The sequence below is a fragment of the Labrus mixtus genome, chromosome 20 (assembly GCF_963584025.1).
Source record: "Labrus mixtus chromosome 20, fLabMix1.1, whole genome shotgun sequence".
NCBI lineage: Eukaryota > Metazoa > Chordata > Actinopteri > Labriformes > Labridae > Labrus > Labrus mixtus.
The window spans coordinates 13,751,627-14,000,565 of NC_083631.1; the positions used below are offsets into that span (position 1 = coordinate 13,751,627).

Sequence of the window (248,939 nt, forward strand, 5' to 3'; positions counted from 1 at the left end):
GTCTTCACATCTCATTTAAAATGTATTTGTAATTTTTCCAAGACTGTTCATGGATGGGAACTCTTGTGAACTTGAGGTTGCAAGTCGGAAACCAACCTCTTTGAACATCCTATGTGCTTTTACTTCAGGAGCTCGTGGCTAATGATGATGAGCTCTCACAGCAGCAGTTGTAAGCACACCAGTTAGCTCTGAAGGTCATTAATGATTTAAGAGTTTAAATATTACATATATTAATCAAGGTCCTTGTTTTCAGGTCACAATCATGTGCAGGGCAGATTTTAATGTTAGTGCTGATAACTTACTACATTTTTTGACCCATCCTAGTAAATTCTCATTTAATGACAAAGAGAATGAAAGATATATGAATTATTAAAATACAGTTAGATGGTTTTATACTCTCTGATGGAATTACAAGTAAATCTAGTTTCACTTAATTTGACCTTTTCAGTAAAAACCAAATAGAAAAAGATTAGTTGGGCTGTTACTGTTGCTTGAACGACCCTTGACCTTTTTTCCCCCCCTCAAAGCAAACTGGTCTCACTGTTTAATTAATCAAGTTTAATTCCAAACACACAAGTCCAACATGTTCTACTTGGATGAATTACTTTTAAAATATACAAATATAGCCTTTTGACTTCGCTGTTTATGTAGGACTTAATATTGAGAATGTTCCCGTCTCTTGGTGAAAATGTTGTTTGTTCTTGTCTCCAACAGTTCTACCTTCGGCCTCTGAATAGATTGTTAGAAGTTTGGGGATCTGCTTTTGGCCACATTGTTACCAAAAATACAATTCATTAGTCATGTCACAATTTAATTCAGTGTTTCTCCTTGATTTAACATTCATTAGGTCCCAAGGAAACAGCAATCCATAGTGAGCAAAAACTGATTTAAAATTTTGGGAACATTGTGGCTAGATTTAAATGACTGATCTGCTAAAATCAGAGAGAGCTTCAATTTATTGGAAACAGTATAAACCAAGCTGTAAAAGCCTGTGACTGATCATGGTTATAAATAACACAAAGATGAGTATCTTTATTGATCCCCAAAAAGAAAGGTTCCCTGTATGTTGGAAAGAAAGGCGCTCTCCTCTAAGTCAATGTCTGGTGCTTTGATGAGCCATCCATCCATCTCTCCTAGAGGTGTAATGAATGACTAATCTCATGGGTTGGATTAGATCACAGATTTGTGTTATGGATCGGATTGTCTTTCAGATCGCCTATTCTTGCTGTGAATAGCACGTTAGATGTAATCTCCCAGAAAATGAGCACTTATGAGCTTTGACATTGTTGAACATATAACATACACACACACGCTGTTCATTTAGCAGATGTGTGTGTGTGTGTGTGTTACTGGCTTCTCCTGCAATGCATGTTGTGCGACTTAGACAAAACACCAAACAGGGAGCTTGTGATTGGAGATATCTTCCGTTTTAGGACTAAACACAAACACAGAGGTTTGTTTAACTTAGTTTACAGCTACAGACTACAGCCGGCTGTGAAGTGACGGTTTTAATGTAACGCTAATGATCTTTGTCACACACACCCGCCAGCTGATACCTGACATGGTGAGAGTGAGAGGAGGAACGTCGAAGCACTGTTTGATTCTGTGTAACCACACACACTGTAATATCAACACTTTAAATGTAAAAGTGTTTGCAAAACCAGCAAACATTTTTTTTTAAGTAGACTCAACAGTCTTCATAATTTAACAGGGGATCCATGCACTACTTTTTAAACGCTGTTTATTTTTCACAGAGACTCTGAGACATTGATCCGCGGATCATCTAAGATGCTCTTTAATAATAATTCCTTCTTTGCTCCTGTTGCGGACGGTTTTCTCACATGAACACACATTTGTCTTTGTGCACGTGCAAAAAAGTAAAGTTGAACCCCTTTGTTAGTTTCTGTTCAACTTGTCAGGCTAACCTTAATGTGCCTGTAGCTTGTTGGTTAACTGGCAATACAATTACCCCATAGCAGCTTGTATAACATGGTCCTGGAGCGATTATACTGCGGGTCCACTGGGCCAATATTTACTCATTATCCTGTAGCCTTTCTTGGCTCGCAGAGCTTTAGTTGGTCTACAGTGATCTGTTTGAAAAGTCTCAGTGCCCTAATGTGCTCCTTGAAAGCTCCAGCCTGTGAGTCATAAAAACAACTTGTCGTGTATTAAGGTGGGCTGTGGTGAGACATTACAAAATGGACACTAAATCAAAAGTAGTTTCTGCTGACTATTTGAGAGTGGGAGGGGTATAAAGCTACTTTGTGCAGCAGTAAGAGCACAGAAAGGTGTGTATTTATTGTCAAATGCAATAAGAAAAAGTCCTTATGTATAACCGTGTCAAAATGAGTTAACACATCCTGGCATTTAAACGCTGCAAAAATGCCACTTTTCTGTTTGTTGGCTTTTTGTCAGATTATCCGTCTGTTAAAACCCTACTGGTAATAATGATAAACACTATTTGAAGGTGGCATCTGTTTCGATGCTTTATCGACAGTTGGTGCATCACAGTTCAATAAAGGAGAAATAATGACCTACATATTTGAATATAGCAGGTAAAGGCATTTACTTGGCTTCAGAGATTAAAGATCAAATTTTGCCCAATGTTGGATCTTTTGAGAAATCATCAGTTTTTCTGCAGGAATGTGAAATAAAGCTGCAGCCCAATTGGCAATTAGATCAATTTTACATTGAAACACAGACTTTACCAGGGTGTCAGCCTGAGCAGATGATGAAAACATTTTAATATTCGCAAATTATAGAATAGATGTCCTTAAGGCCCAACTAGCCTGTGGCTGTCAGTACTCCCAGTACTGTGTGTATTTTCAGGATGAAGAAAACATACTCATTAACACTCACACGGTGTATTTGGCTGAATTTTATCATCAATTTATCAATCCTAAGCTTGGCAGCTGTAAAAAAAAACACAGGTTTTTAGAGAGCAAGTGTGTGCATGAACGTTTTGTTTTCACTTTATTTTAGTGTTATAATTAAATACTAGCAGTTTCAAACATTCACTCACTGAGTCCCACCTGATATAGAGAATGCAGCCTCTGAGCTGAAGATAATAGGGGTTGGTTAAAAAAATCGATTTTCTGGATTTTTTAATGGACAATGTAAAATATTTTCTTTTTACTTCCTAGGATCGATAATCAGAATGTTTATCTGTTTACTGAGAAACAAGCTGACGTGAGCCCATAGCAGCCTAAAGACAAAAACAGCAGACGATGCAAGCCTTGTTTCTTTCTTTCAGGTTTAATGAAAAAGCCATAACTCTGTGTCATCCCCCATCGGCTTTTACATGAAGAAAAAAATAGAAAAATTAACAATCGTTGTTCCATCCTCATCAATAGAAAGAAATCTAGTGGCTGCATGTTGTCGTGTTTGTATTTGTTTCAAATAACTGTCTCACCTCTGAAGCGTAGCATAGCTAGCTAATTAGTCTATGTTCTTAGATTATGAACATTCAGTTTTTTTAAGGAAAGACAAAACATCAGGCGAGGTGTTTGGATCCAGTAAAATGCAGGTATTCATTTCAGCTTAGTGAATGTGCTTGTGGCAGGAAGCTGCTGAGATCATTGATTAAAGTTAGCCTACTAGCGTGAGCTGCAGTTAGCTTGCATGCTCCGGAAGTACATTTGTCTTTTTGCAGAGCCGTTCCCAATGAAGAGAGCAAAATGGTCTGCGTACTTGTGTGGCAACTGCTGCACCCAGCGTCTTTTCAGAGTGTTTAGAGGGATTGTCGCTCTGGGCGCTACTACAGAAACATCTCAGCCTGTACTGTTCAGTAAGCTGCTTTATGTTGCTTCTCCAGGCAACCAATCAGATCCTAGATCTGGCGGGACTTGGCGCCCAGGTAACAAAGAAAACTGATGCATGTCAGATAATCATCACAGAGAAAATGAATTCATGGTAACAGATCACCTGGATGTTGCAGCTGAGTGTTTGATAGAAAACAAATAGATGATAAAAAAGAAAAGACTAATGGCCTGACATGTGATATGCATAGTTTTTACTACCGTCTCTACTAGTGTATTTTTCAACTTTCTTTATTATAAAAGGAAAAGAAAATCACATTAATCAATACTATCAAATCACAGTACTTGTTGAATGGCATACACATTGGATTGGCACTGAAGAATCTTGTAAAAATCAAAAGCATATTGTTCCAGCATGAGATGATAACCCGACTCTCTGATTTTTTGGAGTCTTTTTTACAGTCACTGTCTGTATACGCCATGTTTTAGTCATCCATAATTAAGCTTCATCCAGGTGGAAAACAAAGCTTGACGTTTTCTGAAATGTGTTCATTTGCTTTCTTGTTAAAACATAGTTTGAAACCTCTCCCGTGGCTGTACAGAAAATATAGAGCAACAAAAACGATGCTCATCTTAGCGTTGTTTTTCGATGATGGAACATAAAATATTCTAGTTGAACAAAGTGGTCTGGCATGCATTTTAGCCTCACCTGGTGTTTAGTTGCACCTGAAATAGCAGCGTGCATACAGTCTGCTTTTATTATTCTGTAGAAATAGGGCACAACGTGTCACATACAAATAGATCTGCCTCCTTCCTGTACACGGGGCCAGCAGCAGTCTAAACATAGGAAATGCAGATCATGTTGCACTGTTCTCCTTCCCGCAAAGGTTGTATTTTATATCGTAGGCATGTTTTGTGGTTCTTATTAAACATTTAAAACCAGGTTAATGCTTAAACGGATTCAGAGAGAGTTGAGCCGAATCACTTACGAACATGTCACCTTCCGTAGTGTCTCAGCCTGATTTAGCCTACATCTGGCATAAAGACTCATTTCTGAATCCATGTCACTTTTCAAAGAGTGGCTGAGCCGAAGAAACATAAAAACCTGACAAAGGGAAGCAAGGGAAGCTTTCAGAAGAAAGGTAGAAGGAACGAAGGGAAAGAGTTAGTGGATATAAAGATGGCGGTGGTGTTAGTGAGGCACTAGAAAGAGCAGTAATAGTCTTCTTTCTTCTCACACAGACCATTTCCTCCTACGTTCTCCTCCCATCACTTCTGATTTTCATTCCCAAGATGCTCAGGCAGGAATACAAAGCAGGCAGCGCAGGCTCTGATGATTTTTGGCAGATTAGCCTCCTTCTGCTCCCGACTGGATCCAAATATCCCTCATCTCATTCTGGTCTCGGTCTCATAAGACTCCTTCACCATCTCCCTCTTTTGCCCTTCTTCTGTGCAAGACTCTCTAGGTTCAGACCAAAGGTTGATTTATCAGAATGTAACGAGAGATCCAGCATAACTTTGAGAGTTAAAGCATCAGATATTTCTGTGCCGCCTTGGGGCTTGGCTGCAATTTAACTTTCCATCTTTTGCTCCCAGTCAACATTTAAACCTCCATCACATTAACTGACAGTTGTGTACCAGTCTCAATCTCCTAAATTGCCCATTCATTTCAGTCTGCATGTATCCTCGTGGGTGTAGTCTCCTTCATGCTATGGCAAGTCTCTGCAGCAAAAAAAAAAAAAAAGAAGAAGCTGTGCTCTGCTGCAACCTTGTGGATCACTTTTTCATTTCCTTCCTAATTTTCCCCACCAGGAGCTACCCTTCTCACAAGGAAACCAATTCCTACATTATCGCCTGCTAATATTCATGTAATGACTTGTAACCGGCTGGGAAGCGGATACAGACTTGCATTATCCAGTAGTCCAGCCAAGCTTCAAAGATGGATTTTCTGTAGCGAGGGACCACTTCCTGTCATAAACCTTGCATGTGAAATCCATGCACGAGCCCGAACCCTGTGCCACAAACTGTTAAGGGAGCTGGGTATGAAAAGGTCAGCACTCTTGTCCCCTGACACAGTCCTCTATCCGTCTGGTTCCACCGGCGTTTGCGTCCTCTGATTGATTAGCTGTGTGCATCCATCTCCTCGGTGAAAAGCATTGATGGGGAAGAAGGGCCGCTAACATAGTGCATAGCATTGGCAGTTTTGAAACATCGCCTGTGACCAACAGAATTACACGACAGGCAGGAGAGATATAAACGCTTAGCGAGATTCTCCGAGATTATGAGCGGAGAAAGTGTTAAGATGGACTGGTTTTCTGACTGTACTGAGCAGCGGGTGAGGGAAACAGAGAGGCAGGAAAATGGCTGTGCTGAAATACAACTGCCTGCCCTGTTATTGTTGTTGAGAGTCACTCAGTGGTCATAATTTCTGCAGGAAGGAGATGCCGACTAATGTTTGACCTTGTTCAATAACTGGAGCTCTGTTGAGGACTGCACACAGAGGTAATCACTGCCAAAGCCGGAGCTCAGCCTCTAGGTTAGAACAAGGATATTTGAAGGTTGTTAAGATGTGGCTGTTTCATTTTATGTTTTATAGCAAATTGTACAACTGCGTCTAATGATTGTTGTCATTGAGGATTATTTAGTTGTATACCTTAGTGATCCAAAGCCCCAAGCTATTCAATTTACGACAACATAAAACAGAGGAAAACTGAAAATCTGAAAAAAAGTGGAACCAGGGAAACTAGGAAGTACACATCACGCATGTAATATGCAACTTATAAATGTGTTTGTTACACTATGTAGACCAATCTCACATTCTGCCCTCATGTTGTTTTTTGGTTTGAAGCTGGTTTTGAAGGTGTTGGTTCAACTCCACACAGGAGTAGGATGTAAGTTGTAGTTTGTGATGCTGTTGAACATTCATACGGAATAGGCTTTCAATCATTTAATCCACCTTGTTTGATATGAATTTGCTCATCGAAATATAAGGAACCCTTAAATTCAACAGTGTATCCAACAAAATCGTGATTTAATTGAATCAACAGCTCTTTAAAAAAGGTTCAAAATCAAATGAACCTCTTAAGCTTTAGGGTTCACTGCAGGATGTTGCATTAGCTTTAGATATATTTAGATACTTCACATGCGACTCAACTTTAAATTCCCTTGTTGCCGTAGATAATTCATGCATGAAAATCTGTCTGAATACCAACAAATGTAATAACTTGGAAATCAATGCATGTATGCAGAAAACTGACAGACATTTGACGATTAGAAAAACCCCTGTGTTCACCAAGCCCTACATTCCTCCCACAGTTACTAGGAAACAAGAGGCGCACAGAGGAGCTTGTTGAGGCTGTGGAGGTGCAGTGAGGAAGGCAGACCGGCATAAACGGGGTAGCGCGATTATGAGAATTGAGTCTCTGGGGTTAAAACGCCTTATAAATGCTGGATGCTGTATGGAATGTTTGTCATCAGGTCTGCTGGCATGACTACAATGACACCTGTGCACATGCTTCACTTATCATAAATCACATAAGCCCACACAGACATGATCTTTCTCTCTCACTTTTTGCACATCTGAAGATCTACAGCCATTCAGTGTGTCCCCTAAACCACACAATAGCATTCAAATTCACCCTGATAAACAATGCATAAACCCCATTGTGCATGCAGGCAATACAACGCAGCAATTCATCAAGTACCTGATTTTTTGCAGGTGTCTAGAAACAACACGACCTTACAATTTCTGCTTCTGCTGAGGAAGGGCCATGTGCTTGTGCATATATAATTCATGTGTATTTGCTTGCCTTTAGTCTGTTTTTGTGTAGGCAGCTCTAGAGCAAGATGGTAGTGTTTCCTCAGCTGTATTATTTCCCTCTCTGCAGAGGGGTGGGTGTGGCAGCGTTGCTCCTTCAGCCTGTTCTCTTTGCTTTGGCAGATGTGTTGTTGTTTGGCCAGGAAGAGGCGTACTATTCGTCCAGTGTTGCAGCTTTCTCTCGTCCCTCGCACTTCATCTTGGCGCAGCAGGTTGCCAAGTGCCATCGCGGTGGAATCTCAGCTCCACCTTCGAGATGGCAGCAGTGGTGTTGCACTGACTGCTGCTGAGCTGCAGTGAGAAGCTCCAGGGTTTGGCAGGTGGACTTACGCAGCCCAGCCCCCTTCCCTCCCACTGCCAAACAGCTGCTCTGTAGATGGAGGAGCAAACACAGATGGGTGGCTGCTTGCCTGTCATTCAGACCTGCATGATATTTGTTCATTGGGCTTAATATGGCAAAGAGTAAAAGGGGATTATGAGACAACAGTGCACCAGGTCACAGACACGTTAAATACCCACTTCTCCCAAACAGGATCTCATGTTGTTTTGTCTTTTTACACTTGATTGTTTGCTGTTGTCTTGTTACTGTTTGTGGTTGTTTGTGGCCTGAATAATAAGGGATTTTCAGACTTGTTACTTAAGCTAAAGAAAAAAACATTCTTACACAACCTGCTACATTTATCATAAAAAAAAAAAATAATAATAATCTCAGCAACATTGCAGGTGCATGGGCCAATATGTCCAGCATAACTACTCAGTGAATCCAGCAATTCAATAACTACAGTATATAGACGTCACTAGCCTTGATGTTCCTCAATTGGTTGCTTTTGGTTGTCTAGAGATCTGAGTTGAAGCACAGAGGAAAATGCATCTTTGCAGATGTTGCCCCCAAACATTGGAAGACATATCCTCTGCATGTTAGGCTCAAGCCTGCACTGTGTTTATATCTTGTCTGAAATGTTTGTTATTCTTTTGTTTTTTTAATTCAGTGTGACACTTGCCTGAATTTCTTTGTATCCCTTGTTGATTGTCATTCCTTATTCCTTTTAAATTTGTTTTCGTGTTTGACAGGTCTGTTATGACTCAGCTTATTCCAGCAATACAGCACCTTGGTTAACTGTTTCTGATTTTAAAAGTGCTGTGCAAATAAATCAGGATTGGTACTGAGTGAGTGTTATTCCTGCGGCTTTCCAGGTCGACAGCCCTCGCCGCTAGCCTAGCGTTGCTATCAGTCAAGGCTACACTCCTCTCCTCCAGTGCTTGAACACGCTGGATATTCAGCTAAGCATTCGTTTCCAAAGAATCAATATGTTGTCCGTGTTCTGTCTGGTTTGTATCTTGGCCCAGATGCTAGCTCTGTGGTCGTCTAGCAGGCTAGCTATGCTGGTCAGACAAGAGTTACTGCACATGGCAGAGGCCTCAGCTTCGGCTTTCATTTGCGGTTTCAACGATTCCGACATTTGTTTTAGCGTTTAGAGAGTTCTGATGATTATTTATCAATTAAATTAATTGAGTTATGGGAGACAGAGACTACGCTGTGCTCACATGCTCACCCAAGCGAAAGTCCTGGGTGAGCGAGTGTTGTCAGCAATAAATGTGTGGTCTGCTGGTCTATGTATAATGTATTAATTATACTTTTGTTCACTATGTGATAAATCCCTTGACAATATGTGATGAAGTTAGAGATATTCAGGAGTTACTAGACATCAGCTCAACATTGCTTTCTCTTTTCTGCAGCACTCACAGGGATCACTGACACTCACCCAGAAACAAAAGCTTCAAATATTCAGTTTTTAATGCATCATGAGCTAAGGGGGAGGTTTAGATATTTTTTTTTAGCGGTTTGATGAAGCCTTCCGGTTTTTCAGGTGTGGAAATGCCAGAAAAAGGTTGTTGAATCCTCTGTGGACTTGCGGTTATTGCTTTGTGTCTCCCCCAGTGTTGTCACTGAAATTGCACAACTGCTTACTTTTTATCCTTCTCACCTACTGTGATGTGTGAAGAGCAAGTTGAGAACAGTGAAGCACATTTCAATACAGTTTGAAATATTACCGGGAGGAGAGATAGTAATGTGCGTACATGTTGACATCGACGTTTACATGTGTTTGTGTGTATACATTGCACGGAATGAATAAAAAACCAATAATAACATTTCATACAATGCAGATATTGGCATGTAAACACATCTGCTATATTGTAACGTTTAAAGAGAATAGACCCTTCAGGAGACATTAGATGGGATGTGGTGAATAAATGCAGAGTCCAGAACAAATTGACAATTTTGTTGTAGCTCACTGGGTTATCATTGACTGTCCCGTTGTTTGTCACAGCACAATGCAAAGGCAATCGATGTTGAGCATGGTGATGAAACTCCGAGGACACAAAGTTGTTGCTTCTTTGCAATTCTGCATCTCCAATAAGCATGTGCGCTCTGACAAAAGAGAGCGATGGAGAGGATGTTTATTTGAAGTTGATCCTTCCCGCATTAATACAATCTGTTCTGGTTTGTGTGTCAGCACGTCAACCACAAACGGTTGTCGTACGGCATGCAGATGGGCTTCTGTAGGAGAGAGGTCTCACATTATGCAGGAGCACAAACAGTGCGTGCATTTTTCATGTTCATACTGCAGAGACTCTGTCAACATCTAACGGGTACAACACAGGGGAGCAATGAGCGCTGTGTTACTTAATTGGTTAATTGCTAGTTGTGAAAAAAACAACCAGCAGTTTTCATAATGCATGTTTTTTTAAGGAGAAAGGAGCCGATGCATTTGTTAATGGTTGCAGCTTTTTGTATCCGAGTATTTACTCATGTTTAGACTTCAATATATCTTTTGTGTTTGGACCATAGACTGCAAATATTAATGAAAGAAGCCCGAGTGTCTTCACCCATCTGTTACTACAGGGGGCTCCGAAGGCTCATCAGCAGCAGCCGCCATGCTGGAAAAGCTGTCTCTCCCTGACTTTCAGTCAAACTAACGACAGGCTGAGAGCTGGAGCTGAGGCGTGTTTTAAGCCTCTTGATCAACCGTTACATTGCACCCACCTGTCAACGATGTCAGCTACCCGCCTAAATATGGATAACACGCATCATAAAAACTTGTCCGTTTAAAAAAAAAAAAAAAAACACCCCCCGTAGCGTGTGCCCACGCTGTAAACATGATAATTTATGCTGTAAAAACAGCTTTTTTGGCTGTTGTGTGTATTTGACTTCTGGGGCTTCTGGAGCCAGTCTCAAGCGGACACTCGGCTAACTGCTAGGCTTCATTTTTCAAAACCGGAGGTTGCCACTTGGTTTGGACTGATGTTTGTACAAATAAAACAGGAAGAGTTATCTGCAACAGTCTGTAAATCAGATTGGCAAATTGAAAATAGATTACTCTACTTTTGATATTTTACTATTTAGATATTAGATTAATAGTTAGATTTATATACACAATAATGCCCGACTCTTGTCGTGTCATGTAGTTTGTTGCTTCTTCTTAACTTCTGTGTAGTTAAACTCAACATCTTTGGGCTTTTGACAGTTGGTCAGATTAAACAAATCACTTTTATGGCATCACCTGTTGCCTTAGAAAATTGTGCCAAATGAGACATCAGACTTTTTTGATCCAAATGCTATCCAAAATACAATTATAATTCATGAGGACAAACAGCAAATCCTGTCAGCTAACCAGTGACTTTTTTGGCATTATTGAACCTCATCAAGTTTTCTGCTGATCAATTAACCCTTTAAGTTATTTAAAGTTTGTATATGTTATATCCTCTTTATCCCTGCAGAATTGTGTTACAACTTTTTCACACCATTTGGGTGTTTCTTTTTGTGTGTGTGTGTGCTCCCCTACACACAATAGTGTGAGTGTTTTTGTGTGTCCCCCCTTTTTCTACTGATAGTGATAGCCGGCTGTGTGTGTGTGAATGATTCATGGCTGAATACTGATGAGACAAGCAGCAGCTGTCTTGATGAAGCCAAGCTGTGCCCTTTAGGTGTCACTCAGCCCTCAGGGGCGTTGGTCACCTGCACATCTCTCGCGCATGGCTACCAACTACCCCAAAGCTTTGTGGGAAATGTTAGTTGATGCAGCAAAGTCTTAATTTGCTTCTTTTTCAGAGCTTTGACCTTTCTAACTTTGTACATCGTTATTTCACCTTATGACAACAACAAGTAATGCCAGATTGAAAGAGATGAATCATTTCTGTAGAGGCTCTACAATAGATGAGTTGTTTGTTAAGGTAGCACAAGAAGACGTAACCGAAGAAGGTCAGGGGCAGAAAGAACATGAGCATCGTGCAGCCGAGGAAGGCTAGAAAGCTGTCTGATAACAATAGGGAGCAGCGTTGGCCTTCAGAATGTGCCTCATCGCTGTCTTCCCCTCCTCATCTCTTCCTGTGCTCTCTCTCCCGTCTTTTCTTGTTTCGTCTTCACGCTCGAATATACCTGATGCTGCCTGGGCATAGCATGAGTCGGTATTGATTTCTTTGCCTCTGCTCTGTAGGTAGGTGTTTGACGCAGGAGTTCAGGGACACAGGGAGCTTTGTTGTGGCTGTTTGTTCCTTTTGCACGTCCTCAGTCTGTTCAAGCCTATCCGTGCCTCACAAAAAAGGCTCGATCCATCTCTGCATGGCACACACCTGACGGGACGTCCTCTGAAGGTTGGCTTTGCTGGTGTCACAGTGTGGATCCCCACGCAGGAAAGAGAGAGAGAGAGAGAGAGAGAGCAGGGTGCACTAAAGTTTTACTCTTAATGGTGAAGAAAATTTTCCAGTGATTGATTCCAGAGCGCTTTGGAAATCCATGTACAGTATATTAAACAGTTAGCTGAAAATCCCACAGTGGACTAATGGAGTTTAAAATGGCTGTCGATACAGTTGCTTGATTTGAGAATGGAGCCAAGAGTCACTATACTGTGCTCTTTACTGCTTGAAGCTATAGGATAAGTAATCAGTGTGTACTCAGAGCTGCAAGATGCTATGACGAACGTTGTTTACAAATGTATATCATATTACACAGTTATTTTAAAGTAAGGAATCATTGTGAAATCAGAGACAGTAACAAAAGTTCATATTTCACAGTAAATGTCACATTAGTTTAGATGATTATTTATTATTAAATTAAAATAAAAAAATAAAAAATAATTGCTTTCTTGAAGATAAATGTACTTACCTTTTGATCAGAATTTGGTTAGTTATTATTCATCCTTCTGGGGCGCTGGTGGCGCAGTGGTTAGAGCGCACACCCCATGTATGGAGGCTGTAGTCTTCCAAGCGGGCGGCCCGGGTTCAAATCCAAATCCGAATGTGGCTCCTTTCCCGCATGTCATTCCCCGCTCTCTCTTTCTCCATGATTTCCGACTCTATCCACTGTCCTATCTCTCTAATAAAGGCACAAAATGCCCAAAAAATAAATCTAAAAAATAAATAAAAAAGATTATTCATCCTTCTTTTATTATTCTGTAAATGGTTTTGTCAGTCCGTTGTCAGAAAGGTGAAATATGTCAACTGTTGTATTAATCTTTTAACTATTAATCACACAAAAAAAGTGAACATTTGCTTTTTTCACATCCTAAATATAATGATTTCATTATTTAATCTGTTTCACCTCACTTCCCTTCTGCGTCAAATCAGCCCGAGAACAATCCAGAAAAAACGATTTGGTGGTGACACCTGTTGTCTCCGTTGAGCGCATAGAGCTGTCTTTTAAGAGTTCAAGGGTCTGCTGTGCCCAGAATGATAACACACTCCCTGCTGGATATTCGGGCTGGAGCTGCGTGATTCCCTCTTTGCACCTGTGTCTCATTCACAAAGAGTGATGTCTGTTTTTTTTTTTTTTCACCGTCATTATCACAGTCATCACATTATACGTCCTTCTCTGACTCATAATGACTTTAATTGAACCGTAGCCTAAAAAAAAAAGACATTTGTGTGATGGATTGGAGTTGAGAGAGGCATTTAGAAGAATTGCGCTGATAATCCTCTGTTTCCTCTCAAATATATGAATAGGTGTTAGGGGGGTGTTTGTCTATGTGACTTTGTGTGTGCGTATTATCTAAGGGATTAAGAGGCTAATTGTCTGTCTCTCCATAGACTCGACAGCTGACTTTTGCTGTTGCCATTTTGTGCATATTTGGTGAGTTTCATCAGCAGATGAATGCTTCAGCACTCCTTTCTTTCTCTCTTATCGACTGTCTCTGGCTCCTGGAAATCAAACTCACTACATGCTACATCTCATGACAGAAACACGCGCGCCGTAAATCTGGCATGCCGGTCACTTTACTTCAGTCACATCTGAAGATTTTAATCGCTTTCACTGCAGCATCTTTCAGCTTTTTATATTAACCCTGACCCTGCAGGAAAGTAGCTCCGTGGTTACATTACAGCAACATCAGTCTGCATTATCGAACTACAGCCTCTCTTATTATAGCACAGACGCGGATGTGCTATTGTTATAACCAAGACATATTGAGGAGAACTGTCTGTGCTTCTCTGTGGCTCTGTATTCTGTGTATGCAGGAGGTAATTAAGTCTGAAAATGGCTTTCAGTGTTGCATTTTTCATTACATTTTTTATCTTGTAACTAAGACTGCTCACATCAAGTTAAGGAAAACACCAAGTGAAGTATTATGTAGCATTTCTGATTTGTAAAGAATGTCCAGCTGAAATAGCAACTTTTAATCCTCATTTCAAGATGTTACAATAACAGAAGAGTTTCTTTTTCAATACATTTCTTCCATGATGTGGATGTTATCTATGCTCAGCCTGTCATTATCAGTCACTTTCCTAAACACTTAACACATTCTACATTGTCTGAACTCTTGACAGCTGCAGGCCGGCTGCATAAAGACCCAGCACTGCACCCTTCACATTGATTCCAAACTCTGCTTTTTCTGGTGGCTTTTACCCACAAGAGGCAAAGTGATCCTTGATTTCTCGAGAACATTTCCTCTCACCACAGAGAGAGAGGTGAATATAGATTTTTACTGTCTGGGGCTTCAAGGCTGTAAATCTTCTCCTCCTGGCAGTTTTTGTCAGTCTAGTGCCCAATGTCTGGTCTGTCCTGCTTCCTTCCCGAGGACTTTACAGAAGATGACACTTAGGTCATGCTGTCTGCTTACTGCACCCTTCCCCAGGTCCTTTACTGTTTAATAGCAGAAAGCTTTATAAAGCTAGTCTTAATATCCGTCAGTGTTTATCTTCTTTAAGGTAAAAACTTAGAGCTGAATTGTCCATAGTGGTCTCCTTCTCTCAAAAAGAAAGAAAACAAACAGAAGAAAACTCAGAATGAAGAGGTTTAATTTGAAAACTCGATGTTTCTCTTAAGCCCTTTGGGCGGCTCTGAGTTTTCTTTTTGTCGTGCTCAGCTTGTTTTTATGTTACATTTTCTCCCTTGGTTATTGTTCTTAAGCTTTTTTTTACATCCATTTTCAAAACATTTGCACTCAGTAATTAAAAAAGTTAAACACACAAAATCCAGGCCTTTATGGACTTAACTAACTAACTTTATCTTTTACTGTAGCTCGTCTTTTCCCGCATATTAGATGATGAGTAAATGATGTATTTAAGACAATGACATGACGTGAAAGATTCGTAGGTTGTCAAGGAAATGTTTTGAAGTGAAGGGAGACTGAATCTTGTGCATGTTGCTGGTCTAACATGAGAAACATTTATAGTCGGACAGAATTTTGGTCTGGTTGTCAAAGAGTTGTCAAAGCTTTATATTAGGGGAGGCAAAGTGCTGTTTAATTCATCATACAATACAATATGATATGAAAACTGGCCAACATTAACAGTAATTAAAAAAAAAGTATGAAAGTGATTCTGCCATAATTGATATATTGCAATACAATCACATATATAATGATACATCATATTCTCTGATTAAGGGAAGAATACAAAATGCCCCTAAAAAGGTAAAGTGTATGATTATTGTATCTGTTCACTGCTATATGGTGTCAGTCTCACCTCTCATCATGCTTCATCGCTTCACTTCTTTTCTCCGCTGTCCGACATCACCATGCTGGCTTGTTCTTCCTTTATCCTGCTGTGAACTTTTTCTTTTTCATGTCATAATCGCCACAGCTGATCAATATATATTATTTTAACCTCACAATTACAATATGCTCATGCCCACTTGTCACATTGCAGGACGTGCAATGTCAGCAAAGTAACTTGAAGCACGTCATGCTGCCGCTTTTGTATTGTTTGATGCAAAACCATCACTGCCAGTTTTCTCGTTTCCAGAGTCTGTCTGATGTCAGTATCAGTCATCGGACAACTGACCCCTGTGCATGCCGAGTCTGTGTGTCCCCTCCATGTAAACGTGTATCGGCTTCAGGCGACGCTGCGTCAGTCACAGATACACCAGCATGACGCTCAACTACCGATTTGAAGTGAGAGTATTATTAGCGGCACCTCGTCCCGGTGCTCCTTAAAAGCTGTAGCCAAATAAACGGGCTATTAACGGCGAAAATGGGCCACTGATTGTTTAATTTTAGAGGCTACAACTGCAGAGTTTTGTGTAACTTGAAGTTACACTCCCGGGGCTGGTAATGTGGACTAAACATGAACTTTAAACATCGTCCAAAATGGTTGATGATGTCCCTCAACTCTGTGTGTGTGTTAAGAGTTACTGTCAGGGGGCTGGACGGGAGGGGACGAAATCAGAGAATTACTCAGAGATACAAAAAATTAAAAGTCATTGATTGAGATTTTATCAGATAGATGGATCAAAAGACACAGCAATTATCTGATATGATCTGTTATGATGATCTTATTTTCTTAAAAAAAAATTACAATTCATCCACAGAAAGAATAAAATGTCCCAACGACATTTTTTTTTTTTACAATACTTTTCAGCCCAACCCTGAGGAGTAATGCAGTGACATGGTGGGTCATATCCGTTGGGAAATCGGATAAGAAAAAAAGAGAAGTATCCATAGATGGCAACAGCTATCAATTTGCATCATGAGTCAGGGCGACAATATATTTCCATATTGATACTTTAATATAATTCTACAGACAAAAATATCAATTATGCTCAGTCATAATGACGTTTATTCACGTGGTTTCCTGTCTACAAATGTTGTTCACTCACTACTAGATATATGTGTGTGAGACAGCCGGTTAACCCGAGCCTCTCTCTGATGTCACACAAACAGTGGACGATTGCAAGGCACATCTTCATAGGGGTGGAGCGACTCTTGAGTGAGCAATTCTGGTAACACCTTGAGCCTGGAGCGCTGTCTCTGCAATCACGCTCCCATTGAGGGCAGCCTTTCATCTCGGGCCTTTCACAGAAACCTTTCAGACGCAGAAAGAGAAAGATGGAAAGAGCGAGATCAAGGAAGAAAGGGAAAAGGAAAGGAGGGAAGTGCTTCTGCAGCCCCGAGCGCTCGTCTCCAATCCTGAGCGTGAATAAGCGTGCTGCTGATGAAGAGTGCAGATGTTGAAAGAATGTATAGTAGTGTGTGTTTGTGTGTGTGTGTAAAGAAGAAAACAAGAGTAAGAGATGCTGTTAGTGGGGCTCTCTCATTGTATGTGTTCACTGTAATATGTCGGCCACTGTATTTAGGCCTCTGCTATACTTCACCTTCACTTTCTCTTATAAACACAATCATTCATAATCACTGAGGCATGATGTAACTTCTTAGGGAGAATAGTGTTGTACAGTTTCAGCACTGTGGAGTACGGTGTATTTCAGAACTCAGTTGGCTGTGGTGGCTCCTCTGTGCTGAGCTGAGGAGGCTTTTGCAGGTGGACTGGATGGATAGAGGGCGTCTGCTGGCGATGCAGGGGGAGGGGATATTTGGTGAGGACTACCAGGTGTTCATATCTGATGGGACAGCACTCAGCCAGGTGTTGGTGCTGGGACACAGAGATCCAGCTGCAGAAGGTAAGCTGGTATCCATTCTGCTTGAAATTCCACACCAATCACTTCTTTTGAAAAAAGCTACCTTTTCAAATCTCCTGCACTGTCACAGAAACATCGATCTCGCCGCCAAGCTTTGCACAGCCTGCAGGTTTGAACTGCAACAGTGATGTGGAAAACTAGCTCTCTTTTTTTTTTTTTTTTTTTTTCAACTTAAATGCCAAAAACTTTCATCTTTCTTTGTTCCCCATCATCAGGTTTGTTAGCTTTTGCTTTGTGTAGCATTTATCTAAAACAAACAACTGGCAAAGCTTTGTTGCCTCTCATAAATCATTTAGGCTGACTTTGTCTGCCAAGTGGAGCCTGAGAGAACATTTCACACAGTAGTGTGAAACTGTTTTTTGCTTTGGGATTCTCTTTGCTCCTGTATTCATACACTTCTCTGTCTCAGTCCTTACACAGTGTTTGTGTGTGTTTGTATGAATTTTCTCTGTTGCATGTGCAATGGAGCTCATTTGATGTCCTGAAGAATCATTTTTAGGCTTTATTAAAGGCAAACGAAGGGGATGCATGTGGAAATTTAAGCTGTGATTGATCATTGAAAAAAGGAATGAGGAAGAGATGTACAACTTCCTGTTTTCCTCCTTTCCCTTTTAAAGCCACTGTCTGCTATCCTCTCTTTCAAAAGCCAGGATTGTACAGGCAGGGCAGCTAATTAGTCTCCTCCAGCCCATTCAAAATGTTCAAAAGACTTTGAAGGGAATGAGAACTGGCTAGAGAGTCAGTATCTGGTAGGAAAATGAGAAGGCAGCGATTCTTTCTCCTTCCACTATCATAATAATAAACTGTCAAAAGTTCATCTCTCTGCACCCAACCTCATGATTGGGGATGATGTCATACTTTCCCAATATGACCAGATTTAATTTAGTCTTAACCACAGTGATTTCACATAGCAAACATCTGCCAGCGTTTTTTTACCACCGTCTTCTGCATTCACAAGGAAATATGATGGTAATGACTTCCACCTCTGCTGCAAGACAATCAAGCTCTGTTAATTAGATCTGGCGCTATAGCACCCTCAATCAAGAGGAATTCTCTGCAGCTATCGTATAAGCTGTGATAAAAAAAAAAAGTCTGGGTGTGCACATGTTTGTGTGAAAGTCCTGATTATGTTGATAGAAAGTGATTATGACAATTGTTGATCATGATTAGCAGGTATCAGCTGAATTTTGTCCTCTACTTTAGCAGCAGATAACAAACTAAGACCATTTAAAAGTTTTGTTACAGTGCTGTGCTTACTGCTTCATGTTTGCGGTATGATAAATATTTATAATTTCCCCCGCTTTTCTGATTGTTTAGCACCTCAAAGATGACAGGGACTGAAACCAAGGAGAGCTCAGTCATATTTCAAAGTTAAATCATAAATCTGGCAACTTGTCAGCTAATGTTAGACAACAGCCTAACGTTAGCATTCAACAACTTCCTGGCTAACACTACCGTTTAAAAGCATTGCACGTTACGAAAATTGTGAGTTATTTGTGAACAGCGTCATAGGTAGGCTAACTGTAACATTAGCTAAGAATTACCGTAGTTAAACACTCAGGCTAGCTTTTCTGATTCAGTTGTGCTACATAATGAGTTATTATGTTGGTTTACCTTGTAATATGGCCAAATGAACCTCTAAATGTGTCTTTTCAGTTGCTGATCAGTCCATATGCTATTAAAATGGTTACAATGAATCAGATTGAGCTACCTGCTTGTGATGTTAAAATTATATTTAAATGATTGGTGTGAAAGAATATGAGGATGGATACAGTTTCTCTCATAAACTTGACTCACATTGCTGTCTTTTAAATAATACTGCTGTCATAGTGAAGTAAAAACATGTATTGATGTTGAATGTAGCCGGGGCCAATTTTCCATGCAGCTAGTGTTCATTGATTTGTGAGAAGTGCCTCAATTCTCCGTCAGTTGTCCTCATAGTGATTGACTGAGAAATGTTCCTTTGCTCAGAGAACAAAATGAAGCTGGGCAGAGCTAAATGAAAGAATGATATTTACCTGTGTGTGACAGCAGAGAGAGAATGATTGCGAGACAGTGGGAGAGATGGAAGGAGTGTGCATGATTGAGATAAGCGACAGATACATGGGGAGCCAGGCAGAAGTCCTCTCCCACACACTGGGATCCCAGAGATACCTCCCACAGAAACGGTGAAGCACGCTGCCGTAGCACTGTCACGCAAGGACAAATGAAGGACACAGGGGAAGGGAGGGAGAGGGAAAGAGAGAGTGGGGGAGAGAAGGGGGGTGGCAAAGAGAATTCAAACTGAACAAGAGAGGGAAAAGATCAAGGGTCTCATTTATAAAACATTTAGAAGAATCCCCACTAAAAGTGTACGGAAGCCAAAAAACCCGCAAAATTGCGTGCGCCAAAAATAATTCAGATTTCTAAAAACGTGCATACGCACACCTGCACACAATGTTCCCTTTACAAATCATAATCTACCAGATATTGTGCACAACTGGATCAGCCTCATATTCCGCCCACATTCGACCATGAATGATCAATGCAGGCACCTCGTGAATGAAAATGTCACAAAGAAGCCCTGCAGATCAAAAAATTCCAGCTGTGAATCACAGCGACAATCAGAAGGACAACGACGATAAACTTTCTGACCAAGTAATTGAGATGCTTTTAAATGAAGAGAAGGTTAGAAAACACATATTGCTTGTTTGCCACACAGGAAGGTCACAATCTTCAGAACATTTGAGAGTCACACTACATTGCTTCTGCATTCATACAGTTCTCCTGAGTGCCAAAACATGCTCATGTCAGTCAGCAGTCTCCCTCATTATAACATACTAATAATCAGAAGTTTGATCGGTTAAAAAGAGCTTTTTTTTGTTCACCGCTTGTTGTTGTGGCTAACTCTGTGTGTTCTATGATTGATTTTGAGGATAATAATGATTGTGTGAGAGATGCCCAGACTTGATTTCCACACTTTCCTCATTTACACAATAATTATGTGCAGATGATGAAGATATGATGAGTAATGAGAAGGCAAACCAGCTAACAGCACAGTAGTCTTTGTTGAAAACAAGGCCATGGTTACACGAAAACTTTTTTGTTTTAATAAAAGCTCCATGTTAAGAAGACATCATTTTGATAACAACCACTGTGCACGTCTAAAAACCATTGAGAATACATGCCAGGCTGGTAGTTGGCAGTGTGACTTTGTTATAAATCAGTGCGCATTTGCATATAATCTTCCTTCATCAGAGGAGAGGGGCCACAGCGTCTGAAGACAAGCTTCCAGAGCCACCAAAGTAGATATCCAGTCTGATTATTTATCTTCCTAATTCCCTGCTTTCTCCTTACCATTCTCTGCATCACTCTCTCTAGTTTTCTTCACCATGAATTAACTGTTTATTGGTCATGTGACTGCAAGGCGCTCTACTGTATCAGGGTCACTGCTCAAACAACGGAATCTCTTCATTCATCATTATTTTTAGTAATGCTTGTAGCTTAGCTGTAGGGATGGTTGTGTCAGCTGGTCAATTAGTGAGTTGGTTTGTTAGTCCTACACTTTGTATTTTAAAGACATTTGTCGTCAGACGATGAATTTCCAATGACAAGCTTTCAACATCAAATGTCAAATTAAATGCCATTTTAGCACTCAACTTGATGTATTTGAAATACATCAAATTGAGTGCTAAGACACAGGGCATTGTGAGTAAGGTTTATACAACAGGACTAAGATGGATAAACTGTTAACCCTCATCTTTTATTTAATTGGGGCTTTTCAGTCAGCGACAGTTTTCCAGCAAGATTTAACACAACGTTTGCAAGAAATGGAAGTGTTAAAGGATATCGTTAAAATTTCGGCTGGGCTTATCTGAGTGCATCTTTGTCTGGCTAAGCACAGTTTTGACTTGTGAAAGTTGTCCCAAGTCTGATACTGTAGAGCTGAGCCTTGACAGCTGTATTTAAGATGTCCTTGCAAGACCACCGCACAGATGACAACACCTCTTTACTCAGATGACAGGAGCTGGTCCTCTTGTGCCACTCTCAGTTCAGAACATTTTCTAACCCCGCTAGGAGATCTAAAAATGTTTTTTTTTCATCAAATGTTGTTTTGTTTTTTTTCTTTTTGTCCTGCATTATACATGTCCCCTCATGTCCTCTGACCCCTCTTAGAGCCCCTCTTTATGCTCCTGGTCTTCTTACTTGTAAATTGTATCTAGTTGTGTGTAAGGCTTTTGGAGCACCTGTAAGATTGGCCGAGATTAGATTTTTGATCCAGCATCATATTTGACTGCCACAACACACCAGACAGTTAACCACAGTTAACACGCTCCCTGTAGAGGTACAGGCAGGAGACGTTGCATAGATGGCACCCTTGAATTTGCTGCCTCCTGCTGACCTCGTCTGCAGGGTGGGCGGCTCTGAATGTGAAGGACGGGTTCCATTGGTACAGGGCTGCGATATCCCCATCACCCCACTCACTGTCCTACGTTCGCACCAAGTGAATCTGGGTCAGACCTTGCGTGACGGACAGTCTGCCATTATCACCACTCAGACACACAAAGGAGGAAGGGCCACGAGCTGGAAAGTGCGAGGGGGCTGGAGAGACGAGGAAGAGGACAGAGTGCTTTCCTCTTGTTTTGCCCCCTGGCAGGGCAACAGGATTAGATGTCCCACCCCATGGGTGTTCGGTCCTGCATCCCTTTGACACATTCACACTCACACATCCCTTAGAGTAGAGGACTAAGAGCAGACATGCACATAAGATCAAGCGTTGAGCCAGCAGAGTCAGAATGAGTGTTTAATCTTTTGGTTTGGGGTTGGGTTGTTGGAACCAAATGGCCTTGACTTGTAGTGATTCTGCCGGTTACTACACAGGCTCTCGTCGTTGTGATGTTAAAATGACAAGGGCAGGCACCCCCACTCTATTCCTAGACTGTCAACAGATGACAGCGGCCACACTCAGACCCCACCTTGAATCTCATCGTGCCTTCACATCATCTTTTTTTCATCTTTTGCAATGTGTTGCTTTTATGTTTAACGCGTTTTTACTTTAAACCCATCTCCATCTATTACCCCTCCCTCTGTTTCCCTCGCTCAGTCAGTATTAACACTCAGCACACTCTGCATGCTCCCTCATTTGTTCTGCCAGTGACATTGATGTGCAGTCAGGTAGAAGAGACAAACAAAGCAAATGTCGAGCCTTTCTCGTGACCCGAAGGAATGGGAGATGATTACACCCGCTTTAATGTTCCAGGTGAAAACACACACTCTCACGCAGACACTGGCACACTCCCGAGGACGTCCTAATCACATACATGAATCTCTTAGGTGTCAGCTCCATGGCAATAGCTCCTCTGCAGCAACCCGGGAATCAGATCTCCGGTTTGATATTCAGTCAGGTGAACAAGCCTCTCAAGTTTCAGCTCAGTCCCGTGGAGACCAATGGGGGTTTTATGGAGACGGATGACGAATCTCTGCAGTAGAGAAGAGGATTAACCAGGATAGATAGCAGCATTTGATTGGAGTCCATTAAATCTCACTCCCTGAAGGTCTCGATGACCAAAAGGATGATGAACCTTGAGAGCCTCTAGAGATTTGCTGGCTTTAAGTGTCATGATCGCAGTAAGTTATGAAAACATGACCTTTATGCAACCTTCCAGTTTTATTGGGATTCAGTGTAAGAGCGTCAGGATTTCTGGTGCTCTCAATTTGTTTCAAACAGACAAATCGTCCTAGATTCTGCTCTCAAGTTCAGTGGTTCATTTCTGCTAAATGGATTCAATGACAGGTTATCTTCTTGTTATTTTCAGTTTGGATCAGTAACACAAGATTTTGTCATGCCACATCATTTATATCGGCGCCTCTTTTAAACTGTACGGTCTCAATGGGTGGTTAGGCTTAACGAGTGCAGAATGATAGCTTCAGATCCAGGGCTAGGCTCAGACTGAAAGTAGGGCTCAGGTAAAGGCTGGGAGTTCCTCTTGGATCAGTCAGGCTTAAAGTAATAATAAATCCACACACCTCCGCCGACAGAGGCCGGGATTACTTGTTCTGTACCCACCTGTTAACAGGGGAGTTTGCTCTGCCGTTAAGGGATGACAGCCTGGTGGCCTTCAGCTTTTATGTGAATTAAATAATTGTGTTCACTGTCACAACACTTAAAGATCAAAGTCATGATCAGTGTGCATAAATGTATTTTTAGCTGAGACAGTAAAAGCTCAAGATTTCCCCTGAGATGCATCAGATCCCAGAGCCAAAAAATTGTCTCTTACGGAAAAAAAAAAAACCCTAGTTATCTCTCATACAGTGTGGCTGTGTGTGGATGTGCATTACATTTTTTATACATATAAACTGCGAGTAAGGAAGTTTCTGCAGTTTCTGCTTTCCTCCTCAATACAAGCGCTCTTCTAAAAGCTAAACGTTTAAAAGTATCAGAGTGTTTGATAGACTGATTTGATTCCAATACCTTAATTCAGGTTAGTTACCAGTTCACTGATGTTACACCAGTTCCTTTTATAAATTTAATAATGATGTATCACACTGATGATTTATCAGGAATACAAAGGATGCTGTGATTGCTCTTGAGCTGAGGCCAGCCAATCATGACTTAAGCTGTTTTCACATATCGGTCCTGAACATTTCTAGAGAATTTGAGGAGTAGAGCTCCTGATTTCGGCTTCACCTGACTATCCAGCTGTGTTGTAGGAGGGGGATCTCAGAGTCCGCTATACAGTGCTATAATAAGAATATTTGCCTTTCTATTAATGCTAATGCGACAGAATCACAATGTTTACAAAAGAACAGAGAAGATCATACAGGAGAAGGAGAAACTCTAGAGTGAACAATTTGGTTGTTCGCATTCACACATTCTGCTCCTCCTGCAATTATTTTTTTTGCAAGTGTGAAAGCCCTGTTAGTGAGTGTAACTGAGAAAGTCCTTTTGATCAGGATGAAAGTGTTTTTAAGTAATTATTTAAGCCTTTTCAGGCCTTTTGTAAAGATAAAGAGATAATAGGAAAAGAGAAAGAAAGGGATCCGCCAAGGATTTGTAACCAGACTCTAGGGCTGTTTGTGTAGATAACCTGTTAACCTGACACCGCAACAACTGTAATTGGTCAGGTGGACAGCTTTTTGTTACACTCCTTAGGTTGACGGTAGAGAATGTGCATGCCTAAGACAACATGTTGATTGAGGAGGCTCGCTCTATTTCTGGATAAGACAACTGATAATCTGTGTGTCTGCGACATCAACGTTTACAAGCTTCTTTTCACATCCCTTTTTGGTGGATTACTGTGACATTTGAATACAACCTGTTGATAAATGGATTAGTTTCAAACGATTGGGGTGGACTGTGTAACCAGTTGCCCCCATATGTATATATTTGTGCCTTATGTACAAGAGCTATGTAGACAGGAAAGGCCCTTAAAAAACATTGCCCCACAGGGAACCCTTAAGTATGATTCACTTCACAGTGGTCAACTATTGCAGAGCAGCAGCAACAAGTAAGCATCTTGACACAGGAGTTATAATAATATTTAGCTCTGGCTTTATACACTGACTGTATCGAGCAGCCGGTTGCATTATTGAGCAGGAGTAATGTGACAACAAAGGATTGGTGAACCTGTAGGGTCTCCCCGTACTGGGCACTGTTCTCTCTGTAGCCATCAGAGGGCACTGTAAGGACTGCAGAGAAGAAACATGATTTTTTGCAGTGGAAGATTTGTTGTGTTTTAGTTTCAGTTTTTTTGTTGTTTAAGGAAACAGCAGCATGTGAATGTGGATTCACTTTTTGAAAGTTCTTAGTTGCAAGCGGCGCTCTGCTGCAGCGAGGCCGTGCAGGTTTCCTTCCCAGATGGCTCCACTTGCAGGCAGCTCAACTAGCTCAAGAGACAGACTGTACGCCCACACTCATGCTTTCTGCATCAGCGGACCTGACCTGCCAGTCCACACTTACACGCGCCATAGATTAGTCAGAGATGTTACATTAATGGTATTCAGTCGTTTTTTTCAAAACTGTACCTTCCCCCATTACATGTCTGCATGTACAGTAGTGTAGCTATATCACATGTTTACTCCCTGAACATTCAACTGTTCCTACAATGGTCGATCTCTGAATTTTCAAAAGTGTCATACAACTGGTCCCTATACTTAAATTATCAAAATCCTATGTGTCTATTCCCTCTTTATAAAAACAAAAGAAGTGACATTTTTTAACATAAGAAAATTGTACTAATCACTGTTCAAATCAGCCTCAGATGCTTATGCTTTGGTCATTAAGAAGTATGATTGAAGAGCTGGATATTTTACAGCTTATTTAATCATAGATTGGGCTATTGATCAAATTGTTGTACATATGACTTTTTTATTAAACTGACTAATGCTTTGTAGAAATATGTATGTGACACGCAAGGCCAGAGATGAATTGACAATATAATATTTTATCAAGGGCCCTTTGCCCCTTTTCTGTGTTTTTGCCCATCGATATTTCCCTGCCTATTATCTCGCCCCCTCTCTCTCCCCTCTTGTAAAACCTTGATCCTCTCCCATTTGGTATTCTACATTTTTAGACACTGCAGGTCATTACTGCTGATATTTGAACTCGCTGTTTGATTCAGATGTCTCTCTAACTGAAGCCAATTACAGTGCCAATTAGTGGATTCATTAGTGATACAGTGTCTTTCTCTGAACACAGATTATGCGAGTCAACATCTGCACGGACAAAGACTGAACAGAAACTTTACTTCTTATATTGTAGAACTGGCTTCTGCTGCCTTATTGTCAGCAGAACCTTGCCTTTTATTTCTTACAAGGACGTCTGGATTTAGACTGATAAGCTTGAGTAGAACAGTTAGAAAGCTGCTTGCTGGAGCCGGAAAGCCTCTTATTTAGGAAGCGCTCGTAATTTGCCACCCTGGAAATATTAATGCTATAATGCAGCACATCAATGTCAGTGTGGAGGCTAAATCAAGGATGAGTGTGTTGAAGTATGACATTATTACAGATTAGAAGGTGCGTACAGGGTAACCTAGAGGAGAAATTCCAGTTGCACAGAATGGAAACAGTATGGTGGATTTTAGCTGCTTTATTATCCCAACCCCATCCCCCCCTCCCATTCCCGATTGGTTAAAATTCCTTGTTGTCATAGCAGCAATTTGATGAAGTGATCCTCTTTCTGGGTGTGATGGCTGCCAAAGTGTAGGGCAGAATGTTAAGATCCAGAGCGCCACAAATTAACAGCTGAAAAGAGAGAGTGACGGAGTGTAGCCGTGATGGTGATGGAGCCCACAGTGCAGTACTGCGGGGCCAATAGCCGATCGATATGTCACATAGTCCTGTCCAGCCTCCTATTCAAAGAGCCGCCCTACTCCCTTTGGATCTCCTTCAGACCTGACTGAGTCTTTGTGTTGTCCGCTGCTGAATGCTAATGTGTCCTCTCTGCTTTTAGGCCTGTGTGCACTCTCCAACAGTCTCTAAAAAGCTGCTTAGAATGTCACAGTACACTGGGCTCCTCTTTTCTCCTCTCCTAAACTTATTGATGCTAATTTGGGCGAGAGTGTTCGTAGTCCTTTTTGCAAAAAGAAAATCGACATAACCGAAACACATAAAAGCATCTTCAGGGTTTTGTGCAGGATTTGTGACAAATACAGTAAAGATAATTTAAACTCTCCCTGTAATCTGGATAAAAGTAGCTTTCTATTATCCACGATATGAAAATGATAGAAAACACAGCTCCATCCTCTGGTCAAGCTTCAGGTTCTTTTCGAAGAAAGAGGACTGCCCTCGTCTTCGTCAGAGAACTCAGCGGTCATCGGGGGGGCGGAGGATTGATGAAAAGACCTTGAGAACTGCTGACTTAGTACAGCAACATCATTAATGTAAAGCCCTCTCTATATAAAGCCAGTGGAACATTGGTTCACTTGATTTATTTTGCGTAGCATCGATTTGTTTCCTTTTTGTTAAACAGAATATTTATGATTCATTTTGGTTGAAAGAAAACTTTAAAAACAAGCTAACAGTGTATAAAGAAATCAATGATGCAAAACTGTGAAATCCTATTTTAAACACACCATTTTTCAGTGCAAACTGTCTTTAGTCCAACAGTTCTTTTTTTGTACCTACTTAGAGGAGCTCTGGTGCATAATCAGCAGCTCATTTGTATTTGCTCCTCCATTTTCACTTTCTTTTAGTTTATATATTTGTTCAGTGTTGAAAGTAAGCCTCCATGCAATAGAACTCGGAACAAACGATGGTGGTGCAGAAGCATAAAGAGGGAATGAAACTCTGGTTGAGATGTATCTCATTGAATAAAGTCATGTGAAAGTTGGCAAAACTGAAATTAGTTAGCCTTGATTATTTCAAGAAAAGTATTCATACAGAGGTTGTTTTAATTGTGTTTTGTGGATTTAGTTAACTGTTTTTGCTGCCGAACTTCATGACACATCTTACAGTAAGTAGGTCATGAAGACCCACTGTTCCTTTTACAATGACATAACAGAGGAAGTCAAAGGCGGCCCGCTTTCTCATGAACAGATTGATTCTCTTAAAAATGCATCCAGGATCATATAATGTGCAGTGACTGTTTAACTAGGGAACCAGCACATTCTGTTTCTCCAAATCTCCTGACAGCTGTTGTTTGCTTGCCTCGCTGACACTGGTTCATGAGGCTATGAAATGCTAATCAACAAAAAACAAGACCTTTTTACCCCTTGGCTTCGTTCAAGAGTAAGCAGAAACAAGCAGCGTTGAAAATGTCTTCCTCCGTTTGCTTTTGGTCTGTGCCGTTGAAGGAGCCCTCAGCTAAGTGAGAGGGAAAACTGTCTGAAATTTCCCACTGAGAGCGCAGAACAAACAGACAGCACTGTGATTCACTTGTGCTCTTACATTGTAGCATTTCATAACGCTAAACTCTCAACATGGCTGTGCTGTCTGTTTTGGATTCCTCATGGACTGATCACATTAAATGTTAATGTAACTCTCCGGCTCCGGCTCTTCACTGACGGAGAAATTCACCCCCACACAGCAACAAACAATGACTGACGCACATTTTGACGCCCAGCCTGGAATTGTCAGAACACAAAAGGTTCAAAGAGTTGGTGTCGTCACGGCCTCTCAGCGTGTCTGACTCACTCACACCATGTCTGACTCGGGTCGTTTGTCACAAAGTGCAGTGGCTCGGCTGTGGGGCTCCTGATCACATAAAACTGAGTTATAGCCCCCCAATAACATTGGATTACTGCAGTGTGGGCCAGAGTACAGTATAAAACACCTCTGAGGGATCCTCTGAGGTGTTGTTGACTGTACTAAGGGAGGAGGACAGAAACAAAACCTACATGCTGTCAGGAATAAAAAAAAAAACAGATTAGAGGAAAATTTAGAGGAGACACAAAGTCAAGGGGCGATTAAAAACAAACAAAAAAAGAAGAACGTGCTGATGGAGGAGACCCTGCCTTAAAAAGGTAGCGGAGTGTAAAGGCCAAAGTCGGGGCAGTAGTAATGGTGTTAACTTTGTGTGGATAGTGTGCAAAAAAATCTCAGCGAAGGTGGTTCAGGGTCGCTGATTTTCATTCTTGTGCTCTGCCTCCAGAGGATCAAAGGAGGGCAAAACTCTGAAAACACATCTTGAGCTTCATCTGATTTCGTTCACTGCCTTCGCTCCACGTCAGCTCACCCTGGATCGAGTGTTGCCACAGCATCAAACACCTGGGTGCGGACCGTATAGGTGCGGCTTTTTGACAGCTGTTCGGCAGATCCTTTTACACATAGGTTAAAGTTTTTTTGTTATTTGAGACGCTGCGTGAAACAGTGTGTCTCAGAGCGGACCACTCTGTCTCATCGACTCACGTCCACTGCGAATGCATCAGAGAGATTACCTAAACGATACTCAAGTGTCCTTAAATGAGGCAATCTAGACAGCCTTGCCTATCTATTACTATTAGTGTCATGATTAGCTTGCAGCCATTTACTCAGCAAACCCATCCATCCTCTCTCCCTCGCCTCTTCTAACCCTTTCCCCTTGCACTTCTGTCAAACTCTTTTTCCATTTTGTCAGTGTCTGCGTTTTCCAAGACCAGTCATTATCGGCTCAAAGTTTTCTTCTGGCTTCCTTTTATCTCGTTTGGCACGTCGGGTTTGAGAGTTGTCCTGTGTGGCCAAGGCAGGGTATGATAAGACGACTTCTTCCTCCTCATCCAGCCTCTCACAGAGACCTTTGTGCTTCTTCGCTGTATCTCTGAGTGGGACAGACTGTTTACGTGCTGTGTCAAAATAAGATCTGGCCCAAAAGGTCACACTTGTTTTTGCTGTGCTGTCATCACAGTTTCTCTCCTTCTCTCGCACTCTGTCTGATTGTCTTATCTCCAGATGCCCGAGTTGAAGACAGTAGCAGAGAGGTTGTTGAACCGGAACGCGGCCGCGTTAATTAGGCAGCAGGCTGATCCCCTACATAGCCCAAAGCTTGACACCATGACACCAATCACCCTCACCCACCGCCATCCTGTACGCATTGCCTTCACTCCGGCTAATGTCTGTATTTCACAACCTGATGAACCAAAATTTGGCAAGACATCGCTGGAAAGATGATTGTACCTCTGTCTATTCCAACAAGGCGTTTCCATTTGAACTCTGGGGAACATCGCGTACACTTAAAGGACAAAATGTACAACACCAAAAAAGTGCCGATTCAAACAACGACCCCCGACTTGCATCCCACAAAGTTTAAGCCTCTGGAGCTGAAGGTAGATATTTGGGGATGTAGATGTCACAAATCTGGTTTAACGTACGGTAACCAGACAGTGACTTCCTTTTCCGTGCAAACTGCACTTATGTAGACATCTTACAAGATGTTAATAACTTTGTTTTCCATCATAGCAAATGGGTTCACAGCATGTATCATGATATCAAATATGAAAACAAAGGATTGAGCATTGTGTTCACAGGGCAAAATCCAAATTGTTGAGATAAAAAAAATAAGCATTCAATAACAGATACAGATGGTCATACAATAGTTACTCAGAACAGAGGCTTAGGAGTGACCAACAGTGGCTACAATCGTCTAGAAATGAGTGTAAATAATACAGTTAGATGATGAAGGAGTTACTGTGCTCCTACAGAGATGCAGGAGCACAGGTTAGTCTGTGTGTCCGCCATACTCGTACTATAAATATTGCATGGCATCTTTCAGGACAAAAACACTCTTTAAGTCACTGAGGAAATGTAAGAGGAAAAGCTGTCAAGCAGAGGCAGGAGATGGAGGGGAAGAAACAATTGAGGAGAGATAGACAGGAATGGAGAGATGGAGGAGTGTGATAAGGGATGCTGTGTTTGGAGGCATGAAGAGAGGGAGAGAAGGCGGGACAGAGGGAGGTGGAGGCCTGGTGGGGAAGGCCGCAGAGCTGCATAAACACTGGAATGATTGAATGTGATGGAGAGTGGTGGAGACGGAGCCTGTTTTTCCAGATGCATCGTTCTAAAGATAAAGGGAAAGAAGGAGCAACGGTCCGATCCCGGGAGAGGCTCAGAGGAAGGATGTGGGGAATAGGAGGAGGGGCCAAAACCGGGGGCAAGTAGAGAGCTCGGGTAATACAAGCAGCGAAAAGCCGGTCAGGACATTTAACAGCTGCAAAGCGACGCGCAATTTATCGTACCCTATGTTCCATAACCAATTATTGCTTGTAATGGCAAAAGCATTTATTTGCTGATAGTGCATAATTGCACGTCAGAGGGTATGACTAGTGGTAACTGAGCTTATAAATCTCTGTTGATTTACTGCGACTACGCAGACATGCACACACGCAGCGACTTACACACTGTGGCTCATTCAGTGAACACAAAAGAAAGGGAACGCTGTCCTATCAGCTGGCTGAGGCACTATTCTCCCTCTCCCGGAACATTAAGTAAACCTGCAGAGATGCTAATGCAATTACAGCACGCCTGCTCTGTACACAAATCAGAATAATTAAAAGGTCAAAGAGGACACAGTAAGCCATTAATATCTCATCTGTATGTATTTGAAGGTGCTAAATTGCTTGGTGGGTAGAGGATACGCTGTTTTATTTGCTTGTTTGTTTACTTGTCCTTGTGAGGCATTAGCGTTCTGTGTTAGCTTAACAACAAGCTTCCTGTGTGTCATTTATCTTCATTGACACAAAAATAGAGTGTGAACACCAAAACATACATCCCACATGGTATGTACATGTGGGCTGCCATGCAAAACCATCTCAGAGTGTGTGTGTGTGTGTGTGTGTGTGTGTGTGTGTTTGTGAACTCTGTTGGAAGCAAATCTGCATGTTCAGCATTTGTAGATCCCTATGTGGTCATTGTTAACCTTGCACGGCTCAGCAGGTGTAGGGTAAGATATCTGTGGGTGTCAACTGTTGCTCTTCAGTCTACTGTATTGTGCTGGTGGGGGGGGGGGCAAAGATGCCATGCACACACTGATAATGAAATAATTGTTTTGGTTATAGTGATAACCACAAGTAGCACTTTAAGTGTGTTTCCTGCTTTTTTAAGTACAATAATGCATATATGATTGTTTGATCCCAATAATAAGATTTTTAACATATGTTCAGTTTTGTCTGAGCAAAGTTGTAACAGTAAAGATTTTTGCACAGAACATCACTTTGAATGTTTTATGAGATCTGCTTACATTTGCACACGTTACAATATTTATCAATGACGTAAGATGGAAATATTCCATCTGATAAATGTGTAACATTATGATTTTGCTTCGGATTGAGACCCGTGTAACTTTCCAAAAAAAAAAAAAAACAGAAACAAAGTGCAAAAAGTTGAAATTGAGTGAAAAGTATGAACGTAACAGATAAACACACACACGCACTCCTGCACTCATTACAGATTCTCTTTCTTTTCCTGTCATGCTGTCTGTATGGGGGCTTCACCTTGACGGCCTCCTTGACCTCTCCCTGCTTTTAATGAAGATCCGGACTAAATCTTACAAGTTAATTAAACATTATCATCGTACTCAGAGGAACAGGAAGCAAAGCCTTTGCCTTCTTCCTCTAATTTTACCAGGAAATGCTGGTCAGTGTGGTTTCGGAGCTCTACTGAGTGTTGATATGAACCTAAGCCCAGGCCCACTGGTGTTAATTACTGCTCCACTCCTTTCACCTCCCCAGCCTATGAGCAGCTATCTTTATCTGGGCAAGGAAGTACCCTGGGGGCCATGTGTGTATGTACGCATGAGAATGTACGCATCGCTTTGATGGGGCTCTTTTTATTAGAGCGGATCGAGATGCAGAGATTGGCGATCTTTACTATTCCTTTGGGCGGCTTGGAGTAGATCTGCCGGTATAGATTCCGGAGCTGGATGAAATTAAATTTAAAGACTCTTTCTCAGGTTATGTTCAGAGTAGGAGGAAAGTAGGTAGGGAGGAAGAAGTGGAGGCAGATGATGGAGAAGGGAGGCGGGGGGGGATGAGAGGAGGAAGAGGAGAAGTGGGCAGGGGGCGGAGGTGTTGCTGGGGTGACATTAGAGGAGGATGAAGTGGGACGTGCCAGTGGAGCGTCAGTAATCTGCTGCTCTGGCTAGCTGACATGACATCCCCACACACACGCTAGACACACACACACATACACACTCTCCTGTTCCATCCATGGCCCCCAGCTCTCCACCAGTGTGAACAGGTCCACGGTCAGTGTCCGGCAGGAGGTGGCCAATCTGCAAGGTGTTTTGCGAGGCCACAGACAACCTTGTTTTTTTTTTTTTTTTTTTTTTTTTTTTCCTCTGCTGCCCTGCTAGCTTGGCACGACCACTCAGATGGACATAATGAGGGAAATGGAGAGAGAGAGGGAGCCTGCAAGACATCCAGCAAGGGACACACAATCACAAAGAGAGAAAAGAGACACTGCTTAGAACTGGCAGCCTTACTTTTCTCTCTTTCGCTCTCTCTCCCTCACCGTGTTTCTTCCCATACTCCTCCTCTATCCCACCTCTTTCATGGTCCTTTTTGTCCCTCCCTGCCTTTCCTCTCTTCGCTTCCTTTTTTTGACACAATATTCTGCCTGAGCCAGTGTCCCAGAGAGGTAGTGACGGCTTGGAGTCAAGGGTGGAGGGATGGAATGACCAAGACGAAAAAAGCAGAGAGTCAGAGAAAGAGGGAAAGGAGCACAGATGGAGAATGCTGGGAAACCCTCAGGTGGGCGCTTGCAGTGGTCCCCTCTCTTCCCTCCTTCTGTTTGTTCCAGTCCTGTTTGTTTTGTTGTATTTACTCCTTTCTCTCCCTCCCTTCCACTTTGTTTTCAAGACAATCCTTTTAGTTGATGCATTTGCGTGGATGCTTGAGGTATTTTATTTCAGCATTGAGGGACTCTGTGGATGTGTGTTTGTATTCTTGTGTGATTGTAGTTGTTGTCATGAGAGTCACGTAGCTCTGCTGCTGCTGATGCTGCCTCCTGTACGTTCAAAGGCTGTGGAGCTCCATGGCTCCTCCAGGACTCAAGCTGCTGTTGCTGCCGCTGCCTCGTTCATGACAAGCATCTTCACAAACTCTGTCAAAGCACCCTGCGTGCCCTTTGGGACGTTTTAAGTCATTTGTTGCCAGTCACTTTCAGTTTATTTGATTTCTATCATTGCGTCTTCTGCCACCATGCTCATCCCCATGTGCGTGTTTCTGGGGTGGAAAATGTTTTCTGTTGCAGTTGAAGCATATTTGGATTTCCTTCTTTTTGCAACACTGCCTGCTATTTCTTGTTTATCGGCCACATCTGTTTCCAAGAGATTTCAGCGGGTCCAAATGAAAGCCCTCCGTCAGTCATGTGTTGCCACTCCCTTTTCTAACGATGCCTCATTTTCATTTCCCCGTCCCTCTGCTGTCTGCTCATATTTACTGACAGTGTGTGAACGGGGAAAACTAGTTGGATGGTGTTTTCAGGACAGCTGGGCCAGCTAGACAGGTTATTCTTCAGAATTATACCACTCTAATGACCTGACAGTGTTTGTGTGTAATGTTTGTGTTGGTAAGTGTGTTGTTGGATGACCACGATGCTCACAGGGCGATATGGACAATGAGAAGCATTCCTCTTAGAAATTACTGTCAGATATTCTTCCTTTATAACCTTGGATAAAGAGGGCTGTGGTGAGATCACACTCCGACACAGCGCTTTGACAGAAATGTGTGTGTGTGTGTGTGTGTACGGCTGTTTTTAGTGTGTGTTGGACTTCTCATTAGCCCACAGGGTTCAGAGTCAATGGAGGCCAACACCTCTCCTCCCCTCTCTTGTCTTTTTCCTTTCACAGCACTGAATCGCAAATTAGGAAGTGTGAATATGTTTGTGAACGGATGTGGGTATGTGTGCATCTGTGTGTGTTTATATATTTCCAATGTGTGAGTCTGTGTGTGTGTGTGTGTGTGTGAAGCATGTGCAGTGATCCTTAATGTACTACTTGGCCTTCTCTCGCTCTTTTGTAACCTTGCTTCTCTTGAAGAATCTCGTCCCCCTTGATAATTAGTCAAGTGAACCTCCAGAGTTTAAACCATTATTTATTCATCACGCTCTCTGTTCCATCTTATTACTGAAAGGGAGTGTGTGTGTGTTTGCGTGTTCGTGTGTGTGTGTGTGTGTGTGTGTGTGTGTGTGTGTGTGTGTGTGTGTGTGCCTGTTTGTGTGTGTGCATTTAGGATCAATGCAGGATGCAGGGTTCATGCAGAGTCAGACCATCAAAAGCACATCCACAAACTTAGGGATGTGCATTTTTAGAAAAGCAACAGCAGCTTGAGAGATTAAACGAGAGGAGCTCAACCTGACAAAATGTGTTTTCCTCATCCACCTCCTCTAAACACACCTACACTCTTTGTCTTTATAAAATGAGATTCAAAGGTTCGAGACAGATAAAGACTAAGCGGTGGGCGACCGAGTGGAGCAGGTGACTTATATTTGTACTACCATATCATCAGAGGTTTAAGTTATCTATCCATTATTTTTACAGATTAGTCCTTGTTTTGTCTTAAAGGTGTCAGGAAATGTAAGACACCATTTTTGATTGCCCAAATTATGTTTTTTATTGAAATGCCAACTTGAAAATACAAAAAATATGAGTCTACAATTATATAAAACGGAGAAATTTGAAGCCAATCATCAGAGAACACTTTGTTTTTTTCATGATAAATACATTTTATAAGCAAAGATGATTTTTATGAACTTCTTACACATGCTTTCCAGATCACAGAAAACTCAGAACAAAGCCTTAATTATTGCGTTGGTTAACAAGTCAAATGCACCTTTCCCTCGCCTTGCTTTCATCCAGACATGAGGGTCAAACTTGAAACTCCAGATAAGCACTGCGTGTCACAACTGTGCAGAGGAGAAGTGAGATGTGCGGGGGAAATGGGCCGTGAATAAAGAGGAGATGATGAAGGGCTGTGGCCCTCAGTGTTTCTGAGTGTTCCCCCTTAGTTTTATTTCTCTTTGATATGTTTTCATCTCCCCGTCAAGTCACATTGACACGACAACTACAGTCCTTTAGCTCTCTGTGGAAATGTGTTCACAATACTTATTTTTCATTTTGAAAATGTCAGCAGTTCAAATTTTTTGTTCGATACATTCTATGCATGATATTTTAATCAATGCATGTGTAAAAGGTCATTTAAAAACATGGTATTTTAAGGGTACTGAAACAAATACAGTGCTTTATTGATGATAAAGGAAAACTATCATGTTCAGGATCTCTTCTTTTGCTTGACATGACTTCAGCTTACTGAATAGTCAACTTGGGCTCTATAGTTTAAGTCAGGGCCTGAACTGGCTGTTACTTCCATCCAAGTAAACATTTTGTCCATGAACCCATGCATGGTGTATTTATTATGATTTACAAATAAAGTGTCAAAGAGGCCTCAAGCAAAATAAGGAATTATGATTGAACATTTTTTTCAGCTAAATGATTTGCCTGGGTGTATGATGTCACAGTCTCTCTTTGTATGAACTATTAAGCAGTTTAAAATGTGCCTCCAACACCTATTCTTCACATTGATAACTTGTGCTCAGGTAACGATAGGAATCAGTATAATATGGATGGTGGAGTTAATATGTCCCTAAAAGAAATAAAGCCGTAAAATGTAAAAGTAAGCTAGCTGACATTGGCACGTTCTCTCTCCCTCTTTCCTTATTCATATGAGATTTGTGGTATTAGTTGGTCTACTTTTCAATTGTGAAAATAAAATACATATATTAAATAAAATAGTGACAGCTGTAAAAAGATACTGTAGTATATTTCTGTGATTATATTATATTATGTAAAAGTGTGTCGCAGATTTTGAAAGATTTTTTAAGTTCAAGCACTTTTGGTATCGGATCTTATTTAGGAGGGAAGTAATGAAGGGATGTCTTCCATGAGAGGGTTTCTACCTTGATTGGTAGTGACCCATTACTAAAGTGACAATTAAAAGACAGATTCTACACACTCTAAACTCCAGAAACAGCTCTTATAAATGATTTGCATGTATAACTAATGGACTGTTATGTTATACTGTTTTAACTACCACTCAGTCATTACTTTGTTTAAATCAGTATATTTTGTTGTCCCTTTAACAGGGTCACAAAGTTTGTCATTCCAGAGGTATATTTATTTGTTTTGGGGAAAAAAGGCCTTAAATTTGAGCCCCTGCCCCTCTTAAATCCTTTGTACGTCCCTGGGCAGTTACAGTAATGACTTTGTCTCACACCTTCCTCGTTACTTTTGACTCAGGCATTAAAATGAACTTAAATAAATCATTAATGATGTCCCTGCAGGTCTTGTTTATTGTAGTTCTTAAAGAGACATCAGTATTCATTTCAATGCGTTTTATAACCAGATAGAAACTCCTCACAGTAGCTTTAAGTTTATGTCTATGAAACATGTCAGTTACTGGAAATCTGGGGCCTCTTTGGAAAGGTGGCACTGAGGAGTGAGGGGACTAGAGAGAGCCTGATCAATACATCAGTCATTAGTAATGATTGGTTGGTTTAATTTAGCAGGGTTGACTATTTACAGATGGCTTCGGGTCATGATTGAGCTGTGGCTTTGAGCCGCCTCCATTCATTCCCTTCACTCAGCAACAGCTTTATGTCACTATGATCCACAGTGTAGGGGGCCCAAAGGGCCTTGCTTAGGTCAGCAGCGGGGGGCATCTGGGGGCCTCGGATCTGTGCTGATGCTTGGCGAGATTGGATTTGTAGAGCCTGAAATAGTTCATGTGTCGCAGGAGGTGGTGGCAGGGGGGTGACATCATGGCAGAAGCTGTAGCTAGAGGCGCCATCTACAGACGGAGAAAATGGAGCATTTGTGCACATCTGCTCCAAGCGGCCTGCAGCGGGTGTGAGGAACAGCAAGTCAGAAACAGTACGCATACCAGATGTCTGCCAGGGATGAGAATAGCGTAAAGAATTTGTTTTCCCTTCTTAAAGGTAGTGGCTGTTGCATTTTAAGGACTGTGTTCATGTGATACAATTAAGAGCTTGGCACACAAAAAAGGCCGGACGTGGGAGTTAGCGTCATAAGAGAAAATCAGGAACCGGAAATATTGTAAAGTGGGAAGTGAATCATGAAGAGCCATACTGTTGATGCCTTAATGAGGAAGTGAAAATGGGGAGAAAAAGAAGCAGTGATGGTAGGAGAGAACAGAGTGAGATTAGACTAGTTCCCTGGGAAAAGTCAGCCTAGAGTTGTGTTAAATCAAATCGGGGTTGCTAATGGTTCTTTTTTTGGCCGATTCCTCTGTTTGTCAATCCATCCGTCTTTCCTGGGAGTTCTCTGCTGAGATTAATGTCCTGCTCTCAAATCCTAGACTCTCCTGTCAAACAAACGTTTCACAGCCTATTTATAACACATACACTAAACAGTAATGAGTCTCTGTTTGAAAAATGGATTCGGAGGACACCTTGCTCACCTTAGCTTCCTTCAATGTGCTCTCTCCCCTCTCTCATCAGTCATCCGGCCCCTCCTGGCCCGGATGCTCACTTCCTTCTTAGTTTTCCTCTAGCCCTGTTTCCTTGTGTCCAAACATTCTGCTTGTCCCACTTCTCCCTGCACCTCAACTTGTTTTTTTCACACCATCAACTCATCTCCAATTCACTAACCTCTTTCTGCCAGCGTCTGTATTCTCATTTCCGTCTGTGTCTGTCTGTCATTCACCTCTAATCATAGCCACCCTCTATCAGTCGCTACCTCTCTGTCAATCTCAATCTCTATCCTGCTCTCAGCTAGTTGGGAGTCAGTGCTAGTGCTTACTGGATTAGCAATGGGCCGTTCTGCCAAGTGCTCTGGGGCTCTGGGGCGGAACACTTAACAATTGTCAAGATTTCAGTTTCTTTCAGCCAGCAGGTTGTGGGAATAAAGGGGAGGAACTATCACTGAAAAGAGACACTTCATGATGTCTCCACTAAATTGAATGGTACTGTGTTCTCACTTTTTAAAGAGCTAATAGCCCCCACAGGACTTCTTTTTCGATTCTTGCTCGAGCTCCAGATCCATGATAGCCAGTCTGTGTGTCCAGAGAGGCAGCTATCCTATGGATGTTTTTGGAAGTTTTCCTTCAACCCTCAGGCCTTAGTCTGCCAAACAGATAACCCAGGACTCTTCATGAATCTAGTTTTAATACAGTTAGATATTCCTTGGTTGCTCTTATAGTCTTAGTAAAGTGTTGGTATGGCTGCATCAAAGCCCCGCAGCTATTCAACTTAACACAGTACAGTATGCAACTAAAAAATATACTAGCAGGAACACTGTGGTGGAGATTCTCGATCATAGTATTTGAGATTAAATGATGCATCTTTGATTGAAAAACGGGTCTTTAAATCAAACCATTTCTGATGTTTCTGTGCCTTTATAAGTCTCCTTTGAAGCTGAATAACCAAGACATCTAGTGTTTAATGTTTCGCTGCTTCACTGAAATCAAAAACAAAGCCAGCTTGCCCACACAGGACACACTTGAGCTTCTCTCTCTCTTTTTTTTTTGGGCTGATCGATTTTGACTGCTGCAGTTGGAGGAAAGTTTTGAAGTGGCCGGAGTTAGCAACATTGGCTAATCCCTGTCCTGCTGTGGTAAGCCGTTTGGGAGAAAGCTGAGACATGGAGGTTAGGGGACAGAAAGTTTGCTGCTGTTTTTCTAACTTTCACCAAGTAAAACTGCAATTTTCAGCAAAAAGAAAATCATTTTAGCGTTCATTTTTTACTCTCAGCACATACATTACCATTTAACTTGTGTGAACCTGACCTGCAGTTCGTACCTCTCCTCTGCGGCTTGTACCTCTTCTCTGTGGGTGCAACAGAGTGTACGCCTGTTAGGTTGTTGTTTATACACCGGTCCTGTCAGGGGGTTGTCTTCGCTGTTTTTGTTTGTTGCAGTGGGCGCTTGTGTTGTGTTGGCAGTGACAGCTTGTTAACGTCCAACTCTTCATCTCGTCCTCCTCCCTCATGCCAACCGGCTGCTCTTCCCAGCTCACCTACAGTACATCACCATAGAAACTCATGCATCCATCTGTGCAGCTGCCCCACCCCTTCATTGCTCTGCACAGAAACCCAAATCTTACACTTGCAGCACCAGTGGAGACAGAGAGGGAGGAGGAGGAGGAGGAGGAGGAGGAGCAAAAAGCAGTGTGCCTATAAGCAGGCTAAGCCAGTAGGCTGAGACCCATCATGCATTGTGCACAAAGATCAATTGTTGTGTGCTGACTGAATGGAAAAATATGAATCCAAACACTGGAATGCACATGATGTTGCATAAATTACTGCATGGCCATTAGTGTCTTATGAATGCGGTGTATAGGAGAGCCAGTCAGTGGAACATGCAGGAGGAGAGACGGATAAAGCAGGATGTATAAATTATTTCTGAGTGAGGTAGGGGTCAAGGTTGTGCAATAACACAGAGAGACGTTCATAAAGGCTTGAACAATCATTATAGAGAATAGACGAAATGCAGTATGCTATGACTGTGGCTTGATTAACCCGCTTGGGAAACTAAATGAAAGACTTACTCATAGAATGTTATCATGTATCATGGGAATTGTATTTCACCTGTCTTCTAAAGTAGCAATAAGAAACTTCAAACTGAAATCAGGCCTATTGATGATCGTTTAGGTGCCCAAGGAAAAAATGAAGACCTCTAAAAACGGCATCTGTGGAAATGCAATTATGCCATGTGCCCACCCCATGTATATATACTTAGCTGCATGCCACTGTTGCAGTTGATTTATGCTGCATTTATTCATCCACAGCAAAATCTAAACAGACAAAACTGATATCACATTATGAACTATGATAGTTTGTTCCTGAGATGTGAAATTCTCCCCTTATCAAAAGAAATCATGGTGCAACCTTTTTATATATTTTTTGACTTAATCTTTGATCTTTTTTTTTAAATCAGTGGTGGCAATTTCTGACTTATACACAGGGCCACACTGTTAAGTAAAAGGTAACATCATGTCATCTTGCTTTGTCTTCTGTGACAGATACAAACAGGCGGGCAGCAGAGGATGACGACAGATGCAAGACAGAGGGTGGGGCTGCTGTTTTTTTTTAACATGCTCTTCTGTAGCCCACTTTATTAAATCCTCTGGGGACTGGTGTAACAAGCAATTACGCTAACACCCCACTAGGGACTGCTGTGTGCTGCTCATCTCCCTGCTTGTTCTGGGATCATAAGAGGCGTGACAAAACCCTCCCAAACAGGCTTGTATGTCTGATAATGGGATCTCATCTCAGAGCTGTGTCACGGTTTTCATTTACTTCAAATACACACGGTGACTCTGTGTCTGTGACACAGCTTCAGCATATGTGTTTTGTGATCTATCTATCCTCTTAGATCAGGATTTTGGCTTTAACATTCCGAAATGATTTAAAAGCTTGATTTCATAAAAGACAGTAGTTTAATTTTAATTCCGTTAATTCCACAGCCCTATGCAGTAAAAGCCCCGAAATTCAACCGCTTTCCTGTTATCCACTCATTCTGCATCTTTTCTCTGATGCCACTTGACAGAGAGCAGTTTGTACTGTGACATATGACTATCACCATCATAACACAGATTCGTGCCACGTTGACTCGACAACTTGTAATCTCTGCCGCCCTGCCTTTGCCACATCTGTCACTGGCTGCGTCTCTCACCAGCCGACCTTACACTGTCTGCTTGTCGGGCAAATGTGTCTGTGTGACTGTTTGTATGTGTGTGAGTGTGTGTGTCTATATGTGTGGGTGGGTCTGGACATGCTAACTGCAGACATCTTTAACACCTGACCTGTTGCCAAGGCGACCTATCCGCAGTGACAGCTGCTGTCATACTCCTCTCGGCTAGCGATTAGCTGTTTTGATTGGTTTCTCCTATTTTTATATTTCAGTTTCTTGGAGGTATTTTTTTTCTTTCTTGCACCTTTTAATTAAAAAAAAAAAAAAAAAAAAAAAAAAGCCCCGGCAGTGGCACTTCAATTAAACTGTCAGTGTAATTCTCGTCGAAGAAAAAATTGTCTCTCCAGGTAGCAGACAAGAGAGACTAGTCGTGCGGTTATTTTACAAGGGTGAAAAACTCCTTCTGGTGACGATAACTATGCTGAAGGGTGTGTGTTCAGCCTCTAGTAACAGGATGTTCTGAGGCTATTAAGGTCATTTATTGTCTGCTTCTCTTCAGAGTATCATCCCAATCTGTGCTCCACAGCTGAACCTTTGTCTCTCTTCCTATGTTCTTCGTACTTGGTTTTCTTTTCTCTGCCTGAGCTATTGCTTCAGTAAGCTGGCATTCTGCTACCTATGCATACCTATTATCAAAAAAAAAAAACACCCTGACCAAAGACTCTCTGTGCCTCTAAGTCTCTCTTGAAAAATAAACATCACCGGCTACTTTGCCTTTGGGTGTTTTAAAAGTCAAATATCAAGGCTAGGGTGGAGATTTAATATGATTTCAGGTACGATAACAATAAATGTGGCAATCCCACTAAACGATAATATAATCTCTGAGTGAAATGCAGCCAAATGCTGTGCCAGTATTACTTTATTCAGAGCAGCAGATGAACTCCAAACTATTTCTCTCACTTTCACAGCTCACAATAGCATTTGTCTCATCTAACTAAATACATCCTCATTTGAACATTTCCACTTGTCTTCTCCTCGCTCTACACCTGCTCATGTAAATCATTTAATAAGCTGATGTGAGTGATGAATGAATTCCAGAATGGTGTGTAATTCAGCTCTTTGATTGATAACCCATGGCCAGAGCCGAGCTAATCTGACAACAGATGTGTTCCTGTGGGATAGGGCTTGTTAGGTTAGCCTGTTGGCGCTGTCTGAAATCAGCATGGCAGGGTGTTAACGCTACGAGAGGCTTGGCAAGCGGGTCTGACGGGAGAGGAGGCAACTGACTCAGTAATTCTGCCCCATACTAGAAGTAACATCAACAGAGCTGAGATTGCCTTATTTAACCAGCACCGATAACAAGATTTCCTGCAAAATTACACATTATTACACGATCATTAGGAAACCTCTTAGCAGCACAAATCAGGTTTAAGCTTTCACTCTACTGATATAATATAAGAATAGTGATAATCTTGTTTTAGGGCGTGACTGTTTAATAAGATACAAGAATACAAATTGTATCATGATGTTTGCATCACTACAGGGGTGTTCATCTGTCCACCAGTGAAACCTGACGCTTCAGGGGTTAATTCAGTTGTATATGATGCATAATGATATATGGTAGTAAGCTCATTGCAATGATTGTTTATTCTCCCAAATCTGTCAAGATCACAGTTTAATTTGTATCAAAAGGGAGAGTATTGTAGATGTACTTAAACTGTGCCATAACATCTGTTATTTTGTGTCATCTTATTTACTCAGTTTGATTTTCCTTGTCACTTTCTAGCAGCTCTTCTCTTCCTTTTCACGTTGTTCATTTAATCTTTTATCCACCCCGTCTTATCGTCACAGCAAAAATAATGTGCTTTTCCTCACTGGAAGATAAAACACTTACAGCTCAATTCTGTACACAAGTCTTGATTTTTCATGTTTAACGTCTTTTTTTTCCCACAACACTTCTCATTATGTACCTGCTGGTTTTGCCCTGGGGAGTGTTTAACTAGATTTTGAACATGAAAGTTGGCTGCTGCAGTATCTTTCAAAAGCATTCCCTGCTCCATCTCTCTCTTTCCTACAGTACATACATTTTGGAAGTTTTGACACTTTGGGTTTCTTACTTGCAGCCTGGGCAACATCCCTGCAGTAAGTTGTTGTGTAATCAGCTTGATGCTGTCAGTACGTTGGCCTCTGGAGGCGGGATACAGTTAGAGGATCTGACCTGTCCAGAGCTGACCTAATAAACCTTCAGCTTCTGCTGACAGAAACAAGACTTACAGTCCCGGTGTACTAGAAAATTATTCTAAGAGTCAGTATGCTGCTCAAGCAGTCTTGTCTTTTCAGTTCTGAAAGAAAATAATGATTTTAAATTATGAATATTTAAACACTGTGCTATTGAAATTGAAATTCAGAGTATGCAGTGTGAAAACTCAGTGAAAGCAGCAAATGGGTAGGAAACAATTATGTACCAAGATCAGCAACAATTCCAACAAAATGTGACCACATTTTCAGCAGGTGGACGATATTTCCAGAAATGTTTATTTCGTTTCACTAAAAGGTGCCTTCCTAACCATTATGTAGATCTCTGCATTTCGTTTCTGAGAAGAAATCCCAGTGTTTCCCCTACCATTATATTGACCTTTATTGTAGAGATAGGATAGTGGATAGAGTCGGAAATCAGGGAAAGAAGTCATTTAAGGATACCTTTCCGATAGAAAAGGACATCTGTCATTAAAAGTAACACATGAATACCAAGAAGTGTTTGTGTCATCGTGTCGGCATGTCGGCTTGTCCCCACCCCCCCAACGCTGTAAACCTAGGGGAAACACTGAATCCCATAAACACTAGACATCTTTCGCCTGCATTCTGCTGTTTAATTGTTATGTAGTTGCTTTATTCTCCCCTTAAGTTAAACTCAGACTAACTTATAAAAACATTAACATCACCACAGTATTTTAAACTGCCTTTGCTGTTTTAGCCACCATTAAAACCTGCCCTGAAGTTTGTGAAGTTTGCTCTCAGCTCATCTATTCTCCATTTCTGCATAATCTACCGAGCACATCAACTAGTTCTGTTTCACTGGTCATTTGCTCGAGAGCTGCAGGACTCTGTTGTCTTACTGTAATAAATGATTGATTTCTTGCAAATGCTCTACTTCTAAGTCCTGCTTGATAATCCATATCTCTGCGTGAAGAACTGTTATAAACTTTGAATGTGTAATTAAAACTATTGGTTATTTTAACATCCAGGAAAGGAGGAGAGGCGGTAGAATTCATTTGGAGCATGTTTAAATAACTGGGTCATTACAGTCATTTTGCAAACTATTAAACTAAAACGATTGAACTGAAAATGTCTGAGGAGCTCGGCAGAGCTGCAAAGTTGGGCCATATTTCTTGGTGGGTTCATATCTGCAAGCATCCTCTTTCACACTACATGAAGTTATTTGATTCATGGTTATGATGCAACGTATACATTAGTTACTGTAAGGCTTACAGTGTAAGCTATACAGGATGCACTTTAATTACTCTGAAACCGTTTCCCAAACTATCAGTACAGTATGCACTGCAGGCGAGCCACAGTGTGACACAGTCGGATTGTACACACACACAAGGCAGAAGCACAATTGTGAAAAGATTTATAAGTCCCTTACAGCCTTCCTCCTCTGCTGTGCCCCCTCCTTCTTAATGACCCTGCTCATCTCATGAATATGCAGGCGCTCTGTGTATCAGCTTAGATAGATAGGCTTCTTAAATCTTCCATTTGGTCCCTAAGATTTATTTGCCGCTTAAGCAACTCGACCAAATTTCACCCCATCAGACTCATATTTCAGTAAGTGGGGGCATTTTAATGGACTGACATACATGTGGATGTGTGTGTGTGTGTGTGTGTGTGTGTGTGTGTGTGTGTGTGAGTGTGTGTGTGTGTGCCTGTGTGTGTGTGTGTGTGTGAGAGTGTGTGTGTGTGTGTGCTCTTAATGTTATAGGACCTACGGGACAGATTATGTCCTATTAGACCTGAGTGATTTAGTGTTGAGTCTGGCAGACATCACATGGGGATGTGTAGTACCAGTAATAATAATCACAATAATATTTCTTTATGTAGCACTTCAAACAAGGGAACACATATCTTAACAAATGAAAATAAAACAAAAGAGATGGGGGGGGGGGGGGACTATGATTAACATTTTAAAAATGACATGAGTGACCTCCACCTGAGTGTTTTTCTGCACCCTTACTATTTCCTATCAACTGTGGCTCCCCCTGTCTGTCAGCAGAGGCGGTGCAGTACAGTACTTACTAGAAAAATGCTGTTAATGTGTGCGCCTTACATTTCAAGTGTCAATGATTTTCACCGGGGCCGAGTGTGCCGTCAGAGAGATATGTGGCGACATCTGAGCAAGAGAAAAGTACAGCTGGCAGATTGTGATTGGATGAGTGTTTTCATCCAGCAGACTCAGCCACAGTTGGCCTGTTTGCATGATAAACAGTCTTGGTCAGCCCCTCAGGAAAGTGTGAATTTTCCATCCTTGATCTAATTCTTTCCACACTCTCTCTCTCTCTCTCTCTCTGTACTGAAGTCTCTGCCTGACTCTAACCTTACTAGCTTGGTTGTAATATTTTGTGTTAATAATAAACATCTGCTTTTCAGATTTTAGTTTTTCTTCCGATTTCCACTTTTTAAACACAAAATACAGCCCTTATTATATTTAAAAAAGGCAAGACAAAAGCAGGTGGATGATACGACAGGTGATGGTGTTCCCCAACTGCAAAAAATCAGTCTTTTATGCTTTGTTTTTGTTGCTGCTTTCATCACTTGGCTCAGTGGCTCAGCAGTGTGCCACATCGTGCTGCTCTGATGAATCCATTGAGATTAGCATGAAAGCTCACTGGGCATTTCTTTCACATTGAAGCAGTGTCTGCGTCTCTGACAGCTGCAGGGTGAATTTACATTAACAGATGCATTTTTTTTTTTTGCGTGTTTAGCTCTCTTTGTGGATAAAGATTGTTATTTTTTGTGTACTTTACTTTGGAGGTATTTTTGGAGGATATAAAAAAACAACCCTGTCTGTTTTTTTTTTTGGTTTAAAGTGGCCCTTACTTGATGGATAAGGTGCTACATTCACCTGCACACTTTCAAACAAGGTGTGGTCTGCAGAGTCACCCATCTGCTGCCTTCCTTCAGCAATGAATCATTTTACTGTGTGTACAGATAGATTACTTCAAGACAAAAGGACAGTGGTGATGAGTGAGATGGAGGTTAGATTTTAGGACTTCTTTCTGAGCCTTCATTTGAGCAAGAATTCTCTATGTTGTTGCTTTAACACCATCACCAGAAGCGATTTTATAACTGACACTGTAAATTGATATCCATCTTGGCATTGTCAGATAGGAAGAGGGGTGTCCAAATGTGATCAATAACTTATCAGATTTACAAAAAATAATAGTAGATTGTCATTTAGCATTTTCATGAGCAATAGGTTCTCTGGTCTGCAGACTCTGCACATTTCTTAATACCTTCAGTCTATGCTGTATGACTAAACACTAAGTGTTTATCAATCAATATTTTAATACTGACAAGTAATCAGCTTTAAACTGCCATGCAGATGCTTTTAAACATGCTTGTTTTGCATTGGTACACCTAGTTTCCCCGTCTTATTGTTTTGCATTTCAGGTGTGGTGTTAATACAAGTAAATTTACAGAATTTCACCCTGGGATTAATAAAGTATTTCTGATTCTGATTCTAAAATGAGTTTAGACATCAAATCAAACTGAAAATATATTTTTCTATACCTTGCTGAAACTACATGAATTGGTAAAATCAATGTCTATAAGCAGGTGTAATTTGTTGTAAATTATCTAAAGCCTGTAAAAAAAAAACCCCAAAAAAACCTCTGGTTAAACAATACGTTCAAAATTAAAGGGTGATTAATGCTGTTCTGCATCCCTTCCTGCTGTGCTGATAAGGTCTTTGACAGCAGCTTCCTCCAACTGTGACGACCAGCCAGAGCTGCGCCCTGTGGAGATCAGAGTTATATGCACCACAGTCAGAGGAGGTGCATCTCTTTGAAGCAGCTCTGCATGCAGGCAGGCGTGGTGTCTGCACACTACTCCAACATCTTGTGCTCACCTCCACTATCTCATTACCTCTGCTTTTCTCCATCCACCATCTTATCCAAAAGTAGCATCCAGCTCCACAGCGAAGTAAACGTGAGCAGCACTGATGTAACAAGGTGTGGCTTGAATTGCTGTCTTCTTCGCACCCACTTGCAACAGCCTGCCGACTGACCAACAACAGGCTGTAATTCAGAGGCTCTCTCACCTGCTGCCGGCCTGCTGTTCTCTCACAAAAAGACATCCAGCTTTTTCAGGAAACAAAGAAGTGCATTATGCTTGCTACCCTCTCTAATTATAGACCACCTCTTGTATTCATCCTCCAGTCAAATATTCACACATTTGTAGTTTAGCACACAGCCTCAGAGATGTTGCAGTGGAGCCATAGCATGCTCTGATTATCCTAGTGTGCGCAATTATGTCTTAACAGCTTGATCCGGCTGCAATATAAACGTAGATGCCTCCACAGTGTTCTCATGTGTTGCCCAGGGAAACTAAGTTTGCGTGTGGGAGAGTTGGCGTGTGGATGAGAGGCAGAAAATGGATTCACAGAGGAGAGCAAAAGGTGATAAGATTGGCACATCACTCCCTGTGGTACTTGTTTTAATGATAAGAGAGGGTATACCGTCGCTTTAAGTGGATTGCAGTTTTCTCTGATTGTCTCTACCCGTTACCACGTCCAGCAGGACACACACGTGCAGGATGACCTTCTCATAGCTCGCTCTTGCTACCCAGACGTCAATTTCCACCCTTTTTTCCGCTCCCCTCTTGGCACAGCAGTGGCTCAAAGCTTTCAGAGATTACCTTAATGGAGAAAGAAAAAGTGAAGTGCCCATGCCTGCTGGGTGATGTGTCTTTATAGGGAGCCTCTTTGTTGTAAGTAAAGAGCAAACATAACTAGTGAGAACGCTGAAAGAGCCACATAAGAGGGATGGAAACAAAAGTTCAGACATCAAGTATAGCATGTCTTGAGAAGATTAAATTCAATCCTCCCATGCACCTCTCTCCCCCAAGGTATGTTTCTCTAAACTATTCCGTCTGAGACTAAATTGAGTTATATGTTGTCTTAACTTTCAGACATACTGGACTTACTTTTACCTATTTCTACTTGATTTTACCCCCTCCTCCTTCTTCTTCTGGTTAATATTCAGCCATTCTATGCACCTCTGCTGTCACAGCAAGAATCCCACATGGAGCCCTGCCATGCTTGCGGTAAATTAGGCTGCGTATCAGAGGGACGAGCTCGCTGTGCATTCCCCAACCATCTGCAGAACGACAGACCTTCTAGGGAGGACTCTGAACTATAAGAGAAACCAGTCATGGATGAATTGAGGAGTGGTCTCAAAAATCACATCATTACAGAGAAAAAATAAAGCTGCAGACAGATCATTAGATGAAGCTTAATCAATTATTGTTATTGGCACCACTAAAAATATTTGTAGACATCTGTGAAATCCATGAATTTTCTGGCTGGCTTCAGCATATTCTGTACCAGCTGATTAAATTATGCAGAATGTTTCCTATCATGTAGTTAATTTAATAAGCATATTTACAGTGCAAACACTTTTCAAGGTCTTCATTAGCCTTACTTAATGATTATTGGTGCACAGTTCAGGCCTCTATAGACAGTAGCTACAAAGGACCTTGTGTTTGTAAAAACGGGGAGCCAGACAGTAATTAGAGAACTAGTGTACTTTTCAGATAATGCAGAAAAAGTCATTAACATTTCTCATCCTGAAAGCACTCAAAAGAAATCTGTCTGGTGTCTGGAAAATGACTTTACTCAAACTTTTTATGGATAGTAGAACTGAGAATGTGAGCTCCTCAAATACAGATTTGTTGTTTTACTTTGTCTTATTTGGTAATTAGTATAAATATATTTGGGTTTGTGCTGTTGGTTAAATACAACAACATGAATGTTACATCGAACTCTGAATATGATGCAATAACGAAAAATAATTGTTATTTGCAGCCATAATATTTATGAAATGCCTTTTTCAATAGAGCGTTGACAGAGGGATTCATTCATGTAGCACCAAGCTGCATAAATCATTTTTCATTTTGCCATTGAAGAATCCAGAGCTCTGCTTGCTTCTGTGCAGTCTGCAGGTTTCTTCTCTTACACCTTCGTCTCCCTCTGACCCACTTGTTAAACATCCCTTAAAATATAAACCTTGCACCGCCTGCTTCCTCCAAATCCATTAAAGCACAACCAATTCACTTTTCCTTCTCACCTCTCGAGTCTCCATCACACACTGGATGCACCATGCATATGATGAAACCCAACTTCTCTGAGTTTAAAGTGAAGTCCTGTAGGTTACTGTGGGGAAAATCAAATCAAATCAACTTTATTTATATAGCACTTTAAACACAACATTGATTGATCCAAAGTGCTGAACATTGCAGAAACAAAGCATTTAAAAGTAACAGACAAGAATAACAACAATTTAAAAAAAAAAAAAAAAAAAAAAAGCGGGTTACTGAACATTAAAAGCAATTGAGTAAAAATATGTTTTAAGGCGAGTTTTAAAAACACCAATAGTGGGAGAGAGACGGATGTCTGGGGGCAAAGAGTTCCATGGTTTTGGTCCTGCAATAGAAAAGGCCCAAAAAGAAGAAACACACTTTTTTTTTTTCGCTAGCATGGTTCAGGATTTGGTTGAGGAGGTACAGAATATTATTATCTCCATATGTATATAGTCGTTGTGGGTGGGTTGGCAAATGCTTGGCGTCACAGGCTGAATTTCCCTACAAGAATAAATAAACTGCTGAGAGCATTGGAGCCGTATGACTCAAAAAGTAAAAAGTTGAGAATGTAGCTCATTGAGATGCACAACAGATCTGAGCAATTGACGTTATTAAGACTTAAGGAAAAAAGACATTTAGTAAAAGAAAAAAAAAAACGATTTATTATGTCAACCTATATTCCCTATTTTTCCTACAGGTTTATTCAGTCTGTGGAGCAGCTTCCCCTGATTGAGAAAGTTATTTTTTATGCAAAACATTGAAAGACCAAATGGTGTTGGATTGCTTCACTAGAAGTTGCTTTTTTTGTCTTGCTGTATCTTTTTCTCTGTGCAGGTGATTTCTCCTTGTCTGTGTGTCTTGTCTTATCTCTCAGTGCCTACCGCAGAGTCTCTTTTTTCGACCATCAGGTTAATGCTCTCTTGACTGTACTCTCTATCTTGACAATGCAGCCCAGGCCTCATTGGCTGGGCTCACAGATCTTATCAACTTTGATTGCAGGCCTCCCGTTGTCGTTTATGTACTATATAATTTCTTGGACCAACATGATGTACCCTTTTTTCCTTGAAGCTCTGGGTCTTTGTAGTTGCAATCTAGCCTGCTGCAGACTCAAAACTTGCTGACTGACATAGCGATGTGATAAAGCGTTCTCCAGGAACCCACCCTATCAAGGCTCTTTTATGTCGCTTTAAATGGTGCTGGCATTGCGTGGGCTTGCACAGATTGTTTTGGCTGTCAGGGTTATTGTCTGCGAGCTTATGTGGAAATGCATTGGCTGTGAATGTCGAACGTAAAAGATGAATAACCTGTTCCTATTTTCTTTTCTTACTTTTCTGCCCACACAACTTTTACTCCCACTGTTTTCAAGATGAGGTCTCTGAATACAGCTTTGAAAAGTACATCCACAAACTGCAATGTGGAAAGTTTTTTTGGTTACCAAAACAGCTTTACAAAAAAGATTGAAAGAGTTCATATCTTTTGGCAGTTGTCTGCAAGCAATTAACTTGTTTACCTTCTTTTTCTTCCTTAAATTGATACCAATGTTAGTCACGTGTTTCTGATGCAGTGTTTCTTTCTCTTTTCAGATTTATGTTTGTTCAGAGTCAGCATAGCCCACTCAGCCTCTCACCGCCGTTGTGAATGCTCAGTCACAATAATAAGCCATAGTACATGGGCCCAGCTTTTCCATCTATTGTAATGGGGCCCTTGAGTCAGGTCCTTGTTAGCTGATGCACAATAAGCTCCAGCCTAATGAAGTGTAAACCAGAGATCTGGGAGGCTGCGAGGGGGCCAGATGAATATGGCCAGTGGCCTCGGTGCGCAGTGGAGAGCTCAATGCTAATGCTATTAGCCAGGAGGTCAGTCCATTTTGCCTCACCCCTGCTCAGTTTATCAGCACTTCATAATGTAGTTGATGTAAGGGCATGGTGTTGAAACAGCAAATCACACTCGAGCGCGATATCTCTCCAAGAATGAATAGAGTGGGAAATGGGTTTTACAACGAGTTTGATTGCAGCTGTGTTTGAGTGATCCCAGACCTCCTGCCCCGAACAGGCTTCCTCTGTGTAAAGGCCGTCCACTGGAACGCATCACAGCTCTGTTTGGCTTCAGTCTGGCCAGCTTTCTGTCTCTTTTCTCCGCATTCATTAACAGTCCATTTGTTGCTCCTGCCCGGAGGAGCTTCCCTCTGCTGCTCCTCTGCTCAGCTCATCCAAATGCTGCTGATGAGACTTAAAGCACAAGACGGTCCACTTTATCAGATATGTTGTGTGTCAGCACCTTTTCTGATTTCAGTTGTAGACTTTCTTATACATGATATACATTTTATAGATTATACTTTTTTGATACTCATCAACTGGAATTGCTTCTACCTGTGTCAAGTCTTAAGTTTATACAGTTAATGCTCTTTAAGGTCAGACATGAATATCGGTCTATCATTTTTCTGTAAACATTATCTGTGAAGTTTTTCCTGTGAATATGCATGAAATAGGTTATTCTTAAGGTTATTGTGTGACAGTATTAGTATTCATAGCCCACCATTTCCTTACACGTTTACCCTTTTGAATACATTATAATGCATATTTAATGCATTGACTACTTGTGATTCAGAGAAAGAGCCATCATTTCACGATAGCTCTTTTCTGATGCCCATGTTTTGGTGTTCTGGTGTGTTTACCTGCACGTCCTTGCACAAACACATAAATTAACCCTTTTTTGCATGTTTTGTCTTCCAGCCCACGGCAGGGCCTGTTTTCCTAAGCAAGGTAACCTACACGGCAAATGGCAACTTGCTCTTCTATCATCCTTTGAGTTTATTCATCACATATATTTTTTTTTTGTGTAACCATATCGTCTCCTCCCAGCTGTCTCCCTTCCCTTTTTATGCTTTTTCCACCTCGGGCCGTGTTGTCTGTCAGTTAAAAGCTCTGATTTAAAGGCCAGGGGCTGTCAGAGTGACGCGTCCTCCTTAAAACTGGACAGCAGAATAAGAAACCTCCAGACAAGAGACAGTGAGAATATGTAAGGCCAAGCAGTGGGTGTGAAGAGATGGAGAGAAAACTCAGATAGATGGACAGGAGCTGGTGTGAAACAGCCGGAACAAGGACAAATATGAAAGAAGTTTTCCTTCATGTTCTCCACCGGACTTTCAATCACCTCAATTTTCTGGATTCTATTTTCTTCTTTCTGTTTCCTTAGGAAAACAATGAAAGCCACTTAAAATGACAAGAAGGTATACCGCAAAGCAAATTCAGCCGGAGCCACTACCTTTGATCTATTGCAAAAGCATTTTACTTTTCTCGTTTTTCTTCCCTTCAGAACTTGAAATCAATAATTCTGCAGGGAACCACTCCGTCCTGGTGGCAAATAGTCTAACATCCCATTCCTTTTCTTCCTCTTTCTCCCTCCCTCCCTCTCTTTCTCTCTGTGCTGTCCTCTCTGTGCCTCATTTTTGCCACTCTCATTCTTTCTGCTCCATTTGTTTCCACCTGTGTGCGCCTGCTCTGTGTGTTTGTGCGTCTCCACCCTGAAATCTTTCTGCATGCCTGTGTGGGTGGTGATTCACATCTTTCATGCAAACTTTCCTACCCTTCCTTCCTTCCTTCCTTCTCCCCTTTTTCCCTCCTTCCTTTCCTCATTCCTCTTCCCTCAGATCCCGAGCGGGGTGGCAGTCACATGATCTCGACTGATGACTTGGAGTATCCACGGGAATATCGGACACTTGGGAACACAGCTCGCCGCTTCTCCAATGTCGGCCTGGTGCACACGTCAGAGCACCGCCATGGCGTCAGCGCTGCACAGAGCCTGGAGGCCCTGACAAACCTGCACAAGGCTGACATGGAACGCAAGAGGGATGCCTTCATGGATCACCTGAAGAGCAAGTACCAGCAGCAGCAACAGCTGCAGCATCCGCACCACAGCCCACACCACAACCCCCCTTCACCCTCTCCCTCCCACGCCAGCATGAGGAGTTCATCAGAGCGAGCTGCGCGGGAACAGGTACGCAGTTCACAATCCCTTCAGGGTTTCTCCCCTTTGAAAAGAATAGAGTGCTGCAGCAATGATGCATTTCTGAAGGCCGACCCGGAAGTAAGCATCACACCGGTTGCATCTCTGGTTCTTTGTTTTTTTCTGAAAAATAAGCTCTGTGGCAACAAAAAAAAAATATCTGAGACTGCTTTCATAATTTCTGAAGTGTAAACGCATCAGCGAAAGTAAAATTCAAATGTTAGACTATGAATGAACTACACCACTGTCCACTGACTTTAACGTCACCATCACTAAGCTTCTCGGTCAGTGTGATGACGTTTAACGCTACCAACAAACTCTGTAGTCCTAGTTAGCCAGTTAGCATCTGTTGTAAGATGTGAACAAGAAATTCACAAGTGCTGCACTTCCAGATGTATTTTATGTCATACTTTATTTGCAACAAAAAAGAATGGTTGAATCTCTTCAGCATGTGTTTACCACAGACCTTGTTTCGAACATCTTACCGAAAAACAAATTGATAAATCCCATCGACTTCAAGACGATGGATGCGGAAGTGATTACATTTAAAGTACTCATTACTGCAGCTTTCTATTTTCTCTGTTTATATATCCCTCTTATGTCTTTGTCCAATACAGTTTATTTATTCACTAATGAAACACTCAATTTGGCTATACTGTAAGTACATTTTGGATATAAAATTAGCTGAAAACTTGACCATTTTGGTGATGGAAAACTGTTGGCAAGGGCCATCACATATACACAAAGAACAGAATGGTTTGTATGAACAGGAAAAGAAATAGCTCCTTGTCAAAAAGCAGCCAGAGAAAAAGCAGCACAAGGCTGCATGTCACACTTACTGAATTCATTGAGGGAGACCCAATTTAATAACAAAGGGTTTATTGAATCTGGGTTATGGAGGTTGTCTTTAAACTGTCATAGAAAGACTGCCATTTGTGTTTCTGCTGCCAGAGAAGCTGCAGAACTTTGACATAGTGGGGGAGACTGTTTAGGTATGGCAGGAAGTCACATGTTTAGAGTAGCTTTGTTAATGTATTTCTCTGAATCTCTGGGAGTGATATTTCTCTTTTGCTCTTTTCCAACATTTTATCTCCCCTTCGATAGTTGAGTTTATACTTTGAACAGTTCCACAGCCTCAGAAGTTTTCTATTGCTGGTTCTTATCTCACTGAGTCCAACACACATGCACAAGCTGTACCGTATACAAACAAACATGCATAGTGTGAGCACCACTGATGTGTGTGGGTTTAAAATGAGCGTAACGTAAGGGTAGTGATTTCACAAAAGCACGGCAGAGAATGAATGGGAGATGGGAAGAGAGAGAGAGAGAGAGCAGCAAGCGAGGGTGGGCGGGTGAAACACAGGTGGAGTCCATTGTTTCCGTGGCAACCTCTCCCATAAATGGCAAGTAGGGATATCGCATTGCAAAGGTCAGATTGTGTAGAGAAGGAGGAATTGTACAATAATGAAGACAGAGTGGAGAGAGGAACCAAATGTGAGGGGAAGACAGTTAAAAAAAAAAAATACAAGAAGCAGCCCTGTGAGTGGAGGGATTCTGAAGTGACAGGGCATTTTCACTGCACAGAGGGAGGAAGCAGCAGAGCCCAGGATCTCTTGTCATCTTGTGGATTGTACAAATCGTGGACAGCGAGGGAAGGGGGAGGGAGGGTTGGGGGGGGGGGGGGAGGAGCCGGAGAGGAGCGCAGCAGCCAGTCAAACAGCCCTCCGCTCAATTAGCCAGCGCCAGCAGGAGCCAGCCACCCATCTGCGAAGGAGTTAATCGGCTGGTGTTGTAATGAATTAAATAAAGAGTATCCGCCGCATGTGCTACTGGAGAGCGAGACGGAGAGAAAGAGAAAGAGAGAGAGAGAGAGGGGGAGATTAAGTAAGTGAGTGGGAGGGAGGGTAGGTGAAGCCGAGGGAGGGAGAGACGGGCAAAAACGCGATGAGGACTTGCTGCACCTGACGGACAGCCGGGGATGACAGGAGAGGTGGACAGGCACAGGTGCACTGCAGGTGAGAAGGGGCTGCAAGCTGTAAGCTGGAGGCTGTTTTAGGGAGGTGTATGCGTGTGGGGGAGAGGGATGTTCCAGCTGGGATTAGATTCCACGCTGTGTTGTGTTTGTTGTGGTTGTTGTGGTGACGGTGTGCATATGTTCAGCAGGCTAGACGGAGGCTGAGTGGACGATTCTGTACACAGGGCTTACTGTGTGACTGTTTGGGTGGGTGTTGAGTTGTTGTGCAGGATTGTGCGTGTGTTTTCTAAATAGCAGAGGGAGAAAGGTAAAGAGGCTGCGGTAACATCAAGATACTAAACCGGTCTGGAGGAGGATTGAGGAGGAAAGCGTAAGAATGATTGAGAACTGGATGGTGGGGGTGCAGAAGGGATGACGACATGAGAAAGAGACGGGGCTGGAGGAGGGGTGATGCGAGTGCAGGCTGCTTTAAATGCAGGTCAGGTAATGCAGCGCTTCTGTGCGAGGCTACGTCCTTCGCTCGGCAACTCCAGTGAGTGCACATACAGGGCTGTGGGTTAAAATGTATACATCAGTGTCTTTACTTAGCAGTCAGGAAAGCATTAAGCCCTTCAGCCTCACGATTAATCTCAAACATACAGCAGTAACACCGTCTCCTTGGGGCTCACAGCACATTTAAATGAACACAAGGTTAAAAAAATACAAGATGTACATTTGAGCTAAGCTCAGTCAAGAGTTTCATCTGTCACCTGAGATTACGGCTGAATGAGTTCGTGTGACAATGCTTGAGAGTAGGTCTGTCTTGAATATGATTTCTGCATTGGACAAATGTGTTGGTTGATGGAGAACTGTTGAGGGATGATAAGCCTACTCAAGTTTGCTTTCGCACTCTCGCCGAGCTGTTTGCAACTCAAAGTCCAGGCTGACTGCAGGCTCATCCGCAGCTGTCAGCCGAGCAACGGTTAAAACAACACGAGGCGGTCGAGAGTGAATGTGTGTTTACCTGAGAAGTGTGAGTGAGCCAGCCTCATTAAAGCAACAAACGGAGACAGACACACAAGACCACAAATCACTTCTGAACCATTATTAGCCAGCCCTCACACTCACTTAGCTTGGAGGGGAAATGAAATTAACATTGCCGGAACATGTGAACAACAATTATTTATGACACATCAGCTGTGCCCCTCATATAACAGGCTGTCAAGGACGAAGCTTTACTGGCTGACGACAAAAAAATGAATGACTGACACATGATGAGGGGTTCAAGGCCAACACAATTTCAACCTGAAACACCTCGTGTGTTATCTTTTCCCTGAAAGTGACCCACTTTAGATATGACCTCTCACCCCAGAGCCTAAGTTTCCTGAAACAATCCTTAGAATCATAGATGTTGTATAATATTCAGATCTCTCACTGTCTTGCAAAAAAAAAGATTACTTTTAAGTAAAACAAAGTGTCTGCTTTTAGACTATGCGTTTATGCCGTTAAAGGGAAATATAGAGTTTTTTAAAGTTGTTTAATTTGTTTCTTAGTAACTCGTACTGCAGAGTTAAATCCTTCAGACTATACATTGATATACATGGTTTTCCCTGGACGCTGCACAATATGGGATTTAAAAAAAAACTAGCCAGGAGACATAAATTCTCCTCGGTGAAACATCAAAGAGTTGTCTTTAATAATAATTGCTTTGACATACCGTATGTTGGTAGAGAATCTTATGCTATGGGGAAAAGCAAGCGTGGGCTGAGATTAGGCTCCATATCGTTTTCAGGGTCCCACTTGTCTCCGTTCCAGCATGGCGAGGCACTCTCAGATAAATACACTGTTTTCTTCTTTTAACGTTTCAAAATTATAAAGATCACACAATCCTTTCTCCCTCAGCCGACATTATGTGGTGTACAGAATAACACACACTGAAATGCCTTGGAAAGCGTCTCCTTTTTAGAATGAAGATTATAATGTTCCATGTTTGGCATCAGATAATTCAGCTCTGGTTTCTTGTTAAAGTTTGTAATGTTGTTATGGCTTGGATTCCAATACACCTGCTATTATTATGCCATAATTAAGCAATCTTGCATATGATTTCTTTACTTAAATTACTAGTGTGTGTTAGTTGAGGCAGACAAAACTCGATCTACATTGATTTCACACTTGACATGCGTCATTCTCCACATTCACCTGACAACACCCCCCTTCCAACTAGTGCTCTATTTAAGCTGCAAGATTTCCAGTCTCCCTCTGCCCTTTAATTTCCAGCCCTGACCCGCAGTCCTGTACTCTTGCTCAGCTCTACCACCACCCCAGAATCCACTCGGAGGCTCCTACTGTGGGTTTAAGATTTCATCCCATCACTCCTCAAATATCTGCATGTAAAATAAAAGTACGAGGAGATGAGGCCGAAGCCTTGACAGCGAACACAAATTATGTTCTGCTGCTGCAATGAATATTTTAACCAAATGCAAACATGAGTTGTCTGACTGAAATAAGCTTATATCACAAGTGAAATTCAGGTCCCACTAGGCAGGCATATAGTATTGGCCCTTTCCACACTGCCAAAGTGACAGAGTTTACCTAAAATTAATTAATTACAATTAATAAGAAGTCCTTGTTTTTTTAGTGTTCTGTAGATGTAATGTAAGCTCTGGTCCAATGATACAACGCAAAAAGGAAAGGAGCTCACAGCTGGAAAGACAAAAATATATTCTACAATTATAATTAGGTACTTCACCAAGCCATATACTAAAGCAGAACACTGGTGACACTTCATATTGTATCATAAACAAGCAAGGAGATGCACAACAATACAAAGAGAAAGGAAGAAAAAAACTAGAGAGCAAGAGAAGAGCTTAGCGCAAAAGAGACTGTCAGAGACATTTGGCATCAAGGCCAAATGAGGGAACATTATGTGAAAGTTTGGATTACAATAAAGTAGTCAACAGATGAAAATGCTCACTCTGATGCTTGGGTTTACTGAAATGATCCTGGCTGTTTGTTGTGACAGTATTAAAATGAAAGGCTGATAATGAAAAAACCACCAGCTATCATCAATCAAAACTTCCCTGGCACCTTTTTTTTCCCTCCCTGTGCCAGGAGAGTAATGGGGTTACCTTGCAGAGACTGAACGGGCTGAAAACTGCCTGCAGATAAGAGTGAGACCTAGAATAAGAGTTTGGATTAGAATTAAAATTCATGAACTCTCCTCCATCTTTTTTAATTTTCTTTGTCATTTTGAGGTATTTCTGGGCCATCAGTGCCTTGGCCTGGATTTGACTCTGGGGTAATTATGATTAAATGGAAAGCTCACATCCTGAGGCCACAGCCGACATATGAGCATCTTTCTCATAAATGGCAGAGCATCAGGAATGGCAAATGGACTTATGAAATATCCAGCATGGGCCGGTGAAAACACACAGGTGAGCTGGCCAGGTTGCGTTAAAAGATTCAGGCTGGTGGACAGCGAGCGAGAAGGAGACAGAGCTATTGCTTGCCTGTGGTGGAGAAGTCTGGGAGAAAGGCCAACGTTGGAAAACAGAGTGGGCTCTTGTTTTTATTTGATTTTGCTCTATTCATTTCCTTCCCAACAGTGCAATCTTATTTCAGGTGCATTGTAAACCGACGCCTGCAAAACCGCCTCCCCCTGCATTAACACCAATCAAACTTAATGATAGTGGTTGAGATTGTCGTATTAGATGAAGCTGTCAACAATATTAATGGGTTTCATAAATAGCCTGTCAGAAAATAAACAAATTACACAGAAACAATTTCGGAAATGCAACTGATGATGCTTCTTTAGGACAAAGGCATTGTATTCTGGTGACAAAGGCCTGCAGCCAGACTCTATCTCCTCTCCTGTCTAGCTTTTTTTATGCACCATTTGGTTAATAGTGTTTTGTTTTTGTCGGAGAACGTCAGCCCTTATGGGAGAAGGATTTTACTAACTTTTTTTTTCTTTTTTTCCCTCTCTTTTCCTCTTTTGTCCCTCATGAACTCCACAGCAACAGCCAAACTACTGGAGCTTTAAGGTCAGTGCTGTGTGTCCCTGTATCTTTTGTCTGTGTGTGTGTGTGTGTGTGTGTGTGTGTGTGTGTGTGTGTGTGTGTGTGTTTGTACTTCACGTCAGACTCCTCGAGCATCGCCAGCCAATCTCCTTGGTCCTCTGGCTCATGCGACACCCGGCTCACTTGGCATCTCTAAGCTCTCCGGGCAGTGTGTGTGTGTCTGTGTTTGTGTGCATTCGTGTGTATCAGGGCGGAGGTTGTGCAGAGGCAGAGGTGAGTGGGTTTTTGGCGACAGCTTAAACTTCTCCAGCTCCATTTAATCTGCAGAAGATTCTCTCTGGATTTATGATACCTCAGTCAGCTAGCATTAATGGCTAGAAGCCATGTGACCCTGTTGAAGTATGACTCAGACTGACTGAGACATTAAGAAGACATTACAGACGTGCCGCTGAGGCATTACAGAAATAATGCTCTGACATTAGCTCAGTGGCTTGAGTCATGGCTGGACTGCTGACTGTGTTTTATCCACAGGTTGCAGAAAGGAATCATAGGATGTGAATACCTGAGAAAGCCAGCATCGAGACATATTGAGGTTATGTCACTTATGCTAAATTTTAAGTGATGAGTAATTTGTTAGCTGTGCATCGTAATGAGTATAACTTTAGTGTTTCATTAGACCTTGCAGCGACGTGTGCTATCAAAACAGAGCAAATTAAAAATAAATTGATGTGTGTGTGTGTGTGTGTGTGTGTGTGTGTGTGTGTGTGTGTGTGTGTGTGTGTGAGAGAGTATGAGGGAAGTGCCCAGGGCTTATCTACAATGTAGTCCAGTCTGAGCCCCTGCTCACAATATCATTTGGACGGGTTGGAAAATGTCACTGAATATCAATAACCATTTGCCCTGACCCGCGGCGAAGGCTAAGCAATTTATCCCTCACCCTTACAAGGACTTTAACCTCTAACAACAGTGATATGAAATAGAATTTAGAGCCCTGTCTGTCACATAAATCTGTTACACAACACAACTATTTCAACTCTGCCGGACTTTCAGGTGGCTTGAAATTGTTGGTATGTGAGCATAAAAAAAAAGGTTTAAAAACCCCAAAAAATCCAAATCTGATGTTTCTGAAAAAAAAGTGTTTTAAACACAACTAAAAGGTACAAAAGTTTAGTAATGGCAGAGCTACAAATAATGTTTATTTTCCTTGTCGATTAATCAGCCTGGTTTAAAACTGTACAGAAATGGTCGACTCCAACTAACCTCTCAAAACTTAAAGCTTTCCTTTGTACAATTATCAAACACTAAAATAAACATATAAACTTCTGGAAACTGGAATCAGAAAATGAAAGGTGTAACCACAAGGTTGATTGAAACATTTTTTTTGTAAATCAAAAGAAATTGCTGTTTACTGGTTGCTTGTTACGATTCAAAGGATCTATTTCACGACTCATCTTGCTGCTCTAAAGACCGTGTTACTTCTGTTTCTTTTCACTTTTTGTAATAGAGCAAATTGTTGTCGTGTTAATCACTGTAGTTGCTTTGCAGCAGTCAAGTGAGGCAGCTTAATCACTGAACAGAGAGAGTTGCGCGGAGCTGCTGGGGTAATAAATGTAGAATGAAAACCCTAAATGGTCCACGCGGCTGCAGATCTAAAGCTATTTGCTTTCAACACACTCTCTTTTGTTGACACCTTTTATGTCTGCTTGAGAGTCTCCGGATTCTACCTGCCAGCTAATAAAAACACTAAATCAAACTATTAGCATTGCACTACACAAGTCTTACCTGTGTACAATATATGCATGGTGAGGATATCGTTAGATAGTTAATAGATATAGTTAGAAATCTGAGCCGTCATCTGCCCTCTGAAAACAACACTGCTCCTTTTCCTTCTGAGTAAAGCGGTTGCATTGACACACACTTCACAGCAATTTGACCAGCTATTAGTTTCTCTCATTGATGATTATTATGAAGAGACAGGACTCTTAAGAGTGTTGGAGGCTGAGGATAATGTGTGCAGGCGGAAGATTGGCCTCAGATTTGGAAATGAAGGAGTGGAATAATGATAGAAGGGGAAGTGCAAGTGGAGACAAACTGATGTGAACGGTGGATCGATGTTAGAATAGAGAGCAGTTTTCTCACTCTATTTTTCAAGAGTGAGAGCTTTGAGCCTTTTGTTGTGTGAAAAAGAGAAAGGGTTATAGGTAGAGGGATAAAATGCGATCTCCAAATCCTGAAATGTAGACGCCAACAGCACAAGCATGGCGCCTGAATGCAAGTTTTGGCCTGAACCACTAGAGACAGAGGTGGAGGCAGATGTGTTGATGGAAAGCAACTTAGCAACAATCAGGAGTGAGCTTTGGGAGTGATTGGAGGGGAAAAATGACAGAGGGTGAAAAGCAGGAGAGAGGAAGACGGAAATCTGCAGACAATTACAGAAAAGATCATGGGAATGGGGAACAAAAAAGCACCGATGCACTGAAGGCATTAGGGGTGTGATATTAAAAATTGAATGGCGGTCTCTCTCAGATAATACCCAGGAGAAAAACATTTCATCGCCATTTTACCCCGGATCAAGTATTCTTTGACATTTGCGGTTGACATATATTCTGTCATTGCCCAGGTCCAGCTCAAAGTCAAGTCACTACAGCGAAATGATCACAATTAGGGGAAAGATTAGAAATATAAGCCTATTACCAAATGAAAGGTATGCTTATCTCTGCATAGAGGATTTAACTGTCACATATAGAACTTATGACTAATAAGAAACAAGACAGCTACTTGCTACTACGTCTTTACAGCAGTGTTATTCATTCAAGTTCTTCATCTTCTTGCTAAAATGCCAGAGGGATTTTGGGATTTGCATGAAATCATGTTTAAATTTGCTTTAACTTCAAGTGAGCAGACCCTGCTTTAATAACTGAATGTTCTATATGTTGTATGAACTGTCCACGTCCACTGGTCAACACTTGCCTGCTAACACTTGACATAAAAATGGGACCCCCAGTCAGTCCTAAGAGGCCAAAGTAATAGATATAGGGTAAGACAACAGCACTTCATGCAGTTCTGTGAAGGTAAAGTGAGAAGAAAATAGCAAAACAAGAAGCTGCAGAAGGATGAAGAGGCAAACAGTATGATCTGTGAGTCTGCTTTGCACCCGTGTTTGATGTAATATCCCAGCATGTCTTCAATGAAAATTGTTTAAGCTAGTCCCCTGCCGTACAGATCATTTCACAGCAGCCATGTGGGAAATTATACCTCATGGCTCCTGAGTTAAATCAGACTTACATTTTCTGTCGAAGAGCCAGATCATTCATGGTTCAGGCAAGAAATCAGGCTTTGTAACCCCACCATCCCCTCCCCCCAAAGATCACAACCAATGGGAGCTGATCCTGCACAAGTTTGGCCCATTTCAGGGTTGAAACCTCCCCTCAGGCTGTGCAGATCCTCACAGAAAGAAAAAAAAAACAGGCTCTTCTTAACTTAACGTTGAAATCAATTTGAACTGGCTTTGAAGAATTCAAACTGTTTGATTGCAGTATGAACTGTATGTTTACAACTACGTGTCCTGGTATTCCTAGCAGCTTTCCCCAAAGGATTCAGTGTGTGAACTGCAAATCTTTTCTCAGTTTGCATGTATATTGACAGGAAAACTGAGGAATGCTCTGTTGCACATTGTTCGGGGCTTAAAGAGGATTACAGATAAAGTAAGACAACATTGAAGTGTCAAATTGAGTGTAAAATGCTTCCCAAAACATGAAAAAAATAATAACCAAAACACTGCCACTTGACCTTAAAGCATAAATAATAGAGCATCCAAGTGTGTTTGTGTGTGTGTGCATGTACTGTATGAGTGTTTGTGTGTACCAGCACATGAGACAAGAAAAGAAATGGTACTAGGAGGTTGAAATCGAGTTTAATGCAGCTTGTAGCCTCGGGTCTGTTGTCAGGCTGCTCTATCCAGCTTTTCAGTGTACTCGCTTCTGTTCCTTGTAAGATCATCCTGTTCCCTACTTGTTCTCTCTCTCTCTTGTCCGTATAACAGTGTGGAGTTCTCAACAGTAATTGAGTGCTGTTGAAAAAGTCTGGATCACTCTGAAAGAAAAAGGTTTAAATGGAGAGGGAGGGTAGGGAGGAGGTGAACAGGGAGGACTGTGGAAGGAAATTAGAAGGAGGTAGAGTCGGCTTCCCTCATTTGAGGCTGTGATCACGATCATGTATAACACTGGCATGACTAGCAGGACCAGATGCATGACCAGATGGTGTATTCACATATACTATTTACACTGCAAAATGACTGCGCAGGAATATTTTCAGTTTTCCTTTCACATAAACCCTCAATATGGAAGTCAGTGTTTGGAGTCAGCTGTAACAAGGCAAGATGACAAAGAATATATATGCTGACAGCTGGGGACAGTTTACTCTGATTTATACATCAGGCCTTTATTGTTGTGTTCAGCAGCAGATTCATAGAAGTTGTTGAGAATAGAGCACGAGTCATTTTTTTCTACCCATTTTTTTAACGGCTAAAAAACACATTGAAATATTTGTGACATGTTCGTCTTTTTAGACATTCAGACGTTTCACTGCTTTTTTAATTTAAGATATGAGTCTGGGTTTTCTATTCTCCAGATCCAGTTCCAAGTCAGTTAAATACTTTTTTGTATTAGTTTTGAGCAGTTGATACATTCCTGCTACTTTAGCTGTTGGAATGGGAATAATGCTATTCTCATCTCTACAGTAAACATGAAGATATGTAGACAGTCTATACATTTAATTTTGCACCACTTTAAACAGGTGAAACAATGAACCAAATGAAACAAATGCATTATACCTCAAAAGCTCAAATCTTGTTTATTTGTATAAAAAGGGCCCAGAGTCTATAATTGACAATAAGTAGTTTTACAGTGGGTAAGGTGATTTGGGTTTTTTTTACGGATCCAGGCTAGCTGTCTGCACCTGTTTCTATTTTCTGTGCTAAGCTAAGCTATCCAGCTTCCTAAGGGGAAATACAACTTTAAAGAACTGACTTAAAAGTGGCAAGAAACCTTGTCTTCCTGAGCCTAGCTGAAGGAAAAATACAAACATATTTCATTTTTTTCCCCATGTGAAGTTAATTCAAAAATGTTTGCTTCCTCAGAGAAATACAAAACCGAGAGAAACCTTCAAAAAGATTTAATTCTTGAACTAGATTTAGACTAGATGAAATGCCATCAAACCGCAATAATTATTATAGTTTGTACTGTTAAATCTTCCTTTGTTTTTTGATGTACCATTGTAGCAGACCAGAAATGACTCCCTGCAGTATGTGCTGCTCTTTCGGGGCTGCTGCTGCTGCTGCTGCTGCGTTTTTGTTCAGAGTGGTCCCAGTTTAGATAAATGACCCTATTAGAAGACACGCTGGGAGTTATCTGTCAGCATCACTGTCCCTCTGTGTGCTCACAACATCTCCTGCCACTATCACTGGACACCAGCACAGTCATTCTGTGTGTGTGGTTGTGTGTGTGTGATTGAATTATTTATGATAGTGACAAATCAAGCGTACACGATGAAAAAGGATTGTTCCGCCTCTTAGTCCTGATGTTTGTAGCCGTCCCCTGTAAACATATCAGATCGCAAAGCAGGTCACAGCAGGTCCTTTAAAGAGTGATTGACCAATGACACTTGTAGTTAACACCTGTTGCTACAGCCAATTTAGTTTAGTTCATTTAGAGGTAGCAAAATTAGTTGATAATTGATTAATCTTTGAGACTAATTTAACTTAATTAAAAATGAGTTACATAATGAATTGCTTAACCTATTAATGAAACACTATAGAGTATCCAGCAGTGCTCTTAATTTTAGCTTCAGAAAACATTGAAAACCTGCTAATGTTAAGAAGGTATAATGTCTTTCCCTGTTTACTGTTGTTGATTAGCAATCAAGCAGCGTGTGCCTTAATGAAGTGAAGTGTAGGCTGATGGGAATGAGTTCATCCCTTTTGCAGATATTTATTCACCAGAGTATTGAACAAGTTTTACAATAAAATGTCTGTAAAACATTTTATTCCAGAAGCATAGATATTTGAGTCCTTATTGAAATGCTGCATCTTTAAAGATAAAACATTGAATAGTTTCAGTTTGTCTAGTCTGACAATTTGCCACTTCTTTCTGAGATACATCATTGCAAAATAAGAACTTTAGACTTCCGAGAACTTCTGATGGCGTCGTTCTTCCTATTTTTAATTTATGATGAACAGGTTGAGTAATTTACTGAAACAAATCTGAATGAAAGCAATCTGTAGATGAAGCTCTAGCTCATTGTGCAGAACAGGTTCCTTTCTTGTTCTACAATTAACAAAATCACACATGAGTGAATGAGTATGTTCCTTATAGTCATGCAGGGAGATGCAAAGGACAGGGATTGGCCTCTGTGTTTCTTCTGTCAGACTCTTACATCAATCATTTTTATTTTATTGAATTTGTTCTATTCATGTAAAGGAACAAAATAAATTGTTATTTGCCCATTCCATGAGTGACAAGAAGCAGGGTCCGTTTATGGCCTGTCCCGTACTCATTACATAAACGAAACCCACTGTAACGCCGTGCTGCAGTTTGACTCAGGCAGAAGGCGGAGAAAATAGAATCCTTTGAAGAACCGCCGGTGTTCATGGTGCGAGAAGGAGGAGACATGCACAGCTACTTTGCTATGACTAAAAGGGTGTGTCTGCCTCTGTCATCCAAACGACCTGCAGACAGCATTCTGGGAGCTCATTACAGCAGCCTCCGAGCTGTAAGGGGAGCTACAGCTGCGAGGGGGATCAGGGAGCCAGTTCAGTGAGCTCAGCCCCTGCTGCACTAACTGTCTCTCAGCGAGAGGCGCCCGGGCATAGGCCGGCAGGATAAACCCACAGTGACAGCCTAGGATTTGCATGAGCTTCTCCTCCCATCCCACAAGCACTTGTTTAAAGTTTGTGGCAGCACAGGGACAAGAGTTTGGATGAGGGTTTGTGGGAGGTGTGCAGAGCTGAGCAAACATGACATAACTTATGCTAAGCTGGAGCACAATTTGAAGCTTAATTTTGCTTCCTACCACCAAAGGTGATTCATGAAAGCTGGCTCCCTGGAGTCCTGTGTGATTCGGGAACAACTTTTATTGTGTTTTTCTGCTGCAGCATTCAACTGAAGTCAGATACTGTGACACTAGTAAATCCTAGTGAATGGCTGGTGACTAAACCATTGTCAAGGCCTTTTTAATCTTGTTATGTGGTTCATTGTGTAATGTCTCATTGTGTGCTCACTGTCTTTTCTGGTTGGTCTCATTCCATCGTCCCCGTCCAATCCATTCTCTCCGCCTTGATTTCCCCTTTCAGTAGATGATTGTGTTTCCTCCCTTCCTGCAGAGCCGCAGTCCACGGCATTCCCAGTCTACCCAGTCTGGGCTTGCGGACCAGGCCGCCAAGCTCTCCTTCGCCTCCGCTGAATCCCTGGAGACCATGTCGGAAGCCGACATCCCCATTGGATTCAACCGGATGAACCGATTTCGCCAGAGCCTGCCACTGTCCCGCTCCGCCAGCCAGAATAAGCTACGATCTCCAGGTACGGATTTGATGCTCTGCTGGAAGGTGCTGTCACAACATGCTGGTTGGAATAAAGGCAGATTTGCAGTTGTCAGTTTACCTCGTGTAGCTGCTTAAATAGATGGATGTGCTTACAGAGTACAGGAGCAAGAGTAACACTCTCAACTCATTAATCATAAAAGTTTCAGATTCCTCAAGTTTCACTGCTATAAAAACTCTAAAGTAGAGTTCTCTGCTGAAAACTCTTTCTTAAATGCTTGGAAAAATGATAATAAGTTAATTTCCTTTGAGTCTGGACATAATATATTCATGACACATCCATGAAAATTGTGGATACAAATATACAGTATCTACTTCAGCTAGAGTTTTATGTTGAGTTTAAATGTGCAAGTTATTGTTATACTTTATTAATCCAGGTATTTAAGTATGTTTACTAGCCCTAATCATACAGGAGGGATTGTGTCTGAGTACTTCTCAGAGTAAACAACAGAGTCGAGGGCAAGTTTACTACAAAGGGGCCTCAGGAGTGCAGAGAGGATTAGTGTGAGGCTGGCCCAGACTCATAAAGACCAAGGTGTGGTGTTACATCACCTACACTGAGATAAGACAGTGGCTGTAAAACTAAAGTGGCATTGACTGATGAGTTCAGGCAGAATAAAAACAGCGAAGCTCCAGTCTCTCTCCTTCACTAACCACTCTCTCTGTTTTCTTCTCTCCCACACTCGTCCGTAATATCTCACTCAACTTTGCTTGATTTTTAATCACTGGCTCTTCTTTGCTTTCTTTCTTGTTTTTGTTTGTCTCGCCGTGTATGAAGATGAATTTTCAGGTTAGTCAGGCATCAGACTCACTTTTACCTATACAATAGCACAAAGTTTTCCATGAAAGGGGCTATTTTTCAATCGTTGTTCATGTTCATGGCCTATTAATCGATAAGAGGTGACATTTTAGTCACACTCCAGTATTGGAAGAAAAATATCAACCGGCCTTAAACATGCACTATTGGAGCCTAATTATGAATCCACACAAAGCTACCACAGTCTTATTCTCACATCAAGAGAGAAATGAGTGGTTTGGCAGAACCTTTTGGTCATGATTTACAACACAATATTTTTCAAACGATGCTACTGGATTTTCTAGCCATTCTTTCTATCCTCAGCAAAGTCATCCCCCCCCCCTCTGATTGACTCTCCCATTCTTCAGGTGTGCTGTTCCTCCAGTATGGAGATGAGACACGTCGAGTGCACATCACCCACGAGCTGAGCAGCCTGGACACGCTGCACGCTCTCATCGTGCACATGTTCCCTCAGAAGCTAACAGCAGGTATGCTGAAGTCGCCCAACACGGCCATTTTAATCAAAGATGAGGCGCGCAACGTTTTCTACGAGCTCGAGGACGTCCGGGACATCCAGGACCGAAGCATCATCAAGATATACCGCAAAGAGCCGATCTACGCTTCCTACCCTGCTGCTCCACACCTGGCTAATGGAGACCTGAGGGTGAGGAGAAGGGAGCGGGGGGATTGGGGATGAAAAGGGTGAACTGTTGTTATTTAAGAGAAAGAATCAAGTCTGATATCTCTTTCTGGATCAGATGTTTGACAACTGAGCTGTCACTGAGAACAGCAACAACTATGTGCGTCTACATAAAGAAGATTAGCATGCTTCTTTAGAAAGTTAATAGTGTTTTTTTTTTTTACATTTGATTGTAACTTTGACGGGATGTTCCAATATATGGGTTAGCAATTTAACAGGTATTCCTCCTGGAAAAGTCGTTTTCTTATCTTCAAGTAGGCCATCTGTTGCCGAGCAGACACCAGAGAAGAATGTTCCTCTGTGAAACGGGCATATTTTAACATCCGAAGCTATTTCTGCTTCAGTGATGATCAAGGATGCCTGAGGGAGACATTTTTTGTTTAATTATTTTACACAAAACCCCGCTTACCATCTGCATTATTCACACAATACAGAGAAGTCGACTGCTATTAACCATACAAACAGGCGGCGGAAAACAGCAATTATTGCTGTGCATATTGTGTGTGCATGTACTCTGCTGCATGTATTATTTGTTAGTCATGCTCAGCTGCTTGTTTGTGCCTGCTTGTACAAAGCAGTCAAGGCCAACCGGAAAGCGCTTTCCACCTTGCTGAACCGCAGAGCAGATATCAGATATAGTACTCAAAGTCAGCTCGGTAAAAGAAAATCTGAAAAGCATTTCAGTAACATGTTATTGGATAAAGGAAAGAATAATCCAAGTAACCAATCATCTTTTAAGTCCACCCCTTCATTTGATCCGTTGGAGACACCGTCTGCATTTTAGAAAAGTGTCTCAGATCTGGCTCCTGTGCATATTTTTGTGATGTCTTCAGTAGCCATTTCAACTCCTGTGTTCACAAAGAACAGAATGTGTCAGTATACGTCATGTATGTACATTTGTCCATGGGCATTAAATTGCTCAGCCGCACAAATTCCTTTGTCATGTTTAGTATGTGTTTCATGTAACCATGACGAGGTCAGCTCAGACGCTGAGAAGCAACTGAAAATAAAAAGACAAGGATGATTTTAGAAACAAAGAGTTGAAAACCAAGGCCGATATGGATTTTTTTTTTTTAAAGTATCACAGCACTTCTAACAATGTAATGATGGTCTGCCATGAAATGCAGGTCGATGAAAACGAAAGCTGACTGAAAATGTTTGACGGCTATTCAGTTGTGCTGCATCCTGTCACCACTTAATGAAATAGAATAATATTGTAATGTAGTGTTTGACCTAAAAGTAAGTGTAAAAAACAGAAAAGATATACACGATAACTGTGTTGGAACTAGGGGTGTTATCTCCTGAAATCTTTCCAATTCTGCTCGACACAGTGAATGATTTCTTCTGAAGCGGACTGAATGAAAAATAAACAAGAACATTTTCTGAAGCCAAATCTGCAACGGCACGAGTAATTGGCCTCTGAGAACTTCCTCTTTTTTTGGCGTCAGTGGACTGTGACAGCCTGTCTGCTGTCAGTCACATCTCATTTGTCTTCACGTCAAACTGACATATAGGAAACACAGTGCTTTCATCTGTAGATCTCCATGGTTACCACCATCCCTGTTTTTTTTTCTTTTCAGAGGGATATGGTGTACTCCTCCCGTGACTCCTCCCCTACTCGCCGCCTCAACACTCTCCCGTCCTCGTCAGGCTCAGCATCCTCTGGCTCCCCGTCCCGCTCACGTCTCTCCTACAGCGGGGGCCGTCCTCCATCCTTGGCCGGGTCTCATTCTCAGCATGAACAGCAGCGACATCCCCATCATCCCCCCGCTGGACATAGTGCCAATGTTGGCCTGTCTCCCTCACCCAGCGCCATCCTAGAGCGCCGCGATGTCAAGCCTGATGAAGAAGTTTCTGCAAAAAACATGGCCCTGATGAAGAACGAGGGACTGTATGCTGATCCCTACAGCCTGATGCACGAGGGCCGCCTCAGCATCGCCTCTACCCAGTCGCTAGCCGCACTTGGAGACCCTTTTAGCTTCCCTGTTTCCAGTGGCCTGTACCGCCGTGGCTCTGTGCGCTCACTGAGCACCTACTCGGCTGCAGCTCTTCAAGGGGACCTGGAGGACTCCCTCTACAAACCTGGAGGTTCGCTTTACTCCGACACGTACTCCTCAGCCACACTGGGCATGGGTTTCCGCATGCCTCCCTCATCCCCGCAGAAAATCCCTGACATGCAGCTGAGGGACAGGGACTCATACTCCAGCTCACCTAGCAGAGCTTCACCGGTCAGGCAGTCCTTCCGCAAGGACTCCGCCTCCTCCTCCGTGTTTGTGGAGAGCCCAAAGTCAAGGCCCAGCTCTGGTTCCGAACCGCTATGTCTTACAGCCGGACCTGGGGAGGGTGGAAGGGCTACGCCTGGCTTTGGCTCCTCGATGTCTGGACAAGACTCTGACAGCAGCAGGTGAGTATAATTGGTCTGTGTTGTACTGCTTAAAACTGGTCCTGACAACCCTCATTTTTACATTCAGCTTAGGATGCAGTGGGTGAGTTCTCCATGAACACAATATTTTAAACCACTTTTAAAAAATCTGGTCATTTCACATGAAACATTTTCGGAGACTAAACCAGATTGGTTGTTGTTTTGTACACATATAAAAAATGTGATTGAACCACTCCCACAAATTAGTAATAACAATAATCAACAGAATATTATGTCTTTAAGTCTGCCGTTTTTGGGATGCATTTTGATTTGATTATAACTTGATATAAAGTATTTGCAAGTTTACAGGTACTGTTAACCCTTTTTTGATAACTCTACAGGGCTGTGTTGAACATTTTTTATTCTTCAATTTGACTGCTTCTCTGTGGCCTTTACCTCTGCAGGGATCAACGTCTGGAGCGTATGGAGGCAATGGAGAAGCAGATAGCCAGCCTTACTGGTCTCGTCCAGAGTGTGCTGACCAGGGCACCAGACAGTGACAGCACGTAAGACTCTCCATTATACCCCATTAACCCTCTAAACCCCCCAGATACTGCTACAGCTCCGACACATCCGCAGCATTATCGACAGGAACAGGAGCAGGCTATTATCAGGGCCATTATCAGCACCATAGCAGTGAAGCGGTTCACTATTATGTGTGAGCACAGCAAAGGTATAGTCCACTAAACACGCTGCTGGGAACAGTGCTATTGATTTATGCACTGATACATAGAGATGTGCAAGATAGCTTTGCAGTAGATTCCCTCATTTAAATGGAACATTGTTATCTGCACCAATAGGGCCTCATTAACAAGAGCACTTGTTAATAGAATCAGTCTGATAGTGTCCAGAAGTAGTTCTTTTAGCGTTAGCACTGTAATGTCCTTGCCCTGTGGCCGTTGATCCTCAGATGCGGCCTGCTGCGTCTCTGCATGATGGCCGGCTGCCCACCGGACCAAGGGACGGAGTTCTCACGGCCATTACCTTTCTCTTCCAGCGAGAAGACCGAAACCAACAGCGACGGCTCGGCCACTGGACGTGAGTATAGTAGCTTATTCTCTGACCCGTCTACTGGACTGTTAATCACTTGCCTTTATTTTACTAACTCTGCTGTCCTGCCTACATTCCTAAATTCCTACAGTTTAACATTTTCTTTCAACCTTTGAAAAATGATCTCCAACAACCAATGATTATGGTTTATGGTGTATTTATTAAAACTGAAGATTTAGTGAAGAGATTCTGAGTCAGTGATTTAAGTTGTTGTTGCTGAAATCCTGCATCATGAACACATCATTAGCGCCCCTGAGGTGACTGACAGCAAGTCACACTGCACCTTAATGCTTTTTATGTGACACAAGAAGCTAACAAAGACATAATTAGACCATGAGCATTATTAGAATACAAATCAACCATTCAATACAATATAACAAATGGAGGCCGGCAAAAAGGAGATATTTGTGATCCGGATTCTGCCGGCTCTCTGTTTCACTCACATGTTATGAATTCAAAGAACTACCAACATACATACAGTTAGAGACCAGAACAATAGACTGCAGCTTTTGCAGCCTTTTCATTTGTCTGGTTGATTGGGATACCTACTGATGCACAATTAGGTTACCATGGTTACCAATACCATGAGACTTGGATGAACATGTGCCCTGAATTAATTATCGCAGATTTCTTTATTTATAGAGCGCCTAATGAATTCAAAATCAGCAGCTGGATCCAATAAAAGTTCAGCTTTTAAAGTACATTAATGGTGAAATCACATGAATGGTGTAAAGCATTACTGGGGTAGGTCTGTGTTTGATTACCAGTATGTGCTTTCAAGCAGACAAAGACAAAGTTTTCAGTTCTCAAACCAGCCCAACCATTTCAGAACCAAATAGGCAAAGGCGACAAAGTTGGTTGTAACCAAAAAAGTCGGAGTGAAGAAACTCAGTGGACACATGTGCGTCTTTCATCTCTCCTTCTCGTTTCTGTTTCACTGTCACTGTTTGTGTCTTTTTTCTGCCAGCTGAAGTAAAAGAGTTTAATTCAGAATAACTCATTTACCGTTTCAGAGCTATAAAAAAAAAAAAAAAAGGCTAATTGGATCCACTTTTTCATATAATTAAATTAGAAGCCATTTCCAGACATTAAAACAACACAGTACAATTCAACGTCTGAAAAAGACCCCTGAGTATTGCCCTACTCAGTCAAGAGTCCGTCGAGAGGTACGGAGGAGGCATTTTAAGATTCACTACGCACAACTCCTGTAAGCAACAAGACACGCTGCCCAAGCTCTATCAAAAATAAAAATAACTGTACCCTCGAACAGTTTGTTTCTTTAACACCTTTCAACAGCTCCAAATATAAATGACTGTTAACATTACCCTCTTGGCGAGGTAATAAGACAGACAGCTTTGAAGTATTTGGAAGGCTTATATTTCTGCTTTTGACTAACTCCTAACAAGATGCATAAAGATTGATGTTAAAGCGTCTTTCTTGAAACATCTGACTTATACTTTAACCTATTTTTCAGCAAAGAGCTCCTGAAATACTGAAAGAACATTTGATTTACACTGAAGTTATTCTTAATAAAACCTTTTATCTTCCTGGAATTCCTCTCATCACTGCTGATCCTTTTTTTCCCTCCTCAGTCCATATTTGTTTTTAGCACCATTTTGGTACACATGCTGCTTTTCAATAGCCAGACCTTCACAGGGAAGTGCAAGGACACCTACCCTTTATCACTAATGTATACTTTGCCAAGAGAAAAGGCCATCACCTCAGTCATTCTCTCTGCTGTAGTCAATAAAAATGCTTTTCAGGGTCATCATTTGTGAACATAAACTTTTAAGACTTCTCTCGCCAGTTGTCTCTCTCACCATCTCATTAATTCCTCGGTAACTGGCTCACTCTCTCTATATTCCAGCTGGACGGCTGAAGAAGAAAGGTAGTTGCCATCTCCTACTCTATCACCCTTTTTTATTTCTCAGACATCTCTCATAGCTCTCTGCTCTCTGTATGGGTGTGTGGTGTTGCTGGGTAGCTGGCGGTGTCTTTCGTCACGTTTTTTATTCCTGGCTGGTTTCCCAGAGAGCGGAGCACCCCCACCCCCCCGCTCTCGTCCTGTCTCTGTTTCTACCTTTTGAATTTCTGCTTGGTTTTTTCCTTTGGGAATTTCAGAGGGGTTGCTCTGTCACACACAATGCTCTCCTTTAAATGTGTATGAGTGTAGGGGTGTGTGTTCAGGAGGCATATGTGTGTGGGAAGAGCTAGCCGTATTAGCCATACTCACAAAGCTCTGTTTGAAGATAAGAGCATGGTTATCCCCCTGTGTGTCACTTCTTAATAGACTAATTGCACTTCTGTATCGGTTACTAATAGCATGAGCTCACATTTCTCCTGGTGGGCTTGAAGAGTTTTGTGACTATGGTAGGTTTTGCATTCACACACTGTATTTGTTGCAGTGTGTGTATGTGTAAATGCACCGGATTTTCTATATGTATTTTTCTTTGGTCCTTACTGCTGTGTGCGTGTAAACTGTTTGTACTGCGTTTCATGCTGGCTGACTGCAATTCCCACCAGAGCACAGCCCAGCGAACTAACCAATTTGTTTCCCAATGACCTGCTTTTGACCCCCCATGTCCCGCTCTGTGATTGGCAGCTCATACACCATCAGCTCCGCTAGCACTGATGCCACCACCACCTACTAACAGCGTCAGCCGCTTTCAGATGCAACTCCACCTGCAAGGCCTGCAGCAAAACGCCACTGATCTGCGCAAACAGCTCACGCAGCTAAGGAAGACACAGGTATGGAGTTCATCCATTGTAAAAAAAAAAGATAAAAATAAAAAAAGAAGATCTTTATCTGATGTTTTTTGAAGAATATGTCCTCTCAAACTATTTCAAACTCATTAGGGCTGATATATAACATATAATACATACCCGATCTTGTTTCAGTGCTTTTATTGTATATGAGGAAGAGTGCATGAGCGTCACAGTGTGCAGACTAATGAGTCAGGTTAATAAAGGCACAACACAGACTGCCATCTACATCAACTTTTAGAAAAACAAACTAGTTTTGTGAAACTATAATAAAAAAACGTCTAAAACATTTTACATCTCTAAAAATAAAAGGCTACGTTTCTGTAAGTAATGGAAATTAACTGTGAGCGAACCCGCCCACAGAAATGACCGGGCCTCTGAAAGGTCAAGTAAATGGGCACTCCAAGGATATGATTTAAATCAGCATATGCATATTCGAACAGCGGTGTTAGCGCTAGCCTCCTAGCCTACATTAGCTCCCTCTCCCTTGCTCCCAATCTTTTGGAGCTGACTGAAATAAGATTGTTAACATGTTCTTGTTGGAGTAAAATGCCCTTGCCAGTTCCCTCCTTTTTCTCCTTCTTCTTCTTTTCTGGCATCATAACTTTGTGCAGTTTCTGGATGGCTATACATTACAAAAAAAAAAAAAAGGATCCTATCATTTCAAGAAGAGGGGCTTTACATTTTGAAACAGGCTACATTTTACTGAAGGAACAATGAATAAAATGTGTGTTTTTGTTGCTTTATAAGTAAATGGTGAGTATTAAGGTTTAAAATTAAGTTGCTCATTGTGTTTAAAATTAGAATGAACCGTGTTTTTCCATGGGTCAGCAGAAAGCTTTCCCCTTTATCCCCCCTTATTTGCCGCCCTTACTGTGAGTCATTATCTTCTTTATACAATTCCTAGTACAATAGAAACAGTTAACAGTGTTGACACTGGATTGTACAGAGTAACTGGGACCATTGTGTGCCTATAACTTGATAAGAAATCCAACCATTTTCAGTAAAGCAAATGGTATCATCTCGATTAGTCTCCTGTTTCTCTGTTAACATGCAAGTCACACAGAATCTAAGACCTATTCATGCAGTGCACATCTGGTTCGCTCCAGCTGCAGAGTTCTAGAGATTGCCCTTAATGTGTAGAAAATGTCTTGATTAGCCCCAATTATTGGAAGTATTTCCTTTTTTGACATGCAGCAGTTCTATTGCATTGCTATGATGTGGAATTCATACTGTACACTATACAACAAATGTATGCAGGATGTGTTGCTTTGATGTTTATTTGATCTTCACTCCAGTACCACATATCACACATCCAGGTTCACAGAACTGTCCTGCATGACACATTGAGGGCTTTGTATCTTTTGGGGATTAATAATAAAACAGGAGTAGTGAAGATGAAAGCTCTGTACACATTGTAAGGTATTTCACAGAGATACTGAATGTCTTTTTGGATGCAGAATGAAAAGATATGCCACACGGAAGGGGGCTAACAGAAATGTAGCTCCTGATTTCTTTCATTTATCTCTCGTGCAGATGATGCCATGGTTACTGTAGGAGGCGTCAGAAAGATGAGATACGGGCTTTCAGCTGCAGAGAAGACGATTCAAGTCTCTCACAGGGGAAAGGAGAAAGAAGGAGTAATTGGAGTGACAGATGATAGGCATGCAGTGCTTGTGTTTGTTCCTTGACAGCATTGACAGGGGCTCCTTGAACTAGCTAAACAGTGAGACAGACCTCCAAACAAGAGGCTGTGCTGTAAGGGCTCTGAGGACAATTTGCTATTTACCTGTAAGTTTGCCCAAGTGTGACCTCTGGAACCCGCACCCGCATTGTTACCCAGGGCGATGGCTGGCAGCTTAAATTTTACATGCGGCTCATGAATTATACAGAGCGTAGTGTACAGGAGAGACAGCAGTGAGAGAGGTAACACAGGGCTGAAAGACAAATACATGAAGAATGTATTTTCCACATAAATGTATCTTTTCTAAAAAAGGTGTTTTTCATAACCCTTTTGTCATTACTGGAAGCGTAATGGGACATTCAAGATCATTTTAGAGTGTTAGGATTAGGAATATAGTTGTCTTGTTACACTTCCTGGAACATAAGGCTTATCAATAATTAATGTTTCTTGCTTACCAGGTGCTTTCATCTCAGGGAGTTGTATTACATGCAGCACTCCTGTTGAATATTCCATTCATAACAATGAGAGGGAGCCGAGTTCACGCTCAGTGCCTCTGTCATGGACATCCTTCGTTTTCCTCGGGGCTTCCCGGCTTTCTGTGTTAAGGGAAATGTTATATGCATAGCTGATACACACGCTCACACATCATTGAGGAAGCTGCTTGCTGCTTACAGCAGGCTAAAAAAAACTAATAAGAGAAAAATGTTATAGTGTCATAACATGGCAAAGAAGTTATCAAGGCCACACAGAACACAAAGTCCAGTTGCTGCAGACCCCTAATATCTATTTTAAAAAGCCTCAAGCGTTGAATTCTTGTCCTCCTTGTCCTGTTATTATGCTGCAATGCCAACGTCTAGCAGTTTTCAACACCCAAGCTCTGTGTGTGAATGTGTGCTTGCAGCTGGAGAACCAGGATTCAGTTCGAACTCTGCTGAAACGGACAGAGGCAGAGCTGAACGTGCGCGTGGCTGACGCCCTGAGGAAGCAGGAGGATCCTCTGCAGAGACAGCGCCTCCTGGTGGAGGAGGAGAGACTCAAGTATCTGAACGAGGAGGAGCTCATCATCCAGCAGCTCCAGTCAGTACAAGACCAAAACACTGATTTTGGAACGGTGTTGGTTAATGAAATCCCCAAACCTCAACCCAAGTTGAAGATTTATCTCTTTAGATTCACAAAAATGAATCTGCAACATAATCATATGTATTAGTATCATTCAACGCTATAATGTTGGAGGCTAATTGGTCAGTGTATTGAATATATGTTGACATGTCATGTTTAATCACAAATTTTCATAAATGCCTGAAACATGTCAAAAATGTGTATATCTCTTTTTAATGAGATGACTCACAGGTTGACGCAGTGAAGGGTGAAAATGTAACTGTAATTAAGCCCTGGCATCGAGCAAGATGCTTATTAAGATGGCAGAAGCGAGATGGCGCTGCGTCTAATTGAAGAGACTTCCAAACCAAGAACAGAGAGCTACCTTGTGATTTAATAATCTGATAACTTGCTCCCCGTCAGAAGTATGGAAATGTCCGTCGCTGTAATGATCCCTGGATTTCTCTGTGAGTTTCACGAGAGCTCCTGAATCCCTCTAAGCGACACTTTGATTGGGGCCCTAATTGGTTGAACCGTTAGATGATCTCAGCTAATCAATGTCTATTATTCAGCCTGGCCAATTGCCCATTTATTTTGTTTAATTATACATGTAACTTTCCTTCATTACATGACTCCAGGCAGATTTAAATGAAATGTTATGAAACTGATTCATTAAAAATGGACAAACTATGATATGTGGTTATACTTCTCCACTTCTCCCTTCAGTTGTTAAATGAGACTTTTCAATACTTGTCCATACTCCTCCGGTTCAGCTGTCCAGAGCAGTTCACAGTGATCTAGCCGTTGATTGAGAGACACTTTATTGGCAGAAATGTTCCTGAAGCTCAAATAGCATAGTTCTGAAATAAATATATATATATATATATTTTAAATTAAGTATATCAGAGGAATCACTGGTGTTCAGCCTTCTGTCTGTTCCTTCTCAGCGACCTGGAGAAGTCGGTGGAGGAGATCCAGAAGGAGTCGTCTGTCAACCACAAGCTGGTGACGGTGCAGGAGCTGGAGGAGAAGTCGGCTCTTCTGAGAAAGCTGGGAGAAACACTCACAGAGCTGAAAAGTGAGTCATGCTGGCACATTCCTCATTCTGTGCAAAGGCACAACACAGAAAAACACAGTCTTCTACTGTGGCAGACAGTTTATAATGCACTAATTACTCACCAAGGCGATGATTATCTTTAGTCATCCACAGCAAGTCCGTCAAACGTTTAATCGCTGTGAGATTGCTCAGACTGCTCATTGTCTTAATGAATTCCGTGACCATTAACACTGTTCGAAAATGTTTTGTTTAATGTTTAACACAAAAGGCTTTTAACATCTTTGACAAGTAGGACTGATCAGAGTGAGGGCACATGTTTGCCCCCTCCTCTTCTGTCCCTTACAGATCAGTTCCCAGGCCTGCAGAGTAAGATGCGGGTGGTGCTCAGAGTGGAGGTGGAGGCCGTCAAATTCCTGAAAGAAGAGCCACACAGGCTCGACGCCCTTTTGAAACGATGCAAGACTATAACGGACACCCTGGCCACCATGCGCAAGTATGAACATGCCTCAGACGAGACTCACCATACATCAGCATCTTTTAGTTTAAGATTTAAGTAAAAGAAAGACATACAAAGGTGCTGAGTGTAAATAAAGTTCAAATGAAATTTTCCCAGAGTCTGATGGGAAAGCATTTATCTGTCTGTGGCACTTTCATATCCATCATTAGCTGAAACTAAAATCCCTCATTATTTCAAGGAAGGTCTTTCTCTTTGTACCTCTGCTAAAGAAATGATGTTTTCACACCTTATTTTTTAATTGTCAGCAGAACATAATGGAGACTGACAGGCCCTTTGACTGTGGATAATTATATATTTATTGTTGAAGCTCACAGAAATCTGTCCTGAATTAGGATCTGTTCATTTTATGGTGTCTGCCCTTCAGCATTTGTTTGTCTATAATTTTAACGGTATTTTTGTTTTTTTGGTATCCAGCAACATTTTGTTTTCTATTCATGGTTTATTCATATTTTAATTTGTGTTGCATTTCAGGCATAAATAATGAATTCAACTTTCATGTCTTACCAGACAGGCAAATGAGGGGGTGTGGAAGAAGCAGGAGGACTTTTCTAATCCTTCATCAAAGCACAACGATGACTTGCGAAAGTTTTCAGACTTTGACATCCCCACCAGCTCTCCGCTCACCATCAGTGACCTTGGAGGCAACAGCCTGTCCAACTGGAGCCCCCACTCAAGCCTCAGCCGTGGCCATGGGAACCCGTCTGGCCCTCACAAGGACAATCATCCTCCTGTTCCCCACAAGGGCAAAGCCCTGGAGGAGCTGGAACGCCGCGCTGCTGCTGACAAAGCTTTATCCGTGGAAGTCCGACTGGTAAGAAGGATTTCTCTACCTTTTCCTCCCCTCGTAGTTCGGATTAAGACTCAAACAAAGTTGCAACAATGCTGCAGATCCACATTGGCTGTTTGTTTATAAAGTGATAGATTCCCCCTCTGTGCTTCACAGGCAGCTGAGCGGGACTGGGAAGAGAAGCGTGCCAGTCTGACCCAGTACAGTGCCCAAGACATTAACCGGTTGCTGGAGGAGACGCAGGCTGAGCTAATGAAAGCTATTCCAGACTTAGAGTTTGCTGCCAAGCAGATCAAGCCTTCCTCCAACACGCCAACCTCCCAGAACCCCCAGTCTGGGGCAGGAACCCCAGAGCACCGCGTCAGCAAGCCCCAGCACAAGCTTTCTGGGAAAGAGGGACTATACAGGCGTGGCTCTGGTAAGATGGAGAGTTCAGTTTAGTCCGCATCATTCTCATACATTATTGTCAAAGAAAAGCATGCTTTTTGATTCTGCCGACTTATCAAGAGCTAAGATTAACCGTTTTGTTTTTCATGCATTTTTAAAAAAAATTATCCGATTAGGTAGAAAATAGTTTAACAACCCTGAAGGTTATTAGATTTTCTCAAGACCGGGCTCTATAAATTTAAACACATTATGAAAAAATGAATTAACTTCTGATACATAATGTACATAAAGAAAAAAGTAAGTTTCTTATGCCACTTGGCAAAGCATTCAGCCTTACACATATTTTACACAAAATGCCTTTAAATGCCTCTTAGCATGTTAGTAAATCACGTTAAATGTGTCACGCCTTCCTTTAAGAACCCTGAATGACATGTCTTTGCAGACGAGCTGACAGTACCACGGTATCGCACAGAGAAACCCTCCAAGTCGCCTCCCCCTCCACCACCTAGACGCAGTTTCCCCTCCTCTCCATGCGTTACCAGCCGCAGTGGAGAGACCCTCATTCCTGGCAAAAGTATAAAAGTAAGACAGAGGAAAAATCACAAGAACACAGTTTTGAAATGCACTCACGAGAATCTTCCGTCTCTTCCCATGTAAATGTCAGAGTAGTTTGCCCCTTTTCAAAAGAGGGAAATCGGCAATTTACATTTCAAGTCTTCTTTTTTTTTGTTTGTGCAGAAGTCCGAATCTGAAGAGAATGAAATCCAGAAGCCTCATGTGAAATTGAGGAGGGCTGTTTCTGAGAACCCTCGTCCTGCATCTACACCCCCCACACTCGCCTCTGGGGACAAGGAGGATCGTGAGGAGGATAAAATTGCCGCTGAATTGGAGGTAACGCAAGAGATGGGTCGTGAATTATGTTGATTATATCCTCAATGGGCTGTTGCTCAATGAGGGGGGAAACTGCTCTTGTCTTATCATTTATTGTAACGCCCACAATCTGCCACTGGTTTTTGTGTGTACATACTCACATGCTCACCATCATTACCACATGTTCAAGCAGCAGGTGCCATATGTCCCCCTGCCCCTGGCACAAAGAGAGCTCAAAGATCACATACTGCTCAGTCACACACATCATCACCCAGGGCTCACTGATCACAGCCAGACAGATGGACCTTTATGGCTGCCTGGACTGTGTTTGAGAATGAGTGCCTGAAATTTCAAACGCTGGAATTGGAATACTGAGTCAACAGAGACTGAATTTGATGACTCAGTTGCTGTTGTGTTTTTGTCCTATATTTATGTAAGCTTTTGAACCGCCTTTTTCATTCCCCAGCTGTTTGAAAGAGCCCCGCTCAAGCTCCCCCTGCCCTCTCCCTTTTCCCTGCCTGTTGGCCTTTACAGCAGGAGAAGTCAGCCCCCCTGCAGGCTGGACCTTTGGCCCTCTGAGGCCACAGGCACTGAGGTAACAGTCTAGCTGGCCCTTAGTGCTGTGGATTGCTGCCCTCTTAAACCTCTGTCTCGTTTCCCTCTTAACCTATCTACCACAAACAGGAAACACCTGCTACTGCTCAGCCTCCACTTTCTTCCAGTCATGCAATCCTTCCAAGTCTTCTCAAAACTGATACTTTTGCTCGGCAATTCCTCACGTGTTCATGCTGTGTTCAATTAATCTCAATCAAGATTTAGACCACCTGGAGCAGAAACAATCCAAACCATCATATCATTGGCTTATTAAGCTGCAAAAGCAATCAAGTCAGCCGACAGTTGTCTACTGCACATAAAGCAGACACAGAACCATGATAAACTGGAGCTATGTTTCAGACTCCCTGATCAATATGATCACAAGGTGCCTTCCCTTTTCTCAGGTTTGATCTTTCATTGAGCGTGAGAAAATGATCTCGGCCTTAAGTTTAATAGATGTTAACTGTTTAATTTTACAGACTAAGAACATTGCAATTTGTCTGCCTATGTTGATGATAGCTTTGTGAGTCAAACATGAAGTATTTACTTGAATGTCAAACCAATTTACTCAAAGAAGCTTGAAAAAAATCAATAGTTGTTAAAGCTAGATGTAAGCGGCTATTATCTGCCGTTAACTGTAAGCACCATACTTCATCTGTCTTGAAGTGACAATGAAGAATATATTGATCAATGCAGGTCTAACTAAACACAAACTGTTTCTTTTCCCCAATCTATCCTTTGGTACAATATTCCATCAATGTCCGAGGAAAGTTGGTTTACAGTTGATATTGTGGTGCATATTTGTGTGTGAGCCCAGTTAGTAAGTATTGTGTTGTAAGTACTGTTTGCTTTGCTAAACTGTTCTAGACTTGAGAGCTGTGTTGGGACAGGCCACAGCACAGGCAGCATATCAGATGCTCAGACATGCTTACATATTGGTTCTTAAACTAAAAAAGATGTAACGCAGACAAGTTAATTTTTTATATGTACCACTTCCTATTGTGCTGGGTTTCCAACTAGCAAGTTGTTGGATGTGTGTTAGCTAAGGTTAAGAGTGTATACATTAAACTCTAAAGTGCTCTCCACATTTGTAGGAAAGGCGCTTGTCTCCTGTGCCCTTCATCGTGCTGACAGAGTGTTTGCCTGCGTCTCCCGCTGCCTCAGAGGAGCCTGTCAGAGATGAAGCAAATGACCTTGTACGCGAGAGTCCATCACAGGATCTGACTGGTCATTACACCATCTACCAGACTCAAATAACCAAAGAAAGGGATTCATTTGTAAGCTCTCACCGAGCGGAGCGAGAGCAGTGTCGCGTTAAAGAGGATAAGGACTTAAAACGGGAAGTTTCTCTGTTGTTGACCGAGCTGCAGGTGAGGGTGGTGTCTCCCTCAGAGGTCCAGGAGCTCTGCAGGACTACGGGTGAAACTCTGCAGACTCTGACAATCTCCCCACAGACGAGGGACGTCTCTGAGGTTCAGCTGAGTGTCCGGCCTCTCCTTGTGCTTCTCACAGAGGGAAAAACAGTCAGGGAGGCCTACAGGCTGCTGTATTCTCTTTTAGAGTCATCTAAGCCGGTGCCCAAACCCAGAATAAAATCCTCCCTCCACTCAAGCCAGCAGAGCTCCTTGACGCAGGCTCTGAAGAGAGGGATAGAGACGGGGGAAAGGGTGCTTACAATTCAGCACACCACTGAAACTAAGGGAATTCCTGGAGTCCAGCTAAAGTCATTGAACACTAGTCTTAAGACCACTCGATCAGACAGCTCAGCGGACACTCTGTCCAACCAGGGCCAGAGGAAAACAAGAGAAGATGTCCAAAGCAGCACCTACAGGAGGCTGGACAGCTTGGAGGAGACTATCCGTGAGCTGGAGAACACTTTGATTGAGATAGGCGGCCACCCGACACCAGAGCATCTCTACGCGGAGACAACCACCCGAAGCACCCATATACAGATGACAGACAGTGTGACCTCAGGGACCAGGAGGCCACCTGTCCCGCGCAAGCCGTCCTCCCTGAGCCCAGCACCAATCCAGGTTCAATGCCTCCACCTGTGTTGCAGACTCCTTCTCTGAAACAGCATGCTCTGTTGTCTTTCTTCGCTGCTTCTCTCTGGGTTCACTTTTGAGCTTCTGATGTCTGCTCCCCAAACCAAATTGTCCACTGATTGTTTCAGAAAATCGAAATATATAATTAGGGACAGACAACAGACTTCCTCCCTTCCTGTCTGTTCTGTGATTAGTACTCGGGCTGCTTTCCTGCTGAGCCCACAGTTGTTAATTGTTTCTTTACTGATTTGTTCTGTCATCTGCTTCTCTGTGTGTAAATCAGAGCTAGTTTACCCTGTTTGTGACAACAAACAGGCAATAAAAAACACCGTGGAGATAATTTACCTTATTTCCTCTTCTTTTTGATTTGTCAGCTTTATCAAACTAAATCTGTCTTCTCATCTTTGCTCAGTGTTGAAATCAATTCTCTTGCTTTTAGAAATGGTTTTAAACAAAACGATGATCTGTAAAGGTTCATCAGCTGCTGTGCTTCCAAACGTCTTTTATGTACTGTGTCACCTTTTCATTTCACACATCAAGATACTACAAATGTATTGATTTTTTTAGAACACATGAAGAAAAAATAACTTTAGTCATTACTTCCAGGTAAAGAAATATCATTAAGAAAAACATAGTGCGTGAAAAATCATTTTAAACAGCCTCTATAAGAACAGAAATCCTCTTATACCAGATGTAAAAAGCATTCCTTATTCTTCTAATGACCACATGTAAAACTCTATTAGCAGACATTGTAAGTACCTGTCTTTAAACTCACCTTTATTTGACCATTTGCTCAGCAGCAGATTAGTGCTAATCAAAAGCATTACTGCGTTCCTGGGTCAGCTGCAGCTACAGCACGGTGTCTTCACAGCTCGGTAGAATTCCCTGTTGCTCTGAATGTAGAAGCCCACTCAGGGCAGGGCTGCAATCTCTGACAGTCCCACTGTCATGGTGAGTTTCAGCCCTCTGATGTAGAGGCGGGGAGCATTCCCGTGAGCACGACTCAGGATTACAGAGTCTTCACGCATTATTTCATCACTTCAACTTCAACCACGATCATCTTTTCAACATGACCCTTCTACCTACTCGTGTCCAACACTCATTCATCAGCGCACTTAATTCACACTTACAAGCAATCTCCCATTACAGTTCAGTGTTAATTAGCACATTAGAACAAGGATATATCCATCAAGCATCAAATATACAGGTGATTTTCTTTCTGCATTTCAAACACCGAAAAAGAATAGGCTGAAAAAAAACTGGCTTTACAACAGTTTCTCTTCAGCTCATGTCTCTGTTTGCACAAGAGGCAGAGTTAGAAGAAATTGGACTTTACATTTTGTGTGTGTGTGTGTGTGTGTACTGGTGACAGAGTAACTCAGCAGGAGAGATCATTAAACAAACTGCTGCTTGGATCAGGCTATGCAACGTCAGTTTTGATGCTGCGTTTCTATATTCTGGTCCCTGTCACTTCCTGTTGATGGATGCTGAAACTCTGTGAAGTGGATTGTTGGGTTTTATCAGCTACAAGCTCTGATCTTAAAAATCCTCATTGGTCTCAGGAGACAGACTTGCTTGCTGAAATCAAACTCTGTATAGTTTTATGCGTGTTTAAGGCGTAAACTGAATGCACTGTAGAAGAGGAATAAAAAGTACAACATTCTGATTAACACTTCTCTCTGCCTCTCCTCTCCTCTCCTCTCCTCTCCTCTCCTCTCCTCTCCTCTGCCTCTCCTCTCCTTCTCCTTCTCCTTCTCCTTCTCCTTCTCCTCTCCTTCTCCTCTCCTTCTCCTTCTCCTTCTCCTTCTTCTCTCCTCTCCTCTCCTTCTCCTTCACCTTCTCCTTCTCCTCTCCTCTCCTTCTCCTTCTCCTCTCCTCTCCTTCTCTCCTCTCCTCTCCTTCTCCTCTTCTCTCCTTCTCTTCTCCCTCTCCTCTCCTCTCCTTCTCCTCTCCTCTCCATCTCCTCTCCTCTCCTTCTCCTCTCCTCTTCTCTCCTTCTCTTCTCCCTCTCCTCTCCTCTCCTTCTCCTTCTCCTTCTCCTTCTCCTTCTCCTTCTCCTCTCCTCTCCTCTCCTACTCCTTCTCCTTCTCCTCTCCTCTCCTCTCCTCTCCTCTCCTCTCCTCTCCTCTCCTTCTCCTCTCCTCTCCTCTCCTCTCCTCTCCTCAGGGAGGGAACAGTTCTGGTGGTGGGGATGTTCAACTCTCCTCTGCTGCCTCCAAACTGAAGCACCTGCAGCAGAACAGCACAGATAAGACCAAAAGCAGCAAAAGAGACGACTTCATGAAGATCCAGGGCCAGCAGCAGGTACTGTCTCATATTAGGACTGTCGGGGCCAATCACTCTTGATCTTGTAGCATTTGTACTGCTGGACTGTACGGTACTTTCCCCAACTTTTTCAGTATGACTCACATTTTTTCAGTTTTGAAGCGATGGCCACAAATTTCCATGTGCTATAAAAAAAAACCTTCAACAGAATAGGGGTGTAACAGTCATAAAACTGAAGATGACTGGTTATAAAATAGACTGATCATTCATATCATGCACTCTGTCTGAAGTTGGGGTAAAGAGAAGTAATGACCCGTGCACGATGAAGAGTTTTTCTCTCTTATTACAACGACAAATTATTCGACCTTGTTCCTGACTTTAAAAGATAATTACTTATAAAGGTGGTGGCACAGTCGCTCTGTAATTACACTCGAAATCCAGTATGAATTGGCCATAACCATTACCATCACTCTTCACCTCCACTCAAGTCCTCTACTTGTTCCAGGGAGCCTCTGCACATCCCCACCATGCTCCAGCTCACCTTTCTATTTGACACAGTCGTTGTGTTTTAATTTACTTTTTAGCTGATGATGATTCCTTCTAAAAATGCCAATATCAAATAATTATGTAAATCTCAACATCATGGGTTTGTTTGAAATAGGTCAAAGTGTCCTCTAAAGGTTTATTGTTTTCCATAGACCAACAGGTGACAGTAGATTAGCTCATCAATTACCTTCACGATTAACTGAACATACAGTCTTAAACTGTCTCTAATTATAGTAATATTATAGTAAAGTTAAAATAACTTACTTTGAGTTACACGTTACCATAACTGACCTGTACAAGTTGTGAAAATGTAAAACAAGGAGAAGTCCTTTTAGTAGCAGAGACCTACATCACTTAATGCCTGGGGCTTATTATTTCATTATAACTGGTATTAAGACTTAATATAACTGAAGTCTGATTGCAGAGACCTTGCAAACCCTTTGCTAAAACTTCTTTCTGTACATTTTTTTGTCCGACATTTATGTCTGCCCGATTGCTGGCTCGACAACTTTTTTCTATTTTTTTAATTCGCCAGCATGTTTGCATTATAGATGAGATTTTTAAAAAAAATGGACTGGACGTAATGATGCTAGATGTCCCAGGAGGCAAGAAAATTGAACTGTTGAAGCATGTCAGTCCAATAAAGGAAAGAGAAGGTTTTGCACCATCCCAGTGCACAGTGAGGGGGGAAAAAAAAACCTTAATGTCAGTAACTTGAAAAAATAACAGGAGCAGTGAAGTGGACCTAAAACCTGCATACCCCACAGAATATGACGTAGAATTCAGAAGTCAGTTCATTCTGGAAAATTGCAGAGTTAGGACACGTTTGGCGTAGAGGGAGAGACTGCAGAGATGGGGGAAGTAATGAGGCTTGGGTCGCCTCAGACTGAGAGAAGATTGGGAGTAATCTCTGCAGTGCCATGTAATAATCTCCCCCTTCAGTCTCTGGCAATCAGTGATTATTCAATATGAAGAGGCCAGTTCTCTTTCCAAATCCATAAGTCTTTTACGTTTCCTCCTTTTAATGTCTCTTTCCTACTTCCGCTTCCTGCAATCTTCAATCTCCCCATGCTGTCCTCTTTCTCCTTTTCCCTCTGCCTACCAGTCTCTCTCATTTCCTTTGATTTCAAAACAGAGTCCATGCCTTCTCTTGGTTAATGAAAGCAGAATTGATCCCATTATTTCACTCACGTTGTATGCCACTGTATGTCCACAAACTCTTCAAAAGAGTGATTGTGGAGAGAAGCTGCATGTGTGAAAGTGCTAGGGACAGTGAGTGAACGCTGAGAGCTAAGTGTCAGAACGGAAAGTTGCTGTTCAGCTGTTTCAGATGACAGCATGCCAAAGCTTTTGGAAGATGATCTGGTGCTGTGTCATTGGTTTCTACAATCTGTTACATCTGAAATCGCTCCGTCTTGGTCAGAATCCTGATGTCTTTATAATGTCAAAGCAGAGAAAACAGCACACACCATGACTATTCAGCTTACAGATGGATGGAGCAAACTGTGATTACAAAATACTTTTAAATTCAGTGCAATGAAACAGCTGAGCGTGAAGCATGCTGCAAGAACATGCTGACGATCTGCAACTCATCTCATCAAATCGTGGAGGTCGGCTGGCTCACCTGCAAACAACCTCTTGAAGCTGATTAAGAGCTTCTGCTGACAATATGTCCATGAGCTACCTTTTCACAGCCAAAAAGTTAGCAGGTTATCTTTGAAAAACATATTCATGCAGAATCCCCAAACAATCACAGTCTTCCAGAATCTGCCTGTACTTGATCAATATATAATCCAATATTATCGAGATGTAACCTCACACAGCACTCGTCTCACTCTTATCGCCCCCTCAAACAAACACCTGCTGATCACAGTTTTGACTGATATTATTGTTCTGACAAGCAGACGTGCCCACCCTGGGTGACCTCTCTGCTCAGCCAACAGTTGAAGGTGATGATCCAAAGTTCTCCCCCCCCCCCCCCCCCCCCCCCCCCTCTAGTTCCCTGTGCTGTTTTTCACTCTTGTTCTCTCTGGCCAAAGGAGGATTGACGCTTCTATGCTCTTTTAACTGATCTTTACTGACCGCCAAGACCCACATAATACAGTAATATCTCTGAATATATATAGATACCTTTAACATAAGTAGAATTATCCAACCAATGACAGTAACATTTCCCCACAGTTCAATGAAAGGCAGCTGGTGCACATTAACATTTCATGAACACCAGCTGGAGGGAGAGTTAAACATCTTTAAGACATCCCTTTTTCGGTTTTATATGTGTCCTGAGTTAAGCATTTACACCTTCATCACTCTTTTATGGTCATCAAGAAAAAACATGCTGCGTGATTGAACACGTTCTGTTCATCTAATCAGAGTATTGAGATGTGTGGTACTGTATCACCTGGTGTGGCAGATTTCAGGTGTTATCCCTTTCTACCCTTTTGCTGCTCTCCTCAAATAATGTATACCAATGAAGCCTGATCCTTGGAGCACAACATGTCACATTCATTTTCATCTTTTTCCGCGAGGCATCAGGTTCCTTTGTCAGTCTCGGCTCTGTTGTAATCCCGTTTTGTTAACTGTCGGTGAGAAAATTAGCACAGCCTTTCTGATGATGCTGGATGCTGCTGTGCTCAGGCTGTCTGCTCACCAGAGCTTTACTCTGAGGTATTAAAGCATTCCAAGCATGAGGATCCTTCAATTCAGTGTGCTGTATAAAAACAGACAGTTCAAAGCCACAATTTCTGTCCGTTTGCTTTGGAGCAGATCAAGAAGGGCATGACAATGTGAATCACTTTCATGCTGCAAAAACCCCATTTCCATTTCCCGTTTGGCCTCTTATTACTTCTGGCGGTAAAACAGGCTAGTTAAAGGTAGCGGGCATGATGTGGGGGCTGTGAAGGCCTTTCCTGTGGGGCTGTCATTTGGCAGGCAGCTTTGAGTTCAAGAGATGAAGGATGGCTGCTCTGCAGCACTCACAGACCAGAATAAACGTGTCGGCCAGGCTTGAGAGGAGTTCCTCGAGCAGAAGGAACAGCCGCGCTCTCCAGGGACGGTTGGGAGCACAGGCTGGAGCTTCACCAGAGCAGGTGTAAGCCTACCAGGAGCACAGTCCAGACCAGCACACTTGCTCTTCTTTATTCAGAACTAATCCTCATAATCCCTAAACAAACACATTTAAAAACTTTTAGAGCCGCAGCAAAAACTTCACTGCCCCTGCTTCTTACAAGAAAACATAAAAAAGAGCATCCCTGTTGTGTAGAAATATTGTACAGTAATGGTAAGGTTTTAGGTCGAGGGGACAGTCAGAGCAAAATACATCAACCTATTCCGACAGATGCATTCATTTCCACCTACCTGCAAACCAGAGACACACATGTTGTGAATGTGAAGCAAGTTTCATACTGTTTGAACAGTGCCATCTAATGACTCTTTCCAGCATTACATGAGACTGAAAGTATGCGGCTGTCTGTCCATAAACGTATTTTGCATTTTTTAATGAGAAAACGTCATTAAAACAAATGTCAAAATAAAGGTGATTAACGACGGTGTAAGTTTGTATTTATTTGTATGTATGTTAGTGTTGCCCCCTGTGACAGAAGCTGTATTTATCAGTGGTTTGGTCGTCATGTGTAGATGGCAGCCTGTCTCATGGCTTGCATCACACATGCTGATATCAACCTGAATAACAATCTCCTGTGTCTCTTGTTTTGTTTCCCTCACCCCTTCCCCCTCCACTACATGTTTCTTCTGACACCTGTGCCTGCGGCCAACCACACCCCACCTACTGTTCGTGTGACCCTGCAGCAGTGAGCGACCTGTGCGTGTCCAGCCTCTTCAACTTCCTCCTCCTCCTCCTCCTCCTCCTCCTCCTCCTCCTCCTGTTAACCCAAATGGAGAGCTACACACATCCATCTGCCCCTTTTACTTTGCCCCTCCAAAATCTACACTGAACCCCAGTCTGTGTGTGTTAGTGGAAGAGTGTGAGCTTGTGTGTGCGTGTGTGTGTGTGTGTGTGTGTGTGTGTGCAAGCATGCATGCACGGGCATGTTTGACTGTAATGGGAAGGGAAGGAGCTGCAGGGGACAGTGCCCAGTCAATTTTCAGACTTTAACTCTCATGATTTCCCCTTTGATCCCTGAAACCTCCCCTCCCCTTCCCTGTTTCTTTTGGCCCTGCTCTCCCTGAAGGCCTTGGGGACCAACAGCACCAGCGGCAGTATGGAGCCATACCTCTCTGGTATCAAAACGGGCATTTTCTCAGGCCGAGTGCCCTCTCCTGCAGCAGGGTTTGCCCCTGGCCTGAGGAAATACCCCCAGGATGGGTCATTTCCCTCCTTGACGGCCTCCCCTATCCAAGCGAAGGCCCTGCTGGCGAGCCTGTCAGCTGCCGGCCTGAGCGCTGAAGCCCTGCTCCTCTCCTCCGCCATCCGTCATCACCGCCTTCTACGAGAGCAGCGAGCCTCCTCTTTGACCTTGCAAAGTAGCCAGTCCTCCTCCCCGACTCCCCCTGCTACTCCCTCCCCCTCGTCCTCTTCCCCAACCACTCCGACTCCCTCCCTCTCTCCCTCCTCTCCCACCCCTTTGAGTCCCCTCAGCCTCTCGTCTGGGCTTCTAAAGCGCAGCGGTTACAGCCTCGACAACTGCAAGGAGGGCGGCAGTGAGCCTGTGAAGAAGGATCTCACCCCTGGAAACTCTCCGTGATAAGGATGATGAGGATATAAGAGGATTCAAGCACCATCACATCATGACCATGAAGATAAAATTATTATAGAAAATTCCATCAGTTTCTCTTTTTGGAGTCTTGTTTTGCTTCAGGAGTATTTCACTCTTCTTTCTCTCTACTTCTGGCCTCGTTTTCAGTTTGCAGTCTTCATATTTCAATTGAAAGAACTACTGGACTGTAAATGATCACGGTCACATTCTTCTTCTTGGACACATTTTTTTTTTCTTGGAGGGTTTTTCCAGCTCTGGTCTGGTTTCCATATTTCCTCTGCAGTTCTCCCACAACGTTATACTGCCAGTTTGCAAGTAAGAGAGCACACAAACGAGGCCTCTTCTCAACAAAAGGGGCCTCCCCTCCTTATCCGTGGCCTGCTCTAAGGCTCTAAGCTGAAATGGTCTGGATGGGTTTACTGACAGTAGCAGCCATGTGCACACTGTACCCTCACTCTATGGGATGTTAGTGGAGTAGAAATCTTTTTTTTTTCAGACTGTGACTTTTATCATAGAAAATGGAGCTGCAATAATCATCAAGTGAGTCCCGTCGTTGTGTGTGTTCAGGGTAATATAGCTCTCAGTTACTTGCATCACCTGACAGAATGTGCACAAAAAAAAGTTTAAAGTAGATCAAGGTGATAGTGGTTTAAAAGCTGTTTTGTGTTGAAGGGGCGTTCGTGGCACCTCTTTTTTTTTTTTTTCTTGTGTGGCCTGTGTTTGAAACTCTTACCTGGTGCTATATTTTCCCTCTGTTCGTTCACACTTTGTAACGAGTTGTTGCAAGACCAGTGTCTGATCTGAGAGCCTGCTTTGATTTCTTGCCGTACTGTTTGAATATTTACATCCATCACTCCAAAAAAAAAAAGAAAACATTGCATCAAAAATTAAGAACAAATTATTGAAGATTTTACATTTTAAAACTCCCTTTTAACTTGAAAAAAAGCACATTGTAGCAAGTAGAGTAACATCAGCACATTTTCTATTGAAAACAGAAACTGGAGGAACAGTGACACAACAAGGGGGGGGGGGGGGTGCCAATAGTAAAACTTTTATCATTGATGGATAACTATATATGTGTATTAATTAATCAATGTTAATTAATTATGACAATCAGGATGTTTCTGCAGTAAGACTACAGGTTGCTCTTGCATTTCAGCGCCTGACATGAAAAACCCTTCTATAGCACACACAGTGATATTCAACACACACACACACATCTGTCACACATGAAGCTGTTTCCAGAAGCATGGATTTTACACGTTTTTGTCTCAGCCACCAAGTGTCTGATGAATCGTTTTTTTAAGTCACAGCTGTCGCATAACTGAAAAAAGAGCATTCTGCTTCAATTTGCCACATCAAACAGGACACGATTTCACTCTTGTAAGTATCCGACGGATGGAGTAGTTGCTAACGAGACATCCGTTGCTTTTGAACTTAAAAGGTTATCCGCTGGGATGAAGCTTTCAAAGTTTTCAGCAATTTGCAGGTCTCATTTCGAAAACACGGTAACGTCTTTGAACAAGAACAAAATGCATTTCCACAAATGCAAATTCCACAGCAGTGAAATGATCGCACTTAAACACCTCTCACACTGTTTCAACTTTTGAGTAGTGTTTGAAATGAAAAGAAGGTTAGTCAGCACATATTTGGGAATATCAAGTACATTTTGACCCCTGAGTGTTTCCTGTTAAATAGGCAAATCTTTCCTCTAATTTTGACCCCTTGAATCTGGTTAACTGTGACAAGCACAAAGCCCCAAATGTTTCTTCAAGGAAGAAAAGAAGATCCCTGATATTTCTTACTGTGAGACAGTATTGCTGTTGCTTCATTTGGTTTCTTTTTCCTCCTGTTAAACATGGAAACAGTCTTGATTGTTCGGCCTCTAGTTGGCCTTAGCAACAGCAGTTGAAGTTGAAGCACATCAAAGGCCTGCCAGTGATTCCTTAAGCGTACACTCTGCACAAGGAACCTTTTCTTTGAATCTCCCTTTCCTGCGTAGTCGCCTTAAGGCTGCCCACTTGGGGAGGCGACAAGGTTGAACAGCCAGTCACAGACACAGAAGTGATATTCTTCTCAGACGTTCTCTAGAATAACTGTGTGAAATCAATTCTTTGTGGCATTGAGATTAAAACATGCGCAAAAGGAGCTTGTGTCAAAGAGTCGGCAGCTTGAGGAGAGGGGATTAGTTTGGGGACATGTGTTTGAAGGCTACTTTAATAAGGCCATTGAGGGGGCTTGTGATATAAAAGACCCAAAGAGATGAGAGGAAGTGTCTGACAGTCAGAGAGCCAATAAGCGGCTGCTCTTTCCCTAGCCCCTTTCACTTTGCTTTGTCTTTGGTCTGTGAAATGAACACCAGTCAGTTCAGGCTAGCCTTGGATAAGGTTTAATGGGCCTTGATTCATGAACAGTGAAAGTGTTCAGTATGTTATTAGCACTCTTACAATTGCACCAAGGCAGTGGTCTTTGCCTTTGAGGGAGGCCTGTTTGTCTGCAAGGACCTGCTACCATGTTTCTCCCAGTGCCTCTAAGACTTTGTTCTTGCCAGGAATCCCCACATGATCTTCTAGTACAGCGTTAGATCAGCAGCAATGACAGAATAACACTTTTACCCAAAGAAGAGTCTGCGGGAATGGGCTTGTTCCCATTTTCTCGCGGCAAAAGAAAAGAGCACTTGAAATGCAGAGTGTGTCAGGTTGCAGCGGTGGCATTTGACTAAACTCTCCCTGATTTCTAACAATGTGCAAAAGGCTCACAGCACTGCGACTCTAAGCCTCACCGTGGGCGCTCTGTAGCTCTGCCAGGCAGGTTCAAGCCCTGGGTTTCATATTGAGTGAAGTCAAATGAAAGGAATTCACTTACTCATGCTGTTCCACACTCAATCCATAACTCTCGGAGTTAAATCCGCTGCAATCGCGTCTGGTGAGCGTTGGGGAGGAAGTGTTCACGCTTGGCCGCTTTCCCCCAAGTTAAGTCTGAGATGAAACCTCCGAGAAATGCGTGATAGTGCTCCCTGGAATAATATTCTCGAGACAAGTGTTAGTTGGCTGTGATTTCAACACGGCCGGAGGCTTTGGAGGGCATGTTGAAGACACTCACGGTGGATGCCCCTGGCAATCAGTAAAACTCATGCAAACTTGAAATGAAAACTAGAAGAAATATACATCTATAAATATATCTAAGTGAGATGTTTGTGTATGATATTATAATTGTGAAGAAAAGTGTGATATATATATAGGCCTAGATTCAATTATATACTGTACAATGTCATCATCTCTTCAGTTTTTATATATTAGTGACCATTTTGTACAGATTTTTCTTTTTTAAGTCATTGACAGAGATATTACATTTCACACTGAGATTATTTATTCATACACAGAACATTTTTATATTTGTTTAAAAATATCTGTATAGATAACAGTTACTCTCTGTAAAATACACTGATGTTCCTTTTTTTAATTCTAGGATTTTTCGTTATGAACACTGATTAAGGGTTTATGTCATTTTGATTTATGATCAAGCTTGTCCCTGAAAACGCTTGTCCAGCTCAGTCGCACCTTCGCCTCCTTATGTGAAGGATCTCTTATGAGGTGTGAGACGCTGGACCAGTGCCTGTGCTTAGGGACTTATTTTGCTACAAGTTTTTTTTTTGTTTGACGGGGTTGCTTTCTGAACCTGTGCTCTGTGTTTTTTTTTGTTTTTTTTGGAGGGGGGTATTTTATTAGTTTGTTCTGTTTTACCCCATCCTGTATTTGTGATTCAGCCGGTATTAGTGAGGAAGGAATGGTCCCAAACAAAGATGTATCATGGGTACTACTGTGAAAGGTCAGTTTATGGCTCAAAGGCTTTACACAGAGCCTTGCTGCTTTGACAAAAGAAAGTATATGGCTTTAATGTCCCTCTGTGTCATGTTTGCATGTGGACCTGAGTGGTAGAAATGTGAATGTTGATGCTCAGTGCTCAGCATTCAGAGACAGCAGGCTCTTAACCTTCACAACAGTTGGAAGTATATTTTGTTTAGCTCCAGTTGTTGCACTGAGAGGCTCTAAGTAGCATACAAAGCTAAACCACAAAAAGATATTCAAGCCACCAAGATGGGTCAGTAAGGGACTTCATGTAGAGTTGTATGAATTTAAAGTTTGGTCTCCTCTTTGCCATTTTATCTTTTTTTATAATGAACCTACATTCTATATAGTATGTATATGAGGTTTTTACATGAATGTGTGGATGTTCAAAAGTCTTGGCATCAAAAGTAGAAAAACAAAATTGACTTGTAAATAGGCCGAGTCATTCCTAGCGAGTTCTTCAAATTGTTATGTCCAAAAGAAGATGTTTTATTAATAAACTATGGCAAAGGGTACAAAAGGTATATACAAAACAATGCATGAATAGTCTCAAAGCAATCGCACGGTGCAGTCGAAAAAAAAAATGTTGTCTACATGGTTTTTTTCAAGAAAATGAGATCGAGAGAGAAAGAGAAAAAGTGGTTTCCAAACACGGAGGAATGAGACAGATGTTTGGGTATCTGTGACACAGGCATGCTCAGTCTTACTGTGACGTTATGTGACCATGAGGATGATGATAGTGGCCGAGAGTGTTTGAATGTCTAGAAGGATTCGGAATGCTTGAACGCACCCCAACCAGAGAAGCCACCAGTGATGGCGCACTCTTTCCACTGAGTGATTCTCCCACTTGTAGAGTAGTGTGATATAAGAACAAAAATAATACAGAAAATAGATCTATAATATAATGATAATATATAAATTTAAAAGCCTACTGACACTGGAGATACTAATTTATCAGTGTGGATGCCATGATATTCTGTGAGAAATGTGTGTTTTTCCTGTGAGAAGACAGTCGGCAGTTGACCCTGCCTTCTTTTGTACATAATTTGCTGTGATTGTGTGTCCAATAAAGTGCAGCTCTCTTGTACACTGGTGGCGTCTCATCTTGCTTTATAAACCCTTCACACTGTGGAAAAACTCTCATTTTGTAAAGAAAAACAAAAGTAATTGGTTCAAAAGTGTGTTTATTTAAAGTGAAGTTTGTCTTGATACTGAATAGATAACAACACGACAAATTTAGAGCATACAAAGCCATGAGGCAACACAGTAATAATCAAAATAGTTTTTTTGTTTTTTTTTAACAGATTTGAAATCAAATTCATGGACGTTTTTAATAGAAATATTCAATAATTCAATCTCTATTTACACAGCAAATTCACGCTAAAATGTTTGCAAAAATACACACTGCCAAATCGCTTAATAGATATGTTTCATAAACTATATACAGAAAGTTTAAATCCTGTTCTTTTATCTGTATGCTTATAAGTGGTTCCGTTTCATTATTTAAAAAAAAAAAGTCTTTGAACAGAAGTAGCTCAAGTGTCCTGGCGCTGTGCCGGCCGACGACCATCTGTCGGCCTGAACGGTGTGTTCCTTAAATCTGAGTCGGGGGGAAAAGACAAGGCAAGTTTCAACATCCCGTAGACGTCTTAACATGCAGCACACATGCTTAAAACCTCTCCAATCATCTCCTGCAGGGGGAATCGTGTTACCGTACCTGTGATGATGTCCTCCAAGGCGCCATCCTTCCCTTCGCGTACCTGTGGTTTCACCTGCCTCTTCTTCAGCTCAGCTATCAGGTCCATCTGTGGCATCTTAGGCATCATAGGCCCCTTATGGTGCAAGAATCAAAAGAAGCATTGAAGATTAATGAAACAACCATCTCAGAGCTTTAGTTACATGTGTTGTAACTGCAGATTTGTTGGTTTACACTGTATGTAGCATTCCCAAGCAACTTGACCTTTGAAATAACCCAAAAGCTATTAAAATGATACCTGGGAATAAAAAAACATTGGATATTTAATTTCAGAAAATCGTTTACCTTTTGAGCCCCAGGCTTGTTTGGAGACACGGTGTCTTTTCCCTCTTTGCTCTCTCTCTCCATTTTCTTTTTCTGCTCGATGTCCTGCAGTGCTGCCTGTGTTTAATCCAGGGCAAAACAGTTAGCCTTACATGCAGCGTTTGTTATGCACGAGTATCAGAGAGCTAGCGCACGTGCTCACCTTATAGGCCCTTATCAAGCGTACAAACACCGGGAAAAACATGGAAGGCTGTGTGGTTTTGGGGTTCTCACCGAAATACTCCACCACAGATAAGTACGCCTCCTGGAGAGAGAGAAAGAACAACAACAACTGGATGAAAAATACATCCAAAGGAAGATAGACATCTATGTGATCAGAGTTGTGTGAAAGGCTAACCTGTGCTGTCTTGCTGTCTTTGATGAAAGTTTCCAGCTGCTCACTGTTGGTTTTAATGAAATCCTTCAGCACAGGAATGTCATCCTGCACCAGGAATTCCTTTTTTGCCATCTCCATTCCTCGTTCTAATGAGCGGATATCCTGAAGAATGCCATCCAGTGATACTGCAGAGCAACAACACCAGTAAGTGTGAAGCAAATCTCAATTTCAATCACAGGTTACAGAACAGACGACCTTGATTTATTTAGTGTTAACATACCAAGTGCTGCCTTGTCTACAAAGTGTAGCTCGGTGTGGAAATCTGCCAAGTCGGGGTATTTTTCCTGGATGATGCTGGTGATGAATTGAAGTAACGTCTGGGAGCGGTCAGTCGATTTGGTCTCAAACAGCTACAAAAGGCGACGTTGGTAAGTTTTCATTAGTTTTAAAATAACTCAACAGCTAAAAGCATGAGACTCTTCAAGGTCATTCTAATGCTTATTGCTTGAACTTTTGATTTGTAGAAGAACAAAATGCTACTTACAAGGTCCAGACTCTGCAGCCGAAACCCGTAAACGGCGCCCCTTTTACTGCTGTTCATGTAGTTTCCAAAGGCGAGAATAATCTGGAAGGGAACACATGAGAAGACTTGTGAGAAAAATCAAAAGACATAGAAGATACACGTGCATGTCATGTTATCCTTTAATTACCTCTAAGATCTTCTTCAGTTTGGCTGAAGACTTGACGGACATTGATGCAGCAATAATGGAGTTCAGTTGCTGTGGGTGAGGTCAAAACAAAATGAGAACCCTCAATTTCTAAAGTATTCTCAGAGGCCAGTCAATAATGAACGTAATATATTTGACAAACTGACCGGCTGCAGGTGTTTGACAGTCTCTGGGAAGTTGCCCATGAAGATGAGAGTGTTTATTCGCTGCTTTAGACGAGGAATCTTCCCAAAGCGTAAAATAAACTGGTCCTCGTCAGTCAGTGCCTCGAGCGGGCGCCCATCTTTCTCGTAGTTCAGAAGCAGCTTCATCTCGAAATCTGACGGTATGAAGTGCTCGAGTAACTCCAGGAAGTCTACGGACAGAGACTGCTGGTCGTACCTGTAGAAAAAGAGTCACGATAGTCATCCAGTTGGAACGTGTTAGAGAGAAGGGGGAAGGTCTCCAGTAAAGCACATACGTCTCGATAGCGGTGCAGAGTCCTGATGGGTTCATCCCCCCCTTGCGTAAAGTGATGGCCAGATTCTTGGCCTTATTGCCGTCAATCAGGGTGGTCTTGCTGGGGGCCCTCTGGAGTACCTTCTTGTTGATCTTGGCCAGGTCTTTTGGATTACCCTGTGCCCGAGTCTTAAACTGTTCCTCAAATATCTCCATGTTCAGCTCCTGATGCAGGAAGTTAAACATGATGTAGACATTTTAAAGGCCACGTTTTCTAAAAGAAAAAAACAGTAGAGTGAACATTTTAAAAAAAGATTAGAGGTGGCATCTTCTTACCCCTAAGACCTGCTCGTCATCCAGTTCATTGAAGACTGTGCCTGTCACCTGGTTTGGTTTTAAGGCCTGCCAGTTTAACAAAGGCATCTTGAACTTGGTCTGAATGGGTTTCTTTGTCTTGAGCCCTGAAGAAAGAAAAAAACAAATGAATAAGAACTTGACTCTTGACAACTTTCCACACTTTTTTTTAAAATCAAAAACGCTTACCAGACTGAGCATTTGGTGCTCCAGGAGGAGGTGGGGGTCCGCCACCAGGTGGGGCAGGGGGAGGTGGGGGTCCAGAACCAGGAGGAGGAGGAGGAGGAGGAGGAGGTGGGGGTCCACTACCGGGAAGAGGAGGAGGAGGTGGAGGTGGGGGAGCTCCTGGTAGAGGTGGGGGTGGAGGTGGCGGAGGTGGAGGTGGAGGTGGAGAGGCAACAGACGCTGGTCCCCCAGGAGGAGGTGGAGGGGGAGGTGGAGGTGGAGGGCCTGAATGGCTGGTCTGTTGGGATTCAGAATCAGTGACAGAGGACGCAGCAGCAGGAGGGTCAGCTGAGGCCGGTGCTTGGAGGTATTCGACCACCGTCACAGGCACCACCTGGATGTCCAGACCTCCCGAGGCGCTGCGTCCCAGTCGAATCAACCCTTTGTCCTGCAGCTCCTGGATCTTCTGCTCCAGCTCTGAGGACATCTGAGGGGCGAAGGTGCTCAGACGCTCCCTGTCCCTCTCCCGCTCCCTGTCCAGCTCCCGCTCTCGCTCTCTCTGCTGCAAGGAGCTGACCTGAGAACAGGACTCTCTCAGACTCTCCTGAAAAACACAAAACTGTAAACACAGGGTGCACAAAAACAGTCTTTCTTTAGAATTGAAGAAGACATGTTCTGAAGCACACAAAGTTTTTTTTTCTTCTCATAGTCCACTGCACAGCTCCTACATTGCACCTTTTGTACATTTTGTGTTTTTAATTTTTTATATTTTACATTTTTAAATGCTATTTTATATATTGTAATAGCTTCTTATACTGTATTATTTAAGTTGTTGCTAGTTCTGCTGTATTTCCTTGTTAATTGTTTAACACCAATACACCAAGTCAAATTCCTTGAATGTGTAAATGTACTTGGCAATAAAACCCGATTCTGATTCTGAAAGTATACGACAAAGTTATATTTTACCAGAAAAAACTCACTCTAGATAAAAAAATGTTAACCTCGTGGAGGTGCTTTAAGAGAAAAAACTGATTTATTAAGACTTAATTAAAGTTTGTTCAAAATGTCCTGACAATGTAAACATGGTTGTTATATGGAGAGATATTTGAGTGTGGACAAACACTGCTACCTATAGGCTGAGGGTCATCTATGGATAATCATCTGCAGGTAAAAGTGCAATTCCTCGTTTTAATGTTATACTGAAGGTGATTTGATTTGAATGTACTTCTTAATTGAGATTATTGAGATCATGTAAAGACTCACTCCTTTGCACTCATTAATAACAAATCAATGTGAGAATGCTTCACCTTGGCTTATCTGTGTCATTACACATAGATCCTGGCATACTTACTTTGAGCAGCTCGGCCTCCTTGGTGGCCTGCATGAGCTGAGTCTCCAGTTCAGATATCCTCTCTCCCGACAGATTCTCGATCTCCTGAAGCCGACCGCTCAGCTAAGACACAGGCAACAGTCCTTCAACATCACAACTTTTACAATTCATGTTCATTTTTTTTTTTTTTTTCCATTTATGTGTCTGACCTGTGAGTTGTGCTCCTGCAGTTCATCCACGTGCTCCAGCACCCCTCCTCTGTTCTCAGCGTCCTCCAGTAGGGCTCCTACATCCAACACATTGTCCAGGTAAGCCTGGATCTGCACCTGCAGCTTCTCTGACTCTGTAACCTTCAGACCCTTTCACATGAACACAGATAATAATAACTTTAACAAAATAAATCTTATGATTGGCATTAAAAAGAATAATTGTGTAATTATTGCAAATGTATTTTTATTCTTTTGGGTGCTGAATGGTGTGCTGTGCCTTTAAGACATTTTTCACTGAACACGTTCATTGCTGCAGGTGCCCCCTTTTCACTCTGTGGCTGGATCTGTTGTGATTTAAAGAGTATCAACTACAGCAGCTCTAACTTTTGACCCTTGATAAGGACTGAGCTGCAGACACCAGCAGTTTACTCTGAGACGTTTATACAGACTCACCTCTAGATATTTGTCCAGCCCGAGGTGAGTGAACTCATACTGTAGATGAACTCGGAAGTTCATGTTCTCCACTGAATGGACCACGATGTTAATAAACTGCATGCAGGCCACCTGGAAACAGACATAATGGGGGATTATTTCTGAAGAACATCCACAATCTCATCTCTCTGTAGCTGTTAAAAAAAAGTCAGACAGTGTGGAGGTGACATGTTTATGGACCTACCATGAAGTCTATGTTGCTGTCATCATTGATGAAGTACTCCATCAGCTTCTCAAAACGGTTCTTTTCTCTGCTCACCTGAAAAAGATGGAAACTTATTTATTGAAACATGGTACTTTGTAAATCACTTTTATTTTTGTCCGAATGGGGGCGTAAGAGAGTCGTAAATGCAAAAGTCCTTTTCCGTGACAAAGAGATACCTGATCTCAGTCACATTAAAAAAATGAGGATATATTTGAACCTGTGCACTGTACTTGCATTTGAACAACACAAATGTTTATGACTGTTCCCCATGTGCAACGATTATGACCGTAGTGCATGTGAGGGCTGGATTGTGTCAGCAGCGAGATGAGTTACCAAAGAGGGGAAGTGTGGAACAATGGCTTGACTGAGCGTGCAACAGTCAAAGTCAAACTGAGTTGTCATTTAATTCAAAGCAAATGACTTGATAAAAACAAATTTCACCTCTTTAAAATTGTCAAAAGCAGAGAGAATGATGTCATGTCCTCCTCTGACGAGACACACAGCAGCCAGCAGCTCCAACACAAGAGCTTTGGTCCTGCCGCAGAATAGGAGGGTTAGATATGGCTACAGACAGACAGACAGAAAATACAAACTTTATCTACTCATTGACACTAACCTGGGATTCCTGCTGTTGAGACTGAGGGTGATCTCATTGACACAGCGAGGGTGAGTCATCACCAGATTAAACCCAGACTTAAAAAAGGAGAAGAAACCAAAGGATAAAATTAGGGCCAACATATACGTAGCTGATGTGTTCAAAGATTCAGGGACGACTTTAAATTGTATAATGAGGGGCAAAAGCTCACATAAGTAAAACAACAGTGGGCAAAAAAAATCTTTCCCCATCTTTAAGAGCAAAAGACACAATAAAGCAAACACAGTCAATTCATGCTTCACCTGGTAGTTCATGATGGCTCGCAGACACATTATGCACACATGTACATCATCTCTCTGGTAGGACGTATGGGACTTCTTATGCATCTTGTTCCCTAGAGTGGAGCTTATTCTGTAGAGGGATATCAATATGAACAAATGAATACGTGCTTTATAAAATAGAGAAGCTACTGTGTGAGTAAATGTTTTGTAGTTGATTCCGATAACTGATAAGATGCATTTAAAAAAAAAAGTTTGTAGGGGCGCTGTTGGCCGAGTGATTAGGGTGCGCACCCCATGTACAGAGGCTATAGTCCTCAAAGCGGGCGGCCGGGGTTCAAATCCGACACTGGTTCCTTTCCCACATGCCATTCCCCACTGTCCCTGTCCCTAATTTCTGACCTTATCCACTGTCATGCCTCTCCAATAAAGGCACAAAAAGCCAAAAAAATATATCTTTGAATCAGGGTATTTGCCAGATGGTTGGAATGTCCTAGTTTTAGTAGAAGCTGGTGTCAATAGCAGGTCGATGATCATGCAATTTCATGAGGAAGCAGCAGAAAAAGAGCACGCTACAGTTCAGATAAATGCTCCCATAGATTTATCTCTCGCCACAATTCATTTTACACATCATCAGCATTTGGTTGGTCTACTTGCGCTGTCATAATGTTTGATAACATTTTGGACCTAAATAATCAAATTAAAAGATAAAGAATCCCTCAGATAGGGTTCAGGTTAAGCTCAGTGGTTAGAGCGTGCGCCCCATGTACAGAGGCTGTGGTCACAGAGGCTGTGGTCACAGAGGCTGTGGGTTCAGATTCAATGTCAACCCTTTGATGCATTTTCAACTCCCCCCCCCCCCTCTCTCTCCCAGTGTTTTCTATATCTATTCAGATGTCCTATCCAATGAAGGCAAAATGGTCCTAAAAAGTAGCTTTAAAAAATCCTGAGAAATGGATGATGATCGTTTTGATCCAGTCTGGCAAATACAAAGCATTTTGCATTTGAACAACTCTGTTGTACTAATATATCTCACCATTACACCATTACCCTCCCTTGTCTGACCATAGGTGTATCTATTAATGCTAAGAGTTGTTCTTACCTGACAGTCAGAGCGCGAGCAGCTCTGGTCATCCCGTGTGACTGGGAGCTGCTGGGGCTTTTTGTCAAGTCTTCCATGGACCTCTCCACAGGTTTTCCTCTGTCTGACAGGGTGCCACCATTTTCAAAACTCTCCACATCAAACCTAAAGAGATAGCAACAACAACAACAACAAAAACATCCAGGTTAATAAAGTATTGTTTTGAAGGAGAGTCATCTGTGACTTAAGAGTGTTACTTACGAGGCGTCACTCTGTGCATGGGACAGGTACTCCACGAGAACATCCAAACCTTTGTTCTGGTCATTAAGAAACTCTTGAGCCCATCTACGGAAATAAAGTATGTGGATTATAAGAAGAACACTCAGAGAGAAATATTTTACCAATGTTTGTTCGTGATTATGTGCTCAGATTGGATATAAACCCTGACTGCGATACTTGAAAAGAAAAAAGAAAAATCTCTTAAAAAGCAATGTTGATTCATTAACAGGTTAACACACTCTGACTCAAGCCATTACCCTCTGATTATACTGTTTCAACCTTTCTTGTATTGTTTGACCTGCAATGTAATGTCACCAGTCATTCCAGTAAACTGTCAATAGCAACTGTTTTGTAACTTTTTTTATTTTCTGATTTAATTTGCTACTATCACACAACTTTACAACAACAATTCCCCTAAAACATAGTTTAAAAAAAAAAAAAACTGTGTTTAAAGCCCAATAATCATCCCGATACTTCAAAACGTCATTTAATAAACAAAGGTGCCCTGTGTTGTTCTCTATAAAGCAATGCTTTACAAATATGCACGTGCATATGACCGACAACATGTGCAGTGCAAAACTCATTTCTGCCATCAGACTCACAAACTATTAATAGACTGTCAGCTGGCAGCAGAAAAACAGACAAAAGGGTGCCCGCTTCATTGCACGATAAAAACATGAAAACTGAAAATAATTTTAAATATTAAAAAATAAAATCTATATTTAAAAAATATAAAATGAATAAGAATTTTTTTTTTTAAATAAACATTACACAACAAATTGTAACATAAATATCACTTTTCTGTCTTACCCGATGTGATTGGTGCGGAGTGATATCTCCAAATCTTTAAGGACCTGGGTGGCCTCTTGGATCCGCTTCTTCAGCTAAAGATGCAGCAGGGGTGAGAATAAAATCAGCACTGTGATTAGGTAAGAAGGTAACCATGTGTAACCGTGTGTCAAATGAACGAAATGTGAAAAGTAGGTTATGCTTGACACTGACTCTGCGAGACACTCCTCCTTGATCCTGGTAGAAGCTCTTGATCTTAGCCAGGTAAGTGGAAGGGGGGCTCTTCACCTGGAAACGCTCCTGAGGAGGCAGAATTCATAGAGAGCTCCGTTAAAAGAGGCTTTTTGGACTGAGTTCATCTTTTCAACAGAGAGTTGGGCTTCACCTGAGACACATTTACAGGCACACAGCATCTCTAGCTATTACTGTCAGTGCTAGTAAACACATCAGACACAAACCGCTCTCTGTTTCCAAGACAACGCCTCTATGAGTTGCCACCACAGAGAATGTGCTACAAGGTTTCACACATTATCACCACACATCCATTTCGGGTGATCGGTTTTTTGTGTGTGTGTGTGTGTGTGTTCTCTTCCCCAGTGTGAGCAAAAGAGCAAGGATCCTTTCAGTTTAATGACATTTGTCAATGTTTACCTGTTAAATCTTACCTGATCACAGACTAGTTCCCACTTCTTGTCATTGTCATACTGGCTCAACAGCTTCAGTTTATCTGGAGGTAAGTTCATGTAGCTCTGAAAAAGACAATAAGACGACCAAATCTCACAATTTCAAACTTGAACATTTTTCTCTTCTAAAGCTCCACACAAGACTTCCAGTCATCTGCATACAATCATAAATATTCAAATATACCAAACCACAGATCGACCTTGTGAGTAGAGCAGAAGGGTGACTCACGGTTTACATGTATAGATCAAGGGCGGCCAGCAGGTATATATACATATATATATATATACATATATACCACCAGCAACCCCACCTACACCGGTTTGGTTCAGGTTGACTCAGCCGTCTCTGGAGTTGACACAGTCAGGCCAAAGAAGCATTGTTTCATTCTGATCTGTCTTGTCTGCCCAGGGTGAAATGTCTCCCTCCTTGTATAGAGATGACTCCCCCCCCCCAGTCTAAAGAGCCTAATAAAGCTCATTTGGGATCATACATTATTCACTAAGTAATTGCTGATTTTTTTGCGGTGGACAAATAATATCTAAAACGTACAATGTGCAAGAATGATCCTCAACATCTGTCATGTGAATACATGGTTTCATTAAACAGGTGAAGTATTATTTATGGTTTTTTTTTTTTTACCAAACTAATCATTTCAGTTGACACTGGGCGTTGATCTTAAGGTCTAACTGTTTGCACTTTCAAGGGGTGATGTTTGTATTTTTTTTTTCTCTGCGCTCTCAAAGAGAAAAGCAGAAACGGAAACAGCCCGCTGCTTTATTCTTGGGAGGGGTGGCTCTGTTGGCTTTACGTCTTTATAAGACTACCACACCTTAAAAAAAACAACAACCTCATGTTAAGGTTACTGTTCATATTCAGTTGCATTGTTTACTAAAAGCAAAAGTAATAATAATAAAAACAATATAAAAAAGAGAAGGTGCATTTCTCATTTCCTTGAAAAAGTGGTTACACAAACTTCAAAAAAATACATTCTCACAGAAAAGAAGGATACAGAATTACCTCTTTCTAGATTTTGCAATGGATGTTTTTGTTAAAAAAAAAAAGGAAGTGATGTCATACTTTCATAAAACTGAGAGGGGGGTAGTTGGAACAAAATGGAACAGGTTACCACTGTTAATCATCTGAGTGGTAAAGATGTTATGAAACTCAGAAACCACATGGTTATTTTCAGAAGTGTCTTTTCAAAGAAAAAAAAAATCACACGTGTTTGATCTTTGCAGAGCGCCACCTACAACATGATTTTAAAAAATGCTAACAAGTGGACGGGTACATGCTTGGAGATGGGCGTGTGTGTGTGTGTGTGTGTGTGTGTGTGTGTGTGTGTTGGGGGCATGAGTTGCTAGGTGATATCTGAAGAGGGCGTTTATATATATTTTGTATAAGTTACATGACATATATCAGCAGCGGGCCTGCAAGGTTCAAGGCTTATTTAAAAATGTAAGGCCTTGTGTTGAACCTAATAATAACAATATAAACACCAGCATTAATGTACTTTATGGCAGTGCAGTCATGAAACCGAGTTTATTGAGCACTTATTTATTGTTGAAAAGAGATGTTTCTTAATCCTTAAGCAGTTGGAGCAGAGCTAACATAACTGCTTCTGTTTGCACATCTGCAGACACTGAATGCAGCATTTACATGTGACCTTCAGGCACAAGGTGTATTTTATTTTCTCCAGCGGTAGGTAGACAGAAAAGCTCAAGCTGGAGAAAAAAATGACATTTAAGATAACGTATGGATGACAAGGAGCACTTTACTCATGTTAATGGAGGCTCTGCAGGCTGAGTGTCAGCATGACATCACTTATTTATTTTTTTACAGAAATTCCCCTTTAGAGCGTCTCATGCTCACTATGCCATTTATATGATCTCTAACTATTATTTTGAATATATGAAGTGTTTTATCTATTGGTTAAAAACATCAACAAGTTGAGAGTTTAAGCATTCTTAATACCAAACAAAAGCCTTCGATGTGTTTCCCTTTACCATGTCCCGAAAGTAATCTTCAAAAGTTTTGATCTTTTCCAACTTTTTGTAAGACTGAAGAAAGAATGATGCAACAGTTGGTTTCCAGGTCTTCTGGTCTGTAAATGTGTTGCTCAACTTCCTCTTTGGGCCAGCTCCCCAGGCAGGCACTAATCACCATGTTCCTCACAGTCAAGGAAAGACTAAGACTGTACCCATAAATCTTGCAAAATGATCCTAACATTATTTAGTCTATGATTCCTGTTTTTGACTTAAATTTAAGGATGTTAAAAGTGTAGGAATCATTTGCCTTTGGACTCGTTGCTAGATCACACATGAAGCACAAAAAAGTATCTCTCCCACCAGACAAATGAAATGATGGTTTGCAGGTGTAATATTTCAAAACAGTGAAGAATTACACTCTGTGACAAACAAAACACATTCATGTGTACCTGCTTATTAATCCAAACCACTACACAAAGCCTCTAACCCAAAACCAGCTAACCTTAGTAATGCATCAAGTGCAACATCTCAGGTGCAGCCACTCACCAGCACCACATTGAAGCGCTCCTCCAGCTCCTTCTCTGGGGGCATGGGCAGTTTGGGGGGAGCCGGTTGCTTCTTCTGCAAGGTAGAAGCGGGGTCACTCATTCCTGAAGCTGCCCCGACTGAGTTCCTGGCTTCTCGTCCCTCAGTCGGTTCCTGCTCCAAGCCCCCTGCAGCCGCATTCCCCATCACTAATCTCCAGAAGTAATCCAGGAGGAAAGCTGTGTACAAACCTTTTCTACCAAGAAATTAGTCTATCCGAAAATAGGGTGGTAAAAGGTGACCACTCCAAATGACAAAAACAAGCAGGCCTCAATCAGAGTCTTTGAGTCTTCAGTGAGAGGAACATAAAGTCTCTGGTCTACTGAATCTGCCTATAGTCCTAGTCCTGAGGACAGGGTGGTAGAAGAAGGTTGATTATTCTCATGTCTGTCCTCTCATATACCTGTAGCTCTTTGAGAATAAACAGCAAGCCTTAATGGGGCCTGTTGGGCTCCACGAGAAGAACCACCAAAGTGCACTGTTCTTTATACTACTTGACTGAAATCTACTCTGTCGACTGACTACTGAGGGCTGCATGTGAGAGGAAGGAGAGGGGAGTGTTGTCACTCTGCAACATAGACAGAAACCACAGAAGCAAAAAAGCAGAAGAGTAACTTCCTGTGCATGACAGCAACAGAACCTGAGTTGGAAGACAAGGGTGGAAGATGGGGTGGCAGCCAGGAAATTAGTCACAGTGTAAGATTTAAAAGTGAAGTAAATTCATATATTTGAGTTAATCCATGTATTTAAGTTTAAGTTAAAAAATAAGTTAACATTTATACAGTGAACTATTTACATATTTGAGTTTACGAAGTTAATGTTGATATTCTTACATGTTTTAATGTTTGCAGTAGCACCTAGCAACTGTGACCAAATTATATTGAATCTACCTCTGTGTTTATCATAATGTTTGCCTTGAGTTTAATCATCCTAACCTCTGATTGGCTAACGACGGGACATGTGATGAGTAACAAGGAAGTGTTGGTTGTCGTGTGGCAGAACAATGTGGATGACAGTAAAGTGCTGCTGAGAAAGTTATCCGTCTCCATCCTGCTGTTTCTCTTAACTAGAGTGATCCGTCCACCGCACATCGGACCCTCACGTTACAACAGCATAAAAAGTGTGCATGGTTAAAGAAACAAATGCCAAGCAAGCAAGAATGCAAAATGAACTAATTAGAAAATTCAACTATCTCCAACTTCTTACATGCACTTTTACTACTTTGGAGGCATTTATTGTCTATAAACCGGATCAACTTGCATGGTAGCACTGAAGTACATTTTGTTTTAGTCATTATATTTCAAGTAAGGTCATAAAACTGGCAGTCAGGTGAGGGTAAAAAACCTGTACGTCCCAAGCTCTGATCTGAAAACTAGGAAGGTCTTGTCAGCTAGGTGGGTGAACCCGAAACTTGCTTTGAGTAGATATTGATAGTGGGTCGTTGTCAGGCTTTGTTTGGGCTGAGCACTTAAGTTTCATTCTCTGTGCATCAACAGGAGAGGCAGTTGACGCGTGTCACACCCTCTGTTGATTGCAAGCTGAAAATCCAAGCTTAAAAGAGTCTGAATCCGAAACTGCCAGCAGAAGAAGCGTCTGATGCTTCAGCGTGGCCACAGAGCCCGGGCATCCACGACTACTGCTTTGCCTATTTCCTCTGGTCATCTGCTAAACGCAACATGTGCTACAAAGACATCTCTGTCATTCACGGGAACAGGAAAAGACACATCTGTCAAATCTTAACAACTTGTCTCTGCTTAAAAAAGCCTCTTCTACCCACCCTTCATTTACTTTTGGCCTCTGGAACTGTCAATCTGCTGTGAATAAAACTGAATTCATCCAAGCACTTGCAAAAATGTCACACATTCAGGCACTTGCCCTTACTGAAACCTGGATCCGCCCAGAAAATACAGTCACCTTTCTGTTGACACAGTGTTCTCACACACACCCCGCTCTGTTGGACGTGGAGGTGGTACAGGTATCTTCATTTCTAATACCTGGAAATTCAATGAACTCAGCAACAACTCCTCATTTGAAAGTCACACAGTCTTGGTTACTGCTCCTATTAAAATGTACATTGCTATCATTTACCGCCCACCAGGGTGTAATCTGGATGATTTTGTTGTGGAACTGGACATGCTACTCTCAGAAATCCCTGATGATGGAACACAGCTGATTGTAATGGGAGACATGAACATACACACAGATAAAGTCCAGGCAACAGACTTCCTTGCTCTCCTATCCTCATTTGACCTCACGCATGTCCCAACTCCTCCTACCCACAAAGCTTGCAACACTCTTGATTTAATTCTGACTCGGAACTGCTCGACAGCAAACCTGACTGTCACCCCTCTGCATCTGTGAAACCACTTCTTTATTCAATTCACAATCTCCTTGCTGGAACTCCCTCAGGCACACCCACAAATGGTGTCATACCACCAAAACATGCGGTCGCTCAAGCCAGCTCAGCTGTCTAAGAGGTAATGGCTGCCATGCCGCACTACACTAGACTAGACTCTTCTCCTCTGTCGCCCCCCGGTGGTGGAATTAACTTCCAAACTCCATTCGATCTGCAGAGTCCCTCTGCACCTTTAAGAAAAAGCTAAAGACCCAGCTCTTTCATGAATACCTACTAACTTAATGATGATGGTCTGCATAATATTGATGATGATGATGGTTGTGACAATGGTTTTTGTTTGATAACGACGACTTATAAGATGGTTTCTATACTGATTAGAGCTCTCAAGAACTGCCGTCAATGTTGTGCTTTGCCTCTGTGCAATGCCTGTCAGCACCTGTGTGTCCAATCGGACTCAAAGCTGATCGTTTGCTCTTACTGACATTGTTCTCTTTTCTCTATATCCTTGCTTGTGTTGTACTTACTCTCTGATGTACGTCACTTTGGATAAAAGCGAATAAATAATAAAAGTGTATACAAGTAAAATACAATAAAAGTGAATTGTAGTATTGTAGTAGTACGTCCTAAATGACAAGAAATGACAGACAAACAGCGCCCCTCTATGTTGAAAGTGAACCACTGCATTTGTGGTTGCTGCATTCACATCTCCTCGGAAATTCTAATATCACCCTCGACACAAAATGTATATTTTCTTAGAACATTCATGCTGTTTTAAATGAATGGACATTTGAAAAATAAATGGTCAGATTTATACTTCTTGATTTCAACTCGTTATCGTTAGTAAATTACAGGACAAACCCTATATGTCTTTAGTTTGTTATGCGCAGTAATTACTACTGAGGGAAGGATAATAAAAATTCAAAAAGAAAGTATAATGAATTAGGCCGTGGACGCCGGGTACCAAGTATTAAATAAAAAACCTACACATGTATGTATCCCGATGGGTCAATGAGTAGTCCTTATATATATATATATTTTTTAAAACACATTATTCTAGTTTTCCGCATCCTTTTGATAAAGAAAGTAGGAATTAACGGGCAGCACCTGAAGGCATCAGGGGTAGTAGTTATTTTGACATTCTAAAATGACGGACCCGGATGATCACTGGAAAGTAAGAAACTAGGATTTGCTAATCTCAATTATTTTTTGTCAATTTGACGCATCTACAGTCCTACGGCAGTGACAAGTGACAAACATTCTCGGGTCTTAAAGTTGAAGATTCTGCAGATGTTAAAGAGGTGCAGGGCTTTGTTAGCTCGGCAGCTAACCTTAATTCGGCGATGTTTGCTAACGTCAGAAGCTACAGCAGTTAGCTCGTTAAACAAACAAAACGACGCTCAGATTTCACGTTTAGAAACCGTGTGTGCCCAAAATAGATGTGCAACTACCTTACAAAACCTTTTCGTTATTGCATTCCCTACGTCGTTCTTTTAAACATTTATGTGAAAGTAAAGTGTAGATTTACTGCAGAGGCTTGCCAGAACAATGCAGTTAATCTACAATTTGTAAACTTGCAGAGTTATTGTTATCAAAATAAACATTAGTTATTACTTTTATACTCAAACAGTGGACATTACAAAATTGTAAATTGTGTCACCAGGAAATGACTTGGTCCACTTTCCCTTTTGAAAGAAGCTTTCCAAAGGACGCTTTTTTATTATCTTATAGACGTGATATGGAAAAGCAGTAGTGATAACACGTTTATATTTTCTCTTTTAATTTTGTTTCTCTTCACTTCACTTCATTTGTCTGTCTACTCGCCGTTATATTGAATAGTTTCTGCTGATAATATGTCTACACTCATGCACTTTAACTTATGTCAATACTGTCCATTTACAACTCTGTTTTTGCACATTTACATTTAGTCTTTCATATTTCATTTATAACCATTTACAACTCTGTTTTTGCACATTTACATTCAATCTTCCATATTTAATTTCTAACCATTTACAACTCTGTTTTTGCACATTTACATTCAATCTTCCATATTTAATCTTCCTATTTAAGACTAGTAATGCTTAGTTAAATCCTGGTTGTATATATTCACATTCTTAGTTTTTATATTTGTAGTACTTACTTTGTATTTAATATTATATTGTGTTTAGATTTGCTAACATTGTGTTTTTTTTACTCATATTGTGTGTTTGGATAACCTGCTGCTGTAACACCACAATTTCCAATGAAGTAATTCTATTCTATTCTAAACATATCAAACTCCTAGATTTACTAGGCAGTGATTGATGTAGATGTAACCATGCAGGTCCTAGCCTGTCAAAGTAAATCTAAAACTCTGGAAACCACAAATCAAAGTCCCCTTTGTGCAGTTGTGTCCTATATAAAACACTGAAACTGTGTGATTATTTGTTGCAGCCCTTCACCCTCGTGCACATTAGAATAGGACTATTCAGGACATTGCTCAGTGGGGGCTCAGACTGTCAGGCAGACTAGTTATTGGTCAATTGTCAGTGTATTTCAGGCAGCACAATTTCCCTGTCATTATTCCAGCTCTGAAGTCTATTTTCTCTTTTTTCCATCTTGTGTGATTTGGTGATGGCTTGGCAGACGGACGGTGCTTTCAGCGACAGTGGCTTTGACCATAGTGAGTATCTTGTCAGTTCATTTCCAGCTGTTTGTCATTTGATCGTGAATTAGTCTGTGTGATGGTAACTTTATGTTTTGGTCTCTTAAGATCAGAATGTGAATGTAGTTTTGAAATGTCTGCGATGGTGTCTGCTGTCTTGCGCTGCAGGTTTCTTTGCTGAAACTGCCAGGAAGGGGACAGTGGTGTCCAGGGCCAACAGCATCGGCTCCACGAGTGCCTCTTCAGTACCAAACACAGGTATTCTGTTTGAATCTGAAGACAGAGTTCATACTACGTTTAGCTTGTGATGTGAATGTCTGCCTTGTTTACTTTGTATGAACTCGCTGTGATAAATATACTTGTATTTGAACTCTGTCATGTCTTAAGATTATAACACTTATTGACATTTTATTTTTCATCACTGCAGCGTTTGTTCAGAGTCTGTCATATGTGTTGCCTCTGCTGCGTGATGTCTGGTATAGGCTGGTTTAAAGTCATTCATATTAATCAGCTTGTCTGATCATGCTTGGATGAAAAAAGTGGTTTAGTGTTGGCAAAACCGTTTGATCAAAGAAAATAGATCCCAAACTGCACAGGTTTTGCATTTTTGAGCAAATCTATAAATTCATTTTCTGCTGTGGAAACCACAAAGTCTGCTCCTTGGTGAGGTCAATGTTAAATCAACATTCCTTTAACCTATTGTGTTTCATAAAAAGAACGAGTAGTTAATTTTGTGTTTGTCAGATGCTATTCTCTGTCACATTCAGACGTTACATATTATCTAAGTGTGTGTGTGTGTGTGTGTTTTTGAATAGATGATGAAGACAGTGACTACAGACAGGAGTCGTCGTATAAGGACTCGTATAAAGATCGACGGAGGCAAGCACACACACAGGCCGAGCAGAAGCGCAGGGATGCTATCAAGGTAAGCGTCAATAGACCACAGGTGTCTGTGATTTTGTGAACGTTATTGACTCTTAATCAATGACTTTTTCCTCTGACCTCTAGAAAGGCTATGAAGACCTCCAGTCCATAGTGCCTACCTGCCAGCAGCAGTCTGAATTTGCCGTGGGAGCACAGAAGATCAGCAAGGCTACTGTACTGCAGAAAAGTAAGTAAGATGTGACGGCGTTAGATAAACACTCAGAGGGGACCATGGAAATGCATCTCTAGACAATTCATAGTTTGACATCTTCTCTGTCAGAGAAAGATAGTAAGAGGAAGTAAGTAAAGGGCAGTTTTTTTCAACATTGGTATTATTACCTCAAAGCTTTCCAATACAGTCTAAATTTGGTTCTTAATTGGTTGAAAATGGGAGTAAAACTTACTTAAGTTAAGTAACAAAAACCTGCATCATGCTCTCTGCCCCCTCAAACACATACATTACATCCAATCTCCCCTGCTCACATATTACCTGCCCTCAGGTGAACGAAGGATGGTATCATGTCGAACACATAAAACTGCCCTTGCATGGATTTCTTTACAAGGCTAAAAGGAATAATTATCAGTATTTAACATGTAGGAGGGAGGTGGTTGTTGTGGAGGGAGACCACACTCTGGAAAAAGGAAACTTAAATCTGTGCTGAGTGTACAAATGACCGATGCCTTTCTTTTTTTTTTCTTTTGCAGCAATTGACTACATTCATTTTCTTCATAAAGAAAAGAAGAAGCAAGAGGAGGAAGTAACTTTGCTAAGGAAAGAAGTGATGGCGCTGAAGATCATGAAAACGTGAGACAGTGATTCACCAACTTCATTTATTCCTCATTGGTTTACAAACTAAGACCGTCCTCCTTGGTGTGCACATGGCAGATAAGGGGATGGATTTGATAAGCAAGTCTTTGACAAACAGAGGATGTACTGTTCTATCAGATCTAAAACTCAAAAAGGGCTCGATAGTAAAGCTCTATAAACAGCACGAAGTATGTTTTGTGTCTTTGCAACTATACTACAGTCTTTGTGAAACAGGCAAACCCATTAGGAGTTTAGAAACAGGAATATAAAGCCGTGTCCACCAAGCGGTCTAGTTCAGTTCGGTACACATTGACTGTCAAAAGTTGGGAAGGGTACCAGAATAACTGATCCGTACCATCCTACTTTCTTGGTACCCTTCTGTTGGGGCGCCAACCGTACCGATCAACACTAAAAGTTGGAGCTAGACACACTGATTGGCCGAAAGAATCGCTGAGCACTGAGCGGTAATAACTGTGTTTAAATATGCTGTGCATTTAGAGAGAGTCATTTCCAGGCTGTTTTTTTGTGACTATGTTCAGCACATAGCACCACCCCATGGACAGCCTCAGAGATTCAGACCTTCCTAGGAGTCATTGATGGTCTATGTTTACTGTGTCACATTCTTCTTCTTTTTTTAAATGTATTGGCTGTCTACATCATGTCGCGCACACTCTGATTTAGTGATCTGTACCGATACTGTTGGCTGTGGAAACGCAAGCAAGATCAGGGTTAACCGTACCAAACCGTACTGACCCAAACCTGACCGCTTGGTGGAAACGCAGGCTCAAGCGAATGAGCTGTGGACATTCATTTCTTTTTTTTTTATGATTTCAGAAACTATGAGCACATAGTGAAGGCCCACCAGAACAACCCACAGCAAGGAGAGGATCAGGTGTCTGACCAAGTCAAGTTCAACATCTTTCAGAGCATCATGGACTCCCTGTTTCAGTCGTTTAGTAATTCTGTCTCGATGAGCAGCTTCCAAGAACTCTCCGCCTGTGTGTTCAGCTGGATCGAGGAGCACTGCAAGCCGCAGGTACTACCAGATGTTTCTAAACACTTTGTGGACATCAGGTCAGACACCATCAAAACAACCCGTTCTGCTCTGTTAATATTGAGATGATAAAAGTTTGTGTCCTCCTTCTGTTCTTCTCCAGACGCTGAGAGAGTTTGTCGTTGGTGTGCTCCGACAGCTCAACTGTCAGCTGTATTGAGTGAACCTCTGGGCTGAACTCCCACATATTGACTTTGGGCTTGCTCTTGCCTCTCAGGGTGGAGTAAAAACTCCAATCAGCATCAGACAGAACCACAGTATTTACACTCACTTTTATCTCATCAGTGACTCCATGGCTGCGACTGGATAACCTCAACCCACGCTACAGGAGGAGATGAACATTGGTGTTGAAGGAGTTTTAAAGGGAAATCGCTGTTTTTAACATTATTTTATTTTTCACATGTTGAATGAGTTAAACAATAAGATTGTCTACTCTCTCTTACTGAACTCAGGTTTCCACTGTAGTTTCCCTGCCATACATCACCTCTAATGAGATTTAAGAATGAGACTTGTTTCCAAGTCATCGATCATTTAGAACCTGAAATCCGAGAAGCATTACGTTCAGGTTTAAAATAACCAACACAACCTGGGCTAGGGTAAGGTTGTTCATTTGAATGCAGATGTGGAAAATGCAATTTACTTTGGTCAACATTGGCTCTTCTAATCAGTATCAGTTCATTCCAAACTGTGCATCAGTCTGAATGTTCTTTCACTGTACCCTCGACCAGTTACCGTTTCCTTATAACCAAGGGTGTGCCGTGGACAGAGGTGTGCATCTGCTGGACTTCATTAGGTTTTTATATGTACATTTTGAAAATATATATGGAAGCTACTTTTTGTCATGGGTTGGACTTTGTATTTGAGTGTGTAAAGTTAAAAATCATTTAGATAACCGAGAGCAGCGTTACGCTCGTTTCCATCAAAAGGAAATCTTGTTTTTAGTCCCTGGCTTGTTGCTTACAGTGTTTGACTTTGATAGTTCATGTATAGTTGCCATCTACTGTATATCACCATCTCCAGTATGACACCCACCTTTGTTAAAAAAAAAAAGAAAAAAGAAATATGTCGAGCATTGGTCCAAAGTCAAATGAAAAGGCAGTGTGTGTATGCAAAGGGAAAATCCTACAGCTCAGCAGTGGAGTCCAAACCTGCAGCTTATGAACCAGTTAAATCTCCTTTATGTTGTAAGATGGTTAAAAACGTTTTGTTTGTTTGTTGAAGAAATACGTTGAGCATTTCATTGTCAAACGTTCCAATCATAGCATTTAATAACCCGGCAGCAATACTGAATGAAGAAACAGTGCAAAAGTTGGTAAACAAACTAAACAGGAAGAAGGTAAGCCTGCTAAACAACTTGTCGTTCTTTTTACATTTTTTACATAGCAACATACTAGCAGTAAAAAAACAAACTCCATTCACCTTTTATGAAAGATGTATGTTTTCAAAAGAAAGGCTTTAAATAAAGACGGTGTTGTCACTCAGACTGCTTATGTATCTTAGCACTGTACAGGCTTACATTGAGGACGTGGATGAACAGACATTTTTTTTCAGATTCTTTCAAGTGCTGGGGACAACCACCTTACAGTCCTCATCAGTCTCCACTCCAACTTCATCCTGTGAGGGCGAAAAAGGAGACGTACGCATCAGTACTGCAGATTAAAAAACAGCCACACAAGCAGTCCACAAAAGGTGGAAGAGGCAGGAAGTTCTGTTTAAGGAAATGGAGCTGCTGTCACCAGAAACTCCTTCTTGCTCTTGGGGTAGCCTTCCAAAATTTGGTTCATCATGTCCGACGCCTGATAGAAGCAAAGCAGAACAGATTAGGGATTCAGTTTTGATTTTTGATGACAAATAACTGATTCAAGTCCTGTTTTCATAACTTCTCTTCATTCATTTATTGTTTGTAATACTAGTACTCAGAATTTCTGCATAATACTGGAATCTTAATAAAAACATTTAATAATTATCGTTACTCTTCATTAAAATATATTTACCCTTAATATAAACATTTAAGCGTGAGAGTAACTAGAGTATTGTCTATGGAATGATTTAAGGTGAAGAACTATTTTTATGTCGATGTTGGTGATCCATTTGGACAAATGATGCTTTTTTAAAAAAAATATCTTGTCCTGTAAATGCCACTTCACATCCTGTAAATGTTTTCTGACGGATAACGTCATCCTTCTTTGATAGTCAAACCGATCACTAAGACTAGACACAAGTACAGTTAACTTAAGTCTGTTTCATAACCAGCTAAAAGCTCCACCGATTTCACATTAGAAAAATTGACGTCTTTCACTTTCAGACTTTGTTTGACTGACAGTTAATAAAATGTTTAGACCGGGATATGAAAGAAAAATCTCATATTAGAATAGGTGGAACATAAAAATGTAACAGAAGCAGTGATTACTGATGTAGTTTTAGCTCCTTATACGTTACCATTCTCTTCCTCTTTTTCCACTCTTTCACATAAATGTTCCGCTCTTTGCAAACCTGCAATTTAAAATAAAATATGTACTACTATACTGTATAGAAGAAAACACAATGTAAACAGTCCCAATGTAGGTTTATTAGATGCTTTAATGACATTAGAAAGCATGCATTCCCAACCTTCTCTTTCTCTTCTGGTGTGACATGATTTGTGGCGGACTTAATCTTCTCCAGACGTCCTCTGTACCCAGAACACTCCGCTTTCAGCTCTTGGATCTCTGACTGGATTTCCTTAGTTGTCAGGGAGCCGTTGAGCTCCTTCACCTCTGAAAAACAGTGCCCTTTCATTCTAGTAAAATCTTCTTTAAAAAATAAAAAATAAGATGACATCAAGTGGCCTACAAAGGTGCAAAACTGAAACATCTTGCCGCAGTGTGAACTTGCACAGATCAGTGTTGAACTCCACCTGCGTCTAGCTGTCTGCAGGTCTGGGTGAGAGACTGCACCTCTGCACTGAGCTCTGAGATCTGCCTGTCCATGGCCTTCAGGTCTGCATCGTTCACATCTTTGAACTGAGACTGTGGGAGAGATCGGCATATATTTATGAATAACAGGTTACACTTAAAGAGTTGTCTTTCTTCAGCAGCATAGCATTTTAAAATGAAGGAAAAAACGAACCTGATCTGCAAAATAGATCTTTTGCTTGCCATAGGCTTTTTCCTTTATCTTGCCCTCCAAAGCCAGCAGCTCCATGGCCTTGACCACTGCCTAGTGAATTTACAAATGTGCAATAAGTGATTTAATGTAGGAAACACTTCATATATATATATACATCTGTATATTGTATTAAGTGTTAAACTCACCGTTTTTCCCAACCCATGCTGCTTTTGTAAATTACAGAAGACATCCTGGGCACTGTAAGGACGGTTCTTCTCATTCAGATAAGAGAGGATGAGAGTCGAGCCTGTGGATGACAGCAGCGGGATCAGATGTATGAACTAAAATGCTAAATGGTAGCAGAGTTCAACATCAGATTAAGGATTGTATTTGATCAACATCAAGCATAGCTATCTTAGCTAACTCATCACGTTTGTTGTGTACCTGTGCTATATAACGTAAGCTAACGTTGACGGACAGCTTGTCATCTTAACTTTCTATCATATAATCTATGAAATCAAATGTACGTCGCTGGTCACACAAACAGTCAGACACGCTAAATAACTTAATTCAGTTAAAAAAACTCTCTTACCGTTATCTTTTTTACTCATTTCTACACTCGTCTCTTTCAATCTACCTTGCCAAACAAAGCTTCGCGCGAAATATGCGTCACTAAAAGATCGTCTATATTTGAAGACGCCTCATACCAGTTGAAATCTCTTGAAACTTTATCTGCAAGATGGATTTGGAGCAGAATGAGGTATCCGAAAAGAAGAGCAGAGTGAGAGCTCTGTCATTTTGGTTGGTTTAGAGAAGGTTGACTAAAGATGGGGGTTATCGCCCCGTCAACTTCGCGATAAATAAATAAAAAACAAAAATCAAATACCCCATTATGGCAGGAAGAGTGCAGGATAGATGGACTGACAAGGTAGTAAATTAAATGTTCTATTACCACAGGGAGCAGCAAAACTACTGTATCATACTTATCATAGGAGTTTTAAAAACAATGCTGTTTATAAGTTGTAAAGTTTTAACAAAAAATGTGCTTTATATTTGTCTGTCAGTCGTCTGTGATTTAAGAATTGTCTTGAGAACCTAATCTGTCATCTGAGATTCATTTTACATCTTTCAAATTAAACTACAATATAGACTTAATTGCAAACATTTTATTCATTATGATTTACACATCAAAACATATCAAAACCAGATACAGAGGAAAATGCACAACTATGCACATGACATTGTCAAACTGACTACAGATCACTCATAGAGAGAAACTGGCCCCTCATGGTGAAGCTATAAGCATCGTCCTAAATCTTCCAAATCCCAGCTATTTCCTATCAGTGCACTTTTTTTTTTTAATGAGGATCCAGCTGTTTTTTTTTCTGCGTTAAATCTGTGCAGCTATGGGTTTCTCTAAAAGTCACACATTTAAGCCATGTGTTTTCCGTATTTAAACCACGAGCATTTTGGACTTTTTGATATGGCCATCTTGACAAATCTTATCTGTGGCTTTTAGAAGTTCTAAGTGCCATTTCCACTGTTGGGTTTCACATATTGACATGATTTGTCCATCATAAGGTCAGACTGACCTGCACACAAAAGCCGCTAAACCTTTACATATACAACCCTTTAACATAGGATACGAGAACTATCTTTACCCAATTTTTTTGTAAACATAAGTCCCCATCAAAATAGCAAAACAATCCAGAAATGATTAATTTTCACTTAAAATGTTCAGCATGGCCATTAACTATATGTAATACAGAGATGGTAAAAGACAAAACGAAACGTTTAATCATTATTTCTGAAAAAAGAAAATAAATTAAACACTAAAAGCTGTGGACTAATCCAATGTTTAAGAACACACATATTATGCTTTTTATTTGTAGTTAAAGGGCAGGAAAATGAAAAACAATTTAAGGTTGTTCACACAGAAAAAGATGCAAACCTCACCTAGGGGCACAAGTCAATAAATACAACAATAAACAAACATAACATCATGTATTTCTCCTCCGAGTTCGGTAACTTAAGACTGTAATGTGACATTCTTTGATCGAAACAAAACTCCCAGACAAGGACAGCTTCCAAAGAGCAGCTAATGAAATCCCTATCCAAATATGATTCATCTCTATCATAGGAGGCTGTCCAAACCAACAGCAGCTTTCTGTAAACCTGTAACTTTAAATAAGTCATCTTCTAACAGATCATAACAGATCATAACCCATGTTATTGAAAGGACAGCAGAGGGAATAACAGTAACATGAACTGCTGTTTTAAACGTTGTGATGTAAAAATAATTCTAAGTTCTGTTTCATGATCTCATTTTCAAAGCAACATGGCTCAGCTCCACCAACAGGAATGTCATATTTGGTCCCATGTTGTATAGCCCTGTATGTGTAGACTTCCAGGTAGAAAAGATTGTATGGGCACTGCTGTTTTTATTTAACAAGAACCCTTGTCATTTACGGGTGCACAAAATTACAAGAATCTATTGAGGCTCAATTATGCTGGTTTCCTTGATGTATGAATGTTGTACTTGTGTTGTTGCACTTCCTATTGCTCAGCTTACAAAGTAAAAGGTTTCTGGATGATCAAGTTTCAAAGTCCTAGAAAAAAAGATTCTGAAAAGATAGAAAAAATGAAGTACTTCACAGTGATCAACTGAAGCCAATCAGAAGCAGGGCTGCTGGAACCTAAATCATCTTCCACTATTCACACTCATAGCTCACCAACATGTACACACACACACACACACACACACTCTCTCTCTGACACATAACCACACATATACACACACACACACACCTCACTGTGGTTTACCCAGCAAGCTAGACAAAAAGTTAGACCCCTGGCTCTCTCCCCGTCTACTGCCCCCTCCTCCTCCAAGAGGATCCATCTGGTTCAGTTCAGACTGATCAAGCATTTCAAAGTCCTCTACATCCAAGTCAGTGTCCAGCTCAGAGCTGGACTGCTTGCGATAGCTCCGGTGAGCCCCCGCCCTGGGAGGGCCATCTCTGCGCTGGGCAGGACGCCGAGGTTGCAGTGCACCAGCCAGCGCCGCTTGAATCATGTTACTGGCGATGACTCCTGCAAGGTCTCCAGAAAAATCAGAAGCAGGCGGCAGGCCGCTAAGGGACAGTTCTGCATCCAGATCCTCCTGGTCTGAGTCCAGATGAGCATCAAGTACTGAGGCCCGATGACTAGCTAGCCCAGATTGACCCAGGCTAGGTAGACCTATGCTTGTGTCGTCATCATCATCCATCAGAGTGGCATCAGGGTTTATCGAGGGGAAGTCAGGGAGGTCTTGAGCAAAGGATTCTTCAGCGTCACTGTGTCTGTCAAGATCTGACCAAAGCACAGACAGTCACACTGTGAGAAACAAGATCACAACTGAAAATACAGCAAAGAAATATCTGCGAAACCTGCAAACTTACCCTCAGAGCCCTCTGTGAGTGGCGTCTGGCCGCGCGATAGGTTAAATGTTCCATTTTCTGTGTAGGAAACCTCAGCATCAGAGTGCTCAGAGTCAGTTAGAGCAAGTTCCTTCGCAACAACAGCATCATCAAACTAGGAAAGACAGTAGATAGTCAACAGAGAGAAAGAAGAAAAACAAATCTCTTTTTAGATGTCAGTCAAATTCTATTTTGCTACTGTTACTAGTTTGCTCTCACACCTTTAGCAGGCTTTACTCTGACCACACACTCACACGACCAAAATAAACAGGCAGATCATATCATGTGAAGTTCTTCAACCCAGCAGGAAATTGCTCAGCTGTGTTACTTTAAATGACCCTGTACAGAAATACAAAGCAACAGGTCTGCAGTGAGAGCACTATGTGAATATTTTCACTTTCACATTGAGAGAGTGCTAAATTCAACTTGACTTAAATCCCCATTAACCTATTTTCTCATGGAAAAATGTGGACAGATTTTGACACTGTAGGCTGAACAGCTGCAGTATTTGTTACAGCATTTTAAGATGAGCTAAGAAATGTAATTGGACAGAAAATCAATGTGTTTAAAGACACCAGTAGAGTAACCATGTTCACCAGCAATGATAACAGATTTAGTAACTGATTCATGCTTTAAATATTGAGTGATTTTGGTAGTTTAACAAGCTTACTGTTGGGCAGAAGGCAGCCAGCTCCTCCTCACTGTCACTGGCTTCACCTGAGGCTGCACCATGAATCGGCCTCCGAAGAACTAAAAGACAAACATTTGTAAAACAGATTAAAACTACAAACATGGTTTTCCTGCTGCCACTTATTCAAAGTAACTGTTCGGCACACAGAGTGTAAATGACCCATTACTTACTTAGGTCATTTTAAAGCATATACTCTTCTTTTCAATGTAAAGGCTTCCTGGATTATAAATACACGATCATAGTTTATAGTCCAGATGATTGGCCGATTCACAGATCATGATGACAGTTAGTTAGTTAGAATCCTTGCACATAGGGGTTCACCAACATATTAACCTGACTTTTAAGAACAATGGACTGACAAACTTTTTTTTAATTAATCACAACAAAACTTTCAAAAATTAAAAACTTTTTCTTGAAGTTTACTGATACAACAGTATTTCTTGTGCAGACGGCCCTAAAGCATTAAGTAGAGAAAAAAGATAATTTGCTCCAGATGACTGTCCGTGAGTTGTCCTTTCAGCTCAAACTGATGACTTACTGCCTTAAAGTGAGAAGTGTGAACATGTCACTTAAATTTAATGCTGTGAAAACAAAGACCAAGTTCAAGTCATGTTTTTTGGGGAGTTTTTAGCTTGTGTTAAAATACCAACAGTCAAAGGGAAAAGTGTTTTACATTTGTTACATTTGCATGTTCAAAGTTCCATGTGACTTTGACTTGGTAAAATAGGTACTTAAATAGAAGTCGATTCACCACTTACACTGATTATCAATAGGCTTTGACATCATGTATCCACGAACACTGAAGTCTAGCCGCTGCAGGGCCGGCTCCAGCTTCACACACACATGCTGAAAGATCCTATGATAGACTCCCAGAGGGGCCAGCAGAGTGGCCAACACTACAGGAGAGGAGCAGATTACTGATTGTTAGAAAGAAAGAAAGGTCCACTGGAGCTGATTAGAAAATTATTTAACATGTGTTGTGCCCATTTGTGTTCTGTGCAGATTCTCATTATTGCAAATAAACAGAGGTCTGTTATTCTTCACTACACACCGTAAGACAGAAGGACCAGCAGGGAGTTGACATGTAGAGTACAAGCTGCTGTGGGTTGTTTCAGACGTCACAGCAGTGGACCTTGGCAGCTCTCGCTTATTGACCCTGCAGCCTGTACTGGTCTGAGGTCAGGAGATTAGCCTGGTCTCAGTCTGAGCTTTCTACTCATTTCCTTCCCACTCTTTACTCCTTCCTTGTGTACCTCATACTGGTTTTAATCACCTCACAGGCTAGACTGACCGATCTGGTTTCACACCTTTGAAAGTTTAATAGGACAAGTGAGGAGGAGCTTCCCTACCAACCTGCTCCTGTGAAGGATCCTGGATCTGTAGTTAGGACTGATTAAACTTCTGGGACTTACCAGCAGAGTAGGAGAGCACTAGTCCAGGAATATATCGTCCAACCACAGCCAAACAGGTGAACACTCCACAGGTCAGGATGCAGAACTGATGCAAAGTGACAAAACACAGGGAATCAAGTCAGTAGCTATAATGTATGTTGTTTACAGTGCAAGTGACCATAGCCAACAACACTATGACATTTTCACTCTTATTCTAATCACTATTCCCTTAATACAGGATGAATTTTGCATCATATTTCATAACAATGTAACAGGATAGAATGAATGCAGCAGATTGTATCTATGTTAAAGTACTTGAGATTTTAATTAGCCAATCCAATGTGACAATATTTTTTATACATTTAAATTTTTCTTGCTGTGTGAGGCGCTCACCTTGCCAGGGTTCTGTTGTTTGTACTGCACCACACTGCATGTGAGCACTGCTGTACTGACCCAGGCCTCAGCGATGTGGTGGCAGAGTTCAGGCACACTGACAATGCCAGGCTGCACCAGACCCCAGCTACACCAACAGAGAAAATGATTAACACCTTCAGTTTTCCACTTTACCATTATTATTGCTGGCATTATTTTTTTAAGGGAATGCTGTCTAGTTACATTAACACACCTCTCATTTTCTGATTCGTCTTGGTTTTTGACTGGGGGAGAGATAATACATACATCACTTTAAGGAACATGATAAACCATTATGCACATCTGTGTAGACTATACTGAGAGTACATTGCACTTGAGTTTTTCTCCACTCTTAAATCTCCTATAAACATTGTACACTTAATGTGTAGATCAGGTTCTGTTCAGCTGTACTCTTATGTGTATTTCACATAAATAAACAAAGACAAGAGTAAAGGTCAGCTGACAGTAGTCATATCTATTCTTACAATGTACATGTGTTGCAATCACAGTAAACTAGGGCAATGTGAAAGGTTACAAGGCATAACATGGGGAAAGTTAAACAAAAATGTATATCATGTAAGATTTTGTTAAAAAGATAGAAAAGGTTTCCACAAATAGCAACTTGTAGCACCTTTAATCTCAGGCCAGATCTTATTCCTCCAGGTATCAACACAGACAGCCACAGCCAGAAGAGTAGCTAGCAGGAAGAGCAGGCGCAGTGAGGTCAGGGCGAAGAACCTGGAGGGGAATAAAAAAAACAGAGCAACACATAAACAGAAGGCACTCATGATGCCTGTTACCCCAGGATAACACAATTAAGAAAGTGCCACAATTCCGCCATTTAGTTCATGAAACCACAAAACTCTTAGTCACAAGTGTCTCAAGAGGATGTTATTCCACCATCATTGAACACCTGACAGTAGAAGTACTGCTGTTCAAAGGGGTCTACTTTCATACTCTTCAGGTTTTATGTGATTTGATCAAAATCCTTATATGTGTAAACGTGCGTGGCAATAAACCTGATACTGACTCTGATCTGCTGTGAAGTACCCATTATTGATAACTCAGAAATTAACAAGGAAATATGACAAGAATAACTCACACATATTACATCTATAAACATTGCCCTAAAAACCAATGGCGCCACTCTCATAAAAATAGAGAGTTAACAAACCAAGAACAGGATAATTCATTAAGGTCTTAGCAGCAGACTGTATCATAGCACAGGTGGGTTTTTCATATGGTTTTCATCTTTGAGGAAGTATGAAGTCTATTTTCACACAAACCCCACTCTCTAAATAAACAAATTGGATACCCAAGTGTGGCTTCCAGATCACAAGACTAAAAAGGTGCTTACTGCAACAGTGTTACGTCCTTGCCAATAAGCAGTTAGAGATTATCCCAACAAAGAAACTGCTAACCAAGCAAGTGTTTTTTTGTATTTTGGATAGGAGAGCAATAAAAAGCTAATGATAAAAACAAAACATTCATATGTAAACCTAGCACTGCAAGAGCACATACAAGAGTAAACAACTACAGGTACACTCCAAGTTATTACAAAACAAATCAAAGACTAGCATCAACCTTTTGAAACATGTAGTTAAATGATGGTGTTGGTCTTGTTTGAAAGTTACTTCTATACCTGCTGTCAGAAGGGTGGTCATTGCTTCCCCTTCTAGCCTACATTTGACACTTCATCATCAGTTGTTTGAAGCCAAAATGTAGTTGATGAATGCATCTCTTGGGGCCATTACTGGCCTGAGAGTGCACTGAAGCACGTGAAAAGCGAGACAGTACAGGCAGAAAATGTGCCCAGTGGTCTGATCGAATAAAGGCTGAGTGCCTGAGCTCCACAAGCAGGCCAGTCAGCCCTGCCCTCACTCACTTTGTCCCAGGCCAGTGATTCTTACAATGAAACCATATCAAGGTCACCTCATTTAGCTAACACCTATCTAAAGTCCTACCCTGTGATATATTCCCTACTTTCCTCTAACACTTGATTTTAAGAACATTTTTAATTGAATTGCTAACCCAGGGTTTGAGGCAATGGAATTAAATTACACTTTGTCAAACAGATATACTGTATCTATAAACAAACTGGAGTCCATGATACCTACTTCTCATACTTCATAGACTAGGTGTACTGAAGCCAAACTGAAAAAAAAATGACTTTTCCAGCTTGTGTTTTTAAAACACATGGGCATGAATTTGCAGATTCGTCCTCTTTTCACAGCCACACTCACACGGCAACAAGAAAACTGTCATTGGGGATAATCCAGGGCACCATAGTGTTTTCAAGATGACGAAAACCAATTGGTTGGGGGCAAAATAAAGGAGAGGTGAAGTAGAACCCTGAGAAGCTTGAGTCCATAAATAGATGCACTTGCCAGCCATCTGTGCTGCCTTGAATTGACAGGTGAAACATTTGCATTGTCTCAAATCCCCAGCTGCTCGCCGTCACGCTGGCTTTCACCCACTAATTAGACGGTCTGTTTCGTCTGGATGTAGGTTGCTATAACACTGACACAAACAAGCACAGGAAAAAAAATCAAGTTTGCAAGTCAAAACGTTCAAAGTTGAAACTTACCAGAACACAATGTTTACCACGATGTAGAGAAGCACACACTGAAAGGGTCTTTCCCACAGGAGGACGGACTGTAGGTAGGTCAGGACTGGCTCATAGGGCCCCAGCCTGGACTGTAGAGCGGCTTTGACAGCCCGCACCTGACTGTCTCTCTCGGAGGAGCATGGTCGACTTCGCAGACAGACATCAGACCCCTGCTTGGCAGAGCAATCCTTCACAGGTCCGCCTTCCATTGTCCCAATGTGGTCCATCTTTGAGTTTACAAAGTAAGCCTGAAAAAGAAAAAAACAAAGACTTAGGTGGACGCAGATAAAACGCTTGATAAGAGGCGCCACGGAGCAGCTCTCACAAAACCGGCCACCAGCTATATGCTAACGGATTTCTAAGCTAACAGTTAGCGACGCCAGCTGAATCGTCGTATTTGCGTCTTAAACTAAACAAATGACTACAACACAAGATAGCGTAGTATCCAATGCATTGTAGAGATACGTTAAAGCAAGATGACACTTACTATTTTCTCATTTTGTAAAGAACATTTGCGCTGTCTTCGGTAGCTGACAATATGGCGTAACCTGTTTTTCTGTCAACTACCCAATCACAATCCGCTCGAGCGCCTGTGTCATGCTGCGTTCAGGTGGAATAGGAATTTTTTGGGAACCCCAGTCAGGGCATTGACGTATCAAATAACCTATTTTTTTTATTTAAAATATTCAACTTTTGATTTATGTTTTCTTTGGTAATCCCACATAAATGTGTATGGCTTTTTATGTAACTAACAAACCATTGGACATTTGCTCCGTCGAATGCGAATTAGGCTAGTTGGTTCGCGTAAAAAAGTATAGATTGTAAATGAATCTTCACTGTCTATATGAAACTCACACTCCCTGTTCTTTTAAGAGTAGGATCAAAACTTCACTTTTTGATAAAGCATAGATATGGCTTTAGGTATGGGCCAGCTCCTCTTATACTTCTTTAGCATAGACTGTAAATATTATATTTATTATATATTGTTCTTTAGGTTAGACCGGGCACATTACAGTAAACCAGGTAAGTGGTAAAAAAAAATAAAAAAAAGAGTTCCACTAGAGGGCACCACATGCTCATGATAGAGCAGTGCATTGTGTCAAGGTAGAAACGTAAGTATAGTAATAACTCTGGTTAATTTTATAAAAATAAAAAAATCAAGAAGGCAGGAAACAAAACTAGGGGATGAAATCTTTGCACGGCCAGTCTATAACTCTCACTTTGATGGTGACTGTATCTTGGCATTATTCTTAATAATAGGTAGCGGTATTTAACTTCAAAATCAGCACTCATATCTGTGTTTTTATCATGCAGAGAAGTACTGGACAGTATTCTTCTGCGCTCTCAGGACCTCTTTATGCTCTCTGTCCCAAATGCTCGGACAGAAATTGGGAGAAGGGCTTTTGGGTATTCTGCACCTCTCAGCCTGGAATCTGTTGCAGAATGACTTAAAGCTCAAGGAGCATGGTGTCTTTAAATGTTTTTTTAAATCTAAAATGAAAGACATGGAAGCAGATTCTATAGGATGTCGATGTTTTTAGCTCGGCTGCTTGAACAACTGAGTCTCAGATATGACTCATAGATGGTTTCTACTTTAATCCAAAATGTTGTGCTTTGTAAATTGTACTGTGTCTCTCTTTGTATTTCCGTCTGTAACTTTGTGTTTTTGCTGCTGCCTGTCTTGGCCAGTTCTCCCTTGAAAAAGAGGTTTTTAATCTCAATGGGACCAACCTGGTTAAATAAAGGTTAAATAAATAAAATAAAATAAAATAAAAAACTCAACCTGATATCAAACAGAGAAGTCTACAGCACAGATATGAAGTTATATCAACATAAGGCAAAATGACTCCAAAAATAAAATGCATCAAATAAGCAGTGAGCATCAACCCAATGTGCTTCACACAGAGTTCATTCACCGCATTAGAGAATTAAAAACATCCATGAATAATTTGTAGGCTGTTACTATTAATATACTCTTTGTAACATAGCAATGAGTAAGATCTTTTACCTGCTCTTTTGTAATGTTAACAGACAAAGAGTAAAATATTTTACCTGCTTTTTGTAAAGTGTCTCGAGATAACACTTGTTATGAGTTGAGGCTATACAAATAAAAATTGATTGATTGATTGACTCGTACTCTTATCTTGTGTTACTCTTATATTTCTTACACGTTAAGAAATGTGTTATTCATGTTAAGTAATACTTTAAATGTGATTGGTGCTCTTTTAAAGAGAGAATAAGTTCGTGATTGATTCCTCCCAAATAAACAAATATTAACACTTAGTTATAATGTATGGGTTGCACTTGAGGAGTAAAACACTAAAACCAGCGTCAACTGTAAAACCTATGCAATATATATATATTTTAATTATTTTACTGCCGAACAACAACTGTATTAAAAAATAATATCCCTAACACTTAACTGACATAATCGGTTTAAGAAACACAGTTAAAGAGGAGAAAACAGTCCACGTTTGACGCGCTTCAGTGTTTGTTTGTTAAGCGACAGTCAGCGAGACGTCGCAGCAAATACGCGTCACCAGAAGCGGGAAGCAGCGGGCTGCTGGTGCAGAGGTCTACTGATCAGCAGTCTACTTTTCATGTATTATTTAGCTAGCAAGCAGCTAGCGGGGCTGAAGACTGACCATGCCGCGGGAAATCATAACGCTACAGCTCGGACAGTGCGGGAATCAAAGTACGTGACGCATGGACTAGGCTTAAGTTATCCCTGTTTCATCCTACACGTCAACATTGTAGTTAGCTAGCGGAGACGATCTGTCAGGTTTACTGCTGTGTAACGACGCTAGCATCAAGTTTAGCTAAGCTCAAAAATGTACATCATTGTGTTGACAACATCAGTGTAGCTTCCTCAGCATGCATAACAGATAATAATAACTTCATATGCTGTAAGTAAACATCAGCTTCCAGTATATTGTCATGCATGTAACAGGATGCTAGATTAACACACTTTTTTACGTTTGTTTATCTAATGAGCTTGTTTGATCAGTACATGATTTTAAAGGTGACAAAACGCTGACGGCCTGCTTACCTTCTCCTCTTTCTGATTTTCAGTTGGTTTTGAGTTTTGGAAGCAGCTGTGTGCAGAGCATGGCATCAGTCCAGAGGGGATTGTGGAGGAGTTTGCAACAGAGGGGACCGACAGGAAAGACGTTTTCTTCTATCAGGTAATGTTCCCAAATGCGACCTCATCACTTAATTATCTCGCAAAGGTACATTTTAATGTATGTTGATGGTTGATTTCTATCAGTAGACGCTTGTGTCTTGTTGAATTGCAACACCGTTATGTGCCACTAGATGGAGTAATTGTGAAGTACACTAAAGTAACTCAAACCCCGCAAAGGACGCACTAACCCTACAGGCTGAATGAAGGATGTCCAGTTAACCCCTGCTCTTGTTTTTCCATTCACCGTCAACAGGCTGATGATGAGCACTACATCCCTCGAGCAGTTCTCCTGGATCTGGAGCCAAGGGTGATCCACTCCATCCTCAACTCTCCCTATGCGAACCTGTACAACCCGGAGAACATCTACCTGTCTGAGCACGGTGGAGGTGCTGGGAATAACTGGGCGAGTGGATATTCACAGGTGAAGTGCTGGAAATGTTTTTTATTCCCACACAGTGAAACCTGGTTAAAGAAATACAAATGCAATGTATTAAAAGCTATGCTTGTGTGTGTTTTTCACCCAAAGGGCAAAAAAATACAAGAAGACATTTTTGACATCATTGACCGGGAGGCAGATGGCAGTGACAGTCTGGAGGCAAGTATATCATTTATCACATATCAGCTTTCTTAGGGCTTTAATTGTTTGGAATTTCAAAAAAACAGATTAAAAGTAATATGATATTGCTGTGGAAATATAAACTAATGTAGCCTCTTACCACACACAAAGGGTGTCTACATCTCAAACATGTAAGGCAATACCATGGTTTTTGTTCTTGCAATCATTTTTGAAGATTTTATTTCTGTTCAAATATTTTAAAAACAGGATTTTATGTTCTTGGTTTAAGGATGATGGATCTTAATCTCAGGACACTGACATGTTAAAAGCCCCTCTCTCTCTCTTTTGTAGAAGCAAAACTCAAATCACCCACAAATGCTGCAGCCATGTCGTGTATTGTCTTATATTGTCATTTTGTTTCTCTTTGTGCTTGTTCTAACATTTTGTTCTGTGGGTTCATTTGATGTCTCATCAGTGTTATTTTGTAGGTGAAGCTAAATTGGCCTTCAAAACTCAGTGCCATGTAGGCCTGTTCAGTAATCCTTCAATGGTTTGAATGGTATCAAAAAGTACTCAATGTACTAAACCGATCTCACCACATCAGAAAGCTGTTTGTGTCTTTGTTTTGGTCGACTGCTTCCAGAAGTGTTGATTGAAAGTGTGCTAAAGCAGTGCCAGTAACTGTCATCTTAAAACTAGCAAAGGCCCAGCCGAGCCTCACTATTATTCTTAGCCTCTTTTTTTTTTTTTTTTTTTGGTGGACTTTCTTTAGCTGCCAGCCTCCCATAAAATAACACTCACATTTCCTCTCTAAGGTCTGCAATTCTGTAAGTCATTCACATTATGACCCCACATTATTATTTAATGTGTGCACTCAAGTGTGCGTTGGAATGGAAGGTGGGGCGTGCAGCCGAGAGCGTGTGTATGTTGGCAGGGTGTGGCGTGTAGGAAGTCTGATGATAATAGCCGGGCGAGTGTAGAAGGCAGGTATTACTGGGATGTCTTTTGGGGGGGGGGGGGGGGGGGGGGGGGGGGGGGGGGTGAGGAAGCCTATTTAGGAGGTGGGGTTGCACTTTCATTTATTTAACTGCAGAGAAGGAGAGGCCTTTGCTCACCCACACACACACACACACACACACACACACACCCACACTCAGTACTCTGCATCAGTAGAGTTTACAGTAAGCTTCACACACACACGTGGCACATGGTGTAGCTGCACATTTGTGCAGTGAGTAACAAGTAAGTGTTTGTCTTTATAGGGATTTGTCCTGTGCCACTCCATCGCTGGGGGGACGGGCTCTGGCCTTGGATCCTATCTGCTGGAGAAACTCAATGACAGGTCCACAAACACACAAAATAAAAAAAACATACTTAAATATCACACACACACACAACTGATTCAAAGTCAATCATTTTCTTGTTCTAATATTAAAATTATCTGAACTCCAGGTACCCAAAGAAGCTGGTGCAGACATACTCAGTTTTCCCCAACCAGGATGAGATGAGCGATGTGGTCGTCCAGCCGTACAACTCTCTGCTCACACTGAAGAGGCTCACCCAGAATGCAGACTGCGTGGTGAGCAGCAGCATTGGATGTAGATTTCTCTGCTTTACAAACGAATCCACAAGATCGTTCAAGCCCTCTTTTACGTGTAATTGTGCCACTTAGATGAGTCCAAATCCAACATGGGAGCGTGAGTGTTCCTGAAACGGGGAAACAAAATAATTTCCCCCCCAAAACTTGTGTTTTCTAACGTAAATGGCGGGGGTTAGAGCACTTTTCAAAACGTGTTTAAGCATCAAAGACTATCGATATTTTAAAAGGTTAAGTTTGGTTACGGGAAGTCTCACAGGTTTGTAACATACTGCAATCAAAATAATAGAAAAACGGTTTAATAAACACAAATCTATTCTGCACTTGCTCCTTTTGGCTGGGGAGCCAGTGCAGGTTTGTTTAATGTCGTTTTTTAAGACATTATAGGAATAAAATCCACCAACCCCAAAAAAGGAAAAATTCCCATTGACAAATATCAATTCACCCTTTGAGTGTGAGTTTTATTTTTTTATGACCAACATTTTTATTGTTTTCAAATGTTTTACAACAGTACAATACCCGACAATAAATGACAGAACAATACCCAACAAGGGAACACTATCAATGCCAGACAAAAAAAACCCAGACCCGACAAACAAAAACTGAATTAAATACAGGACTAAAGCATGACTTGAGTTTTGATAATTAGACTTGCTAGTTGTCAGACTATCGTTTGTCTTTGACCGTGCACCATCACACACATGGAAAACGAAGCCTTCTAATTCAACGACTTCCTGTGAACACATTTCAAATCCTTTCTGGTGAAACTCTACAGCAAATGTAGTTCACTGATTTTTTTTTTTTTTTTTTTACTTTTTGTTTCTAAACCCCTGTTGAATTTTCTCACTACGCTGCAGTGCTTGTGTAGCAGACTAATAAAGAGGCAAACTGCAGCGGCAGCACTGAGGCATTACAAATCAAACTTAATAAAACCCCAGACTTAAACTGCTGATTGTATTAGTCTGAGATGCCCTGACAGTGTAATGGTGTTTCCTCTCTAATACCTACTTCCTCCAGGGTCTTGCATGAGGCCCTCATCTTGATTAAATTAGCTGGAGGGCTAACAGAATCTGCCCAAGAATCAGTCCCCCTGTTGTAACTGTACAGTGTGTCTCTTATGTTCAGCTCTCCTAACAACAGCACACTGTACTGCTCCTTAAGAGGTTCCTTAACTGTGTCATTACTCCTATTTCCTCACTCTGTGTCACTGTATTGACTTTTACCCTGTTGTTGTGCTGAAGGGAATCTTTTCCTCTCTGTTTTCTCTTCATCTGTCTAATAATTCCCCTGTGTGTGTCTGTGTGTGTGTGTGTGTTTTTCAGGTGGTGTTGGATAACACAGCTCTAAATCGCATAGCCACAGACAGGCTGCATATCCAGAACCCCTCGTTCTCCCAGATCAATCAGCTGGTGAGTGAAAGACTGCGTTACAGCCTCATCCTCCCCTCGCTTGTTTTTCCTTGCTCGTCAGTCAGCAGGTTTTAGTTTGAGATCTCTGTTCAAACAGCGTCAAACGTCGAGACAGACTGTTCTGCACGCCAATGGTTCACCAGAAAACGAGTTGTGCAAGTCCGTTAAACGTCAGACTGGATTTCAACTTTCTTAGAAATGAGAATCAAACAGCTCCACGAGCTGTGCATGCCTGCTTACTGACAGGAGGCACACACCCCACCCCCCCCACCCCCACCCCCACCACATACTTTACATTTAATTTAAGCTTTTTTTTAGGGGCTAGCGGGTATATTTACTAAATTAGCAGTTGCCTGATAGTTTGTAAACATCCATGCATCTAAAAAACCTTTATACACACAGGTTTCAACCATCATGTCTGCAAGCACAACCACCCTGCGCTATCCAGGCTACATGAACAACGACCTTATTGGCCTGATTGCCTCCCTCATCCCCACGCCCCGCCTCCACTTCCTCATGACTGGATACACGCCACTCACCACCGACCAGTCGGTAAGTTCAGAGCAGCTTGCAGACATGGAATCAAATTGAGAATGATTTCAATCAACGCAATGAAATCTGCCGTTGAGTCTTTTGTAAGCAGCAAGTGTTTGAAATACTGTCCGTGTCAGAAATGTTGACTTATGAATCACTCTGTGTCTCAGGTTGCTAGTGTGAGGAAAACCACAGTACTGGATGTGATGAGGAGGCTTCTGCAACCCAAGAACGTGATGGTGTCCACAGGAAGAGAGAGGCAGCCCAGTCACTGCTACATCGCCATCCTTAATATCATCCAGGGAGAGGTTGACCCCACACAGGTACTGGTGCAAACTCTCTCTATTCTCATGGTTTCACACTTCTGGAGAGCATTCAAAAACTAGGTTTTACTGTAGGTGTTATTTTTTCATGTGCCTAGATGGTATTTGTTAGTTTTGTATGGCGTCTTGACTGTGTTTGCAGTCACTGCTGTGACGGTGTAATTTCCTGCGAAGGATTAATAAAGTTACCCATCTATCTTATCTAGGTTCACAAAAGCCTCCAAAGAATCCGGGAGCGTAAACTTGCCAGCTTCATTCCCTGGGGTCCCGCCAGCATCCAGGTGGCTCTGTCCAGGAAGTCCCCTTACCTGCCCTCCGCTCACCGAGTCAGTGGCCTGATGATGGCCAACCACACAAGTATCTCCTCTGTAAGTGCTCCTCTTGGAGTCATGTCACTGCAGCCTGTTCAGTCACATTCTCCTCCAGTGTGTATTTATACAGTGAAGACCTGTCTGTGTTTGTTCTGAGTCAATACTTGAAGATGTCCATTGTCTCAAATTGGAGACTCAACAGCAGCAGTTAAAGGGGAATTCCACCAAAAAAAGCTTTTGGATTGGAATCCTGCCAAAGTAGACAATTGACACTTCAGTTTTTGTTTTAACATAGGTGCTGTGATATCTTATGGAAGGGTAAATGCTGTGATGCCATTAAATTAATCTGATTGAGGAAGCTTTTACCGGTGGTTATATAGATAAACATTTGACATTTACCTTAAACTTCAGCTCTTATAGATAAGAAGGGGAAATAACAGTTATCTAAGGAAGTCATTAATGATAACAACAACGGAAAGAATGAGAGTATGCAGTCAGAAGAAAAACCTGTAGATAATTCCCCCTTTTACAGTCTGAGACTCATTCTTTCTCCTCTCTCTGTCCCACAGCTGTTCGAGCGGACGTGCAAGCAGTACGACAAACTGCGTAAGCGCGAAGCCTTCCTGGAGCAGTTCCGCAAAGAGGACATATTCAAGGACAACTTTGACGAGCTGGACAACTCTCGCGAGGTGGTCCAGCAGCTGGTGGACGAGTACAGCGCAGCCACGCGGCCCGACTACATCTCCTGGGGAACGCAAGAACAATGAACTATTTGTCACGGTATCTCAACTACAACCCTATCTGCATACAATGCTTAGCTCGATGATTCCATCGAAAAAATTAAAAAAAATCCCCCCCCCCAAAAAAATCTTCTGTTTTCAAAACTGAATTGTAGACAGGTGTTTGGCTATAACTGCTTCTCTGAAAAAAATATTTATCGCAGTGTAAAACATACTTGTTTTGTGTCACATCCCAGAGATACTCAGAGGATTGAAATAAAAATAATCCTTACCTAATTGTCCAATGAAATAAAAGCGGAGTACTTCTTTGAAGCAAGTCTAACTGTATACTAAAACAAATCTGTTATCTGTTAAAGTTGTTTTCAGTTTCTGCTTCTCCCCCCCTTGTATATTGTTCACTGATGTAAGAAAACCCGCTGCCTTGTTTTGTTCTATTTTTATACGCAGCACAGTGCTTCCGTTATTGTTTAGCTGTTTAACATCAGACACATACAGAGCCAATGCCTTGAATATTGGGAGTGGGTTTGACACAATGTTTTGCATGATGTTTAATGCCGGTTCTTGCTTCCCAAACATTTCTGACAAAGTGCGTTGTACAGTCTGCTGCTGATACACATCATGCTCATTATTCTCCACTGAGCATGAATGTCAAGTAGACGTTGGGCTTGAGCTGAAATATGACGTTCAAATACCCATCATTCTGTATGAACCGCATTGACGGCATTAGTCATCTGCAATAGAGAAAGTAACGCTTTGCTCGGATGAGAAAATGGATCTAGTTTTATCACCTTATCTTTATGTCTTGTAAATATACTTCAGGAAAGCTGGTTCAATGGCATTGTCTGTATTGTTTGAAATGAATTTACAAGTATACAGTGCTTTTTTTGTTGTTGGACCTGTTCAAAAATAATGAATAAACACTTTTTCTATTAGTTTGTATTTGAAATGTTTGTGATGTTAACTGAAGGCACGCTTTGTATATATGCTACGTTCATGTGTAAAATCAAACCTGCCTTTAAAATGATAAAAATGTCCCCCCCCCCGCCCTCACCTGGAGCTGCAGAGAAGTGGGGGCTGTTATTCCTACTCAGTTAAGGCTCATTACCACAGGGGAACCACTTAGCAACGCTTGCTCAACCAGCTATTGTTTCTAACCTGAAAAGCTTTGTGGAGGAGGCAGCTCGGAGCTCTGCCCCTGGCGCCAAACTCCAGGCTTTTTTGGAAAACCAGCCTGGTTGAAAACAATAGTCTTACACTGCTTCACTGGTCAAAGCACATGTTCTGATAATACAACAGGAAATGAGCGCTGCGGCTTAAGAACCGTACAGAAAGACACAGTATGGTAAAATGGTGCTGTTTTATTAGTTACATACAGTATTTATTGTCTTTATTGCACTTCCAAGTTAGTCAAAAACAAACAATAGTGCAAGTAACTATACACTCATTACATAAAAAGGTACCATGCAGCATACAAACAAGCTTAATACAAAGCAACAATGTCCGCAGTTTGATTTCTTTTTTTTCTTTTCATACATGTAGCTTGGAGCTGCCTGCAGCTGCAGTAGAAAATGCAAAAAAAAAAGAAAACCTGCGTCTGAGCAGGCGACGGCTGACTGCAACGACGGGTCAAGGCCTTTCATGGTGAGAAGAAGTCTTCAGGCTAGTTATTGCATGGGGTTGTGAAGCAGACAGCAATCTAAAAATGATACTGACAGAAGCCTATCTATGGTCTCAGATTCCTTAAAGGTCATTGACTACATTAAAATAATGTGAACTATGTATACAACGGGATGTCTTCATATTCGTGTGACATTCAAGTTAAAAGAATAGAAATAGGAAAATGAGAAACAGTCAAATAAATGGGGGAGGGGGAGGGGGGGGGGGGGTCTGTCTGCTTTGGGATTATTTCTGATCATGAAAGCTTATAAAAACAAACATCTTTGGTCCATGCTCAAATCCATGACTTGGCATAACTTTGGCTTCAAAAGAATACTCAGACAGTGAGCACAAAGAAGGAGCTACACAGGATTTACAAAAACAGCTTAAAGGAGAACACAACCAGAAGCATTTGTAGCTTTTGGTGAACCTTATGTCAAAGAAAAACAACTGGGTCTGCATTTAAGACGTAAAGAACGATTTAAAAAAAGTCTGCATAAATAATTCTACAAAAGCATCCATGGCCTGATTAAAAAAAGGTCGGTTTAAATAGCAAAGGGGGTGGATGGGGGGGGGGGGAACTGCATGGATAATATTGGTGTCTCTTCTTTTAATTCTCCAGATATCTGATGATTAAGGGTTTTTATGTGAACTCTTAAGCTGAGCTTTTTCCAATATATATGTACAATGTGAAAATAACAATAACAAACAGTAAAGCACCTGTTATTTTCAGCAGAATAGAGCTGCATTAGAGCAGTAACTGAAAAAAAAAAGTCATCTGATCAGTCAAGTGTTAAAGTCTTAGGAGGAGGATTACAGCCAAGACAAGCAGCACAACAAAAGACACGTGACATGAGAGCATTTGGTGGAAACAAGGAAGAAACGTCTTTAGAGTCCTTTGGTTTATATGAAACAAAACTAGCTCGGACCCTCAATGTGTCATCCAGGAAATTGACAAATTGACACGCGTACACACACACACACACACACACACACACACACACACACACACACACAGAAGAGAATCCCATCTGTAAGAGTCTATATGAACATGGCAGCCAAAGTCACTTAGCTACAGAGTTCAACATCTGTTTCAAGCTCCAAGTTCACATGGCTCACTGCATCAACAGTTCCAGGTAATGCAAGCCTGGCAGGGACCTTACGAAAACTGACCGTCTCTGAGGAGCATGTCAGCATAAGGGCAAGCAAGAGAGAAAGAGAGAGTGTGTATGTGTGCGTGTGTGTGCGAGAGAGAGAGAGAGAGAGAGAGAGAGAGTGAGAGCCAAGGACAAGGGAGGGTGTGTGTGTGTGTGTGTGTGTGTGTCATTGAATGTTCTCAACACTATTCCAGCAGTGCATGAGGGACGGCTGCCTTCTAGGAAAGGCAGAACAAATATGGCACAATGAGTGGGAGAGAGAGAGAGAGAGAGAAAGAGAGAGACAGAGTAGTGTTTCACTCAAAGCCATACCTTCACGAGGGGAGTACCACACAGCTTATAGTAGTTGCCATAAGTTCTAACTCTTGTGATGCTTTCTCTCCCTGATGCACGGCTCATGCAAAAGTCTCACATTGTCAAGGAGGGCTGGGGTTGGGGTGAGGTAGGGGATGGGGGGGGGGGCTTTCCATGTAGGGTAACAGAGGTGGTTGCATGACAGGATGGTGTGGAGGGTATGTGACAGCTCATCAGTAACCACATTGGTTTCTGTGGGTTTTTCGGGCCTCACTCGCAAAACAGAACCCCCTTGCCTTGCCTTTCCGTCCCCTCCTCTCCTCTCCCCCTCCCTGACCCCCACCAACCGTCCTCCAGCAGCCAGTTCCTTCAGCTGGAAAGCTCAGCAAAGGTTTATTTTCATGGATGGGGAGTGAAAACAGCCCGCTCTTTGTTTTGGCTGCCGTGCCGTTCCCAGTGGAGTAGGCGTGGTGTCCAGAGGACCGGGCCTGGGCCTCACAAGGGGCAGCGTGGAGGATGATGGTGGGTGGGGGGGGGGGGGGGTGGGGGGTGTGTGTGGGGGGTAAAAGGGAATGTCCAGGGTACGGGTCCCACTCAGACAGGGTGCGAGGGCAGCTCCAGAAGGGTGGGCGTCGGCCTGGAAACCATGGTGATGTCAGCGTCTTCCCCTTTCCCTCGCTGTCGACGGATGGCACTGAAGTACGCATTCATCAGCTGCATGATCTCAGTTAGCTGTGACAGAGAGAGAGAGAGAGAGAGAGAGAGAGAGGGAGAGAAAGACAGGGGTCAATCTGGCAATCTTAGTGTCTGTCTGGCACTGTCACAGGAGGGTGGAGAGGGCTGATGTCATTCAGCTGCTAGAAAAACTGGATCATCCAGAAGCTGAGGGTGATGTTTTGTGTCAGACTGTGGAGAACACACACGCACATGCATACAGACGTGTTACATGCGTGTGGATATTTCATTATCATTCTTTTTATTATTATTATTATTACACAATTATATCACTGTGGCATATTTTGCTCAGCAGCTGTGGCAGACGTTAAACAATTATAGCCGAGCGTGGCTATTCCCGAAACCCTTCTCTAAACACCATGCCTAGCTACAGTCTCACCCTTCACCCACTCTTCAACTTCCAACTGTTACCCTTGAATCAGCAGCTAATCTTGCACTCACCCATAACTCCAGGCCTAACCATAATCACCCCCTGTAAATCTGCTCTCTCTCTCTCTCCTGTTTCCTGCCCAGAAGCTCAAAAACCCTGCACATTCATGTCAGAGCTCTGCGAGGCCTTCATTTCCTGAAAGCGGGAGCCTTTCTCGGTTCTACTTAAATTTTTGCCTGTGCGTCCAATAAATAAATAAGAGACACTTTTGTGCCCCTTGAGAGATCACAGAGGGATTTTTTGTTCCCCGTCGGAAGATGCAAGTGAATTTGCCCCTGTGAAAGGCGAGAGTTGTTCTCTACTGGAAAAAAAAAAGCCTTTTGGAAGGACAGCCTTTTTTTTCCTTTCTTAGAAATGTTGCCCAATATTTAATCTAACCACAGCAATAAAATTCACCCCCAGTTGCTGTTTAATACCAGGAAGTCAGACTTTTGGTGGTTTGCATGGGTTGGAGAGCAGGGGCTGGTTGTGTGCTCTCCATTTAGACCCAATTAGTGAGTGTTTTTAAACTGGGTCAGAGAACAGGAGGGAGGGGAGGATCATGAGCAGACAGCGTTGTTTTTCTTCCACTTGCTCTATGAGCATATTGTGATAAGGCCACTTAGCCAATGCACTGCACACAAGCTGAATCTTGTCTGTAGTGGAGATAGATGGTGTCTAAGCTCAGTCTGTGTATGCTCACTTTAAGCATAAGCCATTTTACCTTGGTGGTTTCAAACATCAGATCCCGATCCCCAGCTGTGATCTTGAAAGTGTTGCTATCAGATACCCCATAGGAACAGATCTGGCCATAGGGGAAGGACTCCAGGGCATCTGCCTCTCCCTGCCGATACAGAGAAACGGATGTAGCAGCTACACCCAACCACAGCTTCTGGGAAAAACTCCCCGTTGAACTCTGGGAGGAGAGAGAGAGAGGGGAGCAGATGTCAGAACCGCTAATAGAGATCCTTTAATTTACATCAGGTGTCCAAGTACGGCACAGAACGAGCAACATCGTTTCTCGCTTTGTTTTACTGTTGTTAGTGTGACCTCGCAATACTCACAATATAAAAGTCCACCTCATACAGAGTGCATCCGAAGCCCGACCACTGTCGTGCAATTGTGAGGTAAGCAGCCATACTGTCCCTGCGGCTGTAGCCAACCAGACCTTTCCAACGCTCTAAGATTGATCCCATGACGGCCGCTGCCTCCTCCTTCAGCCGGCTCCGCAGACGCATGTCCAGCTCCACTTTTTGCTTGTGTGCCGCTGTAGCCGTGTGGCTCCACAGCGTTCCCTGCAGGAAGCGCTGTGTGGCGGGACAGCCCTGTGCCGCCACTTGGCATGCAGGCAGGGCTTGGGGTGCAGACAGGGACATGAGGACTCTGGCTTCGAGCATGTGACCTGGGAAAAGCTCATCGAGGGGCGGGCACGGGGCGTGTGTGCTGAAGTCGCCCATTAGACATTGAAGCCTCAGGGACGCTAAGGCTTGCAGGTCCTCTTCACAGGCTGGTAGCTGGCCACGCACCACCATCTCATGACACTGAAGTGCAAAGGCCAACACAGCCAGAGAAAAAGACAAGGAAGAAAATTAGGCACAATTTCTCAGTAACTGCATCAGCCCTGCCATTAATCCTTCCTACCCCACCCTGCTTTATTTTGTCCCATAACTCTTTATGAGAGTCCTCAGGAAAAACATTAACTGAGCCAGTGCTGGCTGCTTGTTGCCCCCTCTGCGCTACAGCCAGAGTTCTTAGTCATGCCCATAAAGCACGGTGTTTTTATTGCAATCACAGCTCATTAGACAAAAATGATTAAAAAATAAAAAACCTAATAGTCCAATGAAATACAAGAAATGTTTCACAGCAAGACAGTAAAACGCATCTCATGTTCGGCAGTGAAATGGTCCCTGACAACAAAGAGACATTTGGAGGAGGACTCTGCCCTTTGTGGAGTTGCTTTCTGCTCCATTACCTGCTCAAAGAGGAGGAGATACTCAATGCTGTCCACTGATATGCTGTCAGCATCCAACAGGCAGTAGAGCTTGAAGACGAGTTTCCACTGGGATTTAGACTCCGACTCCTTGGAGGAGAGGCTGCGCAGAACGGGGAAAGAAACGGTCAGAAAGCCGGGACATGGACCAAACACACTCGTATATAAATGGCACACCAAGAATTCTCAATGTTAATATGTTACAAGGAGTCATGTGTAATGTTGTTGTTTAGTAACTTCTAGGTTAACTCGGTTTCATCTTTACTCTGTCACTAAGCACTGCGAGGACACCACTTTTGTTAAAAGAAATGCCCTTACATTCCAGCCGTCGTTTCATTTGAGAGTTAGTCTTGCACAAATGACATCAGCTTCACCTTGGCTATCTGGCGGCTGGCAGGCTTTCCTGACAGAAATAGTTTCCCAGTTTCCCAGCAGGGATTCATGTTTGACCAACAAGACCAGACAAGGTCACATGTTATCAAGGATACTGGATAACATATAAGCATGGAGATAAACACACAATCCCCCCCCTGCTCTGTACGTGTTCATCTCACGAGTGAAAAAAAATAGCTCAGATTCCTGTCAGACAGAGTGTTTTGATCGTGTGTCTGCCGGCTCGGTTTTTATTGTGTCTGTCTTCCTCAAAGTGTCTGTCTGTTCTGTTTTACAGGGTGAAGACAGACATTTGCTTTTTTTTTTTTTTTTTTTTTTTTTCAAACCTGGTCAGGATGTCTGCGATCAGAGTGCCGCCTGCGATCGGCTGCTCCCACAGTGCGTTCTGCTCGTACAGTGCAAACGTGTTTTTGCTTTCTTGCAGGCTGAGCTTCTCCTGCATCCTTCGAACCACCTGGTAAGGGGGCAAAAAAAAAAAAAAAAAAAAAGAAGATAAATACAGGACCAGTCAAACCAGTTTAAGAGTGTGAAAACAGAATACTTCAAAATGAATTTCTGTCATTACAGTGGCTTACATGTACTAATGTGATTAGAATCCAGATTAGGCTACGTTTAAAAGAGGTTAAAAAGTTGATTTTAGAAGTAGACAAAAAAGAGGCCACACCTCATTGGCAGTCGTGTGTGAGCTAATGTAGAGCTGGCAGGATCCAGGACCAGGGTAGTGCACAGTGCACAGCATCTCCTGTCGGCTCATCAGCATCTGGATCTCCTCCCAGGATGGCACACACTCCCGACACTTGGTCTTCTCCAGAGCCTCGCTGATGAATGACGCATAGTTATCCATCTCCGACTCGGGACTTTGGCTCTGGATCCTGCACGAGAGACGACAAAAGAATGCCAGAAAGAGTGTAAGTGATATGGGTGGATAGGTAACCCGTGTGTGCCTGTGTGCAAGCACACTTACATATACCTCATCTTTTTGATGCAACCAAGTTCTTTATTTTCTCTGGGCTGGCAAAGCTTGAGAGCCAATGAGGCGAGGAATGACTAATGTTCACACTTTAGCTCTTAGGGACTTAAAAAAGCTCAACATCCATCAATCCTCCAAAGAAAAAGGAAAATGACAAAGAAAACATGCTCGACTTCGGGTAGAGTACGAAACAGGAAAAGGTGTTTCCGCTCCTTTGAACCGGAGTGACCTTGCGCTTCCTCCCAGCGGAGGGTCCAGGAGTGGGTAGGTGAGAGAGTGTGTGTGTGCGCTGTTGTTTTAAAAAAAAGAGGGGACACAAAGGCCAGACACTAAAACGGGAGCCTCGGGTCGAACACTCTTTGGGGAGTGTAAAAGCTGTGAATTACAACAAGATGGAGATATGAGCTCAGTACTGGGTGTAAATAGAGGGAAAAATGGGAAGGAAACAATTATACTGAGATGTTCGTCCCAAAAAAAAAACACACCAAAGAAGAGAGAGAGACAAATGAGGGCCTCAAACATTCTGCCAGACAGAGAGAGGCCCTCTCTTTCCCTCCGATTTCTTGCTCTCTCATAACTTTATGGCCACAGGGTAGGATTTGTCCTGCTGAAACATAATTAGGAATGTTCCACTGAGTCTGTGTGATCCTTCCTATACCCTCTCCTGTTCATCCCTCTCTGCTCTTTCCTCCTTTCTAGTCCCTTCCTCCTCCTCCTCCTCCTCCTCCTCATCCTCTGCTTTTTTTCCCCCTCTCTCTTGGCCTATTCTCTCTGACAGCAGACATTCCCTGGGGGTTTCTCAGGGCACTGAGGGAGTGGAGGAGGGTTTCTGGGCCCACAGCCCAGCTCCAGTCTTAGCTCTGCCCAGCTGCAGCCTCAGCGCTGATCCACGGAGCGAGAGTGCGTGAGAGCAAGGGCAAGACGTATCAAAACACACTGGTAGCGAGTTCCACCGCGTTATTATGAATCGGCCTCGCATGCAACAGTTCCATTAGTTGCGCTGTGATTCCAAGCGCTGACTTAAAGATAGAAAACTGAGTGAGAGATTTGATGACATGGCGTTTGACAGAAAATCTAGAGCAGGAGATTATCACTTCTAACAACTAAGAGTAGTATGCTTGGCAGAGGGGCTAATTCAGACCTGCAAATCCAGCTCTAAAACACTGGATCTGTCTGGGCGAACACATGAGGGCATACCCACGCTTCCATATCTAAACTGGTGGTGCTGGCGCCTGCTTGATCCTGTGTATTTCCTGCTACAACTACTACTCCACCTTTATCTCATGCTCTCCTTTGCTATAACCAACATCTGACAATGTCCCATTCCTGTGAGACTGGGGGGGGGGGGGGGGGGGGGCATCTGGTTGCAACAACTTGTGTTCACTCTGACAAACATGAAATAAACACAGCAATAACACCGTTAGCACGCGATGGTGGTTTGTATGAACTTAAACTATCAAGGTAGAAGTCACAATGCATGTTTTCCGTTTTCTTGGAACTATAATACTACGTGGAAGAGATGATATTAACAGCTTTCTCTAGTCAGCAGGATTTATTCATGGTATACTGGATGTATACAAATTATATCAATAACTCTTAAAACATTAAAGTCAAATGCATCATGCCTTTAACATTATTCTTTAAGTGCATCTCACCTCTTGAGGTGGAATCGAAGGTACTTGAGCACTATCGGCCCGGGCAGGAAGGTGCAGCTCATGCAGGTGAGCAGCTGCCAGTAGCGGAGGTGAGCTGCAGTGTACGGGGCAGGCGTGTAGCTGGTCTGCTTCACGAGCTGGCAGTAGACCTCGTCTCGGAGGGGCCGCAGGTCTAAGCAGGTCTGCAGCACGCCCTGGATGATGGAAACCGGCTCTCGTGCCGACTCCAACTGCTGCAGGCAGTTAAAGAGCTTCACGGCCTCCTCACGCACCGAGCCGTAGCCTTTCCCGCTGTGGTCTGAACGAGGAGAGAGAAGAGAAGTGCAATACTATGTTTTACTTTGACTGACTTTTTGTTTTCTTCTCTTTTTTTTAACCCTTTAGAATATCTGTACACTACATACAAAGCTTTTTTATCAGTGACTTTTAAGATGCAACACATTCATTTGTCACACATGTTGTTTTTTCTTTTGTGATTTGCCTGTTTGCACATGTTCTAATGAGCGTGGTAAATAAAAGTCATCATAATAATCTACATTGCTAATGCTAATTCAACTGCACAGTAGTCACACAGATCACCCTGCTTGATTCAAATAAGCAGTAAAAACCCATAAACGGCAACAGTAACAGAAAATGCCTGATACCACGTGACCATACGTAGTTTCTATTACAGCGGCTAGTTTCTATTACACTGCATATATAACTCTTAATATTGTCAGGGCTATTATATTTGAGATTCTTTATTTCACAGCAGTTCCAAAAAAAAAACATCCTTCAGCACTGAGATGTGAGATTACTTGTTGATGATGAAGTGTAGTCATATAAATTCCAAGCACTTTGAAATCAGTACATCTGCAACCCCAAAACACTGTTGCTTTGATATTGTTTGACATTGTAGTTTAAAAATACTTACATGTGTGCTCCAGGCTGCCGTAGGGGAAGGGCAGGAGAGGAGCATACAGGGGGCCCTGGGTGTACTTCAGGACAGGATTGTGCTGGTAGATGTGCTCGACTACTTCAGGGTTGAACTTATTCTCCTACAGGACAGAAGAAAAAAAAAAAACACGACTGATAAAACTACAAACACATTAAAGAACAAACTTTCATATGTCTTCAATATTCCTGCAGCCAACCTGGAAGCAGGTCAGTGAGTGGGTGATTGAGTGGGTCTGTCAGGGGGGGTGAGTGGGGTCGATTTAACCAGGGTCACGATTCAGCTCTGGCAACTTTCAAAGCAGCAGGAAGGTCAAGAGATGACCCAGCAAGCCACACTAGCATGACTGACACGTTATATTTTATCTCCTGGTGTCAATGAGTTTAGTGTGCGTGTGTTGCCTATGGGGATAGATGCCTTCCAGAGGTACAGATGGCATCCATGCTACTGCCCTCCAGCACCTGTTGCTCATTAGTAACGTTGCCACTGCTCTGGCTCTCTCTCTCTTTCTTAACCCCCCCCCCCACCCCAAAAGAAAAAGAAAAAAATCAGCCACTCTTTCTCTCTGCCTGCAAGACAAGCCTGCTTTCACCGCTCCTTAGTGGGCCAAAGTTGACACATTCTTCTGAAGAGTTTGGTGCACACTGGTGACAGGCCTGTCTGCTTGAAATGTGTGGCAGAAGATGTTGCTCTATGGACCAGATGCAAGGAGAAGTAGCACCCCAGATGAAATCCATACACCGTTCATACAGTACATGGTGGACCTACAGACTATGCCCTGTCCACTTCGGACCTCCACCTACACATGTGGCAGTTCAACTTTTTCTGAAATACACTTGTTTTTATTGTTTTAAGGAGTGTGTTGTGTTGCAGTCAATTTATTTGGGATGGACCAGTAGCTTTCAAAAGTCTCTTCAGCAACTGTTCCCCCGAAATAAATGAGCACAACATAGTGTTTCCTCTTTAATTCAACGAATACGGTTATTGTTAAGAAGAAGAAGAAGAATTTATACTTTATTGATCCCGCGAGGGGAAATTCGTTTTTTTACACTCTGTCTAGTAAACATGCTACACAAACATGAACTGAAATACACACACATGCACAAACAGGATCCTGTGGACATGCACTAATGGAGAGGTCTCAGAGTGAGGGGGCTGCCCTACGGCGGGCGCTCCTGAGCTTGTGGGGGGGGGGGGGGTTAGGTGCCTTGCTCAAGGGCACCTCGGCAGTGCTCAGGAAGTGGCCTGGCACCTCTCCAGCTACCAGACCAATTTCCGGACTTGGTCCGTGCCGGGACCTGAACCGGCGACCTTCCGATTCCCAACCCAAGTCCCTACAGACTGAGCTACTGCCGCCCACAAGGGTCTACAAGGCAGATTTTCTTTTTCGCTTCAAGCTGTAGCCACACGTCCCATTTCCAGTTTATATGCTATGCTAAGTTAGAAACTTGCTGGTGATACAAATATTTGAAAAACTGGAGTGGTATCTACAGTATCTCCTTACAAACGTCTTCAGTATCGAAGGCCAACAGTATTGTACTTCTAATGCGATGAACTTTAGTTTCTAAGGTTAATTCTTGATTATTACAGTTCAGGTTTTCTTTTCATAGTTTTGTCCGTCATTAATAAAACTGTGCTCTTTAGAGTACTTCTAACAACTGCTTGTTCAGCAGTTACGCCAACATTACAATGAGCTCAGCAGAGGAACAGGACGCAGGCAGTAAGATGAGAAACCATATTATTAAACAGCTAGGGATCTAAATAAACCATTTGATTTTTGTAAAAACAAGACTGAGTGCACCTGAAATGTTACTTATAATGCGTCAATGCCATGAAATCCTTGTTTTTGTACAGAAGAAGCTCTGAGTTGTGGTGTTTTCTGTGACTTTAAAAGGGGCATTTAAGGTGACAATGTTTCTTACTTTAGATTTCATTTTTGTTAAGTTGCTACTTTCCAGATATTCGCTTTTTTTGTGTGTGTATGAGTGTGTACCAAGGTGTAAAAACAAAAACTATCCTTAAAATGCATTCTAGTACAGATTTAAGATTTCTTCTATTCAATTGTTCTTCAGATCTTTTCTGCATTTTTCTTTCATCTTTTTTTTCCACCACAATGCCTCTGATTGTAAGTCTAAGGCTAAAACTGCAATCCCTGCTCTCCAATTTGTCTGTTGCTGGAACATGAATCTATGCTTTTAAGATAAGCAGGCAGGCCTGTGGAAACAATGCCCTTTCTGTTCATTCTCCCTTTGATTTTTGTGTTGCAGCAGCTCTAATCTCACATTTTGAGAGGGAAAATACCACACCTATTTGAGAAAGTGTGCCTGTGTTCAAAGGTCAGGAATAGAGAAGCAACAGTGAGAAAGAGTGTTAGAGAGAAACACTGACGGCATGTCTTTCTGGAGAAGAAGCCAAACAATAAATAAGGAGATCTTAAAAAGCAGCCCCCCCGCCCTTCCCCTCCTTTCCTACAGCATACACACTTGGCCCCTCCTGCTAAAGCAGACGGAGGCTAGCAGATTAACCACTTTCTCTCAGGTTAGAGACTCTCTGTGAGAGATTACAGTGACAGGAGGCCAGGCACAAGACTGCTTATCTAGCTCTGCACCCTCAGCGAAAAAAGGCCCCTCTTTTCACTGCCGGGGAAGAGTTATTCAAGACGAGTCATCAGGGCTCTCTAGCAAACCCCTTTTCTAAAAAAGACTTCACTTTCCTTTAACATGAGAAAGTCAATCCAAACGCATCCTGTCTAATCCAATGTCTGTGAGCACTTCTCTCTATTTCTCTTGAAATAGCCTCTCTGCTTCAGGTCTGTCATTATGTCCTGTCCACGTGTGGTGGAATACGATGAAGTCATTCAAAAAAAAAAAAAAAAAAAAGGCGAGCATAGCGAACTTTGGACTCCCCCTGGCCCAGCGAGAACCTCATGGTTTCCATGGTAACAGAGGGAGGGACACACTCGGGTTGAGCAGCCTCAAATGTATGCTTAATGTTTTGAGGTGTGTTTTGTAGTTGCCCACCTCGATGTCTCGAATCAGGAGCTGTGTTGGCGTTTCCACTGGTGCTTTGGTATCGATGATTTTCTGGACGGCACATGCCCAGTGCACCGCCTCGTTGAAGTGCTTGGTGTACAACCTGTAGCAGTGCTTCCTCCCATACACAGTGATACTCCAGTGGCCTTAGAGGAAGATGAAGAGAAACATCACATTTTACATTACATTCAAAACCACAGCTCCACTTCTGACAGTGTTGTTTTAATAAATGGGGAAGACAACAGTGAAATGTTCCGTGCACAGGACACCATGCTTATCTAGCGTGACTCCCTCTCCCTGACTTCCTCTCTCAGTTTCACTGAGGACCAAAGGTCAGCCTGAAAGGAACCTCAGACCATGCCAAAACCAAACCAGGACAGTTGTTCTACAGATGAGTTAGAACACAAATGTTTAACCCCTCAGTGAGTCTTCTTTTGGTCACCCTGCAATAAAGATGAAAAAAAAAAAGGCACACTTCCTCCTTGCGCTGAGGAAGTATTACACATTGCATTCTGTTCTGATCTGCAGCCCTATGCTGTCAGGCTCTTCTGCCGTATGACTTGGCAACATATAACCTTCTTTGCCAATGTTCTTGGTAAAGTACAAACCCGAAAAAATATGAGGTTAGGACATTGTTGTATTGATTGAGCAATTTGAGCCTGATTACGTTACCCTCTTCTGTAATGGGTCAATAACGCCAGAGATATGACCTTTAAAGAGAACTCCATGGTAAACAGAGGAAGTGCATGTTTCACGCAACTCTTAGGTGACACATTTCAAGGAGGAACATAAAGTTATACAACGGTGAAACAGATAGTAGAGCTTGTGACAAAGAAAAGCACACTTCTGCCCTGATAAGTCCCCTGGAATATTTAGTCAATACGATCCTTGTTTGTGGGTTTGGGTGTACAAAAGTAAAGTCATCCCTCTGTCTCTTCCAAAATAGCAAAGACTTTCCTCTTTATTCTGCATTTCTTTTGTCTCTATTCATCAGAAAAAGGAGGGACATGCCCGCGCTGATTACTCAAACGGGAGGTTGCTTGACCTACCTTGAGCCCTGTACTGAACCAAACGCAGCTGGGGCTTCCCAAACTTACTCACAGTTACAAAACTCTTGGGAAAGGAAAGGGACCACAAAACATCACTTCCATATCAAAAGCCCCAGGGGAAAAAAAATCCTAGGAACTTTTTGAAAATGTCTGACCACTAAACCGTAGAGTGAATTTACAAAAAGGAGTTACGGGACTCCACAGAGATTATAGCTGTTTAAACACGAGTGTGAGTCAGCTATGCATCAGCCCTGTCTGTGTGCCCCTCACCCGTCTCCTTGTACGTCTGCTTGTCTGGCCAGATGACAGAGCAGAGGTTGGTGAGGACCAGTGTTCCTAGTCTGCGGGCCCCTTTCTCTGGTCCACTGTAGTAGTCCAGGGAGTCCTGGCTCAGCACGAACCAGTACCGGCGCTGCTTGATCCAGTTGCCTCTCACCTCCCGTAGCAGCCATCCTTTAATAATGAAAGTCACAAAGGTGTCATATGGAAACTCACAATACAAATAGGCTCTCATGTATTTGACTTGATAAGTCCAATAAATAACTTTAACTGTAACCTCAGACCTGGTTCATGGTTATGGTCTTTTTAATCAATATATCCAAAGTCTGCATATAAATGATCAATTTTAAGAGCCCACTTCTGTTTTTCCTTTTTTGTTTGTTTCTTTTCCTTCAGAGTGAAACATACATTGTAGTCTTGGCTGGATAAACAAGGCATCCAATAAATCAGATTGAGCTCTTGAATTCAGACATTATGAAAGAAGTTTAAAGACAAAGCTGGTATTCAAGAAACTCCATTTATTTACAGCTCTGCATGCCAGCATAAGCCCAATATACTCACTGAGAGTGTGCTTACCAATACTCAGTATACGATAATTATAAGATAAGAATACACTTCTTTAATCCTTACTATGATAAATATTCTCTAAAGCCTCCAGAGTAATAACGGTTAGAGTCTGGAGACAATCAAGTAAGTCATCAGAAACAAGAAAGTCGCCAATCAGTTCTGCTTTTGTCCTCACCAATACTAAAGCCTTTTATTATGATATTAGAGAAGTCCCTGTGTGTCCAGTTCATCATATTAAGACCTTACACTTGAAAGGTCTGGGTGGGAGGTTGGCTCGTCAATGAGATCCTAAACCAGTACTGCTTCACCGTGTCTTTGCTCAGAATAATCCCCGCAGCATGTAATTGTCTATAAAGTTTGTTGCAGTCTGAATGTTACTGCCTTGTCGGGGTAAGTACTAAGGGAGATAAAAAAATACAGCCAGCTAATGGCACGAGCATTAAAGCCTGCGTGTAGCCTAGATAATTACCACTTTAGAGGTTGACAGAGTGAGAAAAGGGGAGAGAGAGAGAGAGAGAGTGAGAGAGAGAAAGAGAGAAATGTACTGGAACAGTGTGAAACAAAGAGGGCTGATTAGACAAGCTCTTAGCCAACTCAGAGGCACGCTCATTGGCCTTGCCAGGCCTGGCTCTACTACGCAGAACTGTTGTGTTCCCAAAGACCTGAGGGACTGCTACAGCCCAAACTCTTTTCTTCCCCTTCAGAATCATGTGCAAATCGTTCCAAATAAACATCTAATATAGATTTTCTGAAAAGTATTTTGTCAAAATGCTGCCTGCCTGGAGGGAGAATGCCTGCTGAGCATTATTGAGCCTTAATAGGGGGTCAAAGTTCATCAGAAGGACTGATGAAGCCCACCCAGACACCTTCTGTACTCTGGTAGTTTCACAACTGTTGGATTTGTACATTCAACATTGTTCTGATGGCATGCACGTTCATATTTGAAGGGCGTTTTAAAAAAAGGAACAATTAGGCAGTTTCCTCATACCCAGTGAAAACTGCAATGACACCACATCAGCATCACAACTTCCTCTGTGGTTAGAAAGCTGGGTGACACCTGTTAGCCAGTGCTCATTTTGGCTCCATCTATTTCCCTTTAATATGCTCTTATTCTCTTCCGAACCCGATTAACTTTTATTTCCCCCATTTATCTTCTGCAAGTCTTCTCCTAGTGTTAAAAAGTGTCTTTCTTTAGGCAGCGCAAAGCTTCCACGGCCTCACTGCGACTCCAACATAAAAATAAAAAGAGAGATCAGAGGTGAAGGATCAGCCTCTCAGGCTATGTTTCCTGTTAAAAATGCTTCTATGTGGTATAAGTGACGGGCCTGAACCCACCATAATCCCACCCAATATAGCCTAAAGCAAAAAAAAACTGAAGGTACTTAACACTACAACACAGGGGGGCGGCATCAGAACCAAATGTGAAATGGATAAATAAAAACCATGAGATAAATCAGACTGATCTTGCTGACAGACTGGTTGTGGGACACTGGGAACGCAGACAAGCCGACTGGGTGAGAGACATGGCGAGAGGGGCATTCCTGCTGCCGAGACGCCTCTGTGACAGTCATGGGACATCCCACAGATGCTGCTCTTTTTGGGAACTACAACCAGTAGTACTAAAGAAAGAGAGAGAGGCAGAAGGAGAAAGAGCAGCAACTGGGACCCCCTGTGCACCCCTCCCATAGTCCCCCCCCATCTGGATCCCATCTCCGTGGCCTACTAATGTCTCCCCTGGGGGCCACGGCTCGCCGTTAATTTGTTTCATTTGTGACCTCTAACCCCCAGCGCCCTGCCCCCTCTTACAGAGATTGAGCAAACAATCTCTCTCTCTCTCTCTGTGCATTTCCGTCTCTTTACTGCAAGCCTCCTGTCTCTCCTGTTTCCTGAAAGTTTGCTTCACAGTTTCTTAAATTTCACAATGACATATGAAATAGCCAATCAAAAGACAACAACAATTATGAGGACTTAAGACTGCAAGATCTGCCAATTTTCCTGATTTTATAGTTTTGACAATGTGGATTTCTTTTTTTTTAAAACCACTTTGAGAGGAAGACAGTTTAAATAAAACAAATTCTAACCAGGCCTGGACCTCACATTTATATATCAGACTCATTTAAGTAAGCTGCAGAGTGTGAGTAACTCTTCCTCATGACAGCAGTACTTCATTTCAAATGTTAACAGAAAAATATTTTTAAATGTCTTTCAGCCACAACTCCATGAGTTTTACAATTCAACCCCCATCATCAGTCCACATCGCCAATGTCATGGCCTATTTCAGATACTGGGGCAATATTAACCCTTTATAGCCCGAGGATGTGCTAATGAAAAAACATCAATACCAAACCAGGGGAAAGGCCATAATCGAAGAACTTTGGAGAACATATCCTTGTGCAACAAAGAGGAACGAGAGGGGTTATCTAATGCCTCGAGGTGTTCTACTTCTGTGCTGTTATAGTTCGGTCTGTTGAAGTAAGGGGGTGTGATTCACAGCTGAAATCCCACGTGACAGTGTACTCAATAGCCGAAAGGAAAAAAGTAGCAGTTCTGTGTTTTGGAGGGAAACTGTCTTCTTCAAACAGTAAGACATGGACAGAGAGAGAGAGAGAGGGCACAGCAGTGAGGGAGGGGCACTAGCCAAGGGTGCATAGTAACTGCTGTCAGAATTAGGCAATCTGACTGCCGCCATTCCAAACAGGACGCAACTTATCCAAGTGCTGGCATTTTACTGCTCCCCACAAGTCGCAGGCCAGGAGGAAAAAAAGAATCGCACGGAAATAACTTCTGACATCATTCCTCAAAAGCAGCAGACACCCAAGGTGGCGCCCCCTGATGCCTGCAGCAATCCTAACATGAACACAGGGGGGGAGGGGGGGGGGGGGAGTGTTGTGGGCCACATGTGGTCACAGAGGGAGCTGCTACAGGGCGACAGCGCAGCATGGAGCAGGGATACTAGTTACTAGGAGACAATTATTATAAAGGGTAAGAAAAACTTGATTCATAAGATGAACAGTGCAAACTCAGCTTTGATAAGAGCACGTCAATAAATGGAAGGACAAAGTAGGGCTGCAGGTAAGGCTTCATGTATGGATATTTGTTTTCATAATAAACGGTTCAGTCACAAAATTGCAAAGAAAATAAATGGGGGAGTATGCCCATTCAGGTTTTCAAAAAGCCAAAAGGTGTTACTGAGCAGTGTGAAGTCACAGGCAAATATCCAAATGGGACAATTAAGTTAATCTTATCTTACATCTTCAAATATTGTATTTCCAACAGTCCAAACCACAGACATATTCTAAATTTGCATAAATAAATACTAGAGAAGCAACTTTTTTCATTAACCTAGCTGTTGGTGAGTGAGTGAGTTTAAATTGTGAATCAGCTACGGGTTCACCACAACCAAACACAGCAGGTGGATGCCTTCAAAATACAGGACGAGCAGAGTAATGGTGGCGCACTGTGCCATGTCAGACTTACCTTTGACCAGCAGTTCAGACTCTTCCTCCAGGCCCATCTTATTCTTTTCAATGATCAGGCTCTTCATCTCTTCAGAGCCCTCCGAGACAGTGTGTCTGCGTGGAGGAACAGAAAGAGAAATGTAAATAACCTGGCCTCCCTCTCAACTCCGGTCTTCCCTTGACTACTCCCTCCCATTGGATAGCTAATTGGCCAAAGAGGCACCCAGTTGGCTTTGAACCCCCAACACCATGTGACACCGTGCCAACTACAAGTCTCTCTGATACTCTGTAGTGGGGGGGGGGGGGTTCACACAGGGGGGACTGGAAGAAGTGCCACGAATATCTGTCCTCCAGCATTCTTCCACTTTCCCTCCCTAGCAGCACGCGGGCACACAAACACACACTGATACATACCACACCACTGTGGACAGCTCATCTCTCTTTTATCACTTTGGCGGGCCGGGCCGGGCCGAGCGGGAGCGACTGAAAATAAACGTGACAGAGCGACGCCGGCCTGACTCTCGGCCAGCCAGCTCATGCCAGTAAGAGGAAGGCGCAAGGTTCAAGAGGTTACAGCTTTTGGATGGTTAAAACCAGAAACATCAAAGACATCTGTAAATCAGCTGACCCGCTGATCTTCAGTGCCTCTTGATCATTTTTTCCGGCCCTCCGCCCGCCCGCTACACACTAGGATGCTTCAGCATTGGACCAGGAATGGTTGGCGTCAGACTCAAGACTTTATTATCTCAGACCAAGGCCCATTTCCAGCGTATTGGATTGTTTAGAAGTTGCATTTTTCCTAATCCTTTATCTATTTATTCATTAAACACTCCCATTCCTGAGTCTAACCACCATGTGAGTTATCAGTAAAAAGCCACACCTTCCTTCCTGTCCTATTCCCCCCCCCCCCCTCCCAGGATCACTTCTCAGGAAATGAATTGACCCCTCCCTCCCAGGGTTATTTGCCCTCTAGTCACCTACTCCCACGCCAGCTGATTTATGTCCTTATTGATCCGATGATTCCGGAGGGTTCCTCCTTACGGAAGACAGCAGTAATCAATGACTCTAAATATACCTTATCTGCTTTGACTCAGCTTACATGACTGCAGAAGCCATTTCCTTTGCGTACATGTGCACTGACCTGATCCCGTCTCTGACTCTTGTTTATCATGTTGACCTCTATAACAATGCTGGCAAACAGAGACTACAATGCGTAACTGCATACAAATGTTTCCCCGTTATAAAAAAAAAAGTATTCGCAGTCGTAGGTCTGGCCTATCGCCATCAGTCTCTAATTCAAGACATTATTCAGACACAGTGAAACTCTATATTGTTGGCCAGCTTTCCTGTGTGTATGTGAGGTGGTACACGGCATCACAAGCGAGCAGACTTAGGACAGAGTCAGAGTGGTGTCACATTATACTCGGTCTGACTCTTATGGGACCTCTGACAGTCTGTGCATCCAAAAGGACTCCACTTAAAAGGCATCAAAATAAACACAGAAATGTGACCACGTCTCTCATTTGAGCTTGTTAATAACTCCTGCTACATAATTCAGACGTGCACGCAGACAGGGTCTATATGTTGCCCGAACGGGAGAGGGATTACAGTCATAGTAAGAGAGGCACCCTGGCTGGAGTGTAAAGCCTGTAGTGCACCGCAAGGGTGTTTATGTTCAATGCCTTGGATAAATGTGTGCTGTTGTCGAAAATGTCAAGAGCAATAAAAAAATAAAAAAAACAATCCTTACAGTTATGGTGTAAGATTAAGAGATTAAGATTTACTTTATTGATCATGCAACTTTAAGTCATGCAACACACACATAGGCTGAAATATACACACACATGCAGAAACAGGATCCTATGGACATGCACTAATGGAGAGATGTCGGAGTGGGGTTCCTGAGCTGATGGTGGAGGGGGGGGGGGGGGGATTCAGTGCCTTGCTCAAGGGCACCTCGGCAATGCTCAGGAGGTGATCTGGCACCTCTCCAGCTACCAGACCAACTTCGAGATTTGGTCCGCACCGGGACCTGAACCCGAACCCGGCGACCCTCCGGTTCCCAGCCCAAGCTACTGTCGCTCCCATTGTATGTATCGTGAGATTATGAGGAACACATGATCGTCCATTTTGGAAAGTGTTCTTTGAATTCAAAAAAAAAAAAAAAAAAAGTCAATTTCTTTGTGACCTGGATGTTTTTCCATTGCCATGCCAACATAAATCTGTTTTTCTGCATTTTATAATCATCTGCACCCATCTTTATAACGCGAGATACGTTACGGGTCTACGCCACAGCTCTTATTACACCTTGTGGAAAAGAGACTGAGGATTAAAAAGAAGTCCATACCCAGGTTCTGACATTTATTCTAGCCCATTGCGTCCCAAAGTAACAAGTCTAAGGAAAAAGCAGCTTGTTATAATGACATCGTAAAGCTGTCTCTACAAAGTGTGACATGTGTTTCTTTATGAGAACAAACTCTTCTGGTTCTCATATGACTTCTTCATTCTTTCCTCCTTCCTCTAAATTCCACAAAACGTTTGTCTGTAAAATGAGACCGGCCCACACGTTGAACAGAGTTGAATGTTGTCTCAGACTAAAGACACTCTAGTTGACCTCTGACATTAAGTCATAAAAGGTGGGTCATTTTATTTCTTGTTATCAGGGTGATACGAAGATATAAAGTAGGACTAGAGCCTGGATTAAATTAACAACATAAATAGACAACAGACCAACTTGTCTGTGCCGGGCCAGCTCAATGGTCCAGGTCATAGAAAACATGAAGTTAACAATGAAGTGAATTTGCTTTTTCAATACTTATCCAAAGAGCATGAAGAAATGGAGCAAAAGAAACTCACTGAAATAATTCTACTCATGACAACAAAAAAATATTTTTAGTCTTTTTTTTTTTTTACAATGTACAAGTTTTACATGAACTTAAATGTGTTATGTAACATCTGTATAGCATCATTTAATATCTCCTTTTTGTTCAGTTGCCCACCATTCTATGGATTAAAAAAATAAAAATAAAAGATGGCTGACGAAAAAAAACAAAACACTAAAATGTATCACTTCCTGGGGAAGGCGTTTGTGCAATGTTGAGGGATGTGGAGTCTTTGGATCTCCACAGCTGTCCAGCAGCTCTTAAACCCCCCCCCCCCCCCCCAACATTCACTCAACCCCCCCCAACGCAACCGCACCCAGAAGCCCCAGAACAGGCCGTGACAGTGGGGCCTCTAGTGGGTAACTTCCTGGAGGGGCAGGAAACAATTTGACATGGAGATTACTTGGACAGCTCGGAGAATAGAGGGAGTAGAACAGCGACAGAGAGTACCTTGAGGACTCAAAATCAGCTACTGCAGAGGAGGGGCATCATAGGAATAAGCCCCACATTTTGGATGTCTTATAAAATGCTATTCAATCGTTTGTCTTCAGTACGCACTTCACACGCAAAAGTAAGTATTTTTATCTCAAAGGTATCGGGGCAGGCAGGATAGGAACTTTTCTTTGTGAATTGGGCTAAAAATACATCCCTTTAAACTCCCAAAGCAAAGTTGAGTGAGCTTAGCCAAGGGAATTAACTGCTAGCTCTCAACATGGGAGGGGGTGTCGACACATTGTGCTGTATGTGAATGACGATAACATGAGCTGTTAAATACTATCCATCATTGTCATCAGTGCTGTAGTTTGTGTGTCGTGTGTTCAGCAGGAGTACAAGTCACTAAGTGTTTAACTACCTGGAATAAAGACAGAGGGAGCAACACAGCAAAAAAAAACAACCAAAAAAACCAAAGGATTCAAAGGAATGTAAAAACTATTTAAGAATTTTCACCAGTCAAAATGACTGTCTTACATTACTTATAACTCTTAGCAAAGAATCACACAGCTTAATGATTTAAACTGAACAATTGTACTGCTAATGATGCTTAGGATACTGTGAATGAAAAGTGAAGCTCAGCTAAGTTGTCGGAGGTTTGCTGGTGATTACATGACGTCAGCAAACATTTACCCGTTCTGAGAGCAGAGATACAGGTATTCTTTGTCCCACCCTAACAGGTGCAACAAAACTAAAAAAGGAGAGTCGAGAAGTCTGTACACGCCCACGTAGTCATGACGAGAGGCCTAATCAGCCACATGAGGAACAACATGTGTGGCTGCGAGGTTAGCTAGTGAGGATTTTAGTACAATAAAGTACTATCCTATCCTATCTTTAAAGACTGTTTTTATGCCAGTTAACACCTCAGCTCAACTCGACATAAATCTCGCTCATCATTCCTGTATTGACTTTGTCCTGTTTTCAAACTTGACTTTGTGTCAAGTGTCACTATTGTGGTTTCTGTATAAAGTACAATTTCCAACGATCAAATAAAAGTTGCCACAATAATTTGAACTGTCTCTGTCAGCCGACATATTTCGAGTCAGGTAAGTACATTCCTGACAGTCATAACAACTCCAACTTCATGCAAGGGAATAGTTAATGGACTTGGACTTGTATGAGACTTGTCTAGTCTGCCGAGTACCAACTGCTCAAATCGCGTTGCCATGTAGGCCACTACAGTCACATTCACCCATTCACACCACTTTAACATACTGATGGCAGAAGCAGCTAGATGAAGTACCCATCCATTCACACCGGAGATATTTGGGGTTCAGTGTCCTGCCCAGGGACTCTCCAGCTCTACTGACATTATGTAAATGCAGCACTATGAATGAATATATAAGTTGGATGCATACATCCCTGTTTTGAGAAGCAGATGATGATGAAATAAGGTCATCATAAGTGATTTGCATCATATTGTCTGGAGTCCCTTCATGGCTGTGACGATAAGGACTCTTAAATAAAACATATATGAGCTGCACAGACAGTCCATTAGTTTGCTACAATGTATTTGGTGGGAGCTGCCTGAGCGATGAGTAATTGATTTTAGTCCATGGTGAAATCAAATGGCGAGACGCTAATTAAAGTTAGAGAAGTAGCGTCCTTGCTGTCGGGCTTCGGTGACCGCAGTGGAAACAGTGGGGACATGTCCCAGCATACAAAGCAGAGCCTTGTCACCACAACTATATACATGCTTGCAAAAAAAAAAAGACCTTTGTTTAAATGTTTTACAGTAATCAGATTTTCTTCTTTTTTTTTTTTTTCAGACCGAAAAGACGATCAAACAAATGACCTCAAAGCTGCAGCCTTTTGTTGGATGTTTAGGATCATGTTGTGTTTACAAGTTTTGGCCATACATCAAGTCACACAGCTCATGGAACTGCTGAGGATTTAAAAAAAAAAAAAAAAAAAAAAAAAAAAAAAAACACCATCTAAGACAACCTTCATTGAAATGTAGAGGGTAATACTGGAGCGCTAAATAATCAGCTCCTCTTCGTAGGAATACATTTCGCTCCATTTAGTCTCAATCCCCTCCCCCACAGTGCATCATGGGCCTCTGGCTGAAGCTGGGCTGGTGGGAAAATGGGAATGTGGTGATTAAGACTGGGCCAATATGACCTCCCAGCTAAAAATACGCTGTTTACTTAAGACCACTGCCAAGAAACTCTGGACTAGGCCAGGGAAGGAGGGGGGGGGAAAAATCATGTTTTGAGAAAGGAGGGGGTAGGGGTGTGTGTGTGTGTGTGTGTGTAACAGGAAGTCTGAGTTTGTGACTGAAGGAGAGTGATGGTTGATCAGTTAGTACTTTTATGACGGAGAGTAAGTGACTTTTGGATTGAAAATGAAGTTACTGTTATGATCAATCTTTGTGCTGCGGTTTTCACTTCTTTGTATTTGCTGATGTCGTAAACAGAGCCAGCTTGGGATGGACATATGGCTGACAGACAGGCAATTATCATGGGGCCTACTTTTTAAGCAAACACCCACATATTTCATGCATATACACACTTTTCTCTTGCATACACATAATTCACACACATGAAATAATCTCAGAAACACTGGCCCCTTTCAGCCTGGCAGCCCACACCAAAAACCCCCCCCAAAAAGTCAAGGTTTTGTCTGTCAAAAGCTGTTAAAAAAGAAGGGGGGGGGGGGGGGGTGCTGAAGAGAAATCAGACGGAAATAATAGTGAGGGAAGGAGTTGGAGCAGCTCTCGAGTGTCCACTTTCCTTCTTGTACAGTTTGTTCTCCGCTCTGGCCGACCCATGAGAAGGAATTTAAGATTCTGGAAAGTGGGGATGAAAAAAGAAAAAAAAAAAATAGCGATGATGTAAGACAGATTTGAGTGAGATCACAGCAGGAGGGAGCAAGCTGCTTGGCACTTTGTGCTGACAGTGACAGAGATGGGGAGACATCGCAGTGTCCTTCTGCAGAGATAATGCTCATCAGCCAAATCCTCAGTCAACTGGCACACTCACAGAGAGCACTCACAGGGCTCCTAACAATAGAAAAACTAATAGTGTTCCATTAAAACTTTTGTTTCAAGCTTCTCAAGATCAGTCCCTGCAGTACATATACATCAGAGCAGATTGAGTTATATATATAAATAAATGTATTTTCCAAAAACCAAAACAATTCAGCCTCATCATGTCACAGAGGAAATAAAGGTACACTATCTTGTATGTGGCACATTTAATTGATAGCATAATCCTTAAAAATGTATAAATATGTATTTCTGATATTAGTTTACAAAAACAAAAATACTGGCGACAAAGACATTAATAGAGTTCTGACCAACCAATCTGATTGGACATAAGCTATCCAACGAGTGCTGCTATAGGTCACAACATCACCGGGACTTTCACTTTTTTTTAAATAATTATTTTTATCTCTTCCATGCTTTCCATCAGTCATACTTCCAAGTTTTTTATCAACCAAAATAATACCATAACATTTAACTTAGTTGCACTTTTCAAGATGCAGAAGGTTTATGTCACTCAGAATCACACGGACCACAGAAGCAGCTGTCAACAGATAAATGTACTAAACCCGAAGTTGCATGTACACTTACACACTAAGTAGCCACAGTACAGGAAATATGTCTAAGTCGTTCTTGGTTCGAGTCAAGTTCCAGTTCCTAAACCAGTTGTGTTGGTTGAGCCAACTAAAATGATTCAGGGAACAATAACTATCTGCTTAAAAGGTGTTACTTTTTAATACCACACGCTGCCTGTAGAGCTGTTGTATCAAAGCAATATCACACTGGAAGTTGAGATTTTGTACTGAAGATAAGCACAGCTGTGACCATAGTCAACGACTGAATCAAAGTAGTGTTGATATTCAGTGCATCATCACTCCCTCACCTTTATTATTGCCTAACTGTGCACATGCCCTGCAGTGATTCCCGTGATATCACATCCTGTGAGGCACAAAAATTTCCAATACATCATGATGGCAAACTTTTGGAATCATACTGTTGATCATTATTATACCTATCCCTCCTGTTTTATAGTTATGGGCCTTTCTCCCTCCCTAACCCCTTTTTCACAATCTCTCCACATCTAGAGCAATATTCCAACCAATAGTTGAAAAAAAGATATCGTTCTATTGAGTCCAATTCAATAGATCCATAAATGACAGAGCTGTCCTGCTTATCATCCCAGACTGATGATGTATTGCTTTGGCACTTTTTTTTTTTTTTAACATCACATTGCCCAGACTTATCAGAGCCTGTCTTGGCTCCCCTCTCGCTGAACTTTTGGGCGTGTTCGGTCATCAGCCAGGTAATAACCAAGCACGACGCTCTCTAATCTCTACATTCAGTGTGATGATTACAGCCCGGCTCTTAACACACTCCCTTCAAAACCAGTAGTTAATTATGCCATGTGGCCTGAGGACACCTCCACACTACTGTAGAAGGGACAAGTGCACACACACATACGCACAAACACACAAACACACAAACACACACACGTCTGTGCCACACCTCTTCTGGGAGTGCTGCAAAGGACTGAGTCACTCAGTCCAGTTAGCCAGGCTCTCTGTCCTCACGTCTTTACTTCCTCCTTCCTTCACTCAGGAGTTAACATGTCCTGTATGACTGCAGCAAAATGTCTCAACATCCGCTCCCCCGGCAACTCCCTGGGGCAACTCGTGTCTTGTTGAGAATTGCTGCAGACCCTCATCTAGTCATCGAGGTGTGCGATGCTACGAGTTGATCTGCGTGACCAGATTGCCAGTGAGAGACGGCGGACGCACAGCAGAGACGGCCGACGAGGGGAGACGGGCCTAAAATGCGCGAGACCAAACAGAGAGCAGAGCCATGGCTGCATCACTGTCTGAGATCACAGCCCAGCACTAATAGTTGGGATCAGGCTGTCTGTGATTTACTCCTTTTCACTGGAACTCACATTCACTTGTCAACCACATGAGGATTTGAATTGCATTATTGGTGAGGCAAATGGAGGTTTCACATAACCTAAAATACAGGGTGTGAAGAGTTGAAACTAACACAATTTTTGGGATTTGTTCATTCAGAATCTTGATAGAGTTAAGCTGACATTATGGTTGTTTTACAGAAGCTGGGTAGTGGAGACCAGACATGTAAACCATTGATCTGAGCTTTAAAAAAAAGTTAACCCTGCTGATATTCAGACTTGATAGAATAAAACAGACATATTACGGTGGATACGAAGCTGGATAAAGTTAATCTGACAATGTAACTGTTCATATGAACCAAAACAGTATATATCTATAATGTAGATCGTCTAGTTGTCTGCTTTAGATTAACATATTATCGGCCTCATAGCCAACCTTTGAATGACACAACTATAATCCATAAGCAGTCAATGCGCTGCTGCAGCTGGGAAATGTCAGGTCATCTGCGTCAATGTACATCCGAGTCCATCATGCCTGTCGTTATGCACATGTGAGCATGAGTGCAGCATATGAGGTTAGGAACGTGTGTCATGGCAAAAGCACATGAGAAAAGCCCCATGACACCGAATACAGTGGAAATGAAGTTAAACTCAAGGGAGGCCTACTACTCAGTTGCCTGCTTGAGTATTAATGCAGAAATGCCCGGCACTGAGGGGAAGTATGTGAGAAAATACAAGGAACTATTACTTCCTCTAATTAAGGTCTTAAATAAAAATCAGTTTCTCCTTCTCTTCTTACCCGTTTGTTCCGTTGGCTGTGCGAGTCGGTTGAGAAACAGTCACCTCAGCTGGACTCTGTCAACAGAAGAGAGAGAATAGTGTAAATAGATGATAATGGAACACAAACAGTAGCCTGTCCTTAAAACTGGTCCACAGGTTGGAGTAATCCCTCAACAGTTTGCCTTCAGTGGCCATGTTACAGTGGAGCATGCAGGCCGCCCCTGGCAGCCCCAGCACATAGCTGCTCTGTTCCTGTAATGCCTGGCTTTCACTTGCAAGGGTTGAGCTGGTGGAGAGAAATATGGCATGCAAAACAAGCTCATTTAATATAGGAGTGGGGAACAGAGGAATCTTTTGTGCAATGGCTGCGTGCACCCTGACCAGAAAACCTAGGGATGCCTATATTGAGATCAGTCGTTTCTCTGAGAAGGTTGTTAACCTAAGAGTAACCCTGATCTGTGAGAGAGCACTTCTAACAGGAAAGAAATGCCTTCATGTTTTCTATCCACTTTTTTTTTTATAGAGTCACAGGATGGTGGTTAAAGATATCCGGATAAAATTCAACATAGAAAGACAATAAGACACATGGCAAGGAATCATTTAAAAAAAAAAAAAAAAAAAAAAAAAAAAAAAAAGAGTAAATATGTACTGTGTAAATGTGTACTAAGGTTGATCATCTGGTGAATACAGTCACAAATCTTGAACAGATTACTTGTTAAATTTTAGATTAGTTATCTAGATTGCATGCCATCTTTTCATCATTTTAAATTCACATTCCCCATTTCTTGGACGTCAGTTTTGTATGGAAACTGGGGTTAGTGCCTCTACTGACAATAAACAGGGCTGCCACTGGCAGACGTATAAAATCAGATTTCATGGTTGAAACAATTAACTTTTCATTCCTGGACTCCCCCCGTTAAGAAGAAGATGTGGAAAGGATGTTTCCTTTCTCAGTGCTAAAATCGCTGGATTCTCAACCTGACCTTGGAAACCCCCCCCCCCCCCATCAAACAGCAGAGCTGGCCTGTGCACATTTAGACTGATTCCCTGGTGTGCAGGGCATGCACTGGGTGTCCCAGTGGCCAAACTTGTTGTCTCTGTGAGCCACAGCCTTGAGCCAGCTCTCGTGGCCGCCCTGGCCCAGCACAGGGGTGTTGGCCTATACCTGAAACACTATCCAGGTCAGTTCTGGGCCCCTCGCAGTTCACACACACACACACACACACACAACACTTTACTCCTGGGCAAACTAGCCTAAGTATAGCCTCTGCACGGCAAAAGAAAGCAAACTGCTTCTTTTTGGAGGGCTTAAAATAACAAAGAAAACATACCGATTCATAAACTACAGTCTGGAGTCTGCGTCAAATTTATAAGACAGATGGGCTCTAAGGGAATTAGGAAAAGATGAGTGTTTGGATAATGAGATTTGGTTCATATTTAACTTAGGAGAGGTACTGTCAAATAGTGTCAAAAGGTGTTGAGTAATGACCTACACCTGTCTGTAAACCATAAATGACTTCAACAGAGCAGCAGCCCGAAAGAAGAAACTTCAGACTCACAGCGTGCTCTGAACATGACAAATCACTAATCATCAAAGCTCTAATTCTGTGATATAAAACTAATCAGAGAATCAATAAACTAATGGGAGAGGTTGGTCATGTAAAAGTGTTTCGAGTAATTCTTCACAATACGTGACCCACTGGAGAATTATAGCTTTTTCAATAGAGTTAATGGGCTGTGGGATGAGGAACAAGGATAGCGTGCAATGCAGAGCTGGCAAACGCTCTCCTGTTGGACGGGCAGGGGATGAATCACTTTCAGACTAGAGCAGAGCATCGAGGGAACCATGCAGTGATGTGTTCGTTCCGTGGCTGACTTCCGCTCCCGCTCCCCCCTCCGTCTACTCTCTCTCTCTCTCTCTCCATCTCTCCATCTCTCCTGGGAGGCTGAGTAACCAGGAGGAAATGCTTGGGCTCAACCAATGTCGGCCTGAAGACCAGATGTGTGGCCTGGAGGTGGTGAGGCAGAGACGCAACGGAAACCAAATATAAACCAGTGTACCGTGACACCTCTGAAGACAGAGGGCAGTAGTGAAGGTTAATGGGACCTGCTCCGAGTCCGGTCAGACTGTGCCCATTTGTTCCATGAAACGGGATGCACTGTGGTCCGCTAGCCCGCACTTACAACTGCGCAGGCCTTCACACTCTGCGGTGATCATTTATTGGTAAACGTGACGACATAAAAACTTGAAAAAAAAAAAACAGTTTCAGTCGAAACACGGGAGAGAGAATGACGGATGTCCTGTCCTGAAATGAGTGCCTTCTGTCCCAACACTGGAGTCATTAAGCTCCGTGTTGACTGTTTGGGCAGCTGCTGGAGAGCAGTTTCTTTGAACGGGGACCGTAAACACGCAGGGAAGGATCTGACATGGGCCTGGGCTCTTCAGGGCCAAGTCCACACAGGCGTCAGCACCGACTCATGAGTCCGACCTGAGTGAGAGGAGGAACAGTGTGTCGCCTATGGCTTTGGCGCTGCGGATGTTACACATGGGCGGGATCCTCTGGCAAGCGCGTTAGAGAACGACGCAGGAGATCACGGGTGAAGGCTCTGGATGTCTTGGGCAGGGGAGACTCCTCCAGCCCTGTGGGTTTCATCCCTGGCAGGAGCTTGACAAGAGGCCTACTAAATGCAGTATTTCAGTATTTTGAAGCCCAAAAAACACACACACTCCCAGGGAGGTCTGACCAGCTGTCTGAAAATACGGCCTCGGAGCTCACTGGGTAAACGATGGAACGAAGCCCTGAGGGATTTTCCTTTGGGATCATATTAGACCATCTTCGGGCCTCTTCCCCACCCCCTCTGTTGACACAATTGTAAGCCAAACAGTACCAGTTAGATGCGTATATTTAAAGGGGAGGGGCTCTGGGGAGCAAAAAAACGGCCTGTCCTGCCTAAGAGTGGATCAGCTGATGATACTGGCTTAAAGGGGTTCAGCTGGGGTCCAAATTATTAAGTAACAACACACAGCATTAGTCAATGTCACAGACGGAGAGGAAACAGGATTTGCGGGAGTGGATTGATTACCTGCAGGCATTAGGAAACCAATAATCAATGACATTAGAACACTTGGGTGACTTCATCAAAGGAAAAATAAGACAAGTTAAGTCCAACAAAGTCGTTTCCTGCTTTCTGAGTTTCAGCCATTAAATGGTTTCCTCCATTAAGAAGTAATCCGATATACTAAGGCCACACCAGATGATATAGAAATATATCACAGAGATTACACTCTTGTTTCTTTGGCCAAATACAAGTCACATATGCTCACATTCGTTAAATGTATTGGCAACAAATTAATACTACCAAGACATGCAACAGGATCACTTTTTAAAGAATCTAAAAGTATGCAAGAAACTAATTCTTGAACATGTTTTATTATCTCATGAAGCCTTGTATTCTTCCAAACCACCGAACTACAATTTCATTCATGAGTGATCAACCTAAAAGTCACCAGGAGCACAAATCTGCAGATGGAGCTTTGGTTGCACGAAAGTGATGCAGGGAAAGTTACTGGAAAAGTAGATCCCTGAGTATCACTTTCAGGTGGCATCAGGCGCCTCCATTGGGACATGTTACTGTGATCTTGTATTGATCATGAATATGGAGCACACTCTGTGTTCCTTTGACCACCACTGGCCGGCCAGATGGTGCATTATGAGCATGAACGTGATGTTAGCCAAGAAGAAGAGTGCTACACACACACACACACACACACCAACACCTCTCTGGATACCGCGCAGCAACAGATGTTGCTCTTATCTGCAGGCTGGTGCTGTCAGACTTCTGTTGAGGCAATAACTGTGTAAAACTTATCTGCTCAACGTTTTCATGCAAATCGCTGCGGCGCTGCACTGGTTGGCTGCAAGCAGACAAAAGGGCCAATACATAGATAGGCAGGCAATACAAGCAGAGGCTTAAGGTGGTATTACTCTGATCCACAAAGTAATGCAGTTAGCGAGTGTCTCTGCACAGAACACTTTGGTGATAATGGCAAATGAGCGAACACAAAAGTCAGAGGTTGAAACTAGGAGTACCATTCTTTTTCTGAAAAAGGAAGCACGACGCGAGGAAAGGCGGGCAATTCCATGAAATACTTAAGGGGAATTCTTTTTCTCAGAGACTGTACATGAAAAGGAGTTTTAAGCTGGGTCATACAGATAGAGCCTACTTCAATACAAGGCAACAATGCCCCCTCACAAGTGGGTGGACAATGCTGAACTCTCTGTGCCTGATCAGATGACTAACATTACAGAGAAGACAAGGCCACAGTCTTATTTGCAATGGAACGGACGTTGGCCACACACACAGGATCAGTTCAAAACACTGGCTTTTCAGCTTGAACCAGAGTGTGTGTGTGTGTGTGTGTGTGTGTGTGTGTGTGTCTCCAAGATCATGCAATCATCAATGAACGTGGAAAAACTGGGCAGCAGTAGTGAATCCAGTGTACTTCATCAGTTTAAGAAGGTGGCGTACCACAGACAAGCTGCCAACATGAGAACAGTGTCATTTGCTACACTTCAAAAATATGAGCCAATCGTTTGAAACACGATTTTGCATTTCTGAGTAGACTTTAAAATTTCAATCCATATTGACTTTTCAATAGTAATCATTTCATTAAAAACTGCTGGAACCACCTCTTTTTCTACTATTTTTTTTTCTCTCTCTAACAAATTGTGAAATTGTTCCCCTGAAAATGACCTTCCATTATGAAATGCTCAGGACACTTCAGTATTTCAAATGTACTTAAAAAAAAAAAAAAAAAACACTAGCAGTGTGTATTAGGCATGTCATGCGCGTGAGTTTGATGTGTAGTGCAGGTGGAGAGTTTATACCCGTCCATTGGGAGTCAAGTCCTCCTTGTTGCGCAATTCAAAAGACTCTTCCTCCTCTTTCTCCCCATAGTCCCGTCCGAGCAAACTGAAGCCCTGCCTGCAGCACAGAAACCAGCAGACTCCTTGCAAAGGCATTCAAATGAGGTTATGTGTGTCGTCTTCTGCTATCCAGGTGGGTAAAATCAACACTATCGGTGCTGCGTCGGCCCCAAGTAACTCCAAGAGCTGCGCGAGAGCATACGGGACCCCCTCTCCATAGATGTCCGGCGAGAAGGATGAAAGGAAGCATAAGCTTACTCTCCCCTTTCCTTTGAACATGTAAACTGTCAACTAACTGTACATGACAGCAGTCAAACTCCAACCAAACCGACAAGGAAACCGGTTCTTGGAAAATCCTCCCCTCTTCCAGGACTCCAGTTGCTGTGCTCGCGAAACCTTGCTGTCCCTGTTTGAACAACTTCACACGATCGAAGCACACGAAAAACAACTAACCTTTAGTTTCCCAAAACTGGATCACTGGGCTAAAAAGAAATGGAGGTGAGGGGGGGGGAAAAAAAGCGACGCTGTCGGTGTCAGCGATTCAGAAACACATTCGGTGAGTAACATCGGTGTGCACCTCTGTCAAGCGTATACTGTCTGACTTCTGAGTTTGAACAAAAGCGTGCTGCAGCTGGGACAGGGGAGTGTGGGAGGAGCGGCTCCGCCCACTCAGCTGAAGGCTACAGTTTGATTGGCTGAGCACAGACACTCCCCGAAGTGACGCGCCGTCTCGTTCACGCTGACAAAGCACCGTACATCCTGCAGCGTAGATGATAGTAATCAAGTAATCCCAAACAGCACGATGGCCTACTCACTGAACTGACTGTCTGCAGTAGTAGGCCTAATCACAAGTAAGAGTATATTTCTTTATCATGCTGGGAGATCTGTAGGGGGATATAAGTTTTCTGCACAGTGTGGTGAGTCAGATAGGTTAGGCTCAGTGGACCCATTTCATTGCATATTATTTTTACATTTTCTCTCGTCTCTTATCCTGATGTCACGTTATTATTAAAAAATAAATATGGATATGAAAATTACATATCTGAATAGTATACACTTGACATTAATTCTTGACATTTTATAAACAATACTGTATAAAGTACATGAGGACTCTCTCAATGTTATACAAAAACAGTTTATTGAAGGGCCTAACTTAAAGGGCTTCAAAGTGTTTTAAAACAATCGTTACTTCAAATGAAATCAGGGATAGTAGAAGTACTCAGGTAATCTTTTGAAGTAAAAAAAGGTATGACGTAAACTAGTCCTGCATTCAAAAAAAATATGTAGGCCAAAGTAAAAGACAGAAAGTCTCAAAGTGTGCAAAACAGACTTCACATTTTTGCAGAATGCCCCCATGCAATGTTATTTATGTGACCTACTCTACTGGGTCTTTTTTACTAGTACGTTAACAGTTAAGTATACCTTTATGTACAGTATGTGCACATTATTAACTGTACAGTAATTGAATCCCTTACTAAGGCTATTAAATAAATGTAATTGAATGTTGTAATTGATAAGTTTCCTTATGCTGTGTACCTGCAGTACTTAATAATCAAGTGACTGTCCTCCACTGAGTATCTATAAATATTTCATGGCTCATCACTGCAGTGAGATGGCTTTGATTTATGCGTTTGTTTTTTTATCAAGTTAAAAGCAGTCTACATAAGTGAGTGACTTTAAGACCATAACGGTCTGGCTTTATTTGAAGGGCCAATTAGATTAGAAAGGGTCATGATACCACTAATTACGCTATGTATTTGGTTACAGTTTTTTTTGTGTGTAAATATCTTATTATTTCTCTTTCTTTACTCTCTGTCTCTTTCTTTTCATGCACACACACACACACACACACACACACACACACACACACACACACACACATACTTAGCCACCTCCCCCACTCTTTCTCTTCCACTTTGCTGAACAGTCTACAAAGATACAGCAGTAGGAGGTATAGGAGGACTGGTGCTAAATCCAGACACGTGATATATCCAACCCTCTCGGTACTCATGCTTATTTCTCCCTTAATATCCCTTCATTTCCCCTTCTCTACTTTGTGCAAACTTCCCCCACACATCTCAGTCAGTTGGCTTTAACCCATTCCTCACCAAGAAAAGCTCTATTGGCTGCTGGCATGCCCACTTTAGTTTGATGGATACACTCCTTTGACTCAGAGATCACACAATGCACACTGCCGCTCATACTTTTATCCCTTGCCCTTAGTAATTCCCCGAAGGCTTTGCAATAAAAGGCTCATGGATGCACCTTTTCAGCTCACCATTATTGACAGTAATCCTGACCACCCCTCACCCAGTCTTACACACAGATCAGTTCAAGACACACACACACAAACAAACTGCCCCACATTTGAACCCTCGGTGCTAACTGGAAAGCAGTGATGTCTACTTAACTGAACAAAGTTCACTTTATCTTTCTTTTACAATGTAAATGCACATTAAAATCAGCTTGCACAGACGTGTATGCAAGACAGAGTATTCCCTCCTGTCTTAAAAGTACAACAGCCTCTATCTCCGTCTGTAACCTCTTCAGTATCTCTAAGCCAGATCCTCCCTGTCCTCCCCCATATCCCAAAACAATATGCCGGAGGCCCCTCCATCCCACAGACCTGGAGGAACATATGTTTTATTTTTAGAGCTCACTCCCCCTGCCTACGCTAGCTGAAGTAAAAAAAAAAAAGAAAGAAAGAAAAGTAAAACGAGAAAAGCCCTCCCCCATATGGATCCTTAGAGAGCTGAAGTCAGTACAAAAAGCAGAAATGTATCTGGATAACTCTCAAACAGCAGAAGAAGCTGTTACCTCCTTTTTTTTGATTTAGAGACAAAGAATCGGCAAGAAAAAAGGACATCGCATGATCCTAGTTTCTCTTACAATCTCTTAAGTCTTCCATTCCTCAGTCCTATCTTCCTCTGCCCCCTCCGCTGTTGTCCTCTTACCCTAGCTCTTTCCAGGAGATGACACATGATTCTCCATGAACACAGAGGTGCACACACACACACATTTGGATGCACGCAAGATAACCTGATACAGTGTGTCGGGTTGACGCGCAAGATCAGAAGAAGGGCATATGATTTGGTCGGGCTCCCAGTATGAACACCAGCCGGCCTGGATAGCCTTGAGCCAGAGGAGAGGGAAGTTTGAATCTGCTGGAAAAGAATAGAACTGAAGGTTGAAGGGGTATTTATGCTGCGTGTGATTAAGCTAGTAAATGTGTGATTTTTTTTTGCATTTCAGTTGGCGTTGCTCATTTCCTTTTGACACAACTTATCTTTACTGTGGAGTGAATACAACTTTGTCCTTCACCCTCTCCTTTTTAACTTCTAGCAGGTCCCCACCCCCTTCCTGCCTCCCACTCCCCACAACAGTGTTTGTTGAAATTGGTGTGCGGGGTTTCCAACAGAGACGTAGAGTAGACACAAGTCGCACATGTCAAGTTGATCAGAGACAGAGCAGAGCATGAGCGATGCACTGTTCCCTCCATTCTCTCTTCCTCTCCCTCTGTAACTCTCTCTCTCTTCCATCTTTGAGTTTTGTGTCTGCAGGATCCTGTTTCACTGTAGCCCGCATCGCAGCCAGACTTTTATGTTGGGGAACCAGATTGATTGTCAACAGAAGGGGCTGTGAAATCTTGTCTGCCAGGGAGCTCCCTGCATGGTTTACAGTGTGGTGGCTGTATGTTATGTTTTCCTCTGAGCTTTCCCTTTGTGGGAAATCCTTTGATACGTTTGAAGGAATACTGTGGGACGTCTGCAATTGAAGTTGGGTTTAAAACTGAGCAGGCACATATAGAAGTTATGGACTAAGAAGCTCTGCGCCTGTTCAACAGATAGTTGCTGTTTCTCTTCAGATATCTGGTCCATAGAGTTTATCCGGCAGCCCCAAACTTAGGATTTAAGATGGGAACTGACCCTCAGTGACCCCTCACCTTTGACTCAGACAGGATTTCCTCCCCACTGTGTCCAGCATTGAACTTCACCCTTATCCTGCCGTGCCACCTCCCCCTCTATCATCAGCCCAGTGTGTTCAGGTCCAGCAGAGACTTAGGCTTCGGGGTTTGTGAACAGAGGACTGCTGTTTGACGGCTGTTGGCCCATGTAATGGGATAGGGCTGCTGCGGAGGCCTTTAACTACTGCACCACTTGACCTAAAGTCCCCACTGTGAAATATCCAGCTGTGCATGTGGATTGTTTATGACAGAGATGCTTTCTGTAAGGGAAATAGAATAAAATGATGATGAAGAGAGTGAAACTGATGAACAATTAGTGGATGTATCTGCTTTCAGCTGCGCACCCACCCTGTCGCAGATTGTCTGTGCCTGTTTGGTACCTTCCTACATACTTCAGGAACTGTGTTTACCCGTATCAGGGACACCACAGGGAGGGAGGTGTTTCTAACCCTGGCTGTGGGTACATCTGTTCCTGGGGACTGTGTGGCACACGGCCTTGTGTCAATGGAAGGCCTGGCTGGGGAAAACCTTCCCAGCTTCAACTTCTGACCCTCTCACCCCAGTTAACCCCTTGCATTCCATCCTTCCCCTCCTTTCCTGGCTTTATTACAGTAACCCTTAACGCTCCAGACTCTTGTACATGGGCTCAGCTTCTCAAGTTTTAAGAGACTGAGTGATATCCTACACTTGAATAATCTATCTTATTTGATATGAATGTGAAAGACTTCGTATCGATTATTGATCCAATCTTACTAAAGTTTTAGTCTGAAATATACAACAGGATTTGTTCCTTGTTTTTTGGGCTTCAAACTGCAAACATTTTTTGTAATGAAACATTTCATTTCATCACTCTTTAAAGAACAGTTGTGTCTGGAAGCATTAAACATGGCAGGGCTATTATCCATGCTGCATGTAATTCATGCTGTTTCATAGTTCAGTTGTCACAGCTTTGCATCAAAACTCACCTTTAACTGAACTTTGAAAAAGATACATTCCTTAGATTTGGTAAAGCACAGCAATACTAGAAGTTTTTATTTTTTTTATTTTTTATCTGTCACTGTCATCAAAGCCGAGGGAGTTGAAGTCATACTGGAACCAACGAGGCAGAGGAAGATGTGGCATTGATAGGGATGAATTGTAAACCAGAGAAGATAAAGAAACAGGAAACTGAGACTAAACTTGGAGAGGAGACAAAACAACGTACAACACAAACAAACAGCAGAGCTATGCTGCTCTCATATCGTCTGGTACTTTGACATCAAAGAGGAAATGAAAAACAGATATAGAGTCCCAGTAGATACTCCAGCTCATTATCTGCCATGAGCTTAAAGACACAGAAAAATCGACTAAGTTCTATCACTCCATACTTAAGGCAGTCCATACCAAAGTAATGTACAATTGACTCGTGGGTGTTTGTGGGCCAGAGCAGTTAACGGTTGTGGTTCTGTAGGTTTTAAAGGAGGAGAAGATAACTTATTGACAGTTAAGGAGTCTGGGCAGAGAGCCAAAGTCCCTCTGCTATTTTTAGGATGCTGACTGTGTGAAAGTGCACTCAATACAGAATTGATGACACATTGCCAAAATCTGAACCTGTGCCGGATTAGTGTTGTCTGTGTGCATTTTGCATTTTGACACATACGTGTGCAGAAGTGTGCTTTTGCAGAGAAGTTCATTTATGTGAATAAATCAAGAGCAAAGAGTGCAGGACTCATTGTTGTATCTTTGCTTTCATAAATTATTAAATGGTGGGCTACATGGTGAACTGCTCAGAGATGGACATGTCAGAAGGATTAATTGAGTCATTGAAAATGGCCTGCTGATTGTGAAGGAGTCTGGCTCTGTGCTTCTCTGCTGCAGTCACGCTTTTGTTTCCTGTGTTTAGATATCAGCCTTAAGAGTGGCTCCTAGCCGCACAAGCTGTATAATCACTGAATATGGAAAAAGTGCTCACTACTTTAACTCAATCTGCCCAGCAGCCCTTTATAAAGCAAATGTAAGTGACCTTATTTCCTTTAATCCAATGCATTTCTGTGATGAAAAGAATCAAGAAAATCAAGGCTTTAGTGGCATGGAAGGGGAGGCGAATAATTATTGCTTGTTGAGTTTTTTTTTTTTTGTTGAGTTTAAAAGCTCAAAAAATATCTGTGGAAAAACATCAAAGTTAATGTGACACCTCCCACAAATGAGCTATTTATAGTGAATCGTTTGGCTTCAGAGACTACACAGCAAATGCAGTCTTCAATGCAGTTTCCTCTTTGTGCTATAAAGAGACAGAACAGACAAAGATGGAGAGGAAACATGCAAATAATTTGGGCTGGTTTAAAACTGTAACCTAAAGGTTAAGTAAATATTGTGCACTAAGAGATGTATGCATTGTTTTTTTTGTTTTTTTTAGCAGTTTGGGGTCTGTATAGATTAATTTTTGCATTAAGATGATGTGAACAATCTCACTATGATCAATTTAATGAACACTTGAAAAATGGGAATTTTCTAGCTTCCTAGTTGAGTCAGTTGTTGATCTTGGATAACTCCTCTGCAATCAGGCTGGTAAAAATAAAACCTAAACATAATGCATGCAAACAAAGTTAGTTTAGTCCGGATCAGTTTTGCAGAATGTACAGTATATGACCATTTAACTTTCGGTATGTGTGTGTCTGTTTGTGAGTTGTCTCGTGTTTCCTTCAGGACTCTATCCAGGCTGTTGCTAGGAGCTGTGACCTCCACAAGCAACATTCATGGATGCAGAGAGTGAACCCTGCAAGAAGTAGGGCTGTATTTTATTTCTGTAACCTCCCCCTACCCCAAACAAACTCCCCCTCACACTCAGTATACAGCAAACACCCTATTGCTTGTGGCTATAAGCTTGTTCACCAATGGCACATCAGGAAAAATGTTCACTTTTAACTGCTCATGATCTTAGCTCTAGTTTTGAACAGACGAGCTTCTGGTAATAAGAGCAAGATATTTTTTTGTTACTTTTCACCCACTTTTCACCCCCACCATTTCAGAATAAAATCACTGCAAACAGGTTTTAAACGCTGCAAAATAGACTTCCCGTCCTAGCTGCGCTGATTGCTGCCCTCCAGATGCACCAACCCCCCTCCCCTGCAGCAGGACGTGAGTGGAGTGGGGCCCAGCACTGAAAGGACAAGCCGTTCTGAAGCGTCCCTGCCAAAGGTACTTTACTGGAGCTCGACTCCAAGGAACTGAGCTGGGGAGGGGAAGGACACAGTTTGGACACAGTTTGGACACAGTTTGGATGTCTGGCGGGATACCTTAGAGTGTGTGTGTGCGTGCGTGTGTGTGTGTGTGTGCGCGTGCGTGTGTGTGCGCGTGCATAACATAGTGCAGTTGAAATGGACCTTAAGAATTCCTTTCGACCTTATCCTCTGTTAGATTGAAATACTTTCCAGTATTCATTTCCAGTATATATACTCTTACTGAGTATGAAGATAAGGCTTTGCCTTTTACACACGCACAGAGACGTATATGTTTATCCAACATGACCACCTTTATGATTTGTAATTTGGCATGACCCTTTTCTTCCTCACTCATCGCCCTCCGAGCTGCAAATGTCATTCACCAGAGTCAGCAGTTACCATCAAACAAAGCTGAAAGGCACAGCAACAAAGGAGAGAAGACAGTGGGCAAACAAACTGGGAGGCAGACTAAATAACTGCGGCTTGTCTGCTGCATGAGGGAAACTCAACCCAGTGGTGAGTGTGTGTGTCACTTGCTTGGTTGGTCTGTGTGTGTGTGTGTGTGTGTGTGTGTCTGTGTGCGTTTCTATGTGTGTGTCCATGTGTGTTCGTGTTGGCAGCAAACGTGAGAAACAAAAGTGTTTCAGTATCTCCACTAGGTCGCAGCTGTTGCCTGTATTTAAACTTAATGCAGGTGTCAGCACTGATCTCTTTGTGTCTTTGTGAAGCTGTCTTTGTGCTTATGTGTCCTCAGTAGATTAATCAAATATAAAAATGTATTCATGCGTTGAAAGATGGGGCAGTGATACGCATTGTTGTCATGATTTCTTACTTCAACACACAAGCATCACTTGGTTGTTGAAAGAGAGCAAAGTGGAATCTGATGAGAGCTTGGTTGGCTTAGTATTCCTGTGTTGTTGACCAGGCAGACACAAAGAATCACCCTTGGTAAGGGGGCAGTGACAAGAATGGGAACTTTAAATAATGATAATCTTTTCTTATTCCTAACATTAACCAAGATCAGACTAAAGAGACTGATAATGGCTTGGTACGGCAGGAAGATCCCAATCTGAGGGATCTGGATTGTACTGCTGAATATTTCAGATTAGGCCAGGAGTGCAGGTTTCAATGGTAATTAGGACGCTTCCTCCTGCATCCAGCTAGATCGTCTTAGCACAGAGACAAAAAAACGATGGCCTTGCTCTGTCCAAATCAAATCTCATGTTGCCTGTTAGTGTGTTGGTTCTTGTTTTTCTTAACATCAGATCAGTGTTTCGACACAACTTCTTAGCCAGCACCAAGTGGAAAACACAAGTGACAACTTCCATTAAAAAGATAGCAAAATAAACACCATTTTGCACATTTTCCCCCACCTTTTTTTTTAGAATCTAAGACTCTCAGCAGAAGCCAGGACAGTTGCACTTGTACACTGAGTTTTTTTTGTTGGTGAGTCCATTGTTGTGTCAGAGGTCGAACAGGTTGTAGCAGCTGTCCTGGACACACCAGTTGAGCTAACACTGTGGGGAAATCGTCACAGGTGGGATCCCAGTCTGGGCATCTCCTGCTGGGCTTATTTTCAGCTGGGATAGGCTCTCACCGGCAGGAGGTCTTTCCGTAGTATGGACACCTGAGAGCACGCAGGCTGCTTTAATAGCCCTGTTTACAGCGGCTCAACCGCCAGTATGCGAGGACATCAGGTTCCCATAGGTGCTGGCCAAAATAAACACCTGCCTCAGAGTCCAAGTAGAACACAATCTTGCTGAATTCTCCAGTTTCTGACACATATTGTCAAACCAGCATTTGTCAGCGTTCCTCTGTTTTGTTTTTGACGTATCACATACACAAAAATAAAGAAAGCCCTCATAACTCAAACTTTACGCTTTCCTTCATCCATCTTCAGGACAGGTAGCAGTCAGCCATGACAACACATCAGCAAATTTAAACATCTCTGCGTGAGTCATAACTTGAACCCTGTTTGTAAGAAGAAGTGTTTGTGCGCACGTTGCTGTGCCTTTGATGGTGTATGTCTACGAATGAGAATACCTGAATGTGAGAATGTGTGTGTTTTTTTTGCTTGTAGCCTCAGAGCATGTGGCACCCCTATGGAAAATACACATAATGCTTAACAAAATCCCCGTGAGAAACAAAGCCAGTGTGAGTCTCCACCTGTGTGTTTGTTAATGCATCTGTGTTTTTATTAAGAAGTTAGAGGAAGTCATTGATATTTTATAGTGTGCATGATTTTGTGTCTCATTTTGAAGTCTAAAATCTCTCGCTTAATTGCATTTTTCGAATTTATTTCAAATTAATAGCTTAAACTAATGTCCTGCAAGACTCAATGTATTATCTCTAAGACATTAAGCGCAATCATGTATAATGAATGAACATGTTGTGGCATCAATTAAATTTTTTTTTCAAAGTTTCAGAACGAAGTGTTGAATGGATAGAGAGAGACAACATTGGACAGCAGTTTAGATAAGACAGCGATCCAAGTCTGAGTTTTGACTGACATCTAGTGGTCGGGTGTGTTTTGACTGCTGCTGCACCTGCAAAATGTAAATGAGGTTAAAATGCAAAAGAATGAAAAAAGAGCAGTGAGCCATATGGTGAGGACTGATATCACTGTTGCAATTCATATTTCCTGTCACTACTTATTGACTAAATATGTTTCCAAGTAAACTGAACAGTTTCAAGATTGAATCCTTGATCTGTTATTGAAATGTGGATTCTTAAAACAAGGTGAGGTGTTATAAAGCAATCAGTAAGTCATTCATATTGCCAGAAGTGATGAGTGATTGAAGTGTAAAGTGGATTCATTTAGAGACACTTTAGGTGATTTATATTGTTTCTTGCCTTAATACAGTCTGATTTCATTGTAAATATAAATGGATTAATGTCACTCTATTGGTAGAAATGATCAAGAGGATTTGGTCTATTTTAGGCATATTTTGTGGCAAAGAGGTTGCCAAAATCACCATGACCTTGAGATTTAAGGTCGAGCATTGGAAAGCTGGAATTATATTTGCTGAAAATTCTCCCTCTGGTGGCTCTGGATAATCAGTTTATCATTTGAGCCTTGTGTTGTTGTTCCCCCCCCCCCCCCCCCAGATGAGTAGTTTAACTCCAGCTGGGCTGTATTATGAAACTCTGAACAAGTCTGTCTCTATGGTTACCGTGAGGTCAAATGTAAAAGGTCAACAGGGGGAACAGATGGCAACTCAGCCTAACCAAAGCCCGCACAAGAACGTCTAAGCTAGGTGCAGATGAGTGGGATGTTTGTAGCAATTATTAGAAGACATCTGATGGTTTAAAATGATGTAACTGTCATGTTGTAGTTTATCTGAGACGACTCGATAACAAATAACAAAGCAATCACTACATCTCAATTATTGTATGACAGATCTCATACAAGTCGTATTAGATTGGTACTTGTTGGTATGGCAGATTGTTTGGACAAACCTGCAAATCAACATAACTATAAACACTAACAAAAAATACACATCTTAATTTTCATGAGAACTTGATATGTATATATATATATTTATTTCAACTTTGATTCAGATAAATTGTTATTTAAAGATAAATAATAGCATCTAGGCATTTTTGTACCTGTCGCTAAATGTAACCTACCTACCATGCAGTGCCTGTGGGTCATATCCGATGCCAGTTCCCCCTGCTGATTTGTTGTCCTACTTTACTCTCCCTTGTCATTTGCCATTGTCTTGCCCCTGCAGCTATAATTCTATACTCTTATAGTATTTTAGGGAGGGGGGGGGGGGTGCAGTGGCTGGCAGGGAGCTTACAAACTGACAATCTGATTTGATTGAAAACACGTTAAATCCCACGCTGGCCCAGGCATTCAATCTCACATCATCACTGACACACTGCCGTCCCATAAACCCACTTTTTAATCCTAAAGCCCTTTTTTTTCTCTTTTTTTTCTGGTCAATGTGCCACCCATCGCCACAAATCCCCCACTGCCTCAGTCTCATCCTGCCCCAATCCTGTTTGTTTGTGTGTGTGTGCGCGCGCGTGTATATGTGTATGTATGTGTGTGTGTGTGTGTGTGTGTGTGTGTGTGTGTGTGTGTGGGGGTGGGTGTGTGTGGTTGCAGGGATGAGACTAGGTTCAGACACAGCTGGCATCATCATCCTGTAACCTGTTCACTACTGGGCTGATTTGTGAATGCACTCACATAAACTGAGTACCTGGACAAGGTCAGACAGACTTTATGCAAAACTGTGCAACTGCTGCTCTACTCTGACTCTCATCCTCTGTAGTTGTGCCGCTGATACGGGATACTAGGGACTTACATCCTATTTTGGTCCAGTTCTGCGTTCCTGGAGAGAAAGACTTCTTAACCACTCCCTCACTATAGTGCAGTGCATTCTTGGCCAGTTTGCAGCCTTGAAAAGTGTGCTAAGGGATGATATGAGATCCAGAAGAGAAGAGGATTATGTGTTTTGTGCTTTGGTGATATGACAGCCTGGATGGAAGATTGTTGTTTTTGACCAGTCTCACAAGATTTGAGTTTAAGGACAATACTATTCTTAACTATTTGGGAGCAATACTCAATCTGCAGCGGACTGAAAAAGTTTCTTTCTTCCTCCTCCCCTTTCAGTCTCCTCTGCATCTATTCTCTTCGGGGACCACGCCAACCTGGCCCACTGGCATTCTGCTAGTGAAGCACCTACATCAATATGTTGAAAGATATCATGCGGGAGCCTCACCATTACATGACGGTCATGTGAATAAAACAATTTAAAGGATATAAAAGAAGAAGTGCGCGCTCTCGGCGAAGCGCAGCATCAGCACAAGCACCCGATGCGCGTCCCCGCCCCGGTAGATGCTGCCCGACATCCCGGAGAGAGGAGTTGGAGCTGCGCGAGTTAAAGTTGGGCTAAAAGGGGGGTGCGAGGATACTGCGGAACAATCTACGATCTTATTAAAATATCCTATACGGAGAAACGTGTCCTAAGTGAAGGATGACTTGCAAAATACTGAGCATATGCCTCTTGTTTTTGGGTTTTCAACATTGCTCATCACGTAAGTCTTGTGAAACAGCAATTGTTCCATTTATTATCGGCTGCTAGTATGTCATTCAAATACCTTAAAGTGTTTATACATGCCATTTCTGCTTATTGGTAAGGATATGATCATATTTTTTAGAAAAAGTTTCAGTTTCAGGTTCATTCGCTTTAGGATAAGTAGAAAATACCACTGGAGGGCAAAATGTAGCTTGAGGTGTTTGGATCTTTGAAGGGTAAATCACGTTGCCGTGAAACAAGACAGCATTAAAACACAGGTGATTGACTTTCACTGCTTTGTAAGTTAATGTGGGCATTGTTTTGTGGGATTAAAAAAAAAAAAGTCTAGAAGCAGACCGCATCGGCCCTGCGGAAGTTGCGCACGGCGATCCCCATCGCACTCCACTGTCTGCATTGCAGTGCTTCTCAGTCAGCCACGCAAGTTTCTGCGGCGTGCGGCTTCAACTCTCGACTTCTTCCTAAAGCACGATGCTCTTCAAGAGTGATTTGCTGTTTGTAAAACAATAATCTCCGAATCGCGTTAACAGTGTGAATGGCTGATGCTCAAAATCCGCTAAGCACATTTTGTTTTGCAGTGGCGTTAGAGAGAGCATGGCTCATCGTCCTGACCGGGACCAGCCCACTGCAGCACTTTTTTTTTTTTTTGGGAAGCCTGTGATACCATCACCTGTCCGCACAGCCCGAAATCCTGCACGCGACGCGCGTGGATCCACCTTGCAGGGAGATCATCACGCGTTGCAAGATAAATGACTTCTGTGTTTAGTTGTGCAGAGGTGGGGTTGTGTTTGAGGTTAAAATTGGGCTAGGGGTAAAGGCACCATCCACCCTTTTATCAGAGAGCTTGTATGCATACTAACGCTTTATGTGTGATGTCAGTGGATGATGTCCTCAAAGGGGCTTGGCAGGTCATTAACCCGAACAGTGCATTGCATGAGTTATTATTTTTGATATCAGTGGGATACCAGGAAAGAGGGATGCTGTGACTTGGATTTCTTGATAGTCATTTATCTGAAATTTAGGAATAAGTAACATTCACCACTATTTAAATGTGAGTTTGATTATCAGAGGCAACATAACTGAGTTTAAGAGATATAACTCAGTTAACCTGCCCTGCACGATAGGAAACAAAAACTTAACCAAGTTTACAGTAATAGAATTTGATGTTTATGGATCTACTTTGCAAAGACATTCTGCACCGTTATCTGCTAATTTCCTTCAGTTATTATTGGAAAAAAATCCTGCCAGATGTTGTTCTATAGTTTGAAGCAAACTTTGGATAAAAAAAAAAGGTTGTATAGATGCTGTGCTGCTGCTCACATCAGGAAACTTTCTTATGCTGGGAAGTGAATGATGATGTATTGCTGTGTTGAGAGAACTAACAATTGAAGGACTAAGTGTTTGAATGAAGGTTTGTTTATCTCATGGATACATGAATGCTCCAGTAGAGGCCTGTGGGTTTGGTTTATTGTACATCCTGCTGGTGCATTATTGCAGGCTATAGGTCAACTTCATCTGCCATGTGGATGTGTACAGTGGAGCTGTGCCAGATTAAAAAGGAGCCTCAGATCACACAGTACAGGGACTCAGTCTTGGATGGAGCAGAGGGTGTGTTGGTGTATGTTTGAAACAGGAGGCTGTCATGCATATGTATAAATCTCAAGTTTTATGCTTTCTGCATTCTGTCATGGCCAGTCCATGAGACAGGAAACTGACTGGTACATGTGAGGGGAATTTTTTATCCAGAGAAGGAGGGCTGTTTTGCTGTGTTTGAGTGAGCTGTTTTGTTCCTTTAGTCAGAGAAGAAGCTGTTTTGAAGTCTGAACTTCAGTCTAAATGTTTGTGTTTCTTATCCAGAGGAGTGGTCAGACACCCCCCCGCTGCGATGCCTGCCTGGCCATGAATGATTTATTAGAACCCCTTTAACAGAACATCCTATACTTACTTCACCTATGCACTGTTTTGTTGCAGTATTTTGTCAATAATGTGTTGGTGGACAGCTGCAGTGAGCTCACATCTGCATACAAAGAGTTTCTGTCTGAGATCTCAGCTGCCACGCATCACGCATGACAGTGACATCCAGAGGAGGAGCCTCTCTATACTGTATGCAGCCAGCAGTAATGATGTGTCAGCCTAGACAGTGCAGCCCACACTTACAGCAGACTGATGATTCAGCAAGAGTGCTGCTAGAGCTCCACACAGCAACACTGCTCCCCACAGTCTCTTGATAAATGGAGAAAGAGTATACTCTGTGTGGTGCAGAGAAGGGAGGTGGGAGGGGGGGTGGGGGGGGGGGTGCAGGAGCACATGGCAAGGGCTGAAAACCTGGTGACTGGATGCTCTGCACAGCATTCAGGTACACTTTAGCTACCGCAACATGACAACGCCCACATGGGCAGAGAGCGAGGCAGGAAGGGAGAGAGGGAAGTTAAAAAATAGCAGGATTATAATTAGTGAGAGAATGATGTAATGGGACGCAGTGAGAGCGGGAAAGAGTGAATGCATTTGGGGGTTAAGATGGAGCCGGATCTAGGAGAATAGAAGCGTGACAATTAATTTAGGGGGTGTGGAGTGCGTGACAGTAAGGAGGAGCCGAGGAGTGGAGTGGCCTGGGTTAACCTGCTGCAGTCTGGGAATGTGCTGCTCCCCACATCTGAAGTCAAACTCCCTTTCTTTTACTTCTAATTGAGAACTTAAAAGAAATCGATAAACATTAAGCCATTTACAGCAAATGAAGTTTGTCTGCCGCACTAAGCTTCTAAATATTATTGTTTGAAGAGCCACCAGGGCTGTGAAGGGTTTGGTAAGGGAGAGATGCACCAGAGATCTATTATCGACCCTCTGCAGCCCAGCAGGGATTTCAGTATGACAGAGATGGTTTAGAAAGCCTCTTAGGGTGGCAGACAAACGCAGAAAGTCAAGGTCATATCTCCCGTGCTCAGCATGTTTTCTCCACTTGACTGTGCAGAGTGTCTTTGCACCAAAGGTAACAGAACTCATGCTCAAGTTATTCATGAGGCAGAAAACGATTCTTTCGTGCTGTATTACGGCTTGCATGTTTCACGTCATTTAAGGTATTAAACAGCAATGGATGAAAGCCCTCTATGTTGTCATTCCTGCAGGGTTTGCTCTGATAAGTATTCTGCTCCCTGAAAAACTTCTTTCGAATTTGAGTACATCCAGTACTCTTCCTCATCTTGCTCCAACTGCAGCCTGCATACTAATTCTGCTGGTGCTCGTGCTTCCAGCCACTGTATTCTGGCTTTCTTCAGTGCTCCATGACCTCTTTGATTGTAAGAACAGGGATTAAAATGCCAGAACTCTGTTTACCAGTAAACAACTCCAAATGTTAAGAGAGGATTATACTGATAAGGGAGGAGGAAAGCCTTTTGTTTACTATATAGTCCTATTTAAGTTGGTCTTGTGCACAATGGATCTAAAACATTCTTATTTATGTTTGTGTCTACCTTAATATTTAAAAGAACCATGTATATTTCATTTAGATATTTTTTTTTTGCAGATCAATATTAAATTGTCTGATCTTCTGGGTGATTTAAAGAGCATACTTTGGCACTTAAAATGAGACAGTGTTTCTCTTGCTGCTTGAGGTGAGGGCATCGAGCATTTATCCTCAGCAGCGACAGGCCAGATTATGTTGAATTATGGTCACTTTTATTAGCTGGGGGCTGGGGAGCGAGCCTGAGCAGATGGGTGATGGTCCTATCAGTCTCTTGGCCTCATGCAGAATAGACTCAGTGTGACTTTGTTTTTCTTGCACATTGAACCTCGGTGCTTTTTCAAGAAGATGAACAGACTTATACAGAATGTACAGGCACTGACAGGCGTGTACACACAACAATAATAGATTGCTGCATTGCTGCAACATTATTATTATGTGACTGCAACATTGATCAACACAAAAATAGATCCATATTTGTTGTTTTTTTTTTTAAATAGGACGGGGGCGTTGTAAAAACTGCATGACGATAACAGCAGTTTTTCTCAGAGGATGGTGCACATTCAGTAGATGTTAGTCGAGCATTTTTTTTTTCCGGTCCCACCCATCCCGTGATGAAATCATGATGCACTCTCGGTGAAGATGTCCTGATAGCTTGATAGATTTATATGCCTTACTGTGGAACATGAATCTGTGACCTCACACACCCATTTTTATTACATTGATTCGGGTACATGTGTATATCCTATCCAGTGGAGCACAAACGTGCCTCTAGTTAAGCTCAAAGGGTCTTTTCTTATTAAGATGTGAATCTGTGTTAGTCTCTGCTGCCCACATCTGAATAATAATGAAAGTGCTGCATGAAGAACTGTCCTGTAATAACTCCTGACTCCCTGTGTTTTCTCTATCCTCACTTCAGAGGAATGTGTTGATCCGCTGGTCTCTGGGCTCTATGCCTCCTCCTTCCTGGCTTCCTCCAGAGATAACTTTCTCTACTCTGCCAACTTCGCCAAATTGTATGGTAAGTTCCAAACTGTAGGGATGAGTTCATCCATGATTATGCACCACTGACCTTCAGACCTCTCTAGTCGCAGATATTTTATCTTATTTTGGAAGTAGAAACATCTACATACATCTACCTGCACCGACTTATGTAGCTGTACATTTATTTGCATGTCAAAATGCCCATCACGACAAAATGCTACTTCCACTGTGGCAACACAATGAAATAACCACACTCTGAGTAGATGACGCTTTCAATTCCTTGGTGATCTTCTGTCAGCTATTTCAATTAGCTAACGTCCTTGTTATTTGCTAAACAATAGACCCACAAGTGCAGTCACATAAATGAATAGAGCTTTATAGTGGGTAATCGGCAAAACCAGAAGTGCAGTATCTTAAATCTCCCTGCTCTCTACATCCCAAATTGGATTCATGTTTAAAATGTCTGTCAGAAAAGACCTGTTCAGTTATTGTCACAAATGCATGAGTCATGGTTTCTGTATTAAACAAACCCCCATCAAGTCCATGTATCTTTCCCTTCTCAGGCAGCAGTGGCTGGTCCCCATCCCCCAGAGACAGACAGCCATGGCTGCAGGTGGACCTGGGCAGGAAGTATCGACTGCAGGCCATTGCAACCCAGGGGACCTTCAACTCATATGACTGGGTCTCCAAGTACACCCTGCTGTACGGTGATCGACCAGACTCCTGGACGCCGTACATCATGCAAGGAGGAAACTCGGTAGGTTTCTCTGAGCCAGGGTGGTGGGGAAGGGATGAGGCGAGGATTAACCGGTCAAATGTAATCTTTACAGCTGATTCTCCAGTCAGTGTGTGCTCCATTATATTCACTGTCACTGGCACTGAAACAAAGTCAGCACAGCATATTGTCTCTCTCCACACTGACAGAGCTAATCTCACCATCAGTTCATCTCCAGTCCCTTAATAAGGCGTTAACACCGTCGCAGTGACTCAATAACTCTCTCCACTCTCTCCCTTGCCCGCTCTCATCTGTTTGCAGACGCTGCCTGGAAACTGGAATTATTATCAGGTGAAGAGGAATGTCTTCCATTACGCCTTTACTGCTAAACACATACGCCTACTGCCTCTGGCCTGGAACACAGAGAACGGAGGAAAGATCGGAGTGAGGCTGGAGCTCTTTGGCTGCTCTTATGGTAAAACTCACTGACGGGGATTTACTGCCTCTGTTTCACATCCAGGGACATTCTACAATCCCAACCCTTACTCATATTTGATAACATGCCACTAAATTGAAGTGCAAGAAATGCTCCTTGTTCATAAATGACTAGGCTAAGGATCATCATTCACTAACTAAATGCCAACTTGTCTGAGAACTCCAGGAAATATGACATGTAGTGCTTACTCAGATAATCTGTAATCCCTCAAAAAATACTACATAAGACTCTGTATCTGTAACCTAATATGCACATTACCTAAAAAAAATGGGGAATATCTTAATACTAAATCTGCTGCAGTGATTGTGGAAATGTTGATTCATTTTGAGACGTTGTCCACAGATTCCTATGTGCTACAGTATAACGGGGATGACTCGGTGGTCTACATGTACCCTGGGAAGAGGTCCCGTACACTCGAAGACCACATTGCCATAAACTTCAAGACTTTGGAGCAGGATGGTCTGCTGTTACATAGTGAGGGGATTCAAGGTGACCTCTTCACACTGGAGCTCAAGAGAGGCCGTCTTTACCTGCACATCAGCCTAGGTAAAGTGAAACCTCAATATCACTTCAGCATCTCCTCTCGTCACTTGAAGCTGGTTTATGCGTTTGAATTTTCCTCCTCTCGTTCCTGCCCTCTTTTTTTTTTCTCTTCTTCAGGAAGCAGTATAGTACACAAAGTTAATGGGCGGACTACGCTGACTGCTGGCAGCCTCCTTGATAATCTACACTGGCACTATGTCACCATCAAGCGCTATGGTCGCCAGGTGAACTTCACAGTGGACAGCCATGCAGTGACAGCCATCTGTAATGGAGAGTTTACACACTTGGATCTGGATACGCAGGTACTATAAATACAGTATGATCATTGACGCCTCTTTTCAAATATTACTTACAGGACATTTAATGTGCTTATTTGAATACTTGATGAGTGGGTGCCTTTTATACATTTCTCTTAGTTATATGTAGGAGGTGTCATAGAGCAAAATTTGCCTCACCTGCCCACGACACCAAATTTCCGTGGCTGCCTGGAGAACGTCTTTATCAATGGTATCAACATCATTTACAAGGCGCAGAGAGAAGAAGAAGACATCCGCATCCCACGCAAGGTAAAACCATTACTGCGTCTCTACAGCAATTGAAGTCATGCTATCACTGTAATGATCGACTCCATTGTCTGTAGTAAGTCTTCAAATCATGTTTTTCTTTGCTCCCAGTAAAATAACAGTCACTGGAAATATTTTCGCCTTAATTAAAAAAACATGTTTTTGTCCTTCTCCTCAGAAAAAGATGCACTACGCCTGCAGGGACATTCTGCTCAAACCGATGACTTTTGCCGGCCCAAACAACTACCTGCAGGTGCCGGGCTTCTTCAGAAGGCCTCGTATGTTTGTCAAGTTTAAGTTCCGCTCTTGGGACTACACAGGGCTGCTAATGTTTACACGCTTTGCTGATGACCTGGGTGCCCTCGAGCTGGGATTAAGTGAGGGACAGATCAACGTCACCATATTCCAGCCTGGAAAGAAGAAACTCCAATTTGCTGCAGGTGGGCTTATGTCATTTTTGGACCATATCAGAAAACACTAGAAAGAATCGTTGAAATATTTTGAAATAAAAAACTTAATGTAAATGAGAGCTAATCAAGTCTTTACCTGTAAGTTACCACTGCTATGCTTTTTAAGCTTTCTTTCTATCGGCACATTATAGCAGCCTAAAGTGAGAAAGGTGGCATTTCAGAAGACAAAGGATTACTTTTTATTTGTGGTCTATGATGTGTTTGCTTGGTTTGTTATTCATCTTTAGCTACCTAATCATGATCATTTTAAAGCTTTTTACATTCTGCTTGATTTGATTAGAGTGTGAAAATGATCATCAACATTAAACCCCTGAATGCTATCACTTCATATCTTTCTAAAAGGCTATACTTGTTTGCAGGTCATGTTAGTTTGTGCAGCTTATATAACCGCAGATAAATCACTGTTTAGTCATTCCTTAAACATTTGCTCTTGTGTATTTTCTTCCTGTGTAGGCAAACCTCCACACTCTTTGGATGTTAAATGTAGCGTCAGAGCTCTTTTTATAGTCCTGTGCGCAAAGCCTGGCAGACCTGCCACGCTTTGTCTTGGCTGCTAAGCTGTGATTGGAAAATCCTTTCCGTTTGTTGGGTTTAGCTGTTTAATTTTTGAATAGATGCTGTTCATTGCATGTTATCTCTGAATTTAATATTGTTTCAGACACATTGCATGACATGAATTTCTCCAATCTCTAGGGTACAGACTAAATGATGGTTACTGGCACTCAGTGGATTTGGCAGCGAGAGACAATCTGCTAACCCTCACAATTGATGAGGAGGAGGGCTCTCCACTAAAGATTACTAACCCTTTCATGATTCGAACTGGAGACCGCTACTTTTTTGGAGGTGAGAGAATGACCTAATAGCTCCTAAAAATCAACTCACAAATCAGTGCTTTCCAATTCATGCATTTGCTTCCGTGCACTCAGGTTGTCCCAAAACCAATAACACGATACGGAAATGTGAGACCAAGCTGAACCGGTTCCATGGTTGTATGCAGCATATTTTCATCGACAATGAGCAGCTTGATATCGACATTATTCTGCAACGACAATGGGGTCGCTATGCAGAGCTTCTGTTGGGCACCTGTGGCATCACTGACAGGTTAGTCATATCACCTAATTCCCTATATGTAGCACGAACCAGTCAAACGTAATTCAGCAGTATATTGAAGCTTGATGATAGAATTTATAGATATAGAAATTAGTTTTTACCTCGTTAACCCTCACCTCAAGGCTCTCTTAAGGCAGAATTTGGAAATAAATGAGATCTCCCTTTTGTTTCATGAAAATCTTCTGTTTTGTCTACAGATGTACACCAAGTCCATGTGAACATGAAGGCAGATGCATCCAGTCGTGGGATGACTTCATTTGCCTGTGTGAGAACACAGGCTACAAAGGAGAAGTGTGTCACATGTGTAAGTGCAGTAATAAGTGTTCCTTTTATAGGATATTACACTCGGCCTGTGCTGTAATTCATCTTAATCCTAAAAATCATTGATTTCTTGATCAGCGGTTTATAAAGAATCATGCGAGGCCTACAGACTCAGCGGCAAGTATTGGTCCGGAAACTACACCATCGATCCTGATCTCAGCGGGCCGCTCAAACCATTTGAGGTGTACTGCAAAATGAAGTGTGAGTCATCTCTGTCGCGGACAAAGTACAGCTTCATCAGCAGTGTGTTCAGTGTTTGCATGAATCTTCTTTGAGTTGTTAATTAAAAGGTAAAGGCAGCTTATCATGGTCCTTTAATGAGAAATGTGTGCTGAAGTTTCATGGGAACTGAAAGGCATTAAAAAACAGGCTGTTCCTTTGTGTCTAATCTTATAACAATATATTTCACTGGTCATCACTTTTACTATTATTCCCTGCAGTGACATTCTTTTAACATGAATTAACTATGGCATATCTCAATTCAGAGAACTTTATTTATCCATTAGGATTTCCCTGTGTCAAAACAGCAGTGTAAACACAACATAAAGCTCCTTTTTAGAATAATCTGTCATGCCTCTTCACAGCATATAAAGCCTGGACAGTGATTTTAAATGATCGAGTGGATGGTACCAAGGTGACTGGGAGCTCAATAGATCGGCCCTATATAGGCAACGTCAACTACTGGAACGCCTCCTGGGATGAAGTCAGTGCTTTAGCCAACACCTCCATCTACTGTGAGCAGTGGATCGACTACTCCTGCTACAAATCCCGGCTCCTCAACACCCCCAGTAAGTAGCATCAGTGAGTTTATGTATGAGTTCCTTACATAAAACCTGGAAGATAGGAAACTTAAATCACAAATGAACACTATATTTTTTTAAATAGATGGAAGACCTTTTGGTTACTGGATCGGTCGTAACAATGAGAGTCACTATTACTGGGGTGGAACTTTCCGAGAAGTCCAGAAGTGTGGCTGCGCCATCAACCAAACCTGCACCGATCCCAAGTTTCAATGCAACTGTGATGCTGACTACAGACAATGGTAAGAGAAACCCAGAGCAGGTTTCATCTGTGAAGCTGAAGATGAGTTCCTTACTTCTCCCCTGTGGCTTTCAGGTATTCCGATAAGGGCTACTTGGACTTTAGAGACCATCTGCCTGTGAGGAGAATTGTGGTCGGGGACACCAACAGGACTGGGTCAGAGGCGCAGTTCACCGTTGGGCCCCTCCGCTGCCATGGCGACAGTAATATGGATTGCTCTCACCTCATGTTGTACACTGTGTCTGAAGGGTTAAAGGTTGTGTCTTTAAAAAATGCATGTTTATTTTTAATGTTTTCGACAGGAAGCATATGGAACACCATCGCTTTCACTAAGCCCACCTACATCACCTTCCCCACCTTCAGGCCTGGCACCAGCGCTGACATCTCTTTCCATTTCAAAACCTATCGTGACCATGGCGTCTTCTTGGAGAACTCTGATGACCAACTTCGGAACTTCATCCGAATAGAGATGAATAGTAAGTTAGCTCACAGGAGTAGGCATTGATCTTTTCTACTGATGTGATTTAAAGACTGAAGAAATATAATCTGTTTTTAATGTTTACTTCCGTTTCTTCTTTCCTTTTCAGCAACTCACAACCTCTTATTTATATTTATGGTTGGTGATGGCATCCTCAATGCCACACTACGCTCGCCTGTACCGCTTAATGACAACGAGTGGCACTTTGTTCAGGCAGAAATTAACGTGAAGCTGGCCCGCATCAAGGTTGACTATCAGCCTTGGGCTGTAACGCGATTTCCAGGTCAGACCTTCGTCACCATGAAGTTTACACATCCTATCCTAGTAGGTATGTGGACAATTTGGATTTTAAAACTGCATGACCCAAACTATACTTAATGCATCCTCTCTACAACTTTGGATGATGATGAATAACCATTAACACACGGTCTTTGTCTTAAGGTGCTGCCAACCGCACGCTGAGACCTTTCTTGGGGTGTCTGCGAGGGTTACGGTTCAATGGTGTTCCTCTTGATCTAGAGGGCAAAGTGAATGAAGAACAGGGAATAAGGAGGAACTGCACTGGACAGTGTCTGAATGCTACTATACCATGCCGAAACAGCGGCCAATGCATGGAGGGCTATGCTTCCTACACTTGTGACTGTAACAACACAGCTTTTGATGGTTTCTACTGCCATAGAGGTGATTTCAAACTTGTTTCTCACCACTTATTCATTGGAAAAGTTGTAGATATCTAATTTAATTATTTATTTTTAATTATTTTGAAGATATCGGAGCCTTCTTTGAAATCGGCTCTTGGCTAAAATACAACATAAGAAAAAAGCCTATAACAGACGAAGCAGCATGGGCAAACTGGATCGACCCTCACTACGACAACTTTAGCCTGGGCTACAACGACACAGCAGATGACATCGAGTTCAGTTTCAGCACAGTTCACGCGCCAGCTGTGTTGCTCTACATCAGCTCCTTTGTCCAAGACTACATCGCTGTCATCCTCAAGACTGATGGTAGGTAGACAAAGCTTGGAAATATTTTGTCTGAGAATGTTAAAACTGGAATGAACTCCTTTACAATAACAGAATTGATTTATTGTGTTCCTCCTTCTCCACAGGTAGTGTAGATCTGAGGTATAAGCTGGGGCTCATAACACACAAGTACCAGCTGACTCACCGTAACCTGGCAGACGGATACCCCCACTATGTCAACATAACCAGACACAACAGAACCATCAAAACACAGGTTCATGTCCTCCCTGCTGTCACTGTGTAAACTCTGATCTATGGTTCATGTTATATGGTTTATGGACCATATGTTAAAAAAAAATAATGTATTAGGTCTGGAAAAACCAGACTGTTGTGCTATCACGTATCATGTCTGTACATTACAGGAAGACAGTGATTCATTCATTGCAACACATTGATTTAGTAATTGTTCACATTAAAAATCAAACCTGACTTTTCAAAGCATTATTCTATTTGAAAGTATTCATAACACCTGTTATATTGTGATTATTAGTTCTGTTAGTTGATCAGTATGCAGATGCGATTTTTCATTCCTTGGATCAATTTCTGTGAAGATGATCACTTATTTTGTCTTGCCCACAGGTGGATTATATGGAGCCTATAGTTGAGAAGATAACACTAGTGGAGGATGCCAGGTTTGATTCTCCAAAGTCCATGTTCCTCGGCAGAGTGATGGGTAAGAATTTGGTTTTAACTTGTGGATGCAGGAATTCATGCTGCTGTCATGTAAGAATGGACATCAGTGTTGTATTGTTTTCCTTGTGCTCTTTCAGAGGTTGGAGACATTGACTATGAGATCCAGAGGCATAACGCTCCTGGCTTCATAGGCTGCATATCTGGGGTGAGGTACAACGTCTACGCCCCTCTGAAGGCTTTCTTCCGACCCAATGAAACAGACCCTCCGGTAACGACGCAAGGCTACGTGTCTGAATCTAACTGTGGCGCTTTCCCTCCTACTCTGGGTTATGTACCTTGGGAAGTAGACCCCTGGTTTACTGGCATAGGTGAGTCCCATAATGCATCAGTAAAAAACAACATTTTTGTAACTTGTGTTCATTCACTTATTTGTGTACCTCTCTCCCTCAGAGTATTTTTATATCCATGATGACTTAGGACTATTTTGGATAACAGGTAAGGTCACTCTTTGTTCTCTTCTTTATATAATGGTTCGCTTCTCTTCTGTATGTTACTCTGCAAACACAACTAGTGCACCTTCCTTCTGACTCAGTGCGTTTCAAAACATGACCATTAATGTGACATTAAGCTTTTTTATTCAGTCTATTTTGAAGCACTACTCCTGCTCTACTCTGTGTTTCTCTCCTGTCCTAGATAACACAAATCAGTCCTTTAAAGGTTTTTTTACTTTTTTCTCTCTAAAATCCTTTAATCCTAAATTAGAGCAGGGTTGTCAGATTCCGACGTGGGATTTTGTATGTTGTTCAAGCTTTCGTCTGAGAGCTCAAATTTATTACGAGAGACATAACCTCCTAACCCCCACCCCCCACCCCACCACTAACACACACACCCACACACTAATATAAAAAAACAAACCAGACATTCTTAATGTGTTACTATCAAACTGAAGATTAAATTTGATTCCATTCAGATCAAATCTATTTTTCTATCGACTTGAGTATATGAGTGGATTAAATGACAGTAAAATAGACCTTTTTGTCTTTGCATAGAAACCAATATTCTTCATTTTTAAATGTCCGCTATGTTGTTAGACCTTTACATTTCTATACATCACTTATTCCAAAATAGATCATACATTACATACTAAACCTTAAACAATAATGTCATTATGTATCTATCCCACCAACAACCATTGAATTGTGCAATGACAGAAGACTTTTCCTTGTTGATAGATGCTTCAGTGTATCATACAGATTCAGAGGTGTTAATACAGGACATCAGTATGTTGCATTTAAGATTGGTGCACTGTACAGGGAACAAAGGTCTGTGTTAGTGATCTCCTCCAGCCTTGTGCCAGGTGCAGTATGTATTATAGACATCATCAACAGGGCTGGTCCGTTCTCTAAATCCACTTAAGTTTATAAGCCTGAGGGGCCCAGGCTTCTCTCAACATGCATTAGCAGTTAGGCGAGGAAACACTGTGGACACTTTTAAAGCCAGTTACACTGTAAAAACACTGACTGTCAAACAAAGCACACCTACAGGCAAAGTAATGTCTGCAGTTCACCTGACCCACATGTCAGGAAACAGGAAACCAAAGCAAAAGCAGAGAGAATATTCAAACTATAGTGAGAAAGACCTGAAGTCTAAAACCTTTAGTTGTGAGAGTACAGCTTCAACTACTTCAAAATACTTCTGGTTAAAGGGGCTTTCAGGAAGCTAAAGGAAGCTGATCACAGGCAAGAACCCATCAGCAATTTTGGATTCTGACTTGACCTTTTAAAATGAAAATGAAACATTTTATGTACTGCAGCAAATTCAAGTAGCACGGGTCCTTACCAAAACAAAAACACCAGCACATCACCCCAGTTAAAAAAATCCTCATCGTGGTATAAAAGGCATGGCCCATTGACAGTATGGATAATGGATGTGGCCATCGCAACGTCATCCATGGGCTGACCTCAGCCTTAATGATGCCTTGAGTTCAGTAACTTGGTTTTCGGGTAGTAAGTAACCCTATTTGAACGAGACAGTGGCACTAGAGCAGATTGAAGGCTTGGCAAACAGAAATGTGCTTTCATCAGTCTAAAAAGGCAAAGAGAGCCTCTGAAAGAGAAAGTTTAAGAACACAAACCTTGTTACTTTAAAGAACAATTTTTCTCATAACTGCAGCCCACTGTCTTCTCGACAGGGAAAAAGCAATAACAATCCTGACTCTTTGCACATCAGTCAATGTATGAGAAACACCTGCAGCTAAGGAGATAGGTACAGTCAACGAGCCCAGCCGCTTCAACAAGCTAATTAATGCCAACATGCAAAATGTATCGATGCTGGATTATCACGCCGCGAAAGGCAGAGGCACAGACCTCTTGGACGTTTTGTTAGCACATACAGCAAGTCAAATTATTTATACAATATTTCCCTTAAAAACAAGACTAAAGCACTATTGTCAGTTACTGAATTAGACAAGGTGATGTCCATTAGAGAGCTAGCAGCATCCACATGTCACTCAAAGCAACCTTGCCCCAAATGATGCATTATTTTATGCTTTTATGAATGTTTAACTTGTGAGTAATTCAGCACCAATTACGTTATCTATCGCATATATCTACATAGTTAGGCTTCTTAAAAGAGGCCCAAATGGGATTGAGTTTTCTTTATGTGCAAGCCTCAAGTGGCCACGTGAGGAACTGCAGTTTTAAGCCTTTACTTATTGGCTTCATTTCTCAGCCTCTAAGGTTGCAGCATGGCTTTTATATGAAATAATGATCTTAATATACAAACCCAGCAGAGCTCCCAAAAAGCACCATCTGTATCACGTCCCAAGAGCATACTCTGTTTTCATTCTGTTATTAATTCCATATTCACACACTCCCACACCTGTGACCACATCACCCCCCCCCTCCTTCATAACCTCCACTGACTCCCCATCCCCAAGCGTATCCTCTTCAAACTTCTCATTATTGCCTATAAAGCCCTCCATAACCTCGCTTCCCCCCCCCCCTACCTGTCTGAGCTCCTCCACTAGCATACTCCCACCCCCTGCCCCCCCATGCAGGACTAACCATCGGTCCTGGGGAGGTGGGGCCTTCTCCATTGCCGCTCCCACCCTCTGGAACTCACTCCCAAAAACCATCGCAGACTCCCCCTCCTTCCTCACCTTCAAGAAATCCCTAAAAACTCACCTCTTCAACATCGACTACAACCAACAAACTCATCCTCCTTCTCTTACATTCTTTTCCATATTGTATTGTTTTCACTCTTTTGTTTTGTTGTTATTCTTTGTTAGAGCATCTTTGAGTATTCAGAAAAGCGCTATAGAAGTCTTATGTATTATTATAATAAAATATACCTAATCTGATATTCCGAGCACTCAGGATGTTTTAATTTGGTTTGGCATTCTCACAAAATGATTTTCTCTCTTCCTCTCTATTTCCATTGCTCTTATGATGTAAACACATCACCTCTCTCCAGCTGTTTAATTGTTCTGCCCTTTTTTTCTTTATTGTGTAACTGATATGAGCCCTCCTTTCTTTCCACCTGTGAAGCACTTTGGTCTGCTGTATGAGAAGGTTCTTAAACATACACAGAAAGACAGAAATAATACAAATAGAAAGGACTAGCAGTGTCCACTTGGCTGAACAGACTGATGAAAAAACAGCACCAGAAATGACCTCTCAGAACTAGAAAAAGAAATATAAATCACTCACATAGTACTTGCTAGTGTATGCCTCAACAAGAAGTTGAAGACCATTTGCAAGATGCAGTTTGGACTGAAAACTTGACTTGCATGTTTCAGGACGGTGATTCTGGGACTGCACATATCTTATTAAGATTGTAGAAAATTCCAGTCACACTTTCACCAATTCCAACAATTTGACTGATATAAAGTAATAAAGCATTAAAAACTCAGTTTGAAGTGCCTGCTCCTCATTAGTATTCTAGGGGTGCCTCTTCCCTCATTGTGTTACAGATTAACTCTGACTGTGCTATTTTTATCCCGCAGTCATTGTCATCCTGGCGCTGCTCCTGCTCTTTGGAGGCCTGTACAGCATCTACGTCTATGCGTATCAGCAGAAGGGCAGTTACCGCACCAATGAACCCAAGAACCTGGAGTCCCCAAGCAGCGCCAGGCCGCTGACCGAGACTCTGAGGAGAGAGAAAAAGAACCTTCCGGAAATTGAAGAGGAGTTCAGGAGCGACTAGCGTCACAGGACCTTTGGGGAAGTGGGCGGGGGTTTGACTGGGGGTTTGGGGAGAGGGAAATAGCACTTACAACAACCACAGATACCCGTTTTATGTTTTCAAATTCCTCGTTCTTTTTTTATATATATATTTTGGTTTGTGTTTCTTTCTCTGGCTGAGTGGGATCTAATGCCTGGTGCTCTACATAGTATGTATTTTGGTAAGGGTTTAAAAGTTCACATCAAGCCCCATGTTGCGTGAGAAGCCAACAATTCTCACACTGTATCGCAGGGTGAAATACTGAAGTGCCTCATCTAAGCCAGCTTGATCTGAATTAACCATAATAGCTTATTCAGATAGGGTTTAGATTTGACACTGTGGATCACAGGACCGTGAGTTTAAGGTATTCAGACTTTTATGAATACATTTTGTTTTTCCTGAGCCGTTTTTGAGACTGGTTAAAGCTAAAAAAAGTATCTAACTGTATAAACTATAATGACATCTTAAATATACCTTTTAATGACAATCTCTCATGGAGCAATTTTTGACAACAGAGCTCGTAATCCATGAGCTCATCTGCAAACTGAGACAGTGCAACAAAAATCCAGATGACTGAAACACAACTGAATAAAAACAACAAACGTAAGAGAGAGCATAAAGACAAGCATGGAGCTTTGAGATGTTAAGCTTTGAGATGACACATACTCAGATTGTTAAAGGTATATACGCTTATATTTGTTGTATTGCAGCCTATAACAGTGCATTACCTATACAGAATGGCACATGTAAGTGGTTTCAGAATTGCTTAAGTGTCAGTAGATAGTAGCTTTGCCGATAACAGTGTGCTCAGAACACATTCTCAAGGATGGGGCTTTAGAAATGGGATTGTGTCATTTGTACCTTTTGGAGTGAGAGCTAACAGACAGTTGGTGTACTGAAGAATCAAAACTAACGTGGGAGTGATGATGCCCGAAAGGACAATATGACCCCGATACCAAACTTCTCATTCTGTCTTAAATCTGGTAGCTTATTTTATAGTCGAGGTGTCAAACACTGGTGCTACTGAGTGTTTGACCTTGCAAACATCTGCAACAACGGTCGAAGAAAACCCCCAAAGTTTTCTCGCTTTTCACATACACGAGACTAAAGATCTTTCAGAAAGAACTGTTTCCTATGGCCATGTGGAGAAGCATCAACACAAACACGAGTGCACACACACAAAACAACATAATGTACAGAGGACCACAAGAGTGTAAATGCTTATCTTTACCCTCCAACTCATACTGCTAGAATATTTTTGCATCACGTTGTAGGACAGCAGCGGACCATGCAGTCCTTGCTGCTGCTGCTGCTGCTTGTTTAGCTGCTTCCAGTGGAAAGTTTAAAAAATTGTACCTTTAGTCTGATGAAATTTCCTCCTTGGCAAGTTGAAATTTCATTTTATTTGTTGCAACCAAAGCTAAGTTCTTACATCGCTCACTGCAGCACTTCTTGATACTAAAAAGCACTAATGTCTATGTGAAAAAAAAAAAACACTTGTAACATATTAGCTATGCATTTGTAGAGCATGAGCGCACTTTGCAGTACCATGCAATAATATGAGCTTCTTCCAGCCACCAACGATGTTATCGTCTCAGATTACTTTGCTGATGCACAATAGCAAATAGGGTGTAATAAGTGAACATGTGAATATATGTCCAATGTGTTAAGCAACCTTTATAATGCTATGGTTTATATGAGACAGGTTAATAGAGTTACATGGAGTACCTTGAATGTAAATCGTTTGACTCTGTATTGTATGAGCAGACACTACACATGTTCTCATTGTAGGCTGCTTAGCACTGAAAGTAAAATATCTCATGGTAGCTTTTTCGAATGCTCAGGAAACAGAAAGTACTTAGAAACCTCACAAACTCCACATTGTTTGTTTTATTTCTGTCACAGCTGGGCCTAACTGTGCAAAGTGTACAGTCAAAGAATGTAAAGTAGATGTGAAAACTGCAATTAAAGGCACGATTTGCTAATAAGATACGAAAATGTACAGATCCGGCCAAAGATAGCATTTTCAGGCTATAGTTTTAAGAATGATGTAATGAGATGAATGATAATGAAAAGTGGGCAAAGTTTTTTTTTATTCAATGGACAATCACCATGCAAAGTTCATATTAGGCATAAGCCAACATGCTTGAGTCAAATATGCTTTGTTGCCTAATAGGGAAAGTGTCGACTTCAGTGTTGTATAATGTATTCTCTCATTGTATTCACTGGTAAACATTCAGCTTTGCAGTGTCACCTCATTGTCACTCACTATTAATCATGCGTGGTCCCTGGAATGTGTGTATGTGCGACTGACTGGATGTGTAGGTGTTTGTGTATTCATTTGCCCAGCAAGATTCAACCTGCTGGTGTTAAACAATGACTCTCATGTAAAAAAAAAAATTAAAAAAAATAAAAAAAAGCAAATGTGCACCGTTGCCAACCATCCAACTCACTTATTGTAGTGCACCAACAGAGTTACAGTGAGAGAGGAACACGGCTAGGTGTAGCTTAGAGAGGCTTCTCAGTGTTCTGAAAGGTACAAGCACGTTAAATCAGTGCATATCCTAAAATCTCCTTACTGCATCAAAGGGATTAAGATAAAATGGCCACTAGGGGGAGTAGGTGAAAAGGATGTTGTTAGCTCGACAGGGTATCTACTGATTTAAAGAAAAAGTCAGATGTGTGAAGTGCTGTTAAATTCTCTTTCGTCAAAGCAGTGGAAAGTTCAGAAATGAAATACAGAACAGAATAAATTCAGTTGGAGTGATGACTATCAAGTAACTGTTCTGAGTTCTTTGCAAACCTGAGATTTCATGCATATTAACGCTGAGATATTTTCATAGGTGACAAGACAGTGTAGATACCCGTCAATAGTGGCATCGCTTATAAAATCAAACGAAGCACCCGAGTGAGGAGTATGAGGTGAAGACAGATCAGACTTCTCTGCACCAACAAACTGAATCCTTCTGCAGCAGGTACCAGAGATGATCATTACAGGTGTTTGTGATCACACTGAAATGTAGGACTTTTTTCCTGTACTGGAGTATGCTCAGTTTTTTTTTTTTTTGTAAAACCTTCACTGTAAATGACCATTACTGTGTAAATCAAGGCAACGCCAAATTGTCACTACAATAAAAGAAGCTTGAAGGAAATTGTCTCAAGTTATGTGAAGCTGGGGGGGCGGGGGGTCTTTCTGCACAGTGAAAGCCAACAGACACGTTTTAATGTATAAAGTTAAACTTTTATTTTTATAGGCAAACACTGTACATAGCAGTAAACTCCATTTTGTTCATCTCTATTGAGAAAGATCTCATTTATTAGAAGTGGGTTTAATGTTTTGTAAATGAAAGACAGAATAACACATCTGGAAAGTAAACGTAATAAGTACAGATAATGAATGGTATACATTCACACGTGGGGGACTTTTCAATTTTTGGTCAAATACTGAGAATTTTGCTTTTTTTCATGGTCATGACCTTTCAAAGGTCACCTTGAACTTGTCTCTGGTTATTATGCAACACATCCACATTCTTTCAGCATCTTTCTGCGTGGAACCATTTGGCACATTAACAAATATAAAGGAAGACATTTACTGTGTGACTAGAGAACTTTTTCACTCAATGCGAAGACCTCGAGATCATGTAAACGTGACGATACAAATTTGATGTGTGTGTACGTTGCTTTGAGTACCAATCGGTTGATAATATGAGAAATTAAGAGAGGGATGAGATCTCTTCACCATCATCTACAGGTTACATTCAGTCAGTCGGTTTTCTTGTCTGGTTGCCTATTTTTGCAGAACAATGTATCATAAATGCACAGAAACGTCGCTTTTTTTTTTTTCTTCTACTTGCACAGAGCAGCATCTGACTGAAGCTAACGCTGCGGCTAATATATTTAATGGTTTGTTTATGCAAGAGACAGCACATGCATTTCACTGATCAGTAGGTACGATGTAAAAGCTTGCATTACACATAGAGGTCAAACATAAGCTGGTCTATACTGTAAGTACAGTAACAAAACGGAGAGAAGCAAAGAATCATGGGAAACCGTGGCCACTTTGCTTTGACAAGATTTAACAAAAAAAAAAAAACAACAACAAAAAACAAAACATGATCCTCTTGCAAAATGGATTAATAGTATTTCCACTTTAAATAGATTAGTTTTATAAGCTCGGTTTATACGATTTTGCAGGTGGGTGGGTGGGTGGGTTTGGGGAGATGAGTGGGAGAACACACTGACACTGTGTCTGCAGAGCAGAGGCACCTGCAATCAGCAGGGACTTTCTATTTTTAGAAGATTAGCAGAGAGGGTGGAGACGGTGACTGTTCATAGAGATCTGTCAGCTGGATGTGAGGCTGCATGGAGGGACAGAAGCATGAGTGGGCAGCTGAGGACTTCCAATCAGGTGATGGAGGAAGGCAGCAGGTAGCTAAGTCATTTCGGCCTCCCTCTCTATCCCCACATATTTGAGAGCGTCAGCTTGGCTGTATCTGTGGAAGATAAAGATGAAGGGGAGGCAGTGAGCTTGTACACAGTAACTTAAGAAGCCATGGATGCAGTCAGCTGCTTTGTTTTTCGTTCTTTACTTTGAAGCTGTCACAAAAAGGCCAAGGTTTCTACCTGTAGTCAAAGAAAAGCTCCTCTCCCTGCAGGATCGCTCGTTTGGCAAAGATTCCAATGCGATGGTCTCCATTCACCATTACCACTGCAGTGACATCAAACTCAACATCAGCCAAGAAGAGGCAGCTTTCGGTCCTCTCAAACTCTCATTTGACTCCATCAATAAAACAAAGATACTAACCTTTAGCGTAGCAGTTAGGATTAACTGAATGATTTGCAAAGCGGATTTTGTTCCCCTTTCGAGTGGCATCCACAACAAAGTCTACAGAGAGACAGAGCACATTCAGGACTTCTTAGTGTACTGTGATATTGGTAAGTCGTTGACTATAGGGGAAGTGGGGGAAACTTGCCATTGTTCAAGTTGAAGAGGAAGCTGGACATGTATTTGTCATAGATCCTTCCACGTCGGTCTGCCTCATCCTGGGAGATCAGCTGTTTGTGCAAACACACAAGAATAAAACATTTTTAAAAACTCCAATCAAGCTGAGAGCCCAGAGCCAATGCATACGTGTTTTAATTGAATGAGACTAAACTGCTTGGACTTGCCTCCCCACAGTATTCAGAAATAAACTCGTTCTTTTGAACTGCCTCTTTGATGAAGGTGCCCCATCCGGCCACATCTGATGGAGCCAACAGCAAGTGCTGAAATAAGTCAGGACCCCACTAGTCAAAAAGGAGTTTTAGGTACCGCAAAATACAAAAAAATGAATGATTTTTTAAACATAAAGTTAGTTCGACATTCAGTGCCCTTGGCTACCTTTTTCAGGCCCCTCTGTATACTGCAGTTCTTACAGGACACCCCTTTGCTGTCGCAGTGGTCTGCCGCGCCACAGGTCATGCACAGATCTGGGTCACACTCCCTCACAGCGAGGTAGCAGGGACACTGTTTAGTGTTGCACTGTGTCTTACACCTGCAGCCTGGGAAGCGGTTCTGGCCTGGAAAACATTTAGACACACAGCTGCTCAGAGTGAGGACGTGCCGAGTTTCATGCAGCAAAACAGAAAGACAACACAAAAGACTTGTGCCGAATACAATGTACAAAAAAAATGATTCCAGCTCTAAATGCAGTGGCAGCACAGAAGCCCAACGGCTGAGTAATTCATAGACGGCTCATCAGTTTGGGACCTCTGCTGGCAGATATGCTGAAATACAATTTTGCAGGGTGTAACATAACACCCTCTGGGCAGATGAAAAGAAGGATCAGGCAAGATTTACTGAAATATCTTTCCTGCAGCCTCTTCTTGGGGAGAACTGTCCATAACAAGAGCTCCAGGCAAAATGTCTCTCCACTGTTATGGACCTTCCAAGCCTGTGTAGTTTTTTTTTATGTGTCTGTATCATCAAGGCTTGTTTAGCTGGAACTGTCTGACTCATACCGATGCTGCAGATGACGTTCAGTACCAGGCACAGAGCCTGTCACGTCCCTTTGATTTCTCTCCAACTCTTTAGTGAGCACGCATGTGCAACTGGAGGCCGCTTCCTGTTTGGCCTCTGCTCAGGTCTGCTACGGGAAAAGGCGAGGGAACAGTCGGGTGAGGAGGAGGGAGGGGGGGGGGACTGTACCACAACAGATGAACAAATGAGGCAAAACTATCTTCTTCAACCCCAACAAACTGTTTACTCCGTCTTAGCCTTGGTCTTTGTTTTAAAAACTCTCCCGAGGGCAAACAACAAAATCCCTTCCTCCACCATGTGGCCGATTCAGAGAACACAGTTCTGGGACATTGTTGCTGCAGCAATGCCTCATCATGATCACAGCTTTGTATAAAACAGACACCCACCTATCCCCACTAGAGGATAGTTTCTCCTCTGGCCGGAGCCAGAACACTGCAGAATCAATTTACATTCTGCTGCCCTGCCCGTCTGTGGCCTGAAGAAAAAGGGCTTTGAAGCTGCAGAATGCTCTCAGTGGGAAATGGCTATGACAGAAACATTCTTAAAAATTTTACTTCAGCATCACAAAGGCAGTGCAACTTTATTATGAGTTTCTGTTCCCGTGAGAATGACAGAAGACGCGATAAGGCCTGCACAGGTGAATAAGAGAAAGGTTACACTTACACTCGTGTTTGCACTGGCAGAACTTTTCACAGAAATTCTGGGTCATCACACAAGGACAGGAGCTGTCGCATGGATGGTCGGGGTGATCACATGGCTGGTAGTTGTACACCTGATTGGACGAGTTATCTGGAGCAACAGAGGACAAAGCTCTCTGAGCGGCACATCAAGCTGGGTTGTATTCAGAGGGCACGATGTGGTAATATTAATGTAATAGTTATTTTTGGGATAAACATACCCTTCTTTAGTTGGATCTTTGCCCATAACCTACCACATAAAAAAACACAATGAAGGGGTTTTATTTAGATTAGTCAATAACTCATCCCACCTATTTAATAATACACTCTTTTCGGATTATTCAGAGTAACAAATTCATTTTTGAAAGGAAGAACAAATGGACTTTTAACACTAATGCGAGTCAAAAAACACAGATATTGACATGAATTGTTTATCTTTTTAAATGTGTATTCAGGCAAGTTTCAACGAGCTCCCTTTTCCAAGACTTATGTTTCCAGCAGTCAGCAAAAGGCAGGAGCAAAAGCGAGAGAAAATTGGTGACATCATGCCTGTGCTTCCTTTTCTTCTTTTGGGGCGAGGTGCCTCCATCACCCAAAGGAACACGGTGGATCAGGACCTCTTTCACTGCAAATTCGTACACCTGCAGGAAGTAGGAAATGAAGAAAAAAAAAAACACATTCAAAAACAGAACATCCTGTGCATTAATCACACATACTTTGAAGATTTTTTTTATTCTCTTCATCTTAATTATGTTGAGTAATGTACTGCCAATCAAGCTGAAAAGCACATCGCAGTGATTAAACCACAGAACATCCTGCCCCCCCCCCCCCCCCTCCCCCCTCCCCCCTCCCCGCCCCCTTCTCTGCTTTCAAAACCCGACTGCAGAGGCAAAACATACACATGCATGTGCACAACCGCACACATTCAACCACTGGCTGCCGAAAACCCAGATTTGGCCTCCTCCCCAGGACACAGACATACGTAACAAGGCAGCTGGTTTCAGCATTTCCACTCAGTTAAGCAGTGGGCGGGGCACTCTGGATGGGACGGACACTCCAACGCAGTCTGTGGACCGCTCTGGCCATGGGACAAGAGGCACTACATGGGCTGGGTGTGAACAGGAAAGCCTGCTTCAACATGTCCGGATTTATTTCACATGTGTCTTTACTGCATGTTTTATGCTCATGTGTTCAAAGAAGGTCATTTAGAAATTGTACAAGCTGTCTCCAGGCACATGTTGATATGATTCAAGGAATGTCTTAGGCCGATTGCCTGAACTTCTCAGAGAATATGAGAGACGTCACATCTGGTAAGCAGCATCCCCGTTTATGGTGCCACACACTCTCAGTATTCAGCAATTATCCACAAAAATAAAACCACAGACACAAGATGAACGTGTTGCTACATCGCACTGACGTAAATGTGATGCACATTTTAATCCACTTCATTTCAAAGCATCACCAGTTCCCGAAAGAGTTAGTCAGAGTCATGAATAGCAAAAAAATATGGGGGACAGACTGAGAAGAAAATCCCAGACCTATTTAGACTGATCCTTAACTTTGTTTCATGAAACTGCTTGTTTCTACATTCACTAATGCTACTGCTTCACTGGTGTGCCTCTCAGACGAGCCCATTAGTCAAGTGAAAATCACAAGTCAAACATGGAAACAACATGAACACTGCAGGTAACGTGTTGTATTTTTACACTCTATGTGGACAAACAATATTAGAAGACTACTATCATGATCCAATTTAAAAAAAGAACCAAAAAGTGATCAGCGATGCTCAAATAAATGCAAAGACATCGACTCTGTCCTCTCTGCAAATAGAGTAAGAAATCTTTGTTGTTGCTGCAAGTTGAAGGCCCCTTCACGTGAATTTTTGCCCACTCATTAGCACATTTTCCAAATATTCTCACACCAAGACAAAGCGTGTAATCTAACACAACAAGAACTAGGTTCCAGTAGCATTAAGGATTTTGTAGACAACAGGTTTTGGTGAGAAAGTATCATGCATGGTTTTACCCTGTCAATTGTGAGATTGACAACATGACAATATTTATATATAAATATATATATATTTTTTATTTCATTATCAGTCGGTAGGAGCATTATTTAAGTTCCGAATGTTGAATGAGGTGTGATGATGAGTGCGAGAATGTCACCTCCTTGCAGGTCTTTGTACCGATAAGGCGAGCGATGGAGCAGAAGTTGTTGAAGTACGTGCCATGGAGCACCCTGAACAGTGACTCCTCCGCCCCGCTCCACTCCACCACACTGCACGCCTCCTCTTCCCCGTCATCTTCCCCCGGACGCTGCTTGGTGGGAGTCGGGCACCGTGAATTGCCCTCTATTTCTCACATATACACACAAAACACACAGAGAAAAACACACACACACACACACACACACACACACACACACACACACACACACACACACACACACGCACACCCACACACTTCAGTGACTACTACTCTTGGCAGAAGGCTTCTATCTTTTGATTGTACATTCATGAAGCTGTGGACAAATAAATACTTTGGTCTTGGTTGAAGGATTTTGGCAGATTTGTTTTCCACACCTACATGTGCTAATCTAACTCTTCATTAACACACATCGCTATTTCTGGATACTATTTCTGGCTATTTGCATTTCAACACTCTCACACATACACCAGGGACCATGGGCTTTGATTTAGCTTTTTGGATATTCAGGACTGATGCTCTAACACCCACAGCTCGAGGCTGAGTGCTGGATGTTGCTTGGCAACAGGCTGAATGCAGCATTGCTGTGGCCACATGCTTCAGCACCAAGTATCTTTATTAATCTGCTTAACAATCTGCTTTTTCCACATTATCTCAACACATGTGAGGGACTCTGCTGAGTCACTGGCTGAGCTTGAGCGGTTTCCGAAAACCAACACGAGGCACTGATGGAGAACCTGAGAGCTTGTGGGAAGGGGGGGGGGGGGGGGGGGACAATAAAGAGCCTGGGGAGATTGCTCGTATTGCCCTCCTGCTGCTCTCCACATGAAGATATCAACAGAAATGAAAAAAAAAAAAAAAAAAAAAAAGAAAGGAAAGAGAAACCACAGTCGGAGGAAGACGAGAGGGAACAAAGTGTTTATGTTGGGGCTGAAGCATGCAAACCTAATGGCTGTTTTATTTTGCTTGGCGCGTGAGAGCTGATATTGAGAGGAGATGGAAGTAGGGAGACGAGGGAGGGGGCAGGATATGACTTAAAAGCTCTCATCTTCAGCCAAATTTCACTTTCCTAAAAGGACTCTACTCTGTTGGGGCAGGCAGTTTTTTGGAAAGGGAGGTATTCAGGGGAGGTTATGGTAAATGATGCATCTACTCAGTCATGCAGTGACTCATGAATTAGCTGTGTTTGTGCTTCAAAACTAAATTCAGTTAAGTTATTGAGCAGATTTAAAACAGTACGGAGCACTTGGTAAGATGCAGCATTGAGTCAGTGAAACATGACAAAAATGAAGCTAAAGAGTTACTTTTCGCAACTTCCCTAATCCTCCCCTTTAGACTCAAAGAGGCACTTCATGGTTTCTAAAGCAGCTGAGAAGCCTGGTTCATGTGATATCAGACTCTCACCTGAAGAGGAGGTAGTTTCATGGTCACTGTCACCCTCTTTGCCTTCCTCTGCGGCTCCGGATGGTCCAGGACAGCTGGAGCTGGTGGGACGCTGCTGCTGCTGCTGCTGCTGCTGCTGCTGCTGCTGCTGCTTTCGGCGCCTGCGAGACCTCTGTGACCGCAACATGTTCTGATCCACAAACTCTTTAGCTTCTTTCTGCAGAAGAGAACAGGGGATGGAAAACAAAACAAAACAGAGATTAAACGACAGATATGTAGAAATCTGCAGCTACAGAAGGAGGCAACTGACTGTGAATTGAAATACCTGTAACAAGAAGCAGTCAACACCACATGGGTCGGTTTCGATTCGGATCTCCTTACTCTTCCTCTTGTAAACACTGGGTGTAGCATGGAAAGCTTTGCGGAGCAGACAAACACATTTGGGCTCCATGTTAAAAATCAGCTGAATAATCGTTGGTGTATAAAAAGAAGGATATAATCCAACCACCTTATGATTAAAAAGTGGTGGCAGGCCTGAGAGGAAATTAAGAACCTTCATAGAATAAATAATCAGAAATCGAGCCATTACTGTGGAGGAAACAGTCGTATTTGAAGCATCGTCGGCAGAAGAGCGTGTGGAACGAGTGTAAGGACTGCTCCCGCTGCACAGATTTTGCGAAAGGTCCATCCAGGTTTGGGGTGCAGAGGGGGGGCAGCTTCTTTTGACTCGGCGGCTCCAGTAGGTCTTTGTACCTGTGGAGGTCAGAGAACTCATTCATTACCTGTTTCGCCACAGGCTCATTTGAAGTTAGGCAAGTCGATGAGCATCGCCGAGAAAAGGCTCTTTCAGATGCTGATCAAACTGCCCCTTTGAGCCCGGCGCCTGAGAGGGAGCCGCCATTATTACACTGCGTCACCATGGTGAACACTAAGCAACTGGCCTGCTCAGTATTGTGCACACAGGTTCGCAGTGTTTCCCTTCACTTTTCTTACTTTTCCTTCAGCTCCTCGGTGGTGCCCTTGTAAGGGAACATCGAGGCGATGGCTGTGAATATCTCATCGCTGGGGACCTTCTTGCTGCTGGACGCGTCTCTTACTTTGGGAAATACAAAAGAGACCAGAGTTGGTAAAACAAATAACCCTGTTTTTTTTTTTTTTGCTCACATCAGGTTTCGATACAGATAAAAAAAAAAAAAAAACACTTGTGTAATATGTTCTTTTAAAACATTTTGCAATGTTTTCCCAGGGCTCATGGCCAGTTAGCAATAACAGGCTCAGGAAACACGTCTCAGTGTCAATCATAATATAAAAAATAAACAGAGCAGACCGTGTAGTTCCCTGTTTTTCTGCATCTTTTATTCATGGGAGTGTGTAGCTAGGTATCCTTCTAACTTAGTGTGTATACGGCATAGTTTCTCATAAAGCGAGAGGTCTTTAAGTTGTGTAATAAGAGCTGGACTGTATTAGTGTCATGGACAAACAGGTTCTCTCACACACACAGTAGCCATGAAGGGGCACAGGGGCAGCTTCAAAGTAAACACTGCCTGTGCCAGAGCTGCTGTGGCAGGGCGACCTTGTGGCAGCTGTACAGTGTAATGACGAGAACAGTACGGGCCTTGTTCCCGCCGCGGCCTTCTTGTTCCCCTCACACAACAATGTCTGAACACACACGAAATGCGCCGCTGACTCACTCACCCTCAGTAGTGCTCCTCCTCTTCCTCCTGGTGAATGCCACACTACCAGATTTGGTCTCTTCTGAACCCTCAGCTGAACTCCTCATCACTCTCTCGTCCTCCTTCTTTCCAGTCGCCTCCACTGCCGCCGCCGCCGCCGCCGCTCCCTCTTCGTCCTCCTCATCATGGTCAGAGTACTGGCTCAAGGCTTCCACCAGCTCTTTAAAGACTTCATCGCTGATGAATCCTCCCCCTGGGACACAATTAACATGTCAGAAAACGAACATTTTGAAAGTTTTCCACAGGCTGAAAGAGACGTTATAGAAATCCATCAGCTTCATCGTCATTAGAAAATAAAACATAGCTCCCAAGTGGTTCTTAAGTGTGATATCCAGAGAGAAGGTGGTTATAAGAGGCATCAAGGCACACATCTGATCCACAGAGAGTATTACACACACCTCTGTCACCATGGACACCATCGTAGTTGTCAATGAGTTCCTCCAGGAAAGCCTCGTCCTGTTCCAGCACCTCGTCGCCCATGTACGGGATGTTATGAAGGAACGTCTCATCCTCCACCTTGGTACAGAAACGTAACCATCAACACAGAGCATGGAACCAACGAAATGCAACATGTACCACATTCTCCTGTAATGCCTTTTTTTAAGGGTCAAAGAATTGTCAAAATAGCAAGCTACACTAACCTCTTGCCGCACAAGACATTTACATGGTCCTGCTTTCTGCGGTTCACGTTCAAACAAAAGGTCAAACATAAAAAAAAAAAATGGAGAATGTACTGAATATGGACAACGTTGTTGTGTTGTGCAGTATGTGCACATTTTACATGAGCATGTCAAGTTTGGAAGATACAACAACAACAACAACAACAATTGAAGAAAGGGAAAAAGGTCTCTTGCTTTAAGCTGGATAACCTGTGTCAATGAGTTTGTCCAACTGGTGAAAATGTCCTACAGTATAAAAGCACCAGCTCACATTGGATCATCTCCATTGTCACTTAATCATAATAAAAAAAATAACATGAAGTATTTGCTGCTATTGTAAAATCACTGTATATATATATATAGATCAGTAAAAGCAAAAGTGTGGTTCATTTCGTACCATGAAGTTGTGCTGCAGAGGTGACCAGGAGTACATAAAGGGGATTCCTGCCACAGTTGACAGAGGTCTCATGGCAATGGCTTGAGCTTTGAATGATGGGAAGCCAAACTCCACTGTACACATCTGTGAGAGAACCAGAGGTGGGCTGACAAGACAATAGACCAATCCCCCCGCAGTATTGGAGAATTTGATAAATCATCAAACACACATGTGGCTAAACCCTAAACACAAGACACTGGACCTGAACATCAAGTGAGAAGGGAAATATAACATGACTGCCTGAGGCTGTTTGTATTACGAGTTCCCATAGGCCCAGATACCACTTATAGCGGCTACATGGCCCTTTTTTTTTTTTCTAACACACAGTTTGTCCTGAGATAACACCTGACGGCCGGGTGGGAATCCTAGCACAACTGGAGCTGCTGAAGAGTTTCTCAAAACACATCCACACAATAATAATAATAGATTGGATTGCTATTTTTGGTGTTAGCCGCCTGGGAAGGAATATAAAGGCAGAACTGGACGCTGCAGTCAGGTACTGTATGTAGTAGAGGGGATGATATGAAATCGCTATTATTTTGAATCTCTTGAGGGTGCGTCAAAAATAAAACACATCACACACACACACACACACACACCTTCTTGCTGGCCAGTGCTCCAGTAGAAGTTGACAGAGGGATGGTCTGAATCCGCAGTCGAGACCACTCTGCGTTCAGAAGATTTGTGTGCTGCTCAATCTTTTGCCTGTTGGACATGAACAGGTTCTAGAAACAAACAGAACCCAAAAGCATGTCACAATGAAAGACACAAAATACACGCCCACTGCAAGTCCCCCACATCATGCATGCGTACACGACGCAGACATACATTTGACCGTGTTTACTGTCAATAGTCGAGTTTGACCCACCTTGACCCCCTCTGCTTTTTTAAGGCGTTTTAATTGGCGAAGGCGCATATACTCAGACTTGACCCTCCTTCTCCACTCCAGGAGGCTGCGGGATGGCACCAAGGCGGGAGGCTGAGGTCTTGGGGCTGGGGGGGCAGCACAGGTGCCAGGGGCTGGGGCTGTGGCAGCTGTTTCCTCCATGACTCCTTAAAAAGAAAAGACAGATATTATGTGGAGGAAAGGCAGTCCACAGCACTGGGCGGCTGCACTATGCATCCAGACCTCGAAACATAGCAGATTCCGTTGTACTTACGAGCCCAAAAATGACGTCAAATGATGCCAGGTACTGTCATTTGTAGCCTTGTAGGGCTTGTTAGTCTTTTTATTCCTATTTTGATCCCCTTGTCGCACAACAACAATCCACAATAATACAGCTAATAAGTGCTTACACTCTCATAATTGATAGTTCTGCTTGGATTTGCTTACAGTCCCTCTCTATAATTGGTAGTGACATCAGAAGTCTGCATTACAAAACAATGACTCTCTCCCCATGCCTGTCACAGACATTCAACTTGTCACTTGATGTTAAAAAAAAAAAAATGCCCTCCATATTGGTGCTTTAACACTGCTCTGGTTTGGACTGTGAGGCCATTTTTAAATCGTGGATTTGCAGCTGACCCAATAACGAACAAGCACCCTCATCATGTGCACAGAAATGAGTAGAGTCTCGAATATTTTAGCAGTGCGATGCATTCGCTCCTCTCTGGAGTGGGCGTGCCTCTTCGGACGAGCAATTTGAAGGGGAGCAGAAAAGTGCGTAGTACTCTTTTCATGTCTCCCACGAGCACATTACTGAACACCAACTTCCCTGTCTGAGCCCAAACAGAATGAAAAATACGCGCAGAGCCAAAAAAAAGAAAGAAAGAAAAAAGAACCAGGCTCGGCAAAGCTGCTGCAGTAGTGCATTCTCCTGCACTGAATCGTGCACACGTTTCAGCTCCACAGCCATGAAGTGCGTTGTGTCCTGTAGCTGCAGCGACACACTGTAACCATTTAAAGGTGGAATACTTTAAGACGTGAGCACCGAGCACCACAATGACAGCATGTTATTCTAGCAGACGCGTGTGTGCACGACTGCCTCACTAGTGTCGCAGTTATTAAATACCTTCAAATCCACGGCTGGCGTCCTGTGTGTTGCGACAAGAGCCCGCAACGCGATCAAGCCTGTGTTGTTTTTTTTTTTTTTTTTTTTTTTTTTTGATCGTAAGAGGATCCGGAGCAATCAAAGGCTGTTTCTACTATGGATCTGACGCAGAAATCGTCTTCGCACGGCGAGGGGATCTCAGCGAAATCCCGACGTTATCCATGAGCATGGTGCTGGAGGTTGTTGTTGTTGTAGCTTACAAATAGCTTCGCACTTGGCTTGGTTGAGCCTACCCGAGCAGGAGGGTGACGTCTTTATTGTGATCACAGCCTTTCCTAGCAGAGAAGGATTTATGACTATTCTGCGCCCTGGGAATAAAAAGTAGCGTGAAGCAGCCACGGCACAGATATTTACACGCACACACAGGAACTGATGCAACTGTCCGAGTGCTAGATTGACATTTAAATGTGCAAGGGCAAAACGCAATTTGACTTACCTATGTTTAGAATCAAATACAATCTGCAATCTCACAGAAGTATAATGGATCTTGAGTTAACAAAAAAAACAAACAAATAGGATACTCACTAAAAAATCACAGAACCAGAAGCACAGTCTTATTAAAAGATGAATAAGGCTGTGTGAAATTGTTTAGATTAAAGTAAAAAAAATAAAAATGCTACTCGAAAATGATAAGAGGATTGAAAAGTCATACGTTGAAGTTGAGCCGGATAGAAAATAGTTGAGTTGTTGTTCTCCGTTCCTCCTGCAGGGAGAGCTATTCGCATTTTACACAGAGAGAGAGAGAGAGAGAGAGAGAGAGAGAGAGAGAGAGAGGGGTTGGAAGAAGGTCCTGTAGGGCCAACGGTGCGTTCAAGTACTCCGATTGTAAATTGTAATTTAGACAACCCACAATGAAATCATCACAAAAAACCGTGAAAGCATGTTTTTTTTTTTTTTTTTTTGCGTTGAATTTGGAAACACCATCTCTACACGAGATAACCTCCAGGCTACAAAAATAGTATTTGGGGAAAGTTTTCACAGAAGTTGTTGCAAATGATATTATGTTGAAAGTATACTCAAGTCACGTACAAAGCCCTTTTGTACATGTGATAGAGCTATGAGATCTGTGAAACACTGTTATCTTAATATCGTCTTGATTTACAACTTTAACAAACAACGTTATTCTTGTTATTCAGATCCTGACATTGACTGTAATAACTATAGATATATATGTGTGTTTATATACTGTATATCTGTGGTAATAACAGCGATACCTTATAGGAAAATCCTATGAGAGACATGACATTTAACTGAACATTTCTCTGGTAACCCTGTACTTAAGGTTTCATATATAGATACAGCCAGGTTAATAAATCTAATCCTGACTTTAAATGTGCTTACTCTAACCCTCACATTGGGTTTATCCGTTTAACAGCTCAGCAGTTTATTTGTATTAGGAGCAGCTTCATATTCAAGTCCAGTGTGAACAGCAAAACATACAGCAAATACTTTTTTTTTTATTTCTTAAGAAGCATGTATGCTATTAAATCTTTTTCAATTCAACTGATGTGATTTTTTTTTTTCATGATGTAATGCCAATGAATTCTTTAAAAAAAATAATTTGCAGCTTTGACAAACACGCCAAGTTCTAAAAGCCTTAAGCCTTTTTGGTCAATCTCTTCAAAACACCACATGGCATACTACTCAGTGAGCTCACAAGATGGCACTATTCAGCCACTTTTTGCAATCCAGTGACCCAACATGTGCTCATACACAGGGCTGTAAATGTGAGTGAGGAAACCTGGCGTTTCACAGTTTGGTCTTGTATCATGCTTTACTATTGTGACTGCCTTAGTGTGCTTGCTCTGAAATCACCACACATCGTTTCAGCTCTCTGGTTCCGCTGTGTGTGTGTGTGTGTGTGTGTGATGCATTCCTCATAACTAATTATGCATTCAGTGAGCAATAAGTATGTCAGATGATACTGTGTGTTTGGCATGTCTGCAGTGGTATTTGAAGTAAAATGTGCCATGTTGATACTGAGCTGTCAAACAAAAGCAAACTCACAGGAAGTTAAGCTTTGATGGTGGTGGTGTGTGTGTGTGTGTGGTGTGTGTGTGTGTGTGTGTGTGTGTGTGTGTGTGTGTGTGTGTGTGTGTGTGTGTGTGTGTGTGTGTGTGTGTGTGTGAGAGAGAGAGGGGAGGGTCGGGATTCATTTTGCGTATTGTAAACTATATGTGCTGTTCTTGGCGCCTGTCATTGTGGGAGTCAAGCCACTGAGTATGGTTTACCTTTTATGACCTGAAACAAAGGCTTGGAGAGTGAAAGATAGCTGAAATGGGGACTTCAAGAGTCATTTTAACTGACTGTAACTGGTGTAAGAAGCATTTATTCATAGATGACAGACTTGTCAGGTACACTGTTGTCTGTTCTGCTTCCCCCAATAGAACTTTTGAAATAGTGATTGTAAAGCTCCGCCCTGAAGGCAAATCTGTTCTTTCTTTTTAACCTCAACCACCATGAAGTTGGATACAGATGTATTTAAGCGCTTATGTTATAAAGTACAGTCAGTTAGGCCTACATGATGAAGAGTGGCCTCATTTATCTGAAAAGAAAATGTGGAAGCAATTGTGTCCCTGGGCTACCTGGCTCTCTCCCAAGTCAAGCAGCTGAGGCAGAGCTCTGGTCCTTCAGTGACGTGGATGAGTGAATCAGTTTCATGCCGGAGATCCTCGCTGCCTCAGAAGCTCAGTGTGACGTAAGAGCCGATGAAAATGAGGTGCTTGTCATCAGCACTGGTGTTGTAACATTGAACCGACACCAGAAGGACTTTTCTTACTCAACTTGAGGGAGACTCAATAAAAGTAAAGTAAAGCTCGTGCTGTACAGAAAGAAAGCAGGGACGTCTTACATGACCACAAACTGAAGTGGAACTGTTCCTGTTATAACAACAAAGTCTGCTCGATGGTATTGGGGAGTTTAATCAATATGAGAAAAGATATTTATTTTGACTCACTTTTTGTGGCTTTGTTGTGTAATGTAATACGTTGCAACAAGTGATATCCCTTGAGACAGTATTGGTTAGAGCTCAAGTCAGAGTGAGGGGGGTAAGGGCAACTTAAGGTTATCTCAAAGCTACATTCCTGCTACTAGTCTACGCACAGAAATCTCTGAGCCAACTGTGAAGCATTGTGGGTAAAGTGGGCCCGGTGTTTTGCAATAGAGGAATTTCTAGGATGAAATATTTCATTGTTTTTGATGCTTTATGAAAGGACCATCCTGAGAGTGAATATGTGATAGTGCTGGATGTTATATCAGTCGGGTAAAATGGTAAAGCAATGCTTCCAGTAACAGGTACTTTTGTAGACAAAGACAAGAAAGTAGACAAGAAAAAACAAAGCTCTCGAGAGTAGAAAAAAAGCCTTTTTTATTATGTTAAACATCTGTCTTAATCATTTGGCTTCACTTGTCCAAACATTCAAATGTATGAAACAGTATGAAATGACTGTTCCATGTTTTGATCAGTCACAAACAATGCAAAACAGAGAAATGCATAGCTTCAGTCAAAGATGAAATAGAGAGGGTGGGACTCACCCTAGTTTCTCTCTTTCTGTTTGAAAATAGGGGGTGGGATGAGAGAAAGCAATAGATAAAGAGAGAGAGAGAAAGAGAGAGAGAGAGAGATGGTGGTGCACTAGTGGACCACAGTAGCTCTAACCTTATCTGAGGCTCTCTGTCCAGTTGTGTGAATCCGCCCATCCTAGGAAATTAGGGCTTCCTGTTGTTTCATAGAGCCTTCCTGCAAAAAGGTTGAGATAAGTAATCCCTACCCAGCAGAGAAGACAGACAGAGCATTGTCAGGCAAAATGACAGCAACCACTTTCTCACTTGTGTTTTCTGGGTGCTTTGTGACTCTTCTCCTCTGGGGTAAGTGCGAGATTTACACTGTCCATTTCTTCACTCTTATGATATAACTTCTTCACTTGCCCTCCTTCTCACCTCTTAAGAGGAATGCTTGGGGGCTTTCAGTGATTGAGTGGCTTTTAGAAAGGAGCTTAACAAGTCTCATGATGGAGTTTTTATACTTAAACGGTTTGGTTTAAGGGTCATAGAGTGATTTTTTTTTTTATCAAGACTATACATTTTGTTTTTTAAGAAGAATTTAGCATTGATGAGAATATAATCACTGGATTATAACAGCTTGTTTTATCAGACAATTATGATTTTTCTTATGTATGAAATAAGACCTTTTATTCTTTTATGAGAAAGGAATGTATTGTATTTTTAAATGCCCTTGAGATGACCATTTTAAGATTTCAGGAAGGCAAACAAAGAGAGGATGTATTAACCTGTTCACTCCCTACAGCTTGTGCCTTCCATTTTCCTCTGACTCCTATAGTCTCACAACTTTTGAATCCTTCTTTAAAGGTTGCCAAAATACTCTTTTTAAAAACAGTTTGTACAGTATCATAAATTCAGTCGAATAACTCCTGTGACATATTACAGTGTTTTCTACTTGACATCTTTGTTCTAATATTCAGTTTCTTATTTCTCCTGTGGCAGGATGCACAACTGTGGTTTGTCTGGTTGATGAAAAGTTATCAATACAGCCCAGCACAACAACAGGTATGTGTATTTATAGAAGAGAAAGATATCACATGCATGAGCACAAATCCATTGACTAATCTATGATCTTTTTTTCTCTGCAGGGTATCACCCATCCGAGATGACGGCTTCTAGTAAGTTTACGTCCTTTTAAAATGATAGACTATCACTAACAAATTCAATAGTCAAGATTTGATTTAATCTTTCTCATTTAATTTAGCACAAAGACATTCATCCTATTTACAGTGCATTTATTATATGGTGGAAAAAAGTGATTACTAGTTCATAACCCCTGGGGGCTTGTATTGGATATGGTTCCTAAAATTCATTTGCTGGAGCGGAGCTGACAAACACAGAAAGCCGGCTTCTGCCAAGATCTCCTTGTGTGTTATGATGGGAATCCAAGACAAACTCCTGGGGAGGTCTCTACCAGTGAGGGATCAACAGCAGTAGACACAAGGCCCATAATGGTTTGGGGTTAAAGGTTAACTTAAACCTTATTATGAGCAGCCCTCCCCCTCTGGCTCAACTTCCTGAATTTGTTCGTCATTCACCCCATGCAACGTCTGTGATCAACACATGAACTCCGAATTGTGAAACAACTGGAACTTTGGAGCAGCGCCCCTTTCGCTGTTCCTCATCCTTTGCCTTCCTTTCCCCCCCCCCCCCCCCCCCACTCCCGCCCCCCTTTCTCCTCCCCCTGCCAACTCCCCCAAACTCAGAGCTCCTCCTCTTCAGAAAAGACACATTTCCTGATGTCATTACTAAATCAAAATGCTGCTCGGCAAACAGATGTTGTGAGAGGCCCGACATGTGGATTCGGTGACATAAATTAACAAGTTGGTCGTGAGAAAACATAAAGCATCAACTTCAGTGTTCACTCATCTAATGAAACCACCTCTCTCACACTGCTCTTTAAAGTGGTGAGTGATGAGAATGTACCTCAGCTGTAGCTCACTCACAAGATCCTTATGTCATAAAAAAACACAAGTTTCCCACACTTGTGGTGAAATAAACAGTGCATTCTTTTTACATGTGTGTTTGAAGATAGCTGGCCTTTGAAACAGCTGGTTAGCTCTGACTAATTACTTCTTGCACGTTTGTTCAAATTAGCCTGAATATGAAATCATGGCTGTCTGCAAAGCACACCCTGCAGAGTCATGATTACATCCACCCCAAAACGCTGAGCCCTAAATGTTTACTTATGTTTCCTATTTGGCAGAGGCAGCCCAAAAGGCAAATAAATCACATGCTGTGAGCCGGCCAGGCCTTCAACTGTGAGAAACTGAGACTAAAAAGCAGAACAAGAGTTAAAGAGTAAAGGGTTTTCAGATGTGAGTCCAGCCCAGCTTGGGTGTGCTCCCTTTTATTTAGCAGAATGGAGAGGACAATCTCTGTTGCCTCCACCCCTTTAAAAAAGGAAGAAAATCCCAAAGAAACGTGTGTTGGAAAGAGGAAGAGCTGCTGCCAAGGCGCAGGGCCGTCAGACAGATCTACGGAGAACATCTGCTAACCGCGGGTAACACTGTTTGGACATCTGGTAACCGAAGGTTACACTGCGTCTCTTCCATCCTGTCGCGTTTCCTGTTATGCCTTGCTGTACACAGTCTAAAAAGTTGAGTTTTAATATAGTACATGGTGATCAGTCGGGAAAAACGCACCTTTATTCATTTTCTTCTGACATGAAGGGAGCACTTGGTTTCATTGGGGTATTCCTCTCCTTTCTCTCCGGTGAGTGTGTGGTCTCCCTACTACAGCTGCAAATGCCTGTCTTAGTTCTAGACATGTGAAGGAACTTATGAGCAACAATAGACAAGAACAGACTTGTGTTTTGAATGGATGCATGTCTTTGATGACCGTCTTTAATGAAGTGAATTAAATGTGCCTGACAATGAGATTTAAAGAGGGTTTACGTTAACTTCAATAGTCTAATTCAAAGTTTTTCTCTATTTTAGATGCCACTTATGGAGGGCCTACTTTGCCATTTAGTAAGTGGCATAACTAAATAACCACACATATCAATAACAGCTGATATCATTCTGTGAACCAAACAGCTAATGTTTGTTGGAGATGTGTAACATGTTTTCTTGTCGCTCACTTTGACACTTTTCAATCTTTCTTTTCTCATTTCTACAGCTCATGCAGCCTGTGGGAATAACTCTCAAAACTGTGGGGAATATTGCAGCATCTGTTCTGTATATGAAGGAACAATAATGGATTGCCTTTCTTTACTCTTTGAGCATCTCTGTCTGGTCAATTTTAGGAATACCATGGCATCCCTGAACGACACTGACTGGTGCATTTGGGGTAATGTGAGGGGGTAAGTAGTGTGTGTGTGTGTGTTTATGTTTGCAGTTGAAAAAATATGAATTAGTTATTTTCTAATGTATGAATAATCACTCTCCCACTCTATGTCTCCACTGCAGCTTGTATAGTAACCTGAGCCTGTGCACTGAGCAGATATCGGACTGTCTCCTGATCCCATGGCCCAACCCTCTGGTCGAAGAGACATTTGTGAATATTCACTCCAAGTTTTTCAAGGCTTGTCCCTCAGAGGAGCTAAGTGACCCACCACCAGCCATCGTCTTTGCCCTGGTGATAACTCCCATCTGCTTGATCCCTGTCATGGTTAGCCTTGTGGTGCTCAAGACCAAGAATGGGGACGGCAGCTCCTAAATATCCTAAATCTGTGCTCCGCTCAAAATCACAAAGAATATTGTGCTTTTGACCTTTGCTCTACTTCATATCCCAACCTGAGGACTACAGCTTGATCATACATGCACTGTGCTGGACTTTTACTTCAACAGTGACTTGTTCAGAGGACAGAATCTTTCTGACAAGTTTACCTGCAGCTTCACAGTTAGACATTTCTCGAATTAAGCCACAAAGGACACCTAATGCCAAGATGACGCGATTCACAGTAAATTATGTTCCTGATGCTAGCAGACAAAATCTATACTTTTATAAATGACTGTACCATACTGTGAAAAATGTTCATTTTCTTTTGTTTTCTGACTTGACATTTGAACATATTAATACTGGTCACATTCCATTTATACACTCTGTTGAGAAAACAAGGCTTGATTTTAACGGAGAACCTAGTATTCAGGATTATGATAACAAAAGCTTTAGAGCGAAAGCAAAAGCAAAGACACCATATATTTGTGCCGACGCTCCTCATTATATTGGACAGCAGTTGTGTCTATAAAAGACAATGTAATTTTTATTACTGAACTCTAGGCCTTCTTATGTAATTATTATTTTTTACTTCTTCTTTGAGCACACTTATTAGACAAAGTACAGCTTGTATGCAGATGACATGTACAACTATTTCAAGTCTCAAAATGGATATTTACATAGAAATACGTGTGCATGTGTGATGAATGAAAAAGATCCTGTAAATGTGCAAAAAGAGGACAGAAACCCAGTGCGTCCAGTCCGATGCATGGATCTGGTTATGTGAGTCATAGCGTGTGTAACGTTCGGGATCAGAGGTCACAGATGGGACACAATGAGTGGGTACGCCCAGAAAAAGAGATATCTTCCTGCTATTGTCTATTTTTTGAACTATAACAAATCCTGTAGCACTTTCCCCCGTCCAACCCTCAAAAACCCCTCTCGATCGCACGATAAGCTAATTGATGAAAAGTTTATCTGAAATCACCAGACAAAAAGACTTTCAAATAGTCTGTGCAGCGATAAACACTGAGCAGCGACAAGAGGATAAAATTCTTATCTCTCGCCTGACTAATGTGGTTGTGCATTGTTCATTTGTGAAAGACGATAAAGCCATTGTAAGGGCTTTCAGAGAGTGAACTAAATGTGTATTTATATACTGTGTGATACTGATGCAATTATCAGGACTCTGAAGACTCCCTTCTGAGGGAGCAGAGTCTGCCTGCTCTCAAACAAAGAGTACTGTATGTATGATGATCAACTTTTTAAACATTTCAAACAATTAAATCTACAGTTCTTATGTTGGCTGCTGCTCTTTTTCACTCATGTAGCACTGAGAAAATGAAAACCCTCAAAATAACATTCAGTTCAGCTCATGTTCATAAGGACACATTAACAGAGTTGCAGCAGGCAAAATAGCCTGGGTCAGTATTTGATGAAACACTCTGGCCCCTCTGAGGATAATACAGATGGCACTGCTTTAACTCAGGTAGAGTTTAAGTGTATCATCTCTGGATGAGCAGCGTATTATGTTGTGGCGCAGTTGCTATGCTGCACAAGTGCTGATATGTAGAGAACGAAGCAGTGACAGCAGTCATGTATCACACCCTCATCTGGCAAATGCAAAAGTGCAGGGTGGGCCTCTGTGTTTATGTACTATATGTGCTTATGTGTGTGTATGTGTGTGTGTGTGTGTGTGTGTGTGTGTGTGTGTGTGTGTGTGCGCTTGCGTGAGTATGTGTGTGTGTGTGTGTGTCTAGCAGGGATGGGTGTGGGAAAGTGTGTTTGGTGACCTTCTTCCTCTCTCGATATCAGGTCATCCTCATCCCCACCCCCCTCTGTTCTCAGCCAGTTCTGGGTTACTCTTATTGTTCAAACAAAACAGAAAAAAACCTTGATTTGATTTAAAATTTGATTGAAGATGAATCGTATTGTACTGGTCCTGTTTAATCATTTTTTTCCCCCAAAGACAATGAATGTATGTGTGTGTGTGTGTGTGTGTGTGTGATCAGTTCACTATGTACATGTTGTCAACAGGCCCATACAGGAAGGTTTTTACAGCCAGGAAACCTTGCCCTCTAGTGGTTTCATATGATATAGTAACAAACTGCCTTAGGAGTCAGTGGCATGCCCACTCTAGCAACAGGACTTATACTTTAAAAAAAGGACATGTTACAAAAGGCTAACTAAATTTTACTTCTGGAGCACTGATTTGACCCCAGGCTGACCCACAGCCCATTTTTGTATGCAGGCAAACAGTCAATGTGTAACAGAACGCCTCACATTTAGCTTGGTTTTACAGTAAAAGGATGGATGTAAAAATCCTGAGCATAGTTGTAAACTACCACGTATGTTGTTATATTGTTGCTAGGTTAATCATGTTAACATTAAATTATTAGACATAATGTCTATTTGAGAACAGCTTATTATTTTATTGTTTTAAATGTTGGACACTGTAAGTGACACAGATAAAATAAAGACAGCTGCACACCAAAACACAGGAAGTATTTTTGAATGGCTCCAGTGTTTCCGGTATTCTATAATTAAAATGTTTGCTAAATTAACAAAAAGCTATTTGCATTTGCTTGAAAATACTAAAAAGCAAAAAAAAAAAAATATGATGTGCCCCCCCCCCCCCCCTACTCTGATTTAAGGATGGAATTCTATATTTGTGATCAAATATCATCTGCATGTGTTTCTTATCTTACTTCTGAAAAATGGGTTTAATACCTCTGTGTAAAAATTGGACCAAGTTATGACTCTGAGTAAAAAAAAAGTCTGTTTTCAACAATTGCCTTGGTTTTACAGCTTCTGTTGTATCTTAAACTGCTGACTGTTTCTAAAAGGGCCAAATAATCTGGCCTAGTTACAACAATATGAGTAAAAAAAAAACACATTATCTAAACATCTAAAACACCCATATCAGGTTATGTGTAACACAATAATGTCAGTAAAAGCTGCAATAGAAAATGTGAGTGCTTGGTTAGAGCTGGGATTCTCTTTGCAACAGTTAACCGGGAACCCTTAAAAGCTGTAAGTCCTGTATGAGGCCAAGAGGTTATTCTCAGGCCCTTTAGCTTAGCCTCAACATGATTACATAACAGGTTGAAATGTTTGAAGTTGTGAATAAATCAGCTGATCTGAACACGATCCCAGAGGCCCCTGGTTCAATGATCTTTGCTGACACTGAAGTGTGATAACTTGATGCTGTGGGGTTGATTCTGCTCTCACAAGGGATCATTGTCTGCACTCCTACAGATATGTTTTGTGACGTAACTTGTGTACTTATGATTGACAATTAAGGAAAATAATGAAAAGGGATCAGATTTTTTCAACATACATTTTTTTTGAATGCATGATGATACAGTATGATGTTACTTAGGAAAGGGAAATTAGAACTAAGGCAAAATATTTTAATTTTGTGGTCATGTTGTTACAGCAAATTACAACTTAAACTACGAATGCTGCAATGAATATGCTATGTTACACATTTGAGTGATTTCTTTTTTTTTTGCATAATTGCTACTTTGCTGCTTTCTCTGACTGCAGTGGGCTCACAAATTACATATTTTCTAACCCTCCACATTCTCTTTTTGATTAAGCAGATTTCTGGACGGATGCATGTACCGTGTTTTCACAAGTTTCTAGTTAGTAAGAAAATATTTCCACTTGTTTATCCTGTAAACTATAAATTATTTATCGTATGGTTCATCTATAGCTGGGAAAAGTTCAATCATTTCCTTGTTGTTCCTTTAACTGTGCTTCAGAATTAAAATAGTATGCATAGCCAAAGGGGTAGAAAAGGGGCGCTTGTTATGTTAAACTCCTGGTGCTATGCAGGAAAGCAAAAACAACTCTCAACTCTCAAAATATCTAATCAACACAGATAAGTCAGACTGAGAGAAGCAGGCTGTAGCAGGTGCAAAATGAGGGGAGGATGAATGATATAAAAAAAGAAAGTTTGCTGCTCAACAGCTTAATTAATTCCGCACTTTTTAATCACAACCTTCTGAATCGTGTCTTGCTCATAGTGTGGTAGAAAATCTTAGATTAATTGGACCCAGCAAATATTTCCTTCCACTCTCCCCCTCCCTGAAGTTGTGATCACACTCTCAGGCCGCAGCTGTGTCTCCGGTTGCAGGGTGCTGGGTTTTGGCTCTGCTTTCTGTTGGGGCCTGTGGGTCTTCTCACCGTGGGAACCTATGACTGTCATGTCTCAGAGATCTGGCAGAGTGGTTGGAAGGACAGCCGGTGAGGGCATCTGTACATCAACCTCTGTTTCCCTTGGCAGCTTCTTCCTCTGGTGTGGCTGTGGAGACATGGCTGTGGAAATATCAGAGCTGGCTTACAGCGTGTGTCTATGTCTGAATAGGCAAATTAACTGATACGTTATTGATCACCCATCACATGTATAGATATCCTTTTGATATCAAATCTGCATTGCACATTTTTCTTGCTGACCAGTTTGGCTAAACATTATCAGACTGGAGTTTTGCCACACTTCTTAAAAATGAAAATATTGCACCCATTGATGCAAGTCATTCAGTGCGACTTGTGCAATTACTTTATTGTGCAGCTGGCACTGCTGTGTCAGAGCTGACCCCTCAGCTGGATGGCAGCGAGCTGGCAGCAGAACACTCAGAGTCAAGGAGGTTTGACATCAAAACTGCTGCCTGATCAGTCAGAATAAACACAGAGAAATACATAGTGTGGAAAAACCTCATTCCACTGCCAGCTAAACGTTTGAATGACAAGAGGTGGAAAGGATCTTTAGTTTGTGAGAAGATGGTATTAAAGGAGCAGGGCCTTCTGGGACCTGTTGAGGTCACGATCATGAGTTTGATGAAGATTGTCTGATGCACAAGAAAGCAAATAAAACTGCTATTAGTAACAACAGACACCACAATGAGCATTTAATTAGCATTGGCATGTGTAAAAAATGATTTAGCAATGCCAATAAGAAGATTTTACATGCATGTTTTTAGATTGGAGGGATTAGGTGACATGAAGCAAACATATTGGTCTGTTGTTACAGAGAGGTTGCAACAAAAGATGTCTTAAATAACCCGATCACTTGACATCATCACTATTGACTTGAAACTGGGTTTGTGGACACTCAGCATTTTGTTAGTCCCTAGAAGGTAATTTATGCCTTAACTGCAAAGCTCATTATGTTGCTTCTTACAAGCAACAAAACAAGCTGTGAATGACTGTGAGAATATTCAATTACAGTTAAGTCTGCTTTTGCACTTCTTCTGAGGGAAACCTGGGACTCTTTAACTGCTAAATACTCCACTGTTCTTCTTATCAGCTATTTACTAAGTTTGTATGTCTGCTTTATGGTGCAGCGCAGGTTTCATATTGATGATTTAATATGATGGATTAAAAAAGGAATTGAACATTTGTGTTGTTTTATGAACACCTTCAAGTGCAACATTGATTCAGCCTTTTAACCTTTACAAAGAAAGCGTACGTTGTGTTAATAATCTTTAAGTGTCTTCCCTTAAGTTATCTATAGTGTTTCATGATAAACATCTTTGTCATTATTCTACATGATGATAAGCTCCAAAACAACAAACTGAAACAATGAGACAAAGCCTGCTAGAAATAATGTGATCTTCAGCCCTGGCATGGCATCCAAAATATGAATGAATCGTGACACATGTCCAAAAGAAAAATGGGAGGAGAAACATTCTGAAAAATACTAGTCTTGTCTTAAAGTGGTCTGTCACCAGTCTGACACACATCAGGGTGGTTTCTAAAACAAAAAGAATCCAGGTTCCTCAGTATTCTGATAATGTTCATATTACAGTCATGTTCTTGAGTCCTTTTCCCAAGACTTGCCTGGCATGCTTTAAGCATTTAGGCATCAGATGTGTAAATGAACCAGAAGTGGCCACTAGATGGCACTCTTTGAGAGCACATGTGGTAGTTGAAGGTAAAGTACCTCTTAAATTCTCCTTCCAGAGGAGAGAGATTGTATTTTTTTTTAAATTTTCTAACCATATGATCATAGGCATGCATTGGCTTAAACTGCAGTTCACACCCAAACCTCAAATTATCCAAATGAAATGATTTGATCCTTCCGTTTGTTTGGACACTCCTCGTCTGAGTCAATATACAACTCAGTGCTCCAGTGCTGAAGGTAAATAGGAAGATCGAAACTCAAACAAGCATCAAAGCTGATACAAATAATACTGAAATGATCTGACTCTCCCTCTTAATACACTCTGGGCGTTCATGTAATTTGGCCCTTCTTTGCTAAGAGCCGATATGAAAATGCGTCAATAATTTTAGGGGGGGTTCATTAAGAGAGACAGCCAACCTGATAAGAGGTGGAGATGATAACAGGGAGATGCATGCTGCTGAGTTTACCTCATACTTAAGACCTTTTTTTTCCTCTTGAGAAGCACAGAGAGAAACATTACAATGTGTTCACGAAATAGAAAGGCTAGAAAAATTAAAAAGCTTAACAGTGGTAAAATCTGGTTCAAGAATATTTGACCTCTGCTCATCTTCTCGCGGGAGGTTGAACTGGAGACTTCCTGTGGTTTCAGATGTGATCAGCTGCTTTTAGTGTCATGAAGAGACATGCCAATGTGTCAACTTCTGAGCAGCACCTGCACTCCTCCTCCTCCTCCTCCTCCTCCTCCATTTCATCCGGTAGAATTTTGACAGAAGCTTTTATCATGAAAAAGTGCTAGATTTACTCCTGTCTTTTGGTAAAAAGCATCACTTACAATCTTCAAAAGCGGCGCTCAAGTCGTCTGGGCTGGAAAATACACCTTTTCACACAAATCTTTTGTTTACATTTTGAGAAGCCCTAATCCTTCCATGTTTGTGAAATGCCGTTTCATAGTCTAGCTAATATCTCCCTCACATGAATATCTGTAAACTCAGATTTAGTACAGACACAGACATAAACACAAAGGTACACACTCACAAAGATACACACAGTAAACAATAAAATACAAAACACAAAAGAAGACTTATGTGCAGGTGAAGTAAACATAGAGAGCAGTTGAAGAGGAAAATACAAAAGGAATTTCATGGAACTCATCCCTTTTTTTTTTTTTTTTTTAAAGCTGTGGCAAACAAATGTTTTAGTTTACTGTCCCTATCTGTTTATAAGGACTGCATGTCATTTCTTCAATACACTCTTCAACAATGCTGCAGGGATTGAGCCCAAACAGGCCTACTTTATTCCTCTGTATTGTGTGTGGCTTTCATGCAAATGCAACGGCTACAGTGAGCAGAAACCTTTGATCTGGGAGTCTTTGTGGCAGGAACAGTTAATGTAGCAGACGCATTATGAATCTGATGGGAAAACAAAATCAGACTCGCAGTGTGGAGACTGTAAGTAGAATCTGGGAACCTCATAACTCCATCTGCAATGTGAATGAAGAGAGCATACACTGCCTCCTGCCTCTGAGCCCCATATTTTCCTCAGGTTAATGACTGTAGCTCATCAAAATTGGTTGATCCATTACTGCAAAACAAGTCATTTGATGACCAAATAACAAATGAAGATAGTCATTTCTGCACACTTAAACAACAATAAAGCTTTAGAGAGCGCAATAAAGAGGTCGTCACCTGTGTGTATCCCTGTGTCATTTAGCACTGCCAGAATCAAAACTGCTGTAAATCTAAATCTGTATCCATTGGTTCTCTCCTTGAGTTTACTGCCTCAAAAATAACAAGTGTATCTGTGAATGCGTTTGAATGTTCCCTCGAGTTCTGCTATAAAGACAAAGCAGAAAAAAAAACACCTTTTATGTCAAAAGTTAGCAACACTGCAAAACTGGCAGCATTTGTAACAGATTTTTAATTCATATGCTTTTCTTGAGATATACTTTGGTATGTTTTCATTAATGTTTTCAAGGAGACAGTTAGGTTTAAATGTGCTGCACATATGGAGGTATGATATTGTTCATTCTCTGGTGTCCTTATGTCTACTTACTGTACATTAGCAGCATTTTAAAATCAACTGATGGTTTCTTTGATAAAATATATAAAATAATTCTACAAGTTCATATACTGTAACAGGTCATGATGATTTAGAAAAACACCCACCCATTTTTTTTTTTACAACTCATATTCTTTTCAAAACAGCTTAAATATGAAATGTATTAAACTCCTATTGAATTTGCTTAGCGTTAGATGTTCACATGAAAATGTATTCACATACACATCATCTTTTTTGTATACTGTAAATATGTTATTAGCACTATAGTTGTTTGATGCTGTGTAACATGAGAAAGGGCGTGTCCCTGCTGCTCTCACACAGCCCCTGTGGGGAAAAACCGCCTCCCATGCTGTATGTTCAGTTTGAATCTAAATTTTACTTCAAAGTCTCCTCCTAAGCACTTTTGCGCCCTTCCAAACCCAATCAAAAAGACGTACACAAAAAGCTTCAGAGAGAAAGGTTCATTTTATTCCTCCGACTACAGTGTCAAGGTAAACACAGACAAGCTCACAATGTTTGATTAATCTATGTGCCCGCATCCTCCTGTGAGTCATCCTCTGATTTTCTTTTCTAAAGATGCCGCTTTAAAGCCGGATGCCATTGAAACAGACGGAGGTATCTGCTATGAAGGGGGGTTACTGCAGCCTGGATTTAGACACAAACTAAACTCTGATGTTAAGCAGATTAACTGAAGGGTAATACCTCAGTATACAGACACATGTCGGCAACAATACATCTGTGAAATCGTGTGAATTGGCTGTTTTAGAATGAGTCTCAAAGGGGAAAAGCTGGAGATGGAGGGATGAATTCTGCTGCGGGACTGATGACAGAAACATTAGTAAGGGGGGGGGGGGGGAGGGGGGTTAGTATTGCTGCTGGCCTACTGGGGGGGGTTAGTATTGCTGCTGGCCTACTGGGGGGGGGTTAGTATTGCTGCTGGCCTACTGGTGTGAAAAGCTTATCCCACACCTCCACCTTCATGATGGCTTTGCCCAGGGGCCCCATGGTGGCTTTGATATCTAGGTAGTCACCCACATAATTAATTCCGGATCCAGTGGCTTCCTCCCTGACAAAGCCATGTTCTTTCTGCTTCTTCTCGTAGTACATTTCTTTGAACAGAGCCTCATCACACTCACGGCCCTTTTTATAGATGCCCACTGAAAACCAGTTCTTGTACAGGTTGTAGTCCCAGGGAACCGAGAACATCATGGCCACAGTCTCAATGTAGTCGTTCGCAGACCTCTCGTAAAGATCGTAGGTAAACACGCCGACACTTCCAGTTGCTTTGCCACCAGACTTAGTGAAAGTGCACACCTCTGTATTTAGAGGGCGCACTGTTGGCTGGGGTGGGTTGTATGTTTCCCCATTGTCGAGGTATACCCTAAGCAGTACAAGAACAGACACATGCATTATACATATTATGTGGTATATATTTCACCTTTGAATACATGTCTCAAAGCACAGTTTGGGCTTACCTAGGGTTCATGAGGCAGTAGTTATTGGTGATATTTGAGATTTCAATGGTTACACTCCTCTTGCTCGCCACATCGGCTGCTACAGCTTCAGCTGACTCTGTCATGTTGAACTGTTTGTGAGATCTGCTTGCAAAAAAGGAGTATGTATTATGTTAAGTCGCTAAAGCGCACAATAGAACAGCTGTGACCAACACTTCCTCCACTCCTAAAGACAAGTACTGACTAAGAATCACACTTATTATGATATAAATATCCTCCTGACCCGTGCTCTGCTGACATGCTTACATTGACCTTCAGAGGAGCACGTAGACTGGAACCGGGTATGAATGATGCATTTCAGAGGCTAATGAGATTTCAGAACAGTTGTGAACAATCAGAGAATAGCTGCAGAGTGTCTTTGCCTCATTAGAGAGTGCACCTCTTTAATTACAGCACTAAGTAGCATGCAATAATGAAGTTAGAGTGAAAACACTGGAGAAGTGATTACCCCTTTATCAACAGATATAATATACAAATCAAACAAATGCCCCGTCAGGCTTCTGTATGACTCTACAAATTACTTTTATCTTGAGAGTTATGTGCTAATGAGCCATTCCCTGAACTGACTTTTTAACCAAATATTTTAAATGACTTACCTTCTGAGAACCTCTGCTGCCGCTCCCAAGTTCCAAACTGGTAAAAGTTATGTTAAAGGGAGGTGCCCGAAGCCGTTTTTTTTATTTTTTACTAAGATGCGTGCCAATTCCAAGGAAAACCTCCCACTTGCAACACGACCCCAGTAGCACTGTACACACCCTCTCTGAACACACATTTGTCACCAACACAAAAAGACGGGGAGAACAAATATTCCAATGTTTTCCCGGGAGATGAAACTGCCACACCTTAGTCTGTGGCCGAGTGGAAAAATCCCATCAGATCCCGATGTGTTTGGTGGAAAGGATCATTGACTCAGCACACTCCTACAGGATTGTGGGTACAAAATCCAGCTGACTGTCTGTCTAAGGCGGACCAGGAATGACATGTTTGTGGTATTGTGCAACAGAAAAAAACAAGAAAATTGAACAAGTCAAGACAGATGTCTCTGGAGAGACCTTATCCTTATTGTGTTCCATGAAAAAACTTCTGTTCCCTAACTTAATATAAATATGATCATTTTCAACTGATTAGGAAATAAAAAGATGACTTGACAATAGAGTTTTTTTTTACCGTCGTTCAAATTGAAACCCAAGGATCCAAACATTTAACCATTTATTGACGGAGGGAGTACCTCCTTATTTTGTTAAATATCTTGCAATTCCAAAAACCACACATTTCAGAGGAAGACGGAGAGTACCACAGCCAGCGAAGAACAACATTGTCATCATGGTGATTAAAAAAACATCTATGCAGATATTCCATCTGTTGCTACTCATTAGATTTGGATGGATCGAGCTAAGAGATTAAAAAATGATTACTGTTCATCAGTAATAATGAAAGCATGCACTGAGTGGAAGAAAAAGAAAAAAAATCCACACAAAGCAAAAAGCATTTGGTCTGAATGTTTTATTATCATAATAAAGAGAAAGGGGGTTTGATACACATAAGGACAAGAAATAAGCTAATGGAGAATCAATGAGCTGGCTGTCAGATATTGATATCTTTCAGCGCCACAAAATACAGATGACAGCAAATCAGTCTTCCTCTACTTTCAATGTGTCTGTATGAAAAAATGTAACAGCAGTCAAATCAAATTGAGTTTATTTATTTTGTTGGGTGCAAAAGTATCCCCCAAAAAGTACCAAAAGTCAGAAAACTGGAAGACTTTTTTATTCTAGCGACCCATTTTATCATAGAGCTCCACTTTAACTATAGCTTTGCCAACACTGGACATTGTAGCTCTCAGATCTACATATGTAGCCTTATACAGAAGCCCGCAGCCTGACTTCTCAGAGCGGGTAAAGTTACTTTGATCTTTCCCATCATACATCTGGTCGTACAGATGTTTGTCGCAGGCATGAGACTGCTCCATTATGCCCACGGCCAGCCGGTTCTTGTACAAGTTGTGGTCATAGGGTACAGAGAACATGATGGCCATACGGTCGGAGCAAACCCGGCTCTGCATATGGAAGAGGTCGTAGGTCAACATGCCGACAGCACCCGTGGCAGTGTTGTCATCCTTTATGAAGGAGCACACTTCAACCTTGTTGGTCCGGATGGTGGGCTGGGGTGGGTGATGGCTGAAGCCACTTGACATGTAAACCCTATAAAGGATAGCAGAGACAAATCCTTACCATTACACACAATCGGATGATAACTTTTCTGTCACATTTCTCAGAGCTTCCAGGAAAGACGAGTTTTGTAAGTTTAGTGGAAATTGTCACTTTTCTGAATGCTGGGCTTTCCAGGGTGCCTCAAATACCTTATGCTGATGGATGGACTGTGACTGCACAAGTAGTACTGCGGACTTCTAAGCAACAGTGTACCTGCTTACAATGTGCAATGAGGCAGTGGGTGTCACTGCATGATGGATAGGTGGTGGATGTTCTACGCAAGTGATGTCACACATGAAAACCACCCATCCAAGATATGGTCTGTCCTGCCACCACTAGATAAATGTTGGGGCAGGGCAGAATTTCCAATAGAGATGAGTCATTTTAAGTTATTCTATTGTTTCTAAATGTTTACTTTTAAGCTGAAAATGGAGAAGAAGAGGGACTTCATTATTTACAAATCCTAAAATACAGTGCAGTACAACCACAGTTAATAATCTTACATTTTTATTCTGGAAATCTTTTTTTCCTCCCCCATGAAAAAGATGCAGGAACTACATTTTTTTCTTCTTTTTTTGTCTGAGGGGAATGCATGCTGATAGGATCCAGATGCTGATTTGGAGCTGTTATCAGGGATTGAAACCTCGGAGCACTTCAAAGAAATGCATTAAGCATTTTGAAATTAATACCTCACACTAGAACATATCGATCTTTAGTACAAGCCATGATACTAATGCAACATATTTCTCTGTCTTGTTGCAGTTGTTGCACTGATCTCAAATTTAGATGTGCATTAAATCCACATTTCTTGGTAAATGTTCCAAAACCATTCATTTACAGTATGACAACATTCATTCATTTTTGACTTTTTTCTGTAAAGAAATGTGAAGTCTTTGCCCCACCCCTTTGGTTCCTTCCACTGCTTTAACAAGTATTTAAACATATTGACAGACTTACTTGGGGTTGATGAGGCAGTAGCTGCTGCTGACATTGGTTATTTCAATGGTGCAGTTTCTGTTGGTGGAGAGAGTGGCTGACACAGCCTCTGCTGTTTCTGGCATCTTAGCTGCAAAGAGGAACACGAACCACAGCTAAAAACAGTACAGTCATTCAAAAAGCATAGAGCTCTAAATGTAAAGTTTCATATACGAGTATTCAGGTCATAGATACATAAAAGTACTGAGTAAACATTTCCTGCGAGATAAGCAAGGCTTGAAAATAGTTAAGTTGCAATCTTGCTGTAAGTGGCTGTAATTATATTCACCTTTCAGAGTACGAGTTGCAGGTTTCTAGACGGCAGTGTCAGGTTGTGTTTTCTCAGCTCATGAAAAGGGTTGAAGAGAGTCTCCCTTTGTGTGATTCCACCTCTGCAGTCCTTGTTCTAACACAAGCACGGGCGTGTCCGTCGGGAACTGAGAATCAACATCCCTCATGGAAAAACCTACCACAAATAGGAGTTACTCAGGCAACTCACAGTAAAAAGGATTCAAAAAGTTGTTAGGTGAATCATTGCAAAGGCATTGAGACAAAATGTTCTCAATGATTCGCTGATATTCTGGTTTTTTTAATGATTTTTTTTAAGACAACATCTTTGCTTTAGCATGTTTGTTTCACATAAGATATAAAAGGTATTTATATCTCAGCTGTATCTTGAAAGGATTAAAAACTACTAACTTCTAACTAAACTGTTTTACTTCACTGGTGTATCTTAATACATTGATGTAACATGATACCAAGTTATGTCATTCATAATAGTTTAAAAAAAACAACTCTTCACTCTTATGGGACTTTCTGCAGCTCAGTTCAGTAAATGTATCTCTTGAAGACCCTAGTGTAAAATTTCATGTGCTGACTTGCTTAGAATGAAACTACAACCTGCAAGGTGTTGCTCAACTGATTGCTTGTTGTTGTTCCAGGTGATAGCGACAGACTCCTGTGGGAACGCTCCCGACATCAGTCACAAATTTCAACACTTACTATTATGTCACAAAATATTTGACTGCCGACTCTGCTCCAGACGGAGTGTGGAGTGTAAGTGGAGACACTCTTTCTCCAAAGTATAGGAGCGACTTACAAAAACAATTTTCCCAGCATGCTACACTGCAGGGTTATATTTATCCATAAGATAATAGGCCCTGAGGCTCGCCCTAATTAAGTATGTTTTGCAAACTTGGAGTGTTTTGGAATGGGTTCGTTACCGCACCAACCCAATTCAAGTAATGTTGTGGCAGCTGTTCTATTCCATACATCAGGAGCCTGGAACTTAAATCCTTCAATTCTCACCAGATGGCACCAAACATGCATTTGCAAAAATAAATTTGCACTACACAGACTTTGACAGATAATGTTTGCTTTCTGATGGTTAGCCAGTGTCCATAGCAGAGAATCTCGGACAAACATGACTCATTTAGTATGCATACCCTTCATTATGTCCTGTTTAATGGCCATGGCTGCATTCATGTACATTCAACCTCAAAAAAGGGGGGAATTACCATATATCAAGTGTTACTTAAGTAAGAAAATGATTTGAAATGGAAACAATATAAAAATACTCATAATAGTCTGCCTGGATTTGCAGCCCCAGCAGTCAAAACACAGATCTAAAGGTCTTCAATGTGTATTTGATATGCATTTAAGCCATTAATGTCAGAATTTATCAAAATTTCAATTTATTAAACTGAGCAGGTTTGTTAAATGTAATCACGCTGAAGAGATATCTTCAGGCTTTCTGAGAACAGTTTGTAAGAGGCTATTAAGAAGGTGACAAAAAAACAGAATGTCACTAATCTCTCGTAAGACGTAGCTGAGGCTTTTAAAGTGTTATGATGACGAAGATAAATGTAGGCTGAAGATAAAAACACATTTTATCATAGTGTCTGCAGTATCAGTATCTCCACCTCATGTATCTCGTGTTTCTTTTTAGTCTGATAGGCACCTTTACTAACATTCATCTCTCAGCCTGTTTCATATGGACGTCAGTTTAATGGTTCATTTGAACTGACACCATACATCATTTTTGTCAAAATGACATGATAGATTGTAGCTGCCAACATTGATTCCACTACTGACTTACAACAGAACAAAGAGAACATTTGATAAATACAATATTGAGCAGTCTGTTTTCATTAGAGTGCTTGTTTTACTTTATATTGTAAGGGGAAATGTAAACTTGGATTATTGTCATCAGTATAGGCTTTACCACACTGAGAATAGCTGAGCTTTTGGATCCAGGACCCACTGAGGGATGTGCGTTTCCTTTTTGATTATTTAATCAGAATTTAGGATGAAACACAACATATGGAAAGAAGTAAAGGAACAGTCACTCTGCAAAGAGAAATGTATTAATACATATGAGATAGGTGGGTTAAGCAAACTTGTTGGTAACTTAGGGACAACTGGCAAGGCTAGCATGTGAACTGTTATAGCTAGCAAGCTAAGCAGGAACCAGCTAGCTTATAGCTTGGCAGTGCCACTGCTTTTCAGTTAACTGAAGGAGTTTCTGTCCACTTTCGCTTGGTTTTCTCTTTACCACATTTTGGTAATTGTAAAGCCCTTTTTACATAATCGTGGAGAGAAAAATTAAACAAGCTTTCCAGTGGAAAGTTATATCACATGCAAACAGAAACCTAAGTCCAAGTAGGATACAAGTCTCATTCATACCATTGACTTCTGTCAGAAAACTGTCTACATACCATAGCTCTGTGAGGCAGCAGTTTTATAAGGTTCAAGATGAAGAGGTTAAAAGAAGTGAGTGGTGCAGCAAAGCTAAAAAATGTGCTTTAAAGTCAAAACAGCTGTTTCAATAATGCAAACATAATGTGCCATGGTTCATGCCAGTTGAACATAATGTGGAACACAAGCAGATCCCCCCTGCTCCCTCCTTAAAATGACTGAATTAGGCTGTTTAAAGTCCAGGTCTGAATATTTATTTCACAGCCAGGAGACACCTGGTGGGCAGGTGTGGAATTTCATGTCTGACACCACAGTTTCATGTTAGTAAACAGCAAAATGAATCATTCCGCAGAATCAGATGCAAAGCTGCAGAATAGGACGATCGGAGCAGCTGTTGCCATGACAATGTCATTAAATCATTCACAAACAATTTCGATAGCATGAAATAATATGTGTTGAAATATGAGACTGTCACAGGCTTTCTATTCTGGTTTATGATATTTATCCTCAGATCAGGACCGATTGTCAGATCTTTTCATGATTGATTTTTGCAGGAAAAAGTATCTTGGTCAGAGGACAAATTCCTCCTCTCTTTTTTGGCAGAAAGGCAAAATGAACATGATGTTTTTCTGGAAACAGGTCAGTTTTAGAGAAATCATTTTTGTCTTAATTTGTAGGCTATTACAATAAAATTACAATAACAAACACACACACACGCTTATTCTACTGATGTGTATTTTTGCACACATAAAGAAATACCATGCTTATTCTTGATATTTAGCAGTACAACTGATCAGTCTGAAATGTTACAATACATTTCACATTTTAGTAAAATGACTGAAATTGCTATTCTAACGTTTATGTGTTATGTACGAGTTTGTAACCTCTGACATGTGCATTCGCTTTTCATGCTGCTGTCTTCCAGCTGTTACCTCCATTCATTATCAGACACGTTGTAAATCTTTGTCATCCGATGCTTGATGTCTGATTTTGTTTTGACCTTTTCAAAGAATCCCTCTCTCACTACAAAATGTGATATCGACATAATGGAGCTCTGCTGTGTAGAATTGGCCACTTAGGACGTGTGAAAACAACCGTGATCGCAAATTGCTCCTCTGGCGTGTGCTTAAGCAGATGTGCCTGATTAATTTTAGATTGAAATGATGGCAGACTTCTAATTATGCATCTGTAGAAAACTGCAGCATTTGTCCTCACATTTTTACTGCTCTTTGATTGTCTGGGATATGATCAGTTCATATTTTAATATTTTATTTTTGAAGTTAATGCATAACCAGTTTGATGATGATTTATAGTCATGTTTCATCCCTTTTAAACTATCTTCTCAGCGCAACATTCAGTCTTTTAGCAGCTCTTGATCTTATCCTGACGCACTACTTTTGAATCAATTTCCCATATTTTATGTCTATCCAAATTTGTGTTAAACGTAGAACCAAAGAAAACACATCATTATCTGAATAGAATACGGTTACCTGATTCAAAGTTATTTTCATTACCATTTGCATAAAGTGTTATTTATGGAAACACAAATGGTAAATAACAATATCTTTTTAGTTTTATTTTTCTTCCTGAGGAAAACACAAACTATTTATCGTAATCTTTAAATCCTCAGAAAGTTGAGAAGAACATGCAGGACCTGATGTGAACACACGAAAAGGGCACTGTGTCAGTTCTGTGTTCTGTTTGTTCCAACAATGATGTTTTGCATGATATTTTTGATCCAAAGGTCAAACAATACGAATTTTATCAGTCATTATTAGAGTGTGTCATATTCTGTAATGTTGTTTATAGAAATAGAAACCTTGCAAGGCTTAAAGTATGACATTTAGATTTGGTTACAACCAAGTGTCTCTGAATTACTTCACATCTAAACTGATTATTTTAAAGGTACAGTTCTGAAGCCTCAATGGTTACAGTATGTTTGATGTTTATTTCTTTTAACTTATTTAGAGGACGCCTGACGACCTTTTTCTAGAGTGGGACATAAAGTTGCACAGATGTACTTCCTGATTTGTATACTCTTGTGGCAAACAATACACATACAGATTATGTAGTGCGTTGCTCTAGAACAGAAATATCTTTAATGAGTTATCTAAAGTACAAAGTATTTCTTCACTTTTGATTCAGTTAAAGTACTATTCATTTTGTTGTCACCATCAGCCATCCATCACTCTCGAAAACTGTAAAATATTTGTTTAAGGAGAAAACAATCTTTTATCAAACAGGCCAAAACTGAGTAAAAAAGAAATCACTGTGCACATTTTAAATTCAAATGAAGACCATCAAACTATTTATTTATCATTGCCTCATCTCAGCAGCATGCTCAGCTTCAAGAGCAAAGCGCCTGTTTTCATGCCTCAACATTTACAGGCATAGCACACTTTACACATACATGTTATCCTTTAACTTCAGAAGGTTCATTTGGGTTTTCATATACATAGTGAAATTGAAACTCGAATCAGAACTGGATACTTACATTCTTACATAAACTAGATGAACGCTTAGATTGTCTGATAAACCCTTGCATGCTTTGTCAGAATTAAACATTTTCTGATTCACAGCAGCATTTCCCTCATGTTTGTTGTTATGTCCTGTTTCTCAAAAGTGGAAATCTAAAAGTCCATGCAAACAATTGAGCAAAATATCCAACCAATGAATATAAATACCATTTTTTTTTTATACATCTTAACACTACTGCAAAAGCGCTTTTTCGTCTGCCTTCAGGATGGGAAATTCTGATGAATCCCTTCAGTCATCAAAGTGGTCTTGAAAGGTAAAGGTGCTCACACGTGGGTTAATGGGTGGGGGGGAGAGGGATTATGCAAACTTCTCTGTGATTAATTTTGGCCTGAGACATATCTGCACTGATGGTAGCCGGGAGAGGAGCATATTGATTGATTGCTGCAGGGGGCGCGAGGTTCTGCACATTTACTTTTTGATGAATAGGCTGTCAGGGCCACGAACAACCAAATGTGGCTCCGTAAATGAATGTTTAAGCGATTATGGTATAAGTGTAAATATTACACATCCATTAAGGAGGATTATATTCGGTGCCACTTGGATGGGGGGGGAGGGTTGAAGTGAACAGGGGGACAGGCCCGCAGAACATCCCCAAGCAGAGTAGGTGAACAGAGAAATGTGCTTTTAATCTGCATGTATAATGTTTTAGAATTCTAAATAGGAAAGTCCTTGACATTAATCTGCGTGAGTGTCTGTGCGTGCAGGCGTACAAGTGTGTGTGTGTTTATGTTGGCTGGTGTCTGTGTGTGTTTTAAGAGGGCAAGGACTGAAGATGGGGGCTTTAAGTTGACAGAGCATGCCAGTGCATCCACCCGCTCAAATTACCACACGATAAAATGCATCCGGGGTGTTGCACTAGAGGTGAGAGTGGGAATAAACGCCTGCTTCAAAGATGATTTGTGCTCAGCGCGGATTAATTCTCCCACCGAAGAAAAATCAATGGCACTATGTGCAAAAGGAATACATTTGTGTCACCTCTCGGGGACAAAGAAGTGAAAACGCAGCTCAGACAAAGGTTTAGACAAAGCACATCAAAATGAGTAAAAGAAACCAGCCGGTTTCAGAGCTCATTCTGGAGAGCTGCCAGTAATTAAGGACTTTCTCTTTTCTGTCTGTATCTCCCTCCATCCCACATCTCAATGTAAATGAAATACTTTTTTTCTCTAGGATTCCACTTGTGTAATCTTTAACTTTTGAAGCTTCAGCATTTGATCCTTCAAAATATGCAAATGTATTCACCATATTCATCATTTATAGTTCAAGTAAGCCCTTTTCCATCCTGGTTTTGTCATGCAAACTATTAAATCTGACCCTCAGAACAGGGAGATGGACAGTTTTTCTTGATTTCGGATTATTTGCTATCGTACTTTTTGGACATAAATTCTAATATGAATGCATTAAAACACAAGTCTCACACATACACACAGAAAAAAAAAACCCCATCCTGAGCAAAACAAAGAAATTATCATTTCAAACACAAGCAGAAATACCACAGGGAGGGACCAAATGCAATGTTTTTTTCTCAACAGCATGTCAAAAGTCTGCAATGAAAACAAATCGGTTCTCGTCATTGTGAGCTCATTCTGCCACAATTCTGCTAATTAAGAAACGCGAATGCATAATGCTTTGTGTCCTCTAACAGCTTGCTTTGTTTCCTGGAAAACAACTTGACTTTTGCCCTTTGTGGCCACTTCATCTTTCAAAGACATTTGGGGACAATTTCTGAGTCATGCAAACATGCTGTATTGCAGAGTTTGCCATTCATTTCCATATCCCCCGACAGAATGTCCTCATCCTCGCATTGACTACACGATAAACACCGGGGCCTCTGTTTGCCTCGGATCTTCTGAAGAGGAGACAGACAGGAGATCAATAAGCTCCCCACCCTTCATCCCATCTGTAGGCATTGGCTTTTCTTCTGTTAAACACCCACCATCCCTCCAACCCCATCCCTCTCCTTCCCCAAATCATCGCTTCGTCATCACATCCTCCAACAGCCCTCGTGCAGCCTTTCACTCGCCCAGCCCCGCACCGCCCGTCCCACCACCCCCACTTTCCCCTGCTCCCTCCTGCTTTATAAGAAATATAATCCCATTGATCCGAAACCCGATGGGAAGCGCTGATCTGTAAACAGACGAGGGCTCAATAAGAGCTGTCCAGTCCTCTAGAGAGGAGACGGAGGGATGGAAGGTGTTGGGCTGATTTGAGAGGAGAGAAGGTGGTGGGTGGTGCGGCCTTAGTATCTGTGAGTCTTGGCATCATTTATCAGTTTTATTGCTTTCTTGTCTTATTGCAGACTGCCATGGCCCCTCACCTCGCCCTCCTGCTCCCAGTAAACGTCGCTTCAGTCCCTGCAGCAGCCTCACTTTGATAAAACTTGGTTTTACCAGAGCAATTAAAAGTCAACAGATGAAAGGTGTGACATTTTGCTTTTGACTGACGATGGATTCAGAGTGACAGGCTGGACAGATGCATCCAGGCATAGATATGGATTTATTTTTCCCCCTTATGTTCCCACACTCTCCACCCCATCCCCTCCTCCGCCCTCCCCACTGTCTTATTTTTACATCTCCCTGAGGTGACGGGGGACTAGCTGTAAGGGAGTGTGCAACACCCAAACTTACCCTAAATCATTACGTGACAGTTTAAAAGGGCACAGAGCAATGGATGGCTTTTTCGTCTGTCTGTGGTTATTTTCCCTCTCTTAACCCTTTCTCTTGTGTGTCTTTGATGAAGTGAGTGTTTCTATCTGTACTTACACTCCCCCTGTGTCAAGGTCATTTGTTACTGAAAGAGTGAGACACACACTCTTGCGCCGCATGGAGGCTTTTTTTCACTGGGTGATTTGTGTGGAGGTGTAAATTGCGGATCGTTTGAGGTGGTTAAATTTTTAGAACAGAGTCAGAGGTTCCTCTCTTTGTACTTCAATGAAAGAATAAACTCTTCCATGTAAACTGCACCTGGGTTACCCTTCACCTTCTCTAGCTGCAGGTGGAGATTGGCCATTCAGTAATGGCTATTTGTGGCTGGGCTATTGATTTCCATCATCAGGTTTAAAGTTTGGAAACATCCAGAAATGATCTTGAAATGCTAGAGAAAAGCATGACATCTGAGTGAATTACACCTTGAGTATTTAAGTTCCGAGAGCTCACACAATTATTTGCATGCTAACTGTGCAATAACACTGAATATATTCCAACATAACTGTTAACATTTGCTACTTTTTTGAGATGTTAGAGCCATGCGTTAGAAATACATACAGGAATAGAATAATATTGTTAGTAAAATGTGTTTTGATCAGTTTCGAGGAAAACAAAGAGCTATCCAGCAACACTGCCATATAGCTCAAACATGGCCATAGTATGGATAAGAACAATCAAGAGTACCTCAAGTCTTGCTGTTCAAAAGGACATTTTCAGTGATGACCTGTAAAGCTAACTCTGCAGTTAAAAGGTGACATCAATACTGACTCCTCAACGCTTCCCTGATGTTCTTTGTGGTTCTTGCTTCTTGAAATGTAACAAACACTCCAAACATGCTGCACAATACTGAGATCAGCCAAACTCATTCTCCTCTAAAATGGGGTCAGCAGCGGTCCAAGGAGCGTGCTGTGCACACATGGAGAGATGTTATTTTCAGTTTGACACATGACCCGACACACATTGAGCCAGAAGATGCTACTCACATTTCAACAGAGAAAAGAAACAATCTCCTCAGGTGTATGCACACACAGAAAGTAGGTTTTATGCGCAGGAAAAGATTCAGTCTATTGAGTTAAAGCACAGCTGGAGATGGCAAGCCATCCATCAGGCACCAACATGATCAGCTCAGACCATTGATCCACCAGTGTTCCCAGTCAGCAATAACCAAGTGCCTCTAAGAACCAAATACACGATCCCACTACCAGAGAACAACTGAAATGAATCTTCATATGGGCAGGGAATAGCAGAAGAAATGTTTTTTTAACAGTAGTAAAGGTTGAATACAATAGTAGATCAGTCCAATAAGTGCTGGCAAAAAGCAAACCTGACTCATGGAACAAATGTGCCGTTACTAAAATTGCATAATTAAGAACAACAATAAATAATCATGTCGTGTGCGAGGCTTCTCGAACATATGTTTCTTTTGTTTGCTTTTACAATGAACTGAGTTTATCAGGACTTGTAAGTTTTCCAGAAACGATTATATAACATAAGAGAAGATGCCCAAAAATTAAGAAAACAGATTTCTCCCAATTCCAAGCTTGAATTGGATGTTTCACTACCAATATGGCTGTTGAGCGAGTTGTTAACCAGCTTTATTACTGGTTTGATTCATACATTATTTTTCTGCAATAATAAGTGTTGTTCATTGGTGTCGCTTGCTTTTTTCTTTTTCAGGCTCCACCTGAATTGAATGTGTGGAAATCAGTCAGTTTGTAAATGGTCTGTTTACCTCACAGTGTGCATGTGGGTTTTTTTTTCAGTGAGCAAGCAGGTGCAACTAAATTATGCACAATAGGTATCAGAAAGGAACTTCCTTTACTCACACTATTTCTTTTTCTTCTATATTTCTGGAAGGAGTAGCAGGTGTGCGGGCTAGCTTTGGGCGAGTGTTGGCACTGGGAATCATTCCAAGTATAATCAATATACTCCAAATCAATGTAGCACAAACACTTTTATTTCCCACGCTCATGTTGAGAGAAATGAATCTTGTCAATTTCAGTCAATTAAAATGAGTTTTGTCAAAAACACTATTGTCAGTTCTTGGATGAGCAGTATGTTCACCTCCTCATCTGCATGTTTTGTGTTGATCTATTGCTTCATGATTAATTTAAATAAAACTTGTTATTGCATTAGAAATGTAAATATGAAATAAGTTCAAGAACTCAAACGTAAAAATTAAGTTACATTTCCTCTCAAAAACGGAGGGATTATTCCTGCTTGATCTCCCTGATAGTGTCATCACCTTCTTAGTCACCAACAAATGACTGTAATTGCGAGAGAGACCCCAGAGTCAGTTTACAAGACAGATGACAGATGGCTGGGACAGAATAATCTTGGTGGTGCAATATTCATAGATATTAATTTAGGGGGGACGTGTTTTAATATGTGTTATTCTTCTCATCGACCAACAAACTGTGCTGAAATAGCTTTTAGAAGATTACTCACAAACTTCTGCATCAGTTTCATCTTCCCAGCACCTTCACACCTTTCTCAAATAATTCTTCATATCTATTTGACTGTAGATATAGATGTTCCCTGAAGGAAAACAAAAACAGAATTTAGAAGACAAATAGAAACGGGCAGAAATTGCACTTTAGGGGCCATCAATTGGCTCTTCATGGAAGTAGATGCTTTGGATCTGCAAACACAATTTCAACACAAACCAACATGAAAAATCAGATGAATATCATCCTTCTAAATATAGTTACCTTTTAGGTGGATAATTATCAATTAAATGAAAATAAAAAGCTCAAGTACAATTGCTATAAGGATCCAGAAACTTACAGCATAGCCCTACAACTTGGTGCATGGGTTGAAATGCTGGGTAACATCACTTTTACTGATGAATTTAAATGTTTCACTGGTCTTTAGCCTAACAGTTTGCGCTAGTGCTGGAGAACAAAGGTGCTCAGCGGAGATCCCTCAGAGGTAACCTCCACACAAACGCCCGAGGCAAAAGAATAAATATGCGTTGCCTTTTTACTCACTTACCGTTTGATTCCTTTGATTGTTTTGTGTTCCACTACATCTCCCTGCAGGCTCCTGAGCTTTAACTGAAGGACTTTGATGCTGTGGGCTTTACTTAATTGTTTTGTTCACTCCAGAAAAATCATTAAATGTGTGTGTGTGTGTGTGTGTGTGTGTGTGTGTGTGTGTGTGTGCATGTGTGTGTGTGTGTGTGTGTGTGTGTGTGTGTGCGCGCGCGTGTGTGTTGCAAGCGCAGCGGGCCATCTTTTCAGCCACGAGGACCTGGGGAATAATCTTAGATTGATCCAAAGACATTCAGTAGAACTCCCAGGTTGTTTTGGCACCTGTGCAGATGGCAGACCTTAAAATATCAGTTTGCACACAGAGGTGAGAGCTCAGGAAAGTGAAGCAGCAGGCTCCATAATAAAAAACTCAAACAGACAAGGTGTCATAGGAGAGCGAGAGCAATGTGCTGCCCAGGTACTGCATGACTCATCAGATGCTCTATAGGTATATATAGAATGGTCGTCAGAAAACACAACTTTATATTCGATAACAAAGATTCATTGATGTTGTTCAAAAACGTTATAGCAATTTCAATCATTCGCAACACTTGGCAATCTATGCTGAGGATTTTCTGCTGTTAAGACTGTTCACTCCTCTATTGTGTCATTTTAAATAACAGGTGGCTAAGTGGTGTGCTTCACTGAGAAAAAAAAAACCACATTTATACTGTATAAGTGCCTTTTGTACCAAAAACAATACTAACAAAACAGTTCTGTTGCAATATTTTTACAAAGAGACACACAAGGGTGTTAGAGCAGCAGAGTAATAACAACCTGGTCTGAAAATCATGCTGTCAAAGAAATGTGTAGAAGTTGTTGCATTTAATCAAAAATATTCCATGGATTATGGCACAAACTGCATGTTTCTAAATAGGAATTGGATACTGCAGATGTCCCACAGTACATGCAGATAACATCAATAATGCTGGCAAACTTACAAAACTATCAAACACAACCAGGTCTTTGATAAGAAGAAAACAAAGCATCTATCTCTTACTGTGTCATCTGTGCTGAGCTACAATAAACTGAGGCCAATACCAAAACTCTAAGTTGGTAGAAAAATCTGTTCCCTTTTTTTTTTGTAAGGTTTCCAGTTAATCAGTTGATTAATGAGAGCCTCAAAGAAGGGTCTATGGGTCTTAGGCATACACAGGTTTATTTATTTTTCTCGTTGTCTTGATGTTACTGATGTCTTGTGTGAAGCACTTTGAATTACCCTGCTGCTGAAGTGTTCTTTATAAATAGACTTGACTTGATGGTCCACATGATAATAATGAGGGACTGAGGCCTGATCTTTATTGTCCTGGAAAAGTCATCTCTCTCAAAGTTGTAGGTATAAAAAGACAAAAAGCAGAATGTTCATGTATTGCAGAGAAGAGCTAAGCGCAAATTAGCCACGAATAAAAAAGTTACTGCATCATCAGTTACTCTATGTGCAAGTCAAGTGATACATCTCTCAACCCTCATACCTTTATGATGATTTTGACGTCTTCATTTATTTTTATTTTTTTTTACTTTATTGTCCAGGGTAGCATTAACATTACATGTACATTTCAGTGGACTCTGTCTGAAGCTGTGTGTAATATTTATTATTTTGTTGCTTTATTACCAAAAATATGACAGTAAATGTTTGGAGAGGGAGTGCGGGATGACATGCAACAAACAGCGTCAGGACTGGGAGTCAAACCTGGGACCAGTGGAATGAGGACTCTAGCCAAGACTTGGGTGCCTGTTCTACCATCTGAACTAAACTAGAGCCTGGAGGAGGTGACTCTTGTCTATGTTTGATAGCAGAGATACTGACCTCCACCATCAGCCTGAGACACCTTCGCTCAAGCTTCGTTCTATTTAGGTATTATAGAAAATCTGGCCGTCCCTACAAACTTCACCCTTGTGATGGACAGCTAATTAATCACAATAGTGACATGCTGTTTTTAAGCTTCTTCCAGCCCTTTGTCCATATGTTGTTGTTTAAGACACACAAGAAAATCTTGGGAGGGCAATGTCTCTATCTTTTTCTATCTGTTTGGCTAACACTTTCAAACACGATGAATTTTCACAATATGCAAGGAAGTTCAATTATAAAGGCTATTAAAGATAAGCTATGTTTTGTAGCATTTTCTGAGAACGCCCGCACTTAGAATAAGAAGCTTGGCGTGTGTGAATTAAATGAAAATGACACAGGACAAACATTCCGTGTGAAAGAAAAGGGGAGGTGGACGATGCTGAAGTGAAAAGCGAGAGAGAGAATGTGGGAGGCAGGGATGAAAAAGATGGGCAGATGAAATTACACCTGCAGGTCTGTTAGCTTTAGCAGCCAGAGTCTAGTAGTGTGATGTCCCATAACATACCCCAAGGGTCCGCGAGGAATAAAGAGTGAGTAAACCTCACATATCAAAGTTTCCTTTTCTCTCACACTACCGTTATTGCTCCTGTGCCTCTCCTTGACAGCCCTGTGATTCATTTCCCCCTGCCTGAAAGACGGGAAATGAATAGAAAGCTGGGATATTGTCAGGCGCTAAATGGAAAAGCAGGTGCTCAGGAGACACAATGCAGGTGCAGGTAAGAATGGCGAGTTTCGGTTTAAAATGCCACTCAGTCCCAGCAGCACCTGTCTCACCAGGCTGAAGAGGGAGGGATGGGCGGCTGATTGGGTGTATAACACTCACACATCAGCATGGTTTATGTAAGGGGAGATTCGTCTCTCTGCTGTCAGACTGACACTCTGTTATACACCTGCACCGTAGGAAGAGAACAGCTTTTTTCACATTTGCATTACACAAAGAAAAAATACAACTGACCTCGAAGTTTAACCTGTTTTGATAAAAAAAAAAAAAACACTGGCAACTGGTCAAGTCTGTGCTTTGCCAGCAAAACAAATCTGTGGAGATTTTCAGCAGTGCACGTGGGTTGAGCATATACACACAACACCTTTGATGTTTCTCTAGCACCTGTTTAGATGCGCTCAGTGCTGAATCCAACACATATATCATTGCTCACATGCTGACACACTCATACAATCATTTCCTAAAGCATGGGGAATGAATACCACATGAATGAGGTATGCATAAAAAATGGTCGACTGACCCCCATTCAACAAACGAACCTTTTAAAAGTGATTCTCTTGAGTACAGACCTGACAACATCTTTTAATTCATACAAGTCTGCAACATGATTCTGTTGCTTACCGAAATAGATAAGTTCAAGACCCACTTCTTGCAAGGAAATAACAAAAATATCACGGTCCCTTTTGGGCACATTATTCTGAAGTGAGCTTGAGGGTAGCCTCTGTGCGACTTACTATTTACAGATAAACCAAGACTCACTGCAAACACATGTATGGACGCATTGGGTGATGTAATGATCCAGGTAAGGGCAGTTTTTATTTAAATTCTCTTTATTTGGATAAGAACTAACACAAGGTCGCCTCTCAATTTGCTAAATGGACTGGAATCAATGCAGCGCATATGAACAAGTATTTTGTGCGCTGCAGGGAGTCTTGGCTGAAAGTAATTTATGCTGGCTACACTGGAATTACTAAGAAGTTTGCCACCGTTCCCAGGGGCATGTATATCCTTATGATGAAAGCTGATGGGTTCTGGGATTTCCCTCCTCAACCTTACTAATTATTTTTGTAGCTCCAACAAATCTTTGTTGATAACATTATAAAAATTACACGTTATTCAACCTTAATTTAAAACACTTTGTAACAGGTTGTCTTGGAGTGCAGATAAGCAATCCCAATGTGCTGTTAGACAAACAACTTATTTTGGTGTTTGTATTGTTGCTTAAAACTTTAAGACTGTGGAATGGTTTTAGATGAATTCAGTAATTATAGCACGGTGGTTTGTTCCCTTCTGAATTTGCTGCATCTCTGATTTGAAACTCTGAGTGTCTTCTTTTTCTCAGAAACAGCATCTGAGGCTCACAGATATCACAGAATACCTTGAACTCTCCACCATACATTTTGTTGTGGAGATACTGAGGATAGCATTCAAAGAGGACTGAAATGCTTTTACTGTGAGGCCACCTTAGTGGCCATATGTCCATTATGTAAAGAATGAAAGTTCAAGCTTTTACCCAGAGCTGTAATGACTCAATGTCAACATCTAAAGGCTTCTTTTTTACTTGAGGATACTGAGCTGTACTTAAGGTCTTTGAGCCCTGAGACATGTCTGAGTAGCTTTGTAATCCAAGCATCTTCCCTGAAGTACATCGGAGATAAAAAACACAACATATCAAACTAAGGGAAAACACTGCTTATGAAAACAGAATGGGTATAGATGAATGGTCTCCAGCTTTGTTAGAATAGATTTCATGTGACTTGAATGTCTCCATACATTTTCATAAGGGTCAATATAAGGACACAAAAGTAAAGGATGATAATATACCCTGACAGGCATGGAGTGACCAGGGGCCACCCAGAATCTAAACCTGGGACAGCTCTACAAGAAGTAGTTTCAGACCGGGTGATTGATGCTGCTTGTGTGGGCTGGTTCAGCATGGTTTTCAAACTTCTCTCCACATGGATGCGCCAAAGGTCCTGACTCTTTGTTTGTGATGGCATGGGTCTTGCTGGGGCATGATACTCAGTTTGTGTGTGTGTGTGTGTGTGTGTCTTAGGAGGCTACCAACTGGGATTTGGACAGCAATGACGTGGGTTGAATGTTCAACAAGCCAAAAAAAAAAACACACAGTTGTCTAACCACTATAACATGACGCTGTTGCATTTGAGTCTGATCTAGATATGTATGTGCATGGATGCACATGTTTGCATACAGTTTTTATAAACAGGGTGTCTTTATTAACAATCAGTGTTAAGATGTAGAATGAACTAAAACAAAGATACACACTATGTCTTCTGTAGCAATAAATGAACACACTATTATTTAAATGACACTAATTATGAAACTGCAAGGGTTTAAAGACTAGAAAGCACTCCGCACTTTTGCATTGGTGTCTGCATAGCTCTCCAATACTAATACTATGCCTACAAACGCTGGTTGGCAGTCCAGATTTCTATCTGCAGTTTGGTTAGTCACATTCTCTGCTTGTTTGTGTACAGGAAACCATGGCGACTGAAACTGAGCATATTAAATTGGAGTTGGAGCTGATCAGTATTGAGCAGCAGTTTGTTAAACTGGCTTGTAGCGTTCTTTATTCTGCAAATTTTTTTAAAAAGGCGGTGATACCAGAAAGGTAAATGCAGGAAATAAGATGCTACCCAGAGGTCCAATCACAGGGCTTGCGGATGCATCGTTTTAACGTGTACATTTTTGAGGAGATGCACATCAGGCTACATCCGTACAGTTGCAGTATACAGTTAAAGGGCAATGCCAACCTATAGTATCTTACCGCATTGATTTAGAGTATAAATCAGGCTTAATGCTTTGTATCTTGCAGTACAGTTATTTGCATTATGTTCTGCATTAGTTTTCAGGAGCATCTCATCTTCCTCATTAATCCTTCATTTTCCTCTGTGCTGTAATTGATTTTCTCAAGGTTGTAAAAAAAAGCTGTTTGACTGTAACGTACACTTTTTCAAATCTGGCTCTGCTTTGAGACAAACTGGCAGAGTGGGCAGCTAAAAAGAATAACCTTTATGGTGTCAATGGAAGTGTTCATGGCCACCTAAGCCCGATTTCAAGACTGAACTGAATTCTTATATCAGTACACCGTTAACCTTGAGCTTTTTTGTTGTTTGATTAATGTCCTCCTGAACATGACATCACGGCTGGTGCAAGCAGGTTTACAGGTATAAAGGGGAAAGGAACAAACACACTTCTAAGACAGAGATACAGGAGTGATGCTATTGAATTATTTCATGTAAAAAAAAAAGGAAGCAAAAG

General features: G+C 41.8%; 12 protein-coding genes across 17 annotated transcripts; 5 read left to right on the forward strand and 7 right to left on the reverse strand.

Moving 5' to 3' along the window:
- The first annotated feature begins 52,576 nt into the window (after nucleotides 1-52,576).
- On the forward strand, nucleotides 52,577-91,250 carry srcin1a (SRC kinase signaling inhibitor 1a). 2 transcript variants are annotated; one of them, XM_061065814.1, is made up of 20 exons: nucleotides 52,577-52,634; nucleotides 53,522-53,868; nucleotides 59,848-59,874; nucleotides 67,229-67,424; nucleotides 68,609-68,904; nucleotides 70,521-71,344; nucleotides 71,767-71,868; nucleotides 72,273-72,400; nucleotides 74,280-74,300; nucleotides 75,015-75,160; nucleotides 77,761-77,936; nucleotides 78,905-79,035; nucleotides 79,360-79,507; nucleotides 80,039-80,342; nucleotides 80,475-80,736; nucleotides 81,148-81,287; nucleotides 81,444-81,596; nucleotides 83,264-84,202; nucleotides 86,381-86,518; nucleotides 90,833-91,250. In XM_061065814.1, the coding sequence occupies exons 1-20, from the start codon at nucleotides 52,589-52,591 to the stop codon at nucleotides 90,836-90,838; spliced, it is 4,530 nt and encodes a 1,509-aa protein (XP_060921797.1). In that variant the 5' UTR covers nucleotides 52,577-52,588; the 3' UTR covers nucleotides 90,839-91,250. The 2 variants fall into 2 exon arrangements, with proteins under 2 accessions (XP_060921797.1, XP_060921798.1); XM_061065815.1 differs by lacking the exon at nucleotides 83,264-84,202.
- A 5,505-nt stretch (nucleotides 91,251-96,755) lies between these two features.
- Nucleotides 96,756-108,724, reverse strand: fmnl1a (formin-like 1a). Its single transcript, XM_061065816.1, has 25 exons — nucleotides 108,143-108,724; nucleotides 105,593-105,676; nucleotides 105,141-105,227; nucleotides 104,949-105,022; nucleotides 104,121-104,204; nucleotides 103,881-104,024; nucleotides 102,803-102,911; nucleotides 102,522-102,598; nucleotides 102,347-102,440; nucleotides 101,885-101,959; nucleotides 101,662-101,772; nucleotides 101,209-101,358; nucleotides 101,021-101,122; nucleotides 99,694-100,273; nucleotides 99,487-99,611; nucleotides 99,173-99,375; nucleotides 98,859-99,093; nucleotides 98,695-98,763; nucleotides 98,529-98,609; nucleotides 98,265-98,394; nucleotides 98,006-98,169; nucleotides 97,811-97,912; nucleotides 97,630-97,725; nucleotides 97,306-97,420; nucleotides 96,756-97,188 (listed from the first exon to the last, which is right to left on the reverse strand). Exons 1-25 carry the CDS (start codon nucleotides 108,326-108,328, stop codon nucleotides 97,124-97,126), a joined length of 3,342 nt encoding a protein of 1,113 aa, XP_060921799.1. The 5' UTR covers nucleotides 108,329-108,724; the 3' UTR covers nucleotides 96,756-97,123.
- Nucleotides 108,725-111,643: 2,919 nt separating this feature from the next.
- On the forward strand, nucleotides 111,644-117,445 carry mlx (MAX dimerization protein MLX). The gene is made up of 8 exons (XM_061027188.1): nucleotides 111,644-111,708; nucleotides 113,160-113,196; nucleotides 113,347-113,436; nucleotides 113,994-114,103; nucleotides 114,187-114,289; nucleotides 114,808-114,907; nucleotides 115,745-115,946; nucleotides 116,068-117,445. The coding sequence occupies exons 1-8, from the start codon at nucleotides 111,682-111,684 to the stop codon at nucleotides 116,122-116,124; spliced, it is 726 nt and encodes a 241-aa protein (XP_060883171.1). The 5' UTR covers nucleotides 111,644-111,681; the 3' UTR covers nucleotides 116,125-117,445.
- On the reverse strand, nucleotides 117,173-119,746 carry psmc3ip (PSMC3 interacting protein). Its single transcript, XM_061027189.1, has 8 exons — nucleotides 119,644-119,746; nucleotides 119,258-119,358; nucleotides 119,073-119,162; nucleotides 118,861-118,972; nucleotides 118,575-118,720; nucleotides 118,404-118,457; nucleotides 117,701-117,760; nucleotides 117,173-117,578 (listed from the first exon to the last, which is right to left on the reverse strand). Exons 1-8 carry the CDS (start codon nucleotides 119,660-119,662, stop codon nucleotides 117,522-117,524), a joined length of 639 nt encoding a protein of 212 aa, XP_060883172.1. The 5' UTR covers nucleotides 119,663-119,746; the 3' UTR covers nucleotides 117,173-117,521.
- A 456-nt stretch (nucleotides 119,747-120,202) lies between these two features.
- On the reverse strand, nucleotides 120,203-128,234 carry retreg3 (reticulophagy regulator family member 3). Its single transcript, XM_061027187.1, has 10 exons — nucleotides 128,095-128,234; nucleotides 127,587-127,855; nucleotides 125,631-125,737; nucleotides 125,214-125,244; nucleotides 124,982-125,108; nucleotides 124,610-124,694; nucleotides 123,956-124,093; nucleotides 123,177-123,256; nucleotides 122,489-122,621; nucleotides 120,203-122,399 (listed from the first exon to the last, which is right to left on the reverse strand). The coding sequence occupies exons 2-10, from the start codon at nucleotides 127,832-127,834 to the stop codon at nucleotides 121,861-121,863; spliced, it is 1,488 nt and encodes a 495-aa protein (XP_060883170.1). The 5' UTR covers nucleotides 127,835-127,855; nucleotides 128,095-128,234; the 3' UTR covers nucleotides 120,203-121,860.
- Nucleotides 128,235-130,197: 1,963 nt separating this feature from the next.
- Nucleotides 130,198-137,193, forward strand: tubg1 (tubulin, gamma 1). Of its 2 annotated transcripts, XM_061065820.1 has the most exons (11): nucleotides 130,204-130,302; nucleotides 130,680-130,792; nucleotides 131,045-131,212; nucleotides 131,318-131,386; nucleotides 132,610-132,689; nucleotides 132,800-132,926; nucleotides 134,267-134,353; nucleotides 134,756-134,905; nucleotides 135,058-135,210; nucleotides 135,417-135,578; nucleotides 136,091-137,193. In XM_061065820.1, exons 1-11 carry the CDS (start codon nucleotides 130,254-130,256, stop codon nucleotides 136,286-136,288), a joined length of 1,356 nt encoding a protein of 451 aa, XP_060921803.1. In that variant the 5' UTR covers nucleotides 130,204-130,253; the 3' UTR covers nucleotides 136,289-137,193. The 2 variants fall into 2 exon arrangements, with proteins under 2 accessions (XP_060921801.1, XP_060921803.1); XM_061065818.1 differs by having other exon boundaries at nucleotides 130,198-130,302; nucleotides 131,045-131,386.
- A 406-nt stretch (nucleotides 137,194-137,599) lies between these two features.
- Nucleotides 137,600-169,417, reverse strand: plekhh3 (pleckstrin homology, MyTH4 and FERM domain containing H3). The gene is made up of 13 exons (XM_061065817.1): nucleotides 168,763-169,417; nucleotides 163,893-163,948; nucleotides 154,859-154,953; nucleotides 150,806-150,988; nucleotides 149,475-149,632; nucleotides 146,434-146,557; nucleotides 145,521-145,818; nucleotides 143,560-143,767; nucleotides 143,222-143,349; nucleotides 142,485-142,605; nucleotides 141,577-142,053; nucleotides 141,237-141,428; nucleotides 137,600-140,100 (listed from the first exon to the last, which is right to left on the reverse strand). Exons 1-13 carry the CDS (start codon nucleotides 168,895-168,897, stop codon nucleotides 139,963-139,965), a joined length of 2,313 nt encoding a protein of 770 aa, XP_060921800.1. The 5' UTR covers nucleotides 168,898-169,417; the 3' UTR covers nucleotides 137,600-139,962.
- A 10,666-nt stretch (nucleotides 169,418-180,083) lies between these two features.
- On the forward strand, nucleotides 180,084-200,222 carry cntnap1 (contactin associated protein 1). The gene is made up of 24 exons (XM_061027043.1): nucleotides 180,084-181,011; nucleotides 185,387-185,488; nucleotides 186,015-186,208; nucleotides 186,488-186,641; nucleotides 187,005-187,208; nucleotides 187,323-187,507; nucleotides 187,622-187,771; nucleotides 187,947-188,208; nucleotides 188,932-189,081; nucleotides 189,165-189,339; nucleotides 189,546-189,652; nucleotides 189,748-189,870; nucleotides 190,254-190,457; nucleotides 190,555-190,711; nucleotides 190,786-190,913; nucleotides 191,013-191,186; nucleotides 191,298-191,516; nucleotides 191,630-191,869; nucleotides 191,956-192,195; nucleotides 192,300-192,427; nucleotides 192,793-192,886; nucleotides 192,984-193,214; nucleotides 193,297-193,341; nucleotides 196,853-200,222. Exons 1-24 carry the CDS (start codon nucleotides 180,951-180,953, stop codon nucleotides 197,050-197,052), a joined length of 3,927 nt encoding a protein of 1,308 aa, XP_060883026.1. The 5' UTR covers nucleotides 180,084-180,950; the 3' UTR covers nucleotides 197,053-200,222.
- A 67-nt stretch (nucleotides 200,223-200,289) lies between these two features.
- On the reverse strand, nucleotides 200,290-212,996 carry ezh1 (enhancer of zeste 1 polycomb repressive complex 2 subunit). Of its 3 annotated transcripts, none has more exons than XM_061027052.1 (20): nucleotides 212,885-212,996; nucleotides 211,050-211,234; nucleotides 210,781-210,906; nucleotides 210,143-210,265; nucleotides 209,485-209,602; nucleotides 209,049-209,279; nucleotides 208,347-208,449; nucleotides 207,943-208,106; nucleotides 207,679-207,770; nucleotides 207,375-207,570; nucleotides 205,932-206,116; nucleotides 204,316-204,407; nucleotides 203,988-204,016; nucleotides 203,753-203,878; nucleotides 202,451-202,629; nucleotides 202,240-202,335; nucleotides 202,044-202,125; nucleotides 201,875-201,955; nucleotides 201,694-201,778; nucleotides 200,290-201,563 (listed from the first exon to the last, which is right to left on the reverse strand). In XM_061027052.1, exons 1-20 carry the CDS (start codon nucleotides 212,955-212,957, stop codon nucleotides 201,503-201,505), a joined length of 2,427 nt encoding a protein of 808 aa, XP_060883035.1. In that variant the 5' UTR covers nucleotides 212,958-212,996; the 3' UTR covers nucleotides 200,290-201,502. The 3 variants fall into 3 exon arrangements, with proteins under 3 accessions (XP_060883035.1, XP_060883034.1, XP_060883033.1); XM_061027051.1 differs by lacking the exon at nucleotides 212,885-212,996 and adding an exon at nucleotides 212,754-212,874; XM_061027050.1 differs by lacking the exon at nucleotides 212,885-212,996 and adding an exon at nucleotides 212,194-212,667.
- A 2,848-nt stretch (nucleotides 212,997-215,844) lies between these two features.
- Nucleotides 215,845-220,753, forward strand: ramp2 (receptor (G protein-coupled) activity modifying protein 2). 2 transcript variants are annotated; one of them, XM_061026288.1, is made up of 6 exons: nucleotides 215,845-216,099; nucleotides 216,736-216,798; nucleotides 216,882-216,911; nucleotides 218,733-218,765; nucleotides 218,914-219,097; nucleotides 219,204-220,753. In XM_061026288.1, exons 1-6 carry the CDS (start codon nucleotides 216,039-216,041, stop codon nucleotides 219,451-219,453), a joined length of 621 nt encoding a protein of 206 aa, XP_060882271.1. In that variant the 5' UTR covers nucleotides 215,845-216,038; the 3' UTR covers nucleotides 219,454-220,753. The 2 variants fall into 2 exon arrangements, with proteins under 2 accessions (XP_060882271.1, XP_060882273.1); XM_061026290.1 differs by lacking the exons at nucleotides 215,845-216,099; nucleotides 216,736-216,798; nucleotides 216,882-216,911 and adding an exon at nucleotides 217,472-218,508.
- A 7,112-nt stretch (nucleotides 220,754-227,865) lies between these two features.
- apnl (actinoporin-like protein) lies at nucleotides 227,866-229,766 on the reverse strand. The gene is made up of 3 exons (XM_061026528.1): nucleotides 229,530-229,766; nucleotides 228,895-229,017; nucleotides 227,866-228,800 (listed from the first exon to the last, which is right to left on the reverse strand). The coding sequence occupies exons 2-3, from the start codon at nucleotides 228,996-228,998 to the stop codon at nucleotides 228,344-228,346; spliced, it is 561 nt and encodes a 186-aa protein (XP_060882511.1). The 5' UTR covers nucleotides 228,999-229,017; nucleotides 229,530-229,766; the 3' UTR covers nucleotides 227,866-228,343.
- A 655-nt stretch (nucleotides 229,767-230,421) lies between these two features.
- On the reverse strand, nucleotides 230,422-232,577 carry LOC132954076 (uncharacterized). The gene is made up of 3 exons (XM_061026530.1): nucleotides 232,408-232,577; nucleotides 232,101-232,209; nucleotides 230,422-231,134 (listed from the first exon to the last, which is right to left on the reverse strand). Exons 2-3 carry the CDS (start codon nucleotides 232,202-232,204, stop codon nucleotides 230,705-230,707), a joined length of 534 nt encoding a protein of 177 aa, XP_060882513.1. The 5' UTR covers nucleotides 232,205-232,209; nucleotides 232,408-232,577; the 3' UTR covers nucleotides 230,422-230,704.
- Nucleotides 232,578-248,939: the final 16,362 nt, after the last annotated feature.

Coding starts and splice junctions, on each gene's coding strand:
- srcin1a (XM_061065814.1), top strand. CDS start 52,589: ATGTTTTGTCTTCCAGCCCACGGCAGGGCCTGTTTTCCTAAGCAAG. Junction 59,875..67,228: donor CAAACTACTGGAGCTTTAAG/GTCAGTGCTGTG, acceptor CCCTTCCTGCAG/AGCCGCAGTCCACGGCATTC. Junction 81,288..81,443: donor TTCCTGGCAAAAGTATAAAA/GTAAGACAGAGG, acceptor TTGTTTGTGCAG/AAGTCCGAATCTGAAGAGAA.
- fmnl1a (XM_061065816.1), bottom strand. CDS start 108,328: ATGGGGAATGCGGCTGCAGGGGGCTTGGAGCAGGAACCGACTGAGGGA. Junction 104,205..104,948: donor CTCCGCACCAATCACATCGG/GTAAGACAGAAA, acceptor TTATTTCCGTAG/ATGGGCTCAAGAGTTTCTTA. Junction 101,960..102,346: donor CTTTTGACAATTTTAAAGAG/GTGAAATTTGTT, acceptor CATCTTTTTCAG/GTGAGCAGAGAAAAGAACCG.
- mlx (XM_061027188.1), top strand. CDS start 111,682: ATGACGGACCCGGATGATCACTGGAAA. Junction 111,709..113,159: donor ACCCGGATGATCACTGGAAA/GTAAGAAACTAG, acceptor ATGGCTTGGCAG/ACGGACGGTGCTTTCAGCGA. Junction 113,437..113,993: donor CTCTTCAGTACCAAACACAG/GTATTCTGTTTG, acceptor GTTTTTGAATAG/ATGATGAAGACAGTGACTAC.
- psmc3ip (XM_061027189.1), bottom strand. Junction 119,163..119,257: donor AGCATGGGTTGGGAAAAACG/GTGAGTTTAACA, acceptor TAAATTCACTAG/GCAGTGGTCAAGGCCATGGA. Junction 117,579..117,700: donor AGAGCAAGAAGGAGTTTCTG/GTGACAGCAGCT, acceptor TCGCCCTCACAG/GATGAAGTTGGAGTGGAGAC.
- retreg3 (XM_061027187.1), bottom strand. CDS start 127,834: ATGGACCACATTGGGACAATGGAAGGCGGACCTGTGAAGGATTGCTCT. Junction 125,738..127,586: donor GTGGTAAACATTGTGTTCTG/GTAAGTTTCAAC, acceptor ATTCCCCTCCAG/GTTCTTCGCCCTGACCTCAC. Junction 122,622..123,176: donor TGGCTGCCTTCTGCCCAACA/GTAAGCTTGTTA, acceptor TGTCTTTCCTAG/TTTGATGATGCTGTTGTTGC.
- tubg1 (XM_061065818.1), top strand. CDS start 130,254: ATGCCGCGGGAAATCATAACGCTACAGCTCGGACAGTGCGGGAATCAA. Junction 130,793..131,044: donor AAGACGTTTTCTTCTATCAG/GTAATGTTCCCA, acceptor CACCGTCAACAG/GCTGATGATGAGCACTACAT. Junction 131,387..132,609: donor ATGGCAGTGACAGTCTGGAG/GCAAGTATATCA, acceptor TTGTCTTTATAG/GGATTTGTCCTGTGCCACTC.
- plekhh3 (XM_061065817.1), bottom strand. CDS start 168,897: ATGCCTTTGCAAGGAGTCTGCTGGTTTCTGTGCTGCAGGCAGGGCTTC. Junction 145,819..146,433: donor CGGCAGCCTGGAGCACACAT/GTAAGTATTTTT, acceptor CTCCTCGTTCAG/ACCACAGCGGGAAAGGCTAC. Junction 143,768..145,520: donor CTTCGATTCCACCTCAAGAG/GTGAGATGCACT, acceptor TCTCTCGTGCAG/GATCCAGAGCCAAAGTCCCG.
- cntnap1 (XM_061027043.1), top strand. CDS start 180,951: ATGACTTGCAAAATACTGAGCATATGCCTCTTGTTTTTGGGTTTTCAA. Junction 192,196..192,299: donor TGTCATCCTCAAGACTGATG/GTAGGTAGACAA, acceptor CCTTCTCCACAG/GTAGTGTAGATCTGAGGTAT. Junction 192,887..192,983: donor GTTCCTCGGCAGAGTGATGG/GTAAGAATTTGG, acceptor GTGCTCTTTCAG/AGGTTGGAGACATTGACTAT.
- ezh1 (XM_061027052.1), bottom strand. CDS start 212,957: ATGCGAATAGCTCTCCCTGCAGGAGGAACGGAGAACAACAACTCAACT. Junction 203,879..203,987: donor AAAGATCCAACTAAAGAAGG/GTATGTTTATCC, acceptor CTGTTGCTCCAG/ATAACTCGTCCAATCAGGTG. Junction 202,126..202,239: donor TTTCTGAATACTGTGGGGAG/GCAAGTCCAAGC, acceptor TTGCACAAACAG/CTGATCTCCCAGGATGAGGC.
- ramp2 (XM_061026288.1), top strand. CDS start 216,039: ATGACAGCAACCACTTTCTCACTTGTGTTTTCTGGGTGCTTTGTGACT. Junction 216,100..216,735: donor TGTGACTCTTCTCCTCTGGG/GTAAGTGCGAGA, acceptor CTCCTGTGGCAG/GATGCACAACTGTGGTTTGT. Junction 216,912..218,732: donor ATCCGAGATGACGGCTTCTA/GTAAGTTTACGT, acceptor TCTCTATTTTAG/ATGCCACTTATGGAGGGCCT.
- apnl (XM_061026528.1), bottom strand. CDS start 228,998: ATGACAGAGTCAGCTGAAGCTGTAGCAGCCGATGTGGCGAGCAAGAGG. Junction 228,801..228,894: donor TACTGCCTCATGAACCCTAG/GTAAGCCCAAAC, acceptor TGTACTGCTTAG/GGTATACCTCGACAATGGGG.
- LOC132954076 (XM_061026530.1), bottom strand. CDS start 232,204: ATGCCAGAAACAGCAGAGGCTGTGTCAGCCACTCTCTCCACCAACAGA. Junction 231,135..232,100: donor TACTGCCTCATCAACCCCAA/GTAAGTCTGTCA, acceptor TATCCTTTATAG/GGTTTACATGTCAAGTGGCT.